The sequence below is a fragment of the Siphateles boraxobius genome, unplaced genomic scaffold, assembly GCF_051911475.1.
Source record: "Siphateles boraxobius isolate OS27281-9 unplaced genomic scaffold, OSU_SipBor_1 25, whole genome shotgun sequence".
Lineage (NCBI taxonomy): Eukaryota > Metazoa > Chordata > Actinopteri > Cypriniformes > Leuciscidae > Siphateles > Siphateles boraxobius.
In genome coordinates, this window is record NW_027508866.1 from 26,448,648 (window position 1) to 26,687,616 (window position 238,969).

The following is a 238,969-nucleotide window of genomic DNA, read 5'->3' on the forward strand; positions in this document are numbered from 1 at the left end:
CTGTGGTCAGATGAGTCCATGTTTCAGCTTGGTTTTGGGAGAAAATGCACATCGAGTTCTCAGTCCCAAAGACGAAAGCGACCAACCAGACTTTCACCAGCGACAGGTGCAAAAATCAAAACATCTGTCCTGGTATTGAGGTGCATCATTGCAAACGGTATGGGTAACTTGCATTATTGTGAAGGTACCATTGACATGGAGGCATGTATTTGGATTGCACAGAGACATAAACTGCCATCAAGATGACATCTATAACATCTACAAATATTCCATTAGCAAAACTCCAACAATTATTATCCTCAACTCCCAAATGATTAAAAAGTGTAATTAAAAGGAAAGGTGATGTGACACAGTGGTAAACATGTCTTGTCCCAATTTTTTGGGGGTGTGTTGCAGCTATCAAAATCAAAATTTGTTCATATTTACAAAATACAATTATGTTGGTCAGTGAAAACATCGAAAAACTTTTCTTTGTACTTTTGTCAGTTAAAAAAAGGTTAAAAAGAATGAACAAATCACAGATTCTTGATTTTATTGCATTTTACAAAATGTCCAAACTTTTTCTGATTTGGGGTTGTACGTCATGTGCTCTCATTGACAAATGCAGAACAACTAGTTCATGCGTTCATGACCTCAAGGCTAGATTATTGTAATGCTCTACTGGGTGGTTGCCCTGCACGCTTAATAAACAAACTACAGCTAGTTGAAAACACAGCCGCTAGAGTTCTACCAGAACCAGAAAGTATGACCATATTAGCCCGGTTCTGTCAACACTGCATTGGCTCCCTATTAAACATCGTATAAATTTTAAAATATCGCTGATTACTTACAAAGCACTAAATGGTTTAGCTCCCCGGTACTTGAGCAAGCTCTTAACGCATTATAGTCCTTCACGTCTATTGCGATCTCAAAGTTCCAGCCAGTTGATAATACCTAGAATATCAAAATCAACTGCTGGCGGTAGATCCTTTTCCTATTTAGCACCACAACTTTGGAACAGTCTTCCTAACATTGTCCAGGAAACAGACACAGCCTGTCAGTTCAAAGCTAGTCTAAAAACACATCTCTTTGACCTAGCATTCACATAATACATTATTGACTTCTATAATTTAATATTAGGCTGCAAAAATTAGGTCAGCCGGAACTGGGAACACTTCCCTTAAAGGTACAATACCTAAGATTTTATGCCGCTAGAGGGCGCTACATTCAAAACAACAACAACGGCTTTGCTTGATGACGACGTGAAGGAGCGCGGAATGATGGGAACTGTTGTTTTCAACTCCACCGTGGATAAATCAGTCAGACGGGAATCGAAAATTAATTTTCATGGATGAGGTAAAGTTCGATTTCTATAAATGTTGCGTTTAATGACATGCTTGTTTTTCATTAAACTGAAATAACCGCAAGAAAAGTAAGGTTTAATAGTAAATTAGTTATCACAGATGTTACTGTATTTGTTGAATTGTGATAACGCTGCGCATTTTAACGTACATTCGAACATACCCACATCATTTGCCAAAGGACTGATTCATCTTTATGTAGAACATCATATATTTATTTACATAGAAGTATTCGCGGTGAATATGACCTTACGATTTTTCACATCATATGCATAGACAAAAAGACATTCTAACAATAATACTAATTGTTTTGAATCCTTTACTGACATGAAAATTGAATACAGAACACGGTGTTACTCACCTGTCAATTAAAACACATGCAAGATCGGCGCCAATTTCTAGTTCGAGATTTTCACGAAGTTCTCTCCATTTAGGAAATGTCACACCGATGTTGATCCTGGTTTTATTTCTTTTCTTGTCCCAAATTCTTCTTGGGTCGTTTGGTTGACCCGTTCGTTGACGTTTGCGTTTATGAGACTTGTCTTTGTCGACAGAACCAGCTGCAATCGCTAAAGAATAATTGTGTTCCATTCCATAACAAATGAGCGAAACAAGCTGATGTTTGTTGCTTGATAGACGCTAACGCACAACTACAACTTCCGCATTTGTCCAGGGTCAGCGTCTATCACAGGTTCGCGTTTAAAGTCTGTTTAGAGAGAACGGTGTCATCTTAGCGGCCCCTAATTTAATAACAAATGACCATTTCGACGGAAGTGAATCAATCAAAACTAACTTTAGCTGGAAATAACATTATTCAAGAACCACTATAAAACCAAACCAATCTCTGTTACCTTAAATTATATGTTTATCTCTGTAAAGCTGCTTTGATTCAATCTACATTGTTAAAAGCGCTATATAAATGAGGATGACTTGACTTGTCTTGACTTAGATTGTCAAAAAAGAGCCCTTAATGTTAATACAGTTTTTGATACTTAAAAATTATGTTAATTTGAAATACATTCCCGTAGCTGTAAGAAATGAATTGCTTACACATTATCTATTTTTATCAGTTGAATTCATATGCAGCAGTGGGTATCACTGTCACCTAACTGGTTCGAGTCCCGCCTAGCCATCAGTTAGTTAGATCCTCCATGTGGGTTTCCTTCAGGTCCTCCAGTCTCCACCATGGTTCAGAGACATGCAGCAGAGGTCAAGAGAGCATTGCTGGTGTGGAGAATGATGGAAGAGTAGAAGCAATGTTCCCGGGGGAATGTTTGGAGGATTTTCCCAAAACCAAGAATATTTTTATCTTAAAACATTAAAAAAAACTGGACTTTTTAACATTCTTAGATCAAGTAACTTTACATTTGGGTGTAGAATGTTTTAAGAAATGGCCTGGTAAGTAACCTTTAAATATCAGTCTAATCACCCCAAGAACATTTTAGGAACATTTCAAAACACTGTTTCCTCTACGTTTATATAACCTAAATTTGTAAGCTGGGCAGTTATCTGTGCTCTACAACTAATGTAGGCATTTGCTTGGAAATATGGACATTTTAATCTTACTTGTGAGTGAAAACAGCAACATAAACTTATTGAAAGTATTCAATGTATAAAGAGCATGATTGAAATCTTACTACAGGTGAGCCCAAGCACATTAGTGTAGTGCTGGCCATTTGTAGTAGTATTAGAGACTAAGGGGGCTTTCACACTGGCAGTTTAGTTCGGAACGGGGCACGGTTCGCATGAAAAATCGCTAATGTGAACCCTCTCATGGGACCCGGGTGCGCACTGGGGTACCGAACCCGAGACTACCTGGAGGAGGTGGTCTGAGTTCGGTTGCTCCCGAACCGTGCTGCGATTCGCGTGTATGTGAAAACTACACGGACTCGGGTGCGCACTTGTTCAGGAAGTAAAGTATCCTGCGCATGCGTTTTAGTCGATTATGATGTATTTAGTTAAATAAAACACACGTAAGGGATGAAGATTTACCCTGGATACGAGCAAGAGTGAGTCTGCAGTGTATTCGCGCATAGTGCGTGCAATCAGGGCAACAAATTAATGGAAATCCACTGTCTCCTCAAAAGAGTCCATTTGCAAGCAGCGGAAAAACAGCTTATGCGAAACAAACACACACACACACACACACACACACACACACACACACACACACACACACACACACACACACACACAGTTAACCTGGGTTGTTTACTCAGCTATGAATAATGGCACCAAATTAATAAAAAACACAATATATTGACCCGCGTCGTGTTTTCTATCATGCGCCGTGCACGTTTGCAATGACGTAAGATGCACGCAAACGCACCAGAGTTCGATAGAATCAAGTTGAGTGTGAAACCAGACCAACGCTGCGGGGGGCGCCGGGAACAAACGCGCTCGGGCTCGGACCGCAGCAAACGAGCCCAGTGGAAAAGCCCCCTAAATGAAACGTACGTCTCCGCCAGTGTTTCCCAGCCCTGTTCCCGAGGCACCAACACTGCACTTTTTGGATGTCTTCCTTATCTGACTCATATACTTCTGGTCCTGGAGTCTCTGCTAATGAGCTGATGAATGGATTCAGGTGTGTTTGATTGGGAAGAGTTTGGCACTGCCGGACTGTGTCTGAAACCGCCCTCATTCACTGTTCCCTACATTACCCCATTAATATAGTCCACCTGACGGAGTGAATGAAAACGAGGGAGTGAATACATGAGTGCCGGAAGAGCTGCTACTTTTACATAGTTTGTGCTGTTTAATAATCATATGAAACTTAGCACAATGGCAGCTAGTAATGAAAAGATTTATCTTGAACTCTATCACAGAAACTAGCATTTATAAACCTTAATTAAACAACTAAAAAGGAGTTTGTACCTGTATGATTACGCTGGTTGTAGGCTACTATCACGTGCCGTTTGAACTCACGTGCAACAGCGATCTGTCACATTTAAAAGCGCCAAAACGTTGGAAATATTGACAGAATCTGACAGCTGAGAATTAGTTCCATATCAAAAGTAGGCTAACCTTCTCTGTCTAGTCTGTCGGTGTCAGTGTCCTCTTTGTCCGCGATTCGGAATTCGCAATTCGGAAATTAGTGCACATGAGTGAAAAAAAAAAAAAAAATAAAGCACAGAAGAATGTCTTATTTAGCGTGAGATTTCTTTGTTGAGCGTGAGACCGTGAGATTGAGGCTGAATGCGTGAGTGTCACGCCAGATGCGTGAGAGTTGGCAACCCTGATGTCTTCACTTCCTGTTTTCCATCCTTACCGTAACACAAACAGTTTGGTACATCAGAATAACATTTTATCATCTGACCCAAATTTCTGAGATTACAATTTTAAGTAATGAGTTTAAAGAAAAACCCTAAAATTGTCACTAGCAGAACTGATACCTGCTCCAGTATAATCCAAACTTCATGGCATTCGGCCATACAGGTCTATGAGCGGAAAACAGAAGGTAGGCCTACATCAATGCAGAAGAAAAGCTAATCAAATATCTTTAGGAGTTAAGATTGCCATCAAATGCTAACAATAACAGCTTACAATATGTTCGGAGAATGAGACATTGCAAAAATAAGGAGACCCAACACATAAAGCTATCATACATAGCGGCCAGACATTTTATAGAGTTGTTCACACAAGAGCAAATGAAATTGAACATGTTGGTGGTCATGTTTGACCATGCTTGTTTTGCATGCCTGTGTTTGTCCTCCTGCGCTCATGCAGCGTTCAGAAACACTTTATTTGTCTCTGTGGAGAGCATCGGATCTTCCTTTATCTTCATTGGCAATCAACCAATAAGCCAAAATCTGCTATGCTGGAACACTGACCGTTTAGAGATCACACGTCTAATTTCTTCCAAAAAGTAAATGAACAGTCATTTCTGAAAACAAAAATATGTACGATGATGGAAGATCAAATATCACCTTTAAAGCCGCCATCTGTATCATATCCAACATCAAATAGCTCAGAATGGTCGTAATAGTTACATAAAGGCTTGCGTTAGAAGCAACAGAAAAAAAGACTGTTTTCAAGTGTCCCAGAAGCAGTTCAGCTCATTTTTATTGTACAATCAGTTTCATGGATATTGGTCATGGTGAACATTTATTGTTTTTTTTTTTCTGAATGAGTTTGAATGACAGAATGTTGAATAACAGAGTCTAGGCCTAAATGGCAAAACAACACACAAATATATTATGGAGTGATGAGGAGAAAAAAAAACATTAAAAATAAGGTTTTGTTGATGTACCCAAAGATTGCAAATATCTCCTATTGTCAATGCTATTAAAATATAGATTTATAGATGCTAAATTCCATAAGGCCCAGATAATAAATAAATAAATAACAAATAAATAATGAAAATAAATACAATAAAATGGGCCACATTCGATGGAAGAGGAAGCGTAGGGGAAAAGGCCTTCACACAAGCTTTATAGTGAGCTCTAGTTTAAAAGTGTTGTCTGTGAAACCAGTTCTTCTGTTCAGCAAGCTGGATAGACTATTAGAGGCTATTTTCAGTAAAACCTTGTGAATATATAAGTTACTGTATTAATCTGGTGACGCAAACATAACAAAATACTGTACAACAGGTGATTTGTTCTTTAAATGATCACACATATACACATAAACATGATGAGACATAAAGGAACACTTTGAATATAATGTAACGTTCTACATGGATAGCAATGGACAAATGTAAAAAATTGATCTGGACAATAACTAATAAAATAAAATATAGGAATAAAAATGTCGGTGTCAGTATCATAAAAGTGGTGCTATAACTTTCCCACAATGCATTGTTAGAGAAGCCAATGAGCATGATGGACAAAGTGAGCCATATATTCAGTCGTGAATCAGTAATTAAATCTAAAGTCTCATAGAACTAATGTCTGCTATTCATGACAACCATAATATTAAATGATTATGTTTGATTAATAGCGATCGTACATGATTTGCTGTATTTTTTTTAGCATTTTTTTCTTAACTCCATAGCTTTTGAATTGTCTTGTTTTCAGTTTGCAGCAGCCTTGCATTGATATTTTAAATCAAAATGCAGAAATAAGTATCAATGTAAATAAAAAAAGTCAAGTTAAATCAAGTTTTCAAGCCCGCTCTGGACGTCTCTCTCATCTGACACAGTTCAGGTCATGGAGCTGATGATCTGAATCAGATGTGTTAAATAAGAGAGATGTACAAAATGAACCAAGATCAGGACCGAAAAGACCATGATGCACTTTTACACACTTTAATCGGATAGCAAGAATTCAGACATGGAGTGCTGGTGGATTTTTTCTTCTTCTTTTCTTTCAGTCACAGAGAATGTATTTTGTTGCCCCCGAGTCGTGAATATATGGCCCAGTGTCATAATGCGGTTCTTCTTTTTCCCAACTGAAATTAAAAGGCACCGTTGATTATATTTTTTCTGCCATTGAAATACTGTGACCTCAGCTACATGTGAATGGCACTTTTTTTTTCCATGACACAAACACGTTGCACACATTATAAAAGTCTTTGTTTCACTAACATCAATAAAATAAAAGTTGAAGTTTTTCTTTTCGCAATACTTAATTATAGAAAATAAAGGTTTAGTGGTGATTCTTCTTCTTCTCTGCATGTCTCACACAGCGATTGGGTCTTGTTTGGCCATGCGGGCCGTGAGTCTGCTCTGCAGGTCGTGTTTGGGTGAGAGGAGCAGGGCAGGGTTAGGGTTAGTTCTGCTGCCCTCCAGCCCATCCTGAACCAGCCCGCCGGACACCGCAGGGTTCTGGGAGCCGAGAAACGGCGTGTCCTCGTCCTCGGTCTCACTCTCTGAGCCGCTGCTCTCTGAGGGACTGCCGCTGAGTTCGGGCTCCGGCGCCGCCTGAGTCCTGTGGGACGGGGAGGACGGGGCACCTGTGCTTGTGAACCGCTGTGAGGAACTCTCCTGCTCCTCAGTGTGCACAGGACTGGGCAGATCCAGCCCGTGGTTATAGTGGGCAGAGTGGCGTAGGTTCTGGCCCGTCTGGCTCTGGTGTGCGCTGGGTTTGTCCCGCAGGAACAGCAGGGGGCGCTCCTCCTCTCCCGAGGGACTGGACGGGACAGGGGTCGCCAGGCTGGAGAGAGGAGCCGACATCTCGGAGGGCGTCGTTGGAGAGAGGAGACCAACGGGGGACACACGGGCTGGGGTAGTTATAGCCGAAACATACCTGTGGAGGAACACACACACACACTAGCTTTACAGCACATATCACAACTACTGCCTCTCCATCAGCTGATACTACGCTATGTCTCACTTAAAAGGCTCATCCTATGGAGGCTGCATTTATTAATTACCGAGTTTGGCATGTAATGCATACTTTTCTGAGTTTCTGTCTTCTGATGAACACAAAAGAAGATATTCTAAAGAATGTCAGTAACTAGACAGTTGATGGACCCCATTGACTTCCATACTATGAAAAAAAAATACTATGGAAGTATGCCTCAGTGACCGTGAGCGCGGATGGACGTGTCGTATAGTTCATATGGACAAAAACAACAACAAACAAAAACAGGCTGCGATCAGACAACGCACAGTCATAAGTGGACTTGGTGACAAACATTCGGTCACATGCACTGTCCATGATATGAACACAAACAAGTGAAGCATGGAAGGGCTACAGGTCTGCGGTGGGACAGAATCTGAATTGCTGAGTAAGGGAGGGAAGATTTTGAAGTGTGTACAGGAAGTGGGAGAAAGAAATGATTCAGGGAATCCTACAAAATATAAAATGTCTAAAGATAAAATAAAAGTTACTTAAATGTTCAGTATTTTATGTTTGTATGGTACAGAATGTTATTAGTGTTATTAATAAACGGTTAGCAGGTGCGAATAAGGCAAAGCCTCTTTCTTGTGCCTGCTGTGACAAATGCAACAAAGCAAGTTCTGAAGCGTTGTGTGTTTGGGAGAGTTGTATAAAATAGCCTATTGCAGCAGAGCCAGACAGAATCTCACGAGAAATTACTTTAAATCTGCTCACGCCTCTACCTGCGGGCATTTACGGGCAGGAGCGGACAAAACGTGAAAGATACAGGCAGGAGCAGGAGAAAATATCACATGCGAGTGGGAGAGAATCCTGTGGGAGCGGAACCAAAAATGTCATTGCATTGAAGCGTCCATTGTAGCGCGTTGCAATGCAGTACCCATTTGCTTTGGCTTGTTCATGTCTTTATCTTACAGTCTTCACAGTCATGGGTGTTTATAGTGCCGTAAATTTATTTTCTTCCAAATGAAGCCGATTGAAAGATATGGGGTGATGTGAATTCTCGTGCAGAACTGTACTTAAGGCTGATGGCAGAGAACGCTACCTCTCGCTGTGGGGGGAGTCTCTGCAGGACGCCTGGGTGTCTCTGCAGCTCGTCAGGTGATCGTTGAGCTGATGGACGCCTCCGGTGGCATTCAGACGCCCTCTGGGACCGGGCGTCCCATGCCGGCTGTTCTCTGACTTCACCAGGACTGCATGAGTGTCAGAAACCACACTGTCTGCTTTCCCATTACTCCAGCTGTGAGATCCAAAGGCAAACACGCTCATCATACACATAATCTAGTCACGTGTTCTTATGAATGTTTATCAGTGAAAATTATAAAATTATATGCTATGTCATAGCATATTTCAAAGCTTTCTTTGAAAAACAAAACATTGATTTAAAAATGTTCTACCAGTTCTGTGATGCTTGAAAATTGAAAAATGACAAAGGTAGAATTTGTACTTATGAGGGAATGAATGAACTTTCTCATTCCATAAAGCAATATATATTAAAGTGAGGTCACCTTCATTTATATATCGATTTTAACAAACAGATTGTTTCAAAGCAGCTTTACAGTGATAATAGGAAATTAAAGTAACAGAGATTGTTTTGGCTTTACAGCAGCTCTAGAATAAAGTTATTGTCCAGCTAAAGTTAGTTTTGATTGATTTCACTTCCATTGCAAAGATCATTAGTTATTAACTTAGGGGCCGCTAACACGACACTGTTCTAACAGAAACGTGCACCCTTAACATGGTCATTCGCACAACAACAGTGCCTGGTGGCTCGAGATCGCAAACCTTGATTTACAGTACCTTGAATTAAAGACATAATCAAGTCAACCTGAGGTTTAATGTAACATTTGAAAACACCTCTGCGGTTATCCAACATCCAATACTAATTAACATTACTTAGTTAGTTAGCTAGATATTTAACAGGGACTGTTTAAAGTTATTTAGTTATCACTAGCTGGCCATTTAAAAAAAAAAAAAATTTAAACCTGCTTGGTAACAATTTCTCTGGATCTCAGTTCAGGATTATGGGTAGTGTGGTACTTGAACAGAAAGTCACTTCCTTTTTTAACTTGTGGCTTCCATAGATGTCAACAACCTCAGGAGCTAATGGATGGTCTGTGAAATCCTAAATCAATGGGCCTTTTATGTCAGGGAGCTTTGATGTTGCACTCTGTAGGTACTTAAAATATACTCTAATATGACTATCAGTTATCAGTATAACTTTAACATAACAATATAACTTCCCGCGAAGCTGCTTTGAAACAATATATACTGTTAAAAGCGCTATACAAATAAAAATGACTTGATTTGACTGACATTTCATTTGGACAGTTTCTCACCAGTAATCGTGTGTGTATGATGTGTGATATATGGGACTGTCCAGTACCTCAGGCTGGAGGAGCGAGTGATGGCGCTGGACACATGTGTTGATGATGTGAACTCGGTGGTGGACAGAGATGTTTCCGCTTCTCTGTCGGTCACATGAACGTGAGGAGGGACGGGATTGTTCGGCATGTAATGCTGAAATCAGACAAAAGTTGACTGGTCTATCACTGTTTTTCTTGTAGTGTATGATACTGTACACTTGATCAACTTTAACTGTTTAAACATATATTAAAAACCCCTTTTATTGTAAATTAGCTTTAGTCGATTGGTACAATACTCGTTGACCACTAATCTTAAAATCCTTTCAACGTGATTACGTAATGTGTGGCGCATCAAAGCTAGTGCAAGACCAGCATTTGTGGTTAAAAAAGTATATAAATGTTAAAAAAACATTTTTTTAAATAACTGATGGTTTGTCTTGATAAGACTCTTATTCCTCGGCTGGGATTGTGTCGAGACTTTGAAGCTGCACTGAAACTCACATTTGGACCTTCAACCCGTTGGACCCCATTGAAGTCACTATATGGAGAAAAATCCTGGAATGTTTTCCCCAAAAACCGTGTTGACCTCTGGTGACATTGACCATGGTTTTATCATGTCTACATGATGTTTTAGATTCAGTGACCACACTCACATTGACCAGCTGCAGGTTTTCGGGTGGAGGCTGGGGTTGCGGAGCGCCTTTGGCCGCAGCGTTTCGCTCTCGTAAACTTTGCCGCAAACGGTCATGCAGCTTTTTCCTCTGTTTCCTACGTGCGCAAAAAAATGAAAAAGAACAGCTCTTGGACTTTAGGAGATCAGATATCTAATCAATAATTAATATGGCTAATTTTAGTTTTTGAGTAAAACATTAGTACAAACTAAATGTACAAAGTAACTTAGTACAAACAGACATTTCAAAAAGTGAATTACTTTGTTTTGCAGTAAGCCACCACACACATGATGCCAACAACTAGAAGAGCGATGCAGATGCCTGTTATAGTCAAAACGCGTTTCTGATAGAGCTCCTCAGCTTCTGGAAGAGAGGACAGACTGCTTTTCAAGCTTGAACACACACACACACACATTACATCTCAAACATATTCTTACTTGGAATCATTTTTTTTATAATAACAATGTTATTTCAATAGATTTCCAAGTAAGAACATAAGCTAGCACACGTGTATGTTTCCAGTGCCGCTGATGCTTTAATTAGACAGGGTTTATTGATTTCAGGATGTAGTTTTGCTGAGAGGGGAGGGACAACAGGACAGGCTTATTCAAGGTCAGTTCAGAAAATCATCATGTCGTCACAAATGACATGAAATGCAAACCCGGCCGGCCTGGGCCTGAGGCCTCTGGGATGCCTGCAACACTCAACACTCATGCATTTCACTCATTTCATTATGAGGTTTAGATCACAACAGTGACAGACTGAATTTATTAAAGCCTTCAGTAACTATTTTTATGTATATTTTTGTCAATGGTCAATAGATATGGAATGCTAAAGGCTTTAATAACAAGTCATATACTGGTAGCAGCACAAACTCACAGGCTGCTAACACAAACAACTGGTTGGCTGGGAAATGTGTCTGTTATTTCATGCTAAAGACCCCATGAAAATGTTATATGTAGCATATTTTTCGCAATTTGATGGAAGCTTGAGTGGGACATAGAAAAGGGCTCCTCCCCTTGGGTAAAAATAAAATTTAGTTTTCATGACATGAAGAACTGTGACATTTCATGTAGTTTTACAGTAAAATACTGTTATCATTGCCATTTTATCTTATTTTATTCTCAACAGTTATGTACATTAGGGTTTTATGTTATGTTATGTTGTTAAATGTTTATTGCATCATTTTAGTGTCATGATTGTGTTTCACTGTGCACCCTCCTTTATTTACATCAGCTTGTGGAAAAGCTACATGTGATGCATTTTGGTTGATCTTGTAGCTTTCTCTTTACCAGGTCTGGCAACCACAGCTTTTTTTTAAAAAATTTTTTTAGTCATGGTGCTATTAGGGCAGGGGTGTCCAGTCCTGATCCTGGAGGGCCACTTTGCTGCAGGTTTTAGCACCAATCCTAATTAAACGCAGCTAATCAATTTTGACTGGACACAAAACTGTATACGCCCTTGAGTGCACGATGATGTCATCAATATTTTTGGCCCATTTTATCTGCCTTCAAATTTTCAATTTCTTCATGGGGTCTTAAAGGCACAGAATACTGTAGGTTCCGTCACAACAAAGCGTATTGAAGTCTGTGAGCAAATGCTACCACTCGTTTGATTTAGAATCTTCTATCTTGAATCGTTGTTTTTAGAGTATAGCAAACACATTCTTGATGCACACAACACAACGGCAATCACTATGTACAGACATTGATAAAACACTAATGAGAAGTAGAAAAGGGGGAGAAAACAAAGAAGAAAGTGAGGAATGAGATATCATGCTGAAGATAGAGGGATGCATGAATGGAGGGCAAAGCAAAGCTGAAGGGATCTAAACACAGCATAACTACTGCAATACGGCTTCTCTTTTGCACCGCTGAACTGTCTGTGAAATTTAGCTGTCTCTCTCTCTGTCTCTGTCTCTGTGTGTGTGTGTGTGTGTGTGTGTGTGTGTGTGTGTGTGTGTGTGTGTGTGTGTGTGTGTGTGTGTGTGTGTGTGTGTGTGTGTGTGTGTGTGTGTGAGAGAGCTTTTCATATCTGCCTTGAATGGAAGATATCAGAGGTCTTGATGAATTATTAACAACATCCTTCCTAGCATGCAGGCTAATGCCCCCCCGCACGTCACATGCTTCGGAACGGATATCCACTTTCTTGTCTAAAACCCTAGAAACCTGCAGAGTGGCTCTAAGCAAATTAATATAATAAAGAATCTCCAATCATCTGTTATGGCTGTTTGATCCCTTCATGAGCAAAAGGAAACCAGCTGAAGTTGAAGGAAACAGGCTCAAGCTTCTAGTCCTACGAATCTGCAAACTAGGAGGAAAGAACGATTCATACCCATAAATTCAATCCCAAGATGTTCTGCCAAGGCAGACAAGGTGATGAAAAGAAAGCAAAACACAAACAAACAAAAAAACAGTTGAGCGGTGATGTCAACTCTGACTGACTGCACACAAACACGCAGGTCAGCTCCACCTCAAACCACCTCCAAAAACACCTGAAGTCTTCTCAGCATGTATATATTGCATGGTACATTACACACATACACAGATACATATTGGAAAGCAGGAATTATTCAAACCTATTCTGTTTGACTTAAAACCCACCATGACAATGCATAATTGAATGCTTTTAGAAATCATTAAGAGATATATGGATGGTTTATCACACGTATATAGTGATGTACATCTCTATATACAGACACTTATGGTTGGTCATCATTATGACACAAGGACATGCACATGCAGACATCACTGCGCTCACGTCATTATATAGACTGACCCTCCACACATTTCACTACAGACAGAGTCAGACTCAGTTAATTCACGTGATTACACCAGCACTTGTTAAACATGCTGTTAAACACATGCATCTCTCGGTCACCTAAACTATCTGACGTTCACCTCCATTCATTAAGAACAGGTTTGCAGAAATATAATCCTGTTATTTCAGAATGCATAAAATCGCACTACAGACATAAAATTGGAGTGTCATTACAGGGTTAAATCATCAATAAAAATAAATAAAATAATATCAATAGTTTGCCTGTAATGCTGACCTAATAATGACGTGTTGTTAGAGGCCCAATGATTTTGGTCATTAACTGATAGCCCTGATCTTTCCTACGGGCGGCGTGTCGTGATAAAACCACTGGCACTGAACCAGAGCATCTGTACTGATGAGGGTCATTCTACGAAGGACACATTAGCAAATATTATTAATAGCTGAGAATTGATTGTCATTGCAGATTTCCAGTAAATGTAGCTATTTTAGCACTTTAGTTAATCGATGGAGATTTTCTGTCTGCTCACTGTCCTATTTGAAATGCAGAAATGATAATGAATATCACCCAAACGTATGATATAGATGTCCAGTTCAATATAATAGATGGAACTCTCTTTTGAGCAAGTTTCACTGTGATCATTGATGGGTCTCAGCTCTTATTACATGGCTCTGCGTGTCTTAAAGGGAAACTTCACCCAAAAATGAAAATCCCCCCATGATTTACTCACCCTCAAGTCATCCTAGGTATATATGACTTTCTTCTTTTAGACGAACACAATCAGAGATATATTAAAAATATCTTGGCTCTTCCCAGTTTTATAATGGCAGTAAATGGAGGAAGAGATTTTGAAGTCCAAAAAAGTGCATCCATCCATCATACATGTAATTCATTCGGCTCCAGGGGTTCATAAAGGAACTCTGAAGCAAAGCCATGGGTGTTTGTAAGAAAATTATGAATATTTAAAACAGGGGTTACTATTTTGCCTTAAATTAATGCGTACGGCCGTCTGCCAGAAGCTAGTTATTTTAGTTTTTAAAGTTTTAAATATTCTAACAAAAAACCATGGCTCTGCTTCAGAAGGGCTTTATTAACCCCCTGGAGCCGTATGGACTACTTTTATGATGGATGGATGGACTTTTATGGACTTCAAAATCAGGACCGCCATTCACTGCCATTATAAAGCTGGAAAGAGCAATGATATTTTTTTATATAACTCCAATTTTATTTGTCTGAAAAAATATAGTCATATACAGTACACCTAGGATGGGTTGAGGGTGAGTACATTTTTTAGTAAAATTGTTTTGAGTAAAAACATTTTTAGGTGAACTATCCCTTTAAGCATGTAAATTAAGGGAATTGTGATTATTTCTGTGGTACTGTAGGTCACGTCAATAGTTTAAGAAGACTCATTCTCAGAAAAGATTATCAGATTTACTAACGCTTTTATGGAGTTAAAAACTTATGTCAGGATTTGTCAAGATGAAAAATAAATGAAAAGGTCTGGACAATTACTTTTGCTGCTGATTGCATATGCATTTGTAGAAGCTTCCCTTTCAGATGCAATATTTATGAGAGGAGAGTATCTAAATGAATCATGCACCATGATTTACTAAGGTTTGCTGTAGTCAATGTACTGGTATTTGTGCCATTATTTAACACCCAAAACCGCACGTCTTAAGCCAGTTTGCACCTGTGTTGCCATCAGCTTGACCGGTGTCTGAAGCATGTCTGACAAACGGCAATTAATTGGCTGACGATAGTCCATGACGTCACAAGCGGAGCACCCATAAGTATTAAAGTTTGCCTGTAATAAACAACATAATTTTTTGTCTTCAGGAGTCGCTTGTCTGTATACGCGGATAAACACTTGGTTGGAGCACTTTCAATTCCTGAGGGAACTAGATGCGCTCATTTGCGTTATAAGCTGTTCTTGTTGATTCTCTCCCGAGGGACAGGAATCTAGCGTTTGGACGAGCGTGTTCTGCTCAGCAATCTACTGATCTAATAAACTGTTTTGTAATATTCTACTCCTCTGCGAATCGATGAAAACAAACCTTAGCTAGACAATAACTTTATTTTAGATCTGCTGTAAAGCCAAAACAATCTCTGTTACTTTAATTTCCTATTATCACTGTAAAGCTGCTTTCAAACAGTCCATATTGTTAAAAGCGCTATATAAATTAAGGTGACTTGACTTGAATATAGAAGACCTTGCTATAGAGCCTATATTACCCTAATGTAGAGACTCTACATTATCTTTCATGGACCCCTCCCAAGGGAGGAGTTCAAAGCAACCATTGCCAAATCGGCACAGAAATGGAGCAGGTTTTGGTTAACAGGAAAACAGAAATCTGAAACCACTCTCTCTGTTCCTTGTTTCATATTGTGTGCTAAGCAGAGCTTGATGGCTTGATGGCTTATGCAAGCCAGCACGTTTTCCGGATAAAATACTTCAGATTAGGTGTTAGGATGGGCACATGCCTGAGATCATACTTCACATGCCCCCAAGGTGAGAATGGCATTGATCAGTGGTTGTGGGCAGAGGTTTATTGTCTCAGGCATCTCTCTGGCTCCACTCTGAAATCCTGAGCTATCTTTTTCCAGGGTCAGCTATATTTTCCCCTATGTCTAAAGTAGAATTGTATGCTCGGCTATGTTGTATTGTTTGGTAGAAACACCTGTAGGGCTGATGCAGGGTGAATGGAGTAAGGTACCCTATACCTCGTTTACCTCTTTCCCCAACTAATGTTGTGTCTTGAAGTAGTGATGTATACTCCCCTTGGGATGGGTGATTTATAGGCCTCTCTAATATGACCTATGTTCAAGATCATGACAGGTAGAGGTAGACTGTCTTTGTGCGTCCCTCCTGGTTATATATTGCATGCTATTGTTAGCACTAGAGTAAAGTGCTAGCTATAGTGTGTCCTGGAGAAGTACCAATATTTTAATCAGGGTTGATTTGCTCTGCCCCAGTGTACTGGGGTATGTTATGTAGGGCATAAGCTTCTCTGCATCTTCCTTGGGGTTGGCTTATGCTGGATGAGAATTATTGGCAAACTAAAGAAAAAGCAGACTGCCTTTCTCTTTTCTGAGACCTATCTCCCCTGTGGATGGCCTTAAGGGTTGATGCTAGGTGATTGGAGTTATGTAGGGCCATTTACATTTTCTCTACTTTATTTACCTCCCTCCCCAACTGCTGTCGGGTTTTCAAGTTGGGATGTCGCTCCCCTTTGATGGGTGCTCTACTGTGGTCTGGTTTGACAATGCTAACAAGTAGAGGAAGTTCGTCTGCGGGGCATTTGTCACAAACTATGGTCTAGTGCTAAAAGGAAAAGACGAAGCACTAGCTATAGCGGATCTTATGTAGAATAACTTTACTCAAGGTTTACTCAAGTGTTGAAGTTCGACTTCGAAAAGCAATGTCTCAGTTTATGACTATAACCCTGGATTCCTGAGAAGAGGAACGAGACACTGCGTCTCATTGCCATACCTTGGGCCTGCCTCAGACTAAAGAGTTGATGACGTGTATTACAGGCACCCTTTGATACAGTGCTCCCCTTGTGACTTCATGGACTGTGGTCAGCCAATAAATTGGCATGTTTTTCACACATGCTTCAGACACCGGTCATGCTAATGGCGTTCCCCATAGTGTCATTTTGTTTTATTAATTTTAGTACTTGCCAAGGCAACATTTCTAATTTTCTTTAGATTTACATTTTTCATCTAATATTCATATTTTATTTTTGCTATTAAAAAGATTTTTAATAGTTTTAGTTAACAATATCAACACTGAGAATGACACTTAACAATAATAACAATTTCTTGGGAGTGACCCTTGGCACAGGTTCACAGGACTTAGCTTTCCATGATGACTAGCTCACAAAATATGTTGATGTGCTGAGAGTAAAGTCAGTTCATAACCTCTTGAGCCAGGTGGTGTGATGTTGTCTGCAGACAGAGCTTGATACACTTATCTCATCTGTTCCCGAAAAAGTCAAAGATTATGTGAATGAGGACACACCTGATCTCCCCTAATAACTAACGTGTCCGGACTGATGGATTCAACCCTGTCTAACTATTGTCAGCTAACTAGCATCCAACATAACAAAACTAGATTAATAAATGCTAAACATGCAAAGAGAAGGAATGGAAAACATAAAAAAGATCTGATCTTTCTAATCTGACTACCCGTTGGTCAAGAAAATAAAACCAAAGCAACAGGAGGTAGCGCTGATTGAGCATGCTCCAATCCAAGCACAGACAGGAAGAGGAAATAGACGTACTGTAGAAGCTGGCCATTACGTAGCTTTGGCAGCGATCACCAGTAAACTCATTGGGGCACCTGAGAGGGAAAGACAGAAGTCACAGAGAGAAAGAGAGGAAGACAGGAAGTGAGTTTGACACCCAAAAGTCCCCCTCACACACGCGTGTCTCCGGTGTTGCTCGCTGAATGTCTCGCAAACGTCCGCCTGGGTTCCAAGAGCCAATTAACAGTTTAGACATGACTAGTCTCTGAAGAGTGGGGAGTATCTCTGGGGTAAATGTTGGCAGCCCATCGTGCACCTGTCCACATCTGACGCCGGGACAGATGGGCGGCCTGGCAAACTCTGACAGAAAGAGTGCTTTCTAAATGGCGGAGGTGGGCGAGGCAGCGTAGAAACAGCGGCGATGGAGTGTGTGTTTGGGGGTGAAGGGGGCGTTCACTGACTGCACATACGTTTGGGGTCTACGACTCTCACAGGGTCTCTGGTATGACAGCGGTTCCCTGTGAATCCTGGAAGGCACCTAGGTTAGAAAGAGGATGAACACAGCACAACACATCACATCACAACACAACATTACACTACAACACTAGACAAACACACGCACGGGTCAGGATCGTTTCAAGAACAGGGAATATTCTCTGCTCTTCACAAACATAAACTACCCCTCCGGATTCACTTCTGCATCATTTGACTTATTTTATGGAAAAAAAAAAAAAAGCTCCAGGGTTGAGATTGTTCCAGTCTTGATCTTTCAGCTGACCAACTGCTCTCTGATGACATTAAGAACACTCAAAACCCCTGCCACACACCCACACACAACCGTAGAGCTCCAGCTGTTCTTCTGAGAGGGGCTTAACAGTTGGGGCAGCTGTCTTTCTCAACAGGCCCTGATATACTTCAAGTGAAATCAGAAAAAAGAACTGGTGTGATATTTTAAACTTTCCGGCTACGGCGGCTAGTAAAAATCTTCAAACTGCCATTGGTCCATGAAGATGATGCAATAGGTAGGTGTGGCCCTGAGGCTCTGCCTTCTTTAGTGTGGAAATCTTCTCTGGTATATTTCTTCCGTTCAGTCCGTCAAATTAAGACATGAGTGAAAACATGAACAATGGAAAGCTAGATTGACAATGTATTTTTTATTGGTAAAGCTGCTGCTTTCAAGAAATCTATTGTATAAAGAGCAGTATAAATAAACAACGCGTTCTCATCCCAATGCGTCATATACAACGCTTTTGCCAAAGCGTACATATCCTACGCACATGGCACCCTTTAGCGTAAATATAACACGCACAGAGTATGGGTAGGTTTAGGTCTGGGGTAGGGTTAGGGTTAGACCACTAGGAGGCGCCTTCTGCCCCATATATATCTGCGTCTCATATTTACGCTAAAGGGTGCCATATGCGTAGGATATGTACGCTTTGGCAAAAGCGTCTTATATGACGCCTTGGGATGAGGACGGGCTCAAATAAACGAGACTTGATGTGACTGGAGGGCTGAATTGCAGAGCTGGTGCAAACATATCCACATCACTATGATCAGATGCTTTCTTAACTGCTATTTGTTATTGAGTGGCAAGCGGGCAGCACATATTCATCCAAACGTCACTCTCAGCAGCGTGAGCAGCATCGGGATGTTTACTGAGAGTATACCTAACCCAATCTCACGGGAAATTAGAACAATTTTATGAGGTGGCTATTTTATATGAATTCATATGATGTGAAAAAAGGTAGTATGAAGTTCCACCCAAACCCCAAAACATAACCATCACTGGGGCATAAGCAGATCGTACAAAAACATATGAATGAAATTAATTTGCCACCAATTCTCTAAAATTGTGATGATTTGCCTCAACTTGAGATTGTGTTTGTATTCCGGTCCTCAGTCAAAAACTGTTTCAGATTCATCAAAAGTCATGAGAAACGTTAACAACAACTGGATATGTCGCATTCCTTGAAGAAAAGGTGAATGGTGCTCGGACATCCAACAGTCGCTTTGATGCTGGGGTGTTGTGGGTGGTTGTCAGGGTGTTGCTAAGTGATAGTCAAGGATTACTGGGTGGTTGTCTCCAATGATAAAATCTATCCTCTGTGATCTTCTTTTGGTCTCTAGATAAGCCCCCCCATTATTCATGTCTGGAGCACAAATGCTGCCGGATGATGCACACACTCCGCTTTAATCTTAGTTTTTACAATGTCTGATCAAATTATTAAGAGCACTAGTACAGTCATACTTGACTTAGCACTAATTCCACATGTTGGTGAAGGGTCACGTGACCACTGCTGGATGCTCAGAGATCTACAGGCCCTGAGGAGTGCTGCTGTCTGTCTGCCCCTGCATTGAGAGAAGCGTCTCTCATCTGCAGTGCTTACTGATGAGAACAGAGCCCTGACATCAGCACTACAGTTTGTGCTTATTCACTGGATTGGACAATAAGTGTGCCGTCAGTGTCCTGCACGCAGAAAACCTCCGCTTGCAACATGGTTTTACATTTACATTCATGCATTTCATACTTTATCCAACATTGCATTGAAGATATTCATTGTGCATTCCATGCATTCCTTGAGAATCAAACCTTGGTGTTGCAAATGCAATACTCCACTGTTTGAGCTAATAGCTCATTAATTAATTAAACCTATCTAAGATCAGTAGAATGACAGTAACTAGCAGACTGAATGTTGAAGCTGTAACACACGAATGTGAGCTGTACCTGCAGAGGTGTCTGATGTTTCCCGGCGTGACCTCCAGCGTGTAGCATTTCCCTCCGTTCACGCAGAACTTTCTCTCGCTCTCGCTGCAGGGCGTCATGTGACTGGAGGTCTTGGCCGAGGGAGTGGTGCTGGTGGCCGCTGCACAGAACAACACAACACAACACATAAGAGCACTGAGAAAGGAGTAGGTTTACCCCAGAGGATCTTATTTAGGTTTAACACTAATCTGAGATCAAGAATTTAAAAGCGTCTGAACTGGAGCTGCAGCTCGTGACATGCACAGTATGTGTGTCTTATCCAAACGACCTTTACAAAACATCTGCTAAATATTAGAAGAGACAGGCTATTTTGAGCTATTGATCAGACTGAAGTAAACGGGGTCGTCGCATTTCACTAAAAAAAGAATGTGAGCACACAGGTAGAGCTATACTTCTCAACCAAACAGCTACTTCATTACACACCTTCACAGACTAAAAGATGAGCACCAATGTTTTAAATGCAGTCACTTAACAAAGCAGCAATGAACTATCATGCAACGTCGTAATTTAGTTTAAAGCAAGGGACAATTTCAAAATGAAAACAGCTCAGGCAACCTTGTAAATGTCAAACTATTTCAAGAAATCGTAAGTCAGACAACATCATATAATATCCCTCCATACCTGTAACATTGCGATAATATCTGGATATGTGAAAGCGCATGACTCCGGTGTGTCGATAGTGACTGCGATGACAAAGTGTTTCCCTGAGCACTCTGGACCTACTGCCTTCCTCTGCACTTCCGATCTGCAAAACCTCTGCTCATCAACATTTTTAAATGAGCACCTCTACGGCAGCTCACGAGTTCCCTGCACACGTCACGTCTGGCATTGAGTCTCTAACACGTCGTCAGTGCAGCGGTGAGCGCTCAAACTCCTCACACGCTGGCCAACCAGCGTGAAAAACAAAAGCACTTAACTGGATTGAAGATATACAATTATTCTCTTGATTATAATTTTAACTATAGTGTTATTCAATATTACATTTAAAGTTAATATATGTTAAAGTTTAAATGTACTAAATTGCAACTTTATCATTCCAAATGTGTAATTTCAAATATATTTAAATACATGACATACAGGTATCAATAGAAATGACATTGGTTTACCATAAAAGCTTGTCAGTACAATATTTCAATATTAAAACAGAAGTATGAAATTTCATATAAAGATGCACAGTAACACTTTAGTATTCCATCAAATAATGAGTAACTACAAAGGAACAAATGAGTAACACATTACTAACACTTTAGTAACTACTATTAACTAACAAGAAACTGATTAATGAATTAGTAAGTAATAGCGCTAAGTTTATTGAAAGTAGTTCACTATTAACTAATCAATAACTACTATTTTTTCATGACTCCCAGAGAACTACTATGAACTACTACATACAGGTTCATAATTAATGTGAATAACGCGTAATGTATGATTAATTCTAAAGTGAAGATCATGGTAACTCACCATTAATGAAGTTATTGTGAGCTTTGGGGTTTTTGTAAGGCTTTGGATAGTAATTCCTTCCCGATAAATTTGGTAACACTTTAGTCATTACTAGTAGGTTACTATGATCCTGACTTTAGAATACTGATCCAAATAATTAGTAATTCCTTTAGAAGGATGTAGTAACACTTAATCAAAATATGTGCGTTACTCATTTGTTCCTGTGTAGTTATTCATTAATGATGGAACTGTATTATAAAGTTTACCAGATGTACTTATGTCCAAATTAAGTGGGTCAAAAAATCACTCTAACGTTCTGCTAAATGCATTTAATATAAATTGAAACTATAATACATTTTATTTAATTGTAAATAACATGCAGTTACATAACTTAAGTGTATCGTTTAAAGCATATTATTTCTGTAATATGTACTTTTTTTAAAGTATGCAGTGTAAAGTGCACTTCTTTTTCACAAAGGAAACAGTATCAGTATCGTTCTGTCCACACACACACACACACACACACACGCGCACACACACACACACACACACACGCGCGCACACACACACGCGCGCATACACATCCGCAATCCTTCTGAATCTGTCACCATTCTGAGGAAGGGACGATCAACCCAACCGTGAATTCCTGACCGAGACCCTCCCAGAGTGACTTCATGATCATATACTAATGGCTCTATTTTCTGCTTTAAGCACCAAACCAATTCCACCAGGAAATATTGATAGCCATCTCTAACCACCTCTGACATCAAGTTACTCTCGTTTATGGGCCGGAAAACCTTGCCACATCCGGCCGTCCTGACTTCCCTTCCACACTGTCAGTGCAAGACATGAGCCACTGAACGCTGGGGATATTTCAAGGCTAGAATAAAACTCAGCCTTCATCCTGACAGATAATCCAGTTAGTTTCGTTGTGATTTCATAGGTCACAGACCCCATCAGGTGACCACTGAAGCAGGAGACGTTCTGCCTTTGAGCTCAATGTAATTCAATCTTTACCATCCGAACTGCTGATGTTTGAGACAACCAGAACCTCATGAATAATTGACAGCGTAACAGATTGCTTTTGTCCCGTTAATCTAATTGCCGTTTTTCACTCCCATTAAACGTGCAGCATTAGTGATCAGGCACATTTGATCATATGTCACATAACAACAACGTTCAGTGTTTTCCAAGGAAGGGAAAGTGATGTGCATTTGCATATGACTGACCATCAGTGCCTGAAAGAAAACGGCTAATGAAAAGACTGTAAGTAGAACGACAAGACTTTAAATAGACACTATTCATGTGATGTTGGCATCTTGGCATCCTGCACTCACATTGACGGGCACATCGGTGAAGTGGAAGTGTCATCAAAACAGCAGGAGCACATCTGAGTCTTTTCAAGGTGACAGAAGAGACAGAAGCCTATTCATTCAACTCACGTATGAGCACATCTCAATGCAGTCAAAGTCTGGCAACAAATATGAGAGAAGAGCCAAGGAGAGAAGTGAGGGAACATTGGATTGCTGGGTGAACTTCATGCTTGTACTTGGGTCTTTTTACATGTTAATGAACTGACCTGGTCATAAAGAAGTTTTTTGTTAATTTGCAAGTCTATGTTTATAGTTAAGTGCTGGTTGTAGAGGTGGTGGTAGTGCTTAAGGATTGGGATGGTAATGTGGAGTTGACACATAACAAGTTCATGGACTTTCTGTTATCAAGATCTTAGGGTTAAACTAGAGATGCACCGATGTATTGGCTGATTAAAGCTATTCACTTTCGGCCATCGGCCAATTGTTTAAAAACAGCCGATGATCAGTGCCGATCCTTTCATATATCTTTATATCGTATCAATCAAAAGGATGCGGTGCATCTCTAGTTAAAACTAATATGAATATACAGTCAAACCTAAATTTATTGAGACACCTTGCTATCCTAACTTACATAAATTAACTATAGTTTCCTGCACCCACTAGTAAAAAAATATAAAAAATTGTATATGGTGTCTGAATAATTTGTGAATTGACTAATAAAGGAAAGTGCATGTTTTTCACTAGTTCATTTTAAATGCTCCTGCAGTGTGACAAACGGATATTTGAAAACACAATTATTCCATGTGTCTCCTAATTGTAATGTGATCATAAAAGCGGCATGCATAATAGTTAACAGTGGAGATAAGAAACATGGTAAAACTCGTCACACCACTGGGCATTTCAAGTTCTAAAAAGTATTTAATGTTAAGTAAGTTTGCAGCTTCTCTGTCAGTGAGAATAGCTGCAAGACGCAGTGAGTGTTAAAATAAACGCTCCCTAAAAATAAGGTGCAGACGCATCCACTGCAATGCAGCAGCGCTTCAGTCTCGATCTCCACGCGAATGCTTTCAGGGGCACTGCTGCATCGATTTGGTTACATTTCATTTTTTTTTGCTGTTGGGAAGTAACCAGAGACGCCAGCTCTGCACAGACACTGCATCATCATCATTCATGCTGCAGTGCAAACCTGCTCTCTGCTTCTGCTGGACCAGCAGTTTCTGCTGCGTATGAGGAGATCCACACCCTCACAGGGAGACCAACACACTCCAGTCGCTTTCTGTACATACACTGAGGCGTACTGTACTCTTTGAGATGGGTTTGTGATTTCAGGTGTATAAACTCAGTGTTCTGCTGACTCATACTGCAGGTCTGATGTGACTCAGGGAGCGCTGTGTGCTCAAGGCACAGGATATCTGACATCTTTATCTTTCAAACAATGCTTTAAAATGTACGTGATAACAGCATCTGCGATGTACAGTACTGCTGTTTGCTAACATGCTAGAATCAATTGAAGACAGTGAAAGGGTCAGTGCATTCATAAAGATGAAGATTATGTGCCACACAGCATGTTACCACAGGACATAAACAAGTGAAACACAGAGAGACAACCAAAGGGATAGTTCACGCTAAAAAATAAAAATCCTGCCTTCATTGACTTGCTTCTGTTGCTCTTTTGCATGCAGTTTTATTAGAGTTAATTGGAACTGAACTGTTCAAGCTTCAATGCAAATGCACCATAAAAGTCAGTTCCCGAAGTTTACAAGCATTAAATTGTAATTTTTATTTTTTTAAAGTCCGGTTATAAGAGAATGATGAGAGAATTTCCCCCTTTGAAAGAACTGCCACTTTCAGTTTCAAGAGAGAACTAATTTACTCTCATAGTAGATAGGAGAACAGTAGAACAAACTGGATCGATAAACCAGAGAAAGCCTAGAGTTGCACAACTCCAGTGTTAGTAGTGTGCAGTGTTACAGCCAGTGTTAGTTCTGGCGTGGCATGTTTCAGAGAGCTGAGGAAGTGTGTCTGATATCACACACACACCTCACCTCTCTCACAGCTTACCTGATTCACTTCACACATGCCCAGTCAATGCTACAGCAATGCCATCAGAGGTCTGTTTATTCTGTAACCACGGCCTCTCTCAACATAACCAGCGGGAAACTAATGTGTGTCTTGTGCAATGTGTGTAAAGAGCAGAACTCATCGCTTCAGGCAGTGAAAAACGCCAAGAACTTCTCGTGCGCCACGATTGTTCTCTGGGAGTGATTTCCTGTTCTAATGGACCTGTATGGACATATTACTTTTCAGCGCATTCTTTAAAGGTTTTACGTCAGCAAACCATAGACACTTTAAATTAGAGAGGAAGTTTTTACAAAAGAAGCCGAATGACTAATTCTGAAGCAAACCATTACAAACAGAGACACTGCATTAGAAGGGTGTTAAACACACTTCAGCGCCCTGATGATTATGTTTACAGATGTCAGACGGAGAAACACAGCTGTTTTTCATTTTACACTTCATTTGCACATGACTTTTGTCTTTGATATGTAGCTAGGGATTGCTCATCATAATTAGTAATAATAATAATATAATATTTTTTTGAAGGGCAATCTCAGTTTACTAGTGAATATTTAGCAAACCGTAACCATGACCAGGATGCCTACTTGGAAATGGTTCTGACTGATGACACTAGACCATAATAATCTACAGGATAATATATGGATGCCCCCAAACACTTCCGGAAAATAATTAGGAACATTACTAATTACACGAATTACAACATTGCTGTGATGTTGGCATGTGTACAACCAGGGTGTGATTTGTTAAAAAAACAGAAGACAGGATATTTGAAGGATAACGTCAGCCATCTAACCTGACAATGTGTTTTCTCTTCCTTCCATAGGCTATAGGATAAGTCATTAGTGTCGCACATGTTCAAGCATGACTATGGCTCATCCACTAGCTAGACCAGCATAAACCAGCTTGGATTTAATGCTAGTTTATGCAGGATTTTCTTACCAGGGTATATTCACAGTCTCATAGGCTATTCAACCTAAATCTCTGTGATCTCTAGGTATGAATCTGTAGATCTAGAATATAAACCTGGGCACTAATAATGTCAAGTTTGAACAGTTAAAGTTAAATTTAAAGTGTGAGGTCATATCATGCTCCAGCTGGCTGAAAGTTTTGTCATGCGATCAGTGGTCGTCCTGCCACGGCCACAGAGGGAACACCACTTGATCATGGGACAGATGTGTGAGGAAAACTCTTTTGTTTCCAACATTTTCAAAACAATTAGTCTCACCTGACCTGTGCAGAAGAAAGCACAGACTGATCATCATTCTGCAGTGACTGCTCATAATTTGCACTGTACCCTTGAAATACTCGTTAAGACCAATTATGGATACTGTGAATGGCTTCAGCATTAAGATCTACAATGAAAAGAGAAGTGAACTGTAAAAAGTAGCTCTCAAATCACATGTGCGTGGACTTGCTGAGCTAATGGATGATCTTGGCAAAGCTGCAGGCGTCCTGACCTACATCAAGAGACCCTAAAGAGACCACATAGAGACTGAACCTCCCCCGCCCAGAGAGAGAGAGAGAGAGAGAGAGAGAGAGAGAGAGAGAGAGAGACTGGCAGGTGAAGGGAATGTTTTAGAAGTGAGTTACTGAAAGAGGTGAACTGACCAAGAGAGTGAAAGAAAGATTACAGATGTTGAGATGTTTAAATAAACTATCACTCTAATTTGCAAATTTGGGCATATTAAATAGATGTTGCACTGTGTGCACAGTACAGGCATAAGTGATTCGCTGGAAGGCTGGTAAGTAGGTCAAGATTTCTGCTTACTGCTTAGTCATTCGTCCATGGACTGCTAATGCAACCGGCCACAGTAGCCAATCAAAAGGAAGGCAAAACGGATGCAATAAAATTGACACGTTATAATGGTTGCAATGGTTATGACTCATACTGTAAGCATTGCAACCATTATAACTTAGGTAAGGAATACTTAAGATGCTCCTGAAGAACATCCATGATTCCTTAATCCTAAAGGACACCTACAGTAGGCAGTTTTTACACAAAATCTAGAGTTATAGTATTTCGATAGACATTCTACTTGGGCTAGGTTGAAAAATATAAATTTATTGATTTGGATCAATTCTCATTTTGAAGAACCGATATCGATTCTTAAAACCCAAGAATCAATCTTTCAGTCAAGGCTATTTTCAGTTGATGAATAAACAATGCTTTGTAGCACACCTTCCATCCAATAAATCACATAAAACTTTGTGCTTTGTTGATATGAAACAAAGTCTCAGCTTTTAAATTCTGTCAATTGTATTACAAAATTCAAACAATAAATGCCTCAATTCAAGTTGAGTATACGTGAACTGATCATCTATTCTGCTTTACTAGTTACAACACCACATAAACATGAATAAACATGATCAGAAGGAATTTTGAAAGATAAAGTAAAAATTACTGGAATCCGTATCATGTAATCGTTTAATCAGTATTTTAACCACAGAAAGACGTCAATAACAATGTCACGCAATGTCACATTTACATCTGGAAAGCCATTCAATGACCAAAAACTCGATAGTCAGCTAGAAAACTGATTTTAGAGAGAAACATTTAGCTAAATATATGCACTATATTGCATATTCATTGTATTGTTACTTAAACTGTTCTTCAATACTGATATATGTTTGCATACGTATGTCATGTTTATATGATCACTATTTAAATGTTTATATAAAAGAAAAAAACGAAACGTCATTAGAAATGTATTATTATAGCGTCATTATTATAAAAACGTCCTTATGTGTAATTTAAATATAAGTAGTTAATTTTAACCTTCAAAATTATAGTGAAGTACCAACTGTGGTTCCCTATATAGTTCACAGCATTAGTTGGGAGATATTTTTTCCTTGAGGAAGTTTGCCATATACCTGATTGGCCCCAATTAATCGATATTGGATCAAATCGTTTCGCAAGCTTGTGATTTGAAATCAAATCGAATCATGGAATATGTGTCAATGCCCCACCCTACATTCTACTAACTATAAGTAACTTTTCAACTACATGTCATCTAAATCTCATTAATTTGCAATTACATGTCAACTAAATCTCAGAGTATTAGTAGACTGTTATAGGTTAAAGGGTTCGGGTTAGTAGAATAAGTTGACATTACTTATAGTTACAAACTTATAGTCAGAAGAATGTGTGTGTCATAGTTAGGTCCTGTGTTTCCCCCTTCCAAGTGTGTTTGGTTCAGTCCTGTTCCCAGTTTCTTCCGCTAATCGTTATTTCAGAGTTCTAGCACCTGTCTCATCGTCATCATATCTCTCACCTGTGTCTCCTGATTATGTTCCTTTTGTTATCCCAAGCATTTAAGCCTTTTATTTCTCCCTTTTCCTTGTCGGTTCTCGTCGTTGTACTACGTGTGGTGTGGTTCCTGAGTTTCTCAGAGTTCCTGAGATGATATAAAAGTAGGCTACTATATAAATTTCTCCCCCGATAAAACAACTGAAGTCTAGCTTCTATGAGTCCCAATAGTAAAGCATGTGCTTTTATAGCTTATTTTCTGATTCTAATGCAATTGCACACATCTACAGTACTCAGCACAGGCAATTAAATTCAGTAAGTCAACCATGACAGTGAGCAAAAACAACACTAAAACCCAGAAAGAAGCACTGATTCAAAAGAAAGGAAATATGGACACATCGTTTCATGGTCACAATAGTCAGTAAACTGGAGCTTGTGTCATATTTTCAAACTCACAGTCAATGAGTATTATGTGTGTATACCTACTGAGTGACATTGGGCAGGTCATTGTGCTCAGTGTGTATATGTGTCGCTCTCTATGGGGTTTGAGATGTTCACTGTTGAAGCAGAAAGGACAAACAAACGCAGGCTCACTGGTGGTGCTGAATCCCTCATGAGACACATGTCCTGCAACACTCACTAACAACACATCACACCTGAACACTGCAGTTAACTCTTTCCACGCCAGCGGTTTCAAAAAAAAGTTGACAGCCATCGCCAGCGTTTTTGACCATTTTCACAAAACTCATGGCCCCCAGAATATTTTGTTGTATGCAATATATTAAAAGAAAGAGCAGTGCCTCTGCTTAAAAAAAGTGCATTCTTTTTTATCAACACTTATGTTTCATTAAAAAGCAAAATTTTGATCAAAAAGCTGAGAAAATCATGTTTTTGTCAAAGACTGCATCAGATCTGATTTCATCAGACGGAGTAGATGGAGTCCATCAACACCCCTAAAGCTTCACAGTCGCTCGTCCTGGGTCGACATTTCATTCAGTGACATTACGCAGTTTTGATTTACATGCTGTTTAATGTTGATGATCACGTTATTTTACATATGATATCCCTTGTCTTTGGTTCTTCTTCTTCGTCTGTGTTTTGATCAGGAGATTCTGTACTCTTTCAGAAAAAGTCATAGCGCCCCCTACCGTATAACAGTACGGACAGTAACAGTAAGTCAAACTGCCGTCCGGTATAGAAAAGGCTCATTTTTATAATCCCGTGTTAAAGAGAGTGCATGTCTTCTTTTGTTCCAATGGAAACACAGATCATGAGCAGTTTCAGACAGAAGTACGCAGTGTGATCTGTGCTTTCTGTTCATTAGTCTCAGCACTGGCCCGGCATCTAAAGCCTCTGGTTGCTCTACTGGTCTTGCTCCAAACACAGCACCAAATTATGAGAGGTAGTGATTATCATGTATTAACAATGTGAAATATTGAGAAAAATAAATACACATTAGCATAATTTTACTATAATTTTACTATAATACTATAACTATAAAATAATAGATTAATAAATGGTTGTTATTAATTGGAAATGTATAAAAGTTTAAATTTATATTAAATGCAATTAGCTGAACTTTAGAGTGATTTTTGACCCACTTAAGAGGGACTTAAATTCTTAAGTTTATATGTGATTTCAGAATTACTTCTATTGTCTTGGGGTTAGAGTTAGGGTTAGTATGGTTATGGTTAGTGTAAGTATGGTTAAAGTATACTGCCAAAACTAAAATATACTGGTTACATTTTATTTTAAGGTGTCTGTGTTACACTGTCATTATATATTTACGTACTGAGTAATATCAATTAATATGTATTATAAGGTTATATTTGGGCTTAGTTTTGGGTTATTAAAATTATTACAAATTAATTATTTGAAATTTACCTAGAGCAAAACATTTAATTTAACATCATCACAAAGTTCGGTAACACTTTAGAATACGGTTCCTTCGTTAATGAATAACTACACAAGAACCAATGAGTAACACAATATTAACAATCTAGTAACTATTATTAACTAACAAGAAACTCTGATTGACAAACTAGTAAGTAATAGCGCACAGATGAAAGTGGTAGTTCACTATTAACTAATCAATAACTACTATTTTTTTAATGCTTCCCAGAGAACTACTGAAAAAGTTTATTAACAATCTAGTAACTACTATTAACTAAAAATAAACTCTGTTTAACGAATTAGGAAGTAATAGTGCACAGATGAAAGTGGTACTTCATACTTCTATGGCAATTACTAATAATTCGGATCCGTATTCTAAAGTGAAGATCATGGGAACTAACTAGTAATGACTCAAGTGTTACTACATGATCTAGTCATGATTTGGGCAACCAAACACAAAAGTCATTTCAAGCGTTTGAGATTTTTGGTGAACTTTAGTATACTTTAAGAAAATTTATTTAGAAGTATTGTAACACTTGAGTCATTACTAGCTAGTTCCCATGATCTTCACTTTAGAATACGGATCCAAATAATTAGTTATTCCCATAGAAGTATGTAGTAACATTTGAGTCATTACTAGTTTGTTCCCATGATTCTTACAGTAGTTACTAATGAAAAGCCAATAAAGTGTAGAATCTTCTCACTCACAAGATTACACACACACACACACACACACACACACACACACACACACACACACACACACACACACACACACACACACACACACACACACACACACACACACACACACACACACACGAGCTTGGAGACATACATAAAAACATATTTTTTTGTGAGGTAAGTTAAATAATAAATTGATTCAATGTCAGTCCAGGGGAATGCCGGAAAATTGGCCACAGGACAAGTAAGGTCCAGACTACTGTATTTAAAAATCCATTTCTTTAAAATTATTCAGTTGATAAATAGACAGCATAGGCCAATTATTAACAGTCTGCTGTACTATTACATATTGATAATGTAAACAACCTTGTGTTTTCGTTTACAGTAGCAGTTCAAATGTTAATGTAGTGCTAGTCATTTATCCTGCATTGGTTATTGATTAGTTTTGTATGAATTATGAAAATTTTCAGTAGTTCTCTGGGAAGCATAAAAAATTTAGTAGTTATTGAAGTACCCCTTTCATCTGTGCACTATTACTTCCTAATTGTTTAATCAGAGTTTCTTTTTTGTTAATAGTAGTTACTAGATTGTTAATAAACTTTTTCAGTAGTTCTCTGGGAAGCATTAAAAAAATAGTAGTTATTGATTAGTTAATAGTGAACTACCACTTTCATCTGTGCGCTATTACTTACTAGTTCGTTAATCAGAGTTTCTTGTTAGTTAATAATAGTTACTAGATTGTTAATATTGTGTTACTCATTGGTTCTTGTGTAGTTATTAATTAACAAAGGAACCGTATTCTAAAGTGTTACCCAAATTTCACTTAAAAGTAAGTGTGTTTTAATTTTATCATTTCAAAATGGAACAAACTTCTTTTGTCAAATGTTTTGGTTGTATCTTTCTTTACAATAAATAACCCTTGCTTTGATACTTGCCACCCTTGCTCTGACACTTGCCACAGGAGCTTCTGATTCAGTTCTACTCAGCCGTCATTGAGTCTGTTTTATGCACTTCCATCACTGTCTGGTTTGGTTCAGCTACCAAATCAGACATCAGGAGACTACAACGGACAGTCCGGACTGCGGAGAGGATCATTGGTGCCCCCCTGCCATCCCTCCAGGACCTGTACTCTTCCAGAGTGAGGAAGAGAGCAGGTAAAATCATCACAGACTCCACTCACCCTGGACACCTCCTGTTTGAACTGTTACCGTCAAGACGGAGACTCAGATCACTGGCCACTAGAACATCTCGGCACAGGAACAGTTTCTTCCCACAGGCCATTTCCCTTCTGAACAGTTAACATATCTCCCAAGGCATATGCCTGTAAGTGCAATACTCCCACTGTTTAGTGCAATATCTTAAAAATTCAGGGGATATTTATATTTATTTATATTTATTCATACTATTTAAAATACTGTAAATATGTTCATAATCTGTAAATGTTTATTCTGACAAAACCCAACTGTGACCATATATTTTTATAGTATTTTCATTTTTTTAAAAATAATTTTATTTGTAGAATTTGTATTACTATGTTTCTTGTTGTATCTGTATTTGTATATGTGCACTGGAAGCTTCAGTACCAAGGAAAATTCCTTGTGTGTGAAAGCACACTAGGCAATAAAGCTCTTTCTGATTCTGATTCTGATATTTTGTTCTCTAATGCAATGACATTTCAACAACTACGGTTTTTGTATAATACGAATTGAGATGTGTGTAAAGCATATGAAGTTCAGCCTGCAGTGATCAGGAGAGAGGCGTGATGGCATGTTTTTGTGTAATCTCAGATGTCTGCTCATTAGCTCTCAAACAGAGAAAAACACACAGTGAGACGTGTGTTATGTGGACGGCTGGGAGACACTGCTCAGAGGGGAATGTGGTTTCCACACACTCTGCTCAGACACAAACACATGCATGTTCCTCTCTGGCTCAGTGTGTGTGTGAGTGTGAGTGTGTGTGTGTGTGGTGTTAATGAGACTCTGAATGTGATCGTTAGGAAAACCCAGTTCAGCTTTCCACAGATTCAAACATCTCTCTGTCGGTGAGGATTATTTCTGCTCCATGATATACAAAGAAATAAACATAGACTATTAGAGATTATTAAGATATGATGCTTCAGATTCAGAAGAATCCGCCATCGTGTGACGTTCACACATCCAGAAGATGAGCCGCTGCTGGCGTAGCGTTTCCGGTCTTGCTGACCTTGTGCATGTGCATTGTAATATAAGACTGATGTGCATCTCACCAATATCATTATGCAGCAGACACTCATGGGACGTCTGTTCTCAGGAGTGTATCATATATTCGCTGTACCCACAATGCCTTTGGCAATCCATTCAAAGCCTGTTACAATCCACCAAACAAGGTCATGAAAAGACACATGCGATATCTGCATATTCATTAGGTTTCTTCAGGGGCCTTCAGAGGGCCAAATCACATGTGGACATATAAAGGCTCCACAAGATAATAATGTGAAATAATGTGCACAAGAAGTGTGAAATCCACCATCAGACACCTCGACATCACTGAAAGACGGTTGTTATCAGTTTCAGATCTAAATGCCAAGAACCGCACACATAAACAGGAAGAGATGTTCCACAGTTATTTTATTTTTGACTGGATGTTTAAGGGCAACTTCTTCTGAAATAAATGTGGGGTGGGCGGTTCTGGTAAACTCTACATTATGAGGATAAAATGTCCCCACTAAAATGGGATTATACAAAATCTTTGTCCTTGTGGGGACATTTTTTGGTCCCCATAAGGAAAACAGCTTATCATACTGTGATGTTTTTTGAAAATATAAAAATGCAGAAAAGTTTTCTTTTGGTTTTGGGGTAAGATTAGTGTAAGGGGAGTATAAAAACCATTACGTCTATCGAAAGTCCCCATAAAACATGTGCGTGAGTGTGTGTATGCGTGTGTGTGTTTGTGTGTGCGTGCATGCGTGTGTGTGTGTGTGTGTTAGTAATGGGAATCCGATTAATGAACTAATCATTTCTGTTTCCAGTACAGATTTAGAAGCCATATGTTGCGCAATGCGCATGCGCGGTCAACACAAAATGAACAAATCACTCTCTGAGACAACTCGGTAGTCCCGAGTCATATTAAAGATTTGTTCAAAATGAACGAATCGTTCATGAACGACACATCACTAGTGTGTGTGTGTGTGTGTTGTCTGAGACGATTCACATCTAACAATGTGCTGCTCAAATTTTGACAGGAAAAATTGCTGCAAATGATGTTGATGAAAAACTTTCAGGTAAAATATAAGGCAAGGACATTAGTGAGGCGGAAGCTGTTGACTTATAGACTTTAAGGACAGATGTCCAGCATATTTTATCAGAAGACTATAGTTTATGTGCTGAGTCACTGGATCGAATGGGCCATTAGAGGCTTCTGTTCGGGACGGCACCGTTACCTTCCTCATAACTGCCAGATGCCACTTCATTCCAGCATAATTAAATCAGAGATGTTTGCCTCAGCTGGTCTCTCTCCATTACAGTAATGAATTCATCAACCCCACAGCCCCCTTTCACAATCACATCTCTATACACTGTTTGAATTTAGATTTGGATTTGGTGTAGGAATGGAAGGGGTTAATAACACTTGGTGATCAATGCGATGCGAATTATCAAAATTAAACTTTACCACAACACAGCTCTTCTGAGATCCTGTGATTGGTTTGATGGAGAAGAACTCATTGTGGTGTTTGAAACACGTTTTTGCCGTGTCCCGGGTGTTGTGTGTGTGAGACTGCTACTGAGACTTTATGAGCTTCATGAAACATTTCAAACCACGAACAGATGCGCCTCGTGGGACAGGGAACGCCTGAGAGACAGCTAATAAAAGATGATGTATGCTTACATGCTGCATGCTATTATAGCACATTATCCCCATTGTCAATTCACATTTATGTGCACAGGTAAAGATGCATTTTTAATTTGAGTTCAGCCTTTGGATAACGCACAGTATACTACCGGTTCTCAAATGGTGGGTCGCACTCAGCAGGGAAAAAATCATGCCAGAAAGGAAAAAATAGTTCACCTCCACCACAATGTGTGCAATTTATGCAGTGAGTTATTGAGATCATAAAACCAAAAAAATGCATCAAAGTTTCATAATTAACTTGTCTCATGTTAATACTTCTGCATTATTACTTCTGCATTAAAGTTTTGATTTTAAAGGTACACTAAGTAACTTTTGGTCTAATAGCGGTTAAAAAACAAAACTGCATGCATTTTGGGGAAGAACATTGTTCTGGTTGTGCTTTGGCTCTGCGTGACTGTGCGAATGAATATGATTATCCTCCTGCTCATAAAACATTCACTACTAGGCTTACGAGATATAACCAGTTTAAGATGGAAAGGATCTTATGCTGACTAACTGAAAACGTTACTGTATATTTACCCATTAATAGAAACGGAACTTCCTTGAAAATAAATTCCAGCACAGCTACAACAACCATAATGGAATAATCTTCACAATAGATAATGCTTTACAGTGAACTCTGTTAGAGAGCTTCTTATGGTAGTTCATCTGTTCAGTAAAACACCTCACTCTCCTGTGGAGTAATACAAACACCATCATTTCCACCTCGCTTTTACAACACTCCAAATCCCTCTTTTCTTTCCATATCCTAAAGCCAAGCTGATGTTGATTCTTGTTTTATTACGAGCTCTGTCTCAGAGCTCAGCGTTTGTTTAAAGGGTGATTCTCTGGAGGTTGGAGATTTGGCGCGCGCACACACACACACACACACACACACACACACACACACACACACACACACACACACACACACACACACACACACACACACACACACACACAAGACACGTGTCAAAGCAGCTGGAGCAACTCTACTCTATTTACAGATATTATGAGACACACACAGGCGAGAGACGTTTGTTCACAATATCCAGCGTAAACCTACCTAACCATCCTAACAAGTCTGAAATATAAACACTAGACTTACCATAATGAATCAGGGTAAGACAAAAACATGTTTTGGAAGAAAGATAGATTATGTTTGACTCAATTAAATTTTGCTAATTTTGAACAAAATATTTTACATAGTGTACCTTTAAGAAAATTTGTATTATGTAGGTTTTGAAAAATGGATCCTTGAAACCAGTTGAGAAGAACTATGATAGTGTGTTGCCTGTTTGAAGACACCAAAAAATAGAAGTAATCAAAAATATTGGCATTTACATCACATGGCCAATAAAACACTTACAACAGTGGCTGCAATTAAAAAGACGAAACCTTTGCTGTCTAGCTAAAAAACAATCCATAAGACATTCATTATTAGAGGTAAAAGGCGTCGCTGCGACGGGAGGAGCTCATCTACTGAAAGCGGGGCATGAACTCTCTATGAACCTCATCACACAGAACAAAAGCAGCAAGAGAACAGATCCAGTGATGAAATGAACAGCTTCACAGATTATTTCTTAATTAAAACGGATAGACTGAATACAACAGTAAGTGGACTTGAAACATGAAAACTGATAACTGATATCAAAATCACAGCACCGAAAGAAGTCTTATTTCGTTGATAAGTAATAAATCATCTTTATGTTTTCGAGATCTGATGGCTATGGTGATGAGAACACGTGAAACATGTCTGTGACATCATAAGGACGACATTTTAAAAGGTTGGTGAGACACGTAGCACTGATCAATAAAGGCATCGGGGGTCCATGGGAAGTTATTCATACATTATTTAATGCTCTGAGTTCACAGAGCTGTGCATTTATGAGCAGCACGCTTTATGGGATAGAGACCTATGGCTTATGTATGTTTACTATCATGTACTTAGTACTATGCACCATTTCACTGTCTACTAGCTTAAGCTAATGTGTTCATCAATACTGTATCACAGAACAGCGCAGATGCAAACAGAAGGCTTAACCTGAATTTTCTTACATTTGATTAAAAAAAATCAGAATCCTAAAATATACAACAAAGGATCCAGCCATCCAAACTACAATGCCTTTGATCATTAATCCCAGGGAAAATGTATGGACTTCTAGTGCTGTTACCACACAGGACATCAATAATTTCAGCATTGTAGACAGATCAAGCCTGATTCTTGGCTTTAGTCCCACTGAAATACTGCAGTTAGATCTGAATCATCAGTCGTTCGCACAAGGCATCCCAAAATATACAAGAGCGAAGACAGATAAAGCTGTCTATCTATAACACAGGTCAGCAGTGAGCTCTGATGTTGAGAGGCTGAATTGTACTTGAGCTCAAAGACACTAGACCAGAGTCAAAAGACAAATTCAGAGATAAATATTTCTCCTCCATTCTGTCACTGATGGAGTTTTGGTTCCTTGCCACTGTCGTCTTTTTTTTTTGTTGCCTTTGTCGCCATTGGCTTTCGGCTTGCTTAGTTGGGACATTTAATTTAATATTCAACAATATTATTTATCTACCTGCATTGACACCATTATATGAGAACTGAACTGAGCTGGACGATGACATTACGGTTTTCTCCAGAGTGGCTTTATATATATAAATATATGAACTAAATAAATAACTTACTATTAATAACTTACTTACTTAAACTGGACTGTGACGCTATTTTCTTCTAGACACAAACTTTGTCGCATTATTTTCCTGTTATCTCTGTAAGGCTGCTTTGAAACAATCTGTATTGTAAAAAGCACTATATAAATAAAAATTGACTGATGAAGCTGTGACTTCTGTCTGATGCTGAAGGAGAACTGTGTGAAAATCCACAAAAACCTTATTCTGTAGAAAATCCTCCATGTACTGGTGCTTTGAGGAACGCATACCTGACTTGAGGAACCTTAATCAGGAACTTTGTTAATCTCCAAATAACTATTTAGCAAACTAAGATTCCCATACATGTACAAACTAAAATCAATCTTGATGGTTTATTTGCTAAACTACCAAATGTGAAAAAGTTTACAAAAGTCACATTAATACTAATATAGCGAGGCAGCATTACTAGGTTGCCCCACAGACAGAATGTATACCAGTATTCAGAACCATTACATGAATCCAGCACTGGGAGAATTAAGTTCCCATTAAACAGCAAAAATCCCTTTGTATTTGAGAATATTGTGCAGTAAAGCAATTTCTATTTAACAAACTTTTTCTAACAATCCATTGAAAAGACTTTCAATGAGCTTATTTTCATAGAATCATGGGCTTTTGAGTGCTAATGCACAGTACATGTAATGAATTAGTACAATGAGGTACTAATGCAATACATGATGATGTAAATTGCATGTATAGAACATACAAGCATCACATATATGCACCCATGATCGTTTGCCTCTCAATATATTTCTGTCCTGATCTTTCATTTCACAAAATGCGTGATGTATTTCATCAGGCTCAGAATCACTTTAACTAAAGCTTCCTTGTTAGTCAGCTGATCTGCTGTCTGTTATTGATTTAGACTGAAATGTCCACAAAACCGATTGCATTTCCATTTCAGGCCCAGACGATTGATCACAGTGCTTGCAGTGGGAGGGTCTTTGAGCTTCCCAGCAGCACTTGATTCAAACTGTGCATTTGCAGCCGAACCAGGCAAAATGCTGGGGTGAAGTGAGGTTATGAAGATCGAGGCATGGACGATTCACCACATCTGAAATCTGAGGTCTCAGCAAAAAAATGGACTATACTGTCCGGTCAGAATTATTATAATTTAACACAAATTAAAAATGTTAAATTAAGCTGTTAGGAATAGACGTACAGTCCCTTCAGTTAGTTGGACTGTTGTGTACATTGATTATACTGTAGTAAAGTAGTACATTTCCAGCCAAAAAATGCACGTCTGTCCTGCACAACTCTGTTTTCATTCTCATTTTAAATATTGTGTCCACCCTGACACCACATTCTCCATTACATGTAAAGCTAGAAGAGTGATTTAAGATCTTCCAAAGACATCCGGCAGCTCTTAATTCTGTAATAGCTCAGTATTTTACATAAGCAGCTGTCTTAACCTCAGGCAGATGAGGTGAGATAATCCAATCTTTTAAATGGATTAAAGTAGAAATCTCAGTCCCAGAGAACTGAAGGGCTTGGCTCTGTATTTGCATAATGAACTGCAGACACATTCTCAGCATCACTATCAGGCTGGCTTAAGGAAACTTCTCTCAGGATGACAGTGCATCTCTGTACACTGCTAAAAGTGGCAGAGCTGATCACCAAAAAACAAAAATAACTAGAGAAAAAAAGAAAGGAAAGGAAAGGAAAGGAAAGGAAAGGGAAGGAGATCCAAGATCCGAGAGTGGAAGTCTGGCAGTCCTCCAGCCATTATAATTCTTCAAGCTCTCAAAGTCACGGTGGAGAGCAGATAGTATTACTGACGATCATCTTTCTGTGGAAGGGTATCGGCTAGTCTGTGTGGAGACTGACCTTGAGATGGAGCAGAGCCAATAGGAAGTGTCCTCCTCACTGCAGCACCACTGCATTATCACACACTTGTGTGCCAATGCCACTCATGCGCGCTGCTGATACTGTTCGGATTTGACACAGTAATTAACAGGCAGCTTCAAAGGGGCGTCTGCATCACTATAAGCGCCCATCTCGGTTAGTTATACTTTCAGGGCTTAGTCACAGGAGTGTGCAGCACGACCGACAAGATACAACACATCTGCTTTGAAGTGACATACTACACATCCGACTCTTACCTCACTGGGAAACAAGTTGCTTAACATTTAATGTTCTTTGATTCTGTATGAATGGACTGTCAGGGGTACACACATAACCTTTTTCATTATTCAAGGCAGATACTGCATTTTGAAACATAACTAGACCTAACCTTAAACTTTTAACATTTTCATGCCCCTCAAAGAGAACACAGGTTGTACTTACATGTCTTTGGAACAATTTCGTTAGATTCCAGAGTTGGATATTGGTTTGCATTGGTGGCATTCTGGACAGGTTTGAAGGTGCTCTTGGGTTTGGGTGGAGACACAGAGTTGGTGCGAACAGTCACTGCTGCAGTGGGTGTTAAAACAGCCACTTTAGAAGAGGAGACCTCGACGGGACCAGCCGTGGACCCTCCCTCCACAAACACCTTGGGCTGTCCCGGGACAGGCGGGCTGGCCGTGGAAGTGGACACTGATACCGGATTCTGAGTAAAGTCCGAGTTTATTACAGGATCATGTCCTATACGTTTGAGATCAAGGTGGGTGGGGGGCTCGTATTCGAAGATCTTGTCCACGAAGACCCACTTGAGGCCGGCGGTGCAGAGAGCCAGGCTCAGCAAGCAGGCCAGGATAGGCAAGATGCAGATCTTCTCCGAGCGCACGCAGTTACTCACGCGCTCCAGATCCAGGCACACACAGCAAGGCAAAGGCAAAGGCACGTATCCCGAAGGACCTTGCTCGCCGTCTCCCGGCACGTCCTCCTCTGCCTCCTCGGGCGTCTCTTTCGTGGAGACCTCGGATAGCGCTTCTGAAGGAGCCTCTTGAGACGCGAGCCCGGCCGGGATGTCTTCCGACTGCATCTCTCCCCCCGGTTCTGTGTGTCAGGATCAGACAAGCAGCAGACCTCGCTCTACTGCCTCATGAAGTGATCTCTCCATTATCAGGAGAGGGGGAAGGGACTCGGACACGATGCTCAACTGACTGACTAACCTCGTTACTAACGAGGAAGACTTCTAATTCCTGTCGCCCAGGTCACGCTCACGGTCTCCACAGGAGCAGGAGGAAAAACACCGGCAGCGAGGCTATAAATAAGGCATGTGTTCGGGAAGTAGTGTGTGTGAGCACCCCGGGGAGGATCCGCCTCAGAGTGTGTCGAGAGGTCCGGGGAGAGAGTAGTGCTCACCTGGGGGCAGGGCTGAGGATCATGCTGTCCAAAACGCCCAGATCATCCGCAGGCAGCAGGTGTATGTCCCATCAAAGCACCGGCTCCTTGGAGCAAGAGCCGGTCGTTACAGACTTGCACGCAGAAGCACACGGAAGGACGAGGAGATCGGAGTGAAGATTACACACACCCCTTCCTACACCCCTCCTCTTTCTCCCTCTCCATATCCATCACACCAACACACACGCTCTGTCTGGTGGCTCTCTCCTCTCACACTACGAACACAAAGCAGAGAGTCGGGCAAGTCTGCGTTTGATCCAATTAGGAAGAACGGCAGCGAATGAGACAGTCTCTTTCTCTCTCTCTCTCTGTCATTGATTCTGCTGTGGATGAGGATAGAATTGTATCACACACACACACACACTGATGGGACGCTTTCTCAGGGGAATATGCTGCTATTGTTTCTATAGTTGGTCGAGTGATATGTTTTTTTAATGGCTAATAACAATACTGTATCTTGAAGGCAGGGCGGGCGATGGTAGACACAATTACAATATATATGCATGAGTAGGTAGCTAGACTTTTTTAAAATTTCAGGTTAAAATTGATATGAATATATGAGATAAAATGTGTATTTTAGTGCTGCTCACCATTTTTGCTTAAGTTTTTCACCATTATTTAATTATATTTTTCTCTTTAGTAGTTGCCCTGAGGTGCAACAAAGAATTTTTGGTTACACTTTATTTTAAGGTGTCCCTGTTACATTGTAATTATACATTTAAGTAATATTGATTAACTACATGTACTTACTATAAGGTTAGGATTTATGCATATTTTATAATTAATAATTATAAAATAATTCAAAAACTGCTGTTTAACATAGTAAAGCATATTATACCACACAAAATTTCATCAACTTTCCAAATGATAATAATATTTCATATTACGATTTGAGGAGATCTGAAGTCTACAGCTTAATTTTTGGTAGACGTTGTAACTGACTTTAAGATTTTAAGTATTATCTATAGTTAAAAAACACTGCAGATAATAACAGCACTGATGATAAATGAGAATAAAACATGAATGAAAACGTTTCATCATTCAATCAAATGCCTAAAATCACAGAGCTGATTTTACAAGGCTAAATTTATTTGTTTTGAGTAATGTGTGTATATATTCAGTTTGCCCTTTACTGTTGTATAATCACATTTGCCTCCACATGCTGCAGGAACGCTGACTCAGGGGCCGAGGGATCGCGGGCGGGCCAGAACCCCCATCCAGGACCAATAAATACTGAATGAGGTACAGACTCCATAGGGAATAGTGTGCAGCCACACCGGAAATCAGTGTGCTTTCATTTAATAAGGCGTTTTCTTTACACGTCAGCTGTGCTAACACACAATGTAAGAACAAGGGCTTTACTAATGAACTGCTTTTGTCACTATTATGTAGTTCAAGTCGTTCAGTATTACTGTGGTCTTTCATTGCTATTCGACTCATTTGCTTCTGTGATCTCAAATTTAAGCCAATTTCACAGTTAACACAGTGTGATTTATCTTGAAGGCCATTATATAATATACAAGCGTAAAGTGATTATATAACAAAAGGCTGAATGATTTAACATGCTAAATATTACAAAGATAAAACAGGCTAATAAATTAAGGCACATTGAAACTAAACTTCTAAATCGGTTTTGTTGCAGTTAAGCTTTAGATGCTTTTTTTTTCATTCTTGTGAATGAATTTTAATTTTAATTTAATTTAAAATTTTCATGACAATAAGACACATTGTACCTCCACAAATTCTCATCCAGATTTTTTCCCATTACTTTTGATAATAATTATCATCAGATTTTCATCACTATAATACAAACATTTTCTTATTAAAATCAGTTTAAATTAAACGTACAATAAACAAAACTATTAGTGTTCTTGCTTTACAGTATTCAGAATTTAAGGAGGTAAAATGTGCTAAATCATCACAAAAATGTCACAAAAAATAGTCCCTTTCTTTTTGCAAAACATATTTTTTGTATATGGTAAAAAATATGGTAAAATATAATTAAAATAAAAAATAAAAATATGGTAAAAAGCCAAAATATGACTTGACAGGTTTCATTTTCATTCACCTGTTTGAAACATGAGGGTCTCCAAATCTTAACCCAGACAGAGGCCATCTGTTTAACAGATTAGTCAGATTCAGATTCAGACTCATCCTTGGCATCATCGCTGTCTGTGTAACTTTCTGAATGATTTTTAAATGATGAAGTTCAAACTCACTCTTTTATGCACACAAATATACACATTGCTTTCCACTAGCATTAACTAAACCGTCGCACACTGACGTGGACGGATGACTTGTTACCATTATCAGATGAGTTGGGATTAGTGACCACACAACATGTGGCATTGAGCAAGAGCCCCGGCAGGGGTAAATGAAGCAGATACTGAGGGCTTTAAGTCCCCTCAGGCCTGTTAAGCTGTCCCACGTCTCATTGCCATTAAGCAGGGAATCAAATGTACACGAGGTGTGTGTATGCAGCGGGGTCATAAGGTCAGGTCAACAGTCGTGACCCCTCAACTCTCACAGCAGAGAGGAAGTGGACTCGCATTATCTGGACAGATGCTAATATCCTACTCAGGAACAACTGAAGAAAAAGTCATACACATTCCTCATTAACAGAATGTTTAACATGTTTACAAACTCAGTTTAGAGACAGCTGTGACGTGAAACCGCTATTGTAAAACTAGATCTGCTTGGTGAAGGAAGACACCAGTGATTTAGAAAGCTACTTCTTAAAATAAGCTACCCCATAGGACTAGGATTGTCATTTTGAATTACTGAATATGTTCATATTAAATATATAAAGATGAAATCTACATTCTGAAGGGAAATAGCATACGGCTATATAATTTTCTTCAGGACAATGACGACACTTGTGTAGAAAATTAGAGAATGATTGAAAATTTACAATCCATTCTGTCAAAATGACATTTAAAGATTATATGTAGCATAACCTCATATAATAGATATATTGTAGATATGAAGGTCATTGGCTTAATAATGTGAGATAGGTGCCAAAAAGGGTCCCAAGCGCGCCAAAATGAACAAGTCATCAAAGTCAAGACAAAACTGTATTTGTTTACTAGTGGGTAAAGATCTGTTTGTTAGGGTACACTAAAACTAACTGCATTAAGTGTTAGTATTATATCTAAATATAATAAACACTATATATTATATTGCTCACATAGTAAAGATCAATGCATTCAGAGTTACTATTATAAACTGTAGAATAAAAACTATGAATGCAGTAAAATGCAAACACCTGACCTTCTTGACTAAATGTATTCAAAATGTGAAATGAGTTAAATTCTAAATCCTTCTTACAGGTTGAATGAATTATTTAGGGCTGAAATGTCGAATAAGAGATGTGACCTAGAAGAGCCTGTGATCAGTAAGGTGAAGCAGGGGTTTGGCAGGTGAAGGGTTACTGCTGCATTAGGAGATGAGACGCTTTTCATGCCCAACACGTCAAGGCAAGAGTTTTATTAACAAACACGGAACAAGGTCTCGGGCACCAATTCAATAACGGAGCCTTTCTCTGCTGACGCAGAAACACTGAGAAGCTTTTACAGAAATAGAGAGGCCTTTTCTCCTGTGCTGTCATGAGCAGAGAGACTGGAGTCAGACAGACACACACACACACACACACACACACACACACACAACCCCACACACACAGCGTCATGTCTGACTGTGTGTTCATGCCCTCACCTCCAACAGCCCGACCGACTGGAGCCACTGCGCAGGATCATCCATCACACACACACACACACACACACACACACACACACACACACACACACACACACACACACACACACACACACACACACACACACACACACCATCCCTAAACCTACCCATCTCACACACACACGCACACACACACACACACACACACACACACTCTCTCTCTCTCTCTCTCTCTCTCTCTACTGGATGACTTCCCAAGAGAAAGGCAATAATAAAACAAATAATTTAATTTCACAAAACTATATATCGGCTAATGAATCGGAAGTAACACACATTCACAGAAAAATGCTTCCGCGTCGCAACATAATGTGACTATGACTACCAGCATCAGCTTGTGCATCAAACTATAAATATAAATCAAATTCATTTCATTCATGTTTCTATGCATTATTTCACGGCCAAAATAGATAAACAATGAAAGAAACGGCAGTGATCTCTCTTGAAGCCTTTTACAGTCACACTGCTGATGCATTAGTCAGTTTATCATGGTAATGATACTTCTAGAAAGCCAAACTCTGGTGATCTTGCTGCAGTGCAGTGCGCAGCACTCAGCGTGCTGTAATTATTCATGCGTTCTGGAGGTGCAGTGTGTTCCCTCCTTCAGAGCTTTTCCCAAACGGCTTTCAGTGGGAAGAGTGTAGCGTGACAGAGACCGCTAAAGACAAAGAGCTTGTCTGCACTGGTCCACTGCAGTAGCTCCTCCACACCTACAGTATTGTAACCCTGACTCACATCACGTCAAGCATCACTATAGAGGGAATCCTATGCATTGACGTGACTTTCCTGCGGGATCACGCCCCATTTGCCGGACCGAGTGGCAAAAGAGCTGCTGCGTGACTGGATTTAATAGTGGAAACTGAGAAAACGGCAGTAAAACTAATTATTATCAGTTTAAACTAAAGGCTGGACTCGATATAGTGTTCCCAGTGGCGCAAAAAGTGGGTATGCGATATATGCAGCGCGTAGGGGTGCCAAAGCGATGGTTAAAAAAAAATCTAATTTATATAAGTTATATAAATTTATATAAAAGTTATATAAGTTGAGTATAAAAAAGCTATATAAATTTTAGAGGACTAACAGGCTGGGGTAGGCGCCGGCGCCATCATAAGATTCCATCAAATAATTTATTTTGACATAGAAGGGTAATATCGCGAGCAGGCGGGGGCGCCGTGAGCGCTGAGTGAGCAGTACAGGAGTGAGTTGTCGTTGAAACTCGAAAAAGATGGATAAAGCAAAAAAGCTTTCGGGGGCTAAAAATAGAAAAAGAAAGAGGGAAAAGGAGATGGCATGTCAAGGGATGCGACCGCAGCTAAATAAGTGGATGGTGAAAGGCAACAGGTAGGAAAGTGTGACGTCTGTGCTTGGAGGAGGCTTGCAAATATTAATGTTATATGTAGCTGAATATGTACCAGAATATGTAGCTAGCTAGCTTAGAATATGCAAAACCGAGGTTGCTGAGCTGAAAAATGAAAAATATAAGTTAGTATGTACAATGACAAATGACAAGAATCTGGAAAACAACTAATGCAATATCTCTGGTTTACCATGGAATCATGCATAGATTTGCTAACAAACTTGGAGGATTGCAAATATTAATGTTAACAGAGTGGCAAGTGTTTGCTAACTTAATGCAAAATAATATTGCTGATATCTACATTTATATCTACATTTACATCTACGCCAAAATTGTTGCTGCATACCCCTCTAACACTGGGTAGTTGCGCCCCTGAGTGTTCCTTACAACTTATCAAAGATGCAGTGATACATGAATATTGACATGCATTTATATATGCCTGATTTTGACGCCGGGGAAATACATAAAGCAAATTTGCCTGTGAACGCTTTATGTAAATACAATATAGGTCTAAATCCAAGGGATCACTTAGTGTTAAATATATACTGTACTATATATAGTGTTCATGTTTTCATATCATTATTGAGAAATTCATTTGTTGCCTAGATTCTGCATTAGTGGAGAATGCAGTATGTTTGCCGTCAAGGCTGAGAGGATGCTAACATTGGTAGTATCTCACAAAGTTAAAACAATGTGACAAAAACATGCGCAAATCGGACCCAAATGTTTACTGTCACGATTGTTACCATCTACTGGCATTATTTTATATCCAGCTGGATACGTTTATGCATTTATTAGCCAAAGAAGTAGCATATTTAAAGCTAGTTCTGTCATGACAACACTCGGAGAGTTTGAATACAATGTTAGTGTATTTGGACTGGTGGAATAGATCTGCTACGCTGCTGCTGTTGATTATTGCTGCTGCTGCAGAGCAAATAATGAGAATTGCTACTGCAAATACATTACTGCCAAGACATTCACAGACATGCTGCTGCTGCACATGTAACATACATGAAATAACCCCACGGAGCAGATCTATACAGGTGGAGCTGGGGAAGGAGGAGGGTCCTGACTGCTAACAGCAACACTTCCAGTATTTGGATGTTGAGCCGCAGCTCTTTGGCCACTGATGCAACACTGATAGTTTTTAAAATGGATACTGAATGAAAACAAACATAATGCTCAAAGTACAATAGTACTGAATTTTATTATTTAAAAAACAGTTAACTACTTTAGTTATAGTTTATATTTACTGATAACTACTAGTTATCATTATCGGTAAAATCCATTATCGGTGGACCTCTACCCTAGCAACTGCACAGTGAGGCCTTGGCAACCACCCACCACAACATTGGTGAACCACTCACTAAGATGTTCTTCACTCAGATCCGGTTTGGCCTTCAACATTTACTGTATTTCTCTAATCTCTTGTTATCCCCTCATATTTTGTCTATCATTAAATGGCAGTCCTCCACAGACCTGTCTAGACACTGTAATTGAAACCTGACCTGTTCAGATGACCACTTACAAAAACATTCAGACATATGCAGAAAATGTAATGAGTGATACTGGATCCAAATACCACACGTATGACATCTTTCGAGTCTTATCCTGCAGTACAGCTGAACTTTACTGATCCAGACCACACGACAGCAGAAACATATACGCATGAGCTCATATATAGCCACTGGAGCTCTGCTGAGACAAAACACGCATGAAAACGGCCCTAAAATGTCACTCATAATTGTTTTACATGGGGCCATGATGTCATTTCAGCATTTTTTGGTGCTAGTGTGTGATTTTATTGCGGTCCAAAAACGGAAATGTTAGTGTTTACCTCCCACTAGAAAGTTCCTGGACAAATGAACAACTGTTTTTTTTTTACATCCACCAACTTTAAGTGGAAATGTAATTCCCATCTGAACTTTCTTTTGAGTTTATGTGGAGGTCTTGACCGCTGCTTGAGACACTGCTTTGGCACAAAGGATGCTTGCTTCAGAGAAACTAAGGCCCTGTTCACACCTGGGATTAAGATGCGTTTTGGTCGATCGGTGGACGACGTTAAATGCAGGTGTAAACGGGTCTACAACACTTTGAGCTTGTCCACTTTTGACCACTTCCAGAGGTAGATGAAAACACATTCGACCAGATTGCTTTCGTAGTGTAAGCACGCATGTGTTCGAATGCGTTCAAACAGCCACAATAGACCGTCTTCTCTCCGACTACTGACCTAACGCATAAACATTAGGGGAAGCGCACTAGCCAGATGGGATTTAAACTTTGACGGCTGGAGACACAAGTTTGGTTTGAAGACGAAAACAAACCAAGCACAATGTTCTCTCACCATTCCTGATTTCTAACACACACTCACTGTGTTCGGCTGGTCTTCGGCTGACAGAGCAGAAACTAAAGCTGATGCTCTCTGTGTGTTTTTCTGTCGTCGCGGGGCGTGTTCATATGTAAATTGCGCAAGCTTATTTGTCCATTAGATCTAAAGATCTGGAAAAAAAAACCATACAATTACTAACACATAGACCCTCACCTCAAAGAAATCAGGACAAAGGCAGTCTAAAGTGGACAAAAGAGACGTATCAAAACACCAGGTGTAAACGGGAATCTGTGCTTGTCTCTCATCTGCTTGTGATCCAATTGATCAAAACGCATCTTCATACCAGGTGTGAACAGGCCTGAAGAGTTAAAATGAACTATGGCTATGTATGTACACATGAAATGTTTTGAGAATGACGAGTGAACAGAGATATATTTGTGGAGAGAATATTAAAGACAGCTCCATTTTAAAACATGGTTGTGGTAAAAAGCGAAATCTGGTGTACAGAATGAGACTAAACCCTTAATGTTAAAGATTGGTGGCATCCATATTTAGCTTTGTATATCTTAGCAAAAAGAAACAAAAGCACAATTCTAATCACAATTCTAAGAAAGTCTATTCTTCAATGAGATACTTTGTCAATATCCATCAATCAGCTCTGTGGATGAACTTTAATTTTGATAAAAGGTGGTCCTTGAAAAGCATGCCGAAAGACATGTGTTCAACTGGAATATAATACTAGACGTGCCATCAGTGCAATGGAGAGATGCTGTTTCCTTGAAATGGGTCAGATGAAAAGCTTTGATGAATTTGGTGGAAGTCTATGAGGAAGAGTCTAATGGTGGCTGGCGGTCTCACGTTACCAGAGGGGACCGCTTTCACGGAGAACCTGAGGGGAAACTACTCAGACTAAATCTCACAAATCAATAAAGTGTAAATGCAGATCCATACATTCAGAGATTCTACCTCTGATTTAGGGTTTTGTTTAGTTCCGGGTATGACTGTAAGCTCTGTCTCTAACTCACAGACAATAACTGACCACTATCACCACTGTTATCATACTGCACAGCATGAACACAATATTCTCTCCACAAAGCCTTTAAAATAAGGTTAAATGAAGTCCTTAAAAGTCTGGCCCCCTCAGCTGAAATCTCGTTCATGTTTGTGGATGGGTCTTCGAAACAGGGCTGCATGCGTTTGCATTTTATTGTGCATTTCGCAGAGAAGCAGCGCAATGAGCGCAGCATGTTAAACTATGTAAAATTAGTTTAACATCCTAAAATCATGCGATCCTTCATGATAGAAATCTGCCACAGCAATGATCTGAGCTCTGTCAGATAGTCTGATTCTTTACCAGGTTTGTAAGGCATCAATATCAGGGCGTTTACAGTAATTAACATTAACAGACTGGCCGGTCGTTGCTGTTCTAATGCCTGAGGGAAGACACTGAAGACCTCGTACTTTTCTCTTTTGGCAATCATTCAAATGCACTGCTCACTAATTGAAAAAAGGCATTAAGAAGCCAGATGAGAGCAGAAAACTTAACATTTTTACAATGTTGCGACTGAGCTGGTGAAACCCCACTTAGCTTTCAGGAGATTTTTATGACTCGCTGTTTTTGATCCCGTAAATGTTCAATATCACAATTGGGGCTGTAACATTTGTGGATGTAAATAAGCACACAGCACAAGTTAGATTTTTATATTTTTCTGTGGTGTTTGCCCATGCAAAATTCCCCACAATGCTACAGTGTTTTTGGCTGTTGAAGTGTATTTCTATATGTTTACTACATACTTCTACAATGTAAGAACTGCTGAGTGCATGAAGTGTCCAACATTCCTGATAAATAAGAGTATCATCCGGGTCCCTGAAGTGCACTTTGTCCTGAAGGACACACTGATATTCTGGTCTTCATGGCTCGGGAATAGGAAGAGAGAACTTCTAAAGCACATAAAGTTGCTTGGAATCAAAGTATTTAAATTTTAAACAAGTTTAACCTACAGAAACTGACCTTTTGTGTTGCACAGAGGAGATAAAATGCTCTAGATGATTATGATTATGATATCAATGTGAGCTTTTAAACAAATGAAGAATTAAAGTTAGGGTGAAAACATCAATAAGAAACGAAAGGATACATTAAAAATTACAACAAAAACTATAATCCTCCCTAATTTATATACAGTACCTGAGTCAAAGACATAGGCCTACGGATACAAAAAAGACATGCAATGCCACACAAGGACTCAAAATCTTTTTGATATTTGTTCATTTACAAGAACAGTCAGAATGACTCAGGCTTTCCAAAGCTACATGAGGTCTGAGGACGAGCCGATTCCCCTCGATTGAATCAGACTTCACAGCCTTACATATGAGAGACAAATGAGCCATTTAGGATGAAGAGAATCACGAGAGCGAAAAAAAAAACTTCCCAAGGATACACGAGGAGGACCGTTTAAGACAAAGCAATTCACTAGAATGAATCAGACATACCAGTGCTACATACAGTATAAGAGAGAGCCGACAGTAAAGTATCTCAAATGTGACATTAAGGACAGCATTTGTTGAGGTACACCACTAATCGTTCCTCACACTGCATTCATAGAAATTGTGGTTGTGCAGAAAATGCAATGATGTTATATGAATTTGTATGCACTTTACAAACTATATATACAGAACAGACGTGATTTTGCAGTTTCCATTAGTATATTCTGTCTTCACTCTGGGTGGGTAGGGGTCACCCTGGCCCTTCTGTGGCCTCGCCACCGATTTACACATTATTGATTTTAATGCTAGTGAAAAGGATGCATTCTTACCTTTGCTGATGGTTAGGCTTGCTGTAGTATTTGTTTTTCCAAGGCTGTTGACTGCCTCACAGGTGTATAAACCAGCATCTCCCTCTGTGGACTTCTTGATCAATAGCTCGGATATTTTACCCCTGTGGAAAGTTACATAATGCTGGTTGTTTATACTGCAATTGAAGATAAACATTAGCAATGTATGCATCATCATGAGTCAGAGTAATATCTGAGTAATTATTTTCAAAACGGCAAACACTGTCCAAAGGTTATGAATTGAATTAGAAGGGAGAATCTCAGCACAGGCCTGTTTAGTTTTACTGGGTTAAACTTTGACAAACACCTGCCCACATACTTGTACGACACACGGCAGATATCTGTTACGCTAAATGCAAAAATAACATTTCTGACGTAATATTCTCTGAAGCCAAATCTTCATTCAGCTTGAACAAAATAATGATACATTTAAACAGTAGGAACTTACTTTTTCTTTCCCCTAATCATTATGCTTTTGGGTTTGTTTTTGCCTGTGAGTTCCTGCCCGTTCTTGTACCACTTGAGGCTGGGCAATGGGTTTCCCGCCGTGATCTGACACTTAAATACGGTCTTTTTCCCATCCTGCACTGTCACACTCCGCAGGGTCTTTAACTTGGGTTCGGCTGAAACAAAGACACAAAACAGAAGACAGAAATTACCCACGGTATTTGATAAAACTTCAAATATTTAACCATATGTCACCTATTCTACTGTAATTATATTTTTTATGAAGGGGGGGTTTGACAGGAAACTGTTCTTGATTGTCATGATAATAATGCCAAATAATCTTAAAGTTAATAGGTTTAATTTTTTGAGCAAAATATATTATCAAATTGTTCTCCATTGCTGTCCCCTTTGCAGTGTTGCCAGATTGGCCAGTTTTGAATTTGATTGTGCGGGTCAAAATTGGTTTGGGCAGGTGGAGAAAATTTGGGCTGGTTTGGGATCCGAGACGTTCGATTTCAGTCGCTCACGTTCGACGTAACGTCTACGTGACGATGTAATTGGGATCCCATGGAAAACGCCACAGTTGCTGCCCCATCCAGCCTCCTACGCAAGACTCTCAGACCCCAAACTGGATGGGGCGGAAGGCCTGCGTAGAGGGAGTTTGAACTGCTGTTCCGTTATACCCCACACAGTGGAAATCTTTGGATAACACTGGGAAAGCGTGCCTTTCCAGGGGAGAGGGACTCTGCGGAAGCTACATCCTGCCCGAAGGGAGGTAAATGTGGAGAATACACATATGGACTGGCCAGAGGGGCAGTGCAACATGTGGAATGTTACTGGGGTGGCTCCAGCCTGAGAAGGGGGAGGCAACACCAGGCAGTGATGGCAGAGCGGACTCTACCAAGAGAAAGACACGGGCTCACCGCAGGGAGCTGATCGTGGAAGAATACGCATATGGGATCGCCGCAGGGATCACCACATATGGAACCCAGCCTAGCACAATTTACACAAGCATACGAGCAATGGGCTTGGCGTTGGACACTCCACAACGTCTGACTACCGAAGGGGTGCGGAGGAACTCTACAGGGTTCGTCTGAGTGGGGAACTCGACTGGAGCAAAGAAGCGCATGTATCCGCTCCATGGGGAGGCCGCAGCAAGCCGACACTAGAGTGGGAACTTCGGTGTTACTGGCTGGTTGAAGCAAGCACACAGGAAGAAACCGGCTCAGCACGTAGGCTATAAAATCTAGCGAACGTGTAAGGTGTCGCCCAGCCCGCAGCTCTACAGATATCTGTCAGCGAGGCACCGTGTGCCAGCGCCCAAGAAGAGGCGACACCCCTAGTGGAGTGCGCTCTTGACCCGGGTGGACAAGGCACGCCTTGGGCTTCGCAAGCCAAGGCGATGGCATCCACTATCCATTGGGCCATCCTCTAATTGGAGACAGCCTTTCCCTTCTGCTGGCCTCCGTAACAGACGAAGAGATGATCGGAGGTCCTGAGGCTCTGCGTTCTGTCCACATACAGGCGCTGAGTGCGGACGGGACAGAGAAAAGCCAGGGCTGGGTCTGCCTCCTCCGAAGTCATAACTTGCAGGTTCACCACCTGTTCCCGGAAGGGAGTGGTGGGAACCTTGGGCATGTATCCCGGGCCGGGGTATCAGGATCATGTCAGAGTTAGCCGGGCCGAATTCCAGGCACGATTCGTCGACCGAAAATGCATGCACGTCCCCTACCCTCTTGATGGAGGCCAATGAAACCTGGAGTACTGTTTTACAGGACAGAATTTTAAACTCCAGTATTGCAGAGGCTCAAAGGGTGGTCTCTGAAGAGCCGAAAGGACCAGAGACAAATCCCAAGAGGGTATAGAGAGCGGGCGAGGAGGATTTAGTTTCCTCGCCCCCCTCTGGAACCTGACGATCAGATTGTGCTTTCCCAGCTACTTACCCTCAACTGCTATTGTGATGTGCGGCCATAGCGGCAACATACACTTTAAGGGTGGAGGGAGACAGCCTTCGCTCCAACCCATCTTGCAGGAAGGAAAGCACGGCTCTGATCGAGCAAGTTCGGGGGTTCTCCTCATGAGAAGAACACCAGTCAACGAACAGGTTCCACTTCAACGCAAAGAGGCGCCTCGTTGAGGGGGCTCTAGCGGAAGTGGTGTCAACTACCGCTGGAGGTAGGTCACCTAGAACCTTCGCGTCCCGTCCAGGGACCAGTCATGGAGTTTCCAGATGTCTGGTCGTGGGTACCAAAGGGTGCCCTGTCTCTGAGAGAGCAGGTCCTGAGAGAGCAGTTCTTCTCTCAGAGGAATGGGCCAGGGAGGGGCTGTCGCGAGGAGCACTAGTTCTGGGAACCAGGTCTGGTTGGGCCAAGAAGGCTCACTGGGGGAAAGACGAGTCCGGGGCGGCAAACAGATCTACCTGTGCGGTCCCGAAGCACTTGAATAACTACTCAATCAAAAATAACTTTAGCTGGAAAAAACATTTTTCAAGAACCACTATAAAACTAAACCAATCTCTCTTAAATTATATGTTTATCTCTGTAAAGCTGCTTTGAAACAATCTACATGGTTAAAAGCGCTACATAAATGAGGATGACTTGACTTGACTTGAAAATCAGCTGGACCACCTGGGGGTGGAGTCGCCATTCTCCCGGTAGCACCTGCTGCCATGAGAGCTCGTCGGCTGCACGGTTGAGCAGGTCCGGAATATAAATGGCACGAAGCGACTCCAAAGGAGGAGATGGCGGGCGAGTTTTGACATGCAGCGGCAGCGTTGACCACCCTGACGGTTGATGTATGCAGCGGTCACAGTGCTGTCCATACGGACGAGTACATGCTTGCCTAGTAGCGGCGTTTTGAAGCGGCCCAGTGCAAGATGTGCTGCTAACAACTCGAGGCAGATGATATGCCAATGCAGTTGAGGCCCCATCCACAGACCTGAAGCTGCATGCCCGTTGTACGTGGCCCCCCAGCCGGTGGCAGAGGCATCCGTGGTGACCACAGAGTGGTGTTCTAGGGGGACACCTGCCCGCAGGAACGAAGGGTCCGACCACAAGCTGAGAATTTGGCGGCAGTGCGGGGTCACTTGGACCCGGCATGACCCACTCTGCAACGCCCATCTCGGGACTCGATCGTGGAGCCAGTGTTGGAGCGGCCTCATACGAAGCAATCCGAGCAGCGTTACCGCGGCTGCAGATGCCATATGTCCCAGGAGCCTCTGAAAGAGTTTCAGTGGTGCCGCTGTTCTCCGTCTGAGCGTGCTCACGCAGTTCAACACTGACTGGATGCGGGCCTCTGTGAGGCGCGCTGTCATGTTGATCGAGTCCAACACCATAACGAGTAAAGAGATCCTCTGCCCGGGGGTGAGTTTGCTCTTTTCCCAGTTGACCAGAAGCCCTAGGTGACTGAGGTGACACGAGAGGCCACTATTGTGGCCGTCTGCTGGCGCCAGGGAACGACTGCATCCAGAAATTAAGCACCCAGGGACATCCGCAGTGTAATCGGGGTACACACTCAAGAGAGGAACGCCCACCGAGACCAACACATACAGACACACAAGCAATGCTGTGAAAATAGCAGTTGTGAGCTGTAATGCTCGTGGCCACCACTGATCGCGCCTTCACACCAGCACTGGAACAGAGTATCTTCTTTTGAAGCAGTCTTCAATGATGCAGCAGTCTGCAGAAAATCACAGTCAAAAAAAAGCCCGACGACTCAGCGAAAGACAATAAGTGCGTGCGCCCGCTTGCTGTTTATACCTGCGCTGCAGGGCTGGGCCCGTGACGCTTCTCACGCATACCAACGTGCATTGGCTCGTTCTGTAGACACTCGAAGTTGATAGGGCTCCCTGAAGTGATCCCAATAAACTTCCTTAAATTAGGATTTTATTTGTATTCATATCCAATATATATATGTAGTAACATTTTGAAATATCTGACACAATATAATGAATGGAGATTTAAACTCAAGGTTGAACAGTGTTCTCAGAAAGTATTTTAAATAAATGTCAGGCCAGGGCACGTTTAAAACAGTAAATTTATACAATTAATTGCAATACTTATAATCAACAAATTGTAAAAATAGTGATTGGTTTGGTTTCTATATATGTAACTTTATCATTTTGTTTAAATTCTCCTGAAAAAACTCTAATATGCTGTCTAATTGCGAGTTCCTATGTAACAGTGTGACAACATGCTAACCTAGATCAGTAAAATATAGTGTGATGTCATATAAAACAAATAAGTGAAAGCTCGCCCTGGGCATGACCCAAAATAAAAGCATGCGTATGTCATGACATCTTTCTTAAAGAATGAGAGTGAAAACAACATGCCTAATAGTTTAGAGAAGAAACATCACAACATGACAAAGGTGAAAATGATTCACAACTAAACTAAATAATGTGCTGTGTTTACTTTAAACGATAGGGTTATTCACTATATTTGGGAACACTTAAGATAAGGGATTACATATTCACTTCTTCTAACTAGGTGTTTTCCCCTCAATAAACTCCTAATTACCGCTTTTTTACAGTAAGGAAGGTAGTTGTTTTAGTGGTTATGTTTAAGTAAGGGGAAGGGTTAAGGGATGTAGAATATGGTCATGCAGAATAAGTCATTAATATGTGCTTTATAAGTACTAATAAACAGAAAATATGCATGCTAATAAGCAACTAGTAGTGAATAGTGTTCCCTAATCTAGAGTGTTACCCTATAATTAAAGTTATATAAACAAAACAAACACCTATGGTATGACAGCATTTACACAGCTACATAAACCTGTGAGAGTGAGTTTTGGGGAAAAGACTGAGGAAGGACATCCCGATACTCAAGATGAGTGAAGTTATAAGTCCGCACCAGCAGGTGGTGATACTGCAGTAAATACTCAAGTCTGAAGAGACGTACAGATAACTAAAGATGAACAGACCACTTTTAAAGAACATGTTAATTTATCCAGAAAATACTTTTGTGTTAAACTCTTGTTTGTCCAAACTACATAAAATTCCCTCTGACTTTGGCAAATTCCCAGCTAAAAAACCCAAGGAGAGATTTTCAGTGAAATTTACCCTTAAATGTTGCTGCGCTGATTATAGTGAGAATTGTTTAGGAATGGTTAAAATAACTCTCTGTATTATTGATCTGAATATGCTATTTAATGCACCGACCCACATTATTTGTATGCTTGTATACTTGGCTAATACAGAGATTTTGATTTATTCTGTAAATCTATTCTTCAGTTGTGGGCTGGTTAATCTAACAGAAGCACACTGATTTCTGCTGAACCTGAAGGTGTTTGTTTGCCAGTCACAGATGCTCAATCCTCAGAAACTTTAAATCCATCAGTCCAAACTGCCCTATTCCCAGATCAAAATGATAAAGCATGCAGCTAAAAAATCTTGTTGCCTTATCATACAACACTTCCTGTTGAAAAGGTGCTTTTAATAACAAGAATCTTTTGCATAGCACAGTGATGACAGCAATACTGAAACCTCTGCTGGGACACTGACTGGGCTTCCTTGCATACAGAGACGTCCACTTGAGCGTTTTGTGTGTAAAATACACTGTCAGGCCAAGAAAAAAGTCACTGTTTGGATTTAAATTGGAAAATGATTAAGAGTCTACGATTGGATCATTATTGCAGTGATTATCATGTTTCTAGTTTGTTATATGTTTGGCAACAGTTCTTCTAATCCTAAGTGATGGAGTGTGTAGCTTTTCATTTCTTAAACAACCATGTAGGAAGTCACATCATGGCCAACAAGCAATATAGTGTTTAAAAGACGTTTAATAGCGGTCCAAACACAGCCCAGATGTCTAGGCTAAAACAAGGCAAAATTTGGGCTGTCAGTGAAAATTTAATAGATGTCTAAACGATAGTCATCAATTAGATAAAGAAATGAAACGAGTGAAGAAATGAATCCAAACACCTTGTAATCACTGTTTACTTTGCTTACAAGATGGAATATCATACATCTCGCAAGTTATTTTGGCATGTTATTTACATGTAACAACAGTCAATTCAAGGTTATTTTGTCTAGAAGTAGGTTACTCATAGCCGGACTATGTCCGTTCTATAGTTAACCTAGACGGTGAAACGACGGCTATTGCTTGCTGGGCCATATATAAAAGTGGTGATGTTATTTCCATCAAGAGTTGCATCAATTTTCTGTCAAGATCTGGTATTGTCAATGCAAGAGTCCAGCACTCTGTAAAGTCTCCTCCAGCACATCCTAAATACTTTCAGTGGATTTAAGCTCTGGATTCATATGTGAAAATGATTCTTCGTGCTCCTCTCAACCATTCTTTCACAATCTGAGCCAATCTTAACATTATCATCCTGGAATATGGTTATGATGTGACTTCCTACATAGTTGCTTTTCAGCTACACACTCAATCAATTAGGATTAGAAGAACTGTTGCCAAACATATAAAATGCTATAAACATAATAATAACTGCAATAATGATCCAATCATAGACTCTAAAGTATAAATCCAAACAACCTTTTGTTTTCTTCTTTTTCTTTGGCCAGGCAGTGTATTTCAACCTGATAAAATCATGGACAGATAACAGTGAATACCGTAATTTCTGTTTCCTTTCGGTCTCTGGGTCCAGGCACTGCCCGTCCAGCTGTTTCTGTGTGTCACGGACGTGCTCCCTTTGGGGAAACTCCTACACTGTCTTTCAGGCCGCAAAATTGAGTCGGATCAGGGTCCACATTCCAGTGAAGAAATTCATGATCTAATATGAGATTCAGACAGGCAGATCCTGCTTCTATCAGAGATCTTTTTTCTATAGTAATACTATTGTACCTAAAGAGGGAACCAAACTCCGTTAGAGAAACATCTTGACTGCCTTCAACTGGAGGATTACTATAGGTGTTTTGGTGAATGTATGAGTCAGTTCTCCTCAGATTCACACAGGTGTCCAAGCAGAGGAACTACATCTGTACAGAAATCACATTAACCATAGACTACTAATAACAACCAAAGAGTGTTCAACACTTTTGTCTTCATTTTAAACACTTGATCTATTTTTGATCATTTCAAATAATGCTTTCATTTCAAAGTATGCAAGTGCTATCTTTCTTTACAATAGATAAATGTTGCTTTGATATTTTATATATCATGGAAAGATACTGTGGCGAGTAGGACGAGGCCGAGTGCCGGTGGAGTGACCTGCGCAATGCACCGGTCTCGTATCTCTCACGGAGGAGCGGAAGCATAAAAGGAGGAGCGACGACAGTGGAGATCGAGAGAGGAACAGGCCTGATTTTATGTTGTGTTTTAATTTCATATATGTGACAGCAGTCGTCCGTGAGGGGCTGCTGTCTTTTGCTTTCATTTTTTTATTTTTTTTATTTTATGTTTAAAAAAGTATTTAAATATTCGCCGGTTCCTGCCTCCTTGCCTCAACTTTGAACCTTATCACAGATATATTCAGAAATTTTTTAAGGTGAATCAAGAGTTCAAATACTTCAAACACAATAATTCCTCACGTTTATACGCATGAAACTCAACGAACAGGACGCATATCATCCGGCTGAGGTTCGTCAAAAGCTGGCATGAGCGTGTTTCAACATGAGCTCGAACTGAATCAGTTCAAGTGAGTTCTTCAGAAAGAGATCATTCACAGAATCGACTGTACATTCAAAAATACATTCAAAAATAACATTAAAAAGCAGGCTGTGAATGGGAGCGTTCACTAACTTTTAACTCTAGTCACACGTAACGTTAATACTTAATAATCAATAACCAAGAGTGTGTGTTCAGTGACATACAGTGGGCCTCAGACCACATTGAAAATCAGAGATTCAAATCTAATTTAAACTTAGAAATAACCAGTGAATTTAGCATTGTAGAGTTTGGCTGATCATCTGAATTAATGCTGGAGAACATGATCATCAGGTTTAGTTGATGAAGCCCCAGTGCTGCTGTCAATACAGTGAAGGAGACACACCAAATACTGAGACCTTTTCACATTGAGGTACAGTTTTCCAATTCAAATGTATCTCAAATTGTTACGCTAATAAATGTCATTTATAATGCAAATAAATGTCCCCTACTTCAAATTAACAACTTAAGTTCAGTTGCTGCCTTACATTTTTAGGTATAATCAAAATTGGCGTTACAACAGACTTTTAAAAAATTTCCTAGTTGAATCTTTTATAACTTAAAAATGAAGCTCAAACTAAAGAGTTAAAGTACTGGAAAAATATATGCTGTGATGCCTTTTCTCCGGGTGTGTATTGAAACGCTGAAACGCTGGTCCGCTGTACTCCCTGAAGTCCAGAAGTCAAGCGGCCGATGTTACAGGCGGGAAACTCTCTCCTATAAGTCACCAGACCGGTGGGTTGTGTTAATGGTTACAAATATTTCTGCCCTTTCTCGCTTGACAGAGTCGCATGCACTCAAACATCACAGTGGATTGCAACACCTGTAACCTGAAAGCGCAGCTCACAGGTAAAGAAACTATTGAAATCTGCCCAATAGTAAAGCTGTCAATCCATTCCCACCACCTGAAACCTTGACACACACACTTCACCACACCTCAGCAGAGCAGACGCTTACCTTCCGGGGAGCCTGAGTCCTTATCCTTTTTCTTTCCGCCACCTTTCCCTTCTTTTCTTGGCTGTTTCTCAGACATGCTGGCTCTGTGTTCTCGCTCCGTTCAGCTGTCAGTCAGTGTAAGTTGAGCACGAGATGTGAGTGTGTGAGCGTGGACTCCCTCAGACAACTCTAGGAACAGAAACTCTCCCCCGTCTGCAAGTGTGTTTTACTGAGGAGAGGCGGGATCAACTCGCAATGTGTCAGATTTCCACATGTCCCACGAATCAGTGCACTTCTTTATTTATAAATTAGCAACGGCCGTTGTGTTGGTGTATTAAAGCCCCTTTGAAGACTTCCTAATCTTTGAGGACATTCAGCTCTAATGGTCTGATTGTGTATAAAAAGGACGGGTGTCACATTGGTTCTGTCATCATATACTCATAAACTGTGATCGAACTGAGTACTGTGAAATGTGTCATGATAATGAAATACTCAACTGTAATTTATCAATGGAAAAGTGTTATACACACATAATACTTGTGTCTTCCTCTCTTTGGATGTGACGACACACGGCTGACATAAGCATGGCACGCTTGACAAGACCAGACATGCTGGATTTCAGTTGATGTTGTCAGGTTTGATGTGGCTCTGTGGTCTTGTTTGACATGACGTGTGGGACAAATGTCAGGATACACCAACCAGGAAGACCGTGCCAATACTTCTGCCATCCATACCGAAACTGGGCTTTTCACAGAAATATGTTGAACAACAGCAGATCTAACAGTTTAAACTTTATCTTTAAAACAAGACAAGTGACATGTTTTGCTCATGTTGGTATCATAAGCAAATCCTAAATATAAAACTTTTAAAATAAAAATATGCCTAATGATGTGTGTGTGAATAACAATACATGAAATATGTGTGTTGGTTAACTGAGTGTACCTAAAATAGAAAAAAGCATGTATTTTCATACAGGATTACAGTCCCTGTCTGCTAGTCTTTCATTTTCCTTAGGGATGCACCCGTACTAACATTCTGGTTGATAATTATTTTCATATTATGTCTGATAAATGGCAGATTTTAAAAAATCTATAATTTTATTTAATGAATAATAAAACATTAATACATATGAAATAAAACTACTAGCTGATTTATAAAACTACACGTGAATTTAGCCATTACAGCATGTACAGTATGGAAATGGATATTCATTTGGAGATTTGCTAAAGATTACATTATTAAATTATTAGTTTTTAAAGATTGTCTTTAAGTGAGCTTTAAAACAATGGTAATCTACATGTTCAAGCAGAGAAAATGAGTCTGTACAATAAAATATCCAATCTCAACCAATATATATCAACTCCATACACACTGTTACCGATAAATGTAAAAAATATGTAATAACAGCCTAATGGAAGTACTGTATGAGAGCTTGTTTCCGCCACAGAATAAAACATTTTAAAAGATAATTGCGACTTTATTTCTCAGAATTGCGAGATATAAAGTCAGATTTGCGTGCTATAAAGTCGCAATTGCGTGATATAAAGTACGAATTGTGAGAATTCTGACTTTTTCTCACAATTGCGACTTTAAATCACGCAATTCTGACATCTTTTCTCAGAATTGTGAGATATAAAGTCGCAATTGCGAGTTATAAAGTCCAATTCTAAGGGGGGAAAAAATAACTTTTTTACTCAAGTTTATATATCACAATTCTGACTTTATAACACGTTACCTTTTTTATTTTTTATTCTGTGGCGGAAACAAGCTTCCATATGGATGCCTATTCATTCACAAATAAGTATTTTTACTTTTTTATATCCATTTTAAAATGTTAGCAGAATGAAATGTTTGAATGTTAATGTTTAAATTGGCGCTAAATGAAATAAACGTTTGTTGAGTGTTTTTGCTGATTAATATTGGTAAGTAGGAATGCCTTAGTTTTTTTTAATATTTTTTTAATTTTAATATTTAATGTTTTTTATTACTGAGCGAAAGTAAAACAAGTGAAAGGATGGCAGAACATATATTACTTGTTTTAAAGATTTTGTCGTTTGAAATCAGATCTGAGATGAGGCGGTACGAATGTTTCATTTACAGCGGTAACTTCAGACATGCTCCCTCACAAATCCAGTCATGAGCCATTTCCTTCAGCACAAGCACTGGCACGTCACGTCAAACAGGTAACACTTCAAAGTCAGTCCTCGGTTCGGTTTAAATCGAACCTTTCAGTTTCACCCAGTGGGTGTTGAATGAAACTCGCCCCTTCAGGTACTGTAGTCATCCTGAGAGTCTCCTTGAGGTGGGTGGGGTCGAGGAAATCCAGGACTCTTTCCTTCTGTACAAAGGCTGATGCGTCACAGATACGGCTACAGTTAAGGATACGGTTGAGTGATCTTGGAGGGAGAGGAATGTGTGGGCTTCAATAGAGCGGAGCAAACCTGCGTGAACACAGCCAGAGCTCATCCATCGGGATCAGGCTCAGCGAAAAGGAATAGACTCCACTTACTGACTCAAACGGGACGTCAGGGACAGGAAGGAACCTCAAATCGCTATTCATTGGAAACTACATTTCCATTGCACCATATCAAATCATTTTTTTTTCTGTTTACAAAAATCACGATGAATTTTCCCCTGACAGAGTTGAACATTATGAAGATAATGAAAAATCTGCACAATACTGACTAAAAGAGAAGTGTGCCGAATTTCAAAGGTGAAAACAACGTAACAGAGTTCAACTATTGAGACTTATGAGGCCAATGTAAGTTTAACCCCTTTGGTGCGCACACACACACACACAGACACAGACACAGACACAGACACAGACACAGACACAGACACACACACACACACACACACACACACACACACACACACACACACACACACACACACACACACACACACACAGAGACACAGACACAGACACAGACACAGACACAGACACACACACAGACACACACATACACAGACACAGACACAGACACAGACACACACACACACACACACACACACACACACACAGAGACACAGACACAGACACAGACACAGACACAGACACACACACACACACACACACACACACACACACACACACACACACACACACACACACACACACACACACACACACACACACACACACACACACACACACACACACACACACACACACAAATAAACAATGGACATGACTTAAAAAAGGTTAAATGGTCCTGAAATAAAATAGTCACACTTTAAAGCTTTGATTTTCTCACAGTTTAAGAGAAAAACGTGTATTGGAAAATATATACTTCTTATAAAAACTGAAAATACTATTTATGTGCATTTTTTCATAACAATAAATTCTAAAATTCTATAACTTTTTTTAAGTTTACTTTTTAAAAACGTTTTGACTTTCACAGTAGGCTAATCTGGCAAGTGCTGTCTTCAGTCTTCAAAGACCAAACTTCAGTCTGTGCTCCAAAACATTCAAGATTTATTACAGCTTAAGTAGGACATTTCTTTTTCGGGTCTATAGATTATATGGACAAATGGATTATAACAACTGCATAAATATAATTTAGTACCATAAAATAAGTAAAAAAAACATTACATTAGCATTAACAAAAAAACAAAAAAATTTACAACGTGCAAGCATGATATTTCAATTCAGATAAAAGTGAAATATTGGTAGAAACTTATGTGCTTTAATGCAATGTGATTATAAAAAATTTGAGTTCAGCTTCCTGTCAAATATTTCACTTGTTAGTCACATGGGCATTTGGGAATCGTAACGTAGCGTTGGCTATTTACCATATAAATGGTTTCCTTTATTACGGGCACTATTACTCAGAAACATGATGGTGCAGAAAATCACAACATTTGGATGTAGGGTCCCTTACTGCTGCAACAGGCTTAAAAATATGAATCGTTACAAAACAGTGTTGTAAATACACGCTTGCGTTGCTCAATGCTGTCATGTCCAAAAAGATACGTAATTGGTGACTTTTATTCACCTACGCCATGTCTTATTGAACAAACAATTTATAGTAGTGGGTTCAAGGCACTTAGAGAACCTCAACTTTCCAAAGAACTTTTCTGAGAAATCGCAGAATTTCCGTGAGCGCAATCTGTATAAACATGACGCCTACATGTAAATCGTACGGCCCAACAACCCCTTGTCCTCAAAACAAGCTCTTGACCATCTCTCCACACATCAGATCTGTTCATACAGCAACCATCAAATCATTTTTGCAATGATTACTCTCACTTTTTCAGCTGTTGACTTTCACTCCACAGGTGTCATGATCCTGCTGTCTCGTAGAGGAATATGAATAATGCCTGTACAGACAGCAGGATCCTCTATGTCAAAAGAGTCCTTTAAAAAATAGTTAGGAAGGAGATTCAACACAAAACATATCAGACGTCACAAAAGAGTGTGTTTTTAGGTCCTTTTCCTTTTTGTGAGTTTCTAGGAGGGGCAAAGTGTGAACCTGCAGCCTGTTCGAACTTGAAGAGATCAGAATATTATCCACTGCTCTCCTCATATTTATTTGGGCTTTGTTGTCTTGGATACACACTACCCCTTATGGTCACATTTCTAGAAAATAGTATGTGCATATTTCATAACAATAAATCTAGAATTTCTATAACTTTTTTATGTTCACTTTCTTAAAACTCTAGCAGTAATCTGGCAAATACCTTCTTTAAAAAGACCAGACTTCAGTCAAGATTTATGACAGTTTTCATTTTCAGGTCTATGCTCAAAAAGTGAATAAATGGATAATAACTACTGCAAAAATATAATTTAGTACCATACAATAAATAGAGTTAATATTGCCACGATAACCAAACTGAATGACTGTCTTGACAAAAGATTTGTTTCACACAGATTTGTGTCAAGTGAATAATACGTGGTCTAATACGCACTGCAGGAGATCTTGTCTAGTGCAATGCCCATGTTTATAGTTATTTATATATCTTATATCATCATCTAGCCCTGTAAGTACTGCAAAACAACTTCGAATCACTCACTCCGTTTCGTTTTGTTTTCTTGCAGAAAAGCACCTTTGATGAAGTAAATATTTTCTGAATTGTGGATGTGGGTGTTGAACGCAATAGAGCCAATTTGCAGGTGTATGTTTTACATCGCCATAAAAGGTCATCAAAACCAAAAAAAAAACATGACAAAAACTATAATTGAACGAGCATAATATAAATATTATGATTAGTGTGAAAGCTAGCGTAAAACACCAGCCCTGTGCTTGATGCGCTGAAGTTACTGAGATGAAAAGGGCGAATGTTGAAGACGACTCTCTCGTCCAGATGTCCGGCACGCTGTGTGTACTGCTCATAATGGACTGTTTTCTTTCAGCATTTCTGAAAGTGAAGTTGTTTGGGTTGTTTCATAAACATAGTTGTGACTGAAGGAAGAGCGCACTCAACAAAGCCCAACTTGAGCGCAACTCGCACAAGCGCTCTGGATGTTTTTACCGCAGTGCTATCATCAGTTACTGACAGCTGAATATCATTAGACCTCAAATCTTCAAGGATCAAGAAAATGTGCATAAAGACAGTCATTGTTTATGAGAGAGTTGCCATTAATACATTTAATTGTAAAATGTCCCAATATGAGCCTCATCACAGAGTTTCCAGTAAAGTGAAATATTAAACATAAGCAGAAGAGTCAGCGAGACGCAGGCAAAGGTCAATCCTCCAGCTGATCACATCCCGTGTGTCATGTGATCCTAAAGACCTGCAAGCAATATTTTATGCTATAGTGTTATCCTGCAAACGTGTTATTAATAATGTGTTGTGACTTTATAGCAGTGTTTTTTACATAGTGATGTGGAATATAAAGGGCAGTTCGTATTTTAATACATGAAATAGTTGTTTGTACGAGGTTACAATAAAGTGCTCTATGAGATGTGATTGTTTATAACAGGATAACAAAAAATGAAAGAGCGATGGCTTTTGGAAAGGAGCATATCTGACTACGACACACAGACACTGTTTCTTGGCAATGTTACAAGGGTCTAATGTCAGCATCAATATTCTGGCATTTTGGTTCCAGCTTGTATTCAATCCCGCAATTTGCCAGAACATTTTCAAAATCAAAGTCCAGTGTGAATGTAGCTTATATATGCTAGGATCTGCCAATGATTTTAAAGAGGCTGCTAATCTTTCACTGCATTGGTGTCATTTGGTAAGGGACTTCTTTGGATTACCTTTATATTATATGTTGTAATCTCACAGTAGAAATGTAGGCCAGTCCACCAAATACAGGGCTTTGTTGTTCATTCCAAAACCGCATAAGAAGAAAACATTGACAAATAAGCCTGACAGTTCAGACAATACAGGCGTATTGTGGAAGGGTTTGGCCGTCATTTTTCATGTATAAGGCTGTACCAGTAAAGACACAGATACAGGAGCTAATGGACCCCAGGAACAGACTGTGGATGGGACAGACCTTTTAATATGACCATGACATCATCACAATGCATAATCTGGCTCCTCAATACTTGACTGATCTTTTATTGCCTTATACACCATGTCGTAATCTGCGTTCCTCTCAGAGTGGTCTGTTGGTTGTTCCCAAGACGCGGTTTCGTTCTAGGGGTGATTTTCCTTCGCTGCTCCCAAGCTCTGGAATTCTCTCCCGGCTGACATTAGGGAAGCAAATACATTAGTGACTTTTAAATCTCTTCTTAAAACATTTTATTTTAGGATTGCTTTTATCTGATTACTTATTTTACCTGCTTATTTATTTTACCTGCTTATTTTTGTGTTTAAAGTGTGTTGCTTTTCTTTTCTGTTGTTATGTTTGTCTGTAAAGCGCTTTGAGAAAGCTAATTTTAAAGGCGCTATACAAAATAAATGTATTATTATTATTATTATTATCATCTTCAGGCACCTTGAACCTTTGGGAATACTGTATACTGTGTATATATATATATGATACTGTATATATATATATGTATATGTATAGGTATATATGTATATAGGTATATATGTATAGATACTGTTTATATATATATATATATATATATATATATGTATATATGTATAGATACTGTTTATATATATATATATATATATATATGTATATATGTATAGATACTGTTATATATATATATATATATATATATATATATATATATATAAATATATGAGACAAAACAAGTCAATCCTGTTTCTTGCCATTCACTTCTTTTTTCACATTAAAGGATTTCAAGAGATTTCAGTTTTTCACGTCTTTTGGTTGATTTAGTCAAAAGGAGCAGTTTAAGGTTGCTGAAGATGATGTCATTGTCATATTAAAAGGTCTGTCCCATCCACAGTCTGTTCCTGACAGTTTCTGTCATATGAACATGAACATGAAGTTGCTGACAGTGACACAAAGTGTTTATATACAGGCATAAAACGCACCAAAAATCGCTAACACTTTACAATACGTGTGACACATCTGACCTAAAATGACCTCCTTACCTTGCCCACCTGCTAGATCTTTTTTTCACTCAGATATACTGTACTGTACATCCTCTTGAAACTTGACGTAGACAAACGTAAACAAGCAGAAGAAGGCAGCCAAACAGATTAAAGCCCACCACCTGCGCTGCCTCATCATGCGATGGCAATGTGTGTGTTACTGAGCTACAGAAGAGGCGGATGGGTGACTTACAACAGGATATGACCTTCAAACAAACCCACTCATCCCTGAGGAAACTTCCTGTAATCTTCAGATTAACTCCAGTGCTTCACTTACAACCCTCCCCAATGACAATATAAGATGAAAGACAACCAAACAAACCTAAAACCTGGAAATGCAGCATTTAAAGTAACTCCTGATATAAACCATTCTAGATTCAAATCCGCTCTGACAGAAATTCATTTAGCCTTTTGCCATCAACTAAAACTGAAACTATTATAGTTGATGGAAACAGGGTAGGAATCATCAAATTGGTTTCATTATAGTAAATGATTAACAACCTCAAAGTTATGCATGACCAATAAAAAAGCCTGCTTGTATACACAGTCAAACCAAAATTTATTCAGACACCTTCAACATTTCTCATATTATCATAGTTATTCGCTATAGTTTAGGAAATGGTAATAAAATATGACAAGAACTCGGAGTAAACAAATCAGTGGATGTTTCACTGGTTTTGTCCCTCCTTCTGTTAGACTGTCTCAAAAATGAATTATGTTGAATTTCTGTCAGCTGTTAAATTTAACTACACAATTAGATAATACCAATTTAGCTCAACCAATTACCAAGCAATGCTTCTTTTTGTTCAGTCTGTGGTGTAAAAAGGTCGCATTAGCAATTAAAGAAAAAACACTTCAGCAAAACATGGTCAGCTCAAAGTGTCTGAATAATGTTTGGTCCCAAATTGTTATACATTTTACTGGTAGTCACTGTATGAAGAATTTTTGGGCATAAAATGTCACACTTTACTTTATTTTTCAATCCTCACTTACATAAATTAACTATAGTGTTCTGCACCCATTAGTCAAATGTTAAATGCAACAGAGATTGAAGTGTAGAAAAACTCAGGAATTCTTTTTTTCTAATTCAATAAAATAAAAGGAACCACCCAATTTTAACTTTTCATTCTTATTAACCCCTACGGGGATTCAGGACCCGGCCTCCACAATCCTGCCCAAATCGTCCTCCTCGTCAATCCAACAGCATTTTCTGTTTTTATGGCCTGTGGCATCTATTTATAGAGACATTAGAAAGCATGAGTTCATTATTTTTCTTCCTGATAGGACTGAAGGGTGTTTCCATTCTCCTGCCTGGAGACGTGGGTGAAACAGCAGATTAGAGGGCTTTCGTTGAACACATCTCGACCAATATCATCTATTTTAAATAGATCTGTATGACAGAAGGTCAAACAAACAGCTCTCTCCACGTACTCTTATTGCGAACGTCACAGTGATATCAGTCAAGATTTGTTCTGGACTTTTTCACTGCACTTCACCTATTGTATGCTGTGAATAACAAACACGCTGTGCATGCTTTAAACGGCAAACTAACTATTTTCACAATATTTCTTTGAGAAAGTTTGTGTGGATATGTTTGGAGGTTCAAACATCTCTGAATGAACAAGATAAAGACTGACTGAGGCCCAATCGCATTCATCTTAGTATGGCTTTAGATCAGAAGTGTTAGTAAGAGAAGACAGTTCCCTCTGCTGGAAGCACTGAGCTACAGATTCAAAGGAGCTGATGACATTATGCACGAAAGGAGCACTGATCTCAGAACAGACATTTTAGTGTTCAAACTGATCTAAAATTAAAAATGTCCAAATGCTTACAGTGTTGTTAATTTTAACTAAAACTATCAAAAATAGTTTTTGGTTATTGAAATAAATCTGAAATAAAATATAAATATTAAATGCTAAACTTCAAAATAAATAAACTTACAAATGCTGCATGGTAACTAACTGAAATAAACATGTTTAAGCTGAAGTACTAAAATTACTAAAACTAAACCTGAAATAAAATGAATTCAATCTAAATAGAATTCAAGCTAATTCAAAATTATAAAAACTATAATCAAATATTTTTATTTATATTCTATTTGCTTCAAACTACAACAAAAAAATCAGAATAAAATAAAACTTGACAAGTCTTATCTACAAGTCAGGTCTACAATGGTTTGTAGTAATGTAAATGTTTCAGCTGTTTCTGTTAGAATCTGTTTTCTAATCTTCTTTCGAACCAAAGAAAAAGCAAAGCATTAACTGTAGATGCAAATGCAACAATTGTTAGTTTTCAGGGCTGTTCTGAGGCACATGGATGATGTATTTACCACATGGATAATGTGCAGTGTGTACTTACAGCTGCGCAGCCCTCGTTTAACAACAAAAACCGCAAAGACTTTAGGGAATGAAGTGCCTGAGAAGTCCGATGCACCCACAGCTGCCACATGCAGGAGGAGAGAGACTTTTGAGTCGATATGCACATACACACAGCACTGGTCCATCACACCATGAGCTACCGGGATTACTCCTTCATTCAATGGGTTTCCAGTTTGAATGCATGTGCAAACTGGAAATAAAAACTCACATACTACATCAGAGGTTGGAATTTCATTGTCATTTACTGAATGTTTTGAATAAAAAATGAAATGGAAAAAATGGGAAGAGTATTAAGGGAATATGGCCAGGTTGTCCAAATGAGTCCCGTCCTGTCACTTTCTGAGGGGGACATAGGATTGCAGATAGTGGCAGTAATCACTCACAGACCGTACCATAGAGACGGGCACCCTGGAGAGTAGAACTAAGCATAGCACTTTCTATCCCTTGCGAACAAGGGGAATAACTCTACTCAATCCTGGATCTACATAATGCTTCAAAGCCCTGTAGAGGCTGGGCACTCTTAAAAGGGACCCTAATAAGGAGAGTGCATCCAGCTCTAGGGCTGATCTAACAGGGAGGCCTCATGAGAGTCCTTCGACCTTCCGACCAGACTCAGGGAGCTCAGTATTCATTCTGGAACACTATCCTCAAACCTGATAAGTATTGACCATGCTCTGGGCTAGAAATACGGAGGCTCCATGGGGGCCTGCAATGTTATACTTAATGCCTTAGTAATGCTAAGCATCCACTCGTTGGGGAGCCACCTTCAAGGAGCCTGTTAGGGCCTAACTACTTGATAGCGGGACTTTTACGAATCCATCAAATAACTGTGGTAAGTATAGGATCAGTCAACAAACACGGTGAGTAATGTCTTCTCCTGTTTTTGTCACCTGCACTTCATGTCACATGAATAGTATAGCCTTCTCTGTCAGCAATATAGGATTTACTTGTAATAAATGCAGGGAGACAGTCAGGCTAACGGAGAAGATTTCAGAACTATAGACATGCATCCCAACTGAGGATAGTAAGAGTGCAAGGGCTTTAGATACTGCTTTGGATGCGACTAGCTTAGTGAACTCTACATTGTTCGGTTCGGTTCCGGCATTAGAGCCCGTGCAGCAGGGCAACTGGGTGACCGTGAGACGCTGTAGTTGTGGGACAAAACTAGGGGTCGACCGATTATCGGCCTGGCTGATTAAGCATTCTTATGGTTATCGGTATCGGCCATTTTCAAAACCGATTTGCCGATAAAATAATTTAATTTTGAAATGCGCTATATTTGGCTCTGACGCAGCCACCTCTGGCGGTACTCACCACTCACCACACACACACACGTGATATAATTTACCCCACACACCCACACCCACACACACATACACACGCGTGACACTTGCACTGTTTCAAGCCTCCGTCACATCATTATATGAGGACATGATTGCATAAACATCATCTCCAGAGCCGCTTAGTCACTTCATGAGCTTTTTAATGCTTCAACTGAGAAAACTTATCATTGTATCATAAACGCACAGAAACTCAAAGATCTCCACGGCAAGCCGTCAAAATAAAAGTTCGGTTATTCATAGGGCCCTAAAAATGTCGTTTTTGTTAAACTGTAAATAAATTGAATAAGTTTGATGATTTCAATTAATTAGAAAGTCTTTTTGATTACTAAATTTTAATTTAACCATTAAACCATTAAAATAATTGCCTTTAAGTTTTACAAAATGTTTACATAATGCTGCTGGGTGCTCCCTGCATTTTATTTGTAGTTATTATTATTAATAATAATGATAATAATAATGTTATTATTAACAGTTCTCAGATTTAAAAATATGTTTAAAATCATTTCAAAACCCTTTGTTATTCTTAATTTTGACATTAACTTACATTTTTACAACAGATATAGGTTATATATCGGTTCAAAATATCGGTTATCGGTCTACTTGGTCTGTAATAATCTACGGTCTACTTGATCTGGTATCGGCATCGGCCCTGAAAATCACATATCGGTCGACCACTAGATAAAACACCGCACTTCTGTTCCGAATACAACATTAAACAGGTTCTCCCCACTCAGTGAAACACCCACTTAGAATCCTGTTGAATGTGCCCTAGTTATTGCCGATTCAATTACACGGAATGTGAAAATAGAGACACCAGCCACCGTAGTCACATGTTTGCCGGGAGCCAGAGCGCCTGACATCAAAGCAAATTTTAAAGTGCTGGCTAATGCTAATTGTTAATTCTCTAAGATTATTATTCACGTCGGCACTAATGATGTTCGACTTCACCAGTTGGAGATCACTAAAATTAACGTTAAAGAGGTGTGTGAATTCGCAAGTACGATGTCAGGCACTGTAATTTGCTCTGGCCCTCTTCCTGTTCGAAGGAGTGATGAGTTAGTTGGTAGACTGTCCTCACTCAATGGCTGGCTGTCTAAGTGGTGTCCGCAAAATCATATAGGGTTCTAGACAACAAAAGTTTTTGGGGCAGACCTGACCTGTTGAAAAGAGATGGTATTCATCCCTCCTGGGATGGTGCTGCTCTTCTCTCTAGTAATATGGCACATAGTCTTAGAGCTCAAACATGAATTGGGGCTCAGGTCAGGAAGCAGACAGACTGGCTAAACCGACCATCTGCTAGCTGTCTCACATCACTGAGGTCAGATAAATCCCATCACATACAGACTCTTTCACCTAGATATCATCATATAGAAACTGTGTCTGTTCCCCAGATTAGGACATACAAAAAACTCCTAAACCCATTTAAGGGTAAATTTCAACAAATAAAAAACAGATATAATACAGATGAACAAATGATTAAGCTCGGGCTGCTGAATATTCGATTCCTTACTTCAAAAGCACTTATTATTAATGATATGATTACACATTATAACCTAGATGTGCTGTGTTAATATGCACATAGCATAAATATGTTATGAGAGGCGAATCACGACTACTTCAGAAAACCCAGCACAATATGACATACCAGGCAGTGATGTAGGTGTACGCTGAAATAAAGTCTTTCACCTCTGAAAACGGACTTTACTGTCCTGTCAGCCGTTATACTGTGCTCGTAGCGCGCACTCTTCGATTGCACGCGCAAATGCGGCGGTGCGCGCTGTGTATCGCTTCACTGTATAAAGTGCAAAAGAAACTACGAGCATGCAACGTCGTTACAATGTAAATTAGTAAGTCACGAAATAAAAGTAAAATACCAATAAATCAAGTGTTAGCTGAGAAGGATTTACATGCAGGTATGATTTTCATTCTATTCACCAGGAGCTGTTTCATTAACAGTTCTTGTTAGTATTATGTATTTAACATGGTAACTGTCGTTTCCATAACCCAAAAATGCCACTTTATTTTCACTTTGTGTTATTTTTTTATATTATTAAATGACTGTGGTGGCTCATATCAAAATTGTATTAACAGAAACTAGTTTGGGACTGCTATTTAATTGCTTTACCATAGTCCTAATGTTTTTCTAGTCTTTACTATGAGTCATACAATTTATGTTAAGTAAAGGGGGACAGTACTTGTGTGTGTAAACAATTTTTGTGTAAACATGTATTATAATATGCCTATATATATTCAATGTAAATTGTGATAATCGTAATTAATAATCGCAATTACAATTTCAAGGGAATAATCGATAATTTTTTTTTTATCATAATCGTGCAGCTCTATCCACCCCCCAAGATTACGGTTTTAAACATGAGCCCCGTCTGAAAGGCAAAGGGGGAGGTGTTGCTGTAATTTATAGTAACATCTTCAGAACTACTGAGAAGTCTTGTTTTAAATATGATTCTTTTGGGACTTCCGGTAGCGCGTGAACACAGATGGCAGCGTGAGTGAATTGCTCTCCCGACAGATACTTGTAAAAGCCCCCGAAATATTTAAATATTCAGTTAATTTTTACATAAAACATAACAATGGAGTGTGGGGCAGGAATGGAAACAAGGGCGAAACAAAAGAAAGTTCCAGGACGCGAAGAAAAGACTGGAGAAGAAAAGGGTGAAAAAGAGCCGACAGCTCGCAGTCATACTAACGCTGAGGGGGAAATTAACCTGGAAAAGATACTCATTGAGTTAAGAGAATTCAGAAAGGAAAATAATGAAAAACTAGATATCAAGGAGGATTTGAACACTACAAACAAGAGAATCGAAGATGCTGAGAATCGTATCGTGGAAGCCAAGGAACAAATTCAACACACGGGTGAGGTGCTGTCTGAACTGCTGAAACTCCAGGCTCAGATCGAAGCGAAGTTAACCGATCAAGAAGGCAGGTCGAGGCGAGACAACATTCGAATATACGGAATTCCAGAGGGCAGCGAAAATGGCTCATTGACTATCAAGTTTATTGAAGACTTGCTGAAGGATGGGTTGGGGCTTGACCCAACGATGGATCTCCATATTCAGAGGGCTCATAGAGCTTTAGCGCCAAAGCCAACGGACAATACGAGACCACGCTCCGTTATCGCTAAATTCCTGAGCTCCAAGACGAAAGAAGAGATCTTGGGACAGGTGTGGAAAAAAGGAGGGCTGAAATGGAACAATGCAAGAATTACATGTGACCACGATTACCCCCCGATATCCTAAAGAAACGAAAAGAATATGCACAAGCAAAATCAGTGTTGAAGGAAAAAAAGATCAGATTCCAAAATCCATATCCAGAGAAACTCCGGGTGTTGTACGAAGGCGAGACAGTGCTCTATAATTCTGCGGAAGAGGCGACAAAGGACATGAAGGACAGAGGCCTTCAGGTGGACATCATCCGACCACAACAGACGCCTCTGGAACGCCTTCAGCGCCGAGCCTGGTCGACGAAAAGGGGGCGAGGAGGTAGGCAAGTGGAAACCGATACAACACCGGACTACGTGGAGTGACTGAAAACTTTCAGACGAAAATAATTAGAAAGTGAGCTCGCACACTGACCGGTTCAATGGATGTAACTTAAATGACAGGAAAATGACAGGTCGGCATTAATGCAGGTCAGGGGATGTGTTTATTTGGAACTTTCTGGAATAAACCTTTACAGAATAAGCTAACTATACGAGAAGATTAGTAGCCCTTTCCAAGTGCTAGTTACTCATAGTTTAATGTTGGGAGACCTAAAATTGTATCACAAGGTGCCATTATATGGCAATGTGCCATCGAGGGCCCTCACTTCAGCTTGCAGGTGTGAGGCTTTACCCACAACAGCCAAATTTTCATTCAGGCTCGAATGGGTCCATAGATTGGGTATCTCTTCTATGGAAGTCACTATATATGATACATGTTCTTGTTCATGTTTTTGTTTTTTGCTTTACATTGTTCAAAGCTCTGAGGTTCTATTACTGGGTAAATGGAAGTACAGTTGCGTTTATGTGTACGAAGGTGTTAATAATAATTATACATTATACATGGTTGCCATATAGCAAGTGTTTAAATTAGTAACATTTAATATAAATGGAGTCCATAATCCTGTTAAGAGAACTAGAATTATATCAAAATTAAAAAAAGAAAAGGTCCATCCAGGTAGCGTTTTTGCAAGAGACCCATTTAGATCAGGCAGAACACTCTAAATTAGCCCGAAATGGATTTAAATATGTATTTTCATCATCACATCCTTCTGGTAGAAGGAGGGGAGTGGCTATTTTAATTTCAAACAAGCTTGGGTATGACCATCAGACTGAAGTTAAGGTTAAAGAAGGATGCTATTTTTTAATTAAAGGACAAATTGAAGGGGCTCCAGTTACATTTCTCAATGTTTATGTCCCCCCAGGTAGCAAATTTAAGTTCTATCAAAAAATCTTTGAGATGATCACAACTGAGTCACAAGGAACCTTAATTTGCGGTGGAGACTTTAATATAATTTTCAACTCGAAAATGGATACCTCTACAAAAGAGAAACCGATAACTTCTACAGCAAGGAAATTTAAAGCTCTATTAAGAGATGTAGGATTGATAGACCTTTGGAGAGATTTTTTTCCTAAAGGACGAGATTATACTCACTACTCGTTTGCACACTCCAAATACTCGAGAATAGACTATCTATTTCTGTTCAGAAAAGATAGACATAAGATAAACAAATGTAGCATAGGAACAATGGACCTGTCTGATCATGCACCAGTATATGCCTCAGTGAGTCTCAATAAAATTCATAGAAATACAATATGGAGACTAAACTCTAGTATTCTAAATAACGAGCAGTTCATAGAACGGATGAAAACTGAAATTAAATACTATCTAGAGAAGAATGACAATGGAGAAGTTTCCCCAGCAGTACAGTGGGATGCCTGCAAAGCAGTCTTGAGAGAAAAATAATTGTAGAAACAGCATTAGGTAAGAAATTAAGACAGGAGAAGCTCATTAAACTACAAGTACAACTAAAAGAGCTAGAAAAGGAACATAAAAGTACACAAGCGCATAGACCAGGCGTGATGCAAGAGATTGGAAAAGTAAAAGAAGAAATCACTGAGGTGTATAATGCAGAAATAGAAAAGAATCTCACATTTCTGAAACAACGCTATTAAGAGGCTGGAAGTAAATCATTAAAACTTCTAGCTAGTAAACTCCATAAACAACAAGCTGACAACACAATTTACAAAATTAGAGATCCTAAAATGAAAAAGGCTAAATTTAGATTAACAGAAATTCATGAACAATTTGAAAAGTTTTATAAAAAATTATATACAGAAAATATATCTAGTCAAGAAACAGGTATTAATGCATTTCTGAGTTCATTAAAATTACCCGAATTAACAGAAGAACAGAATGAAAGTTTAATAAAGGACATAACTTCACAAGAACTGTAAGCAGAGATCACTAAATTAAATCTAAATAAATCACCAGGCACAGATGGGTTTACGGCTGAATGGTACAAGAAATTCAGGGAACAACTTGTCCCTATCCTCCTTCCAGCCTGCAATGCTGCATTTCATGGACGCGAGATTCCCATTTCATGGAATGAAGCGATTATCTCCCCTATTCCTAAGGAAGGAAAAGATAAAGTAGAATGCGCTTCGTATAGGCCAATCTCAGTCTTGAATGTTGATTATAAGTTATATGCAGCAATATTGACTAGGAGGATAGAAAAGTTACTTCCAGAACTGATCCACAACGATCAGACGGGATTCATTCAACAAAGACAAACACAGGACAACGTTAGACGCACCCTACACATAATGAAACACATTCAAGAGAGTAACATGCAAGCAATGATAGTGAGTCTAGATGCCGAGAAAGCCTTTGATTCTGTCAGATAGTTATACCTATATAGAACATTAGAAATATTTGGTTTTCATGAAAACATTATTAAAGCCATAAAATTAATAAATTCGAGACCACGAGCCAGAATAAAAGTAAACGGGAGTCTATCTAATTTTTTTCATCTGGAGAGAGGCACAAGACAGGGGTGCCCTCTCTCCCCCCTCCTTTTTGCTCTCTACATTGAACCCCTTAGTCAATGGATACGGCAAAATCATTATATTAGCGGGATAAAGATGGGTGAAGATGAACATAAAATATCGCTATTCCCAGACGATGTTATGATATACTTGAGAGACCTGGCAATATCATTTACAACCCTTATGTCAACACTAGACAAAATAACACTATCAGGATACAGACTAAATGTTAAAAAAACAAGTAATTTGCTATAATTTTATTCCATCGGAAGAAATAAGTACCAAATATAGGATCAATTATAATGTAGATGTAATTAAATATTTGGGAATTTACCTGCCAAAAGATACTAACACCCTGCTAGATGTAAATTATAGACATTTAAATAGTTAGCTTCACGCAGATATCCAGAGGTGGAGTGTTATCCTTTTTTTGAATTTGGGGGAGAGAGTGGATATTATTAAAATGAATATGCTCACGAGGGTTCTATATCTTTTTCAGACACTTCCAGTAAAGGTCTCAGAAGAACAATTTAAACATTGGGATAAATGGATTATAAGGTTTATTTGGGAAGGTAAAAAATCTAGAATTCGTTATAAAACACTCCAGATACCTAAAGAAAGAGGTGGCTTAGCCCTCCCCTCCTTAAAAGACTATTACATAGCTGCCCAGTTAAGAGCCATAGTTTGCTGGTGGAATACAAGCTATAAAGCTAGATGGAAACAAATTGAACTTTCCTTTTTCTCTGAAGTACCAATCCAAGCAGTAATCGCAGATGATAAACAACTAAGACCCCATATAAGTAAAGAATATCCATGGATTACTATCACACTAGAAAAATGGGTCACAATAATTACAAAATGTGAATTGAAAGACACTTTGAAAATAATTAGATGGTGTGCGTACGATACAGAATTTACCCCAAATAACTTAGACAAAGATTTTAAGAAATGGATTAAGAAAGGAGTTACGTCATATTATTCTATCACAAACAACATTTTCTTAACCTTTCAAGAATTTAAGAATCGGTTTGAAGTGAGTAATCAAGATTTGTACAGATACTTTCAAATAAGACACCACTTCAACACAACAGTAAATAAAATCGGGAATTGGAAACAAAATGATTTTGTGAAGATACTCTTGTCTACATTTAAGGCTACTACAAAATTAGCAAGGTTATTTCTAAACTTTATCATTGTCTCCAAAACCATAGACCAGAATCCACCTCATATATCAGAATTAAATGGGAGAAAGAAGTAAACATCACTATATCAGAAGAGGCTTGGTTAGAAACATGTAAATACCAATGGAAAACTACAGGCTCCCATCAATGGAGGCTATTCGCCTGGAAAAATATAAGTAGATTCTTTATTTCACCTGCTCAAAAGAGCCATAGTGAAGTAGGATCAGGGTGTTGGAGAAACTGTAATTCAGAAGTAGCAAATCACCACCACATATTCTTGGCGTGTCCAGTTATCCACTTATTTTGGAAAGATGTTCACAGGACTGTAGAGGCTATATTAAGGATAAAAATTCCATTCCAATGGTATACCTTCTTTCTGGGAAATCTGGATTTACAAAAAAACGATTATATATACCTATGGAGAATATTCCTGATGGCAGCTAAAAAGGCTCTCACTCGTAAATGGCTCCAACCTACCTCACCCACTATAGAACCTGGAAAGCAATTTTAAGTGAAATATATAGGATGGAAATCCTTACCTTTTCTTTGAGATTAAAAAAACAAAAAGGGGCTCTGTTGTGGAAGAGATGGAAGGAATTTGTAGGAAATTGAGTAATTATATAACAGATGTTATCATAAGTCTATTATTGGAAATAAAACACTAATGATGCAAAGGTGCCACTAGACTTTTCTGTTTGCTATTGTTTGTTTTTGGGTTCTTTTTTGTTCTGTTTTTATATTATACAGCAATGGACATTTATGTATGTTTATATATATATATATATATATATATATATATATATATATATATATATATATATATATATATATATTATTTTGTTTGTAATTAAAAAAATAAATAAAAATAAAAATACAAATATATATATATATATATATATATATATATATATATATATATATATATATATATTCTGAAATATATAAAAAAAATAAAAATAAAAAAAATAAAAAAATATGATTCTTTTGAAGTGTTGGTGCTTAATGTAACACTATCTACTCTAAATGATAAATCCCGTTTGAGATTTGTGCTGGCTACTGTATACAGGCCACCAGGGCACCATACAGACTTTATCAAAGAATTTGCTGATTTTCTATTAGAGTTAGTACTGGCGGCAGATAAAGTCCTAATTGTTGGTGATTTTAATATACATGTAGATAACGAGAAAGAAACATTGGGATATGCATTTAAAGACATTCTGAACTCTATTGGAGTTAGACAACACGTTTTAGGACCAACTCATTGTCGTAATAATACTCTAGATCTAATATTATCACATGGAATCAATGTTGATGCCGTTGAAATTTTACAGCAGAGTGATGACAACTCAGATCATTATCTTGCATGGGCGTCGGAACCATTGTATATGGGTGGGACAAGACCCACCCACTTTTTAAGACCAATGATATTGGGCCCACTCACCTTTACTGTCTCTAATTCAGCGCATATGTTTACTTACTTTTCAGTCACTTGCAGTGATCTAATTGATTACTCTTCCCATCTTAACGTTCAGAGACCTAAGGGTATTTTTAGAATACATTTTCCGTCTGGTGTTATTCACTAAAAAAGCTTGTAAAACATCAACCCTTTTGTGCACAGACAATTGACACACCGACGCCAAAATAAATCGGAAATCGAATCACTCAAATATTTATTGAAATCACACACAAATAAATAAAAGCTAAGCAAATTTCCTCTGGAAAACAGTTTGTTCATGTCTTTGGAGTCCTGGAGCACAGGAATAAACATTATAACTTGTACAGAACCAAAACTATTTACATTTTTCCAAAAGAAGTCCAGGCGTTTTGGGCCTCATGAAATTCACTGGTGCCAGTGGCTTTGCATTTCTATTTTATTTATTTTATTTATTATTTTATTTATTATATTCTTTTTATACTTTTATACTACATTTATACTACTATAATACTTTTTTACAGTAAATAAATAAATGGCACTTCAGCTGGGTCTGTCCTGGTAATCTAGTTCCTCATCGGTCAAAAAGCTCTGTTCTCCTGAAAATACATCATCCTGCATGGCATAAAAAATTGCGTAATGACGCACACCAATGTTTACGACGGATTAGCCTGTAATAGGTCAACAACCATCACGTGAAAACATCACGTGATATCCAAAATGGCAGCTAGCGTCGAGCTAGCGGCAAAAATGACGGAATATTTATAAATTATGGACATCAAGAGGCTCATACTTGGATATAAGCGTTTGGATTTATTGCTGAAAAACTGTGAAAGGATGCACAAGTTCCATGCTGGATAGAAAACCTTCTGTAAAGGCTAGAAAGACACCAAAGACACCCCCGTGATGCATAGCTCGTTAGCTTTCTGCTGGAAAAAACGGTAAGAAAATCGATAAATCTCTCGTCGAATAAAATAAATATTTATCGGAGGTGTCGTGTGGCGTCGTCGACGATGATGTCGGTCTCTGAGGGTTAATAACGCCGTTACCGCCAAAAAATGTGGCGCGTTAGATATTTGATAGGGCTGTGAAACGATACACCAAACCCACGATTCGGTTCGTATCACGATTTTTGACGCAGAATTCGATACAAACCTCGATTCTTTTGGGGGTGTGGTGATGCGGTGGTGACACGTTCATGTAACATGAATGGGTGGCGCTGCCAATAAAGCACCTAAAAGCTCTAACAAAGAACCGGCAAAAGTAATGATTATGAATATGTCAAATATAGCAAGGAGATATTTTAATTGTTTATTAATAGACAAATGTTTTTTTGTGTGTCGGCTGCAAAGATGAAGTTGACGATGCTTATTGCGATCTTTGCAGTAGTGAATGCGCCAGAGAGAAATGCACATTTCATACAGATACATAAGCAGAGAGAAGTCTGGTTTCTTTCGTTTTGAATTGTTCTGTTTAAAAGCTTTCTATATATATATATATATATATATATTTTTTTTTTCAGGTCTGTGAGGCAAGTAGACTACCTTATAGGCTACGCTGAGTTTCGGTTCATGAAACGAGCTCCAGTTCACGCGCCGGCGCCTCCGTGTCGTGATTATTGTCTGCTTTATTTCCATTTTATTTATTAAATCCAGGTAATTGGTTGATGAAACATTGATTAAAATTAAGATACAATTAATACAAAACGAAATTTACTTTAAAGAAAGGCTTTGTGCTTTCTGTGAAAGTTTAAAAGCAGTCTTTTAGTGCCGCTTTCCCAGCGCGGTCACGTCCGTAACGCAGAACTGTCATGTCTGTAACATTGTTTTTTCCTCATAAATGCGAACACAGAATATTTTATGTTCTGTGGAGAGCCAACCCTTCTTCATCCGGTGGGTAGTATTCTTTTGGTTTGCGCAGTGTAATTGAGAGAATTATACTAAAAAATATTTTGCCACCTAAAAGTTAAAGATTTTTTGTGTCATGTCCGGTCGTTACGCATGTGTATTTCCCTCATGTTAAATATAAAAGGCATGTGTAGGCTGATATTTTTCTAATGCCTGGACTACTTTATTTAGTAATAAAGTAATAAACAAATTTTGTTTTGTTTCATTTTATTTGCACTACATAGAGTGCATATATTGTTATTTCTTTTTGGTATAGTGCTTAACAAGCATAACTTAATTTTGCCCAGTTGTGGCCTGTTGAGGTGCAATAAATATCAAAAGTTCCAAAACATCTATTGTGTTACTTGTATCAATCCACTATATAAACATAATATCTACAGACATGGAATTTGTTTGGAGGCTAGTCTCACTTTGTCCCACAGCAACATTAAAATAGTTTAGATGTGTGTACATTGTTTCTGTTAATAATGTATTGTATTAAGTGTCCATTTCATTATAATATTCAGATTTATCATAAATAATTGACCATGCACATGTATTTTAAGTTCCGTTAAAGAGGGTTGGAGATCACTTTTGAGCATTTAAAAATGTAGGCTACTTGAAAGTAATGCAATAGTTACTTTCTGAAGTAACTAGTTACTCTAACTATTTGTAAATGAGTAGCCTAGTTCATTTAGCTACTTTTTGAAATAAGTAACTAGTAACTGTAACTAATTACTTTTTAAAAGTAACTTGCCCAACACTGATCACTTGACAGTCAAATCCATTCTACTTGATGAATGCCTTAATAAATTAAACTCCATTCCGCATTTTGGCTACAGTGTTGATTTCCACTTTTTAAAAACCCTTACTTTTCAGGCTAGACGAGCCAATGCGCATGTGCTGCCCCAAGCGCGAGTCTCAGGTTCCTATGGGACATCATACGAAGTTTAAACATTTAAATAGACACATCAAGTAGTAATTAATGTATGTGAATTTTAGTTGATCATAGGCTATTAGAGCTGGTTGCTGAGAGATGGAGACGCGCAGAGACGGCAATTAGCGTTGTTTGATTTGTGATCGTGCTGTGCTTATTCCATTCATTCGAGTAGCCTGTATATTGAACAAAGCTTAAATCATTTAAATATACATAGAATAATAAACAATATCCTTGAGTTGATATTACTTTTGCCAAGCTGTGATTTCTGAGAGATGCACGCATAGACGGATTTGCGCTCGTTTCATTTTTACTCTCAATCATTCACTTCACTCATTATTGCATAGATATTTTTGATAAGGTATTTGGCTTCGGGAACACCCCTAATCTACTCCAGTAAAAAAAAAAAAAATCTGGAGGATGACCCACCCACATTTTTTTTGTTTCCGACGCCCATGTTATCTTGTCTCATGTAAACTTAATTTAGCCAAGGCTGCAAAGTCGACTCTGTGTTACAAATATGTTAGACCTATCACTTCTGCCACTAAAGATTTTTTTATTAATAATATTCCTGATCAGTTTCATCTCCTTAGCAATTCAGATAGCTTAGAAGAACTTGATATTGCGACAGAAACTTTTGACTCTCTCTTTTCCAGCATTTTAGACACAGTTTCTCCTTTGCGCTTTAAGAAGATTAAAGAAAATAGTCCAATGCCGTGGTACAAACGAGCACACTCAGGCCCTTAAGAGAGCAGCCAGAAAAATGGAGCGAAACTGGAAGAAAACAAAAAGTTTTTTTCTCATTTCATGGAAAGAGAGCACGATTGCGTACAGAGAGGCCTTAAAAGCTGCTAGATCTGCTTATTTTCAACCATATTAGAAGAAAATAAACAAAATCCTAGGTATTTATTTGAAACAGTGGCTAGATTAACTAAAAATAAAGCTTCAATCCCAGACGTTTCCAAGCAGCACAGTAATGACATTAACAACTTCTTTACTTACAAGATTGATAATATCAGGGAGAAAATTATAACCTCTAATACTGTCTACTACAGTATCGCATCTGGCAGTGCATTGTAGTCTCCTTGAGGAAAAAAATTGTATTTATTCATTGCTATAGGAGAGGAAGAATTTTCCAAACTCATTAAAATCATCTAAATCGACAACATGTATGCTAGACCCTATACCGACTAAGTTATTGAAAGAGATGCTTCCACAGGTCATAGATCCTCTTCTTAATATCGTTAATTCATCTTTGTCATTGAAACGTAGAGATCCACAGAAGACGAGGATGAGGGTAACAAAGTTTATATACAATAACTAAAAGAAGCCAACAATGTGAAACAGTATGTGTGGCACCAAAACGTGCGCTAAACATAAACAATAACCGACCCCGAACATAGAACAGAGAGGAACTTAAATACACAGACTGATGAACACAGATTAACAGAACCCAGGTGACAAATAGACTATATCATTAATAATAATTTTAAATAGACTATAAATTTATGTTGGCATTAGTGGAATTGCATTAGCATGGTTTAAATCATACTTATCTGACCGTTATCCGTTTGTATCAGTAAATGAAGAGATGTCTTATCGATCAAAAGTTCAGTATTGCGTACCACAAGGCTCAGTACTAGGACTGCTGCTGTTCACTCTGTACATGCTACCCTTAGGAGTTATCATTAGGAAGCATGGCATTAGTTTTCACTGTTATGCTGACGATACTCAACTCTAAATTTCTTCACACCCTGACGAAACTTACCAATTCACAAAATTAACGGAATGCATAGCTGCTATAAAAACTGGAAGACTAGTAATTCCCTACTACTTAATTCTGAAAAAAACAGAGATTCTAATTATTGGACAACTTCCAATAATTTTACATTCTCTACTAAACTCAAGGAAAAAGAGGCCACTGTAAGTGGCCAATGACATTCAACCTTATGACTTGAATTACTTTATTCAAGGGGCTCAGCGGAAATTTTAAAGGCCTAGCTGGAAAACCAGCTACAATACTCAGCTCTAAAGGACAGAGTCCTTAGCATACTGCTTCTTACTTTCTAAAGAGAAAGGCCTAACAAAACCCATGAGATATCTGCATGCAAGGCTTTTTGAAGATAGCCTGCTATCTATGCTGCTAGTGCTATCTACCCTGTAATACCACTAGCATTTTACACCTAGTGTAAAAGGCAGGCCTTGGCTAGATGACTCTTGTGGTAAGAGGAGGCCAGTACTAGGAAAAACTAGATTTACAGGAATAAAAACCTTCTGATCACAAATGGAGGCCTATAGCCATACAAGCTCGAAAGACCCGACTACCACACCCGAACCCAGATGGTGATGAATGTGCGCTGAATACAGGTTCTTCCATACCTTTTCTATCTCATTGTGTAGATCGGGCAGGAATGGATGGCTCACGAGAGCTGGAGCGTTATGGCTGGACAGAAAACCATTTGACAAGTCTGCTACGAGCGGTCTCTTTCCTCACGCGCTCCAACGTCAGCTTAAGCTTTGCTGAAGCGTAACACTCACAACTCATCATACGCTGGGCAGGGTGTCTGCGAGGGTTCGGGTTGTACATCCTCTTCACCCTCATCAGCCATCTCCTGCTCTCTTGGGCTGGTTGTTTAATATACAGTAGAGCACTTGCTGCTGGATCAAAGGATATTAGTGACAACACATCCTCATCCTGTTGCTCACTTTTGCGAGTCTCAGAGGGGCGTTAGATATTAATAATTCTCTCCAACTACTCAGTGAGCTCCCTATGAAAAACCACACGATTCTCTACCTCAGCGCAAGCGGGACCCGAACTGCCTGGTACAGATGTCTGTCCCACTTCCCTCGAGAAGAGGGCAGGCGAGAGTGGAGTTTTCTCAAGGGAAAAACTCATAGCTGGCACAAGCAGATCCCTCAGGAACTGACTGTGGGTGCTCTGAGCCCAAACAATAAACACACGAGTTGTGTGTGTCATCAGGTAAAATATCTTAGACACAGATGCACACACTTCCTGAAGTGTTTTTCACAAGCCATAATTACCTTTTTGAAGTTTCAGGTTGAAGCGTACAGACAAAACAGTCCCTGAAGACGAAACAGCTGTTGACATATACTCCAGGCTCCCCTTATATACTTTCGGGTCGCACTAGTAGTGATGTCATAGGCTGTCGACGGCCAATAGGATTGCCGTGATTATATAAGCGTTTCAGACACCGATTCACGCGGAGGCGTTCCCCATAGTGTCATTGACGCGGATCCCTTTAATTTAGGGTTCCCTAAATTTCCCTTAAAGGGAAATTTACAGTACAGTGAGTAACAGTACTACATTACTAAATGTAAACAAATTCTTAAAAAACAGAATTAGATGCAGCAAGTTTTCGGTTTGTTTAGCTAGCAAAACTTGTCAGTGTGTAATAATATTTCTTGCATTCAGGGTTTCCACAATGACAGTCTGCTTGGCTCCGATGAAGATACATAGATCGTAGATCCTTTGCCAGTGACACTTGTTGTCGGTTCAGAAGGAAAGTTAGGTAGTTGCTGGTTGCCTACCATTCTCGCTCTGTCTGCACAGCGTACGTGAACGCGCTGATGACGAATAATGTCTGCGTGAACAGCCTGCGCAGTGGTATGCAAAAACACGTTGACTGACAGGGAACACATCAGAATCAGAATCAGAAAGAGCTTTATTGCCAAGTGTGCTTGCACACACAAGGAATTGTCCTTGGTACTGAAGCTTCCAGTGCACATATACAAACACAGATACAACAAGAAACATCGTAATACAAATTCTACAAATAAAATTATTTAAAAAAATGAAAATACTATAAAAATATATGGTCACAGTTGGGTTTTGCCAGAATAAACATTTACAGATTATGAACATATTTACAGTATTTTGAATAGTATGAATAAATATAAATAAATATAAATATCACCTGAATTTTTAAGATATTGCACTAAACAGTGGGAGTATTGCACTTACAGGCATATGCCTTGGGAGATGTTAACTGTTCAGAAGGGAAATGGCCTGTGGGAAGAAACTGTTCCTGTGCCGAGATGTTCTAGTGGCCAGTGATCTGAGTCGCCGTCTTGACGGTAACAGTTCAAACAGGAGGTGTCCAGGGTGAGTTGAGTCTGTGATGATTTTACCTGCTCTCTTCCTCACTCTGGAAGAGTACAGGTCCTGGAGGGATGGCAGGGGGGCACCAATGATCCTCTCCGCAGTCCGGACTGTCCGTTGTAGTCTCCTGATGTCTGATTTGGTAGCTGAACCAAACCAGACAGTGATGGAAGTGAATAAAACAGACTCAATGACGGCTGAGTAGAACTGAATCAGCAGCTCCTGTGGCAAGTTGAACTTCCTCAGCTGGCGAAGGAAGTACAGTCTCTGCTGGGCCTTTTTCACAGTGGAGTCAATGTGATTGAACCTGAATGACTCCACTGCTTCCACAGTTGCTGTTCATGATGGTGAGTGGGGGAGTGCTGGGCTGTTCCTCCTGAAGTCCACGATCATCTCCACTGTTTTGAGCGTGTTCAGCTCAAGGTTGTTATAACTGCACCAGACAGCCAGCTGTTCAACCTCCAGTCTATAAGCAGACTCCTCAACGTTTTGGATGAGATCGATGACAGTGGTGTCGTCTGCAAATTTCAGGAGCTTGACAGTGGGGTCTTTAGAAGTGCAGTCATTAGTGTACAGGGAGAAGAGCAGTGGGGAGAGAACGCACCCTTGGGGGGCGCCAGTGCTGGTGGTGAGAGTCCTGGATGTGTGTTCCCCCAGTCTCACTTGCTGCTGCCGGTCCGTCAGGAAGCTGGAGATCCACTGACAGATCGAGGATGGAATGGAGAGCTGGGTCAGTTTGGCTGTGAGAAGACCAGGCATGATGGTATTGAAGGCCGAACTGAAGTCCAAATAGAGGATCCTTGCATAAGACCCTGGTCTGTTGAGATGTTGCAGGATATAATGCAGTCACATGTTGACTGCATCATCCACAGACCTGTTTGCTCTGTAAGCAAACTGAAAGGGGTCCAGCAGGGCTCCAGTGATGTCCTTCAGGTGGGCCTGCACCAGTCTTTCAAACAACTTCATGACCACAGACATGAGAGCGACAGGTCTGTAGTCATTAAGTCCAGTGATTTTGGTTTTTTTGGGGACAGGAATGATAGTGGAGCGTTTGAAGCAGCAGGGAACTTCACACTGCTCCAATGATCTATTGAAGATCTGCGTGAAGACCGGGGCCAGTTGTTCAGCGCAGGCTTTTAGACAAGCAGATGAGATACCGTCTGGGCCTGAGGCTTTCCTAGTCTTCTGTTTTTTGAAGACTCTGCTCACGTCCTCCACACAGACCTTAAGCTCAGGTTGGATGGCAGGAGGGGGGAGTAATGGGGGTGCAGGAGGTGATGGTGAATGTGTGAAGTGCAGATCAGACCGGGTGTGTGGTGTGAATGAGGACTTTTCAAACCTGCAATAAAATGAGTTTAAATCATCAGCCAGGTGTTGATTGTCCACAGATCGGGGGGATGGTGACTTGTAGTTGGTGATGTTCCTCAGGCCATTCCAGACTGATGATGGGTCGTTGGATGAAAACTGTTTTTTCAGTTTTTCAGAGTAGCTTCTTTTAGCAACTCTGATCTCCTTTGTCAGTCTGTTTCTGGCCTGGTTATACAAGATTTTATCCCCACTTCTGTAGGCATCCTCTTTGGCATGACAAAGGTGTTTGAGTTTCCCAGTAAACCATGGTTTATCATTAGTAAATGATAAGAATGTCCTGGTAGGAATGCATGTATCCTCACAGAAACTTATATATGATGTTACAGTATCTGTGAGCTCATCCAGATCGTTGATAGCAGCTTCAAAAACAGTCCAATCAGTGAAATCAAAGCAGGCCTGTAGATTCTGCTCTGCTTCATTAGTCCATCTTTTTACAGTCCTTATTACAGGTTTAGCTGATTTCAGTTTCTGCTTGTAGGTCGGTATGAGATGAACCAAACAGTGATCAGAGAGCCCCAAAGCTGCCCGCGGGACGGAGTGATATGCATTTTTTATTGTGATGTAACAGTGGTCAAGTATATTACTGTCTCTGGTGGGACATGTAACGTGCAGTCTGTATTTTGGTAGTTCACGGGAAAGATTTGCTTTGTTAAAATCCCCAAGAATAATTAAAAGAGAGTCAGGATACCTTTTTTCTGTTTCAGCTATTTGTTCAGCCAGCTGATGTAGCGCTGCGCTCACACACGCGTCTGGAGGGATGTATACATTCACGAGAATGAAAGAGGAAAACTTCCGAGGCGAGTAGAAGGGTTTACAGTTTATGAAATGTGCCTCTAAATTAGGAGAGCACATCTTCTTCAGTGTTGTTACATCTGAACACCAACTTTCGTTAATGTAGAAACACAATCCACCACCTCTTGTTTTCCCCGTTAGCTCCACGATGCGATCCGCTCGGAACAGCTGGAAGCCCGGCAGATGTATTGCGTTGTCCGGCATGGCTTCACTCAGCCAGGTTTCAGTGAAGCACAGAGCAGCAGAGTTTAAAAAATCCTTGTTAGTGCGGGTGAGGAGAAGAAGTTTGTCCGTTTTGTTAGGAAGGGATCGAGATTCGCAAGATGAATACTGGGGAGTGCAGTGCAGAGTTTAACCAGCGCGCCGGCTCGCTTCCCGTGTTTGCGTCTGACCGCGCGTTTGAACAACAACGCTGCCCCTCCGACGAGAATGTCCTGCAAGACGTCCGAATAATCCAAAACTGTAGAAAAGTTATCTGGTGTGTGTTTCCTAATGTCCAGTAGTTCGTCTTTGGTGAAACTGATAGGAAAAGAATGACTAAACGCAGAACAAACAAACAAAAACAACACAATAGCTGGAGAGCTCCACACCGAGGCAGCCATTCGCGGCGCCATCTTGATGCCATACAGCCCCAAGAGCAGAGCTTTAATGGGAAAATACCCAACATAGCCTCAGCTGTACCAGTATTTTGACATTTTCAATTGTGAAAATCACTAAATATTGACTTATTGTAAATTTAAGTACTTCAAATTATAAGAATAAGTTGCTTGTGTCTTGGCCTGTCTCAGTCAAAAGTAGTTTTCCCAACACTGATTAATCCAGTGAATGAAACCAGCCCTCTACTCTCTACTCAAAAGTGTTGAGCCAGCATTAGATTTACTGTCAGGATTACAAAATTAACAGCAAAAAGTTATTCGTAATCATCAAAGTGTTGGGATAGAAAAAAAAATTATACTAAAGAAAGTGCACACTATCATTAGTATGACACCCGTAGGAAGGTTATCTGAGAGACACCTTCTGATGGAAAGACTAATGGAGCTTCAGTGAGATCATTGTTTATGCTGAGAGGCTGGAGGGAAGTTCAACATTTCCTGTTGATAGTGCTTGCTTGCGACTGAAATTTGTGTTCAACCCATCCAGTATTGAACAAACCAGACCTACTATGATATTAGATCACATAGCCCAGGGGTAGGCAAGTTCGGTCCTAGAGAGCCGCTGTCCTGCAGAATTTAGTTTAAACCCTAATCAAACACACCTGAACAAGCTAATCAATGTCTTCAGGATTACTAAGGCTATAGGCAGGTGAGTTTTTTTCAGTGTTGGAACCAAACTCTGCAGGACAGCGGCTCTCTAGGGCCGAACTTGCCTACCCCTGACATAGCCTATAATAAAAGATAATGAATTTCAAACCTGAACCAAACATATTTTTATTCAAAGATCAACAGTCTGTCATTAGTTTTTAGTCTGCCACAAAAAAACAAATTAAAACAAATTAAAACCATGAACTCAAATGTCATTGTGAAAAAAAACAAAAAAAACAATGACTGTAAAAGTGCGTACATCAGACCTTTCAGGCTATAGCCATTCATATTTTGAATGAAAATTTGCTTATCAATGCATTTCTAAATTCACGCCTACTGTATCTTTGTAGAACTTAAAAAAAAGAAATAAAAAAGATGCTGCAGCTAATGAGCAGCCGGTGGGGGACTCTATTTAATATTTTATCAGACAATAACTACTCAAGATATTGCTTTAGTATAATTTTTGGGACAATTAGGGCCGGATTCGGGATTCGGGACAACAGCTTAGATTTTGGAACTGTCCCGCCCCAGTCTGGTCTCCCTAGTTAATGCACTATGAAGTAACATGAATAAACAATGAACAGCTGTATTTATATTAACTAACGTTAACAAAGATGAACAAATACAGTAACAAATGTATTGCTCATGGTTAGTTCATGCTAGTTAAAACATTAACTAATGTTAACGAATGAAACCTTATTGTATGTGCTTGTACGATGAAACCTTAGTGCTACCAGTATGTTAAATACACATACTTTATGTATTTAATCTCACTTTATTAACCAATGTCTTTGCTGCTGACCTGCGATGATCCAATTAAACCATACATTAAGCAAAAACATCACATTTGTTTAATTTTTTTTATTGCTGAAGTAAGAGTATTGAACTTTCTTCTTCTGGATCCTATTCTTCTGTGATCCAAAATGGATCAGACACAAATTAATATTTCCTTCAGCCTGAGTAATCAAATTGGCAGTACAAGTAATTTCAACTTAAATTATATTAAAATGAATTTTAAAAAAATCAAGTTGAATCTCATATAACTAAATTGCTAGATGTAAAATTGAATTAATGTAAATACATAAGTTTTCCTGACTTACTGATGATATCATTTTTTACAGTGAATGGAGAAATATGCTATTTGCTGTATAGTTGCAGATTTCAGCAAACCTTGACCCCTGCTGCTAACTGTGATTGGCACAGCCATATGGGCAACTACGGAGATCCAATCCTAACGAGACTGTTTAAATTCATTATTGTGCAACACTGCCACCTGGAGACGGTCACTGTACACACACACACCAACATAATAACAAAACCAGATCAGCAGTTCCTCTCAGACCTGTCCTGGGACCTCCACCACTAAACAGTTGGTACGACTCCCTCAGCGGACACACCCAATTCAAATCATTCAGTCTCTACTAAAGAGCTGGAGAGTTGGATCAGGTGTGTCCGATGAGAGAGACATCTATAAGTGCAGGGATGGGGGTCCCGGACCAGGTTTGAGAAGCACTGGTCTACAGCACCAATATTAAATGGATCTGAAATACAGTGGCACGTCCACTCTACAAATGTAGCACCTTATAAAAGTCTCATTACCACAATACTGACCAGCCTTTCATTCTACACGACAATCCCATTTCCAGAAAAGTTGGGACATTTCGTAAAATGAAATTAAATCAATAATCTGTGATCGGTTTATTCTCTTTAACCTGTATTTAACTGACAAAGGTACAAAGAAAAGATTTCCAATGTTTTCACTAACCAACTTATTTGTATTTTGTAAACATAATCACATTTTGATTGTCACAGCTGCAACACACTCCAAACAAAGTTGGAAAAGAGGCTTGTTTACTGCTGTCACATCACAGCCATCACACTTTTCCTTTTAATTACACTGGTTCCCAGCATGAGAAGCGGGTGTGATGGTGACCCAGCATATGTGGTCTTTTGGGTGCTGATATGATTCCTTCCAGCAAGACCTCAACAAAACTTGTTAAAAGTTACCATTATGGTGTTTAGTGTTTCATTATGTGACTTTTAGTGGGGCACTTGACCTCTGACCTTGGTTTAATTTATTCTCTTTCAGCAGTTGTTGAAAGTGTATGCTTTTATTGAATACATTTCATGTTCCTGACTGCATTGACATGCCTTTTACAATATACACGTTCTGGGTTCAGTGACTGACAGCTGGATTTTGACATGGGAATTCCCAAATGCCCATTAAAGTCTTTAAAAACAGCAACTTTCAATTTTGAGCTTTCATTATTAATGGCTCTATCTCAGCAGCAAGAGCTCTTCTCATAACCTGTGTTATTGAACAAACGGTTTATGATTATGCTGTTTTTTGGCACTTTTCTTTGTTTTCATATCTCTAAATATTTTTGTTTTGCAATGTACACAAGCTCTTTGATCACAAAACAAACTCTTTTAAACAACTGTTTTGTGCATTGATCCTTTGAAACAGGAGACAAGTCCTTTGATTCTTTGAAACGTTTCACCCGTTTGAATTTTTACTTTGTTTAAAACTTAAGATGACATTAAATAATAATATAATCATAATTAAAACAATTTAAATATTAAATTCTACTGTCAACAGAGGGAACAAAAGAAACTACAAAGTTATAATTATATATTTTAATAAATCATGGTTTAATCTTAACCCTTTAAAGTCCGCACCAAGAAAAAAGTGATGGAATAATTATTTGTTTGCATTTCTTATCTCATGTCGCTAGTAACCACACTCAATGTATTTTTTTTTCAACACATCCCATAATTTTTAAAATATCGGCCTCTACCAAATGGTTGAGATGTCACTTAACTAAAAAATGGTACCGGAATTTATACACATACTTTTTCATTGCCCATCATAATTTATGATCAAAACCTTTTCTAATCTTGACAAAACACATTGTCAGAAAGGTCTCAAGGTTCCATATTTTGTAACAGAAGTGATATCTGGACAGAAATGTATTAATTTGTTACAGCAGAATGCATACAATTAAATTCAATGGAATTTGTCATTTTTGGTATTACGCCTAAACAAAATCTCATGGGAACTTCAATTTTTGTGATATCAACTTCAAATTTGTTACACAACTTGGTTAGATATATGGCTTTGATTTTATAGTAATTTTATAGTAAAAAATATTTTGTAAAATATATATTTTAAATAAAAGAAAAAAATATTAAGTACAGTATATTTGATTTAATGTAAATCTAAAACTTCCATAACTTTTTCATACTTTTATTTTTTCTTTTACTTCAGCAATAATCTGCTGAGTGTTTTCTTTATTCCAAAGCATTCTTGTATTACAACCAAGTTTTAATAGTGCATTGTAATGTCCATTCTCAAAAAGGGGGGTGACAGTTAACCGTTATGTACCAAATCAACCGTTTGGTTGAGCATGTTTTTGAAAAATTATTACAAACATACTAAAGTTTTTTCATGGCACCAAGTAACATAATTTTGTAAAGTTAGGGCTCTTACAGTGTAATATGTTAAAAAATATATGCTTAGCTTGCAAAATTTCACCAAAAACAGTTCACATGGCTGGGGTGATTTATGTGTTTCTGACATCCATGTTAGAAGAAGTGTTGTGACAAGTGCTGTTGATTGACACTGTGACATCTAGTAGATTTTTTTGCCATAACATACCTCAACCAGATGGTAGAGATGGCTCAATAAGTTGGAGTTAAGTTAGGTAATCCTCTCAATAAAATATAGTGACTCAAAATGTGCTCAACCATTTGGTTGAGCAGACAGTTAAAGGGTTTTAAATTGTTTTTCCTTTACATCATTAATGTGTTAAAAACAGAAATATGCAAGCAAAAACAATGCTTTCCCCCAAAACACAGCTTGCATACAGACAGCTGGCCTACTCGCACTCAACCCCGCAAGACCAGCTTCACCAGCTCTGGTTCACTTGAGAACAGCATGACTGGTCCACCAGCTAGACCAGCACCAACCAGCATAAACTAGCAAGGAATTCATGCTGGTTTATTCTGGATTCTGCAATCTCAACTGATATAAGACAGTCCGTGGTCGGTCGTCGTCGCCTGATTGTCCTTTTCATGATGGGTCATATATTTTCAGTAAGAGACAGATCTGGACCTCAGGCAGGCAGTCAAGCACATCCCTTCTATGGTGAAAAGGGTCTAGAAACCATTTTGTTGTAGTAAATGCAGATTGAGGCCAGACATTGTCTTCCATGCTGTTTGCACTGATGCATCTCCATACCATGACCGATGTTTGCTTTTGCATCAGTCGCTGATGAAAGTCTGGATGGTGCCTTTTATCTTGGAACTGAGAAGTTGATGTCAATTTTTCCCAAAAACAACCTGAAACGTAGACTTTTCTGACCACAGCACACATTTCCACTGCCGTTTGGATCATCTGAGATGAGTTCGGCCCAGAGAACTCAGTGGCATCTCTGCATTGAACTGATGTATATCTTTCCCTTTGCGTAACAGAGATTCAAGCTGCTTCTCTTGATGCAGCGGCAGACTGTGCTCAATGACAAGGGTTTTCCAAAGTAGTCCTGAGCCCATTTAACACAGAAGCATGATGGTTTCTCATGCAGTACCATCTGAGGGGTGAAAGACATAACTTTTCCTGCCTTGAACTGGGATTTCTCTGGATTCCCTGAATCTTCTTACAATATGGTAGAGGGTGAAAGAGAAATGTGAGGTGTTAATTGTTTGACAATTCTTTTATGATATTTGGCACAAAGTGATGAGCCATGACCCATTTTTGGTTGCAAAGATTGAGAAGTTGTTTTACACCCAAACACAATACCCTCACCTATTAACAGTTCACCTGTTTATTGGGGACTGTTTCAAAAGAGTTCAACTTGGATATTCTACAATCTTTTTACTTTTATTTTGCCTCCGTCCTAACTTTTTTTGGAGTGAGCTGCAGCTATCAAAATCAATATTTTTTTATATTTACAAAATATAATTAAGTTGGTTGATGAAAACATTGGAAATCTTTTCTTTGTACTTTTGTCAGTAAAATAAAGTTTAAAGAGAATAGAATTTAATCACAGATTCTTGAATGTATTGCATTTTACAAAATGTCCCAACTTTTCTGGAATTGGGGTTGTATTTTGCAAACCTTTTTAATTTTCATTCTGAAGCATTATTTTCAGCGTGTAGAGTTGAGAATGAGTTGAACCAGTCTAGGCCACAGTGGAGGAATGTACTGGAAGGGGAGAGCAAACTTATACAATGGTGGTTAGTGTCTGGAGGAGATGAAGAGGCAGCTGCTACTATCAGTTAGAGCCCAGAACCCAGCAGATCTGAACACATGCCTGAATGAAGGATTCCTGCTACTCACACAGGCAGAGGCAAACTATCACACCACCACTGATCAAGCATCCACACATGCTCACATATGAATACACATATCAATGTAAATAAGGAGCATGATTGGTCAGTGGGTTTGTGGGCCAGATCATACAAATGGGTCCCACTGGTGTAAAATTGTCAAGCAAAAACAATCTCAGAAAACATCAAATACAATTACCTGAAAATAATGAAGACAATCCACTGATCAGTCCATTAGCAGTTTGACACTCATCGCACACCAGTCTCCATCCTTGAACCAATTAAAATAATCTCAATTAAAAGAACACAGCTCATTTGAAAGCACAGAAACCATTCCCTCCTTAATTAAACAACAAAAACAGTTAAAGGTCATTTGAGTGATTTTACTTGTCAAGTCAAGTCAAGCCACCTTTATGTATATAGCACTTTTTACAATGCAGATTGTTTAAAAGCAATAAAAAAAGGAAAATAATGTTGTAATAATATTGTTAAATATAAAATTAAATGTCCCCAACTAAGCAAGCCAAAAGCCAATGGCAACAAAAAGGCAAAGAAAGGCGAAAAAGGCGACTTGTGTAAGTATTTGGCTACTCTACCCACTTCAAGCTGGCACAAACTGGACAAACGCATGAGGCCAGGGGTCAATGCTGGATAAACCCTGCTATGGTAATGAATGCCAGGCTCATTAAATCCATTCCTTTGAAAAATCATTGTGGATTAAAACAGATTATATTTATCATCTCAGAAAAGAAAGCAACAAATCTCTTTCTACATTTCCCTTGTGTATTATATAAAAATGTATTTTGTCAAAAACTCTATCAGAATAGATATAATTTACTGCAGGCAAGACGCCTTTTACGACAGGAATTTCAAAGCATAAACCCCTGAAATTTGAACATGGCTTCAACAATGGACTTCTTATGATCCTTTAAAGTGTGAGCAGCGAGAGAAAGGCTGATCTGCAGTTGTCTTCAGCAGCTGAGGAAGTGTGTTTAGGAAGGTATTTAGTGGGCACACGCCAGAGCGGGACAGGTGTGTGTGTGTGTCGCGCATGAAGTCCTAAAAGCTCTAATCAGGGATGAAACTGCAGATCAGGACGTGGCTCATAGATTCTCCAAGTAACACTCAAATGCGAAATATCTGTCACTATATACAGTAGTCAACATTTGAAACCAAAAAAGTTCATCAAAGTTATCCTAAGACAAGAACGGGTATTGTTCAAAATTCATGTATAACTTTGATGAAAGGTTTTGATCCACATACTGTAGATATAAGATATTAAATTATAATTGTTTGCAGAAAGATACATTTCTATGTAGGCTATTTACAGACAACGTTAAAAATGTATCAGTCAAATCTCTGCATGTGCACCACCTGGTAAGAACCAACATGTCCGCAAAATAATATAGAATTCATAGACAATTGGAAAAGTTTTTGGGGCAAACCTGACCTGTTGAAAAGAGATGGTATTCATCCCTCCTGGGATGGTGCTGCTCTTCTCTCTAGTAATTTGGCTCATAGTCTTAGAGACAAAACATGACAATCTGGGGCTCAGGTCAGGAAGCAGACAAACTGGCTAAACCGACCGTCTGCTAGCGGCCTCGCGTCACCAAGGTCAGATAAATCCCATCACATAGAGCCTCTTTCACCTAGATATCATCATATAGAGACTGTGTCTGTTCCCCGAATTTGGAAATCCAAAAAAACGTCCAAACCGATCTAAGGTTAAAAATGTAATTGATATTCAACAAATAAAAAATAGATATAATACAGATGAGCAAACGATAAAGCTTGGGTTGCTGAATATTCGATCCCTTGCTTCAAAAGCACTCATAGTTATTGATATGATTTCAGATTATAACCTAGATGTGCTGTGTATGACAGAAACCTGGCTAAAACCAAATGATTACATTACTTTAAATGAGTCCACCCCTCATGATTACTGTTATAAACATGAACCTCGCCTGAAAGGCAAAGGGGGAGGTGTTGCTGTAATTTATAGTAATATTTTCAAAACCACTAAAAAATCTAGTTTAAAATATATTTCTTTTGAAGTGTTGGTGCTTAATGTAAAAATATATAATGTAAACGATAAATCAAGTTTGAGAATTCTGCTGGCAACTGTATACAGGCCACCAGGGCACCATAAAGATTTTATCAAAGAATTTGCTGACTTTCTATCAGAATTAGTATTGACTGCAGATAAAGTCCTTATTGTTGGTGATTTTAATATACATGTAGATAATGGAAAAGATGCAATGGGATTGGCATTTTAAGACATTCTTAACTCTATTGGAGTTAGACAACACGTGTCAGGACCTACTCATTGTCGTAATCATACTCTAGATCTAATATTATCACATGGAATCAATGTTGATGCTGTTGAAATTCTGCAGCAGAGCGACGACATCTCAGATCATTATCTAGTCTCATGTAAATTACATTTAGCCAAGGCTGCAAAGTCAACTCCGTGTTACAAGTATGTTAGACCTATCACTTCTGCCACTAAAGATTGCTTTATCAATAATCTTCCTAATCAGTTTCATCGTCTCAGCATTCCAGATAGCTTAGAAGAACTTGATATTGCAACAGAAACTTATAACTCTCTCCTTTCCAGCACTTTAGATACAGTTGCTCCGTTGCGCTTAAAGAAGATTAAAGAAAATAGTCCAACACCGTGGTACAACGAGCACACCCGGGCCCTTAAGAGAGCAGCCAGAAAAATGGAGCGCAACTGGAAGAAAACAAAACTAGAGGTATTTCGGATTTCATGGAAGGAGAGCTCGATTGCTTACAGAGAGGCTTTAAAAGCTGCTAGATCTGCTTATTTTTCAACCCTATTAAAAGAAAATAAACATAATCCAAGGTATTTATTTGAAAAAGTGGCTACACTAACGAAAAAGAAAGCTTCAAGCCCAGAAGTTTCCAAGAAATACAGCAGTAATGACTTTATGAACTTCTTCACTTATAAGATTGATACTATTAGGGACAAAATTATAACTATGAAACCGTATACTACAGCATCAAATCAGGAAGTGCATTATAGTCTCCCCGAGGTAAAATTTGATTCATTTGTTGCCATAGGAGAGGAAGAATTTTGCAAACTCGTTAATTCATCTAAATCGACAACATGTATGTTAGACCCTATACCGACTAAACTACTGAAAGAGATGCTTCCAAAAGTCATAGATCCTCTTCTTAACATCATTAATTCATCTTTATCTCTAGGATACGTACCAAAAACCTTTAAGCTGGCTATGATTAAACCGCTTGTTAAAAAACGCAACTTGATCCTATAGAATTAGTCAATTACAGGCCGATCTCAAATCTACCTTTTCTGTCAAAGATACTAGAAAAGGCAGTATCCTCACAACTGTGTTCCTTTCTTAAAAGAAATGGTATCTGCGAGGATTTCCAGTCAGGATTTAGACCGCACCATAGCACTGAGACAGCTCTCATTAAAGTCACAAATGATTTGCTATTATCATCCGATCGTGGTTGTATCTCTCTATTAGTGTTACTTGATCTTAGTGCTGCATTTGACACCATTGACCACAACATTCTCTTAAATAGACTAGAAAACTATGTTGGCATTAGTGGAATTGCATTAGCATGGTTTAAATCATATTTATCTGACCGCTATCAGTTTGTAGCAGTAAATGGAGAGATGTCTTATCGATCACAAGTTCAGTATGGCGTACCACAAGGCTCAGTACTAGGACCGCTGCTGTTCACTCTGTACATGCTACCTTTAGGAGATATCATTAGGAAACATGGAATTAGCTTTCACTGTTATGCTGATGATACTCAGCTCTATATTTCTTCCAAACCTAACGAAACTCACCAATTCACAAAATTATTGGAATGCATAGTTGATATAAAAATTGGATGACTAGTAATTTCCTACTACTAAATTCTGAAAAAACAGAGATTCTAATTATTGGACAAAAAAATTCCACACTTAATAACCTAGAATACTGTCTAACACTTGATGGCTGCTCTGTTAAGTCTTCGTCGTCAGTTAGGAACCTGGGTGTGCTCTTTGATACCAATCTTTCATTTGAAAGTCACGTGTCTAGTGTCTGTAAAACCACATTTTTCCATCTTAAAAATATATCTAAATTACGTCATATGCTCTCATTGACAAATGCGGAACAACTAGTTCATGCGTTCATGACATCAAGGCTAGATTATTGTAATGCTCTACTGGGTGGTTGCCCTGCATGCTTAATAAACAAACTACAGCTAGTTCAAAACGCAGCCGCTAGAGTTCTTACCAGAACCAGGAAGTATGACCATATTAGCCCGGTTCTGTCAACACTGCATTGGCTCCCTATTAAACATCGTATAAATTTTAAAATATTGCTGATTACTTACAAAGCACTAAATGGTTTAGCTCCCCAGTACTTGAGCGAGCTCTTAACGCATTATAGTCCTTCACGTCTATTGCGATCTCAAAACTCCGGCCAGTTGATAATACCTAGAATATATAAATCGACTGCTGGCGGTAGATCCTTTTCCTATTTAGCACCAAAACTTTGGAACAATCTTCCTAACATTGTCCGGGAAGCAGACACAGTCTGTCAGTTCAAAGCTAGATTAAAAACACATCTCTTTGACCTAGCATTCACATAACACTCTATAGACTTCTATAATTCAATATTAGGCTGCTTAGATTAGGTCAGCCGAAACTGGGAACACTTCCCTCAAATCCTGATGTACTCGTTACATCATAAGAAGAATGGCATCTACGCTAATTTTAGTGTCTTTGTTTATCCCGAGGTTTTCCTGCAGACTGCTGGATCCAGGCCGTTTCCAGATCTGACGAAGGACTTTCGCCTGGACCCGATGACAATGCAGTGCTGAAGTGCCAACTAGCCTCTCCCTATGGAGGATCCCTATACCACTCTACAGATAAAGCGTTGTGGAATTTTTCGGTTCGCGTACCTACCCAAAGTGATAAGATAAAATAAAAATTCTGCATCAAAATTTATAGACAAGTAGTTTGTTTAGGCATGGTTTGTAAGGAATTACAAACCTGCGCACATATATTCAAACGCACATAACTATAGAATCAATTCTTAATGCGCATGTGAACGCCATCAGCGTCTATCACAGGTTCACGTTTAAAGTCTGTTTAGAGAGAACGGTGTCGTCTTAGCGGCCCCTAATTTAATAACAAATGATCATTTAGACGGAAGGTGAGTCTTTAGCTGGAAATAACATTTTTCAAGAGCCACTATAAAACCAAACCAATCTCTGTTACCTTAAATTATATGTTTATCTCTGTAAAGCTGCTTTTAAACAATCTACATTGTTAAAAGCGCTATATAAATGAGGATGACTTGACTTGACTTAACATGTAACAAAAGTCTTAAATCTGAAAGAAGGAAAAAGACACAAATGCACTATTCCCATTCATACTGCAGGGCCATTGAATGCTTGATTCTGATTGGTTGATGAACGTTATAAGGTGTGCAAATATTTTCCTGTAAACACACGGCTAAAGTAGTTCCAGGCAGGTTTTGATCACATTACCGTTCCATATCACTTCGCCACATGATTTCAGTTATTTCAAAGGTCATTTACAGCCGACGACAGCAAAAGAACCAAAACACACAAGACATAGACCAAACAAATAAAAATAACAAATAATAGGATAAAAATGACAATCTATATCCACGTTTTTCACATATACAGCACAGACACTCACACACACACGCGCACAGAAATTTCTTGTCAGCGCTGCATCGCGACTATCAATAAAATAGTTCCGCAGTTGAAAAGCTACATGACATTTCACAGTGGCGATGTAGTAACGTTGCTGTTCATGAAACAGCACAACTTACAACTCCGCTATTAGAGACACTGCTGCCAAACTGTTGAGAGATATACAGACTCAGCATTAGTCGTCATATCAGTGGCTCAAGCCTCTGTTACTAGCTTTAAAATGAGATTAGAAGGCTTGGGATTAGATGCGCAATAAATTAGCATAATGAGCGTTGTAAGGACAAAAACCTGACAACTGTCTTGAAATAAAACATCTGAACTTTGTCTTGAGGTGTAGTAACCGTATAAGTGGAATAACTGACATATCATACATAGATATCAGAGAAGAACTGTCAGACCCTCTAAGGTCCTCAGAGAAAGCCTCAACTAAAAAACTTTTAAATATTGTTTTTAAATAAAAAGACATCAGTTCTAATTTTATTTAAGGAATTCAGAATTTCACAATCAACATATATCTAAAATGTTTTTGAGGAAATAAACCCTTTAAACCTGCCTATTGCGTATGTGTTGGAATGTGAAGGGCTGAATGAAAGACGCACATTCTCTCCGCCTAATGCTTTCAGCTCAGTGACTGCTGGTCCAGCTAAGAAACTACAGAGGACCAAGCCATAGAAAGCTGCCACTGCTTTGTACATGTTAAGCTTTATTTGAGAAAAGTAATTTTGCAGAATCACTGGTCAATCTGTAAATTTACCAAATCAGTGACAATTAATTCTGCATAATAGTGCATTTTTTCCCAAACGAACGAAGTATATTACAGTCTGTTCCATACATTCAATGGCTGCTGTGCTGTGCCAGTCTAATGATGTGATTTATTATCAACATTTCTTGTTTGAGGTGGTGGGTACCAAAACGCCACGATCACTGTTCACTGTGTATGATGCGGAACTGTCTGTCGCTTATTTGCTTTGCTGTGAGTGCTGTCATGAAGTGTCGGCTAACTATAAATTTTGTTGGTTTTGTGTGGTAGGAAGAGGTGTCTGTCATATGTTCTGCAACCCTAACATTGAGAATTAGCCTCGGCTAAAATGTTGTAGTATGGAACATGAGCTAATGTAACATACTTGTCCCTATTCAAATAAACTTAAAATAAATAAAATAAATAAACCCGGCCAGGTGTCACCATATTTTACTGAAGTGTACACGTCGATTGTGATGATGAGTCAATTATTTGTAATTAGGGTTTGCATTTTATTAAATTTTGGTGATAAGTCTCACCTTCGCTGTGCTGTTTGCCTGTTGCATTTCTAAGGCTGCAGCCTCCTAATATTTTCAGAGCTGGAATTGTCAAAGGTAACTTCTGTAGTATTACAGAACAGGACGCAGTAAGCTAGATTGATAGTTTGAGTTTTCTCTCGACGAGGGAAGGGAGTGAGAGGGCCATGGTTTAAGCGTCTTGGTTGGCTACAGGTATATATCATGATTCATGCAGAAGTGTGTGCAGGGCTATCGTTAAATTTCACAAAAATGGGTGTATATAGGTGGGTCCATGTACATTCAGGGAGGTCATGGTGGTGAACCCCTGTCCCTTTTGTTCCAACACCAAACAGAACCCTCAGTAATAAAAACCCCATTAATAATAAATTAAATCTTCATTTCATTACTATTAAAGAAATGTAATTTCACTGACAGGCATGGCACAAACCACATTAGTGGTTGACAAAAAACATGTTTATCATACATGTTTATATGTTTTCTTTTACCTTGAGTAGCTTCGTTAATGGTTTTCTAGAATGACATCATGTCTCTCAATCTATCAACAAACATGGTATACAGGATCTGTGCATTAAATATTCTTATTCTTAATCTCAAGTTTTTGGGGCACTATGATAAGGTGACATATTGTGGATTTCATAAGAGAGGACACTGGAGGAGTGGGGGATTAGGTTATGTTCTCCAAGACCTTTGTGTGATGACCTCAGTGGGAAAAGTACATAAGAAACCTGCAATTTTCACTAGTTAAAACACACACTAAACTGGATCTGACCTGCCATTTATTCTCACTCAAATGTAGATCTTTAATTATTGTTGACATATCCTCACAAAAACTCCTAAGCGCCAAAAGCCGCAGTAGCATATCGTTTGTAAAACGCCAGAGCAGTTGTGGCGGACTAGTAAAGACAGCCTATGATACTCTCCAACTGAGCATGGGCATTTCACTCATGCTGGATGCATCAATGGTACTTTTGCATAGGCTGTCCTATTTGAATGGTAGCATGGTTTGAATGGTCATGATTGGTTGATTGCCAAATTAACATATGTAATAGATTTTGTACATTTTTTTTACATTTCGTTTGTTTTCATATTTCATTCCATGAACCGGTTAAGGGCCATGTACAGACATTTTGAGGGACTGTGGCTCGCAGTCACTCCTCAAGACCAAATTCCTCCCAATTGACTAGGTCGGTGACTCCCTAATCAAACACACCTGATTCAACACAACAGCTTATTAGCAAAGCTCCAATGCTGCGTCCCAATTCACATATTATCTGTTCTAAATAGTATTCGAAATTAAAATTAGTGTGTCCCAAATCGTAGTATGTTGAAATTAGTTTGAAGGTTAGAATTAGAAAAATATGCACAAAACATGCACCAATTTGTAATCTAATGGTGACAAATTTCACATATCTGGAAATGATGACCTCTATCGGCACCTAACAGGGGTGCATTTGACAACATATCTGCATTTTCACTAAGTCTTGTGACAAAGCTGTAATGACCTTGACTGACATTTGTCACTGGTTAATGTCAAACTAACTACATTGTGTAAAAAGTCAAGAGTCCATAATAATTCCTGGATATTTTCTGGACCCTCACTGACCACACATTTGTTGTTGCACAAGGAGACATTTATTACCATTCAAAGGCATTTTCTTGAGGCTTCTGATTTGCTCTGTAAAGTTCCAGCGAAACACTAGCAGATCATCAAGACAGATGACACATATTTTCCAGCACAGGCCAGAACAGCAGCTCCACATATCTTAGAAATGTGGATGGAGCATTTGTCAGTCTCAGTCCAATCATGACTTGGAACTGATACAGGGTACTTCCAGCGGTAAAGATTTCTTCCCTTCTCATATAACTCCCAAACAACTTGACAAATGAGTAACAAGTTACAACAAATGTCTGAGCCAAACTTCCCCATTTAAATTGACTATACTCACTACTTTAAATATACTCACCACAACAATTATTAGAGCTTGTAATGCCTTGTAATGCGAAACGCTGAGGCGCTCATAGCATTAGAGAGCATTTCACATGAACTCACCTGCCTGTAATTATCAAGTGCTCCTGAAGACAAGCTGTTTCCGCTGAGTTTGATTAAGACAGGGTTTGAGCTAAACTCTGCAGGACAATGGCCCTCGAAGGCCAGCGGTTGAGAAATTCGGCACTACACTACAGTACATGGGGCGTGTTCACACTTGTAACTCTCTTGGTTCTTTTGGTCCAGACTAAATAAAAATACATTTAGTCCTGGTTCGCCTAGCGTTCATACTGTCATTTTTAAAACGGAACCTAAAGATACAAAAAAAAAAAAAAAAGCTTTTATGCCGTAAATTTTGCGATCGAACATCTAAAATAATCCTGTGTTCTGGGCTAAATGCGCTTGTTGTATGTGCTTGTACATATGATGGTATTTTGACAAGCTGAGAACTCGTAAAGAGCTTATAAAATGTGTAAAGGAGTCAAAACAGTGGCAGGAATCCCTCCATCACACACAAACTAATGAAGATCTACTGCGAGGAGACGTGGTTCTGACACCTTTACTGAAATGTGCAAACAGATATGCTTGAGCACATTTTAGGGTCGCATCTTGTGACATCATGTCCTGTTTTTGGTAGATGTGTCCATGTTGTGTTCATATTTCAAGTCTATGAATTTCAGCTTGTTTTGAAGTGGACAAGTCTTGTTCCGCTTGTTCGATGGCAGCGTTCACTCAAACTTATACAAATGAACCACACTAACAGAGCAATCGCACCAGGGTTTGTGTTAATCCAACCAAACCAGCCCAGTGTGACACACCACGCCCTTAAACTACAACACTGCTTTGGTAGTAAAATAATAATAAAGAAAGACAAAACACATGTGTTGTGGATGATGTAATTACACATGCAATTTGCAAGCATTAATTAACTTGATATCATTTTGTTAAAGTAACTGTATGTGGCGTAACTGTGGGAGAAATGAATAATTATTTTTTTAATTCTAATATTAATTTGCCTAAATAAAGTACACTAGCAAATTGCAACTAGATAGCAAGCAACATAATGAAACTGCAGGGTGTCACACTTTTGGTGTTCTAGGAGCTCATGTTGAATGTGGGCCATTTGAATGCAGAATAAAAATGGGATTATGGGATAATCTGTGAAAGGACAGGGGATTATGACTGGGTATCTGTGTAACCCTTAACTTCAGCTCTCATATTCATCTGCCACAGATCCAGCTCATGTGCCGTCCTTCAAATAAATTATCTCTGGTACACTCTCAAAATACAGCAAATTAACCTCTGCCGTTTCTTTTACAACGCAGTTAATTCAATACAATTTAGAATTCCATTAAAGTTAAACAAAAAGTTTATTAAATTGTCCTGATTGTTTGTGAGCATCACATTATATGCCATTGCAATATTTCTTTGAAGCCTTAACTTTGTATTTTGTGTGATTGATTTTATTCACTGAAGTAAAACAATGAAACATTATTAAAAAAAAGACTAATGAAGTAAAAAAAAAAGAAAAAACAGATTTACAACAATCCAAAAGCAGCAGCCACTTAACCCATTTTAAACTGCATTATAATATGCTAGAAGCTCGTGGTTGTCTCTTCCCCTCGTCTTCATTATCCGTTGCACTTTGCTTGGGCTAAACCCAGACTCCATTCAGTAATACCTTCTCCTGCAGGCAATTGTAAATCAATGAGATTCAATAAAGAAAATAAATAACGTTATTATCTGACAGAAGGATGGAATTTGTTGTTCCCTTAGGAGTTGAAGCCTTTAAAATCAATTCAATTCCCATTATAGAAATTGGATTTTTTTGTTGAAAATTAGCGCTTTAAATACGATTAATATTAAGTATTCAACAACACATAAATTACCTGTCCCTGAAATTATTATTGCAACCTTTCCTGCTTTTACTAACTGTATTCTACATCATAATATTAGAGATATTTTCCCAATCTGATTCTGAACACTTAAAAAAACGTGTCAAAATCATCATTCATTTGACGCATGCTTTTTCATTCTCCCTCAAAAACCTAAATCTTTATTATGTCTAGATGTGATCTATTCAAATTCTCATCATTAAATTCTCATAATATTAATGCAAAAAAGAAAAAAAGAAAGAAAAAAAGAAAGAAAAAAAGAAACGAGGGACAGATATCTCATGCCAGGACTGGAAGTAGATAAACTCACAATATTGAGATTATAAGACAGGAATATTTGCATCAGCATCAGTGAGAGCAGTGAAGGACCTTCACTGACCTCATCAGAGGACACCAGTGGGTATTAAACACATTCGAGAGCAACTCTGCACTGGTGTAACTGGAATGAACACTCAAGACTAACAATTTATTGAATCTATTGTACTATTTATGAGTGAGAAAAACAACGCAACGCTGAGCTCATGAACATCTCAAAGCTTCTTACAGCATTACTGCTGCACACAGGCAATGAAGCAATACTGGAGGATTTCATCTTACCAAATTTAAACAATGGCAGCTCAATCACAAAGCCAAAATATATATTCATTAGTTTCTATCACAAATGCTGTTATGTTGCTGGTCTAATAACCGTTAATCATTAATAACCCAAACAAACTGGTTTACTATGATGTGTAGTGCCAGAACTTCAAAACTGTTGCACATAACAAAGAGAGAAAGAATACATTTCTAGGGAACATACAAAGGCAGAACAACTTGTGTAGCCTAAGCTAAAATTGAGCTATACTTGGACCTTGTGTTAAACCACCAAGCAAAATCAACTGACTGTAGATATGCATGCTAGCAGACATGAGTCAAAATATGTCAGACAATGATCAAGCCTAAACTATAGCAAGTAAATGAGAAGTAGAAGAATCATCTTTAACTTTAGATGTCTCTCAATGTTCATAACACCTCATCTAACCTTTCTACCTCACGTTCTGTAAGTACAGATGATGTGACATGAACTAATCAAAGTGAACCCAAGCCGACAGCTTCATGTAATGTCTCCTCATTAAAATCATTAGGGTTAGTTTTAATACAGAGGCAACAGGGTTGAGCAGGAATTTCTGTAATCCATTAGAATCTGGTGATGACATTAGTGGTAATAATCTCAGCGGAAATCCTGCCAAAAACACAGATGTAAGGCACTGACAGTCCAGCTTTTGAATAACTCTTCTGCATGACGTGAACTACAGTGCCAAAAAAGAAAAAGAAAAAAGAAAACTAAATAAAAAAAAAACATTTGCTTCCATCCATCAAGTCAAGCTGTTCAAACAAGTTTGAATACAATACTGTCAAACACACAAGACCTTCTGACAGCAGTCTGAGATCTTCAGAGAATGTATGCTTAACTAGTCTGTTAAATGAACATCAGATAGCAACATATTTTGTTCAAACGCACACTGTCCAACACTACAATGGACATTACGCAGTACTCTTTGAAGAATGTTGGCGTGTCCTGTAAATACTATCATGTCTCATTCAGTAGCATGATATTACTGATTTTTCTTTTGCTATTGGGTCAAATGTAGCTTTTCTTCAATTTACTATGACAACTTCTGTTTCTGAAAACCCTGGAAATGTGAAAAGAGTCCATTTAAAATCATTATGCAAAATAATGTGAATTTAAATATGAAGTGTATCTGATAGCATCACTGTACTTTCCCCTGAGCTCCACATCAGCACCAAGATCAACAGTCAGGAGACAAAACAAAACGCAAAGTTCCAGTTTAGTTTTTCGACTGTGTGTCACTGAACTAAACTCCCGTGCATATGCACTTCTGACAGGTATATTTAAGGGTCTTACCGCACTCCCGACAGAGCTCTAGACTCACGTCCTTCCTCACGTTGCGCTTGGTCTCCACCGGAGGGAAGACCGGCGTGAACACGGAAGTGTCATTAGTGGCTTCCATGAAGAACATGTACCGGATCCCGGTGTTGAGCTGGAAACATCTGCCACCTTCAAACCAGATGAGCGACACCACCGAGTTTTTGAGGAGTCCCCCCGCCTTCAGCCGCCACACCTGCTGCACCCTGACGCGCACCTGACGCGACGCGTTGCCTGGCTGCTCTTCCTCCTGGAGCCTGCCCTCAAACACGACCCCCGAGCGGCGCACGCGCTCCAGCACTGACGCCGCGGGCGGCGAGCACGCGACGCTCCCACCCCGGACCACGCGCGTCCACAGGCACAAACACACGGCGACTCCACAGAGCGCGGAGAGCACGGAACAACCGCGACCTGACGGAATCCGCCGCATCCTCTCGCGCGCGTCTCTTGCGTTCAACGGGACGGATTAAAGTGGAGCAGGAGAAGTGAATGAAGAGACGCGTGGGTTCTGTCGGCTCTTCAGCTGATCGTATTACAGGAGGCGGGGTGAGGATTTCCCCACCACGACACCGCATGCGACGCGACGAAGGACAGCGCGATTTGTCACATCGTGTGTGGGTTAATGGACGTAATAGCCTAAGTAAATAGTGGTTAGGGATTTGAAAATATATTAAATAGGCCGTGATATTCTGTCAAAACTAAACAAAAAGTATTCTTCCACAACATATCTGCACTCTAAAAAAATCTGTAACTTTCAACCCATGTTTGGGTCAAATATGGACAGACCCAAACCGTTTTGGTTTAAAGTGGAATTAAAAAATTAAACCAATGGTTGGGTTTGTCCATATTTGACCCAAACATGGGTTGAAACAACCCAGATTTTTTTAGAGTGTGTATTTAAAAGTTTTATTAAAAGCTGTTTCAGTTTTGCCCAACAATATATAGCCTATAGGCCAATAAAGGTTATTTCAAGTTGTTGAGAAAATTTGAAACAGCTTTTAAAATGAACGAAACTCAAACTTTTTTGGCAAACAGAAACTACCGTATAATGCATGTTAATAAAATGTATAACATCCTGTATAACTGTGATCTGACATTTCTTAATACTCTTGATCTGAGAAAAAAGAAATCCTTAGTGACTCTCGTCTTTATGTTGTCAGTGTGTTTTACTGTGTTTACTTGTTAACAAACGTAAAAAAAAATGAGACAACATTGAATTTTAGCTTTGGGGGACAAACTGATCTTAATGTAAAAGAGAAAACAAGCTTTTTTTGTAATTGGACTTTGAACTAAAAGACTCTGTCTGTTACATAGACATTGAGACAACTTTTCCGTTTAACAACTACCCCCAATTTCCTCTACTATATTGAGATGGAAAACGTATTCGAATTTGTCCAGCTTGTCTGTCACGTGTAGTAATACACGCATGAGTTGAGAAATAACGAAGAGTCGTTTTAATGAAAAAGGAAAACACGTCTGAGAAACAGTCAAAACTACACATTAACACCAAACAATACCAGACAGAGAACAAACTCAAACTGAGAGCTTAAATACACAGAGCAAACAAAAGAGCTAATAAGACAATTAATGAGAACACATGTGAACAGGATAGGGAGAGAGGACAAGGGCTCTGGAGATCGAGGAACTGGAGAGGTGCAAGACAAAACCAAGTCAAACACTTAAGTTCATGGGGAAGTGGAGGGTGGGAGGTGCCAAGGGGGGGCAGGAGCAGGAAGAGCCAGATGGAGGTCCAGAAACCAGCCAGGACGAAGCTCCAGGGTGGAGTAGAGGGAGGGAGAAGCCAAGGAGGACACAGGGCAGATGACTGATGGAGAAGAGACCCAGGTGGAGCTGACGAGCCGGAAAGCCCACATGACACAGCTGGCACTGGAGACTGAGGTGGAGCCGCTGCCACGAGCGTCAGAGGAGGAGCCAGTGGTGCAGGCAGGATGATGTCCAACCAAGGTGAAGCCAGTGGGACGAGGGAGCCCGGTGGAGCTGTCAGGATGATGTCTGACCAAGGCTCAGCCAGTGGGACGATGGAGTCTGGTGGAGCTGTCAGGATGATGTCTGATCAAGGCCGAGCCGGTGTGACGAGGGAGTCTGGTGGAGCCGTCAGGATGATGTCTGACCAAGGCGAAGCCAGAGGCACAAGGGAGTCTGGTGGAACCGTCAGGATGATGTCTGACCAAGGGCGGAGCCTGTGGGACGAGAGAGCCCAGTGAAGCCGTCAGGATGATGTCTAACAAAGGCGGAGGCGGTGAGACGAGGGAGTCTGGTGGAGCCGTCAGCATGATGTCTGACCAAGGTGAAGCCAGTGGGACGAGGGAGCCCGGTGGAGCCGTCAGGATGATGTCTGACCAAGGCGAAGCTGGTGGGACGAGGGAGTCTGGTGGAGCCGTCAGGATGATGTCTGAGCAAGGCGCAGCCGGTGGGACGAGAGAGCACGGTGGAGCCGTCAGGATGATGTCTGACTAAGACACAGCCGGTGGGACGAGGGAGCCCGGTGGAGCCGTCAGGATGATGTCTGACCAAGGTGCAGCTGGTGGGACGCGGGAGTCTGATGGAGCCGTCAGGATGATGTTTGACCAAGGCGCAGCCGGTGGGACAAGAGAGGATGATGGTTTCTGTAGGATTAAAGTTGCAGCGATGGGTTCCGAGTCTGGAGCTGGAGCCAGGGGATCCTCTTAACAGGGCAGAGCTGGTGACTTGAAGCGCAGAGGCAGATCCTCACCGTCTAGTGTAGGAGATGCATAGGGGCTGAAGGGAACCGGCTGAGGCAGGGCTGAGGAATTTGCCGTCAGAGGATGCGGGAGAGGGAGGATGGGAGGGATCACAAGCAACATGGGCTGGGCAGAACCAGCGGGGAAACAGGAGATTCAGGGCTGGGCAGAACCAGCAGGGTTAGAAGAAACAGTCAAATTATCATCTTCAAACATCTCCAATATTTTTTTTAGATATGTTCCAGAGGCCATAGAAATCAGAGCGGTGGGGTTGTGTGCAGTGCTCTCCTCCCACTTTCCTCCCTCGAACTCCACAAGCACTCCTTAGGCGACGCATGGTGTTGCCGGCTAAAAACACCTGGTCAGACTCTCCGTGTGGATCTGGCTCTGGGGTGATGTCACTCTCCATCCTCATAGCAGGCTCAGGCTCGTCCATCGCGGCAGGCCGATCTCCTTCGCCTGCGGTGGGCTCTCGCGTCAGCATCATGCAGCCCGTGGGTGGCTGGTCTCTGGATGTGGAATGGGGCTGGTGTGGTCTTCAGCCAGGCAAGTCATTGTTCACTCCACCAATGTAGCAAAGTTTTCCTTAGGACCGTCTGCTGGAATATGCGTGCCTTAGACCGCTGGGTAGTGCGTTTGGCACGCTAGCTGTAGAAAGTCCCGCGTGTAGTCTTCCAGCGAACGGTCTCCCTGCTTCAGACACAGCAGCTGAATAGCTGGCAGGTCCATTGAAGGGGGAAAACAAAGAAAAATGGGAAGAAAAATGCTGCTATAATAAACTGTTTAAGTTCGGTAAACTCAAACTGAAGGCTTAAATACACAGAGCGAACTGTAATTAACTAACAAGATAATTAATGAGAACACAGGTGTACTGAATGGGATGATTAATCAAACAAACTGAGAAACTGGGTCAAATGACAGGCACAGGGAGAACAGAACCAAAACACATACATGTAACAGTCTGATCCTAGATTATCTTCTGTGAACTCCAGCTGGCCCTGCCTGGTGAGCTTCCAAACTCTCAGTTATACAGACTTGATGTCAAACTTTAAAAGCTGTTTAGAAGGGCCTTTCTCAGTGGTGCCAACAGCCATACCCACTGCTTTTAATTGGTGCCCTCTTTTTGATAATATACACAGAACAAAAAGTACCTGAAAAAGTACACAGCAATTCATGGTACGCTACTTTTATGATGACCTAAAAGTCATTGTGTGGCCATGTAATGTCAAGTAAGGTTTTCCATGTCAAAGTCACATGATACTGAGTTCGGTCAACGTAACATTGACCTTAGAAGGAATAGCCTTGCCTCTAAAATAATGTAAAATTAAAAGAAACTATTTCAAAAGAAAAAACAAAAGAACATGCAAGCACAGCTGCCCCATGGAGCCAAATAATAATCTGAAATAAACCAAAAAACTGCTTCTAAAATTTTACTTCCATTGGTGGTCAACTTAGACTGTATGTTATTTAATGTAGTAATTGTAGACATATAAAAATAATAGTTGCTAACGGACGGCAGACGGTCTCTGTCAGGTCTGGTATCCAGGCTCTTCTGGAATGCAGCTGTCGTATGAGGACAGACTGAGGGGTTATTGGGACACAAATATTGCCATGTCTCGGTTCCTGAAGCAGAACAGGTATTCCTGCATTGATGGAGTCTCATGTATAAAACCCTGCATTGTTTTTATTCAAAAACTGTGCCTACGCACAAACATAAGATTCTGCCACCACAGTAACATTTAAAATAGATAAAAGGGGCTGATGTAAACATTTCAGCACACTTGTCCCAATAAAGTACAAGAGCCAGCTAAATACACAATCACACTAAACTGCCCAGGGGGGCAAACATTCTTGCTTGGGTCAGTTTCAGACTACAGGTAGTGTTCAAGATTTACCCATTCTCAAAGTGCTCTGAGAAGAACCCAATGAGGAGAGCTGAGCTGATGGTGTCCAAAAACCACCAATCAATTCAAAACAAGCTGTTTGTGAATCCATTCCATTCCTATCCATTGGGTTTGATCCAGTACAAACCGTCTGTCTCCATTCAGCAAGTGTACTTGCTCAAAGTTTATTAAATTGTGTTTTGCTTCCCTCATGTTCAGGGGAGTCAAAACTCATGGTGTGTCTCAATCATCCCAGTAGATTTCTGGGTTATGAACCAAATAAATTGTGAATAATTTGTGTGTATTTAACAGCTGTGGTGGTTACGGCATATATTTCAGACTATCCTTCCATTCCATACAGTAATCTGTTTCATTTTCGGAAGGTGCGATGATGGGAATATGTGTGTCATCAATGCATTCAACCACATTGTAAATCCTAAAGGAAAATCTAATAATTAGGTTACTTTCAGAGGTCACAGCAAGATGTTATTAAATGAACGCCATTTATCAGATTAGCCTCATTTAAACCGATTTCTACAACACTGTCCTGCAATCCTGTGAAACTTCTCTTTGATGGATCTCATGAGTTTGTGTGCAGGAAACAACACAAAAACTCTCAGAAAGAGCGTGAGAGCGAGGCACATTTTCCTTCCCGCTCTGATACAGCAGCTTTACTAATGTGCTCTCTCCGATGTTATATAGAAAAATGTGCAATTAATGAATGTACTGCACTCCAAAAAATGCTTTTCTTACTTAGCATTTTTGTCTTCTTGTTTCCAGTCAAAATATCTAAAGATTATTAAATCAAAATGCATTTACTAAAAGAAAACTCTGGGTTTATATAAGAAAACCTGCTCCTGACCAGGTTAGGTTCACAGAGTAAGTTACCATGGTAACTGAGTATAAGTATGAGTATAAGTTACCCCTCTTTCAGAAACGGGCTTGACTAACTCTGCTTTCTCTGTTTGACATACCTCACATTCTGAAACGGAAAACCCAGAGTTTTCCTCATTTCAGGGTTAACATACTCAGAGTTTTCACTTAAGCTCCTTTCTGAAACAGGCCCCAGGTGAGTAAGAATCAGTCATCAAACACGGTGAGTAATGTCTTGTCCTGTTATTGTCACCTGCACTTCATGCTACACGTTTAGCATAGCCTTCCCCGTCGGCAATATAACAGTTAGGGTTTATATGTGATAAATGCAAGGAGACAGTCAGGCTGACGGAGAAGAATTAGAGACACGCATCCAAACTTTAAGTCAGCACTAATGATGTTTGACTCCGCCAGTCGGCGATCACCAAAATTAATATTAAAGAGGTGTTTAAACTCGCAAGTACGATGTCAGGCACTGTTATTTGCTCTGGCCCCCTTCGTGTTCGAAGGAGTGATGAGATAGTTAGTAGATTGTGTACACTCAATGGCTAGCTGTCTAAGTGGTGTCCACAAAATAATATAGAATTCATAGACAATTGAAAAAAAATTTGGGGCAAACCTGACCTGTTGAAAAGAGATGGTATGGGATGGTGCTGCTCTTCTCTCTAGTAATTCGGCTCATAGTCTTAGAGATAAAACATGACAATCTGGGGCTCAGGTCAGGAAGCAGACAAACTGGCTAAACCGACTGTCTGCTAGCGGCCTCGTGTCACCAAGGTCAGATAAATCCCATCACATAGAGCCTCTTTCACCTAGATATCATCATATAGAGACTGTGTCTGTTCCCCCAATTTTGGAAATCCAAAAAACGTCCAAACCCATCTAAGGTTAAAAATTTAATTGATGTTCAACAAATATAAAATAGATATAATACAGATGAGCAAACGATAAAGCTTGGGCTGCTGAATATTCGATCCCTACTTCAAAAGTGCTCATAGTTAATGATATGATTTCAGATTATAACCTAGATGTGCTGTGTTTGACAGAAACCTGGCTAAAACCAAATGATTACATTACTTTAAATGAGTCCACCCCTCATGATTACTGTTATATACATGAGCCTCGTCCAAAAGGCAAAGAGGGAGGTGTTGCTGTAATTTATAGTAATACTTTTAAAACCACTAAGAAATCTAGTTTTAAATATACTTCTTTTGAAGTGTTGGTGCTTAATGTAAAAATATATAGTGTAAACGATAAATCACGTTTGAGAATTCTGCTGGCTACTTTATACAGGCCACCAGGGCACCATAAAGATTTTATCAAAGAATTTGCTGACTTTCTATCAGAATTAGTATTGACTGCAGAAAAAGTACTAATTGTTGGTTATTTTAATATACATGTAGATAATGAAAATGATGCATTGGGATTGGCATTTAAAGACAGTGTAAACTCAATTGGAGTTAGACAACACGTGTCAGGACCTACTCATTGTCGTAATCATATTCTAGATCTAATATTATCACATGGAATCAATGTTGATGCTGTTGAAATTCTGCAGCAGAGCGACGACATCTAAGATTATTATCTAGTCTCATGTAAATTACATTTAGCCAAGGCTGCAAAGCTGAGTCCATGTTACAAGTATGTTAGACCTATCACTTCTGCCACAGAAGATTGCTTTCTCAACAATCTTCCTGATCAGTTTCATCATCTCAGAATCCCGGAGAGCTTAGAAGAACTTGATATTGCAACAGAAACTTTTAACTCTCTCTTTTTCCAGCACTTAGACACAGTTGCTCCGTTGCGCTTAAAGAAGATTACAGAAAAAAGTCCAACACCGTGGTACAACGAGCACACCCGGGCCCTTAAGAGAGCAGCCAGAAAAATGGAGCGAAACTGGAAGAAAACAAAACTAGAGGTATTTCGGATTTCATGGAAGGAGAGCTCGATTGCTTACAGAGAGGCTTTAAAAGCTGCTATATCTGCTTATTTTTCAACCCTATTAGAAGAAAATAAACATAATCCTAGGTATTTATTTTAAAAAGTGGCTAAACTAACGAAAAAGAAAGCTTCAAGCCCAGAAGTTTCCAAGAAACACAGCAGTAATGACTTTATGAACTTCTTCACTTATAAGATTGATAATATTAGGGACAAAATTATAACTATGCAAATGTCTTCTACAATATCGCATCAGGCAGTGCATTGTAGTGTCCCTGAGGAAAAATTTGATTAATTTGTTGCTATAGGAGAGGAAGAATTTGCACACTCATTAATTCATCTAAATCGACAACATGTATGTTAGACCCTATACCGACTAAGCTACTGAAAGAGATGCTTCCAGATGTCATAGATCCTCTTCTTAAAGGGATAGTTCACCCAAAAATGAAAATTCTGTCAGTATTTACTCACCCTCATGTTGTTCCAACGCCGTAAGACCTTTGTTCATCTTCGGTACACGAATTAAGATATTTTTGATGAAATCTGAGAGCTGGATCACTCCTCCATAGGCTTCTTCAGGGATTGAAACGACGAGAATACTTTTTGTGCGCAAAAAACACACAAAAATAACGACTTTATTTCAACTATTCATTTCCTTCTATGTGGGCCTCGAGTCAGTTCACTAGTATAATAGCGTAAGCTTCTGTTGTTGTACGTCACACGCAGTGCTTTAAGTGGCCCAAAAGAGGTGCCGGTACTCTATTATTATTATTATTATTATTATTTGCTGACTTTTATATACAGCAGTCAGCAGACGACCTTATAAAAAATAATAAATCCTTTTATTAGTTTATGGATCTGCTTGAGCTAGAAAGAGCTACTGAACATAAATAAAATGTGCAAAAGGGTATTGAAAAAATACCCTTTGAAAGAGCTACAGTAGAAAGAGCTACTGAACTTAAATAAAATGTGCAAAAGGGTATTGAAAAAATACCCTTAGAAAGAGCTACAGTAGAAAGAGCTACTGAACTTAAATAAAATGTGCAAAAGGGTATCTAAAAAATACCCTTAGAAAGAGCTACAGTAGAAAGAGCTACTGAACATAAATAAAATGTGCAAAAAGGTATTGAAAAAATACCCTTAGAAAGAGCTACAGTAGAAAGAGCTACTGAACATAAAAAAATGTGCAAAAGGGTATTAAAAAAATACCCTTAGAAAGAGCTACAGTAGAAAGAGCTACTGAACTTAAATAAAATGTGCAAAAGGGTATTGAAAAAATACCCTAAGAAAGAGCTACAGTAGAAAGAGCTACTGAACATAAAAAAATGTGCAAAAGGGTATTGGAAAAAATAACCTTAGAAAGAGCTACTGTAGAAAGAGCTACTGAACATAAATAAAATGTGCAAAAGGGTATTGAAAATTTTTTAACAAAATTTACATAAAATAAATTATAAAACATAATAACCATAGTGTTCATTGTATTTGTATTTTAACAGCTATGGTTGCGCGTTTCACAGGGGACGTTCTAAAACGCTTAACGTGAAAAACGCTTAACGTGGCTTACTGCACTATGACAGTGATATTAAAAGACCAAACTCAGTACACATCATATTAATATACCATACTATGTATAAAAAAAAAGATGAGCCCAGAATATGAACGCAGCGCGTTATATAACACGTTAAGCATTTTCTTCCCATAGATAACCGTTATAAGAAAACGCTTAACGTGGCTTTTAATATCACTGCCTTAGTAGCCTACAGTAAGCCACGTTAAGCGTTTTCTTATAACGGTTTTCTATGGGAGGAAAACGCTTAATGTGTAATTAAACGCGTTGCCTTCATATTCCGGGCTCATCTGATTTTTTTATACATAGTATGGTTTATTAATATGATGTGTACCGAATTTGTTTTTCAATATCACTGTCTTAGTACAGTAAGCCACGTTAAGCGTTTTTCACGTTAAGCGTTTTAGAATGTCCCCCTCTCGGGACCACGTTGGTTGACACTGACAGCGGCAAAAGCAACGCATGCACTTCTCACTTGTAAAACTCAAGGGTGTATGGGTAATGTAGTCTCTGCTCTCGGTGGGACGAATTAGGAAGCGTCCATTGTGAAGGGCGCTCTGAAAAGCGGCAGCGCAGCCAAAGGATTAAAACAGATGTGCAAATGAGCGTACCGGTACGCTAAAAGCGCGTTCTGGGTGCACGGAGAGGTGGCGGTACGCTTAAGAGCTATATTTGGAAGTGGCGGTACTGAGTACCGGCGCGTACCGGCCCACTTAAAGCACTGGTCACACGCATCACCCACATGATCATGTAGCTCTACGCAATCATACCAAGTTAACTGACTAGAGGCCCATAGAGAAGGAAATTAATAGTTGAAATAAAGTCGTTATTTTTGTTTGTTTTTGCGAACAAAAAGTATTCTCGTCGCTTGATAAACTTAAGATTGAGCCACTGTAGTCACTTGGACTATTTTAACGATGTCTTTAATAACTTTTAGGGGCTGGCAAGTTTCAATCCCTGAAGAAGCCTATGGACTAGTATGATCCAGCTCTCAGATTTCATCAAGAATATCTTAATTCGTGTTCTGAAGATGAACGAAGGTCTTACAGGGTTGGAACAACATGAGGGTGAGTAAATACTGAAAGAATTTTAATTTTTGGGTTAACTATCCCTCTAATATCATTAATTCGTCTTTGTCTCTAGGATACATATCAAAACCTTTAGGCTGGCTATGATTAAACCGCTTGTTAAAAAAACGCAACTTGATCCTACAGAATTAGTCAATTACAGACCAATCTCAAATCTACCTTTTCTGTCAAAGATATTAGAAAAAGCAGTATCCTCACAATTGTGTTCCTCTCTTGAAAGAAATGGTATCTGCGAGGATTTTCAGTCCGGATTTAGACCGTATCATAGCACTGAGACAGCTCTCATTAGAGTCACAAATGATTTGTTCTTATCATCCGATCGTGGTTGTATCTCTCTATTAGTGTTACTTGATCTTAGTGCTGGATTTGACACCATTGGCCAAAACATTCTTTTAAATAGACTAGAAAACTATGTTGGCATTAGTGGAATTGCACTAGCATGGTTTAAATCATACTTATCTGACCGTTATCGTTATCGGCTCGCCGGCGCCTCCATGTCATGATTATATTGACAATATAACAATATTTGTCAACAATTGACAATAATTGTCTGCTATATTCGCTTATTATTTATTAAATCCAGGCAATTGTTTGATGAAAAATGTATTAAAATTAAGATATAATTTATACAAAACAAAATTCACTTTAAAGAAAGGCTTTCTACAAAACAAAATGAAGTGGTCAAAATCATGTCTGAACCACTCCATGTCTCCCGATATTGCGCATCCTCCTATCTACTCTGTTCACTTTCATAATCAACATAGATGGAAAAAAATAACATAATATTTTAATAAACATGAGACTAAATGCACTTATTTAATGGCTACAACACGTACAGACTCTCTAGCAGCGCGCCGCACTTGCACTCAACAAAGCCAAGTAGCCAACACATGTTGTCACTGCCCACGACTAGTTTAAAATATTTCCATACCTCCGACTTTCCTTCATACTTGCTCAAAGTTAATTCTCCTGTTTTAAATTTTTTTCTTTACTTCTTCAAGCTCCATGTTACACTTAAGCTACACAATACAGCACAGCGTGCGAATGGAAGAGACGCTGCGTGTGACACGTGACGTGCTTGATCAAGGGCCCGACCCGACCATAGTGGCGGGGCTCGGGCAGAGAATCGCTCTAGCGTCTATCACGGGTTCGCGTTTAAAGTCTGTTTAGAGAGAACGGTGTCCTCTTAGCGGCCCCTAATTTAATAACAAATGACCATCTCGACAGACTTTAGCTGGAAATAACATTATTCAAGAACCACTATAAAACCAAACCAATCTCTGTTACCTTATATTATATGTTTATCTCTGTAAAAAGCTGCTTTGAAACAATCTACTTTGTTAAAAGCGCTATAGAAATGAGGATGACTTGAATTGTGGGACGTTTTAGAGAGTAAATATTTCAGTGCCGTTGAAGGATTCTGTGATTGAGACAGACCTTAAAATGGCCGGCTCCCTGATCAGTGAACTTTGGAGCTGATTGAGATGCGTGCTGCGTCTGAAAACTGATCAATGCTGCCTCCGGAGGATGCATTTCAAGATCCCTTCATCTGATCGATTTTATAAGGCAGCATAGATGTAGTCTATCCTTCGCTGTCTTTGATATCCCACAATCCTGTGCTTTCCATTCTGTGACAGTTGAGCTAGAAAAATAAAGATGGCATCTGGAAATTGTGGCTGGTGGTCAGTTTGTGTGTAAATGTGCATTTTTGATCAACGTTTTCCACTCATGTCATTTCTAGCGAGAAATTACTATTGTAGTCATTAAATATTACTTTTCACCAAAGCTCGCTCTATTTTGCTGTAGCTCATTAAACCATAACACTGCCTCAGAAGTCTGGCTGAAAAAAGCTCTGTGAGGGACCTTTGTGTGCAAACGCTGCTTGGAAAGTCATTGCCTGATTGGGAAGCGAGGCAACAAGTCAGTGCCTGACTACCCTGACGCACCCAAAAGCAGTGTAAGCCCATGCTGATCGAAGAACAATTGCCACCAATGGTCTCTATAATCAACTTAGGCTTATGATGCTTTTAGTACAAAAGCTTTCTAGAAACTTCCAGGCGGGTGTTTAATACTCTGGCCAGTTTCATCAAAGAGATTCAGCCATGCAAAACTGACATTGAATGCATAGTATTTGCCACATGGTAAAGCTGGAAGCTACAAAGAGTGTGGATTTCACAGAGCTTCAGGCAGTTCCTGAGATACTGTTCAACAAGACCAACCACACACTTTCAGAGCCATGAACACGTGGACAAGCTTGAGAGGGTGATGGTCCTGGCCGGCTGTTTCTCAAGGAAGGTGATGATGAAAACCAGCTTCAGTTAAGAAAAATACATTTTTGTAAGAGTCTCTAAGAATGTTTCTAAGAGCAATTATTTAAAAATTCATCAAACATTTTCTAAAAGTTGTCATGAAAAGGAAGTAGTGACAGAAATTTTCTTGTATTTTCCAAATGAAACAAATCATCAAAAAAGAATGGTGACTTGGTTCTATTATTTGTTGGAGGCAGACCTCAATGCAAGCTTGCAGTCGTTTGTTAAAATGTACATTTATAGATTGTATGTCTGGTTAATGATTTAATGCACTAACATTGCTGTAGATTATATAACGCTCTCCAACAGCGGAAGGTAACTTTCAAAGACAAGAAAACTAATTCCTAGTCAAATTAGAAAATCTTAGTTTCAATATCACATATTTCTAAAGATGTTCAGACGTGCAGTTTAACAATAAAATGCTTGATTGCTTATATCATTGCTAAATGTAACAATATTATCAGCCAGCTCTTTATTGAAAGTTGGATATAGAAGTATGTCCAGATTTATCTGCATACAGTATAATCACACACTATAGGGTGATGCATTTATTATAAACCAAATCTCAACTGCTTGATTGCTTGTATTATTGCCCAGCTCTAATCTGCTAAATGTGACTGGCATGAAGATATTAAGATATTATAAACATTAACATCAAAATTTTCAATAAAGTTGCTTTGAAAGAATGTCTGTTTTGTTGTTTAATCTGTAATGAACCACTGTCCCATATGCAAGTGTTAGTGTACATTCATGTCATCATATGTCCATATAGATCAGTGAGAAATATTTTGCAGCTGTCGCTTTAAAGGTGCTGACAGAATATCTCCTCGATTCTTCAGCTCTGACTGTTAAATTCTGACTCATGACACTCAGTTCCCCACAGAAGCAGGTACAGTTACATCTCTTTAATATTGTTTAAGATTGTTTCTGTTGCATTTTTATCCAAAACAATGGTTTTGCGCTGGTTACATAAGCACCAGTCACTAAATCAATTATGCTAAACCTGTTCATTAGTGTACAGCTAATGATGGCCATAGCCAGACTCAGAGGAAGTGCTCAAGAGCATCAGCCGATGGTCCTGCCAGAGAAAAACTGATGATGATGGGGGTCAGAAATCTGTCATGCAGGATGAAGGCAGGTTGATAATGCAGGTATTTAACAGAAGCAGAATGGACGATAAAAGCCTGTGCTTTACTGCTGCATTGTACAGTGAATTGTACAGGGCCGACACACACACACACACAGCTCTGTGAATGCTCTGTCTGCTTCAATAACAGGAAGCATAAGTCAAATGCAAATCACTGCTTCATGGTGAGCAGCAAGACATTTAACTGAAATTGCATCAGTACTGTATTAACTACAGGTGTTCGTGTTGTTTAACAAAACTATTTCCTCCTTTGCAATAAACAATATCAACCTTCAAAAATCACATTGTCTCTGGTCAATATTTAATTATTTACTTAATATTTACACCTAGGAATGAACCAATTGAGGGAATAAATTCCTCCAAGGCTTTGTAATTCTCCCGTTTTTTTGATGCCCGGGAGTTGGCGTTTTCTGGGAGAAGTGTTCCCACATCGACAGTGGCGTTCAGCTCCAGGCCACTCGCAGAATCAGAAACATGATATGTGTAAATCAAGAACAGTGTGAGGAATCTGAAAATACCTAGAGGAGTTCAAGCTGCTGGTCCTCTTCACTCACAGGATCCTCCACAACAAATAATGACAAATAATGAGATGCTCACGTAGAACTAGATAATATCAGTATTCAGAACCATTAAAAATAACAACAACAACAACGAAAAAGATCTGAAATATTGTACAAAATATCAAAACATTACACAGCTTAGTAAGACGCCACAGTGTTAACTGAAAAGTCCTTTCTTCTTCTTGGTCTTCTTCTCGGCAGCAGCAGTTACTGATGTGTTCGGTCGTTCAGCCCAATCAGGAAGTTTTCTCTTCGCAGGCTGACTCGCATTCTGTAGAAACATAACCATCAGCCAATGGTTAATCCTGCTCAAAACACCAGCACTTTCAGGATCAGGAGCACCTGCTCTTACCAGCTGGAGCTTCTAACCCTGTCATTCAGAACCAGTCCAATCTGATTCAAGATTCTCAAACGTCTGTTTATATGAACCCTTAACATTTCAATCCAATTCATTAATTTGTACTCTGAACGAAAACTCAGCACGTGCAGTGCCCCATTGCCATGTTTAAATGTTATGATGAGCTTTCATGTCGCCGGAGCTAATGTAAATTGTGCCGTTTCTTTCCCATGTCTAAAACGATCTGTCACAAGAGCTTTGTAAACAAATATTTATTTAATTCTCCATCTCCTCCACTCACCAGTTCTTAAAGGTTTAGTTCACCCAAAAATGAAAGTTCTGCAATTTACTCAACTTTACCCTCAAGTTGTTCCAAGCCTGTATGAGTTTCTTTCTGCTGAACACAAAATTAGATATTTTGAAGAATGTGGGTAATCAAAGAGTTGATGGACCCCATTGACTTTCATAGTAATTTTCTTTTCCATAGTATGGAAGTCAATGGGGTCCATCAACTGTTTGATGTTGGTTTTCAAAGGTACAGTGTGTTACTTTTTTTGTCTTACCCTGATTCACTATGGTCTATTATAGTGTTTACATTTTAGACTTGTCAGGAGGGTTTTGGCAGAATATTGTGAACAAACATCTCTCGTCGGTGCGTGTCTCGTAATATCCGTAAATAGAGTAAAGCTGCTCCGGCTGCATCTTGTGTGTGTGTGTCAGAGGTTAATTGACACAACGAGTGAGAAAGGTTGACATGGAGCCGCTAAATCTCCAAGCTCCAGAGAATCACCCTTTAAACAAACGCTGAACAGAGGAGAGTCTGCTGGAGAAAAGAGGACGAGACAGAGCTAGAGCTCGTAATAAAACAAGAATCAACATCAGCTTGGCTTTAGGAGATGGAGAGAACTGAGGGATTTGAAGTGTTGTAAAAGTGAGGTGGAGATGATGGTGTTTGTATTACTCCACAGGAGAGTGAGGTGTTTTACTGAACAGATGAACTGTCATATGCAGCTCTCTAACAGAGTTCACTGTAAACCATTATCTATTCTGAAGGCTCATATTCATCCTCACAGTCAGGCAGAGCTGAAGCATAACTAAAACAATGTTCTTCCGCAAAATGTATGCGGTGCGGTTTTGTTTTTCAGAGTGTGTACTACAGCCACAGCACTAAGCAGATACTGGGTTTGAAGTCTTGCATGACGCAGACAGCTGCATCAACAGAGGAAAACCCCGTGCTGCCCACCACCGGATTAACATCCGTCACAATTCCTCATAAGCCATTTATGTGTCCCTCCAAACTTCATTTCCTTCCAGCCAGCTCTTCTTATCTCCCTGCCTCGCAATCTGTTCGGTCTTCATGTTAAATCACTTGTGCGAGAGAACATCAGGGAGGGTGTGTTTAGAGACGCCCTAATGATCTGGTATCGATTTACAGGCTCGTGTCACTGCAGGACAAAAGAACAATGATGGACGTGCTCTTTAAACCAGCTTCTGTCACAGTTAGTGCCCATGATAACAGGACAGAGAGATGCACGCTAGACAGTAATGGCGGGAATTGACTGGAAAACATCTGAAGCATGCACACAAAAATAACATACAATATATTAGTCTTAATAAGAAGTACTATTATTACATTGTGTTATTAATATTTAAAACTTAATTTCGCCTTTTTCCTTTTCCAGTTTAATCACCATGGGAAAATCTGATAGACCGGTGTTTTGCCAGATGAGGTTTATCTATGCATCATCTTTTTACTCTTTTCATTAATTTTATAACTGTATAATATATCTCTTTTAATTTAATTTATAACTTTTAATTTTCCTTGCTTTTTTTATGTGATTTTAATTCCTTTCTGTAAAGCACTTTGAATTGGCATAGTGTATGAAATATAAAAATAATATATAAATAAACTTGCCTTGCCTTTATTGTTTTTAGAAACACGGGCCAAAAGTATAATATCTTCCTGTCACAGCTCCTGCACCCCTGAAGATCAGACGTGAAGCGGCGTGACACAGGTCACAACCTTATGACCTTAATGTCTTTGAGCTTACAATGGGAGGTGTCGGGTAATGGTGCGAGTCAAAGGTCAAGCAGGGGTTAAAGACAGTTGGCTCATGCTAAAGCAGCGACAGTGCTCATCACTTCAGGGGACGTGTCTGATGCTCAATGACTCTAGCAGACAGGATTACACTAAACCAAGGGTTGGGATTCAGATTACAGCCTGAAAAACATTAGTGTTAACATCATGTGATGAGTTGATGAAGGTGCTGCATTCATCAAAAACAGCATCCATGTTACAAGCGTAGTCACACAGTGTTCAGAAATGACTGAACTATACTAAAGTTCAAGTGTTTTACACAGTCTATACATATTTCTGAACATTCTACTTTTCACTTTTTGAAAATAATTTAATTACTTTAGTATTCACAATTTATTTTTTTCATAGTTTTATAATAATAAAAAAAGAGAATAAATAATGCTGTACCCAATACTGTTTTGAACAAAATACAATTTTCACTCAGTAAGAATGTAGCGAATTCAGATTTTTAAAAAATGTTTACACTTAATAATGATCAATGAAAACAAATGGCTTGTTCTCTTTATAATTCTTATGATCGGGACCTTGTCTGGGTTATTTTGTAATAACTGGCTGACTGTATATTATCCCTACTTAGTAGTATCCTAGACTCTTTTGAGTTCACACGATAAAATATATATATATATATATTTTTTTTTTAAAACAGAGAAACTAGAAATGTATCTGTGTGTTTTCTATTATTAACATTAATTAAATTGTAATCATATGTCACAATATAAATTTATTTAATTGTAATTTATTCCTGTGATCAAAGCTGAATTTTCAGCATCATTACTCCAGTCTTCAGTGTCACATGATCCTTCAGAAATCATTCTGATATGATTTGTTCAAGAAACATTTCTGATTATAATCAGTGTTGTAAACAGTTGTGTTCTGCTTCATATATGTCTGTGGAAACTTTCTTTGATGAATAGACTTTTGATTCATTTAATCTGCTCTTTTTTTAAAACAGATATCTTTTGTAACATTATTAAAATCTTAACTGACACCAATTTAAAGCATCCTTGATGAATAAAAGTGTTATTTTTTTTAAAAATGTACCTAACTTCAAACTTCTGAGTAGTAGTGTATTATTCTTTGAACAATTATTTATCAGTTCTGTTCTTGAAAATGTACCTTCACAGGGGAATCGCTGAAGAGATCCTGCGTGTCCTTATCCAGTTTATCCTGGTTCCAGGAGGCCAGAACCATTCCACTGCTCTGAGGACCCAGGTCATGTGACGTCAGGTGGACATCAGTGCTCAAGCAGGGATCATCCTGTACACACTAATGAAAGATCAGCTTTTCAAATGAAGTCTCTCCACAAATGCACTGATTTCAGAAATCATGTGTGCATCACATCAGTAGAGATTTACCTCATCTGCAATCAGAAACTAAACAGTCAGTGATTGAAGAGTATGGGACTGGACATCCATATGCACACTAATAATCATTTTAATCTAATATAATGTTCCCTCTAAACTATCATGCAGGACCACACTGATCCTGGGACAAACAGAAAAACAAAATCTGTGCAGAAGGTAGACTAGAGATATGAACTAATGAAAGATCAGCTTTTCAAATGAAGTCTATCCAAATATGCACTGATTTCAGAAATCATGTGTGCATAAGCAGAAAAACTGTGATGTCAGTCACCTGCGGCATGGGAATATTGATGAAGAGCTCATCTTCACTTGTGTCCATGACATCAGACTCGAGCTGTGGTTCTTCAAGCACACGTTTAACAGCAGGCCTGTCCACTGTCGCTGATTTATCCTACAGCAAAGAAACACATCTGTTGGCAGTCTGGCATCTGAGGAACACCTGCTAACATGACCATCACAGAACATCTACAAAACCTTTTCTAGAAGACATCACCAATATTATCATGAAATCTAGCAGAGGCTTCTGTGAAAGGTGTATATACGACAGCTGCAGAAGCCAATGACGCCACATCTGGACATGAGGCATGCTGGGATGACGGCTAAGAAAAATAAAGTAGGTCTGCCGTAATCAGTCTGAGAGACACAGCAGATGTTGCGACTTAACATGAGAATACTGAGAGACTCCCAGAGCTCAACACAGATGAGAGTACGCCACAGTCACCGTCATCGGACATGGAGGACAAACAGCATGAAGGTCTTAGGATAAAACGTGCAAGAAAAAGTGCATTGTACGCACATCATTTTTTTGTTGGAAAAATACAGTGTACAAATATTCCATTTAATGTCTAAATCAACCAGAGCTGCACATCTAGAATTATAAAGTGGTTTTAGACAGATTATGTCATGCTTCACTGCAGGATTCTATGAATACAGTGTGTTTCCTGAATCGAAACACTGGTGGCAGGCATTGACTGATCTATTACTTATCATTTGAGACCATGCATATTTCTGGTACATGATTTCTGAGATAATAAAACTCATTTTCCTGTTATTAAGAGAGGAGGTAAAAAAAGTCATAGTAAACTTTTTTTTGTTGCACATATTAAACACCATGAATAATCCTGCTCAGCACAGATGAAGTGGAAGGAAATGATACATTTTTAAACATAAATAATAGACACCAGCTTTAAAAAGAATATTGATAGTGAAATCAGTAATTTCAGCAGTGATCAGTATATCAGTTACTCTAAGCCAGAAGAGACAGAACTGTGCTGCCCTCTGCTGGCGCACCTCCACTTCAGCCATATACACACAGATATGGATAGATATCTAAATAAATATAGATAGATAAATAAATAAAATAAAATATTAAACTAATACAAAATGGATTCAATGAAATGCCTGTCCACTGGAGTGGTAAAACCCACCCGCGGCTCGATCCAGCTGATGTCATGATGAGCTTCATTCTGGAGCTTGTAAACCGCCAGCCTGAGCAGAAAATTACTGATATCTTCAGGAACACGAGAGCGGATCGCTTTAAAATCACTCAGATCTGTTGAGGAATAAAACAGAAGTAACATAAAAGAGGAATTATTCATTATAGGATCTCTTTTAGATAAGCGATAGTGGGTGGATGTGTTTGACCTGAGCTGGTAGGAGTGGAGATGTGTTTTCTGATGGTGTTGTAGAGGTCGTCTGAGAGTCCAGCTCTGCTCGTGTCCACAGCACAGCCTGTCTTCTGTGCCTGAAGCAGATGAGACTCCACCACAGCCACGGGCAGAGAGCGGGCGTCTGCCACCTGCCTCTACATAACACAACACACACACAACACAACACCTCACACCACAGCCATGGGCAGAGAGCGGGCGTCTGCCACCTGCCTCTACACAACACAACACAACACAACACAACACCTCACACCACAGCCACGGCCAGAGAGCAGGCGTCTGCCACCTGCCTCTACATAACACAACACACACAACACAACACTTCACACCACAGCCACGGGCAGAGAATGGGGATCTGCCACCTGCCTCTACACAACACACACAACACCTCACACCACAGCCACGGGCAGAGAGCGTGTGTCTGCCACCTGCCTCTACACAACACACACAACAGCCACGGGCAGAGAGCGTGTGTCTGCCACCTGCCTCTACACAACACACACAACACCTCACACCACAGCCACGGGCAGAGAGCGGGCGTCTGCCACCTGCCTCTACATAACACAACACACACAACACAACACCTCACACCACAGCCACGGCCAGAGAGCAGGCGTCTGCCACCTGCCTCTACATAACACAACACACACAACACAACACTTCACACCACAGCCACGGGCAGAGAATGGGGATCTGCCACCTGCCTCTACACAACACACACAACACCTCACACCACAGCCACGGGCAGAGAGCGTGTGTCTGCCACCTGCCTCTACACAACACACACAACAGCCACGGGCAGAGAGCGTGTGTCTGCCACCTGCCTCTACACAACACACACAACACCTCACACCACAGCCACGGGCAGAGAGCGGGCGTCTGCCACCTGCCTCTACATAACACAACACACACAACACAACACCTCACACCACAGCCACGGGCAGAGAGCGGGCGTCTGCCACCTGCCTCTACATAACACAACACACACAACACAACACCTCACACCACAGCCATGGGCAGAGAGCGGGCGTCTGCCACCTGCCTCTACACTACACAACACAACACAACACTCACACACACACACACACACACACACACACACACAAAACCTCACACCACAGCCACGGCCAGAGAGCAGGCGTCTGCCACCTGCCTCTACATAACACAACACACACAACACAACACCTCACACCACAGCCACGGGCAGAGAGCGTGTGTCTGCCACCTGCCTCTACACAACACACACAACACCTCACACCACAGCCACGGGCAGAGAGCGTGTGTCTGCCACCTGCCTCTACACAACACAACACACACAACACAACACTTCCCACCACAGCCACGGGCAGAGAATGGGGATCTGCCACCTGCCTCTACACAACACACACAACACCTCACACCACAGCCACGGGCAGAGAGCGTGTGTCTGCCACCTGCCTCTACACAACACACACAACACCTCACACCACAGCCACGGGCAGAGAGCGTGTGTCTGCCACCTGCCTCTACACAACACACACAACACCTCACACCACAGCCACGGGCAGAGAGCGTGTGTCTGCCACCTGCCTCTACACAACACACACAACACCTCACACCACAGCCACGGGCAGAGAGCGTGTGTCTGCCACCTGCCTCTACACAACACACACAACACCTCACACCACAGCCACGGGCAGAGAGCGTGTGTCTGCCACCTGCCTCTACACAACACACACAACACCTCACACCACAGCCACGGGCAGAGAGCGTGTGTCTGCCACCTGCCTCTACACAACACACACAACACCTCACACCACAGCCACGGGCAGAGAGCGTGTGTCTGCCACCTGCCTCTACACAACACAACACACACAACACAACACTTCCCACCACAGCCACGGGCAGATAGTGGGCATCTGCCACCTGCCTCTACACAACACACAACACAACACACACACACACAACACCTCACACCACAGCCATGGGCAGAGAGCGGCCGTCTGCCACCTGCCTCTACATAACACAACACACACAACACAACACAACACAACACCTCACACCACAGCCATGGGCTGAGAGCGGCCGTCTGCCACCTGCCTCTACATAACACAACACACACAACACAACACAACACCTCACACCACAGCCATGGGCTGAGAGCGGCCGTCTGCCACCTGCCTCTACATAACACAACACACACAACACAACACAACACCTCACACCACAGCCATGGGCTGAGAGCGGGCGTCTGCCACCTGTCTCTACACAACACAACACACACACAACACCTCACACCACAGCCACGGGCAGAGAGCGTGTGTCTGCCACCTGCCTCTACACACACACACACACACACACACACACACACACACACACACACACACACACACACACACACACACACACACACACACACACACACAACACACACACACACACAACACCTCACACCACAGCCACATGCAGAGTGGGCGTCTGATTCTCTGACATCCTTATTTGCCATTGACCCAGCTACACTGCTGTGTTTTTCTACTTTGGACACGATGGACATTAGGCATAATAATTCTGTCAAAACAAATGACAGAGACTGCACTTAAGGCGAGTTATATGAGGTGGATGTCGTACCATGCTCTTGTGCTCCAGCTGGAACAGTCTGTACGTGACGGACACACTATCCGGCAGAAACTGGCACACAGATCCTATGCCTGCTGCTTGGACGGGTGGAGTCGAGCTGGAGGAAACATCTGCCTGATTCACAGAACAACAATCATACAGTGTAACACTTCATCCTAAAGATGGTAAATCAAGCCCTGAGAGAAGCATCTGGAACCAGTAACATCCACTATAAAATGTATGGACATGTTCCTGGATGCTGACAGGTCAATCCAAAAGAATTGGTGGCCTTAACTATTATGTACTAACATAAAATACCCACAAGACTATGCACTCCCACTTTACTGCTAATAAGTTTGATGTACGGTTGGCTTTAGGAGTAAAGTAGGGTTAGGTTTATAGGGTGTTAAGAGTGTTACTACAACTGCATTTAACAACTGTTAAATGCAAGTAGTTTAAATAAAATTAAAATGCACCGACATGTACGCAAGTATATTAGTAAGTAAATTAAATCTAATTGTTAAGTATATAGTAGTTAAGGAGACCTAATATAAAGTGAGCTACAGTCATTTTTGCACATCAAACAATCAATATTTTTGCACACAGTTCAAAAGTATGGGATCAATTTTAACGAAATTAGTCATTTTATTCAGCAAGGATACATTTTATTGCATCAAATAAGAAAAAAAGCATCAAATAATCCAGGCTTGGTGATCATAAGAATCGTCTTTCAAAACAAAACTTACTGATCCCAAACTTTTGAAGAGTAGTGCCCAATATACAGTTTATCCCGGTGCTAGTGTGCAGTACCTGTAAGCTGTGTGTCTGACAGAATTGGGCGATGGCATCTATCAGAGGAGTGAGCATGGATGCTTTGGCTTCTGAAACACCGTCCACCTGCTTCAAGCTGGATGTTGAGCACGGCCTGCCAAATAAGTCCACATGAAGCATCAAAATATGACACATGACAGTCATGTCTGCCTAAGTTTAACATCACCACCTTATAACACAGGTTTATTTATTCTTTTAAATCGTCAGTACAAATTTGGATTTGTTAAAATGCGGTCACATAAAATGGTCCATTATTTGCAGTCAATAGCGTAGCGCTGTATGAAGCACAGCTCATACAGAAGTCTCTTCCAATCCCAGCAGCTTTCTCTTGGTCAGCACGGCATATTCAAAGACAAAAGAGCTGCATCATGGGGAACTTTTTCACCTTCATGAAAAACTCCCAATGACACAGATTCCGATTTGACTGCGAAATTGCACAGAGCAACAATAAATGTGACCGTAGTAAAATACTACACTATCCTACATTATTCCAAAGGCAAACAAACCCTTTCCTTCAAGCAAACATTACCTTAATTTTGCCATGTCCAACAGGATTTTATTGGTAGCCAGTAGAGCTGGTGGGATGTCTCTGAGACTAGCTAACTTCTGCCGCTCAGACACCAGCTTACCATACAGTTCAGACTGCAAAAACAAAAGAAACAAGACAGAGAATGAAAAACAGGTTCTGGCTGTTGTTTCCAGAGACGTACGCTGTGTGAACTTCAGAAATCACTTTTTAAGAAATCAGAAGGATTGATAAATGTCATCCTCAGTCTGTGGCTGATTTACAGTCAGTACCTGTAGCTGGATTTCTCTAGCAGACACAGCTGGGGTTTGGGCTCGGACATCAGTGCAGATCTGGGTTGGTCTGGTAGCTGATCTGTAAACACATATTAAATGACATAATGCAAGACATTTTGTGACGTGAAACAGTAAGTGGTACAAACCTCTGAACAACATACACAAACCATAATCAAAGAAAAAAGCCAATTTGGAGTCAAAATCTCAGTAAATATTTGTTTATTATTCACACCTTGAGGGTAAGACTGCTTTCTCCACCATCTGAGGCGTGGCAACTCCAGAACTGACCTTTGACCTCTGAAAAGAAACAAGAGAGGGCTGCAGAAAACAATAAAATCAAGCATTTAAAAGTAAAACTGTTCATTCAAAAGTAAGATTTCAGCACTGATACTGACCCGGGTGAAATCTGGCTGGGGGTCAGAAGCAGTAAACCCAACATGTGCTGGATATGCCTTTCTCCTGCAAAGACATTAAAGGAATACAATGACAAATGCACACAGAGATCATTGTGCCACGCTATTTTACATGGCGGGAAAAAATGTCCAGTGCCTGCTATTCTACAATGTCACAAAAGAACACCTTTCACAATGTTACATGAAGCACATCATAAAAAATAACAGCAAACAAAATGCAAATTACTGAAGATAAAAAAAACACAAGAAAAATGTTCTTTAGATGTAAGCTATGTATTAGATTGAATGCACTGGAATCTGTGAGCAAAATAAGCTAAAAAAGCTTATGTTCTTACCGCTGTACAGTAATGACTCCGATGCACAGATCCCTGTTGGGCTGCAGCAGGAGTCGCCTGTGCCTCTCATCTTCAGCTTTACTCAGCCACGATCGGCCCTGAGTCAAACATTCACAAACAATCTGAATGAATATATCATGGTTTTTCCACAAGTGTCACAAGTGTATGCATTGAAAACATTGTTGAAGATATTAAACATTTAATGGATAATAGGTGTACTTAGCACCTAAACATTCCCTTATCCCCTATTATGCATCCAGACAATAAATCCAATGCAGAGTTCATTCTGCTGCTAATAAAAGTGCTGAAATTACTGTCCTATGAGGGACAGGGGGCGTTTTTTTCTCTTTTTACTTTACTTAAAGGTTTATGAGTAATCTTGAGTGTGCGTACCTTGGGTGTGAGTTTACAGAGAGTGCTGAATTTGTTATGGCCTGTGGCTTCCATCAGATATTTCTCAGCAACCAGTTCTCTGCTGAGAGCTTTCCACCAGGTTTCTGAGATATCCCTGCTGATGCCAAACAGAGAGTGTTTCCGAAAGCGATCGGGAACCCGCTGAGAGCTCTGAAGGAGAGATTACATATTCATTTGTAGTTCTGAGTTTAAAAACTGCCTTATTGACGCACTATAAACATATTTGTTCCTTTCGCGTTCCTTCATGGAAATATCTTGAGAAAAGACTTTTTGGATTAGTAATTGATTTGAATTAAGTGACATAAAACAAACTCGGCCACATTCTGAGGCGGAGGGTTTGGTTTGGCATGTTATTGTATTTTAAGGGGGGTTGTGTGTGACGTACTGAGCCCCGCAGGAAGAGGATGGGCACTGTAATGCCAAACCTCTCATCCATAGTGCTGACGGCCTTCATCAGCTGATAGGCACAAGAGCCAAAGTCCTGCAGGACCACCTCTGGATCGCCTCTGTTCACACTGACAGCACAACACCATAAAGCAAGTCATTCTCCATGAACTATCAGAACAGTCTGAAGACACAGAGAGCACTACTCACCCTGCCCTGCAGTTATCACAACACTCACTGCTACCCAGAATTCCCGACGTCACTTTCCTCAGGCGCTTGTCCTCAAAATGACACAAAATCAACCTACGATACAATTCACATAATGCTCAAAAAATCATCACCTTTACATTACAAAAATCACATCTCAATAGGATTGTAAGTGTTAATAAATATGAAAAATGAATATTTTGGACATGTTTTTGACATTATTGTCATAAGTAGGAATATTTCCCACAACATTTTCTGTAATGCAATGAGTTTTTTTGTTGTTGTAACAACTAGGGGTGTAACAATATATTGTGTCACAATATATCGCAATACAAAAATGCAACAATATGTATTGTGGATAGTTCACCCAAAATTAACATTTCTGAGTGAGAAAAAAATTCAAGTTTACAGAGTTTTAGTTTCAGCACTACAATAAACTACTATATATAATGTTGAATATAATTATAATAATGCAATGGGGGAATATTTGTGGGTCCTTATAATGCCACATGTCTGATGTTTCCAGTAAAAAGTGGAATACATTATTATAAATATATATATAGTCAGTGAAAGAGAACAAGCATATTCGTTTAAAATAATTCTGTATTTTCAGCTTCAGAATCATGAATATTGTTATTCTGGTGTCTCTATCGTCCTGTGCATTGGGTTCCCAGCACCAAGTCCAAGCCTATTCATTTACACACACAATGTAATATCAAATTTAACATTTTAATCAACAGTTCATTTTTTGTTAACCTTTTATCATGTGTCTTGGAGTATCGCAATAATATCATATTGAGTTCAATATCGTGATATGTATCGAATCATGACTCAAGGGTATCGTTACACCTCTAGTAACAACACATTATCTTTGATTGAGTTGAAATATTCTTTCATGAGATTCACCCAAAATTAAATTCACTTACTTTCGTCTGCATTTGGTTGAATTTAGATACTTTTCCATTTTTGCCATCATGTCGATTTTGTAACCTCTGAAGCGCTCACTTTTGGATTGATTGAGTATGAATCTTCAGGAAAAACAAAGCAGATATATTTTATGTAAGCTCATCAGAAAACGTCTTGGAAGTTCAGCAAGTTAAGTAAGGGTAAGTTGTCACCTATTCAGGGCCATATCTCCAGGCATCCACAAGACGTGACATGCGCTGGGCAGCCCGTCTCTGCCGGCCCTCCCGATCTCCTGATAGTACGACTCCATCTCTTTGGGAGCCCCGTAATGGATGACCTTCCTGATGTCAGATTTATTGATGCCCATCCCGAACGCCACAGTGGCCACCACACACTGCAGACAAAACCATGAGGAAACAACACTGTGACGAACCCTAACTTTGGGAGCACCCTACCAACCAAACACCAGAACCAGCTCATCTTCCCCAGCTCACAGGCACATCAGCACATGGCCACTAGAGGCAGTGCAAAAGCAGCCTGCACATGCTGGGCACTGATGATGACCAGATGCTGCTATTCAGCGCAGTTCTGTGGATCAGGCAGTGTGACGTGAAGAGTTTAAATGAATACATTAGCCTAATTAATCAATAAAATATTCAATGCAATATATTTTTGGACAATATGCTGAGTCTTAACTCGGGGTGATCATTTGCTCTTCAGTTTGATATGCCATTATTAAAATGATTAATTATCTGAAACCGTTTAATTTAAAATCACCCGGCCATAAATGATTTCGGTAACACTTTATAATAAGGTTTACTAGTTAACTACCTTAGTTAACATGAACTAAGAATGAACAATACTTCTTCAACATTTATTAATCTTAGTTCATATTAATTTCAACATTTACTTAATATATTATTCAAATAAAAAGTATTGTATTTGTTAACATTAGTTAATGCACTGTGAACTAACATTAAAAAACAATGAACAGCTTTTATTTTTATTAACTAACATTAATAAATATTAATAAATACTGTAACCAATGTATTGCTCATTGTTAGTTCATGATAGTTTTATAGAACATGACATTACAATAAGCTTCATTAGTTAAAAGTGTTACCAAGATTTCATATATATTTATTTCTCTATATACAAATATTTAAAGAATTTTGAATCAGACACACTAAAATAATCAAACTGACAGTGTAAGCCACATAAGTATGCGAAGTTGACCAATCATAACAGAGGTCATGTACTTATAGAAAACTTGCTAACACTTTACAATAAGGTTTCATTTGTTAACATTAATTAATATGAACCAACAATGAAACCTTTCAAAAGCATTTATTAATCTCACTTAATGATAATCTCAACATTTACTAATTAATTACTAATTTACTAATTAAAATTAAAATCAAACGTTGTATCTTGAACCTGAACTAACATCAACTAACAATGATAAGCTGTATTTTTAATTAATTAATGTTAACAAAGATCAATATGTACAGTAACAATTGTATTGCTCATTGTTAGTTAATATTAGTTAATGCATTAACTAACCTTAACAAACAGAACCTTATTGTAAAGTGTTACCAAAAAATGAACGCTAAAGTAAAAAAAACTTCCCGCAGCCAAAACAAGGCGTCTGTGGATGAGTCCGAAACAAATGACTGTCCTGAACCACTTCACAGACAATTTTAGATTATATGACACTATATTCAACAACAGCTCGTCCCACGCATCATACGCCCTTACATCATTGCACATTAGCAGTACCTTTCAGTTTCGGTTTTCAATCCGATCAAGTGTTTACATGTTCTATCAATCGGATTAGAATAGGTTTAAAGAATTTAAATTTGGATTTGGCCAATTCATTCCGATTGAAGTGTTTACATGTGACTTTTTATTCCCACTGTCCGATTACAATCGTATACACAGCTACTGACAGCAAGAGAGAGGAAAATGAGCATTTAAAAACGATATTTCTGTTTCTGGCACAAGACGAAAACTTTGAATGGCGTTCACCTGGATCTCATCCCTCATGAACTGGTGCTGTGTTTCTCTCCTCTGCTTGATGCTCAGCCCTGCGTGATAAACTCCACATGGGATGTCCAGCTTACACAGTGCCGCTGTCACACGCTCAGCCTCTTTCTTTGATAAACAGTACACAATGGCAGAGCCTTCAAACTCAAAACCACCCCTTAAAGAGAGAGAGAGAGAAACTAACATTTAAAAATAAATCTGTAATGTGTGTAAAGGGAAGTGGAGATGGAAAGACAAAGACCGATTCTTCAGTGCATTGAATTGCATTGAATTGTTGTTGTGTTAAACTGCTGGTATTAAATTTTCCTGAGTGGGAACCAGACTAAAATAATTAAATTAATAATTACAGAAGTGTCAATAACTGAAAGGTTCCATAATAAATTTAAACAACATTTCTAGTCGTTCATGATTACTTATATATATACATGTTTTACTCACAAATAGAAATTTTTAAACTAATAAAATATTTTGCGGCTGGAAATAACTAAACAACGCATATTCATTATAAAAATTTTAGGTCTAGAAATCACACTTTTAAAATTGCTGCATATATCCAGATTGAGAGAATCCTAGTACATAAATAGAACTGGCAGTTGTTAGGGAACGAATTAAAATAAGTTTCAGCTTACATCTTCATCTCGTAATGTTATTTTAAAGCTTGTCTTGTTTTTCGGGGGGTTGGGGAAGCCTGATTCGGCCCCCAGTGGGTCCTAGGCCCCTGGTAGAGAACTAGTACATTAGGATATCCTGAGCCAAAATACTTAAAGCAACCTTTGCATAGAATTATTCTGATAAGTTTTTTCAAGAATCAGCATGGCCTACCCTTTCTTTTTAACCAGAAATCGTTTGATGTCCTGGATAACGTCACCGGACTTGCGATTGACATCCAGGTAGAGGTTTGGCCGGTCGAACGAGGTGCAGGTGATCATGGGATTGATCAGATGAAGACTCTTAACGATGTCCTCACGGATAGACGGACTTGCGGTGGCCGTGAGCGCACAAATAGGAACCTGTTTAAAGAATAGCATGATAGGAATAGCATGAATGGATGATCAAAATCAATCATTGAGTGAGACAATAGCTTTATAATGAAAAATCAAAACCAAATATGACTTACACCGGGCAGATTTTTCTTGAGTTTCCCCAGGTCACGATAAGCACTTCTGAAATCATGACCCCACTGAGAGATACAATGAGCCTCGTCTATGGCCACCAGTGATAAACCTACAAACACACACACACACACACAGTAGAGAAGTTCCTCAGTTATGCTGGAGCACTGGATCATTTCAAACATCCTTTGTTTGCCTCACCAGGAGTCGTGTCGAGCTGCACTAGCAGAGGAATATTCCCAGAGCAGAACTCAGGTGTCATGTACACCACTCGGAAATCACCCCTGAAGACGAGACATCGGGTAAACAACAGTGTCAGTGGCTCAATTCACATCACCTCAATCAACCTCAAGATTTAATGTCACAAATAATATGAATGTATAAGGGACAATATACAGTGTCATGAAAAAGTTTGAAAGAGTTGGTTCTCTGTATTGGTCATAAAATGTCATGAAATTGGTCATTGGCTCTCAAGGTCATTCCACAGCATCTCTATTAGGTGTCCTTGTGTTGTGTTGGAAGTTGCTTGTAAATCTCTCATCATGCTATATCATCCCCAAATATCGGATTGAAACTTCTTATCAACTTGGCCTTGTTGATCTGAGCTTATGCACCAAGTTTTTGAGTGAAGAAAGTTAATCAAGCTTATTCATCTAAAAAAATAAAATAAAATAAAAAATAAAGTGCATAAGCTCAGGACAATGATTTGTATGCAAAATTTTGTAGGTCAGTGTAACAAGTAACAAAAAAACTAGTGCTGGGCAACGATTAATCATCCAAAATAACAGTTTGTGTTTACATAATATATGCGTGTTTACTGTGTATAATTATTCTTATATATATAATATATATATATATATATATATATATATATATATACAGTAAATACACACACATGCATGTGAGCTGAACTCTAAGATCTAAGACTTTTTCAATGTACACAAAAGGCCTAATTCTCTCAAATATTGTTCACAAATCTGTCTAAATCTGTGTTAGTGAGCACTCTCCTTTGCCGAGATAATCCATCCTCCTCACAGGTGTGGCATGTCAAGCCACTCTAAAATGTGCAGTTTTACTGTATTGGGGGCGTCTGAGGAAAAGAAGCTGCCTAATAATTATGCACACCTTGATATAAGGTGTTAATCTCCTTAACCACACCCTCCCTCATTACACAAATACACATCACCTGAAAGGCTTAAATCCAATAAGCATTCAAGTTTAAAGCTTGGATTTGGAAAAAATGCATAAAAATTATGATATGGTCAAAATACTCACTTGCCTAATAATTCTGCACAAGGTGTATATACAAAATAATTATACACAGTACACACACATATATTAACTAAACACAAACTTTTATTTTGGATGTGATTAATCATGATTAATAATTGTCCAGCACTAAAAAAAACATACAAAAAAGTTATAGTCATACACTGCGTGAGCAAAGTCGGTACATTTTAGTCAAATGCGATAACATTAACTAGCATTTTGAGAAAAAAGAAAATTCTCTCCGGGTCAAAGTGAACAGTGTATGGGTTAAAGCGATAATTCACCCACAAATAAAAAATAGTCATCATTTTCTTACCCTCTTGTCATTCCAAGTCCATAAGACTTTTGATACAAATGATGATTTCTGCCTGAAGTCCATTCTCCAAAACTCTGACACGTTAAAAAGTTAATTAGGAGATCCATATAAAAGTATGAATATAACTTTAAGAAGTTTAATCCAGGTCTCCTGAAGGGAGATTTATATGAAGATTTAAAACTGATCAACAGACACACATAGAGCTCATCAAGGTAAACAGAAGCTCAACTGTTCTTTGTTTGGCGCTCGAGAACAAACTTCATTGGTTCGTGCTTTGATGAGCTGTATGTATGCGTGTTGATCAGTGTTTATAAGTGAATACTAGCTTAAATTAGTCTCCCTGTGGTGAAAATCAAGCTTTTAATGTTATTTATGTCAATGTGGTGTTTTTAATATGTTTTAAGACAAACCATGTGCAAATTCATAAGTCAACACCATTGCTGAGTATTTTCTCCTTAAAACTGCAGTGAACCACAGACAGTCTCAAAAACACGGTTTGAAATCACTGGTGTTTCTGACGTCACAAACTACCTTGTAACCAATCAGATCAACGTGTGATCGTCAAAGAGTGGATCTCTGAGTTGAGTGAGTGTGTGGAGACGGGGCTCATTTGCATAGTCATAGAACCACGTATACTAAATGAGGCAAGGGTTTCGAGTTACATTCAAGCTATTTTAAGGCATCAAGTCCTGTATAGTACAACCCCAAATCAGAAAAAGTTGGGACATTTTGTAAAATGCAATAAAATCAAGAATCTGTGATTTGTTCATTCTATTTAACCTTTTATTAGCTGACAAAAGTACAAAGAAACGTTTTCCAATGTTTTCACTGACCAACATAAAAGTAAATTTTGTAATTTTGAAAAAAAAAAAAACCTTTTTTTTGTAATTTTGTAAATATGAACACATTTTGATGGCTGCAACACACCCAAAAAAGTTGGGACAGAGACCAAATAAAAGTGAAAAGATTATCCAAATTAGATTATCCAACTATTTTGAAACAGTCCACAATGAGCAGGTGAATTGGTTGAGGGTATCATGTTTGGTTGTAAAAGTGCTTCTCAGACTTTTTAAGACTTCTCAGACTTTTTAAGCAAAGATGGGTCATGGCTCATCACTCTGTGCCAAATATCTTGAGAGAATTGTCAAACAATTTAAAAAAATCACATTTCTCAATGCAAGATTGCAAAGCATTTATGCCTTTCATCATCTTCCATACATAATATTGTCACAAGATTCAGGGAAGCCAGAGATATCTCAGTCTGTGTTGGGTAAGGCAGTAGACCTCTGTTGAATGTGCGTGACCTTTGAGCCCTCAGATGGCAATGCACAAGATACCATCATACTACTTTGTTAAATACAGCCACATGTGCTCAGGAGTAGTTTGGAAAACCATTTTCATTGAACACAGTCTGACTCTGCATTAAGAAATGTGACTTGAATCTCTGTTACGCAAGGAGAAAGCTTTACATCGGTTCTATGTGGAGATGCCGGCGAGTTCTCTGGGCCTGAGCTCATCTCAGATGGTCTAGAAGAAAGTGGAAATGTGTGCTGTGGTCAGATGAGTCCATGTGTCAGCTTGTTTTTGGGAGAAAATGGACATCGAGTTTTCAGTCCCAAAGATGAAAGGGACCAACCAGACTTTCACCAGCGACAGGTACAAAAATCAAAACATCAGTCCTGGTATTGAGGTGCATCATCGCAAACGGTATGAGTAACTTGCATTATTGTGAAGGTACCATTGACATGAAGGCATATATTTGGATTGTACAGAAACATAAACTGCCATCAAGATGACATCTTTCCTGGGAAGCAAGACAATGCCAGGCCTCATTCTGCAGGTGCTACTACTGAGTGGTTTCTGGACACTCTGCACCATAGAAGGGATTTGCCGGCCTGTTTACTGCAGTCCAGATATGTCTCTTATGGAAAATGTATGACCCATCATGAAAAGGAGAATCAGGCAATGATGACAACAGACTGTTGAGCGGCTGTCTTGTTGTATCAGACAAGATTGGGCAAATATTCCACTAGCAACAATTAGTATCCTCAACTCCCAAATGATTAAAAAGTGTAATTAAAAGGAAAGGTGATGTGAAACAGTGGTAAACATGTCTCTGGCCCAACTTTTTTGGGGTGTGTTGCAGCCATCAAAATCAAAATTTGTTCATATTTACAAAATACCATTATGTTGGTCAGTGAAAACATTGGAAAACTTTTCTTTGTACTTTTGACAGTTAAAAAACGTTAAAAAGAATGAACAAATAACAGATTTTTGATTTTATTGCATTTTACAAAATGTCCAAACTTTTTCTGATTTGGGGTTGTACAAGTGGTGTAAACGGACAGTTCATCACGAGCGATATGATATCGATTCTCACAGCCAGCGATACGATATTTGCCGATACCTCAAAATGTTCTGCAATACAATTCAGGGTTATATTAATTGATTTATCGATATTTAGATATTATGTTGCAAGTTTACACAACCAGTTACATTTTTATTAACTCACAAATGCAACCTAAATATATAACATGAACGTTTAATTAAACTCTTTGAAAATTGCACACCCTCTCCTAATTGGGACATTTACAACAGATGAGTTCATTTGCAAAAACAGATCTTGTTCATTTTCATAAATCATGTTTTTTTTAATTGTGCATTCCAAGTATCAAATAAACTGCAGCTGGGTTGTTTTGGGAGTATTTTTTTATAGATATGTGTGTATATATATATATATATATATATATATATATACACTGTATATATATATATATATATATATATATATATATATATATATATATTAAAAGTTTTTTTTAGCAAAATCAGTCCTTTTTTGGCAAAAGCAGATAATTTCACATTTCATGTTTCAGAGTTATACAAAAACAAGTAATTGCTATGATATAATAAAACACTCGGTTAATCTTTGTAATGTTAACTTCCTCAGCTGACAGACGCATGACAAATTTTGTTGTTGCGATTAGAAGCAATGCAGGGAGCTTTTCCCTCACCACTGTAACGCGCTGCTTTAACAAGGGTCCATGAAAAAGTTTCAGCTTTTATAGTCCTTTTACGCCCCTAAGAAGATATCACAGGTTCACCAAGTTCGTTCAAATGATCCATCCTCGATCACTTTTAGTCAGCGATGCCTTGACCGTGGACAATACCGGCTTTTGTGACAAAATGTGTTTAGGGTTCAGTCAATCTTGCCAGGCATCTATTTCAGCTGAGGAGATTAACATTACAGACACACCGGCAGACAATATGCTATGGTGAGTAAACGAATATGCACGCTTTGGCGGAAAAGCGTAGACGGACGTTATGTGTGGATGGAGAGTGTCAAAATAAGGGTGCCTCATATCGATATTTTACGTGTGGCATCGATAGACGTTTGATCAATGCAGCAATGTATTGTTACGCCCCTACATAGTACCTGCTTAATATTCTATTTTGCCCCATTATAAATCTTTTTTTTACATGGAGTGTAACATGTAACATCGCATGACATGTCAGGTACACAAGAGTATTTAATGCCAAACAGCCTCTCACCTCTTCACTTCCTCAATTAGGTTTTTGGTCTGAGCAGATCCAAGAAAACAAGCAGGGATGTTTGACATTCTGCAACACAAACATAAATATAATGAATGAGACCTCCACTGATTTATTACAACACACAATACTCTTCCTAGAGCTGCAATGGGATTTCTTTTTCTGAAACATCTGATTAATGTTGTATTGTGTAGACTTTTCATCTAAAGGCTGACCATTCCACTACACGTCCAAACCTCAGGCACATTTCAGCTTTCAACTACAGCCCTGAATGCACATTCAAAATGTCATAACTTGAAATACATCACAAAACATTGGCGATCTGCGTGTCATGCCTGATGTGAAAGATGTGACGTACTGCAGCTGAAGCACCTGGTCCTCCATCAGGGCGATGAGAGGGCAAATGACCACACTGATTTTCTCACAGTACACTGGAGGAAACTGGAAACACAAACTCTTCCCATAACCTGCCAACACAGCATTTCATGTGAGCAGACATTTGAAGACAAACTAAATCAAGTAAAATGTATATGCATAACACTTTTAATAATATATATATATATATATATATATATATATATATATATTGTTTTTAAAGCAGCGTTACAGAAAATCATGATCTAAATGTTTATAATATTTTAATATCTTCATGTCTAGCAGATTAACTGGGCAATAACATTAAACTGTTTCACACACAAATGCTTAAATGCTGAAGTCTACACCTTGCAAATACTTCTCCTGAGAGACGAATCTTACAACAGAGCCAAGAAATGCAGATCATGCAAAATGATATCTAACCCTGAACTACAACTAAACACTACAACGTGTGTTTTATAAAGGTGTACACTGACTAAATACCATTAAATCATACACAACAATAAACAATTACAAAGAAAACAAAATATAAAGACTACACAATCATTTAGTAAATATGTCAACTTTAATGATCAAGAAAAAGTTATACCAGTTGCCATGACAACAAGATTATCCCTCCTCTCTGTGAGAACAGACTGAATCACTTTCCACTGAACCCTGAAAAACCACGAGCATCATTTGACAGATCACATACTAAACAAACAGTGTGCTGCTAAAGCCATTAATAACTGCATAAGAATTTCATAACATTTATAATCAATTGTATAAAAGACACACCAAGAATGCTTGGGTTTCAAAACTTACGGTTTAAAGTTGTGATGTCCAAAGAATGTTTTCAGACATGTAATTTGTTCAGGAACTGGTGGTGAGATACTTGAATCTGAACAGAAATAAAAAATAAAATAACATACTGATAAATCAAAAATATTTGCAAAATCAATATAACTCAATACAACCTAAAATTATACGTATAAAGGAAACCTGACCATGTGTTATTTAGAATATCATGCATCATTTACATTTAATTAGATAAAAGCTTTGTTTCTTGTATTGATTGTAAATTTTTCTCACAATATTAAGACTGAAACCCACTTTAATATATAAACTGAGCATTATATTCACTGATCATGAATAACATTCACTCTGAACAAGCTGTTTCTTCAGTCAAATATCACATAACCGTAAAATAAATAACTCTATATTAAGGTCTTTGCACACTGAGTCCGAAATTTTCGCATGCGTTTTTGCATATTCAAACACCATTCAAAATGCTTGTTACGGATGCGAAAAATGCAGAAAATTGCACCCGATCCAAATTTTTATTTATGACGGACGATTCCGAAAGTTTCAGAGGCAGTGTGTAAGCGTAATTGACATAACGTGAGGTCGTATTTATTTTTTAACGTGCAAAAATTTCGGACTCTGTGTGCAAGGACCTTTACTCTGGGAAGGCCGTTCATGTTCATGAAGGACAGTACATTTACCAAACACCTCTTCCTCATCTTCCTCAACATCCTCATCATCGTCGTCAACACCAGACTGTGGGACATCTGCCGTTTTCTCATTTAATTTCTCTATGTCATCAGCACACTGACGGACATCACAAGAGAGACATGACAAGAGTGAACATCATTTATATCTTGCCAAACCCACAGAGTTTTTGACTATCTTTAATAGTTAATTGGTTCTCTTTAATGGCTCTTTATGGTATTTTTGGAGCTTGACAGACTCACTTTACAGCTGCAGAATATAACTTTTTTTTTGTTAAAAAAGAACAGAAAGCAGTTATTGAAGAAGTACATAAGTATAATAAAAAAAGTGTCTTCCTAACGGTTTTGAACACTGATGTCTTATGTAACCAATGGTAATCTTATAAAAATTATTTATAATTTGAGCGGTCAGTTTGGGGTGATTCGTTTTTGCCTGGTTATATCACGAAAGAACTATATTGCGTATGCTGAGGACACAGTTGCTTAGATTTTAAACTTATCAAGATGGCGGCTTTTAAATCAAGCTGTTTACATGGCAATCATCTTTTGACATCTGGGGAATTATCTGGGCCCAGTTGCTCAAAGGAAATCTGATTGGATTTCGGCAATCGGATTCTGACATTTTTTCAGATATATGCCTAGTAGGTAGGAGCGTGTGATATTAACAAAAACTTATATCTAAACTATATTAAAACTAATATCACTATATTTTCTGTGATTTTGTCGATAACGATGATTAGACAATGTTTTGCTGAGTGTTTATTGAGTTTTGGCAGGTTTAGGACTGCTGTAGACAGCTGACTGCTGAAGTTTTTGATAGTCTTCATATTCTGTGTGGGGGTCAGTTCACCACAATGACATAAATCATCTTTTCCAATAAATTGATTTTTACCTTTTATAGGCATTTTTACCTTTTTCTTCTTAGCTAATTACATGGAGCCTATGTATAACTTATTATGTCAAATTATTACATTTAATCAATAAATTCAATAAGAATAAGACACTATAGGCCCGTTACCAATCAAAATAAATCAGTATCAACTAAATCTATTTTTGCAATGGAGAGGAAACACAAAAGATGCATCTGAAGTGGCGTTTCGAGCATTTACACTGTTCAATGCAGCTCAGATGAACATGAATGCATAGTTACAAATGCAGAAATAATGTTTTGATGTTTTAAACAAAATATTGATGATATATGAAATGATTTTAAAATGGAAAAGATACTTTAAATGTGAAAATAAACAGTAGATGGCGGCAAGTCACTGTTAGAGCGAATCATAGAGTCATTTATTTAACTGATTCATTCAAATGGCTGATCATTTCAGGAATGAAGCATTTGACTTTCTTATTGAGTGAATCATTGAATCATTCATTCAACAGTTTCATTCTGCTCGTGTTGCTCAGAGACACAAAACAGTTCTGCTGTGGCTTTGTTTGGAACTATTTTTGTCTGCGAAAGAGAGCAAACAGGCAATATTGCATCTAAAATGTGAGTAATATTAACCTCTTGTTTATTAAACTGTGTAAAATCAATATGGCATTTGCAATCAGCTGATATTTGGGGGGAAACGGCACTCTGTGTGTGATTGCTTAACAATACCATGTAATATACGATATTATCGTAGAAAATAATACACTGACGTTCAAAAGTTTGGGATTAGTACGATTTTTAAGTCTCTAATGCTCACCAAGGCTGCATTTATTTGATTATAAATATATTATGACAATTTAAAACAACTGTTTTCTATTTCAATCTATAGTAAAATGTAATTTACTATCAAAGCTGAATGTTCAGCATCATTACTCCAGTCTTCAGTGTCACATGATCCTCAGAAATCATTCTAATATGATGATTTGATGATCAAGAAACATTCATTATAATAATCAATGTTGAAAAGTTTTTTGGGATTCTTTGATTGATAGAAAGTTCTATTTAATTTATTTGAAATATAATCTTTTGTAACATTATAAATGTCTTAACTATAACTTTTGAGCAATGTAATGCATCATTGCTGAATGAAAGTAGTGATTTCTTTTCAACATTGCTATTGATAATAATATTAAACGTTTCTTGAGCAGCAAATCAGCATATTAGAATGATTTCTGAAGGATCATGTGACTGAAGTCTAAATTACATTTTAATATAATAAAAGAGAAAAGCTGTTTTAAATTGTCACAATATTTCACAATACTACTGGGTTTTTTAATAAAATAAATGCACCCTTGGTGAGCAGAAGACACTTCTTTTAAAAACATAAAAAAATATTACCGATCCCAAACTTTTGAATGCCAGTGTATATCGCACACCACTACTACTAGCACATATTTCCTATTGTCATGTCAAATGTCGATGTACAATGACAGATCTGCACTGATGTGTTTCAAACAGAGGTGGCAATAGAAAGGCAAAAGTTTCATAGTGCAGCTTTAATAACAGACACAAGGGTGACTTAATGATCACAGTTTTCATCTTAATGGACAAATAAGACAAATGTTTCGGTATGTGAACACTCACTCCACAGCGATCACCTGAAAACATAAACACTTTCACCTTTATCATTTCATCGTCAAACTCCTCATCCCTCTCCGTGTCATCAGAGCTCTCGGGGGCTGAAGCCTGCTGAGTCTGAAGGAAAACACCAGTCATGAGGCCCTCGGTGAGAGATGCAGATGAGGCGCAGAAGTGCTGAGTGTGGCGCTCACCTGGAAAGCTAGGATGCACTCCTCCTCCAGCTGCTCCTGCCTGGCCTGATGCTCCAGCGTCTGCAGTTCGTACTGCGAGAGACCCGTAGACATCCCACACTGCTCAGGCTGACTGTGGCTACGCTCCTCAGAAGCTGTGCAAACGCTTTTCTGACGGGTCCTAGTTCTGGCATCGTTGAGGTTGAGGTTTAGAGAAGACTGATCAGCCGCTTTGATGCCATTCGACAAAACGCATTTTAGGGATGCAAGTGTCTGAGACAGATCATCCACGAGTCTCTCAGCACTGCAAAATCATACAAATCATTTTAAAATCATATTCTTAATAACAATCATGCACAGGGTACCATAAACTGTGGAATTTATTTTAAATCAAATTTCTGCCTCTGCAATTCAAGCAAGACTCATATCAAGTAAAATTAGTTGCACCCTGAAAATGCCATTTTTGAAAGAGAGGAATTTCACAAAAATTAAGAAAAATGCTGGATTTGATGCACATGGAGAATTGAAGTCATGAGACTTCCTCAGCTCACTGAATAAAGACTAGAAGTATTAGCATACTGTGATTCAAGATTCAAGCGTGGTTATTAGGGGTGTGACAATATATCGTGTCACAATATATCGAAATTAAAAAATTTACCAATATATAGTGTGGATAGAGACACTATACAGTGCTGGTCAGAATTATTTGCCCCCTTGGTAAATATGATCAAAGATGGCTGTAAAAAATAAATCTGCATTGTTAATCCTTTTGATATTTTAGTAAAAAAATTCTAACCTTTCATTGAAGTAAAAGAATTGAAAGTGTGTGGGGGTGGGGGTGTAAATCACATTATGAAATAAATGTGTTTCTCCAAAACACATTGAGAACAATTATTTGCACCCTTTTATTAAATACTTTTTGCAACCTCGTTTTGCCAAGATAACAGCTCTGAGTTTTCTTCTATAATGCCTGATGAGTTTGGAGAACACCTGACAAGAGATCAGAGACCATTCCTCCATACAGAATCTCTCTAGATCCTGCAGATTCCCAGATCCATGTTGGTGCTTCTTCTCTTCAGTTCAGCCCACTCACTTTATATAGGGTTCAGTTCAGGGGCTGGGATGGCCATTGCAGATGCTTGGTTTTGTGTGCAGCGACCAATTTTTGTTTTGATTTCGATGTTTGTTTTTGAATCACTGTCCTGTTCTAAGATTTCTAGCAGAGGCTGTCAGGTTTAGATTTTTTATCTGTTGGTATTTGATCGAATCCATGATACCATGTATCTGAACAAGATGTCCAGGACCTCTGGCAGAAAATTAGGCCCACAGCATTAAAGATACAGCAGAGTATTTCATTTTACACATGGGGTCATTTTTTATCCCTGTGTGCACCAAACCCATCTTAAGTGTTTGCTGCCAAAAAGCTCTTTTTTTTGTTTCATCTGACCATAGAATGTTTGAAAAGTAACTGACACGACTGGAACTTCAAACAGGATGGTTTCTATGGACAGATGAAACAAAACAATTATGATGGGTTTGGTGCACACAGGGATAAAAAAGTACCCCATGTGTAAAATTAAATACATGAATTCGATCAAATACCAACAGATAAAAAATCAAAACCTGACAGCCTGTGCTAGAAATCTTATAACGGGCCATGTTTGGATCTTCCAACAGGACAGTGATCCAAAAACAAACATCAAAATCAAACAAAAATGGGTCCCTGAGCACAAAACCAAACATCTCACAAAAACACTTTATATGTGTGTATGTATTTAAGTAAAAACAATTATTTTATTAACCCTTATTGTGCCTCTCTGTCTGAAATAAAAATTAAGGCATGGCTCCTTTAAGGCTTGTCAGTAAACGGCCGCTGTTATGATTGGCTAACATCATTGCATAGGAAACATTCAATAGCGGGTGGGCGTTGATACTGTTGATAAGTGTTTTGAAAACATTATCCATATAAAACCGTCATTTACAGACAAAGCATGATTAAGTAATTTAATTCTGATTTGTGATGCAGCTGCTGTCAGATCCAATACAGTCGCTGCTTTATATTTCAACAAAGGTTTCTCTGCAAACTCTCCATTACACTCTCTTGTTTACAAAACAAAATGCTCTGAACAAACATATAATCAAATCCTCTAGACCTCAGAGAAAAATAAACCGACCTGTCCGTGCAGTCGAATTCATCTGGAATATGATCAGCCAGATCTTTAAGATCATGAGCAATCTGAAAAACTCTTTGCTTCAAACCGAGCGCTGAAGATCCTGGGCAAATGAACACAGGGTAAGTGTACAGAAAGAGACATAGATACACAAATATTACATAAAGTGCCGGTTACACAGAGCCAAAAAATTATCTGATCATCATTACATGCAGGAACATCGCAGCACAACAGAGAAGAAAATAAGTGATCTCACCAGAAATCATTTCCTGTAGTTTCTGATAAACAAGCAATCCAGCCTGTTAGGAAAATAAAGCCAATTATGAGTCTTTACTATCATCAAGATGTAAAGATCTAATTTCATATGAATATATAAATACTGTTAAGAGTATAATCTGGTGCTGTAAATGGTCACCATTTCTATTTACTTTTATAATCTATTTGTCTTCACATTTCAAATGGTCCTGCGAAAAATGCAGTTCAAATAACTGTAGACAGTGTTTAGTTTGTCACAACTTTACCCATTTACTGAATTTAAATGGCTATGGTTTATTAGTACTCACATAAGCATCAGTGGCAGCGTATCTCTTCTGGTCTTCTGTCAGGCCGAAATCGTCCCAGTGACTGCAGCGCACAAGCCTGTCTTTGAAGAGCTGCTTCTTCAACAAGCGCTTCACTAGACCATCCAAACTCCACTTCTCACAACATCTCAGCTGGATAAAACAACCAACACACATACACACACGTCAATACATCTCACTCAAAATCAGCAGGAACTTTCATCTTATGCAATACATGATTTTATCATTATGACCTAGTATAAGGTTTTATTTTCTTTACATATTGAGGACAATGAGCTTTACTGAATAACAACGTTTTATTATTGTATTTGTTTCATGCTGCCAGTATTGCTTCACAGCTCTTAACTCTCTGCTATGATGCTTGGGTTGTTGCAGAGGGCTTTGAATGTTTTAAGTGCAGAGCAATGTGGCTGGTAAGGTGTTCTGAGTCGTTGCTAGGTGGTTTCCTACTAGCTCAAGTCAAAAGAGTCAAGTCTCTTGTGATTCTGGTCTGTAGAAATGGCTTATATTTGGCTTAATTGACAACTTGATTCTGATTGGTCAATTCTGTCATCCAGCATGCAGATATTTACAGATATTCACAGTCATGCCTGGAAATGCTGTACTTTGTAAAACTATACTGCTCACATCACACCACTGACTTACTGTTTCGTTATGCTGTGCAGGACTGCAGATGATGCCAACTTTGAATCAACATTCACAAAACTGCCAAATTTTCTATATATTGTAATCAATATGATCACAACTTGTAATAATTTCTTTGACATGCTCATTGTTTCTGACTAAATGAACGCATAATGTTAGCCAACTGCATGATTTGTACCATCTTAGTACATTTCTGAAAAATGGACATTACTTTGACACAGAAACTATACAATCTGTTATTTACTGCAGTGAAAATTACTTCAGCATTAACATAACTAATATTGTTTAAGTGTTGCTAGGCCAATTTTTTACAATGTAATGGACTAATTTTTTCCTTAGCTGAAGCTTCAAGATAAAAATAGCTCATTTTATCTCAAATTAATATTTCATGTCCTTGTATCAGTGTTACTTTCGTATTATGTATAAACTATTATAGTATTTCTTAATGTTTTGAATTAACTTTTATTTTTGAACTATTATAATTTTACAATAACAACACTACCTTGTAATTATTATTTGGACAGTTGCCATGTAATAAGCAAAGACGAATTACAGTCAGCCAGTTATTATTGCAAAATAAACCCCTGATGACTGTCCAGTATCCTTTAATCATCATTCGGCCGGTGAAGTCTGATCACTTCACATCTCTCCTCAACAGGACACATGATATGAGGATATGAGTTTAATTCTGACCTTTAGTGTTACAGGTTTGATCAAGAACGAGTACCAGTAGTAGTGATACTTGATTCCTCAAACTCAAATTAATAAAGAGAGCAGAGGTTTCGACTCCACATTAAGCCTCGTCATGTGCTTGCCCTTCGAACAAGAATATCAGTGATTCGCTTCTCAAGGTGAAAAAGATGCTTGTCAGGAAATTTTTTTCTTTTTTTGTGCAGTAAATATAATTTATTCTGAAGCATCAGTGGTCTATCAGCTTTGACATATTTAGGTCTGCATATTTGTGATATTTATGCCAGGGACTTTTTTTTTTACCTTAAAGGGTTATAAAGGTTTTTTTCCCTAAAATTATTAAATGTATGCTTCATCTTTCATTTCAAACTCTTACATTTTATCAATAAGAATAGAATAGAATAATAAGACACTATATGGCTATTGGGTTAAAAAAAATTACACTGAAAAATTCAATTACATTAAATAATGTTATGAGATTGTTTAAAATATTTTTTAAATATACAAAATAAGAGAATATAATTAAATATACAAATAGGAAATGTTAGGGATAAAATTATTTGACTTTTAAACATGAAACTAAACCGTCTTAATGAGTGAGTCATTGAGTCATTCATTCAAACGATTAGTTCAAATTACTGATTTATTCAGAATGAGACATGTTCATGAATGGGTCATTGAATCATTGACTCAACTGATTCATTCAAAACGCCGAGTCATTCAGTAACGAAACACGGGCTGAGTGTTGCGGTGAGATGTGTTATGGTTCTGCTATGATTCTGCTGTGATCTTTGTTTAGAACTATTTTCGCTGGTGCAACAGAAGAAAAACAAACAATATTCCATCTAAAATGTAAGTGACTGTTAATTTTAACTGTTTATTGAACTGTTGTAGGAAATCAATGACACATTTTCAATCGTGATGGTATTCAGGAAAACCGCACTCTTGGTTGTGTGATGTTGTTTAACTGTATCTTATGTTATAAATATAAAAACTTCAAATTTTTACCGCAGTAAGTTAACTGAGTTTGTGTGTACTGCTCTCCTTTGTTTCGTTATCTCCTTGAGAGGCTGCACGAGACTCAACAGCACAGTCTTGTTACTGTCAGTACATTATATATTATAAATTATTATCCACTAAATGTAATAAAATCGGAATCATTCTTGCGTTCAGGTGAATCCCTAGTTATTTTGTTGTTTTTGACGTTTTAATCAGGCAACTTGTCCAATCGGGCAAATACAATTCTCTTTCACTGGACATCAACTTGTCCCAAAAAAAAACATTAATGTCGAGCCAACAACCGCATGATGAAATACATCTATAAATACCAAGACATCGTACCGTCTCATTGGCCAGATCAGAGAGCTCAACAATATTCTTCAATTTGATGTCATAATCAGATAATAACTTCCACTTGTCTCCCTCAATTCCCACTCCAACTTTCATGATGCCCTCGTCCTCCAGAAGCACCTTCAGGCCGGGAGGAAACCCTGGGCATGAGGAGACAGACATGAGCAGATACTCAGGTAAAGCTGAACACTGAGCGACAGCTTCTGTCCGAGCTCACCTGACATGGAGGAGATGTGAAACAGAAAGCACTGCTCCTCTGAGGCACACAGCTGCACCACAGCCACTTTCTTCGTCTTCCCTTTGGTGAAGCTGGGCGGCCATTCCAGATCAAATCCCACTGCTGATCCCAACACCAGACCAGACCTGGATATGACACACAAAAGCCAGACATAAGGAGAGAAGGGTAAGGTTACCAGATTTGTGTGGGTCAAATCTACACAGGACTGAATGAACAGCCCAGAACCTTCAGCTTTAGGCCAACATTTTTAATGAAAGTAAGCAGAAAAACATGTATTCATAGACATTTTCTGGACTTTAAGTTCTTTTTTTTTTTTTTTTACATCATGGTAAGAATTGAAGTATAAAATGTAATTTAAAAATGTTTAGAAAAAAATACTGTGGAACAATATCTGTAGATCAAATATAAAATTGCAAGATACTTGTGGAGAAAGTTTTTAACATCAACTCATGCGGAAAAATCTGATGGTTTGAAGAATATTCATAATCTGTGATCAACATATCAGCTAAAACAAGATCACTGATAACAAGAATAAAGTCATACAAGAAGTGACAAAAAAATATGTCAACTGAGCAAGTGAGTAGCATATCTGTCACAGCCTTCTTTTATTGGTTTATGGACAGTATCGAAGATAAATCATTATTAGACTTACCAAACTAGTGACAAATTAGTGTTTTTTTAACCATGTTATTTTCTAACAAAAACTTAGAGGAAGTTCACTCAAAAATGAAAATTCTGTCATCATTTACTCACCCTCATGTTGTTCCAAACCTGTGTAAGTTTCTTTGTTCTACTGAACACAAAAGAAAATATTTTGAAGAATGTGGGTAACCAAAGAGGGTGCTTCTCAATATTCAAACTGATGCTTCCTCGTTTCTCGTCGCTCCTCCGTATTCAGCCTGTGACCCGGAAACCAATCGAACTCGGCCATCTTGAAGGACATCTCAATTCTCTAACTGCACCATGAGAAATGAGACTAGGAGCGAGGAGACGAGGAATGAGGAGATGAGGAATGAGGAGACCGGGAATGAGGAATGAGGAGACGAGGAGCGAGGAGACGAGGAATGAGGAGGTGAGGAGCAAGCAGACGAGGAATGAGGAGACGAGGAATGAGGAGAAGAGGAATGAGGAGAAGAGGAATGAGGAGACGAGGAATGAGGAGACGAGGAATGAGGAGACGAGGAGCGAGGAGACGAGGAGCGAGAAGATGAGGAACGAGGAGACCGGGAATGAGGAGACGAGGAATGAGGAGACGAGGAACGAGGAGACCGGGAATGAGGAATGAGGAGACGAGGAACGAGGAGACCGGGAATGAGGAGACGAGGAATGAGGAGACGAGGAATGAGGAAACGAGGAGCGAGAAGATGAGGAACGAGGAGACCGGGAATGAGGAATGAGGAGACGAGGAACAAAATGAGGAGACGAGGAATGAGGAGACGAGGAGCGAGGAGACCGGGAATGAGGAATGAGGAGATGAACGAGGAGACGAGGAACGAGGAGACGAGGAATGAGGACACGAGGTACGAGGAATGAGGAGACCAGGAATGAGGAGACGAGGAGCGAGGAGACCGGGAATGAGGAGACGAGGAACGAGGAGACGAGGAATGAGGACACGAGGTACGAGGAATGAGGAGACGAGGAATGAGGAGACGAGGAACGAGGAGACCGGGAATGAGGAATGAGGAGACGAGGAACGAGGAGACCAGGAATGAGGAGACGAGGAATGAGGAGACGAGGAATGAGGAAACGAGGAGCGAGAAGATGAGGAACGAGGAGACCGGGAATGAGGAATGAGGAGACGAGGAACGAGGAATGAGGAGACGAGGAATGAGGAGACGAGGAGCGAGGAGACCGGGAATGAGGAATGAGGAGATGAGTAACGAGGAGACGAGGAACGAGGAGACGAGGAATGAGGACACGAGGTACGAGGAATGAGGAGACGAGGAATGAGGAGCGAGGAGACCGGGAATGAGGAGACGAGGAACGAGGAGACGCGGAATGAGGACACGAGGTACGAGGAATGAGGAGACGAGGAATGAGGAGACGAGGAGCGAGGAGACCGGGAATGAGGAGACGAGGAATGAGGAGACGAGGAGCGAGGAGACCGGGAATGAGGAATGAGGAGATGAGGAACGAGGAGCGAGGAGACCGGGAATGAGGAATGAGGAGATGAGGAACGAGGAGACGAGGAATGAGGAGACGAGGAACGAGGAATGAGGAGACGAGGAATGAGGAGACGAGGAATGAGGAGACGAGGAATGAGGAGACGAGGAGCGAGGAGACCGGGAATGAGGAGACGAGGAATGAGGAGACGAGGAGCGAGGAGACCGGGAATGAGGAATGAGGAGATGAGGAACGAGGAGACGAGGAACGAGGAGACGAGGAACGAGGAGACGAGGAATGAGGACACGAGGTACGAGGAGACCGGGAATGAGGAGACCGGGAATGAGGAGACCGGGAATGAGGAGACGAGGAATAAGGAGACGAGGAGCGAGGAAGCTTCCAGAGGAGTCATAAGTCATACACAAGTGATCTTTCCCTCGCATCCTAAGTGAAGCTGAGACGTGAGGATGCACCAATTAGACATGAGAAGCACTCACAGTTCCTGGTCCTCATTGACTTCCATAGTATGAAAAAAAACTATGCAAGTCAATTGGGACAAGAAGCAAGAAAAAAGAATGTGAGTAACCAAATAGTAGTTACGTTTACATGGACACCTTTTGCTTCAATCAGAATGAATCCGGGTGTGATGTTTACATGAACACTGAATAAAGTGATCGGGTTTTGTGTACTTCGTTGTATATGTTGATGATAATGAAAGGGAGAGAGAGAGAGTTTATGGATAAGACTTTAATGCGCACTTCTTATACTGTGTTTATTCAGCTCTTACAGTGATTTTTTGGAGTAAAACTAACGCTTCATCTTTTGTGTAATGTACAATAAACTTCATTGAACTCATCAGTATATTTTTGACCATCATTCGGACGCGGTCCACAACAGCAGGCTTGTATTAATAGTGGTTAAAAGCAGATGACAAATATGTTAGTTCAACTAAACTATACCTGTTCTATCAACATACAACATATATTCTGTGAGATGAGATTGTCCTGACACTGAAGCATGCGCTCGTGAGGCTCCGGCCCCTGTGCCGGCAGCAGCAGCTCATTTGCATATAAAGGGATACACACAAAAACTGCGTTTTTTTCTGAGCCCCAAAAAGAGATCATTTTAAAATAATAATAAAAAATTCTCTGTTGGGTATTTTGAGCTAAAACTTCACATACACACTCTGGGGACATCAGAGGCTTATTTTACATCTTGTGAAAAGGGGCATAGTTACTAGGGCTGTCACTTTTGAGAAAAATCTAATTCGAACGGATATCAAATATCAAGCAATGTATTCTAATATATTCGAATATCTACTGTAGTGCGGTTTGAAATTGTCGACCATCCTGGCTAAGAAGAATGGAAATAATAAAATGAATTAATCAATGATTGTATCTGAAACTAATTGTTTTGTTTTTAGCTCGTGTTATTAACTGTCATATTTCGATAGGTTATATTAATAGGCTTGGGAAATTAGGCCGTGTTAAGCATTAGCCTGTGCTAAAAGGAATGGAAGGAAAAGAAGACAAGCCTACCTTTCATTTCTTTGATAGCTAGTCTCTGTGTTGCGTCAGAATTGGTCAGCTGAGAGAGCATAACATGTTGTAGAGGGAGGACGGCAGATGCTGTAGGGTAGGCATCGGTGGAGAGGACCCGAGTTGCAATTTTGAATGGTTTCAGTGTCTTTTAGTTGTTCAACCACAGACCACTCCGAAGTGCTGAATTCCAAGTGGGACATTTTCCTTTCAAAAATGACTGCGGCCACGACTGCTTGCTGTTCGGAGGCATGGCAGATCATGTCATACGTTGGGGTCCATCTCGTGACGCACTCATTTATCAGGCTTTATCATTTTTTAGTCTGAGAAGCTCCTGCTTTGCCTCCAACAGGCAGCAGTCAGCAGGAGACTTTCCAAAATGAGCTGCCGTCTGTTTAAGGCGAGAAATGGCAGTATCAATAGCCCTCACCTCTAGTCCCTTGCGCACGGCTAAGTTTAACGTGTGTGCCAAGCAAGGTACATGTATGAGGCCTAAATCATCCTAAATCATCATTTCTTTCACATAATTCTGCGCATTGTCTGTGGTGACCGCTATTACTGCTTCAGGGGATATATCCCAGTCGTCCAGGGTGTTGCTGATGCTCTCTGCGACACGGGCAGCTGTGTGACTTCCCCTTAGCTCTTTCGTACAAAGATGAAATACTCTAGGTCCCATGTGTCTGAAATGAAGTGAGCTGTGATTGTCACATAAGCATGTGTGGCCAGTGATGTCCACCCATCTGTACTTAGAGCGAGTTCTTGTCCTGCAATAAGGTCTTAATGTTTTCTCGTGTGGTGTCATACAACTTTACTATGTGGGCTGACATAATGGTGCGACATGGAATTGTGTATCGTGGCTCGAGTTCCATTATCAGGTCCTTAAACCTGTCTCCCGAAATTACACACATAGGCCTCATATCCCTGCAATTAAACCTTGCCATCTTATCAGTGATGGCATCTGCACGTGCATTTCCACGTGCATCTGGCAAGGAGCCGACCGGCTGTGCAGGACAGTATGCAGTCATACGATGTTGGACGCCTGGCGATTGCTCTGGCCATCTGCTGTGTCTCTGACTCTACTACCTCATTTGGATGTTAACTCGACAGGTGAGCGCGAAGATTGGATGTGTGAGGATGCATAAGTAAACTGTTTTTCGGCAAACTACCTCATCTTTAATGGTTACTTTACCATCTACGGTGTAGAACCCAAAATATTTCCAGACACTACTTTTCAGATGAGTTGTGGCCGTAATTATCCGCTCAGGCTGGCATGCGTTATCTTCCATTTTCAAAACAGGGTGGCTATTGGCTATTATTCGCTTGATTTGGTCATGGGCCTACGCTACAATACGTTTAAAGCGTCCGCAACTGGATGAGATGGCAAACAAAAAAATAAAAAACAAACAGTCTAATCATAGACTGTAAAAAAAGCTTCAAATGGCACTTTAAAAACCGGACAGTTTATTTATAGTTCGATTACGGATATTTTACGTCATGTTCGAATGCATATTCAAATATAGAATAAAAAGTGACAGCCCTAATAGTTACATGTGACTTTATTCCCACTGTGATACTAGTCCGTATGCAATCGGATTATTTGGGTCTATGTAAACAGTACACAGCAAGTTTCTTGTCCCATTTGATTTCCATAGTATTTTTTACATACTATGGACAGGACAGGACCAGAAACTGTTCGGTTACCCATATTCTTCAAAATATCCTCTTTTGTGTTCAACAGAACGAAGAAACTCATAAAGGTTTGGAGCAACTTGAGGGTGAGTAAATGATGACAGAATTTAAATTTTTGGGTGAAATATCCCTTTAAAGAAGAAATCCTTTGAAGTGCATCTTAAATGTTATGAAAATGCAACAATAAAGTTGTAAAGTTCATAAAATATATTACCTTAAATCTTCTGATAAAAATGAGCAGTCGTGTCTTTCCTGGCTGTATATGACCGTCCCACCAAACTCCAGATAAGGAAGATAATCCTCCAGAACATTCTTTTTATAGCTTCCTGATGTCTGCTGAAAAACACAATGAGCCCATTCAGACCAAATCTGAAGCATATTTACTGTAAGCGCATAACAACCAGGTCCATGTCCATGTTCACGGCAGCGCTTTCACTGAGACACATGATCCTTCTACAGTCAGATGGAAAAATATAAAAATATGGAGGGCTGCCAGGTGCTTTTCATACAGGTGTGTGATCTCTATATTTACCCTGTTTGTTTTCCAGCTTAGACAATAAAGTTATCGTCTCTCTACTTGAAACTGGTTAATCACACAGCTATTCTCTTTAAAACAACATTTAGAAATATAAATAACAAGAACGTTGATTTGAAGATTTGTGCATTGACTGATACAGAATCAGAAATATGTCGGTTCTGATGGCAAAGGTGGCATCATGCAAATATCATATTCATAGTACAGCGTGCTTCAGTGCCATGAAACTCACTTTATCTAAATGATGAATGCATCATAACATGCAAAACATACTGATCATGATATAGACTAGCTGTGTCGAACATTATAAAAGCTTTTGAAGAGACTTACACTACATAAACCTCAATAAATGTGAAGCAAAAGAACGCATGTTTTATCTGAGCATTTATACCATGATGTGTATTTAACAGTAGACCAATATTATATTACTATAGATATAATCGTATATTTCTTGGACTCGGCAAATGTCTATTGTCCATTTATGTATAAACTTATTGTTTGTTCTTTACTGTTATTGTGAAGCCTCCTTGAGCTTGGGAAAGATGCTATATAAATTAAATATATTATTAATATTAGTATATAGAGTATACAATGATGTAGATAAGTAGACCAGTATTGTGGACCAGAACATAAGTAGACCAGTATTAAACCAGTATTTCTTGACTGTTGACCTGCAAACAGTGCTTTGGTTTTATTTGAATAGGAGCATGATAGTGCTGCAGGTGTCTCAGTAAATAATGCAAATAAGTGGCTTTTTCTTTCTCAACCAATGGAAAACACACACATTAGTGAAAGCACAGGTACATTGGTAGCATTTCTTCAAAAACACAACACACCAAAGAAGAGGACAGGTGTATGGACGAAGAAAAAGCGCAAACAGGTCAGTGTAGTGCGGTGTGTGTTAGTATTGTTGAGTTTTCTAACCTGTTCTTCTTGAGGTTTGTTGTTCATCCATTCAGGCAGAGTCCTGTCACCCATTACAGCTTCATTTCATACGTCTTTAACAAGAAAACACCACAAAGCTAGTTCGGCACATAATAACAGTAACGTTAATGCTAACGTTAGTATGACAGTTTCCGAGTTTGACATAAAGTTACAGTGTGACAATAATGCCACACAAAGCACGCGTTTATTGTTCACAGCGCTGCATGTCCCGCTGCATTTCATTCAGCGCTTTATATTCCTCTAAAAGCTTTTGAAAACTCGCAGCCTGTCTATTTGTGTTCAATATTAATTTATATTTACCCGCAACATCTGCAGTTACTTCAGCCAAACTCTCCCGCGCTGTGTGTGTGTGTGTGTGTGTGTGTAGAGCAGCGCCACCCGTGGGACTGGAGTAAAATCCCGCGTCACTGTCAGTAGTTATGTGTAAAATATCAATGAAGTAACAACACTGTAAAACGTGATCATTTGATTAAACTCAAAGAAACCCGTTGCATTAAAATTGTTAAGTAAGTAAATAAACTTCATGCTTAATCGAAAAAATTAAGTAATGTTGAATTGTCCCAAAACCCAATTTTAAGCAATGGGTTTACTAAAAAAAAGTTAGTTATAGTTAAGTTCTTCACTAGCATGGTTCATTATACTGTAGTTGTTTAGTTGCAATGCTTAACACTTAATATAGGCTAATGACAAATTAATAGAGCATCATAATTCTCAATAAGAAGATACATTTGGAAATGCATAAGTGTCACAGTCTTAAACTCACTGAAAATCTCTGTTGTGTTTATGCGTTTTAAAAGCTTTTGTGCTCCTGACAAACACTCCCTGTCTATAGGCTATCGGATATGTGAAAACTTAAACATATAGCGTGTTGACTCAAATTCAATATTGGACATAAGAGAAAACTCTCTCTTTTTTGTCTGTATCATGTTTTACTGTGTGAAAAAAAGTATTTAAAATAATATAATGATCAAAATGATCAAAAAGACTTACCGTATTCCCCCGGTTTCACAGACGAGGCTTAAGCTAGCCCAGACTAAAATGCATGTTTGAGCTGTCTGAACTGAAGACAACTTGCACTGAGATATCTTAAAATATGTCACTGCCATTGTTTGTCTCAAGATGCACATCAGTAATGTTTTTTTTTTCTAAAGCACGTTTATAAAAGCAACTTAAATGTCCTAAATGAACTAAGGCCTAATCCTGGCTTAATCTAAACCCTGTCTGTGAAACCAGGGCATTGGGAACGTACTGTGCATGTTTTGTTTAAGGCAATAAAAAGCATTAGGGTTTTATATTTGGCGCCAGGAAGGTTGCCTAATTCATAAAAGTCAGATAAGCCTACTGATTACAGATCTATTTTCCACTCATGATTTATTAGTGTGTTACTTTATAAGCTCATTACAATTGTTAAATATTATTTAGGCGTATTATTATCTTTCTATTATATTGCACCTCAAATGCATGTTCCGAACATATAAGTCGTCAAAATTCCAGGTTTACAAAGTATAAAGTAATAAGATGATGTGAAAGCTCTTTATTACACTAATTCAGATATTCCGTGAACTCTCTCAAAATACTTTAATACAACGATTGTGAATGTTTCTCATGTTTGAAGTAAAACAACTGAATAATGCACAGGGTTAAACCTGGGAACAGAGCTGGATCAGATATCATTTGCTATTTGTATGGATATACAGTCACAGCAGCATCAAAACAGCGATTTTTCTGAGTCACCTTTATTTAGTGCTGAGTGCAATGCATTACTAAGTAATTAATTACTGTAATTTAATAAATTTTCCTTTAAAAGGTAAAGTAAGGGATTATTCTTCTTCTGTAATTGAATTACAGTCACTAATGATGTAATTGCATTAAACACTGTACATATTGAACAATAGAGGATTTCACATCAAAATTTCACATCTAATGTTAAAATATATGTTTTTTTATCGTAACCTTCTGTCTTTAAAAACTTTGGTTGGTCTAAGAATTTTTTATTATTTGTTTGAAATAATTAAAAGAGCAGTTTAATGTCCACCCTTGCATTGTTGAACTGGTCGAAGTCGAGGTGTGGTTGTAAAGCACTTTGGGTGTATAGTACATAAAAGCACTATATAAATGCCCCATTTCATATAGTGCAATACTTTTTAATACAATATGCAATTTTGCAATACATAATTAATTCATACAATAATCTAATTACACTGTTGAAGTGTAGTGTGTTACACTAATACATATACATACAGATTGACTTCTTGAGATGTTATATCAGCCAGACAGTAGTCCATATTTGACCTGCTGAACATATGTCTGGCCCAAGAGTACTCGATCTTGAACTTTCTATACATACTCATAGACTCCTGATGCTTCCTATAGGGCATATAGAAGTCCATATCTGACCTATTGAACTTATTTCTGATCAAAGGGTCCTCAAAAGATTTTTAAAAAATATAAACTTATAGACTCCTTCTGATGTTAAATCAGCTATTAATTAGTTTACTTTTTTAGAGTATTGTCTAGCACTGATAACCAGAGGTGGAAAAAGTAATAAAATATTCTACTCAAGTAAAAGTACTACTACTTCAATGAAATTTTACTTAAGTACAAGTAAAATTACCGGTCTAAAAATCTACTCAAGTAAAAGTAAAAGGTAGCTCATTTAAAATTTACTCAAGTAAAAGTTACTGAGTTACTTTTTTAACAGCGGGGTGGGGTGGGGGTCTCTACCGGGTAGGGTTGTAATGGTATGAGATTTTCACAATATGATAACGTCTCAGAAAATATCACGGTTTACAGTATTAATCAATTATTAAATAAATAAACGGTATTATTAAATTATGGTTATTATTATCATCATCAGTTAAAATGACAATTAAATTAAAGAAAACAGTTTTTTTGGGGGGTTGAACGAATGCTTTTATTATAACAAACTTGAAACCATTTGTTTGTTTTGTTTATTAAAATTTCAATAAAACAAATCAATTAAATTCAATAATTGATAATGAATTAGATTAACAACTTATTTTTAGCAGGTTGTACCTAGAGCATGGCGCCGAGCAGGTGGAGTCTTTATACCTAAAGAAAAAGATGCTACAAGCATCAGTCAGTTTCGTCCTATTTCACTATTAAACGTCGAGGTAAGATTTTCTTCGGCATTATTGCTCAGAGATTGTCAACCTACCTATTAAAGAATGGCTTCATTGACACTTCAGTTCAAAAAGCGGGCATTCCAGGGTTCTCAGGATGCTTAGAACACATCAATGTTATCCGGCAACGAATTCAATCAGCTAAAAAGGAGAGGAAGGAGCTCCATGTGACATTCCTGGATTTGGCTAATGCATATGGTTCAGTGCCACATGAGCTTCTTTGGGCAGCATTTGATTTTTTCAGGGTACCGATGTCGATAACAAATTTAGTGAAAGCCTATTTTGGAGACTTGCAATTTAGTTTCTCAACTCCAGAATTCAGTACTACATGGCAATGCTTAGAGGTTGGAATAATGCCAGGATGCACAATTTCTTCACTGGCTTTTACCATGGCAATGGAAGTAATCATTAGGGCATCAAAATGGGTAGTAGGAGGAGAGCGCTTGGCTTCTGGGATGCAACTACCACCAATCAGAGCATACATGGATGACATGAAAACCATGACTACAACAGTAGCCTGCACTAATCGGTTATTGGGTAAGTTAACCGATAACATTGAATGGGCACGAATGCAGTTTAAGCCCTCTAAATCAAGGAGCATCACGATAATTAAAGGCAAGGTGATAGATAAAACATTCTTCATTAATGGTGAGGCAATACCAACAGTTTCTGAGAAGCCAGTGAAGAGTCTTGGGAGATGGTACGATGGGGATCTAAAGGACACAGTACGAGTGGGAGAAGTTAGACGACAAGCAGTGGAAGGGTTGAAGAGCATAAACAGCTGCGCTCTACCAGGGAAACTAAAACTCTGGTGCTTTCAGTTTGGTCTACTGCCGAGGTTTCTGTGGCCACTGACTGTGTACGAGGTTTCTTTGACAACAGTGGATAAGCTGGAAGCGTTAATAAGTTCATATATCAGGAAATGGTTGGGAGTTCCACGCTGCCTCAGCAGAGTGGGACTTTATAGTAAAGGAATATTGCAGCTGCCAGTCTCTGATTTAACCGAGGAGTTTAAGTGCGCCAAGGTCAGACAGGAAATGACCTTAGTAGAGTCACGCGACAAATGTGTTAGGGAGGCAGCACCTGTGTTAAAAACGGGTAGAAAGTGGTCAGCAAAGAAATCTGTGGAAGAGGCAAAGGCTGCCCTTCAAATTGGTGATATCGTGGGGCAGGTACAGCATGGAAGAGGGGGTTTTGGGTTCAGTTTAGCTCCTCCTAAATGGCACAAGGCAGCCCCAGCTCAAAGGAGGAAGCTCGTAGTCAACGAGGTGCGAAAGCAGGAGGAGAGGATGAGGTGTATAAAGGCCATTTCCCAGGCCAAGCAGGGAGAGTGGATGAGATGGGAGACTGTGGAACTACGCAAGATGGGCTGGCAAGATTTTGTTCAATGGAAGAGAGTAGGATCAGTTTCCTTATTAGGTCCACATATGATGTTCTCCCATCACCACAGAACCTAAACCTCTGGGTAGGAGAGGATCCCTTTTGTCCTTTGTGTTCATCACCTGCCACATTAAGGCACATTTTGACAGGATGTAAGGTGGCTCTTAGCCAAGGTCGGTTTACTTGGCGTCATGACCAAGTACACCGATGTTTGGCTTTAGCATTGGAAGACAAGCGTAACATGACCAATAAGTTGCCACCTGTTCTAGCAAAACATTACACACAGAAGACAATATTCCTCCGCCCAGGCGAGCAACCACCAAGAAAAGGTATTAAAACCCATTCTCGCTCAGGACAACTGGAAGCTGCTAGGGACTGGAAAATGCTGGCTGATCTTGATCAACGGCTTATTTTTCCACCTGAGATTGCCATCACTAACCTCGACCAGATATTGTTTTGTGGTCTGGATCAGCACGCATTGTTCAACTGATAGAGTTAGCAGTGCCATGGGAGGATGCTGTAGATGAGGCATATGAGAGGAAGAAACTGCGGTATGCTCAGCTGGCCACTGAAGCAGAACAGCGAGGATGGAGAGTCCGGGTTTATCCAGTGGAAGTGGGTTGTCGAGGATTTGTGGCACACTCCACAACCTGGTTCCTCAGAGACGTCGGATTCAGTGGCCAAGAGTTGCGTCGCACAGTAAAGAACTTATCTGAAACAGCAGAGAGGAGCAGCAACTGGCTGTGGTTGAGACGGAAAGAGTCTGGCTGGCTGTGGACAGGCCGCCATGCTACGGTTTTGAAAAATTGGTGTTTGGACAGATATTGTGTTTTGCCGTAGTATGCCATACGGAACCGTTGCCACTGACCGCTTTAATGTCCGCAGTGGGGCTCAACAGCCTTAGTCAAACGGGTTGGCGCGTATGGTCGGGTTGTGGAGAGGTTGTGAGAGATTGTGGTTAGGTCACATGTGAACTACGAGGAAGGAGCAACCTCAGCAGCAGGAGGGATGTAAAGGTCAGTAAGCTGGGCTGAGTTGAGTGAGGTTGACGGAGGGGGGTGACTCCGGGACGTCAGAGTCACTGTCGAGCCCTCTTGAGATGTCGTGGGCTAGTCGACGAAACACTGAGGACGGAAGGTGCCCACTTGAAGACCCTAGAGATATCCCCTACTCTGCTCAATCCAGAAGGTTGTCATGAGGGGACCGCACTGTGGTTGCAGCCGTTGTGTGTGAAAATACACTGCAGCTATTAACACCAGACAGAAGGAGATTCACATCACCATTTGGAAAGAAGCGTAAATGGATGGAGAAGCATAGGTTACTGTAAAGCTACATCTTAGTTGGTGCTTATCTTGGCGAAAGCCGAGTACAAATCAGCATGAAGTTTTAACATCTAGTCTTGTGTAATAGAAATCATAACATTAATAATTTATTAAAATGTTTAAGGATAATATAGTCCTATGAAATGTATTTTATTCAGAAAATTAATGTTTCTTTTTATGATTTAATCCAAATATATTATCAAAAACGGTGGTAATCAAATGAAAATTTAAACGTGTCTTTTATTTTTTGGGGAAGAGCTGCAAAACAGATTTACTAAATTAAACAATGGACAAAAAATATATTCCTTAAATAATGTTTAAATAAATTGTATTATTATTGTTGTTGCTGTTATTATTATTATTTTGAGGAATATGTTCTATTGTATGCCTACAATAGTAATACCTTTCTGTCATAATTTCTCCTAGTTAAACCAAACTTTCATTTTGGCGGGTTTTAGTGAAGACCTGTTTCAAAATGTATTTGACAATGGTTTTTCTCAAATAAAATGGTGAAAATGCTCAATAGGCGTTCTCTCAGAGCAGATCTGGAAATGTTCATGTATTCATGTCCTCAAATTGTTTGTGAGACGCTGAAAACAGCATGTACTTGAGTAGCCTATTTAGTAACTTAGACCAAGCGGAGCAGCTCATTCACACCGATTGATTCACACAGAAACGCAGAACAAGCAGGTTATATATTTGCATAGCAGTATTTTTGCACTTAAATATTCACGATGTCGCGATTGGAATTATTGCACAGTTCTACTTTCCATGTATTCATCCCTCCATAATTTTAGGTGTTTTAGCCTATACGTGACATCTGCGTTATGTAAAGTCCATTTTCATGACTGGAATCCAGGATTCCCTCTGCATCACGTAAATCATTCGCCTTAAGTTATAATCGGGCATACCCTTATCTGCAGGGTGATGGTGTCCTATGTATCCTCCTTTTGCAGCCACTTTGTGTCCACATTTTTGCAAATTGGATATCTATCCGCGAGGACAACCACACTTTTTTTTACATCCAAAGTATTTCCATACTGGCCATAATTCGCTTCATAAGAATTCAAGGGGGCTTCGCTTTCAGCTTCAGCTGGGTCTGCGTCACCTTTTTTGCGCGTTTGTTCTCCCGCCCTTCAATCAATGCAGTAGTTTCCGAACTGTGATTTCTTTTCTCCCTTTTCTTATTTTTTACTCAGTAACGGATATGATTTTTAAATGTAGCGAAGTACAATACTTCAAACAAAACATACTTAAGTAAAAGTAAAATTACAGATTTTAAAAACTACTTAAAAAAGTAGAAGTAGGCCTACACAAAAAAACAACTCAATTACGTAACGCGAGTAAATGTAATTCGTTACTTTCCACCTCTGCTGATAACATAGCGCTTTATACAATACAGGGCTTACTTACAATACGTAAGCCTAAGATCGTAGAGACCATTGGTGGCGATTGTTCTATGATCAACTTAGGCTTGCACTTCTTTTAGGAAATGCAGCCCAGATAATTTCAGAACTTCACAGGGATAAACAGGAAAATAATGATCAATGATGCAAACAGAGTTCAGTTTTGCTGTAAAGCAGCTCTAAAAAGACAATAGAGTCATTGTTCAGTTCAGTGTTGATTCAGTTCAGTTCAATAAATGTAAAGATCAATTATGAAATGAGTTCAATTCATCAATAAAGCAGCTCTGCAGAAAACAGTGATGTCAATGTCCAGCTCAGTTCACGGTGGCAAATACCTAAACTACATCAGTGGCAGAATGGAGAAACCAGGCTCAGTCGGGACACCAGTTCTTGTGATGGGTGTCTGAGGCTGGGATTGAACTCTGGTCTTCAAGTCAACTGAGCTGCTTCTTTACCACTGAGCTATTGTGGATGATTAACAGCAGATGGACCCAGGGGCATAAGAATAACTTGAAACACTTAGATGATTGAACAGAAGCTGTCTTTACTGAAGAGTCCAAAAGTACAACATAGTTTAAAAGTACAACAAAAAAGAAAGCCGAGCTTCCAGAGAATAAATCAAATAAACAAAAGGCAAGGCAAATCCAAAAATACAACAAACTTAGCTTTCTTGGCAAGGAAAATACACACATATTAGGCTCAAGACTGAACACAACTGTAAGAAAGAGGCATGCTTAACCTGTTCCACTCTGATCGCCCGTGGGCGGGCAAAAGAGCTACGTCATTATATTTAAACTTTTTTTTTTAATGTTTCTGGAGATACTATCACCCCATATATAGTATCATTTTAAATCTTAAAATCTCATCTTTACACAGAATATAATTGTATGTGTGTATATGGAACACAAATAATTAATATAAAGCTTTAAAAAACAATCGTCACAAAATCGCTCCTCCCCCAAAATGGTGATGCAGAAATGTAAATATGAATATGTATTTTTTACGTATTTCACAAAACAGGAAAATCATACATCAAAAGAAAGCTCTCATTCTAAGAAATGTGACTGTGTAGTTTGTTTTATTGTTTTAACATCATAGTTCACATTATCTCCAAAAGAATCGGGCAGTAAAATATGATTTCAGTGAAAAAAACAAAGACAAACGTCTCATTTCTACTTCGATTACAGGTGCTCTAAGCTAAAATCAGCCACAAACTCTATATCATCTTTTACCTTAGGATTGTTTCTTTCAAATGAGCCCATTTGTACTTTTCTGTGAGCTCCTCTTGGTAAATAATCCACTGTTATGTCGCGGATGTCGAGAACACAAAAACCACTCGACCGGAGAAACACGCGATCTACACATCATCATCAAAACGTGCAAGCGTCCTCTAATCATGACGATGATATACATATCAGGCACATGTTGAAAGCTGAGGTTGACAGCTTTCCAATCACATGTCAATCATGTATCTAGTCCAGTCACATGCTGAATCAGCCAACGAATCAGTGGAGTAGGTGGGCGGGATCACGACATTTTATGAATGTATGTTGTATCACGACGTTGTTGATGATAGGCGAGTAGACAGTAACAAGTGAATGACAAGTGACGAAGACGACTGACAGGAAATTTGTGAATATTTTTGTATTTTTCGAGCGTTTTGATTAAAAAAAATTTTTGCATTTGAGTATTAGAAAATTCCAAAGGACACGTATACACTAAAAATGACACTTTGCCTCCCTTCGGTTATATTTGAATAACTCTTGCTCAGAATGTGATAGAGAAAAAATCTTTTTTTCTGGTGGATACTGCCACCTAGTGGAGTCAAACAATATAATCAGCAGGTCCCCAGAGCAAACAGTACCTGAATCACAGATTTTCAAAGACAGGATTCTAAAAAAAATAAAAAATAAAAGGCCTATTTTTTTATGTTTATCGTAATATTTTAAAAGCATACCATGCTATTTTCTAAGTTTTGCAATCTGATTTAGTAAATTTGAAGGGTTTTCTGTACAATGACACTAGCTTTTTAAATTTCCTACACTGTTTGTGTCTAGGGTGAATATTTAAACTTGGGTGTGTTAAATTCAGGCGGCATTCCAAAATATGCCTTAGAGTGGAAGAGGTTAAATAGGCCAATACAAACAAGCTATTAAACCCCATAGGTGGGATAAATCAAACACTAATGAAAAATGTTCTGGAAAAGTCAGAATGGGTGCGGAAGTGAAGAGCTGCTTGAGTTGGTCAAATGCCTGATCAGCCCTTTCGGTCCATTTAAATGGGCTTGATGTCTTCTTGGTAAGAGCGGTCAAGGGTTCTGCAATAGCACTTTAGTTCCTAATGAACCTTCTATAAAAATTGGCAAATCCTAGAAAACGTTGGACCACTTTGACGGAGCCTGGTTGGGGCCAGTTCAGAACACCCTGAATCTTGCCAGGATCTATCTGGACATTGGCACTAGAGACAATGAAACCAAGAAAAGAGATAGTGGGGACATGAAATTCACTCTTCTCTAGTTTGACAAATAGTCCATTCCTCAGCGGTTGAGATAGGACGAGACGGACATGTTGGACATGATCTTGATAACAATGAGAGAAGATGAGAATGTCATCAAGATAAACAAATACAAGTTTGTTTAGCATATCACGTACCAGATCATTAATAAGTGCCTGAAAAACGGCTGGAGCATTAACTAGTAGTAGTAAAATCTTTATTTTGTCCCTTTGCAGGGCAATTGAAGACTAGCCCAAAGGGTATTACTTGATACTCATAGTGGCCATTTGGAGTGTTAAAAGCTGTCTTCCACTCATCTCCTTCTCGTATCCTAACAAGGTGGTAGGCATTTCTAAGGTCTAGCTTTGTGAAAATGGTCGCCCATTGTAAGAGTTCGAAGGCTGTGGTAGTTGGTAACGATTCTTTACCGTGATGCGATTAAGACCCCGGTAATCAATGCAAGGCCAAAGACCGCCATCAATGCAAGGCCAAAGACCGCCATCCTTCTTCCACACGAAAAAGAAACCAGCCCCTGTCGGCGAGGTAGATGGACGAATGAATCCGCTGTTAAGAGCATCATTGATATATTCCTCCATGGCAGCTCTTTCTGGGGCAGAGAGGGAAAAAAGTCTCCCTTGAGGAGGGCAGGTTCCCGAGAGCAGATCTATTGCACAGTCATAAGGCCTATGGGCTGGCAGAGAGGCTGCGCGGGTCTTGCTGAAGACTTCACAGAGGTCTGCATATTCCGAGGGGACTCAAGATATGCACCGGGACTCTGGAGGGCACAGGTTTAAGCTTGGGAATAGTTAGTACCTCTGTGGATTGGACTGGTGGCTTGAGAGGAATGGGTGGCAGCTTGGAGGAGGTTGGTCGTGTATTAGTGGGTGTCTTCAGCAACTCGGAAAAATAACAAAGAGAGAGACCTGAAATACCACAGTTACTGTCCCAAGCAGTTACTGCCCTAGCGGTCCTATCTATATGTGGATTGTGAAGGAATAACCATGGGAAGCCAAGAATTAAAGGAAACTCTGGTGAATGGATCAAGAAAAACTGTCTCTTCTCATTAAGACAACCAATTTGGAGATGAAGGGTAGTGCACTGGCTTACTTGACCAGATCCCAGGGGTCTCCCATCCAATGCGGTTATGCTCGGGGGTTCTTGAAGAGAGATGGACTGAATTCTCAGGTGTCTGGCCAAAGTAAAATCCATAAAATTTCCACCAGCCCCTGAATCAAGAAAGACCAGAAGCTTGTGATGCTGGTTACCCCAATGCAGTGAAATCTCGAGTGAAACCCCATAAGCTGCTGGTTGGGGAAAAGTGATTACTCTCGTCCCAGCCCTCCTCTTCTTGGACGAGAGTTGTCATTTCCCGTCAACTCGGGACAGTTGGACCTGAAGTGGTCTGGCTTTCCACAGTACAAGCAGCATTTCTCCCTCATGCTTCGTTCCCTCTCTGCTTGCAACAGTCTGGCCCTTCCCAACTGCATGGGTTCCTCGAAATTCATGGGAAGTGGAGGGGATTCAATTGCACTGCTAGAAACTTTGGGCTCAGGCAGCGTGACCTCCCCACGGCGTTCCCATCTGCGCTCTCGAGTGCGGTTGTCCACCCTGATACAGTTCTCCTGGCCAAATTAACAAACATGGTGTGATTATGATTCAGGCTGCATCACAAGTTAGAATAGTGGATTGGTATCATTCAGAAAATTTCCTCCAGTTCCTTCTGCTTGAAGATCAAGTCAAGTCACCTTTATTTATATAGCGGTTTTTACAATACAGATTGTTTCAAAGCAGCTTTACAGAGATAACAGGAAAATAATGTTGTAATAATATTGTTAAATATAAATTAAATGTCCCCAACTAAGCAAACCAAAAGCCAATGGCGACAAAGGCGAAGAAAGGCAAAAAAGGCGACAGTGGCAAGGAACTAAAACTCCTTCAGTGCATCCCAATGCCATCCCAGTGCATCCCAATGTCAATCCCAATGCATTTTGTTCGTTATCTACATGTATATTAAAATCACCAACTATTAGGACTTTATCTGCAGTTAGTACTAACTATGATAGAAAGTCTTTGATAAAGTCTGTATGGTGCCCTGGTGGCCTGTATACAGTAGCCAGCACAAATCTCAATGTGATTTATCATTTACACTAGATATTGTTACATTAAGCACCAACACTTCAAAGTATTATATTTGAAACTAGAATTCTTAGTAATCCTGAAAATATTAGTATAAATTACAGCAACACCTCCTTTCATACGAGGTTCATGTTTATAACCGTAATCTTGGGGAGTGGACTCATTTAAAGTAATATAATTGTTTGGTTTTAGCCAGGTTTCTGTCAAACACAGCACATCTAGGTTATAGTCAGTAATCATATCATTAACAATAAGTGATTTTGAAGTAAGGGATAGAATATTCAGCAACCTGAGCTTTATCATTTGTTCATTTGTATTATATCTGTTTTTTATTTGTTGAACATAATAATAATAATAATAATAATAATAATAATAATAATAATAATAATAATAATAATAATAATAATAATAATAATAATAATAATCTTTATTTTATATAGTGCCTTTAAAAATTGCATCTCAAAGCACTTTACATAAAAATAATGAGGTTAAAAGACACACACAACAGTCCAGGCAGTAAACACTAAGCAAGCAATAAAAGAATAAAAAAGCCAATATAATAACAAACAAAATAATCACATGGATCACATAAAAGCCACCCTAAAAAAGTAAGTTTTACATCAATTCATCAATTGAATTTTTACCCTTAAATGGGTTTGGAAGTTTTTTTGTATGTCCTAATTTGGGGACCAGACACAGTCTCTATATGATGATATCTAGGTGAAATAGTCTCTATGTGATGGGATTTATCTGACCTCAAGGATGTGAGAAAGCTAGCAGACGGTCGGTTTAGCCAGTTTGTCTGCTTCCTGACCTGTGCCCCAGATTGTCATGTTTGAGCTCTAAGACTATGTGCCATATTATTAAAGAGAAGAGCAGCACCATCCCAGGAGGGATGAATACCATCTCTTTTCAACAGGTCAGGTCAAGTGCTGGCTAATGCTAATCGTACTCTAAAACCCGGTTCCACAGACAGGGCTTAGATTAAGCCAGGATTAGATCTTAGTTTTAAGTAGCTTTTATAAACATGCATCGTGAGACAAAACATATTATGATAATATATGTCAATATATGTCAATATGTTTATATATGTCAATTTTATCCAATTTTAGTCTGGAACTAGGCTTAAACCTCTGTTGAAACCCGGGGTAAGATTATAATTCATCAGTCAATCACATTAGTAATTTTTATAGAATGCAATTTACAAATGAATAAAAACATAAGCAATTTTATTGAAATATGTACTGATAACAAGGCCCACCTCCAGCTTTGAGATGTTAGGTGGGCCAAGTGAAATTCTCCCCTTACAATTTTTCCCCCCAACAACTTTATTTTCATAACAAAAGAGGCATGACTTAATTATGAAATTATGGGATAAAAAGTCTAAATTATGACTGTCATACACTGTAAACAATAGTAACCTAAAAAATGGAAACATTTAAATGATCTACATTTATTCAAGTCAAAAATATTATTTAACACCACTGCATCAACCTAAATGCATTAATTTATCAAAATTAATTTATATGGGTAAAATCAGGTAGAAATAGCTAATTAAAGGGGACCTTTTATGCTCCTTTTTACTAGATGTAATATAAGTCTCAGGTTTCCCCATAAAGTCTCTGTGAAGTTTCAGCTCAAAATACCCCACACAGATAATTTATTGTACCATGTTATAAATTAACATTTTTTGAGTGGAAGAAAAAACATGCTGTTTTCGTGCATGTATCTTTAAATGCAAATAAACTGCTGCTTCCCACCCCCTTTGGGCTGAGCCTTTACAGCTCTGAATCGCATACTCTGCCAAAAACTAAAACATCTGTTTGGTTTAGATTATCATCTCAATCGCGGTCACGCTTACGTGACATTGCAGTTCTTCAATTTCATGAAAGTTTATTATCTGCATGCGTTTTAAAATCATATCAGTCTAAAGTTCTGATATATGGTTTTCTCAGAGCACACATCTGAAGCACACGCACAGAAAGCTGGATGTCAGACGGAGCGTACCGTGAGTATTAAACTAAGCTCTCTTTCTGTCTTATTGCACTTAAACTATCAAATACACACAAGGATATGTCAAAAACACACAAAGTTCACATAAACAGTCAGTTATGTATGTGAACATAAACAGCAAATAAAGAAATATGCATGTGTATATTAGACCTGTGTATTAAATCAGAGTAATATACAGTACTTACATGCTGTTAATATGAATCAAATGCTCTTGATTTAATAACTTTAGTAGCTTTAATACGAATAGGCTACATTAAGAATGCAACATTACGTGAATGCTGCTGTTAAATGCTCTGGCGGGGATATAAACATGCCGGATTGTGTTCAGACCACTGAGGGGCGGAGCTATGCTAATTTGGCCGTCAGCAGCCGTGGACGGGGCCTGTGCAATGTGACGTCACAAAAGGCTTGTTCTGAGACACAGCTTATGATTTATGGGGATTAAAAAAGAGGAGTTGGTGGAATTTACCATTATAAGGTGGTTTTGTACACACACTGCCAACACACATTTATATTCAAACACAATGAAAAAGTGAATTTTGCATAATAGGTCCACTTTAAGGAAACAATTAGAGGTTGCCGGCCACTTTTTACAGCCCTTTTTATTTTATAATTTGATGTCATAATAGAACATTTGATGAAATAGAATGCATATGTTTGACTTTTTATGTCATGTGATTTACAAAAGCATGATTTATTGCATGTGATTGAAATAGGCTTAGAAACCCTACATCTGGTAGTATGGACTATTGATGTATTACTGCATACTTTGCCGTGCACAGCACAGCGCGTGTCCTAGAGCGCAGAAGCGGTATGCGCGTTTGAGCTGAGCTGCGCTCGGGAGCGCGCGCGCGCCCCTGTGTGTGGAAAAGGGAGGGGAGCGAGTGAGTGGGTCATTGAGTTCATTCGCACTACAGCAGCGGCGCCCTCCATAGAGATCCGCTCTCTCTCTCTCTCTCTCTCTCTCTCCAGCTGGCAGGAATATGTGTCAGATTGATGGTGAAGCGAAAAACAAGAGCTTTTAAAATATGGTGCAAACGGTACATGCCTCTGCGCTTCGCTTGACCTCTCATCAGGACAAAGGCAGTCGATGAGCCGTTCGCGGAGCAGCCGTTTTCAGGTCAGTCGAGGATACGCGCCGGAGCTCGAGCTATAACCCCGCGCGCGGAGAGAGGAGGATGATGAGGATGATGATGATGGAGACCCGTGCATGAGTATGGCCGACAATCAGCGGAGGGGCTCGGACAGAGGCAGGGGCAGGATGACATCGGGATACTCTCCGCAGTACGCGAGCAGCAAAGCGTCGGACATACAGGAGCTCGCGTCCAAGCGCGTGGACATCCAGAAGAAGCGGTTCTACCTGGACGTGAAGCAGAGCGCGCGCGGCCGCTTCCTGAAGATAGCCGAGGTGTGGATCGGCCGAGGGAGACATGACAACATCCGCAAGAGCAAACTCACCCTGTCCATGGCCATGGCGCCCGCTCTGCGCTACTGCCTGGCGGACTTCATCGATTACTACGCGCACATCGGGCTCCGCGGGTGCCGGGCGGAGGAGCAGAGCAACGGACAGGCCCGCCGGAGAGTAGCAGCAGAACCAGCGGCGTCTCCCGGCGGCTCCGCGGCGTCCGAGGAGCAGACGCATCGGGTGCTAAAGAGCGAGTTCATCGAGCGCGACAACAGGAAGTATTACCTGGACCTGAAGGAGAACCAGCGCGGCCGGTTCCTGCGCATCCGGCAGACCGTCACCCGCGGGCACGGAGGCATGGGCTACTACGGGCAGGGAATCGAGCAGACCATCGTGCTACCCGCGCAGGGGCTCATCGAGTTCCGCGACGCGCTCTCGCAGCTCATCGACGAGTACGGGGACGACGAGCCCGAGCGGGCGTGCGCGCGGAACCACGACGAGTCTCCCGAGCTGCCCGAGGCCGCGTCCTTCCGCGTCGACAACAAGCGCTTCTACTTCGACGTGGGCTCGAACCGGTTCGGCGTGTTTCTGAAGGTCAGCGAGGTCCGGCAGCCCTACAGGAACACCATCACTGTGCCGCTAAAGGCCTGGGCGCGCTTCGGGGAGAACTTCACCCGCTACGAGGAGGAGATGCGACACATCTTCAGCTGCCAAAAGACAGAGAAGCGGACAGACACGGAGGAACCGGAGGATTGAGCACTGTTTCGGACCTCTCCGGTGCCAGCTGTACCTCTGGAGGACCGGCCCGTTTGGACCCCTCCGTTCATGGCCATCACTGCAGCTGATGTGTGAATCTGGACAGGATCTGTGCAGAGAGGCTCTGCTGGGGTTTCAGTCTCTGTGTGTGTGTGTGTGTGTGTGTGTGTGTGTGTGCATATGCATATGAGAGCATTAGGATCTGGTCTCTTTGCATCTGCTGGGGTTGCAGTGTGTGTGTGTGTGTGTGTGTGTGTGTGCATATGAGAGCATTAGGATCTGGTCTCTTTGCATCCTAACACTTCTTCCCAGGCTTTACTGAATGAGGCTCCTGTGCAATTTCTCAAAGCTGAGAATCAAATAATCATAAGCACTTATGTCAGAGATACACGTCACACAAGATCAAGTGTCGAGTATTTCATGGTCCAAAGTGAAGGCTTTTTTGTCTTTTGAAGCTTGAAGTCTGACTTCATTTCAATGATCAAAAGAACTGCTACACTTTGCCATTGCACAAACATTACTTTCCCCATTTGAAATAAGAAACCAAAAAGTGCATTTAATACTATATTTGGATGAATTATTTACACACTAGCCGAATGAAAAATGCCCAAGAGGTTCTTGAATAGAGCATCAGAGTGTGTTGCTTTAGCTTAAATGATGAACAAACACACAAAGATTAGGTTTTTTGATTTAAAAGCTTTTAAACATGGCTTTAGTGGATTTCAGCAAAATCCACCTCTCTGACTAGACAAATGCAGATTAATAGGTGTGCAATATATATGATTTTCATCAGTCCCTGTCTCTGGGATCAAACGAGAACTGTGCAAAAGCGAGCATTATGGGTTTAAAAGAGCTACATTTAATTTAGCTTGGTTTGGAGGGTTATTATGTGCTCTTCCGTGAGGTGATGCATTATGGATTTACACAGATCTAAAAAAGGTTTCATTTGACATGACGTCATTCTGCTCAAAACAATAGTTGTGTTTAATACAACATATCATAAAATTTCCTACTGCATAACTAATTATTAATCATTCCTTTTTTAAATGGCGTAAGATAAAATAAACAAATTACAAGCAAACTGCTGCATCCCCATCTTGCCCAATTCATTGGATTGTGGGAAAGGGTTTAGCAGATTTTGGCATACAGTTTTAAAAACTACACTGAAATTGTGCGTACTATGCACAGTATGTGTTCTTCATACTGAATTTCTGTGGAATATAAAACAAGCAGTAGTGTGCTACTGTGAAAAACACAAAAAAGCGTATATGTTAACTATAGTGGCCTTTACCAAACCTTTTTTTTTCTGGGCCGGTAGCATTTAGAGGCATGACGTACGTGCATCTAGGCAGTTGTTTTCTGGTTGAAGCACAACTAAAGGAATATTTGCATTGGTTTTAGGTCTGACGTGAGTTTGCTTCGGTTTATTTGTACTGTAATTACTGTCCAGCTGACAAGAAAAGTAATTCGTTTTGCCACTTCTATTGAGTTCTCAGCTATACATTTTTTTTCTCTGTTCGTACATGTGTGAGTTTGTGTGTGTGTGTGTGAGAGAGAGTATTTATCTTGTACCAGAATATGACTGAATTATGGGTATGCTCTATGGGTCAGTGTTAAGATGCTGATCTATACATCTATACACCTCCTACAGGAAGCACTTTATTCAAACAGCACTTTGAGCTGCTTCACCACTGCAAGAGGACCTTCGTTTGTGCCCCGTGTGAGAAGAGTGACAATCGTGCTCCCAAACCAACACCTCAGCCTTTCAGAAGTGCATTCATCTGTCTGCTCTTTGCACTTCTTGGTTTGTTTCGGTTGTCGATGTGTCTTACTAGCGTATCACTGACACCAAGTATCCAGTCTGTGATTGTATTGTTCTCATCGTCTGGTTGGTTTCCTAAGACTGTCTGCACACAGATTTCTTACAATAAGGGCTGCTATTGGAGGCAGTATATGCTAGTGTGGGTCATAATGCCTATAGTATTAAGATTAACTGTACTTAAAGGTTAGGAATGATGAGGTAGTTTTCCCCCCACCTTTTTCTCTACCAAGGGCATCAAAATAATCATAAAGCTACCCTTGAATGGCAGCGGCAGGTTGTTCTCTTTTACCTATGAAGCAGTGTAAAAGCTAATGCAAAATGGATGAACCGTGTGCACTTTAAAAATCTGAGTACAGGTTTGTTCCCAACAAAGAAAACGAGTAAAGTATGCTTGTTATACGTGTATGTGCAATGCATGACCAGAAGAGAGCAGTGTTTGTATAATGTTTTTCTTGCTTTATGTATAGGTGGTATACAAATATTGCTAGTGTACACAATTTATCACCCTGATAAAAAAGCTGATTTCATTTAAAAAAAACAATTATTGTGAAGACTATTTTCCTGTAGTGTTAGAGGAAACAGCTATGTCAATTTATAAGGCCATCTCAAAATGCTATTGTATTGCAGCTATATCCGAGTTACTCTAAACACTTGAATTCATGAAATTGGACTGTTATGCATTACATGTACTGAAGTCACGTTTTCAACCCATAGGCCTTAAAATCATTACGCTGCGGTTGTAATGATTGACTTTAGGGTTACAAATTGTTGCTCCAACGTAGTTTGCCTTCATCTCTAAAACGTTACATTTTGTACGCATGATGTGAGAAAACAAAAGAACCGGGGAAAAAGTATTTCGAATGATCTCGCAAATAAAATGAACAATAACACAGAGTCAAAAAGTAAAATATTTTAGTTCTGGAAATATGGAGCAGAAATGCATAAACTTTTGTATCTGTTCTTGGTAGTAATGTGGGTAATGTGACGTCCAAAAAAAAGAAAACAGAGTGGTTGTTCACAAGCTATTTTCAGTTGTTCCTTTTTTTATCTTTGTGTTGATCATCTGCAGTTGGAATTAAGACGTGTTAGTGTTTGGTAAATGATTTTAAAAGATGGCAAAAAAAAAAAAATGTAAAAGATGTTTTGGTGTACCGTAATGTAGTGTGTCCTTCTGTAGAGCCTTCGAATATTATACGACTCAAAAACAAGAAAGAAATGGTTCTGTCTAGTAGCACTTTCTTTAGCGTGAGTACTGTATTAGTTTCTGTCTAACATGTATGGTACAGTATGAATATTCCTGATTTGCCTTGTAATGTTTTTAAAAGGGTGAAATATGTAGGATTATACATATCTGGGGAAATATGAAGTTTAAAATAGACGTATGTGCATGCCAACAGTAGGGTCCTAACAAACTTACAGTATATATACAGTATAGACAGTATATATATCAAAAAATGGTGCTAATGAGAACAAATAAAGGTGCTGAACTGGACCCTAGCTGCATGCATGTTGAATGACAATGGAAACAGTAGAGCAAACCCGAGGCCAGACGTCCCTAAATCTCACGATGCCCGTTCTCAACGCAAGCAGTTTTGCGTAACTGTAAGTCATGCATTCTTCCGAGTGCTCGTGAGCCTGAGTCCCAGCCGTGTGTGGGTGGCCGTTGTTTTCCTGTTACGGTTGACATAGGAAAGGTGTGTTTACTTCTGTTGAATGCAAGCAGGGAGCAGCCCATCTACCCCAGTCTGATACTCATACAGTGAATAGCAGCGCTTGATATACATGTGGGTGAATCAAGGTGTCTCCTGCTGGATATCCTCACCAAAGTACATGCTGAAATGTGTGATGCTTATTTACAGTTACCCAATATTTGTGTGTCAAAGTTCCACAGACAATCTAATAAAAGTACAACTTTTTTATGTTTAAAATGTGTTTTTGATCAGATATCATTGGCTAACATGAATATATTTTATTGACTGTTGTAAGAATATGCTGGCAAAACAGGGACGTTTTTATCTTTTTCCCCATTAAAGTGACTTCATAACTTATTTTCTGTATTGTCATTTGCACACTAATATTTTGGTATATAAACCAACTTTAAAATTAGTGTCTCTGAAGAGTCACGGGGACAAATGTGTACAAACAGTGCAGGATACAGTCCTGTAGTTTTAAGTGTATTTGGCGAGTGTGTTCAGCATATACTGAATCTTAACACTCGTGTCAGGACGAAATATCCCTCTGACTCAGCAATTTTGCGTTTTAAAGACGTCTAATAGCCGTCCAAACACATCCCAGACGTTTAGGCTAAAACGAGGCAAAATTTGGGCTGTCAGTGAAAATTTTATTGACGTCTAAACTATAGCCCAAGATTAGACTAGTTATTAACGCATGTCAAAGAAATGAATCCAAACACCTTTACTCTGAGTGTTCACTGTTTACTTGCTTACATGATGGCATATCATACATCTTGCTAGTTATTTTGGCAAAAACGACCAAATTCAAGGTTATTTTGGCTAAAAGTGGGTTACTCATAGCCGGACTAAATCCGGTCTATAGTTAACCAAGATGGTGAAATGACGGCTATTGCTTGATGGGTCTCTGGTCTTTTCTTTCAGAAGTACTGGTTATTTAATCAAGTAATTGTTTTTTATCTGTTTTACAGAGCTGCATTCATAGGATGTCTAAGTATTTTAAGAACTTTGTCAGAGATTCGAATCATTCTCAAGAACCCACAAAAAAGGAAGCACAGAAAACGGCGGGTGAGATAATGGGCGTAAACGCTGTAAATAGATGCTTCTCTCACTGAGAACATTGGTCAGTTGGTGAGCACCAAGTAAAAACATTTCCTCTCTTGGATAAATGATCCAAAGTGCATCTGAGAAATGCACATAATGTTGGAAATGTAAGTACTACAAAAAGAGACAGAGAGAGAGAGAGAGAGAGAGAGAGAGAGAGAGGGGTGAAACAACCATTTTGTTCAGATTCAAGTTTTATCTTGAATCTTTACACATTGTAAAAACAATGAATATACATGAATATGTTGGCTAGTCTCTTTCTATTTTGCCCTGTCTGTGTAACGACCCTTGATCCATATATCAAGAGAAGTTTCTCAAATAGTATAATACTAGAATTCAACAGTATACTCAGTAAAATGAACCAATCGTTATCATCTCTTGTGTATGTGGGTGATATTTCTCGAGGCTTACTGGTGGTTGGACTAAAGAAGAACCCGTGGTGTTAGTGCTAACAGTACTAGGTAATTTCCTGTGCTTTGCTGCTCAGCGTTTGAGGTCAAGCGATTTCCTTTTTGCTATGTCTCACTTGATGTTCCTCAAACTGAAGTGACAAACTTTGCACAGTTCCCTGCTAAGACATCTTCGATCATGTCATGCATGTTTAATAGCCATTTTACATGATGGTAAGTACCGAAAACTTTGATCTTACAAAGCAAAACGATGATATCTTTCATCAGAGTATTGCTACATATCAGTATGTTTTCTCGGTTATGGTGTAGACGTGTGAGCTTACTAGGCATTAAACATTTCACATATATCCATATCTGTTTTCACATACACTGTCATATGAAAATAACCAATATGTAGTTTTAAATCTACTTATAATACAGCTTTAGCCAAATCAGCTATCTCTAGAAGCCATGTGATTGTTATTGCATAACAGTAACGTTCCCTAAACCGTTATATCAGTTCCACGTCTAAAAGCTGCTTTTACATGTAAAAGCTAAAATACCTGTGTCAATGTTTGCATTTCATTGATGTGTTTCACCATGTTGTGTGTTGAGTTTTGCTTTGGCAGTGTTATTATTTTGTTATTAACTTTTTCTCAGTCAAGTTTTCTGCAATCCCTCCTAAAATAGCATCTTCTTAGTCTGTTTAAAGGGTCATTGTTGAAATAAAACCTCAATGGCGTTTTATAGTTGTATATGGATAAACAGAGCAAACGGAGAGCTGGCCAGGTTTAACAGCATGTAGGGTAATCAAAGTTCACGTTTGTGAGCAGCGCATTACAACATACAAATAATCTGGACAACAGGGAAGCTCTTGCTGCCATGACACTTGGTGGAAGTAGTTTTAATTCTAAACATTATTCTACATAAAGGCAGTTTCTCTGTATGGTAATGTGACCACCCTGCATATTTGGGTCACGAAGGTATTTAGTTGTGTGTATTTAATTTTTTATTTATATATGTCTATTTCAATTTACAGTATATATATATATATATATATATATATATATATATATATATGTTTTATTTAAATTACTTTAATTATAATGAGTTTGCACTGAACAGTTGAGTGGCAGTTGGGAGTTGAGAGTTGCCATGACGACTCTCTCAGTCTCATTTATTACTAAAGGGAGTACTACAGTAACGCTGGTCTTCAGTTCTGTAAATGAGTAAATGTTTACAGGGTGCTGATTAATGTGCTTTTAAACACCTGAGACACCAACTGTGTGTGTGAAAGAGCTAATCGGCTGTTAAGGTTTCTGAGTTTAGGTTAAGGTTTCTGTTTGAGTGACATCTTATTATAGTGGGAATATCGCTGAGCAAAGAGTCATTAGACTCTTTTTGAACATCAGATTAAGTAAGGTATTTTGTCTATTTCAGGGTGAGTATCAGCTGTGAACGAGTATGGAGAAACAACAGTGTGAGGAGACGGTAGAGGGCTCCAGATCACAGCAGTCAGCGTTAACAGCAACCCTGAAGAACTTCACCATTCCCAGGAAGAAACGCTCCTCTGGAGAAGGTTTTACTAGGTTTTCTTAAAATACATATCTGTGATGGCATGCAAACTGTGTGATGATGGCACTGTCATAATGTTGAATTCATCAGCTGTTTTTAATAAGTGCTGTTTGACTTCTCTTGGGTCAGTCCTTCTGGAACGTTGTTCAGAGGAGAGCCGCGATTACAGTCTCATTCAGACCAAACTGAGAGACTCCAACCTGGACTCAAGGAAGGACAGAGCAAACGCATGGATCTGGAGAGATGTTTGTTTAGTGCACAATGAAGAGCTCTTTAAAAAGTTCTCTGAAAAAAGGTAATTACATTAAAACTGCAGCATGCAATAACATCTTCAGTGATTCTGCTGTTACCTACTGTAGCTGTGCGTTTCATAAAGTGCATGTTGCTGATCTGTCACCGCTCGTCGGCTGACTGCAGGGCAGAGATGCGTGCCAAAGGAAGACACGGGAGAGAAATGGAGGAAAGTTTCTGTTTTTTAGCGGCATCGGATCAAATGGCGGCACAGATTTATCAGCATGGCCTGCAGGTTGGCAACACAGTCCAGCATGCCTTGGGAAAGCCATCACATGGTGTTTATCTGTTTAAGCATGTCGACGTGGCATTAAAGTCAACTACCAGCACATTAAGTGCAAAAAAATTGTTAATTTTCAAGGTTTGTTGAATGTTTCTTGTACCCTCTAAACATTTTGGAATGACACTTACTTGTGGAAGGACATTCGTGAGCATTTTTGTGCTTTGGGGCTTCAGGTTCTTTATGGAAAGGTGAAAAAAATTGCTCCAAGCTTGGACTGGAACAAAACGCAGGATCCTACGGTAAGCTTTGACTGTCACATGTGTAAAGATGCAGCGTCCCATCGAGACACTCTTCACCAGCAAGTACTCGGCTCCGCTGTGAGTTGATTAATCTCAGAATAACAAATGATCCAATCAAATGTATCTAAAGATCAGCAGGAGTGTTAATAAAACATTGTTTTTCTAGGTTTTTCTATTTGACTATAATGAAAAGCAGGAGCTCAGTGAAAGACCCAGGCAGTGTTTGCCGTATGCCATAGTTTCATTTGTTCCTGCCAGCAGTGTTATTCTGACTGTTCCTGCAAACCTACAACTCTCTCCTTCAACACTACCTGTCGGCCAAGTTCATGGTGAGATACAACAAACCTATTTATTAACACATCAAATACATGCATCATTATCATGTCAAGCTTAGTTGTAAAGCACTTTTCATAATACATATTTCAAACGGCTTTGTAGAAAAATGTGTCTCATGATTATGCTTCTAATTATTTAATCAACAACATGTGTGTTTATTGTACCACTGAAAATGAAATAGATCGTTTCAAAGCCTGTACTGTGGCAGAGAGAAGACGAAAAGGAAATACAGCCACCATTACATTCAAACATTTTGGCACACCGGGCTGCTTTGAGACGGATTATAAACCTCAAAATCCTGCTCCATTTCAAAAGGTGGATATGCAAAACACTCAGTCACTCAAGCCGAAGCAGTGCCGGACTCCTGCCAGCGAGGACAGGAGTTCAGTGCCAGTTATGGGTCACACTGCTCTCTCCCAAAGCTTGCTGGGAAAGAAAGCATTCACATGTGGAAGACGTGACAGTAAATGGGACAAAATACCTCAAAGTCCACCGGACAAAATTTCCACCATAGTGTATTCTTCACGCTTGGTCAGGGATCCGCGTCTGTCTAGACAAGACACAAACCGACAGACCAACTGCTCAGAGGCCGAGGCAGTGCGGGATAATAAAAACGGCCAACGAGACTGTCAACCCCAAGAGGACAATTATGGATTTGCTGGAAATAAGTTTGATTCAAAAGAGCCATTAAACATTGACCAGATGGAAGTTCAAAGAGAAAATCGTTGTTCCTCAAAATCCTCAATGAATGATCAATGTGTGCCCATCCCAGCATTGCCCTCAATGAAGTTATTCAAAATGAAATTCCAGAAATATGCTGGATACTTCAGAATGAATGAGGAAGAGAGACATCAAAAAATCTGGTCACAAGAAAACATTTCACCAGAACAAAAGCAAGAACTAGCTGACCGTATACATTTCTATGAGGTTTATTATGAGAAGTATAAAAAGGGCATACTCTTTCAAAAAATCTCCAGTCTGTCTCAAAGTGAGCCCAAAGAAAATAATGTTTTACAGACAAAACACACAGACGAACAGAATCAGTCCGAACAAGCACAACCACATGATGCTGCAAGTTTGTCAGATTACAATGATTTTGTTAATGGGGATAAATGGAGCACAACACACATTCATGAGACCATACATCCAGATCATCCAGAACCCAGCACAGAAATAAGGGGACAGGATCACATGCTACCAGAGACTAATCAGGAGGATCCCAATGGATGTCTGATTCAGTCTCCAGATAAAGTCTCAGAGCAATCCTTGGTGCTGGGGTCACTGAGTCTCAATGAAAAAGCTGATAGACAAAGTGTTCAGTTTGACCTCAAGCACCCGAGTCCCTCTAATGAAGCTAAGCTTAATCACAGCTATGAGTGTGAGTGTGAGCTTTCCACAAGTGCAGGAGAGGACGAGCAGGACAATAGATCTGCTCCCAGGGTTAACCTGGATGAAAGGCCCAGCACTAAATCATCCCTTGTACATACAAACAACATTATGGATATTGCAAGCTGTGTCGAAGTCTCTAGCTGCGGGGCATCAGACAACTGTTATCTCAGTCCAGCCATGGCAGTAAAGCAAAAGCGGGATGGAAAAGATTGCAGCAGTGTTCAAGAGATGGATTCTTTTAGACAGGAAAAATACTGCAAACTCTCTGAAATATATCCAGAGCTTGATATGGAAACAGTACAGCTGGAAACTCTGTACAAAAGACTTCAACTTGATCAGCTATTGCCAAGCAAAAATCAAAAGCATGTTTTCTCCTCAAGGGCTTACCTTACACCCAGAGTTATGGGCCGACCCGCAGACACCATTTCAATGCCAAAAAATGTAAGCAAATATCACAGCAAAGCTGAAACAAACCTAGACACAAGATGCTCGAGAAATCTCCATCTCATGGTTAATCTAAAGGCCAATGAAACGTCTGCGTCTGCCCATAAAAGAGAAATGCTTTCTCTCTCTGAACGATTTTCAAAAATCAAAGGCCTTCAAAAGAAGTTGAGTGGAAGAAACAACAAAGAGATTCAAACCCCACGGAATCCAATGTGCTGCGGTGAAGGACACAAAGAAACTGAAACCTGTAATGCCGAACTAATACAACTACTAGCTCAGAGGTTCAGTAAAAGCAAGCGCTTGAGCAGAGCAGGAATAAATAAGTCATGTCTCAGAAAACAGCTCACTGTTTTATCTCACTCTCTAAAGAGAAGCAAATATCTCAAGAAGAGACATTTTTGGAAAGCAAAGAAGAATATTTGCAGAAGAATTGTGTCAGCTGAGAGTGCCAATAAAACAATAAACAGCAAGGCAACGTCAGACTCTTCAAACAGTCAGTCCCAGTCATCTGAAAAAGATCAAGACCCGGACTCTAATTTAAGAGTAATATCCCACACATCTGATGCTGACGATGACAGACAGTGGTTGCATATTCAGAGCTGTTCGGAAGCTAATGATTTTAGAAGTATAATCCAAGATCAGTGTTGCCCAACCATGTCTGTTATCAGCAAAGATCTGACACCATCCATAGGTTTCAACACTATTCCTGAGGCCAAAGAGGAAGCAATAAATCTTACAGAACCATGTTCAGAAGATGAAAGCAATTCAGACTACACTGGGAAGGCATCAAAAGATTTAACTTCACACCTAATCTCAGTAATGGTGGATGAAAGAGAACCAGTTAGGACAACTAAAAACATCTCAAATCAAAACAAAATATCCTTGATGAAAAGCACTAGTAAAGATTATGGGAGTATCACTGAGGACAAGGAAGAGAAAGTCACATCAGAGACTAGATTGGATCCATTAAGCAATAAGGATTTCACAATGAAAATATCAGTAGATGACACTGTAGATGCTTCTGAGAGGTGGAGTATTTGTGATTATGAGGCATTAAAAGGCAGCAGTGATATGACTGCAAATAATACAAACAACAGTCATACAACTGAACAGACAAACATGACTCAAGGAGCCAAAGTGATTGATACTATCGATAATACAGCTGAGACAGACACCATCAAATTTGAGCAAAATGCTAGTTCTCGAAATGTACAAGCAAGAGAAGACATGCAAGCAAATATCCGAAATATAAACCAATCCTGTCTCAATGTTTTTACCAACACATCTAATGGCAGCAGTGTTTTGAGTACCGATACAGACGCAACATCAGATTCAAAGCAGTGTGGTCTAGAGACTTTGAAATGTGCATCAAATAATGTTGTAGATCTTACTGTTGATGATCCAGTGTTGAATGGCAAATGTGAGATTTCTTCAGAGAATATAAAGAGCAGCAACACCAATTCGCTTAGTTCAACCAAATCACCAAGTACTCACATAATAAAAGACAAATGTGATTTATCAAGGCCAGAGCCAAACAAAAAAGATGATGCAAACTCACCAGAAACCCAGCTTATTTCTAAACTAAGAGATTATTTAACCAAATTTGAGTCCACTGTCAAGAAACAAGAAGCAGTGAATGAAGATCTGAAGGAAAGACCAGTGGTGTGGATAACACTTGACAGCACGGCACATAAACAGCAGTTGTTTGAACAAGGCCAGTACTGTATGGTGAATCTTCCCTGCCTGATGCCTCCCGGGTGCGATGCTGTTACGCAAGACTATCCCAGTGAATGCACTGAAACCCCTGTTCAAACCAGGAGGGCTCCTCGAGGAGAACGTGCTCAAACTGGAGCTGATGTTTCCCAGCTAGTGCCTGTTGAGTCTAAGAGAGGCAGACGATCTTCTCAAACCAAACGCACTAAAAGATCAAGAAGGAGCTCAGTTATTAGTGTCAGTCCTGACAGTACCAGTGCATTAGACACCGTCAAAGATAATACGAGTCCCCTGGTCCAAGTGAACGACCTGAACACTGGTTCCCCCGAAATCTCCATCGATAACACCCCCAATGCCCTGTTCCAGATACAAAGAGCGAGCACAACTGGCCGACAAAATTTGGATAGTTTATGTGAACGAAAGAGTCAAGAGAATCAGTCTTTGAACACGATAGAAATCATTGACGATGACGATGTAAGCAGTACATTCGCTGACAGTAAATACAGCATCAGTGACATTTCAAACACTCTTAAACTGGCTGACAAGACAACCTCGTTAACCGAACTTGGATATTTACAGTCTAAATGCAAAAACATGTTGCAGTATTTCATCTCTAGTTTTGAACGAGACCAGAAAGTGCCATTCGACCAGTCTTTTGTTTCAAGATGCCTCATCTTAGAGCAATATTTGGACCATCCACCTGCACAAGTAGACCTGAAGTATGAAGCAGTGAACTCTTACTTAGAGTTGCAGATGATGATGGAAGCTTGGCAGTTTGTAGAAAACAAAATGAACTTCATGCGAGGTAAACCTACATTTAGGAGTTTGCTTTGGTACGATCCCTCGCTTTACGGAGAACTCTACAAGGGGGAGGTTGGCTTTCAGCAGCAGTCATCGTTGTTCGTTTCTTTCCAAAATATCCTGGCACAAGAGAGCTACAGCAAACTGCAGGAATACTACAGTGCCGTGTCCTCGTTGCACCAACAGCTCCATGCGGCGCCTGATGCCTCTTACTACATGTATCTGAAGAGCAAGCGTGAGCTCCTCGAGGCTGAGGCTGCTCTCAGGAATCCCCACGATATTAAAAGCTTCTTTTTATCTGTACCAATTGCTGCGATGATCAATTTCGGAGACAATTTGGAAAGACTGGAAAAGGTCCACAAAGTCATAATGACTTTTGTGGAAACACCATCAGATCAGTTGCCTGGGACATTTGATGTGGGCAAAGCAGAACATCTGTCCATCGCATGCAGATATCTCCAAGAAAAAGCTCTTTTCTTGAAATCATGCAAGGAAGTGATTAGCAAAATATCATGGTTTGGGATTGAACACCTTCTTTATGATGCCTCTAAGGTTCTCGTGTGGCAAGACATGGGTCATGGTGAACCAAGTGAGGTTCTCAAGACATATAAGAATTCAAACCCGCAGATTATTTTTGGGGTGACGGAGTCAGGTGTTACTCTCGTGAACAAAGTGGACCAGCCTCCTCCGTCCATGGATGGAGCAGAGTGGAGACATAAGAGTGATGCTGCACGGAAACGCAAAAGTTTACAGTTATGGATGTCCTCTCAACCCAGTGATGCACAGGTAAGATTTCACTCATATACTATAAAGTCAACGTGAAATCAAAACGTTAGGTTTTTAGTGTGGATGATTCAAGGTTCATGTTATTCCAAAGAAAAAAAATTGTTCGGCTTGGTTGTCTTTAATTAAAATGTAATAATAATAATTCTGAAAATAATTTTTTTAAATTACTTTCCCCTTTCCTCATATAATGCATTGTTTTAGCAAACTCTTACTTGATCTAGATTTTTTTATGTTATTCACACTAAGAAAATAAATCACTGAAATCACTGAAACCAAATATGGTTCTTCTATGGCATCAATGCAAAAAACCCACCTTTTGGAACCTTTATTTTTAAGAGTGTAAAGATGTTAGAGTTACTTTTTGGATGATAGAGATATTAAATTTTATTTTATTTGAAAGAAAAACATTGTGTGTCTTTCTAAATGCTTTAATTTTTTTGAATAATCTAGAGTATAAATGTTGACAAAGAGGTGGCTTACAACATGGCCAAAAGGAGGTAGGAGACATTTTAAATTTTTAATGTAAAGATCAAAAGTTTATTTTTAATGCATATAGTATTGACTTTTCAATAAATGTGTGGCTGATAAATGTTTCCAACATCCTCAGGGCAACTCATCCACCCGTCACACAATGTAACATGCATAATAAAGTGGACCCCCATTTGGACCCCCATTTGGACCCCCATTTCCAAACAACTCCCGCAACCCACGTTGGGATCCGGAGGCCTTACTACACTCTTCCTCAAAGAGTGGATCCGGGCCATTGGGGAAAGGTTGGAAGCACGGCTGCGGACTGGACTATGTCTGCACCTTCCACGTCTCATGCACACTCAGACATAAATCCTCATCTTCTGTCTAAAAGACGAGTGACTTTATCACACTCTGATGAGAGGAGATTTTTAGCAGACGAACAAAGAGTGCAATGGCCTTTAGTCTCGGCTCCCCGAGCAACTTTACGAGGAGATTCTTGTGTCACACATCCAGCGTTTGATAGTGTTAAATACCGAAAAAATAACACTGCAGCACATCGTCCTGTGCTCACACAAGAACAAGTGAACCAGTTCAGTTTAGCTATGACACAACCTTATAATTTAGCCAACTGTCCTCTGAATGTGAATGTGGTTCCTCCTCCTGCTCCTCACTCTTTGACACGTGTGCCTGTGCCCAGCAGGATTACAGCTATTCATTACCCATATTTCCTTCTGAATGGACAAACATACACCACAGGCTCCACTGCAGCCAGTCACCCTGAGACTAGATATTATCCCAACACCATGGGCTGATGAACTACAAGATACCAGAGAATCACATGCATATGCATTTTTGTTGTATTTACAATTTTATTTACAGGGAAATTACATGAAAAAGAACTGGTTTTACATCTTACAACTAAAAATCCTATTGATGCATACATGCACTTGGTACTTTTAAGCAAATGTACTTTAATGTGACTTTATATAATATAACATACATATTCAGGTAAAACCATCCTTGTCGGCTACTGTATAACAGTGTTTTGTACAAAGAGTTCAGTTACTTTATTTATTGCAATTCAACATTTTTTTTTCTGCAACAATATAATGTAAATAAAGAAATGATTTGGTAATTCTACACACTTCGTGGCCAAACTGTTCTACAACATACTGGCCAGTTAGCTCACTGCATAACAACATTGCTTTCAAACAGTAATCGTTTGTGATCTCTTACACATCAGAAACATGATACTTATATAGCTACACTACATTGTACTATTCATGATTCTGGCACAGCCACGCAATGTTGACAGGTATTTTACATAACTAACAGTATTACTCTGCTGAGTTTTATTACTTTGCAGTTTAGAAATGTCACTTGAGAGGTAACTACTTTTGTTTTATTGCAGAACATAGCCTACATTATGCATTATTATTATAACTGCATGCATTGAATAACTGATTAAAAATGTACAGCCTACAGTATGAACCTTCATTGAACATGTGAGCACAAATCTATTTTCCCGCGTCTTCCCGGCCACTGGGGGCAACAGAGCGTCCCGGTCACTGCATGCCTTTCTGATGTCGTCACGGGTGGCGGCCATTACACAGCGCGTTTAGGAGGAAGGTCGGAAGCGCGACGAGTCAACGGAAAATTCATTAACGACAGATCGCGGATACCGTCCAAAGACAGAAATCCGTTTCCGTCAACCCTAGATATAAAACCACCGGTGACACGCATTAGGTGTTTAATGAGCAGATAGCCGAGTCGAACAGCAGTGTTTGGTGCTCGTGCGTCGGCCCGCGCGTGAGTGTGGCAGTGTTCAGTGCGCGCGCACTCACTGCTGATTCGGTCACCGCAGAATCCGTGAGAAACACCGCAGAATGGATGATAAAACCTTCACGAAAGAGTTAGACCAATGGGTCGAGCAGCTGAACGAGTGCAAACAGCTGAGCGAGAACCAAGTGCGAACACTCTGTGAGAAGGTAAAGAAAAGATCGAGTTTCATACATCATTAGCTTTTAATAAACATAAACCATAATATTAAACGTAAAAAGCGAACACCGTGTGAGTAAATAAAATGTATACATCATTATTATATCAAGCAAGCATCAAGATTATTTACACAATTTTTGATGCAATGATTGGGTTTACACACTGATATCTCCTCCTGGGACCCAGGAATAGAATTGTGTCCCCTGTAGTGGACACTATATTATTGTATTTCTCTCTCTGACAGCACGCATGCCACAGTTCTGAGTCTGTGTCCTGTAAAGAGACGATTCAGGGCTTTTCAGAGACACCAACTGTTGCACTCTTCTGGAAATATGATTTTATTTGATCATTTAATCTGACTAATTTTCAAATTGCTTGTCAAAAATCAACATCTCAAGAAAGTGTTATGGAGTTTCTAATCAAATATGACTTGATTTCATAGATGTCCACTGTACGACTTACAGCAGGTTTACCAGAGACACAACAAGTGAAATTATAGAGCAATGTTCCTATGAAATATTAACTATTATGGAAATGTTGCCAATTATAACTCCACATTATTATACTTATTTTTTCAGTACATGTTTCCCCAAGAACACATTAATATGCAGATTATATACAGTTCATATTTATATCACATTTCTTTAAAAAAAATTTTTTTTTCATTTGTTCCTTAAGTTCAAAACAATGAACAATGTAATGACATGAATATCTCAAATATTTCAAACATGAAATGCTAAACTAAAAAATATTTTTCTTCCTGCTTCTGAGGATGATATAAATTTTTAGCTGGTGAAAATTAGGCTACTTTTTGCGTATTAGTCTATATTCTGAATAGTGAAGTATGAATACTTTGTTTTGATTGTTTTTAAAGTTGTCAATAAGTCCTTCAACACAAGTATAGTGTTGCGTACAGTGAAACTGCTAGAGTACTCTTGTAACCCGCATTGAAAGGCTGAAGGAAAAAATGATGTCTGCTGATGTCCCATAATGGCTGAGGCAGATTGATTGGGCGATGTAAAATTTTTCTTCTACTACAGGGCTGTTGAATGCTTGATTCTGATTGGTTGAGAACGTTCTAAGGTGTGCAATTATTTTTAGGGAAACGCACGGCTAATGTAGTTCCAGGCAGGTCTTGACCGCATTACAGTTCCATATCACTTCGCGTAGTTAACTGTAATAACGGAAAATAGGATTCAATTCATAACAAGAAAAAACATTCAGCCCATGCTCTTGATCTGCAATTTTCGATGTCTAACTTCACAATCAATGGAAACATGCAGTTTAATTTTAATAAACAAAGTATATAGCACTATATAGTCAATAGAAAATTAAACTGAATAGGCCTATATAAATAAATTGAAAGTCCTGCTGCATGGGTTTTCGTAATTATTGCAGATAATAGGCTATAACAAATAAATAATTATTGATATGCCTATAGCCTACTTGTTAATAGGACTTTGTGTTTCATTTACTACTGTCAATATTAGGAAAAAAACATGAACGAACTAATTAAAATGAATTGAATTAATTAATAAATAATAACATTGAAGCACATGCCCTCTCTCTCTCTCTCTCTCTCTCTCTCTCTCTCTCTCTCTCTCTCTCTCTCTCTCTCTCTCTCTCTCTCTCTCTCTCTCTCTCTCTCTCTCTCTCTCTCTCTCTCTCTCTCTCTCTAATAACTGCATAAAGCCGGGGACACAGGGTGTACTCACATTAGCCAGTTTGAACCGTGCCCGGGTGCGTCTGACCACCAAAGCGCGGTTCGTTTGACTAGTGTGAGTGCTCCGAACCGTGCCCGGGCGCGGCTCGATTAGCCGGCCCTGGCCCGCTTGGAAGAGGTGGGCCAGAGAACGGTTCAGTTGGACTCGGGCGCGGTTCGCATGCAGTGTGAGCGCTAACCGGGCTGGAGCACGGAACAGGACGTGTGATCTACGGGAACTGTAGTCCGTAATCAAAGCTGCAAAGTCCTTGCTGCACTTCAGCTGGTAACTTTACCTTGCAAACCTCCTCATACGAGCAGCACGATTACGTGCAAATTTTCGTGCCACTAAGGCGACACATCTGTTTAATAACAGGCTGTGAGAGGGCTGTGGACCAAACGACACAAAATTATCCAAAAAGAAAACAGAGCGATGGACTCCATTGTGTTCAGAGAGCACGGCTCTTCTTGTTTATCCCGAAACCGTCGCACCATAATGACGTAAGCGTGCTCTGGCTGATTTGCTGAAACCCTATGTGAGTGCAGGCCAGAGGGGGAGTGGAAAGGGGGGACAATCGTACTCGGGCCCGGTTCATGGCAACCGTGCCTAGTGTGAATACACTCTTATTGTAAGGCCGGTTATGAATGTAATTTGATACTTTGTTATGATTGATCATGCCCAAACGCGTGTTCAGCGCGTTCAGTCTGTGTTTAAAATCTGCTGCAGTCGATGGAAACAGCATGTTTCAGCCAGTCGTTAAGTATGTCCAGCATTAGTCTGCTATCAGTGGCTCAAACCTCCGTTACTAACTCTAAAATGACGTTTTGGAATTAGCAACGGAGGCGTGGGATTAGATGCACAATAAATTAGTCCTACATACAAGAGCGTTTTAATGACAAAAACTTTACAAACGTCTTGAAATACATCATTTGAACAATGTTTCGATGTGTGGTAACTGTAGTATAAGCGGAATAATTGACTTCAGGCCGTTGAATTATTAGAAAAATAATGCACACCGAGGTTTAACGGCCACTCCGCTTCGCGTCGTGACCGCATTACCACCTCGGGTGTGCATTATTTTTCTAATAATTCAACGGGCTGTCGTCAATTATTCCTTACATATTGCTCACCAAAACGTGTCAATGATGCTCCTGATTTGCACTTTTTTTGTCACTGTCTACATTTAAAAGATTGTGATATGATACAGTGTAACAGTTATAGCATCATTTGACTGATGTAACGCCACAGCTGACACACGTCAATATTGATTTAGTCAGAAATGCCATTCTCATTTATGCGTGTTGTTTAGTTGCTCTAGTTTATTTAGGCCAGTGTTTTTTATATGCGTTTGTCATCATGTGCAGTCTCTGTAGTGTGGACTGTGCTGTTTGTGTGGTTGAACAGTGACCTCCAGCACACACACACTCGAGCTGCTTGGGTTTTTACACTCACCACTGTGTTGTGTACGTTACACATCTGGCTGACGTCAGGATGATCACTCTATGAATCTGGACTCTTCTGAGATGATCCAAAGAAAATGTGTGCAGTTTTCTGTTTGATATCACTGAAGGTGTTAATAATACAAGTTCATTAAAAATACAGGAAGTAACAAAGTGCAATCTTGCCATTAAAATGAGAAAATAAAGCCTTTTCGGTGGCTCAAACAGCTATGTGTTTCTGGATCAAACGTAGGATGGCTTTATCAGGAGTTCTTTACGGTGTTTAGGTGAGGATGGTTTTCATTTAGACAAAAAAAGAGTGATTTTTATTGTTGTTATAGACCTTATGCACCAGAGAAACGAGGGAGACGCCATCTTTAGAATATTGTCTTTGAACTTCCGTTTTTGCAGTCGCTCTGTATATTTCTATGGCATCGCTGTCCAGCAGTAATTAGCTGGTGAAGTTGATTTACTTATTGTAGAGTTAACGAAAGTTATCATGAGCATTGTAATGTTTATCATAAGCATTGTAAAGCATATGTCTTAACAAATGGACCTTGGAAATTTTTTTAACGAGCCGTTCATTCATAACTACGCAAGATCGCTGTGAAAATACAGACCGGAAGTCAAAAGACAACGAGCTCAGCGCTGAAAAGAGGCGTGGCTACATAAGGTCTATAGTTGCGGCTTTGTTACACACTGCGAGTAACTGTATCCTGTAGTGTGTGATAGAAAGCCTTATTGCTTTTATAAAACAGTTACTGCTTATTAAAAATATTGAGGTAACCATCGTTAATGTTAAAGAACATTTGTTAGGTGCCATTATTCTAGTAGATGATCTAATCCTGACAGAACATTTAACAAAAATAACCTTCCACATTAAAGGGTTAGTTCACCCAAAAATGAAAATGATGTCATTAATGACTCACCCTCATGTCGCTCCAAGCCCGTAAGACCTCCGTTCATCTTCAGAACAGAGTTTAAGATATTTTAGATTTAGTCCGAGAGCTTTCTGTCCCTCCATTGAAAATGTATGAACGGTATACTGTCCTTGTCCAGAAAGGCAATAAAGACATCATCAAAGTAGTCCATGTGACATCAGTGGGTTAGTTAGAATGTTTTGAAGCATCGGAAAAACATTTTGGTCCAAAAATAACAAAAACTACGACTTTATTCAGCATTGTATTGTCTTCCGGTTCTGTTGGGGATCCGCGTTCACGAGTCCGCAGTGACGCTGATGACGTAAGACGCTGCTGTCGTGTATCTGGTGCGTCCGTGTATTCGGGTTCAAATAAATATGGCTGGGCAAAAAAATGCAAGTCTTCCTCTGTGTGGAAATCCTTAGACATGTTTGTGAAGATTGTTTTGTTTCCAGGGCAAAAAAATGCAAGTCTTCCTCTGTGTGGAAATCCTTAGACATGTTTGTGAAGATTGTTTTGTTTCCAGCGTGCGTCTCCCTCAGACAGTAAACGAAGCTCGGGCGCACCAGACACACGTCAGCAGCGTCTTACATCACGAAACGGTGATGTTTAAATAGCACGTCCAGATCCCCAACAGAACCGGAAGACAATACAATGCTGAATAAAGTCGTAGTTTGTTATTTTTGGACCAAAATGTTTTTCCGATGCTTCAAAACATTCTAACTAACCCACTGATGTCACATGGACTACTTTGATGATGTCTTTATTTCCTTTCTGGACAAGGACAGTATACCGTTCATACATTTTCAATGGAGGGACAGAAAGCTCTCGGACTAAATCTAAAATATCTTAAACTGTGTTCTGAAGATGAACGGAGGTCTTACGGGTTTGGAGCGACATGAGGGTGAGTCATTAATGACATCATTTTCATTTTTGGGTGAACTAACCCTTTAAGACATTATGAAGCAACATTGAGGTATTGCTTAATCACACAGAGGTGTTTTTCATAACTGTCAGCGAGATAGCATGTTACCCATAAAGCTCTTCAAGAAGAGCAGAGAAAAGCTTTTTTTCATTGAGTTTGAGTCAATGTGTCTTGAAAACATGATGCCTTTTGTGTTGTTTGTAGTTTAAGAATGTCACATATATGCTGAAATGGCAATAGTATTGAGCACTCGAGCATGTCCAAATCTCCCCATGTAATCATCTACTATGGGTAAAAAGGGGTAAAAGTAAAGAAAACTCTGTTCCCTGCTGTACTAAATAGAAATTGGACCAAAGGTCTCTCTCTCTCTCCCCCTCTCTCTCCATGGAGAAACACTCATACGGTCTCCATGGTGACGGGGGTTGTTCTCTCCGCAGATATTGATTTGATTTCACAGTGCTACAGATGCACAGACATGCACGTCCATCAGATAAGCACTGTGGTGGCTTTTAATATTTCATATCTTTGCATGTTTAAGAGCTGCTTGTGGTCTTGAGGATTTTCAGCGTGGTCTAACTGTAGACAGTGGACGTGTCAGAGAGATTTGGGAGCATGCATTTATAATATCAAACAAGATTTTTTTACATTTTCTGATGATGGTTTGAGTGCTGCTTGCCTGGTCTCTTTAAAAAAAACACGAGTGAGTTCATGTCCAGACAACTGGTGTACTGTTGGTTCAGCTCACTAAATGAGAGGAGTAGTGCCTCTTGCATTATCAGACACCGTTAATAAATGTTCAACGTTGTCTAAACCAGTCTTGAGTTGTGTGGAATAAGGCTGGATGTTTGTGGCTTTGTAAATGTTGTGGTCAGGTGTTTGACTGCTGCGTGTGCTGGAGGTTAGCCCAGGCTCGGCACGCACTGAATGCTTTCACTACACCTATTTTAGGCCGCCAAACATGTTCAGGCTGAAATGGTTTTGAAGGGTCGAAATCATTGACTGAAACGGTGATGTTTAAATAGCACTGCTGCAATGTTGCAGTTTGACTGTTGAGTGTCTGTTTCATGCACACAAAGTGGATGAACTACAGCAGTTAATGCGTCAGCTAGGGCTGGGCCATATGACAAAAGTTCTTTCACGATATGAGAGATTTTGTTTCACGATAATATATATATATATATATATATATGTCACTATACTTATTCAGAGCAGTGAGTGATTTTCTCTTTTGTTTGATTCACATTGACACTGACAGCAGCAGGTTTATAAGGCTGCTGTCACTTTAAGACTGAATGCACTGATCTAATATACTGATAAAGGTGCTTTATGTAATTTGGGTGCTTAACTCCCTTAATTAAGTCATTATCCAGAAGTTAAACAAAAATGTAATGAATTTAGACACATTTTTTTGTGGATGCACTGCTTTTGAAAATTTTTCTTGTGGCACACTACGTTTTAATGACAGCGAACAGTGCTAGTAGGCGCATTATAATTCCTCTTTGAATATCTCTCGCGAGAACAATAAATGATGAACACTTGACTCTGAGCCGCTGCTGGATTGGTTCGGTCCATTGGCCGGTTTGCGAGGGTCCGATGGCACAGTACTGTACACCCGCTGCTGTTGATGTCGTGCGCAGACAGACTGTAGCCTAATGATAACTCCTCCTGTGATCTTCACTACGTTAGGAAAAATACCAGTGTATTTGAGGGATAGAATTTGAAAGAAACGGTAAGATTTGCATGTTTTTTTGAATGTTTTTGACTGCTGAGTCAGACAATTGTATTTACACTAAGTAATATATTTGATTTGTTTTAAGCTATAAAAAATATTATTTGGTCAGTGGTAAAGAATGAGAATAACTCAAGGAAGTTTTCTTTGAAAAGTATTTTATATGGCTCTTATTGATATTTTGATATAGTATACCAAATTATTTTTATTAATGTAATTTTATTGCACACATGCTGTTTATCGACCGTATCTCATTTTCCTAATGTCTTGTACCATTAAACTTGATATCACGTAGTTGGGGAATATGCATAAGGAAATGATATGCAGATGAGGCATAAGCTCCATATATGGTTATTTCGGGGTGGGGACGCATGTGCACACAATCTTCCGCTGACTGGGTTTTATAAGGGGGATATTGCACTGGTTCTGGCTTATGCATGGTTTTATAAATCTGCAAAGTTTTTTCCGTATGCAACATCTAGCTTTTGTGCGTATGCACGCTTCTACGGGAAGTTTTCTACACGAGGCCCTGGTCTGTGACTGATGCGCTGTCCTGTTCTCACATCCACAGGCTAAAGAGATTCTCACGAAGGAGTCGAATGTGCAGGAGGTGCGCTGCCCTGTCACAGTGTGTGGAGATGTGCACGGCCAGTTTCACGACCTCATGGAGCTCTTCAGAATCGGTGGGAAGTCACCTGACACCAACTACCTGTTCATGGGCGACTATGTAGACCGAGGATATTACTCAGTGGAAACAGTCTCACTGCTTGTTGCACTAAAGGTACATTTACTACATTTGCTGTGATGGTCTCGCAAACATTTCAGAATTCTTGACTCTTTGTGTTCACTGCGTTTGTAGGTTCGCTATCCAGAACGCATCACGATATTGCGAGGAAACCACGAGAGCAGGCAGATCACACAGGTGTATGGTTTCTATGACGAGTGCTTGAGGAAATACGGCAACGCAAACGTCTGGAAGTATTTCACAGACCTCTTTGACTACCTCCCCCTCACAGCCCTGGTGGATGGGCAGGTGAGGAATCCTCTTCTGAGAAATACACATTATAACATTAACACCAGAACCGACATTACTTCTGACACCTGCTGATGGCTGTTGATAACTCATATAACTCTCTCTCTGTCAGATCTTCTGCCTGCACGGTGGTCTCTCTCCATCCATAGACACGCTGGATCACATCCGTGCGCTGGATCGTCTGCAGGAGGTGCCACATGAGGTCAGTACAAGTAACACACATCGCATCCACACACTACTGGCTGAATCCTGCAGCTTCACATTTTGTTTTATTTATATAGCACATAAAATGCTTGTTACAACCGGCTCAAGATTTTAACCTGAACGAGAGGGAACAGAGACGTGCAATTAGTGAAAGAATACATTTATTCAACTAAATAAACATAATTACAAAAGATACTGTAATCAGTATAAAGTCCGCACCAAGAAAAACGTGATGTAAAAATGTTTTGTTTGCATTTCTTATCTCCTTATGTCGCTAGTAATCACACTCAATGTATTTTTTTTTTTCAAAACATCCCATAATTTCTAAAATATCGGCCTCTACCAAATGGTTGATGTCACTTAATGGTAAAAAATGGTACCGGAATTCATACACATACTTTGCCATTCTTTTTCATTGCCCATCATAATTTATGATCAAAACTTTTTCTAATCTTGACAAAACACATTGTCAGAAAGGTCTGAGTCTCGAGGTTCCATATTTTGTGACAGAAGTGATATCTGGACAGAAATTTATTAATTTGTTACAACAGAATGCATACAATCAATGTTATTTGTCATTGTTGGTATTACGCCTAAACAAAATCTCATGGGAACTTCAATTTTTGTGATATCAACTTCAAATTTGCAACACAACTTGGTTCGATATATGGCTTTGATGTTATAGTAATTTTATAGTAAAAAATATTTTGTAAAATATATATTTTATATAAAAGAAAAAATATTAAGTACAGTATATTTGATTTAATGTAAATTTAAAACTTCCATAACTTTTTCATACTTTTTGAAGTGCTTTTACTTCAGCAATAATCTGCTGAGTGTTTTCTTTAAAACAAGACCAAACTTAGGTCTTTATTCCAAAGCATTCTTGAATTACAATCAAGTTTTAATAGTGCATTGTAATATCCATTCTCAAAAAGGGGGGTGACAGTTAACCGTTATGTGCCAAATTAACTGTTTGGATGAGCATGGTTTTGAAAAATTATTAAAAGCATACTTAAGTTTTTTCATGATACCAAGTAACATAATTTTTTAAAGTTACACTTGCAGTGTAATATGTAAAAAAAAAAATGCTTTGCTTGCAAAATTTCACCAAAAACAGTTCACATGGCTGGGGTGACTTATTTGTTTCTGACATCCATGTAAGTTTTGTGACAAGTGCTGTTGATTGACACTGTGACATCTAGTGGACTTTTTTTGCATAACATACCTCAACCAGATGGTAGAGATGGCTCAATCAGTTTGAGTTAAGTTAGGTAATCCTAGGGGTGTGACGGTTACTATATAACCGTGAGACCAACCGTTAACTGTCACCCCCCTTTTTGAGAATGGATATTACAATGCACTATTAAAACTTGGTTGTAATTCAAGAATGCTTTGGAATAAAGACCTAAGTTTGGTCTTGTTTTAAAGAAAACACTCAGCAGATTATTGCTGAAGTAAAAGTTGAACACCGTCATTAGAACTCTATAACCGCCAAAACCGTGTTATTAAAATATTTTTTACAAACATTTTTTAACGTAGAGAATGTTTAAATACTAATATCAGCTTACGAGGGAAACGGAGGCAGAGTTAGTGGTGCTTCGGAGGCTGCTGCAGGAGATGATTCGGGAGATGTCTGTGCCCCTTTACCGATCAGAGCGTGCGCTGACACGGAGTAAAGCCTTGTTTATACTCCGCATCCGCACGAGCGCGAAGATGCGCGCGGCAAAAATGATGCATTGGGTGCGCAGGACCGGCAAGACCCCATTTCGCTTGGCTGTGTGCACAGCTTTTTTTGTAACAGCGCGCGTGGCGCAGCATTCGATATGGAAGTAAAATAATGTCAAATGTTTTTGAAATAAAAAGCCTGTTGAATTGCACTACTTGAAAAAAATAGGCATTGCAATTAACCATGCTTGCATTTTAATGCATTGTATTTTTAGGGCTTGCATTTTTAATGGGCTGAAATTCAACATGGTTGAATATTTAAGCTGTGAATATTTCAATTAAAAACATTTCAAACACATTTTCATTATTAAAAATTCAAAAATCCATATTCACCATTCATATTTCATTTCCAAAATATTCAAACTGTTTAAAAATACAACCAATAATATTCAATAGGCAATTTTCGGTCCATTTTATTTCGCTTTGCAAATTCGCTTCCACAAATTCAGTGGTTCAAATTCGACAGTAAATTCAAAATTGACGTCCAGGAACTGCAGGAAAAGCAGTAGATTGCCGAGCATACTCTCCATCTGCTGTTAGTCGACCTCACCATCAGATGGTGCAAAAGCGCTTGTTGTTGACGAAGACATTCATTCATAAAATGGAAATTATTATCTGTGACAGTATATGCGGAAAAGATGATAAACACACAAAAGCTGTGTTTATGTTTCATTCAATAACTTCATTGTTACTTTCCCTGTGTATTCTACATGTCATCAGCTTTCTCTATCATGAACAGGATTATGATCGGTTTCCCTCAATACCTCATACTCAAGGATTCCCTTTCCGTTGGGACAAAACGCTTAGCACATACAGTGATATGAAAGACCAATCTTGCACCTTATTGGGGATGTAGGCTGTAGGCTACTATATAGGCTACAGGCAAGATGATTGTAAACTTTACGCGCAAAGTTTCATGCTGAGCGTTTCGTGATATACTGGCATAAAATCAACACTTGATCAATTAATACTAACACTTTCTATTCTATTCTATTTTCTCTCTCTCTCTCTCTCTCTCTCTCTCTCTCTCTCTCTATATATATATATATATATATATATATATATAAAATGTCCTAAAATGCCTACGTGTATTGCATTAGCTTAAACTGGGATCATAGCACTTGCATATTGTTGTCCTCCTATTGTTAGTTCAACTGTAAATCGCTTTGGATAAAAGCGTCTGCTAAATGACTAAATGTAAAATTTGCTTGACATTGGACATTCGCGAAGTTAGGGACCGTCTCTAAAGTTGCATACAACATTGGCATGTACGTTTCTAACTTCAATAGCAAACTTAAATTTATTTGAATAAATATCAAAAATCCAAAGGGTGCATATTATGCCTGACACTACATTAACACTTTACAGTTGGTTTTATGACTGTAAGTCGTTCTATTCAAATGCTATTGAAGTTAGAAACGTGTATACCAAAGTCGTATAAACTTTAGAGACGGTCCCTAAATGTGCGAATGTCCAACATCAAGCCATCTTTATGCAAGTCTATCACTGGGAAACGCTCAGCTGTGCGCGTTATTCTGAGTTCTTCTGCTTGCCTGTGAGTTTGGACTTTTACATCACTAGTCCATTAAGCTACGTTAAGCGTTGTATATGTCCAGCAGGGGAATCCTGAAGTATTGAGGGAAACCCTAATAGCCTGCATGCAGCACATCGCCACAATGTAAAGTTAAGGCAACTAAACAACCAAGAGAAATACATGTCAACCTCAAAAATGTAACATTGGATCTGTATATACGCATCGGGGAATAACATTATGATCTCGTTCACGGTAGAGAAATATGCATGTAGGCTACACAGGAAAAGTAACCGTGAAGGCACCGAATTTAACAAAAACAGACGTCATAATAATCACAAATAAACTTACATTGCTGTAAATGAGTTTTATGAATGAATGACTTGCTCTAATTTTTCTTGTCTTCGTCAACAACAAGCGCTTGCACCCCCTGCTGGTGAGATCGACTAACAGCAGATGGAGATTATGCTCGGCAATCTTTTGCTTTTCCTGCAGTTAATGGACGTCAATGTTGAATTTACTGTCGAATTTGAACCACTGAATTTGTAGAAGCGAATTTGCAAAGCGAGATAAAATGGACCGAAAATTGCCTGTTGAATATTATAGGTTGTATTTTTAAACAGATAGAATATTTTGGAAGTGAAATATGAAGGTTGAATATGGATTATTGAATTTTTAATAATGAAAATGTGTTTGAAATGTTTTTAATTGAAATATTCACAGCTTAAATATTCAACCATGTTGAATTTCAGCCCATAAAAATGCAAGCCCTAAAAATACAATGCATTAAAATGCAAGCATGGTTAATGCAATGCCTATTTTTTTCCAAGTAGTGCAATTCAACAGGCTTTTTATTTCAAAAACATTTGACATTATTTTACTTCCATACTCCGAGGTTGAACGACTTCAAGCCGAATCTGCCTGAGCATGTACGTCTCACCGCACCGGCACCCGGTTTGCGCGTCTAAATTGCAAAGTTCATTGCAATGTTTTTTTTTTTTTAAGGTTTTGTTTACTGTGTGTGATTTATTTAAAACAAAGCACGTTCACTTCTAGTTGACTTGCTGCTAATTTTAAATAAACGTAGAGCAAGTAGCTAGTCGGTGTGTGCTCGTTTATTCAAACTAAGTTGTCCTATAACCGACGAACGTCGCAATGCATTCCCCCCCCGGACGACGACGGTTATGTTACGAGCCGTCACATTTGACTCGCGTCATAACCGTCATCGCCGATTCTGAAACCGGCACACCCCTAAGTAATCCTCTCAATAAAATATAGTGACTCAAAATGTGCTCAACCCTTTGGTTGAGCAGACAGTTAAAGGGTTATTAATTGAAGTTAGTAGTGAAGGTGTGCATGAAAGAGGAGTGTAAGCTTAAAGGGGTCATATAATGCCATTTTTGTACAAGGTAATATGAATCTTAATGATCTATATGAAAACTTTGTAATATACTTTTATTAACAGTTCTCATTAGTATTATAAGAACACTAATTTTAGCTGGTCAAAAACAGCTCTGTTTTCAGCACACCGTTTCAGTGCATATGTCTTTAAATGATAATGAGCTTTGCTCACTCCGCCCCTCTGTTCTGTTGTGGGTTTTGGTTTTGACTCAACCGCATGTGGAGTGTTGCTTTGACAACAGTTGAGGGTATATTTTGGAACAAGAATGGCAGCGGGAGTCTCTGAGGACACATCTGTGCAACCGTACCAATTTGAACCGGAGTCGGACCCGGAACAAGATGACTGCCCCGAAGAAGTTGGACAATTAAGTCTCGAACAGTACGTTTCTGAATGGTTGGTTAACGTAATGTCACGTAATGTACACCTGCGTACACAGTTTTTAATAACACATTATTAACCATAACGCGTTGTTTATTATAAACGTGGGATTATGAATTATGTCGAGAACGTTGTAACGTTACATAGAAAACATGCCGTAATGTACCCTGAGTGTAAACATTAGCCGCATTCATCGTGAAGCATGCAAGCGTTTTGCAAAGATTAATATTTAAAGGTTAATAAAACGTTACACTCACTTCTTCTGGAGGTGCAGGAGGAACACAAATAGTTGGTACCGATTCTGTTTTCAGGACCAGCTTCTTAGCAAAACCAGATTTAAACTGACCCTCGTTTATAAAGCAGTCTGGTGAGAAATGATTAGCGCAAACATAAAAGAATTTACGTTGATCGTTGGGAATATTCCCTTAAAAAATAAAAATCAGCCACTGCGTCTTCAGCGGTTCAAATTTAGGAACATTAAAATGACTACAGTGTTCCTTATTACAGCCAAGAACAGAACACCACAATCGCTTAGATGCCATTCTGCTCCAGTGTATCAACAATGGCGGACTACGATGACAGCTCGCTCAGGGCGGGTCTGTGTTAAAACGCTGCTGCTCCTATTCAACCTGTACATGCTCCCAATGAGCCAAATAATGAGAAAGAACCAAATCGCTTACCATAGCTATGCAGACGACACACAGCTCTACTTATCCCTATCGCCTAACGATTACAGCCCCATTGACTCCCTTTGCCAATGCATTGATGAAGTAAACAATTGGATGTGCCAAAACTTTCTTCAGTTAAACAAAGACAAAACTGAAGTCATTGCGTTTGGAAACAAAGATGAAGTTCTCAAGGTGAACGCATACCTTCAGTCTAGGGGTCAAACAACTAAAAATCAAGTCAGGAATCTGGGTGTGTCTCTGGAGTCAGACCTTAGTTTCAGTAGTCATGTCAAAGCAATAACTAAATCAGCATATTATCACCTGAAAAATATTGCAAGAATTAGATGCTTTGTTTCCAGTCAAGACTTAGAAAAACTTGTGCATGCTTTCATCACCAGTAGGGTGGATTATTGTAATGGACTTCTCACTGGCCTTCCCAAAAAGACCATAAGACAGTTGCAGCTCATACAGAACGCTGCTGCTAGGATTCTGAGCAGAACCAGAAAATATGAACACATCACACCAGTCCTCAGGTCTTTACACTGGCTGCCAGTTACATTTAGGATTGATTTTAAAGTATTATTACTGGTATATAAATCATTCAATGGCCTAGGACCTCAATACATTGCAGATATGCTCAGTGAATATAAACCCAACAGATCACTCAGATCATTAGGATCACATCGGCTAGAAATACCAAGGGTTCACTCTAAGCATGGCGAGTCTGCTTTTAGCTATTATGCCAGCCGCAGCTGGAACCAGCTTCCAGAAGAGATCAGATGTGCTCCTACAGTAGTCACATTCAAATCCAGACTCAAAACACATCTGTTTAGCTGTGCATTTACTGAATGAGCACTGTGCCACTGTTCGTCCGACTGTTTGCACTGTATTTTATTTTATGTTTAAATTATTCTGATTTCTGTATTTTATCTTTTATTCTAAACTGTTTTAATTATTCTGATTTCTTTTGATTATTTTAATTTCTTCTATGTAAAGCACTTTGAATTACCATTGTGTATGAAATGTGCTATATAAATAAACTTGCCTTGCCTTGCCTTGCTGTCAATTATCAATCGTGGGAGGGGCGTCCGATTTAGTGACGTCACAAAATCGAACGGCTCAATTTGAGGCAGGGGAAAACGTATAAGGAGATTAAAACAAAAACACTGGAAATATATATATATATATAGCCCTGCAAATGAGCCTCAGGTGGAAAAAAACACACCTTTTAACCAAAAACACAGGCCCAGCATGCACTGTGACCTAACAGTGCTGAACAACACACAAAACTGAGAAACACAGGGAAAACCACACATTCATGACAGAAGCTTACAGTCAATTGAATACCAAGGAAAAAATTTTTTTAAGGACTGTGGCGATCTGATTCCACAGTCTAGGGGGGGTCTCCAGGCTCGATCTCCAGATCGCGATTAAAGCATAGAGGAGAATAGAGAGAAGTCTCTTATCACCAGACCTCAGATTTCGTGTGGGATTGTATAGACAAATAGCTTGGTGCCAGATTATTTAAGGTTTTAAAAACATGAAGAATTTTAAACTCAATTCTAAAATGCACAGGTAACCAAATGCAGATATTTTAAAATTGGAGTAACGTGATCGAATTTACGTTTGCCTTTGAGGAATTTTGCAGTGGCATTTTGCAGCAATTGGAGACGAGCGATGGAGGATGTGGACATGCCATAGTAAAGTGAGTTATAGTAATCCAAACGAGACGTAATGAGCGCATGGATAGCAATCTCTATGGTTTTATCAGAGAGAGAGAGGATTTCATCTTAGAGAGAAGACATTGCTGAAAAAAACATGAGCTAATAACCGCTTGAAGAAATGTCACTCACTGAAAGGAATCGATGTTTCCTTAAAGTCTGTGTAAAGCATATTAAATGTGTTTTGTGCTATTAACCACCCAGCCAAATTTGAATGATAAAATAAGCGCCAAGTAAATTAAAATAATTGATCTAAATCTTGAAAAAATAAGCAGTATTCTCTCAGTGAATTCCAGTTGTTTCTGATGTAAGTTTGTGAAACTCTCCGGTGTAAAATGTTCACTGCAGAGGCGACTGGTGACTCAAGGTGACTGCATTAACCCCCCTCTTCCTGATATCATTGTTTTTAGCAGATTTAAATAAGGAGACTGAGCTGTTTTGTAAATTATCGCAGCCAGGTAATATGCATTTACGTGACGAAGGAATAGCTAGCTAGCAAACTGTAGGCTGTAGTAACTAATAGTACTGACAGTAACATTCGATTGAGTGGGCGAACCACAGTGCGTCATCGAGCCATGATTTCAGCCCACAAAAGTGGGGAAAAACTGTTTACCGGTCTAACTCCACAATTCAGAACTACATTCAAAGTCTTTGTAATGTTTTTTCTGCAATACATTTCTTACATTTATAATGTGTTTAGAAACAAATCTCTGAATTGCCTTAACACTGACTTTAAGTGTTTGTAGCATTAGGGTTTGAAAGTTTCAGGTTTTAGTCTGAGTGAAATGTTGTATCAACTGCACTGCCGTTGCCATGATGATTTGGCACATATTCTCTAGTTGAATTAACTGTGAGAGAAGAAAGAAAATAATGTTTAAAGGGCTTAATTCACTGCTGGCAAAATGGACTTTTAATAAAACCTGGCTGTCTGTGCAGTAGAAGCACTGTAAACTTTGTTGCATCTGGGAACACAACCATCTTCACATATTTGTGGTTTTCCGTGAAATTAAATGGTCTGTGGTTTAGGCTAACGTTTGAAAATTAAGACGACCAAAAATACTTTAGTGAAATTTACAATTGCAGTCTAATATTCTTTTATTATTATTAATATTATTATAAATTCTTTTTAAATACTTATTATTTTACAGTGAAATGTTACCAGAATAATATAAATTTTTTAAAAATAATTTTATATTTGAATAAATATAGTGTAGCCCTAGATTGGTGTGTCTGGCCTGTCCACACTAATTTGTGAGTGTGGACTAGTCTGACTCACAAATTAGTGAGACTATCACTAGTCTGTTGTGAGAGCAAAAGCGCTGGATCAGATGAACTGCAGGATGAAATCTGAAGATATGCAGAGAAGGAAGTAGAAGACAGGAAACGTGCGCTTGTGGTGCATCTCCATCAGATCCCGAGCTCGTGAATCAGTATATCGTGTTCATGAATTCGGCACTTAAAAAAGACAGTAAGGATCCTGGCTCACTACACATTAAGACACTGATGACTCTATTTCCAGTGACATGATAACATCCTCGTACAACATTATTACTGGTATTTATGAACAACAGCAGAACTAATATTTATTTTATTTTTTATTTTATTTAAAGTATGATAAAAATATTGCATGTTTTATATATATATATATATATATATATATATATATATATATATATATATATATATATATATGTGCAACATTTTAAATGCTGGAAATAAATTATAAATGTTTGCTATATTATGTTCATTACCTGTCAAAGTGATGTATGTTTATGCTGACATAATAAAATAAATGGTTTGTATTTTACAAAAAATCTATCACGTGTCTCTGCGTGTAGTGAGTCGGCTCACGTGATTTATGTTTTGCGCTTCAGAGCTTCTGTTAAGGGAACATAGTGAGCGTCGATGCTCCATGGTTTTCACAGTGCATTTTGGGACTTTTTAGGGAGTGAATGTTTCAGTGCCCTGGAAGGATTCTGTGATTGAGACGGACCTTAAAATGGCCGACTCCCTGATCAGTGTGCTGACTAGTGAACCAGCACCCGTTGTTTATGGCAGGGGTCCCTCATGTTTGATTCAACGTGCCGCAGTGGTCAAAGACACATAATCTAGTACATGTTTACATAGGCAAACAGCTCCGGCTGAAAGAAAAATGTGAATAGAGGGCTGTTCACATGACACAGCACTAGTTGAACAATGTTGTATTGTTAGTTGCATGTATAAATAGACACCAGCCTTGATTTCATCTCTGTGTCCTGATACTGTTTTACTGGAATACTGGAGCAAATTATTCTTTCTGAACTAATCCAATTGAATCTTAAGCTCCGCCTATTTTACCAACCTGTATGTCCAGTTCATCAGAAACAAAAACACTCCATAATGCTCCAAATGATTTGCTTCGCTAGTTCTGATTTTAAATAGCCTACAGAAATACGGGACACATGTCGTCATAACTAAAATGTGTCTCAGGTCAGCGTGTTGCTGTTCAGCTGTTAGCTAGCAGGATGAACGGCTGTAGCTCACGCTCATTCAACCTCACCTGCAGTGCATTATGGGCTTTCGTCTGCCCTTATCAAGATCAGATTCATGTTGAGCTGAACTCTCGTGACTGTCCAGACCTGTAGAACCTTCTCCTCAACTTTCATTAGCTCTTCAGATGAAGAAACCTGCATACCAGCTGTACTTGTGAATGTTGAGAGTAATTCAAGAGTGTATAAGATGCATGTTATCTGTACAACACAGGTTATCGTGAAGGCTCGTGAGGGGATTGGCTGTAAGTCAGTGTGTGTGTGTGTTCCAGGGCCCAATGTGTGACCTGCTGTGGTCAGACCCTGATGATCGTGGTGGCTGGGGGATCTCTCCTCGAGGAGCGGGTTACACCTTTGGACAGGACATTTCTGAGACCTTCAACCACGCTAATGGCCTGACTCTAGTGTCCCGCGCACATCAGCTGGTCATGGAGGTGAGACACACACTCCAGCTCCTCACAACCCTTCAGTGGAGTAACAGTTCGGATCAGACAAACAACTTGTTTTCCCCTAGGGTTACAACTGGTGTCACGACAGGAACGTTGTCACTATCTTCAGCGCGCCGAACTACTGCTATCGCTGTGGGAACCAGGCAGCCATTATGGAGCTGGATGATACTCTCAAATATTCGTTGTAAGTTACAATTATTATGATAATCTTACAAATATGTTCTCTCATATAAAGTGTGATGTCAAGAACCTGTCTGAACCATATTTCATTTGTTTTACTTAAAGAATGAAAATGAAGCCTGTTTCTAGGAATATAAAGATTTTCCACCGCATTATCTTCATATTGTGGCTTTTGAAGTGCACTATTACGCCTTTTCAGATATTAACGTTCATGTAGGGTGTAATATAGTTATTTGTTAACGTAACATTGGCAAAGTTTTGAAGATCAAAGTGTATGACGCATAAAGTTATTGTCTCCTACAAGAAGTGATTCTGAATTGCCGAAACTGATCATCAGTAATTCCAGTCTCTCATCCGTTGCACGTCTGCATAATCCCACCTATGGTCTTCATTGGCAGTCTATGAACAACATCTAATTTGACCTGCCCTCAAACATTGTAGTTGTGTCTGAAAGCAACGTGTTGAGAAGTTTTCCACTTCTGCTGAAATTCATATAGTAAAACTGACGCCATCGTTACGGTTCGGATCATTGTGCATCAAGCGCTGAAGAAGATCCAGAGCTGAAATTCAGATATGATAATGAGTTTAGTTTCCGACACGTGCTGTAAGTGATCGACCAATCACAGCAGACTAGGCCGTCTGACCGAGCAGAGGTACTGAATTCTTGATCGAACCGTTGATCGACGAGCTGATGCTACAATGTATGTTATTAGAAAATGAAAGTGTTTTTTGCATGGAGACTCCAAAACACAATTAGGAGTTATTATACTTTTAAAATAGTATAATAGACACTTAAACCATATTGCTGCAAAACTCTCATTGCTGCAATGCTAACTGTCTTATTCTGTGTAATTGTTGACAAACTTCAAGTGACACGATTGAAGCCGGTTCTCTGAACACTTCTGCCATCGGTTCAGCTGAACCGCCCGAAGTTCAAATAAACGGAGCAATGTTTTCATAGCACCAGTGTTGGACACTTCAGGGAAATCAGCCTAAAATGTCTCACTGAATATTAAACCAGGATAGGAGAAAGTAAGAAGAAATGACTTGCAATAATGACTCACTAATAATCATCGCCATTGAGAATAGGGGGAATTAATTGCTATTAAAATGTCACAATGCAAAAAAATCTTAGTAGTCCTAAAATGATGCTTCATTTTCATAAATGCTTCATTCTGCTGCAACATGTTATTTCTTTCTTGTTGAGGTTTTGGAGTGAAATGTGACAGTACAGGTTTTCATGAGCTGTATTTTCCTCTCTCAACCCCCCCCCCAGTCTTCAGTTTGACCCGGCTCCTCGACGCGGAGAGCCCCACGTCACCCGCCGCACCCCCGACTACTTCCTATAAGCCTGAGACCTGATGCAACACCAAACATTAGGACAATTCCAGACACGCATACATCTATTCTACATCTACAATGTGTATATAAAATGGGGGAGATGTTCTGACACAACACTAACACGGACCAAAATGTGCCATACAAGCATTTAATGCCCAAATCTGATCGCTCTGTCTCAGTACTGCTACAAAGTGTCTCGTTTTAGCATATAGTGCAAATTGCCTGCTGTATACAATGAATAGAGATGTTCCCTTCGTTCTTGAATTGTAAATTACTCGGAGTAAAAAAACAAGCAAGTGACTAGCTTTCTCTCTTACAGTATCACTGGAAAAACATGGCAATGCCAGGCATGTGAAAAACGGTAACATTTTATACAAGTGCACAAGCTGACATTCTTTCCTTCTGTATTCACCCAAAAAAACAACACACACATTCAAATAAATCCTATCGGGAAGGAATGTCGAAACCGAAGGACGTGCCTCTTCCGTTCTGGGAGTGAACACACACAAGTGTACATGGACTTTATTTGACTGTCCCTTTGTCTAATCTTACTATTTTCTTTTCTTTTGTTTCCTGTCTTCTGTGTATTTGTTAATAAGTGATGGCCTCTTCTTTGGTGTATTTGAACTAATAAAGTACTTTTAATCGCAAGCTACTCCAAAACCACACACTGGTAGTGCTTTTATTGACATTTGTGAATTGTTGTCTTTAGTGATAGTAAAACCATACTTGCATAACGTGAAACGGTTTTATTTCTGTAATTTCCGTCAAAGATTGACTGGATCATGAAGTGTTTTTGTTTTCTATACTGGAATGATGCAGGTCATTGTTCAGGCTTTGAAACTACACACTCTTTCTCCATTCATAGATGGTCTGAAATATCCATGTATTCTGAGAAAATAGACTTTTGCAAGCAAACATTTCATCACTTTGGTCTGATTCTTCGGTTCCCTTGGGGGTTGAAGGTCATAGTCACTGTCCAGAACTTCACATCCCAAAGCGACACTTCAGTTCTAGCCTGGTTACAACCATCATGTACATATAGAACCACATGTTTTTATGTGGTTTTAGAAAGGCTGTAGAATCTAAAACATCAACCCATGACTAAACAGAGATGACTTTTAATACTCTTGAGACATTAGCTAAAAAGTTAATACATTTTGGAGAAAGATTACAAAGAAAAACATTTCAAGTTTTTGAAAGAAGTCTCATGCACACCTGCATTTATTTGATCAAAGATAGTCAAAATTGTATGAACCTCCAGATACTAGAATAAAACAAGACAAGCGTAACAATATGCAGCTTAGTATGAAAACTACCCATAAGAGCCTCATAATATCGAAGAAAATAATGTATTTATACAGCAAGGTAGCATTTGTTTCATTGCCCTTTTTTGTGCTGATTTAATAAACCATTGTATATGGACAGTATTACTCATGTATTATAGAAAAACTAAGATTCATCCATACACCATTGAAAGTGATAAATAGTCCTTTTTGACCTCCGGAACATATTCTTGAACATTAACCAACTATACAAGAGTTACAATAAAATGTATCTCAAGTCCTGTAGGCTGTTGCACGATGTGACGGCATCCATCCAGTCCCGTATGTGTGTGAGCAGCAGAGGTGCTGTTAGGTGAGGGCCGGCTCGTTCTCCTCCACGTGCAGCAGTGTGTGTGAGAGAATCCCAGCCTCCTCTAGGCTCAGGCCCTCAGCCGTGCGCAGAGGTTCCCTCGGGAAGGACGAGCACAGCGTGTAGAGAGCAGGAGGATAGCCGGACTTCATCATCCAGTCCAGGAGGAGCTAATGATCAGAAGTGAACATCACCTAATCATCTAGTCAAAGCAGACGACAGTAATGAGGGGGGACTCACCGTCGAGCTCCAGGTTTTGAGGAATCGCCGGTGGATGGTTCTTCTGCTGGGACATCTTACAGCTATTCTGACAACCTGGCAGTGCATTACAGAGCAGAGATGTAACTATAAAAACATGAGTTCACAGGAGAAAGTGCAAGTTATCATGCTGTTTTTATATGTTGGTCCACTCACCCCCTCAAGGTCCTCTGGCGGCTCATCGGGCAAAACTATGACCTTAAATGGAATGAAAACACATGGTAACACTTTACAATAAGGTTCATTAGTTAAAATTAGTTCATGTATGAACTAACAATGAGCAATACATGTTAGTTCACAGTACGTTAATGTTGACACGATTTTAATAAAGTATTAGTAAATGTTGAAATTAACAAAGATTAATAAATGCTGTATAAGTGCAGTTCATTATTAGTTCATGCTAGCTAATGTAGTTAAAGGTACAATATGTAAGAATTTTGTTTCAAAATATCCAAAAAACACTTGCACAGTTATATATTTCTGTCAATTGTGTACATACATTATCCTAAATGTTTCAGTTTAGTATGATAGTGTAGACCAAGTGAAACAGCGCTGCGTTTCATTCGTCTCATAAACTGACCCGTGTGAGAATTAATTCAGCACTTGTGGGTAACGTTAGTTCGGTAGAATGAAATGTCCTCGTTCCTTTTGTTACAAATGTATTAAATTTTTTAATTTAGGTCCAAATACAATAGCATAGAAACTGAGAAAGTTTATATGTGTGAATTTTGTACCTAATGTAAATGATGTCACAAACCTGCCTGTTCCTGTCTCTATTGTAAGTTAAATTGATCAGAGTATTTAGACTATCACCTTTTGTCTTTATGTACTGCCTGGCCATTAAGCTCTATGATAATGTGAAGGTATGGGTGATACAATCAGGCTGATTGGATTACCATCTATACATGACACCGTTATGCTGATTGGATTAGGACCGGTAACGGGCTGACTTCTATACTACATTTACATGCTTTGTTCACCTCTATGTAACTCCTCCCCCTTTAAAGATATAAACACTGTGTTTTTAGCTATTGAGTTAGACTTGAGCCCCTTTCACACAGAGATTCCGGAAAATACACGGATAAAGCGACCCGGGATTCGACCCGGGTTCGTTTGATTTTGGTTCATTCACACTGCCAGTGATTTTCCGGAATCAGAGAGTGCGTTCACACACAGCCCGTAAAAATCCCGTAAAGACACGTGACATCGATGTGACATGTAATGTCTCAGCAGCGTCTATAGAGGGAATTCGCGTGACGTCACCGTCAGCTGGCGTGATTGAGGCCACGCCCACTAAGTGGCAAAAAGACTGAGCGGCAGCATTGGTTTTCAGCGTGAATGCCGTGAAAAACACAAAAAACACATCTAAAACGGGAACGAGCTTAGCGATTGACTGTACAACTACATTTGACAAGAAATCTGAGGTATATTTTTACAGACTGACGAAAGCTACAGAACAGAGAAGCAAATAGATCGCTCCAATTCATAGAAACAACTGGACTCCAGGCAGCGAAAGGTGGATTTGCAGTTATCATTTTTGTGTCAATATGCTGAATTTAGTGGTAAAATCATTCTCTATATATTGTATTGTTATATATTGCAGTGACAACTCATCAATCAAATATTTACCACTGTATATTCTGTATAATTTGACATTTTTAAATAAACACTGACAAAAAACTATACAAGTTTTAAGTCTAGACGATATGATGATATATATAACATTGATATAAGTGATCACCTGGATTTAGACCTGCCTATATTGTATTTATATAAAGCGTTCACAGGCAAATTTGCTGTATGTATTTCCCCGGTGTCAAAATCAGGCACATATAAATTTCAGGAAACACGATTTCTGGCTGCATGTCAATATCCATGGATCACTGGATCTTTAGTAAGTTGTAAGGAACACTATATTGAGTCCAATCTTTAGTTTAAACTGATAATCGTTTGTTTTACTTGCGTTTTCGCAGTTTCCCCTATTAAATCCAGTCACGCAGCTGCTCTTCTGCCACTCAGTCCGGCTGAGGGGGCGTGTTCCGGCGGGAAAGTGACGTTAATGCATTCCCTCTTTAGTTTGCTTATGAGCTGCGATTTCTCTCGAGAAACTAGCTTGTGCATTTTTTTCTCTGATTCGATCATAAACTAGCGCATTATTTACCGTTTCACTAGCCTGCTTTCACTTCACTTCAGCGTCATCATTACAACACGCCATTGGTTACGGCTTTTGTTCACACAGCGCGAGTTCCGGGACTGATCCCGGCAATCTTACTAGGTCCCCGACCCGGGATCAATCCCGGCATCAATCCCAGGTCGTGTTTGCGTTCACACAGAAGGTGTTCTGGCAATTTCCTGGCAATTTCCTGGGATCAACGCGCTGTGTGAAAGGGGCTTTGGTGACTACAACGATGCCACAGCAATAAAGAACTCTGGTTAAAAGATACCCCCAAGTCTCCTGGTCTTCGCTTCTGAGTTTTCTACACTTAAGAAGAAAAAGGTTTACAACACTTTATATCCGCGGGACTCGCTGATATCTGTCTCTCATTAGCAATCGCGCCTGCTTCACACCACAGTCATGATAAAAACGTCAATGTATTCACTCATCCATAAACATTATTAGATCCATCGGCATGACGACAAGTTCCATGATTCCGCTTATGTGTCATCAACCAACACCTTTGTTATTGTCAGAGGTTAGCGACCCCTAGCGGCGAAAGAAATTACATATTGTACCTTTAACTAATATTAATTAATTAACCTTATTGTAAAGTGTTATCAAAAACACATTTCTTCCACACAGGCCCATGTAGGTTTCTAAAAGTCCTACCTACATCTACACCTGTGCTTAAGGGCTCCTTTAGAGCATCATACCCAAAACACAAGTGCAGTGTTTCCCACCTTCTTCTGCTTGGGCGCTTGTGTTCGTGCGGGATCTGGAGTCACAGTCTGCAGCAGCGTCCGTCTCCTCCTGGCTCCCTGGTTAGGACTCTCGTCTACAGCCACATCGAGACACACCTGATCCTCTTCCCCCTGAACCACAGCAAGCAATTAAAAGTGCTCTCTCAAGTCAAGTCACCTTTATTCATATAGCACTTTTTACAATACAGATTGATTCAAAGCAGCTTTACAGAGATAACAGGAAAATAATGCAACAAAGTTTGTTTCTGCTGTACAGCAGATCTAGAAGAAAATAGCTTCATAGTCAAGCTAGTCAAGTAAGTTCGGTGATGGTTCGTTTTTGGTGTTAAAATGTTATATAGTTCATTTATATATATATATATATATATATATATATATAGCCACTCTGGAGAAAGCCGTGATGTCATCGTCCAGCTCAGTTCAGTTCTCATATAATGGTGTCAATGCAGGCAGATCAATATTATTGTTGAATATTAAATTAAATGTCCCCAACTAAGCAATATTGTAATATTGCATGTTACGCTGGTCAGTCATCTTAAATCAGTGGTGTCCAAACAACCAGTATGCTTAGTAAGACCTTGATTAGCTGGTTGAGGTGTGTTGAACTGGGACAGGAGCAGGATTAAACAGCCCTTTCTCAGACTCAGACTGACTCCTACTGGAACCAATGCAGTGTTTCTGTTACCAATGCCATGATAGAAACGCTCTATTTGTGGTCAGCCCTGATTACTATTAATAGGCTTTATGCTGAACACCACATGAACAAACAGGAAAGCAGATCTCATCACATCCGCTCGTCTGGGAAAATGTTAAAGGGTTAGTTCACCCAAAAATGAAAATTCTGTCAGTATTTACTCACCCTCATGTTGTTCCAACCCCGTAAGACCTTCGTTCATCTTCGGAACACGAATTAAGATATTTTTGATTAAATCTGAGAGCTGGATCACTCCTCCATTCTCCTCCATAGGCTGCTTCAGGGATTGAAACTTGCCAGCCCCGAAAAGTTATTAAAGACATTGTTAAAATAGTCCAAGTGACTACAGTGGCTCAATCTTAAGTTTATCAAGCGACGAGAACACTTTTTGTGCGCAAAAAAACCCCAAAAAGCGACTTTATTTCGTCTATTCATTTCCTTCTCTCTGGGCCTCGAGTCAGTTCACTAGTGTAACAGCATAAGCTTCTGTTGTTGTACGTCACACGCATCACCCACATGACCAGCGTCGGCCTATAGTGAGCCTACGTGTGACGTAGCTCTACGCAATCATACTAAGTTAACTGACTAGAGGCACATAGAGAAGTAAATTAATAGCTGAAATAAAGTCGTTATTTTTGTTTGTTTTTGCGCACAAAAAGTATTCTCGTTGTTTGATAAACTTAAGATTGAGCCACTGTAGTCACTTGGACTATTTTAACGATGTCTATAATGACTTTTCGGGGCTGGCAAGTTTCAATCCCTGAAGAAGCCTATGGAGGAGAATGGAGGAGTGATCCAGCTCTCAGATTTCATCAAAAATTTCTTAATTCGTGTTCCGAAGATGAACGAAGGTCATACGGGGTTGGAACAACATGTTTGAACAATTTTCATTTTTGGGTAACTATCCCTTTAACAGCAGTATGAACTGATGGCGAGATCTATGGACTTTCAAGGTAATCTGCTAAACTAGCTAGTTATTTTTATTGTTGCTATTTAATTAAATTTAAATATCTAAATGTTAGTGAAACTTTTAGATATCAATCTGCATATGCGGTTATGCTTATCTTTGGCTGCTCCTTTGAAGGCATCTTGAGTAAAACGGCTCTAAACGAAGCACATAAAAAAGACCTGAACTGGAAGTGATGAGACCTGTTTTACAGAATACAGAAGTTAGTTGTACATAACCACCATTGCTGCTACTAATAACTAATACTCATTTTGTTTATTAAATCTGTAATGAAGATAATCCCTTGGATTTAGTACACTTACACATTATTGTGCCTAAAAAAGATGCTAAAATGTGTTGCTAAAATCATCAATTGTACTGATTATATAAGCTCTGGCCCTCGAGATCCACTGTCCTTCAGAGATGACCTCCAACCCTGATCAAACTCATCTCTGCCTGTAGATTTCTACAGCTCCGTGTGTGTGTGTGTGTGTGTGTGTACTCAATGCTCCTAATGTATGTGCACTAACTGGATGGGTTTAATGCAGATGACAAATTCTTAAATGGGTTACCATTCTTCTTAGTCTTCACATGTCACTTAAGACTCATATAGAGGACTCAAATGTCATTGTCTATATAGGGAACAGTCAATGAGTGAAGAAGTGAGTGATGCGGGACGAGGGCCAGAGTTGAGAGCCCCTGTACCATGTCTAGATTCTAGATTTTTCTGATGAATAACTTCTCAACTGAATGACGACACTATGTTTTCTCCAGAGCTGCTTTATAGCTGAATTGACCCTTTGCAGGTAGCTTGATTGACAGGTGAACTGACCAATCATACTTCGCCATCCGTCATTTTGTCCGACAAAGCAGTCAGGAGAGTTAGTAGATTAACATGGGAGGATTTGAACTTGAAAAACTGAATATACTGACGCCTTTCCGCGGTTAAAACAACATTCCTTCTTATTTTCATTCATGTTTATTTGATGCTATAAATGAACTAGAAGGAAGAGATGATCGGTTCACGAGCAGCTTTAACTGAGGCTTTACAGCGATCTGTCACGACACATTAAAGAGCCACAAAACGGTATTTATTGTTTAAATTTCTTTTTAAAAATGACCAAATTTGAAAGGTGAGACTTTGTTTAATATGTTTAATATCAAAAGTAACCGAAAAGTAACCTGGTCTGTCCTGTCTGTCAGCGTATTGTCAGTCTCCTCTCTGATCCGCGATGTATTTTTCCCTACTTGAGAACATGGTTTGTGCGCGAGAGCGGCGTAGCTTGTCGGACATAGCGACAGTAACTAAGGGGGGCGTGTCTTTGCGAAGGGTCAATTGAACTCATTTCATAATTGATGATCTTTACAGTTATTGAACTGAACTGAATCAACACTGAACTGAACAACTCTATTGTCTTTTTAGAGCTGCTTTACAGCAGAACTGAACTCTGTTTGCATCATTGATCATTATTTTCCTGTTTATCCCAGTAAAGCTGATTGTATAGTCTGTATTGTATAATGCGCTACAGAAATAAAGGTGACTTGACTTAAATAACAGAATAACACATTTCCCGTCCTGCTGCATGTGGCGCTCGTGATAATGAGTTTGAGTTTGCTCACCCCGACTGGAAACCCCTGGGTCAGTCTCCAGGTCTCTCCTGCCATGTTATAGTGCCGCTCCATTTTCTGCTGGAGCAACGAGTTTTGTCTCGGCTTTAACACTCTTTCAGAGTAGTCAGCCATCTTCATGATATGAGAAACAGCATATTTCTAGTTAGAACATATTCATTACATATTTACTGACCTACAGTGGAATTTTTTTTAGCTTTTAAAGGCAGAGATGTTGCGTTGAACCTTGTCATTGTGTTGATGTTGTTGAATTCTTCTAGCTTCCTCTTGTCTCAGTCTGTCGGGTTCATGCAGAGGGCCTGCAAGATAACAAACTTCAACTTCAATCATAAAAATAAGCCATTACAGTTACACCAAATACACAACTACACAATTTAACAATAATAAAAATGGTCGTACTGTCTGGGAGCTCTTGACATACAGGAAAGAAGAAAAATTTCAGCCTTGGTAACATGTAAATCAGCCATGTGCAGATGCCCAGGAATATGATCCCGCGTCCGGCCAGCTTTAGCGCATCTGTAACACCTGTAACACACACATCAAACAGCTGTTAGAGCATCTGTAACATCTGTTTCACACATCAAACAGCTGTCAGAGCATCTATAACACACATCAAACAGCTGTCAGAGCATCTGTAACACCTGTTACACACATCAAAAAGCTGTAAGAGCATCTGTAACACACATCAAACAGCTGTTAGAGCATCTGTAACACCTGTTACACACACACACACACACACACACACACACACACACACACACACACACACACACACACACACACACACACACACACACACATCAAAAAGCTTTCAGAGCACATGTAACACATAAAATAGCTGTCAGAGCATCTGTAACACATCAAAAAAGCTGTCATAGCATCTGTAACACCTGTTACACACATCAAACAGCTGTCAAAGCATCTGTAACACATCAAACAGCTGTCAGATCATCTTTAACACCTGTTACACACATCAAACAGCTGTCAGAGCACCTGTAACACACATTGAACAGCTGTCAGAGCATCTGTAACAACTGTTACACACACATCAAAAAGCTGTCAGGGCATCTGTAACACACATCAAACAGCTGTCAGAACATCTCTCACACATCAAACAGCTGTCAGATCATCTGTAACCTGTTACACACATCAAACAGCTGTCAGAGCATCTGTAACACATCGAACAGCTGTCAGAGCATCTGTAACACCTGTTACACACACATCAAAAAGCTGTCAGAGCATCTTTAACACATCAAACAGCTGTCAGAACATCTGTCACACCTGTAACACACATCCAACAACTGTCAGAGCATCTGTAGCACACATCTGTAACAAACACATCAAACAACTGTCAGATCATCTGTCACACCAGTAACAAACACATCAAGCAGCTGTCAGAGTATGTGTAACACCTGTAACAAACACATCAAACTGTTGTTAAAGTATCTGTAACATATGTAACACATCAAACAGCTGTCAGAGCATCTGTAACACACATCAAACAGCTGTCAGAACATCTGTAACAAACCCATCAAACAGCTGTCAGAGCATGTGTAACACCTGTTACACACATCAAACTGTTAAAGTATCTGTAACACGTGTAACACACATCAAACAGCAGTCAGAACATCTGTAACACACATCAAACATCTGTCAGATCATCTGTAACACCTGTTACACACACATCAAACAGCTGTCAGAGCATCTGTAACACCTGTAACAAACGCATAAAACAGCTGTTAGAGTATCTGTAACACGTGTAACACACATCAAACAGCTGTCAGAGCATCTATGACACCTGTAACAAACACATCAAACTGTTGTTAAAGTATCTGTAACACATGTAACACACATAAAACAACTGTCAGATCATGTCACACCTATAACAAAAACATCAAACAACTGTAAGATCATGTCACACCTGTAACACACATCAAACAGCTGTCAGAGCATCTGTCACACTCACACACACACACACACACACACACCTGTCAGAGTATCTGTCACACCTGTAACAGACATCAAACAGCTGTCAGAGCAGCTGTCACACCTGTAACACACATCAAACAGCTTTCAGAGCATCTGTAACACACACATCAAACAGTCACACCTATAACACATCACACAGCACATGATGTAACACACATCAAACAGCTGTCAGAGCATCTGTAACACCTGTAACACACACATCAAACAGCTGTTAGAGATCTGTAACACACATCAAACAGCTGTCGAGCATGTGTAAAACCTGTAACACACAGATCAAACAGCTGCCAGAGCATGTGTAACACCTGTAACACACTTCAAACAGCTGTTAGTGTATATGTAACACCTGTAACACACACTTCAAACAGCAGTCAGAGCATGTATAACACATACATGTGTTACCACACACATCAAACAGCTGCCATAGCATCTGTAACACCTGTAACACACACATCAAACAGCTGTTAGTGTATCTGTAACACACACACATCAAACAGCTGTCAGATCTCAGCAGCTATGGCTCACTTTACAACTGCAGCAACATTAACACTCGTTAATTTCACAAAACTGGCATTCCTAATTCCCATAGGACTTCATACATGTTTAAACATCGAGAAGGTATCTAAATAAGTGATCAAATTAATTCAAAATCATTGATTAAATTTTGTATCGATTACAAGTTGAAGACTGTATTTTACAAAGAAATTTTAATGGTGACTTTGGAGCCATTTGTTTTTGCTCTGCTAAAGTGAGAAACAGAATCATGTAGCAACACTCAAGGTTTCCTACTTCAAAAAACAAAATAATTATTGCCAGAATAATGATAATCATGATAACGTGTTACCAATTAATGAGTGTTTCCATGAAATGAAGCAAAATCCTCCCAATAAACATAGGAACACAGCAAATTTGTCAGACATGTCAGCAGTGATACGAAAAACAAACACGGAAGTCAAACAATAGCATCTTGTCAAATTAAAAGCTGACAAAACGGGAAATAATGTATAAATAGTGTTATTTTGGTTTTTTATTGGACCTTGCTTTATTATGAAGTTTTTTGGTTTGCATTGAGCTTTAGAATGATATTCAGTTTATTTCTGCGCTTTTAAAAAAACAAACAGATATATGCTCATTTTAGTAGCAAGATCGCAATAATAGAATATTTAAATTATGAAACTTCTCAGTTTAATTGGGTTTTATTATTATGAATATAGTAGTACGTACCGACAAAGCTTTATAGAACAAATGAAAGCGAACAATAAACTATTAATAGATTTCATGTGACGTCACACATGTTTCTCGGCATTGCGCTTTTATTATGAAAAGAGTTCCTTTTCAGCTGTCCATCAGCGGGCGTTGTCCAGTCGTTGTTGTCGTGAAGGTCTCAGCCAATGGACGTTGAACTGCGCGCGCGTGTGATCGACAGCTGCGCATGCGCACTACGCGCAGCTACAGACAGAGCGTGCAGCAGAAAGCACTGGCAGCAGATCTGTGATCATCATGGCGGATGAGGTGTCGCGAGCACAGAGCGCGCAGCCAGGAGGAGACACGATATTCGGCAAAATCATCCGTAAAGAGATTCCTGCCAACATCATCTATGAAGATGATCAGGTGCGATCTCTGTTGTTTGTACAGCGATGGCGATACTGCGCCTGCTCTGCAGCGTTTCAATACGCTTCATACGCGATCATACGAATGAGAGTCATCGAGTGTCTCATCAACGTTATAGACGCGTTTGCAAATCCATTTCGCGTTCTGCTGACAGTTCAATTGAGATATGAGTTTGTGCCAGTGAAGTATGAGTTTGTGTACTCAATATTCGGCAATGTGCCAGATTTCACTGCTAGTTCACATGTTCTGCACTTGTATGTAAACTGTCACGTTTCTGCACATTGAACAGCGATTAACGAAGGCCCCGCTGCAAAATAACGTGAACGCTTTCAGTTACACTGCCATTATACTCCTTTTACACTTATTTATTCAATACACCCAGTTGTTGAATGAATAATACACACTGTTAATCTCTCTCTCTCTCTCTCTCTCTCTCTCTCTCTCTCTCTCTCTCTCTCTCTCTCTCTAATGAATGATCAGTGCATTGCTTTCCACGATGTGGCCCCTCAGGCTCCCACTCACATATTGGTGGTCCCCAGAAAGCCCATTACTCAGATCTCTAAAGTAGAGGACGCAGATAAAGAGGTCAGTATTAAACTGAGTGTGTGTGTGTTTACAGGTTTCTGAGATCACCTACATTGTGGTGACCAGCTAGCGTCTCCCCACGAGGGAAATGGGTTAATAAACACACTAAATTGTGTTATTTTGATAATGTAAAAATGCAGAAAGTTTTGTCTGATGGGTAGTTTAGGGGTGGGGTAGGGTTAGAGAGTGTGTGTGTGTATATGACTCAAAGCCACATACCCCCAAAATAATCTTGTGCACATGAATCTGTGTTTGTGGCTTCGTTCCTGAAGTAATTTTCTTGTTAATTTAATAATTCTACAATAGAGTTCTGATCCAAATCAACCAGCTTACAACATTACAATCATTCTCATATATATATATATATATATATATATATATATATATATATATATATATATATATATATATATATATATATACATACATACATACAGTGGTGGAATGTAACAAAGTACAAATAATTCGTTACTTTACTTTTTCCACGTATCTGTTGTAGCGTATGGACAATGTCAGGATTGCTCACTCATTTCCAACATGCCAAAAACCTTTTAACCCTTTGAGTTTTGCCTATAACTTAGAATGCCTATAACTGAGAACCAAATTCTCCATTGACACTTTTGTGGCGTGCACGAAGGAAAGAAATACACCCTTAAAACCAGCGATGAGCAAGCTTCAAATAGATGTTTATCAACTGAACCCCTTTTCGACAGGAAAGAATTCCTGGTTGAAGACTTAACAACGCACACGCACACACAACCAAACTTTCTTGTAGTGAAACCCTAAATATGTGTAATTCTGAAAAGTATACAATATATTCATGAATGCCTTTGTGTTTCTGCTTTTGTACCAAGCCTAGTTATGATTTTATAGTCGTGTAGCTAAACTCTAAGTGCTCATATCAAACTCTAAGAGTATATACCCACCTTTATATATGCAAAACCTACATTTCTTGGTACCAAATTTATCCTCTCGGTCTGCTTTAGCCAAAAATATATATTAGGTTATGATAAAATGTATTACACTATGTTTCCCATTCTTGATGGCAGAAAGGGGCGACGTCCGACACCACCATAACCCATGCAAATTAGGTTGTTAGAAGAAACAAAGGAATCTTTTCCCGCACAAGATTGCCGAATGTCATTGGTCAATTTGTTCCTCAGGGGGTGTGGACCATCTTCTTTGAAAAGATGAGGGCCCAGTCTCCTCGCTCTCTCTTCTTCGTAATCCTTGGACGACTCCACTTCTCTCTTCCTTTGCGTTCTAGTTCTAGCTTTTCTTATTTTCGTTTAGTTCTTTTCTTTGTTTTAAACCTTGTGCCGTAGTCATTTCGACCACCGAGTGAAACGGACTTAGCCTGATTTCCAGCAACTCACCTACACGTAACGCTTTGAACTTCCCGTGAGATACACACACTCCGAAGCCAATTCCAGGACGCACGAGGACCACACACCCACACAGCCTTGTTTCAGCCACACAAAGGTCTATAATGCAAGTAGCCTTTATTTCCATCGAAATCTAAACGTGTTTAGAGCTGTTTATCCCTGCTTTAAGGTCTGTGATTTCTTGATGGTTCTTAAGGGTTAACTGTGTTGTGAAGTTTGCTCTTTCTTCTGCTATTGATCTGCTTTCTCTCCTCCTCCTTTCCTTACTTCCGTTATTCATTGTTCTGTATATATTCATTGTTAAATGTAATTTGTGCTATAGCTTCATTTATTAAAGGTGCAATGTGTAAAAATTGAGTATCTATTAACAGAAATGCAATATGACATCCATAACTATGTTTTCAGTGGTGTATAAAGAACTTACTTAATAAACCGTAATGTTTTTATTACCTTAGAATGAGAGATTTATATCTACATAACTGCGGGCACCCCCTTCTATGAAGGTCGACATATTGTGACGTCATGTTTCTACCGTAGCCGAACGCGAACAAACAGCGTTACAGAGTGCGTTTCGTCACTACCTTGAAAGAGAAGCAGCAGAAAGCTAGAAGCTAGCCATAAACACCGTGACTAGTGACTTTTCCCTTGTCAGTGGTGTAAAATATGTAGTTGGATTGTTTCATGTAACTTAGTTCTTCTCCCTCGCTGTGTTATTGCTTTGCTATGTGGGGATAAATGTGCTGGTTACGTTCCTGAGACAGCTGATTAGTACTCTTGTCATTGACTGTAAAACAGTAACGTTACAGGAATCACCAACCCGTCGATCGCGGTCGACAAGTCGATCTTGGAAGCGTTTTCAAAATCAGAGAAAAAAGCCTATTGTGTGTAGTAAATGGTGTCTAAGGGATGCGGAGGCGCGCGACAATCATGCCATTTTTGCCGCCTGCACCTTTGGGCTCATGCGGACGCGTCGAGTTTAAACAAGGTTTTACGCTTTAACCAGCTCAGCCAGGGTAACAGCTCATATTTAGCCAGCTAAACTTTTACTACCCTGTTACAAAAAATATATAGTTGCATAGTTTCATGTGGTTCTTCTCCCTCACTGTATTATGGGTTTGCTATGTGGGGGGAAATGTGCTGGTTACATTTGTGAAACAATCAGGTGATTACTATTATTATATTGTATATTAAGACCCTTGATCCTCACCTGACTATGGCTTTGTAAACTTTATCCATGGTGTGGTTTATAATGGACTGTGGTACAGAAACAGTGACAATGTTACACACTCTTGGCTTACTCTGGCTAGGCTATTCTCTGCTGTCTCAGACGACGATATGTTTGTCCCATGTTAGACACCGTAGATTCTTCGAAAGGGAGGGGTGAGCAGTGGGCTGAGCCATTAGTGCAACTCGCAGCCGAACCGCTAGATGTCGCTAAAAATCACACACTGCACCTTTAAACCCTCATTATACTCTTTATTGTCTCTGAATGGTAATCATCAAACAAAGCCTCTTAAATGTGTGATCCTAAGCTACAAGCTTGATATTGATAAATACTTTAATTAGTAATATTATCAGAAAGTTATTCTTCACAAACAGAAAGATAGCTTTTCCTGATAGTGACCAGAATAATCCTTTTCGCGAAATTGATTAGAGGATCGTCAGTAGGTTCGGTGGACGGATAACCCGACGAAATGCAGTTAGTTCTGTTTAAAGGATATTCTAAAAATTGATATAGCCTATCTGTATATTGTGTTCATAATTGATTATAATTCGTTGTGGTTAATTGTCTATACATATGTAGGTGCAGATTGACTATATTCCCTCTTTGGGCAATTTAAAATTGTTGGTGATAACTCAGAACTCGTATGATCAGCTATTAATTGTGAATTATTGATTATACCCCCCCTCCCCCATTTGAGCTGAGACCTTACACTGTACTTTACTTAAGTAGAATCAATAGTGCATACTTTTGACTTTTACTTCGTTACATTTTACATCAATTATTATACTTTCTACTCCACTACATTTCTACAACGTTCCGTTACATTTTCGTTACATTTTCTGATCAGTTTTCCCCCTGTCAAAACGTCCGTCCATTGCACGTTTGTCTCACCAAGTTTGGTTGCCATGGATATTAGTGATGTCCGGTTCGTTTACCGGTCGAACCAGTACACTATGTACACAAATCTGATTCTGATTCTGATTCTAAATCGGACTGAATCGTTCAAAACAGTTCGCGTCTTGCGTCAGTGCTGATCCACAAGTTACTTAAGTTACTCACTTTCAGACATTCCTGACAGTCCCTCTGACTGGAAATAAACCAATATCACGGAGTATATTTTACACCAGTAAATCCAAAAGTTCACTGAACTGAGACATGCTGAGAGAAGTGATGAGCATGAGCGCACAGGTACAGCAGTTCTCGGATCACCAGTACAGAACCGAGAACTGTTTATTTTGGACGTGTTCTACATAGAACCAGATGAGCTGAGCATGTTATGCAAGTACTTTTAATGATTAAAGTACATTTAAAATCAGGTACTTTTTACTTAAGTAGGGTTGTCATTGTGGTACTTTTACTTTCACTAAAGTAAATTTTTCACTTGGTATTTGTACTTTTACTTAAGTACTGAGATTCAGTATAATAATAAAATACTGCCTGCCTCTATGGGAATTTAACATAGGGGTGTCCTGATTTATGCACCCTGTATTTTAAGAAAGAACATTTATTTAAGATACATTATTCATTCACAAAGAAAATTGGTGTCCTTAAAGATTGGATTTTTCCTCTTTTTAAATTAAGGCATTAAGATCAATTTCCAAAATATTATTTATCAACTTTAGCATGGGTGTGTTCACTTATGCTAAGCACTGTATATGATGTAGTTTATTTTTAATTCCAAAGTATTCAGATATAGAAGATGGGATTGGACAGTCATAGCTATTTCCTGTGATTCTCTGATTGGCAGATTGAAGATTCTCTTCATAATTATGCAGTTATTAAACACAATTGAAAGGTTGTATTCTGGTCTATCTTTGTAACTCAAGTCTTAGGTTTTTTTTTTATGTTTAATAAAGTGACCCTATTGTATTGTATAATGTAATGTAATGTATTGTTCTTGTGTCTCTGCCTGCGCAGCTGCTGGGTCACCTGATGCTGGTGGCTAAGAAGTGTGCGGATCAGGAGGGTTTACCCAGAGGATACCGGCTGGTGCTGAACGAGGGTCCCGACGGGGGCCAGTCTGTGTACCACATGCACATCCACGTGCTGGGCGGCCGGCAGCTGGGCTGGCCTCCTGGGTAACATCTTTACAGACGCTCCTGTCACTGTTCGCCATAGCTGAGCTTAAGTGTTCGATGTCAAGAAGAATCCATCCAGAAAACAACTGAAAATATACTCTGTTTGAGCATGTCAATAAAAACCATTCAATGTTACTGTTTGAAATGTCATTTTTTTAGTCTTGCCACAAATATTGTGTGTTTTTAGTTGAATGACTTTTGAATGTCATCTTATGTTATGACATTAACATTGAGCAATAAAAAGGGTTTTAAAGTGTGTGAGAAAGCATTGGACATACAAATAAAGGTTGTGTTTGAGTATTTCCCCCTGAAATACTCAGATGAGCCTCTGAACAACTGCAACGGTGAGTGAGCTGATATATGAATCTTTTACATGAATAACACCAGTATAGAAACAAGGTTCAAAGACATCTTTTTCTTGCTTCTGTAGGATTACAAATTTATTTAAATGTTTTAATTTAGGTTCAACAGTATTTTAACTGAGAAAGTGCACACACTGTTTTCCATTTTTGAGGCAATCAAGGTTTTGGACATTAACCTCTTGTCACATCTCAAAGGTCAGCTGGGCCTTTTGTTGATCTAATCAGGCTGATTGGATTAGCATCTCAAGGCTCTGAGTTACACTGTTACCTGATGAAATCAGGTAACCAGCTGAATCATGTACTTTCCTTTACATGTTTTGTTCAAGAGTCCCCTCCTCTATGAAATTAATCCCACCCCCTTGAAATGTATATAAACTGCAATGTAAAGTTCCCTTAGGTTAGACTTGATTGAGATGACTACAGCGACGAAATAAAGAACTTATACCTCAACAATCTCCTGGTCTGCAACTCTATCTTTTCTACACTTAAGAAGAACAAGGTTTACAACAGATGGTGCCTGTGACCCAGATGGAGAAACTGAAACTCAACAAAGAATGAACTTTTGAAACTTCAAAGCTCAAAGATCTCAACAAAGATCTGATTTTCCAGTTCCAGACTGAATCTTTTGAATCCAGAAAGATCTCAACAAAGCTGCCTGAGTTTGCGAACTGAATCTCAACAAAGATCTCAACAAAGCTGACTGTGTTCCAGAACTGAATCTCAACAAAGCTAACTGAGTTCCAGAACCAAGCTCAACAAAGATCTCTGACTGAGTTTCCAGATGGAATTTTTCCATACAACAAAAATTTGGTGAGTTTCACTCCATTCAAAGAACCGTTGAAAAACCAGTAAAAATTATCCTCTGTGCCATCAGAGAAGTAGTTAACAGACAGCTGTAGGGTTTGTTAACTAAAGTTATCCTCTAAAGTTGCTTTAGAGATGAAATGTATCCTCTGTTTTTCAGGCAGGGAAGATTAACGTACATGTTAATACTGTTTACCCTCTGCTTTGCCAGGGAAGTGTTTTATCCTCTATAAAATTAGGGAAGATTAGCATCAAGTGCTAATATATTGTACCCTCTGTTTTCAGGCAGGGAAGGTTAACATTACGTGTTAATATTGGTGAACCTCTGTTCAAACAGGGATGTGTTTATCCTCTAAAAGTTAGGAAGGTGAAAGATCCTTTGCATTTCCTTTTAGAGAAGATTAGTGTAACGTGCTAATATTTTGTGTGTTACCCTTTGCTCTGGGCAAGGAAGGTTAACTGTGTTATCGAGTGTAGCCTCTTTTGATCAGAGAAGATTTAGTGTTTTTGTTTGTTTTATCCTTTAAAAGTTAAGAAGATGAAAGATCCTTTTGCATTTTTCTTTTAGGGAAGATTAGTATAACGTACTAATAGTTTGTGATCTGTTGGTAACAAGGAAGTTTAACAATAGTTGATTTGTGTTAACCCCTTACCAGTCGCCCCCCTTTTTGGCAATCGAGTGCAAAATGACATACCCATAATAAAATGGTTGTTGCTAAGGAGTCCTTCTGACTATACACAAAACCAAGGTATCATTTAAAAGCTAACACTTGACAGTTTACTGTGAAAAACTCAGAATTGCTCTAGCAATTACTAATAGAGAGATAAAGCAGCTCAAAAACAATGCACAATTTTTTTGAATGAAAAATTCGGGATCACCAGGGATCCCTGCGGCTCAAGGGGTTAACAAGCGTACCCTCTGTAATCAGAGAAGTTTAGTGTTTGTTTGTGTGGTAACAAAGAAATCCACAAAATGATTAAGAAAAGTGCTAGACTAATCTCCACAACTAAAAAAGGTGGTCTTGCTAATCCTTTGTGGTCAGATAGCGAATTTAAAACACTGTTAGGAGAACAGATGGATCTAATAGTCACTGGAAAAGTTAGACAAGAACTAACACAGAAATATGAGATTCATCCAGATAAGATTTAGTCTATTGAAGAATGCAAGAAGGTGTTAGGTGCATGTATCAGAAAGAAAAACATGAAAGGCATAATCTGTTGCCATAGGGAATTTAGCTTATCCATTGCACAAGAACAATCTAGGTGTATAGCTAAATTAAAAGAACAGAACAAGCAAATGCACACTAAGGTGAGCCATAACAAGGCCTCAACCAAATGTGACTCAGAAGACCAACAGTCAGATGAAACTTATCCTGACTTACAAGCATTCTTTGAAACAGATGTAGACATCCCATCAGTAACTGATAAGCCTATAGATTCAGTAAAGGTATGTGTCGCAAGAAGATCTCAGGGAATTGAGAGAACTGAAAGTGTTCCTCCCAACTCTTCTGTTGTCCAAAACCAAACTGTTGCCAAAGCACTCGGACCTAGAGACAAAGAAAGACTATACCAAAGCTTACCTACAGTACGCACTGATGTTTCTGAATTTAGAAGGGCATTGATCAGTAAAATGCGTCTTTACGACATGTCGTTGACAGAAGTCACACAGCTGATGTCACAAATTCTAATTGAATCTGAATTCAAAAGTTTTGAGTCTGCTGTTACTTCTGAACTACAACATGCCAGAAAAGATGAATTGAGAGAGGGAGTTCTGAAAGCGTTGAAGAACATTGTTGGACCTAAAATTGACTGGTCGAAGATCACTAGTTGTTTCCAGAAGAAGGGTGAAACTGTTAGTGAGTACACTCAAAGATTTTGCCAGTCAGCAGCAGCATACAGTGGTATAGCTGACACTTCAAAGAAGGTGCTAGAGGATAATGGTCCCCTAGTTCGCACATGGTTTGATGGTCTGTTGTCAGAACATAGAAAAGCATTGCCTTTTTTAGACTTAACATGGTCCACTAGAACCATACAAAACAACTTAGACAGTTTGGCTGCATGGGAAAGAGACTCTGATATCAAGGAAAGAGTAAAAATTGCAACAGCATCCTTTAAGGTCAACACAGAGATTCAACAGAAACGCAAATGTCCTAAGAGAGAGGGCAGTAGTAGTTATTATTGTGGTAAACCTGGACATTGGGGAAAAGAGTGTAGGAAAAACAAAAAGAACTTTAAACAAGTTAACAATGTTACTCAGCTCCTACTCAGTCTGCTTGCTATTCTGAAGCAGCCCCTCCCCTCATCATTAAACTGGGGCAGCTGGTTGACGTGTTAACCATTTGGGCTGTGAGTGCTTAATTTCCCCACTAACTTGCAAAAGAGATAAAAGACTTCTGTTTTTGTTTAATAGAACAAAAGGAAAGTGACTATCTCACCCTTCCTTTGGGGAACACTGGTTAAGTAAACTCACAGCCTTAAATGTTATTTTACAGCACAGGCCTTTCATCATTAATATTGTTAGATCAGATGTAAATGTAAAAAAGCCCTCATGCAGTGTCCACAATAATGCCAAATATTGTCTTACAGCGTGCACCTGTCACAAATCCGTCCTCATGTATGATGTCTGCTATGACTGAAGTTTTGTTAGAGGATGAAGGAGAAATTACTCACGATTGTGTTACGCTTACATATACACCTATGAGTGAAGTAAAAGAAAAAGGTAACAGACGAGCAGGTTATGCAGTAACGTCCACCACGGAAGTGTTAGCTTCAGGACGTCAGCTCATTTTTCAGCTCAAGCTGCAGAACTAGTAGCCCTAACAAGAGCATGCACGCTAGCTTCAGGATCAGTTGCTAATATCTACACAGATTCCAGATATGCTTTTGGGGTAATTCATGATTTTGGTGTCATTTGGCAAACCAGGCAGTTTCTAACTTCTGCGGGATCCCCCATTAAGCATGCTGAATTAGTGAAAGATCTAATGTTTTCCATGAAACTTCCAAAGAAATTAGCAGTGATCAAAGTGAAAGCACATCTCAAAAACTAATACTACGGAAGCTAAAGGTAATGCTCTTGCTGATATGGCAGCTAAACAGGCTTGTTTCTATGCAACTGTACAAGTGTGTTCAGGTAGTGCAGCACAGAAGAAAATGATGCCTCCTGAATCAATAATTGATCTGTACAAAGACGTTTCCTCCATTAGAACCAAAGTGACATGGGCCACATCAAGTGATGTTGATTACAGCAGCTGCAGTATTGTGTCAGGGAAGGAAAACCTCGACTAATTGTACACACTGTAAAGTGTTCCCCCACCTACAGGGATAGGATAGGACACGAACCAGTGGGGAGCCGAGGGAAGAACCGATTGCAACAGGCGTCGGCGCCTACCCTTCGGTGAAGAATCCCTCATAGGCCTTCCCATCCATTAATCCATCCTCACCTCACTGCGTTCTTTAGGTGTCAAAGGAATTAAGAAATAGGGAAAGATGGAACGACAATAGCAGACCCAGAAAAAGTTTACAACCCTATTGTTTGAACAAATACTGCTCTACTGCTTAGCAGACTCGGAAAAGTTTACAACCCTAGTGTTTGAAAAAATACTGCTCTCCTGTCTTTTGTTTTCTTTCTTACTCTGTGCAGATACCACTGATGACTTCCCGAGACCCATACGCACTGACCTCGTCATCTGCGTATGAAGCCACAAGAAAACCTCAAGAAACAACTTGACCCTCTTCTGAGCCAACTATCACAAAAGGATAAAGAACAGAAAAAGAAAAAAATGCACAACGCAGAGACTCGCATACGAAACCTTCAGTCATCCATCAACATGATCAAGATTGTCGTACCAGTAACATCACAGACACTCTCGCTTCGCACAAGATAATGATCTTACAGAACAGAGTGGCCTTAGATTACATTCTAGCAACGCAAGGAGCCTGCACCATCATCGGACCTGAGTGCTGGACCGGGTTTTAATGAATCCAACAGAGAACTTGAAGAAAATCCAACAATATATTCTTGATCTTTCAGCAAAATTACACCAGATGACTGAAGATAATTCTTCATGGTTCGGAAAATTGTTAGGTAAACTGTGGATAAAGGAAATACTAATTCCGCTGTTATTTCTTCTAATAGCGTACTATCTATGCGTCCACAGTATCAAGTGTTTCATTCAACAAATGACTCACGCCCCTCACAAAGAAATGACAGTTCCAAACAGAAAAGACTTAATAGTCTGACGATTACTTAAGGGTAATCCCTTAAGAACTTCACGGACCCTAAATTGGCATGTTTGTTTCTGTGTCAGCATGCAATTGCAGAAACAGCAACACAGAAGCATGAGCCTGTAACGATCACAAGTTACAAGAATGAACTTTTAAGTCTTTAAATTTGTATTTTGTGAGAGTTATTTAGAACTCTCAAAGGGGGAAATGTAGGATTACAAATTTATTTAAATGTTTTAATTTAGGTTCAACAGTATTTTAACTGAGAAAGTGCACACACTGTTTTCCATTTTTGAGGCAATCAAGGTTTTGGACATTAACCTCTTGTCACATCTCAAAGGTCAGCTGGGCCTTTTGTTGATCTAATCAGGCTGATTGGATTAGCATCTCAAGGCTCTGAGTTACACTGTTACCTGATGAAATCAGGTAACCAGCTGAATCATGTACTTTCCTTTACATGTTTTGTTCAAGAGTCCCCTCCTCTATGAAATTAATCCCACCCCCTTGAAATGTATATAAACTGCAATGTAAAGTTCCCTTAGGTTAGACTTGATTGAGATGACTACAGCGACGAAATAAAGAACTTATACCTCAACAATCTCCTGGTCTGCAACTCTATCTTTTCTACACTTGAGAAGAAAAAGTTCACAACACTTCTATTAGTTGAAGTGTCTTACGAGTCAAAAAATACACAACCAGACCGTTAAACATTTATTTTCAGGAACACAAAAATGCAAAAAAATAAAAAATCCTTAATTTGTTCAGCCAATACTTCCAAACAGTGCTGAAGTATGACTTCAATTCCTTTAAAACCTTACATGTCTTAAATCCATATTATATCTTCCTTAATATTATATCTTCGACAACATGTATGTTAGACCCTATACCGACTGAACTACTGAAAGAGATGCTTCCAGAGGTCATAGGTCCTCTTCTTAATATCATTAATTCATCTTTGTCATTAGGATACGTACAAAACATTTTTTGTCTCTCTATGATAAAACCGCTTGTTAAAAAAATGCAACTTGATCCTACAGAATTAGTCAAGTACAGGCCGATCTCAAATCTACCTTTTCTGTCAAAGATACTAGAAAAGGCAGTATCTTCACAACTATGTTCCTTTTTAGAAAGAAATGGTATCCGTGATGATTTCCAGTCAGGATTTAAACTGTATCATAGTACTGAGACTGCTCTCAGAGTCACAAATGATTTGCTCTTATCATCCGATCGTGGTTGTATCTCTCTATTAGTGTTACTCGAACTTAGTGCTGCATTTGACACCATCGACCACAACATTCTTTTAAATAGACTCGAAAATGATGTTGGCATTAGTGGAATTGCACTAGCATGGTTTAAATCATACTTATCTGACCGTTATCAGTTTGTAGCAGTAAATGAAGAGATGTCTTATCGGTCAAAAGTTCAGTATGGCGTACCACAAGGCTCAGTACTAGGACCGTTTCTGTTCACTCTGTACATGCTACCCTTAGGAGATATCATTAGGAAGCATGGCATTAGTTTTCACTGTTATGTTGATGATACTCAGCTCTATATTTCTTCACGCCCTGAAGAAACTTACCAATCCACAAAATTAATGGAATGCCTAGCTGATATAAAAAACTGGATGACTAGTAATTTCTTACTACTTAATTCTGAAAAAACAGAGTTCCCTTTCGTAGTCACTCCGAGTTACGTCGGATGACGACGAATAGGGTTTCGCCTAGAAAGGCAATCATCTTCGTGTATTATAAAACGAGCCAATGGCGATGAAATGCCATGGGTCTGGGGAATTTGCATAGCGTAACTCTGCCCCACCTCGTGGGTATAAAAGGAGGACGCTCGGCAACATGCAGATATGTTTTCGCTTCGGAGCCAAGAGCTTCTCTTCACTCCACAAGCCAATCCTGACTTCATCTTCTGTGACGAGCGAACTCTCCGGTGTTGGTGTGACGGCGGTACCCAGCGAGTTCACATTGCCTGCGATCTGAGCAGTGATCTGCCAGTCTGTGTGTTTCTCCCTGGTCGCCTCAGTATCGCTGAGTTTTTTCTCTAAAAGAGCTGCAATTGGGACGTCTTTTTAAAGATGTCTCGCCCGTGTTCTTCTGGGTGCGGTCGTTTCCTGTCTTCCTTTGATGGGCACAATCGCTGCTTTGCGTGTTTGGGCTTAGAACACGCTAAAGCAGCGCTTGTGGATGACTCATGTTCCTTCTGTGGGAACATGGCCATCGCAACACTGAGGTCTAGACTCAATGATCTCATTCGAGAGAGAGTCCCCTCATCCACACCCCGATCTACATCCTCCACGAGAGGCTGTACTTCAGCTGGTGGACAGGGTGACTTGAGGGTGACGGTGTGGGACAATCCGACGATGCGTCCTCGGACCACGCCCCCCTCTACAGTGTTGCAGCCTGCGAGTGCTGCGGGGATTCTACCGGGTTCATCCTTCGATGCCCCGCGTGTTTCATTCGGCGCTCCAGAGGAAGACTCGATGTCGATCGCGGCATCACAAGGCGGGTGCGTTGCCTCCTTCTGGAGCTCCAGCGTTGCCCGTATAAGATCCCGAGATGACGGCCATGCTCTCCCGGGCCGCCGCGAGCATCGGGCTTGAGTGGTACCCTCCGCCCTGCCCTGAGCGCTCACGGTTGGATGATTGGTTTTTGGGTGCGGCTGCCGCCTCACGGCCACAGCCAACCCCAATGCCATTCTTCCCGGAGGTGCATGAGGAGTTGATGAAATCATGGAAGGCGCCCTTGACCTCCCGTGTACGTTCGTCAGCTTTCTCCGCCTTTCCTCCCCTCGATGGGGCGGCCGCCCATGGGTACACTGGGATTCCCCCGGTTGAACGCTCTGTTGCCATGCAACTATGTCCTCAGAGTGCTTCATCTCGTGGTAATCCTAAGCACCCGTCCAAGGCCTGTAGATTTTCGTCCACCCTAGTGGCGAGGTCTCACAGAGCTGCAGGACAGGCGGCTGCCGCTCTGCTTGCTATGAGCACCTTGCAGGTCTACCAGGCCCAGCTGCTCAGAGATATGCACGAGGCGGGGACTGACCCAGGGCTCTTCAATGAGCTGCGTGCCGCCACTGACCTCGCTCTCTGAGCGACGAAAGTGATCTCACGCTCCCTGGGTCAGGTGATGGCCACCTCTGTGGTCCAGGAGCGTCACCTGTGACTGAACCTGGCTGATATGCGGGACGCCGAGCGAACCCGTCTGCTCGACGCCCCCATATCCCAGGCCGGCCTCTTCGGCGGAGCGGTTGAGGACTTTGCCCAGCAGTTCTCAACCGCACAGAAGCAGTCTGAGGCGATTAAACATATTCTGCCCCGACGGCCTGCTGCTGCCTCCACCCAGCCGTCGGTACAGACACCTCAGACTGCACGCCACCGAGGGCGCCCTCCTGTGGCTCCCTCCCCTCCCGCACGGCCCCAGCAGCAGCCTTCACTCGGGCCGCGTCGTGGAGGAGGCCGCAGGAAGGCGCCACAGCCCTCTCCAGCCCCTTGCCCCGCTAAACGCCAGGTTAAGCGGCGCTCCTGAGACGGGCTGCTCAGTGATTGTGTCGGTTTTTTCCCAGGAGGTGGTTGCAGGCCCCCTCCTTCCCCCGCGGAGGGCCGGGGGAGAATCTTTTGTTCTCCCGCTGCCCACCCACGGGCTCCTCTGTCAGGACGCGGAGCATGACCGCGCCCCCGCACCGGGCCGCTTTGCCACCCTCGCCTGGGCCGGTCACTCCGCTTCGCTGCCCCTCCGGGGGGACGCCTGTGGTTCGTATGACCCCGCTGGTTCAGTATCTGACAGCTTGGTTGGAGCTTCCCAGCCTTTCTCGCTGGGTCGCCCGAACTATCAGGCTCTGCTATGCGATTCAGTTTGCACGGTCTCCTCCCCGCTTCAGGGGAGTTCGCTTCACTATGGTCACACTCGCTGCTGACTTGTCTTCGACAGTTCGATGGCAAGAGTGCGGTCCCACTGAAGTTGTTTCAGAGGCTCCTGGGGCATATGGCATCTGCAGCCGCGGCAACGCCGCTCGGATTGCTTCATATGAGACCGCTTCAGCTGTGGCTTCGCGATCGAGTCCCGAGGTGGGCATGGCATCACGGCACGTTCCGAGTCCCAGTGACTCCGACCTGCCGTCAGTCCTTCACTCCGTGGAGGAACCTCAGCTTTCTACGGGCCGGAGTTCCCCTAGAACGAGTTTCCAGGCATGTTGTTGTCTCCACAGATGCCTCTTCCACGGGTTGGGGCGCCATGTGCAACGGACATGCTGCCGCGGGCTCCTGGACAGGACCCCAGCGCCTTTTGCATGTCAATTGCCTCGAGTCGCTGGCAGTATGCCTTGCCCTGCACCGTTTCCTAACGTTGCTCAGGGGTCAACACGTACTAGTCCGTTCAGACAATACCGCGACTGTAGCGTACATCAACCGTCAGGGTGGTCTACGCTCCCGCCGTAGGTCGCAACTCGCACGCCACCTCCTCTTATGGAGTCAGAAGCACCTGAGGTCCCTTCGTGCTATCTACATTCCGGGAGATCGGAACTTTGCAGCCGACGAGCTGTCACGGTTTCGGCCCATCTCCGACGAATGGCGACTCCATCCCCAGTCGGTTCAGCTGATTTGGGACCAGTTCGGGGACGCACAGATAGATCTGTTTGCCTCTCACAACTCGACCCATTGCGCCCTGTTCTATTCCCTGACCGAGGGCTCCCTTGGCACGGATGCACTGGCGCACAGCTGGCCGCGGGGCCTACGCAAATATGCGTTTCCCCCAGTGAGCCTTCTCGCACAGACCTTGTGCAAGATCAAGGAGGACGAGGAGCAGCTCATTCTGGTTGCGCCGTATTGGCCCACCCGGACCTGGTTCTCCGAACTGGTACTCCTCGTGACAGCACCTCCTTGGCCAATTCCTCTGAGGAAGGATCTCCTTTCTCAGAGACGGGGCACCCTTTGGTACCCTCGAACCGATCTCTGGAGGCTCCACGTGTGGCTCCT

At 39.5% G+C, this 238,969-nt stretch overlaps 7 protein-coding genes and 1 long non-coding RNA gene across 39 annotated transcripts; 4 read left to right on the forward strand and 4 right to left on the reverse strand.

The window, feature by feature from the left end:
• Positions 1-5,367: 5,367 nt before the first annotated feature.
• nrg1 (neuregulin 1) lies at positions 5,368-109,103 on the reverse strand. 13 transcript variants are annotated; one of them, XM_077243413.1, is made up of 11 exons: positions 108,595-109,103; positions 51,675-51,849; positions 51,209-51,330; positions 20,410-20,548; positions 17,721-17,779; positions 12,990-13,013; positions 10,916-11,015; positions 10,638-10,752; positions 10,005-10,138; positions 8,664-8,858; positions 5,368-7,525 (listed from the first exon to the last, which is right to left on the reverse strand). In XM_077243413.1, exons 1-11 carry the CDS (start codon positions 109,043-109,045, stop codon positions 6,958-6,960), a joined length of 2,082 nt encoding a protein of 693 aa, XP_077099528.1. In that variant the 5' UTR covers positions 109,046-109,103; the 3' UTR covers positions 5,368-6,957. The 13 variants fall into 13 exon arrangements, with proteins under 13 accessions (XP_077099528.1, XP_077099527.1, XP_077099536.1 ...); XM_077243412.1 differs by having other exon boundaries at positions 10,916-11,018; XM_077243421.1 differs by lacking the exon at positions 108,595-109,103 and adding an exon at positions 60,238-60,446 and having other exon boundaries at positions 10,916-11,018.
• Positions 109,104-121,886: 12,783 nt separating this feature from the next.
• wrn (WRN RecQ like helicase) lies at positions 121,887-160,764 on the reverse strand. 18 transcript variants are annotated; one of them, XM_077243400.1, is made up of 36 exons: positions 160,686-160,764; positions 160,365-160,438; positions 159,120-159,238; positions 153,555-153,700; positions 153,329-153,477; positions 150,635-150,784; positions 150,328-150,370; positions 150,075-150,174; positions 147,922-148,204; positions 147,770-147,844; positions 145,210-145,315; positions 144,530-144,605; positions 144,315-144,382; positions 143,709-143,817; positions 143,351-143,419; positions 138,415-138,497; positions 138,219-138,325; positions 137,924-138,111; positions 137,084-137,258; positions 135,268-135,449; positions 135,076-135,177; positions 134,153-134,245; positions 133,944-134,073; positions 133,538-133,708; positions 133,145-133,242; positions 132,792-132,855; positions 132,629-132,693; positions 132,394-132,475; positions 132,125-132,237; positions 131,575-131,689; positions 130,777-130,899; positions 128,147-128,306; positions 127,930-128,054; positions 126,774-126,893; positions 126,255-126,404; positions 121,887-122,974 (listed from the first exon to the last, which is right to left on the reverse strand). In XM_077243400.1, the coding sequence occupies exons 2-36, from the start codon at positions 160,416-160,418 to the stop codon at positions 122,861-122,863; spliced, it is 4,107 nt and encodes a 1,368-aa protein (XP_077099515.1). In that variant the 5' UTR covers positions 160,419-160,438; positions 160,686-160,764; the 3' UTR covers positions 121,887-122,860. The 18 variants fall into 18 exon arrangements, 16 of the variants coding, with proteins under 16 accessions (XP_077099515.1, XP_077099510.1, XP_077099508.1 ...); XM_077243395.1 differs by having other exon boundaries at positions 132,629-132,714; XM_077243393.1 differs by having other exon boundaries at positions 132,629-132,714; positions 145,204-145,315.
• Positions 160,765-175,131: 14,367 nt separating this feature from the next.
• purg (purine-rich element binding protein G) lies at positions 175,132-180,309 on the forward strand. The gene has a single exon (XM_077243346.1). It carries the CDS (start codon positions 175,489-175,491, stop codon positions 176,437-176,439), a length of 951 nt encoding a protein of 316 aa, XP_077099461.1. The 5' UTR covers positions 175,132-175,488; the 3' UTR covers positions 176,440-180,309.
• Positions 180,310-181,534: 1,225 nt separating this feature from the next.
• Positions 181,535-191,270, forward strand: tex15 (testis expressed 15, meiosis and synapsis associated). Its single transcript, XM_077243391.1, has 9 exons — positions 181,535-181,679; positions 182,886-183,024; positions 183,150-183,315; positions 183,438-183,672; positions 183,768-183,911; positions 184,000-184,162; positions 184,351-189,302; positions 189,753-189,799; positions 189,910-191,270. The coding sequence occupies exons 2-9, from the start codon at positions 182,910-182,912 to the stop codon at positions 190,583-190,585; spliced, it is 6,498 nt and encodes a 2,165-aa protein (XP_077099506.1). The 5' UTR covers positions 181,535-181,679; positions 182,886-182,909; the 3' UTR covers positions 190,586-191,270.
• Positions 191,271-191,345: 75 nt separating this feature from the next.
• On the forward strand, positions 191,346-212,313 carry ppp2cb (protein phosphatase 2, catalytic subunit, beta isozyme). The gene is made up of 7 exons (XM_077243427.1): positions 191,346-191,761; positions 199,059-199,268; positions 199,347-199,520; positions 199,633-199,722; positions 209,953-210,114; positions 210,195-210,313; positions 211,586-212,313. The coding sequence occupies exons 1-7, from the start codon at positions 191,660-191,662 to the stop codon at positions 211,656-211,658; spliced, it is 930 nt and encodes a 309-aa protein (XP_077099542.1). The 5' UTR covers positions 191,346-191,659; the 3' UTR covers positions 211,659-212,313.
• Positions 212,314-212,843: 530 nt separating this feature from the next.
• Positions 212,844-222,672, reverse strand: ubxn8 (UBX domain protein 8). Of its 3 annotated transcripts, none has more exons than XM_077243430.1 (8): positions 222,562-222,672; positions 220,131-220,256; positions 219,957-220,030; positions 219,723-219,845; positions 216,442-216,573; positions 213,700-213,741; positions 213,526-213,600; positions 212,844-213,455 (listed from the first exon to the last, which is right to left on the reverse strand). In XM_077243430.1, the coding sequence occupies exons 1-8, from the start codon at positions 222,635-222,637 to the stop codon at positions 213,285-213,287; spliced, it is 819 nt and encodes a 272-aa protein (XP_077099545.1). In that variant the 5' UTR covers positions 222,638-222,672; the 3' UTR covers positions 212,844-213,284. The 3 variants fall into 3 exon arrangements, with proteins under 3 accessions (XP_077099545.1, XP_077099544.1, XP_077099546.1); XM_077243429.1 differs by having other exon boundaries at positions 219,957-220,045; positions 222,562-222,670; XM_077243431.1 differs by lacking the exon at positions 222,562-222,672 and having other exon boundaries at positions 220,153-220,213.
• LOC143750383 (uncharacterized) lies at positions 220,519-222,498 on the reverse strand. The gene is made up of 3 exons (XR_013207152.1): positions 221,918-222,498; positions 220,809-221,236; positions 220,519-220,765 (listed from the first exon to the last, which is right to left on the reverse strand). It is a non-coding gene; the product is annotated as an uncharacterized LOC143750383 (long non-coding RNA).
• Positions 222,673-223,166: 494 nt separating the features above from the next.
• Positions 223,167-228,736, forward strand: hint1 (histidine triad nucleotide binding protein 1). The gene is made up of 3 exons (XM_077243434.1): positions 223,167-223,328; positions 223,809-223,913; positions 228,441-228,736. Exons 1-3 carry the CDS (start codon positions 223,218-223,220, stop codon positions 228,603-228,605), a joined length of 381 nt encoding a protein of 126 aa, XP_077099549.1. The 5' UTR covers positions 223,167-223,217; the 3' UTR covers positions 228,606-228,736.
• The last annotated feature ends 10,233 nt before the right edge of the window (positions 228,737-238,969 follow it).

Excerpts from the sequence above, each read along its gene's own strand:
- ppp2cb (XM_077243427.1), top strand. The coding sequence starts at position 191,660 with ATGGATGATAAAACCTTCACGAAAGAGTTAGACCAATGGGTCGAGCAG. Across the intron at positions 199,521-199,632 it reads CAGCCCTGGTGGATGGGCAG|ATCTTCTGCCTGCACGGTGG; the intron begins GTGAGGAATCCT and ends TCTCTCTGTCAG. Across the intron at positions 210,314-211,585 it reads GATACTCTCAAATATTCGTT|TCTTCAGTTTGACCCGGCTC; the intron begins GTAAGTTACAAT and ends CCCCCCCCCCAG.
- hint1 (XM_077243434.1), top strand. The coding sequence starts at position 223,218 with ATGGCGGATGAGGTGTCGCGAGCACAGAGCGCGCAGCCAGGAGGAGAC. Across the intron at positions 223,329-223,808 it reads TCATCTATGAAGATGATCAG|TGCATTGCTTTCCACGATGT; the intron begins GTGCGATCTCTG and ends ATGAATGATCAG. Across the intron at positions 223,914-228,440 it reads TAGAGGACGCAGATAAAGAG|CTGCTGGGTCACCTGATGCT; the intron begins GTCAGTATTAAA and ends CTGCCTGCGCAG.
- purg (XM_077243346.1), top strand. The coding sequence starts at position 175,489 with ATGAGTATGGCCGACAATCAGCGGAGGGGCTCGGACAGAGGCAGGGGC.
- ubxn8 (XM_077243429.1), bottom strand. The coding sequence starts at position 222,637 with ATGTCTGACAAATTTGCTGTGTTCCTATGTTTATTGGGAGGATTTTGC. Across the intron at positions 220,046-220,130 it reads ATGTCAAGAGCTCCCAGACA|TTTGTTATCTTGCAGGCCCT; the intron begins GTACGACCATTT and ends TTGAAGTTGAAG. Across the intron at positions 219,846-219,956 it reads AACATCAACACAATGACAAG|ATGGCTGACTACTCTGAAAG; the intron begins GTTCAACGCAAC and ends CATATCATGAAG.
- wrn (XM_077243392.1), bottom strand. The coding sequence starts at position 160,418 with ATGGGTGACAGGACTCTGCCTGAATGGATGAACAACAAACCTCAAGAA. Across the intron at positions 143,420-143,708 it reads GACCAGGTGCTTCAGCTGCA|AATGTCAAACATCCCTGCTT; the intron begins GTACGTCACATC and ends TTTGTGTTGCAG. Across the intron at positions 138,326-138,414 it reads GCAGCTCGACACGACTCCTG|GTTTATCACTGGTGGCCATA; the intron begins GTGAGGCAAACA and ends GTGTGTTTGTAG.
- tex15 (XM_077243391.1), top strand. The coding sequence starts at position 182,910 with ATGGAGAAACAACAGTGTGAGGAGACGGTAGAGGGCTCCAGATCACAG. Across the intron at positions 183,316-183,437 it reads AAAAAGTTCTCTGAAAAAAG|GGCAGAGATGCGTGCCAAAG; the intron begins GTAATTACATTA and ends GGCTGACTGCAG. Across the intron at positions 183,912-183,999 it reads AGCAAGTACTCGGCTCCGCT|GTTTTTCTATTTGACTATAA; the intron begins GTGAGTTGATTA and ends TTGTTTTTCTAG.
- nrg1 (XM_077243412.1), bottom strand. The coding sequence starts at position 109,045 with ATGCGGCGGATTCCGTCAGGTCGCGGTTGTTCCGTGCTCTCCGCGCTC. Across the intron at positions 51,850-108,594 it reads AGAGCTCTGTCGGGAGTGCG|CCGAACCCAAGTTAAAGACC; the intron begins GTAAGACCCTTA and ends TCTTTGTTTCAG. Across the intron at positions 13,014-17,720 it reads CGTAATGGCCAGCTTCTACA|AACATCTTGGGATTGAATTT; the intron begins GTACGTCTATTT and ends CTGCCTTGGCAG.